The following is a 270,066-nucleotide window of genomic DNA, read 5'->3' as shown; positions in this document are numbered from 1 at the left end:
GAGTGCTGTGGTTTAGAATGGCAGGTTACATGCTGCTGTTGGCAATTTGGCATCGTTCGGCTGGATCTCAAGGACAGAGGTGCGTGTATGCTACCTTCAGAGGACAGAGGGCATGTGCTACCTGGTGGCTAGTCATTAAAACCGATGGTATAAAGAAATGGAGGCATTCACCATAATCTGGTGCTGGAAAAGCTAGCAAAAAGAATAGGAGTAAGTAAGTGTATGCAGTCAAGAACCTCTTATGGAATGAATGTGTATACGTGGAGTGTGGTGCAGATAGAGCCCCAGCAAGGTCCGTGTCCCGGGGAGGCGCTTGCCATTCTGTATGTCTGTAGCCATCTCTTTTCTCTCTCTTATACTTTACTTCAAATTCTCTGGGTCAGGGACTGCCTTGCTTTACTCTGTATGTTTCCGTGCATGAGTGCAAGGGTGTGTGGCCCCACAGCAGGGTGTTTGGTCCAAGTGGCCAAGTGGGACTGCTGAGAGGGAGACGAGCATTGGCATTGTCTCTGCTTGGGTGCTTGGGACACATCACAAATGCACAGGTTTGAGCACATCTGGTGAGTTTTCTTTTCTTTTCTTTTTTCTTTTTTTTTTTTAAATCCATATGCTTGAAATGTAGTAATCCAAGCTGTGATAAGGGAGGAAGGGAGAAGGAGGGGAAAGGCAATTTTTAGTCTCTCTTGGTGCGGAGAACTTCAGCAGCATGAAAAGGGATTGCCTTCAGGCTTTAGGAGCACAATTAAAACCAGCATAGTCCAGTTGCATGCTTTCTACAGGCCTGAAGGTTTGGGAACTGGCAATACTGCACTAAGGAGAAAAAAACAGTGACATTCATAGTGGTCAAAGATGCTACTTTGCCAAAGGGGGAGCTTACTTCAGAGCTCCTCTTTGTAGTATTTCCTGAGTTCCCATCCCCTGCCCTTTCCTTGCAAGCACTATTTTTTTTCACTCCCCTTCTGCTTACTGGCCTTGTATTAAACTGAACTGGCCAGTGTGACTGCAACCGTGATTTTGTTTCATTAGATAAAGCAATATCCCAGATGACACTGATACTGCCTTAGTTTTGATTTTTTTCCCCTTATGACAGGGATGCATTTACTTAGTATTAATTAGGTAGAATATGACTAATATACCACAGAGGGAGTCAAGTGCTATTTCATCATGTATATTTTAATGAGTTTTGCCCTTTGCTTCTAACTGGCATTTTTAACAGCTACAAAAACAGAACAAAGTTATGTCTTCGGAAAGTTTTGTTTTAAAGATGTATTTTGTTCATGTGATTTGTTTACAATATTTCAGACAGCTTCAGGTAGAGGGAAGAAGGAATTAGTCATTGCCAGAGTGCAGCCTCCCCTAATTTTGCAATTAAATTATGTTTGCCTAGCTAATGAATGGCACAATTCATCAATATTGTCCTAAAAGGAGAAGTTAAATTAACAGCATGAAACTCAACCAGATTACCCCAATATTTGTCAAGGAGAGTAGTTATTTTTAGTATCAAATGGTGGTTCCTTGTCTATCATTTCCTTTCAAATCTGCTTTCTGTCCTCTGTGAACTGAAATCTGTCACTATCTAGATCACCTTGGTTTTCCTCTCAACAACTGTCCAACTCCCAAGGTTGTGCTAAACATGTAGCAAAATGACTAGCAGGGCTTCTGGAAGGAGGATGATGCCTCTGGGAAAGCTCAAGGAAGTGCTATGGTGTGTCTGAACTTTGGCTTAGATGACGTAGTCCTTTGAGGGACTGCAAAACTTCCAGTGTTTTCCATACTGTGGCTATTGCAGCCTGCTCCTACTGTTCTGTGGAGAAGATCCACTTTGGCCCCACAAAATTCAAATGCAACATAACTTTTAGTACCTGCAGGGTGATGTACTCTGAACTCAGATCAGGATCAGCTGAGTTATACCATTTTGAGGAAGGTGACCCCTGAGGACCAACTTTGATTCCAGGAGCACTGGCCACCCACGGAAGTCAGTGGGAACTGCAGACCATCACCCTCTCTGACAACTGGGACACATACTGTTGTGAAACCTTATTATTGTAGCAAAGGTGCTTATTTCTGCTTTTTCTTTCTCTCTCTCTGCCACATAAACTGACCTAGTTTACATTCCGCCTCCATACAGATGTGTTCTCTTCAATGGGTACAAGAGGAACAGAGTCATCACACCAAATGAGAAACAAAGAGTGCCAGGTGCTGGAAAGGGGAAAAGAAGGCACAGTGAGACTCAGGAGTGGGAGCCGTACAGCAGAAAATGAGAGATAAAGGTGTGGGCAAGAAATGGTGGTGAGAAAGGGCATCCCTATCTGCTGCTGTTGCTTTATCCAGTAGGCTGGGAAGTTATTCAGCCTTTGCTTTGGGACTTTGTCAGTATAGAGTGCCCAGTTTCACTGAGGTGGATTTTCTATTCTTACGCAATGAACTTTCAAATGGAGAATAAATCAAATGGGATACATCTTCTGATAAGGAAGAAATTATTTCAGTATTGTTGTTTTACGGCCCAGTAGGCTATTCTTGTTCTTTATGAACTCCCAATGAAGCTGAGAGGAGTGCAGAATAAGGAAAGAAGGGATATGGCAGGCATCTTCACAACATTTACAAAATGAAAAGCAGTCCTGAAAGGTGATGCCTGGTCTGATAGCCTCCACACTGAATTTCACTGAGGATGAAAAACGAGATTTGCTTGAGATGCAGATTTTGGAGTGTCTTAAATTAGCTGTCAGTACTGTTGAGATTAGATTCTCTTTCCTTGTGGTTGTGGTTATTTCTCTGACTGCAGTATAACATGCAGATAAGCTGAATGAAGGAGTGCACTGTTTTGCAGTAATGTGTATACGAGATGAAAATGGAACTTCTGTGTATTCTCTGTGCATTTCATAAAACTCTAATGAATGCAGAGATCCATCAGTCTGTGAGCAGAAGAGCTGTGGGAAATATGGAGGTCACATTCATAAATGCTTTATATTCAGCACAGGGATGAAATGTTGAATATTACAGAGGCAGTGAGCTGCCAGTTGGGCATTGACAGGAGATTCCTGTCCTATTCCTGGTGCTGCTGGTGACTCGTGATGTGACTGCAATCAAGGCACTTTGCCTTATTTGTCTGCATGCATTGTATGAATTTTAGGATGAGGACTGACTGTTAGTGGGTGTCCACAGACTACAACAAGATCTTGGCCGTAGTTAGGGAGCCAAAGTCCTAAGGTACTAAGGACCAAAAAAGTAACTTCTGAAGTTATTCAGCTGACTAACAGGCTCATTTACACATAACTTGGCAAGATCTCTATCGGCAACTAGCTACATGAGTAGTCTCATTGACTTAAATGTGGCTCCTTGAGTGAGTAATGTTTTAGTATTGGCTCTGTAAATTGTTTTAGTCATCATCAGCTTACAAACTACATGCGTAGTCCTGCCAGCACTTACACATGGTAGTGCTTTTTACTGCGAGCAGTTCTGTCAGAGGAGTTAGTCCCAGTAGCATCTGCGTAATCTACATCCACGTGAAAAAGTTTCTCTGTTCTGCAGTTGTAAAAGCAGTTAAGTTTCACCTGTAACGTGTTTTCTTTAGTTCGGAGGGAAATGCCACTGTTAGCTCCCCTTCATCAGAAATATCCCTCCTCCCAAAAAAAGAAAAAAAGAAAAAGAAAAAGAAAAACAAACAAACAAAAAAAACTCAGCATCTGTGAGGTTGTAACGGAGAAAGATTTTTATTGCAGCTCAGGGGGATACTACTTATTGCATGACTGACTCACGGCCCTTCCTTCTTGTGGAAAATGCAGTCGGTGCAAATCTGGAGCTGCAAGGTCTCTTTTAAGCCTTTTTACGGTCTTACCCTAGCTAGCACTTCTGCTTTGATTACTCCTATCTTGCTTTAGCCCCTTTGTAGTCTCTTTTCTAATAGCCTCAGCTTCTTTCCCCTACTGTGGGCTTTGTGTCTCCTTTCATCCTGTTTCTTTTTCTAAGCACAGAAAAACATCCCATTCAATAGTATCACGCTTTATTCAACAAATCCTTCTTTCAAGTCTGCTTCATCAATAACATCAACATAAGGCAGTCCTAAAGATGTCTTGCCCTTGTCCAGCTTGCCTGCTAGAGCCTGAGCCTCCTCAGGGGGCAGGGAGTATACTTCTTTATATATTTTGTGAATTATCTCATGCATAGGGAAGTGATATAAATATACAACTACATCTTGCCACAGCATTACATGTTCAACATTTATATCAACTGCTGAGGCAAGTTAATCACAGACTGCAGTATTTCAAAAATTACATACAGTTGCATATTGTTCCTCCAACTAAATAAGCATAGCAAAACAGATTTAAAGAGCAATTACGATTTTAGAAGTAGGGAACCTCTGTAACTTTTCTGTATAGTACTTGGAGAATGTACTCTAACAAAGAGCATTTGTTTGTGGACTAAAACACTTGATCCAAAGCCCAATGGAGGCTCTTCAATGCATTCAATAAGCTTTGGATTAAGTCCTTCCTGAGGAACAGATGCACAGTTTTATTCAGTATCATTATAATAATAAAAATGACAAGACAAAGAAGAAAGTTGTCTACAGAGAATAAAGCAATGTTGTCCTGCAACAGCTTAAATACATGAGGCTCTGTAACTAAAAGCCAGTTCTCTAGAGTTAGTAAAACTGTTTGGGTTGCTCATTGACGAAATTTACAGAGCAGAAATGTTTAAACTTTTATACATAATCACCCAAACACAATGTATAGCAATGATTATTCAACTAGATCATAACTGTAAGTATAAATTCCAACTATACAAACAAAAATAACACAGAAATACTTTATTGCCATTAATCATCAAAACTGTAATGTAAGGGAGAGAACCGGTGCCTCTGGCAGAGGCAAGAGGAAGCTTGAAGTAAAAGTAGAAACGAATGAGAAGAATGATTAGCAGAAACTGTGCTAGGTAGGATTTGGGACTTGCAACAGGGGCTGAGTGTGAAGGCAAATTGATGGGAAACACTTAGTAGGCCCGGATAGAGACTTTGTAAAAGGTCTTGGCATAGGGAGAGAGAATGAAAGCAGCAGATACAATGAGTTTGGTTTTCTTTTTTTTTCTTTCTTCTTTTTTTTTTTTTTTCCCTCCAAAGCAATTTTGGATTTCTCCAAACTATTTTGGATAGTTTTAGGTAAAAAGCAGAAATTGGGAGAAGAAACTCTTCACACCAGCAAATAATGAAGGGTATCAAAAGACAATAAGGAAAAGAATGCACAAAGCAATTTCTGTAATTATTATGAATAATACCAATTAATTTTGACCTACTCTCAATCAGAATTCAAAACGTTCTCCACTTTCCCAGATCACAAGTAGGTGCATCAGAAATAGGTTTGCGTTCTTAAGTCCTGTGTATTTAAAAAGCAGGCAGCACTATATAATGCTTTCATCTAAACACCACAATGTAGATTTTGTCAGGCCATCTTTTCCTGGTTTGCTTTCACTCGTACACAGAGAACCATTTCAATCTCCAGGGGCTGAACTCTCCATGACTTGAAAGAACAGCAAGGACCTCCTTCCGTGCACATGACCTTTCCAGACGTATGCTGCTACAGTGTTACTGAGCCCTTCTGTAGGTCATTTATACCTTTTAATCTCTTAAATTTTCCACACTAACGTACAAATCTTCAGCAGGCAAGCTGCCTTGTATAGATATTTTACCTCACCTTCCCTATATCTAAGGCTGGATGCTTTTTCCTTCCAGCTCTAGTGCAAGACCACATGACCCCCCAAACACAAACATTAAGTGCCATTTGCTTGCAGGATGGAGACCAAGAGTGGAAATTATTAAGTGGGAAAATTGAGTCTTCTTGAAGGTCCTTGGAAAATCAGAGGCTAGTGGATAATATGCAGAGAAATTCTCTGTCTCATGACAAATAACCTTTTTTTTTTTTTTTTTCTCTGCTCCAACAACACTATTGCGGTTTCCTAAAGATGTGTCACTTTCTTGAATTAGAAAGGGAGGAAGGCCAATGACTCTAAACTTGTGGCCAGGCGGAAGTGCTGGCTGACTTTGCAGTAAGCTGAGATCTTAAGCTGCAGGCCATTTCCATATTATCAGAAATGAAATCATGCAAAATGAAGTTGTAATGAGATAATAAGGCTACAAGATGATTGTAGACTTACTAATTAAAAAAAAAAAAAAAGAAAAGAAAAAAAAAAAGAAACCCAAACCAACAAAAACCCCAGTATCCTATATGGAAATCCAGTTCTGCACTACCTGACTGCTATGCATTTTAATGCATAACTCAAATACTGTCTGAGCAGGTGATTTGACTGGTCTTTGGATATGAAGCTAGGTGGCACATTTTGCACAGTCACCACAGCATGACAATCTTGTTATTTAGCTTTGACAATTTCCATGCTGAGACATATAAATAAAATTACAGAGCCAGAGGTCGAACGTAAGGGCTGTGATAGCTTTGAAACAGTGCCAGCACTTTAGCTTCCCTGACCAACGTTGTCTGCCTCAGTTATGATACAAAGACTTACTTGAGAGCAATTATCAGGGACCATAATTGCAAATGAACACTCAGTTTTGCAGTCTGGAGTTGGCCAATGACAGCACAAGAGGCAATGGGCACAAACCAAAATATAGGATGGTCCACCTGAGCATGAGTAAAAACTTCTTTATTGTGAAGATGGCAGAGCCTGGAACAGGTTGCCCAGAGAGTCTCTTTCTATGGAGAAGTTCAAAACTCATTGGAACTTGATCCTGCAAAATGTGCTCTAGGTGACCCTGCTGGAGCAGGAGAGTTGGGCTAGATGATCTCTAAAGGTCCTGTTCAACCTCAAACTTTCTGTGATTCTGTGACTTAGGGTAGCTTGTTGCTCCTTGTGTTTTGTTAAAGTTGGAGGGAATTCATGATGGTTCTTGTCTCTACTTGGAATAAGCGGACTATTGAAATAATAGAAAATATGCTATTTCTGCCTATTGATTTCTGTTAAACTTTTCTTGGTTTCATAAAAAATATTGTAGCTAGATCTGAGTATATTTTTTTCAGAGTTAATCTAAGATGTTTTTCTTATATGAAAAATAACACTACCCATATGACTGTTTAGCAACACAAAGGATAATTGCTTTGTTTTGTTTTTCTTTCTTGGTCAAGCTCAGAGAGAAATGCCTACCCAGCTGCTTCATATAGTCTTTGTAGAAATACAAACTTGAAATACCAGGCTTTCCCCTTCTGCTAAATGTTAGCACGTTATCAATGAAAATTTCACCTCTTCATTATTTATTATGACCTAATTCATTTTCTAACCTCCTGGTAAGAATGCTATTGTGTTTTTCTATACAGTTCTCTGTGTTCATATTTTCTGGATTCTGCTCATGCCGCATATCAGTGGTTACACTGAGTCAGCCTCCCTTTTACAAAACTCTGCTATTAAGCGTCCTCCTTCAGCGGGAGTGTCATTAAGTTAGACCTCCTTATTCTAAATAAATAAATAAAAATTAATACTAAGTTAGATTTTCAGATTTTGTTCTGGTGTTTTGTTATAATCCCAGACACTGAAAATACTTTAGTATCAAAACAAATTGCATTCCACAGTCATATTTTTTCTTCACCCTCTTTTTAAAATATCTTAAGTTAGGGTGTGATATAAACACTAGCTCACAGCTTTCCAGGCAGTGGTAAAGGTCCTGTTTGCAGTATACAAGCTGCCACAAAAAAAAAAAAAAAAAAAAAAAAAAAAGTACTAAGCAAAACAGACTACAGACAACTGCAGTTACACTGTACAATAAACACTGCAAAATGTCTGTGGGAAGCCCTGTGCAAGTCCATATTCCAAGAAGGACTGATTTCAGTTAGAATGATTTCAATAGCAGATTTAACCATAAATTGAAAGCTTAATTTTGACTTGTTTGTAGTATCAATTTTAACCTTGCTTTTCCCATTTGTATTTTCTGTTATTTGTCTAAAGCTTGATTCTTAGTGAATGGTACGCCTGAAAGCATGTTGCTTTACAGCTGTATATAGACATATCCTTAAATGTAATAGTTCGTTTTGGTAGCCAAGAGGACTAAATTCAATGCAATTTAGTCAGTTCTAAATTGCTAAGTACATTTATTCAGGTTCATTTTTGTTAATAACAGATATCTCCCTGCCCCCCCACCTTTCTTTTTTTAAATCAGATTGTCATTCAGTCCGTTTTGGGGACTGCAAAAACATAATTTTGGAAAAAATGCTTTTAGGTTCTCATTTAAATGGTAAATGAAACTAGCAAGTATTCTAATAAAAATATTAGCAGAAGTTTCCAAAACATGTTTGGTAGTTAGATTTTACTTATTAAACCAAAAAGTATTTGCAGTTATTATGTTTAGTTGTTTATCCAGCATGGCCTCTACAATCCTAGAGCTAACTGATCCGAGCCTCTCACATACGCTTTTTACTCATTGATCAGAAAAAGATAGTGACTTGCCGCATTTTCATGTTTCTCTAAACAAAGGAGTTAGTCATGGGGCTAAATTTAACTAACAAGGAAGTTAAAGGAAAAGTTCCTCTGCACTAACAGCAGAAATTTTAAATCTCTGTTTCAAAGAAGTGATCTGTTACTCTTTGGTCCCAATTTATTTTAAAGTAAAATATTTTAATGACCAAGCATCATGTATTGACTGCAAACAAACTCACCACTAGGTATCTGAACTATCTACTGAGACAGGAAGAAAGCAGACACTTCTTTAAGACCTTCCAAGAACTATATACTCTTCATTAAAAATCCTCTCCACTCCAACCACTATACCAGGATTTGACAAAGGAAAGGACAGATACATCTTTAGAGAAGAGATACAGTTTAGGCCGTTAGAACCTGCTGTGCAAAATATTCCCACCACATTCTACTCAGAGCTGAAAGTGTGTGCCCATCCCACCACGTGCTGGTTGTCACAAGGCATCACATCCAAGCAATAACATGAATCCCCACATCTCTGATAAGCACAGGTAAAAGGAAACTTACCCTTGTGCCCTCCTCTGCCTCCTGGGCACTTTCACAGGGCCACAGTCCCCTCATGTCTGTCGGCAGAACATCCTTTTCTCCCTCGTCTGCAAAAGCAAAAGCATTTTATTACCTACATGAAAACACACACTTCTGAGAGGCTGCTTTTTTTATTTGGATCCATTCCTGTCAATAACGCTTTGTTGCCGGCCTGGTCTTTCACCGGCATTTTTAAAGAAAACAGAAAGGGTACAAAAACAACGATTAAGAAATAAATGTCTAGGCAGCTGGAGATGGCTTTTCATGCCATGAAGAGCAGGCAGCATGGGAAGAACACCCGGCAGGTGCTTGATAGGTTGACACAGGATACAGCGGGTAGAAGATGCACAGCACCAGGTATTGGGTTTCGGCACAGCCGGCACGAGGGCCAGTGTGGGAGCTGGATGCCTCTATGGCTACATTTACATTAGCAAAACAGTGCAGTGCAATAGGAGAGGAACCCAAGATTGGAGCAGTTCGTGACAACATTTCTAAAACTACGCAGTAAGTATTTCAGGGTTTTGTGACAGACTATCTTGTTCCTTGGGTCAACATTACCATGGTGTGAGAAGGACTAATCCTTGATCCGGATATTTGTGTTTCCAGCAGCGTCTGGAGAATATCTCATGCATTTTGTTTCCTCCAGAAGGATTCTCACCCTGTGATTTCAGTCTCATTATACTGTGTGAATCACTTCACATCTGAAGCAATTCTAAGAATGGCTCAGGGAAATGGAAAAAAATCACTAAAAATCATACTAATACATACTACTTAGCCAAAATGCTGAGACGGACAAAGCCTCTACTTGCAAAGAAAAGCACTCGAGGGTGCTAACTGGAGATGAAAGTAATTCCATACCTGTACTAAGACTGACATTCTGCATAACTTTGGACAGTGACTGGAAGTGATTTAAATCATCTATCTGTGAGAGATATTCCCTCCTAGCATTGCAATATATTAAAGATAATAAGGAGAACATTACAGTGGTAATACATGTATTTAACTAGAAAAATGTCATCCAAGTCTAAGGCTTAGAAATTAGATATGTAAGAAAGAATATGGATTCCACAGTATTTCACAGATTCGAGAATGCAGACTTTATCTTTGCTCTCTGTATTTAGTCAAGGCTGTATCTGCCATAGCACAGAACCTGATTTGATTTCCATGAAGGGAGAGGACAGCTTTACAGTTACCCCGTGATTAAATAAAAATCCCAGGCACGTTCATTTCATGGACATGAAATGGCCACGCCGGTCCCTGTGTCATTAGCACAGCTGAAGTTCCACCTCTCTTGCTGTCTGCTCAGCAGTGATGAAGCAGCTCAGCCGGAACAGCTGCAGGGCTGCTCCATCAGCACTATTCAGGCTCAGTGGCTTTTCATCCATCTCCATGCTCGCTAGATCCACTTCTGTGCAGCGCTGTGCTGACTTGTTTGTTTCCTTTTATTTGCTGTTGATTTCAACAGTGAATGCAGTTTGATGGCTGACAGGAGTTTAACAATGAAGAGGCAGGGCAATACAACAGGAATGAAGCTCAACTGACAGACTCCTTCCTCAAGAGAGGTATCCATGCAAACTTGGGAGAGTGAGAGAGGTGCTGCTAATGAGAAGGAATTTAGATTCTCAGCTAGCTGGTGTAAACCAGGAGAAAAAGCATCTAGAGAGAAGTACTATAAAAAGAAGGAAGATGATGCTTAAGAGAAAAAAGCAGATGCCCGGTCTCTGGTAGTGCAGCTGGCAGTAAAAATACAAAATACGGATGAAAATCAGAGGCAGTGCTAAGGGATCTAAGAAAACCACTGTGTACAGCTACTCATTGCTGTTAACAAGCAGGGAAGATGTCAGCAGCTGGTTCCTAAATCACAGTCCTGCACGGTCTGCGATGTGGGGATGCAACTCTGTGTTGGCTAGTTGTGGCTGCCACGAAACACACTCATCTCCAGAGCGTTTACTTAAGCTCATTGCAGCCTGTCCCTCCCTTCAGGGATGTGTTCTACATCTTTAAGACCCATGGAGGAAAAGGAAACTTTAAGATGCAATTTAACTGCCAAAGCACATGAACTTCCTAAAGGGACCGCCTCTCCTCTAGAAAAAAGTCCACAGATAGAAAAACAAAACCAAAACAAAACAGAAAACAACACAGTTTTGACTTCTTAATTTTGCTATAATTTTAACAACAGAGTGCTGTATGCTTTCCTTATATGTACTCCATTGCTGAGTGGCTGAGCTGCTAGAAGACAGATCTGCTTCACTCCTGCTTCAGGAGCAGGAGTTAAAAACTCCTGCTTCATACAACAGTTAACACAGATGTAGACTGAATCCATCTGACACCCTGCAGCCTACATTTTATGGAAGAAGTCAAATGCAAGGTGCAAAGGATAAAGAGACAGGTTGTAACATAAGAGGAGCTGAATCAAGAAGCACTTTTAGGAGGAAGCTTTGTCTCCTCAAAGGCAAGGCTAGATAGAGCACTTATCAGCATTTATCAAGAAGACTCCTGCAGTGATTGAATCATACTGAATCAAGCCTGCTTCATTCCTTATGTGATAGCCATTTATACCTGCTAAGAAATGCTAGGGCATAGTCATATGTTCACCTGAAAACAGCTGTAGCAGCCTGAGATATTTTATCCTCTTCAGCTGAGATATGTTATGGGCAAGGGCACTTTTTGTCCTTTCAGATCCAGACTACGTTACACACATTTGCTGGCTGTCTCTGCATTCTGATCTGCCAACTGGTTGGTTGTTTGCTTGGGTGCATCCTGCCCTCTTCAAAGTGTAATGGTGTACACGGCCAACTCCAACCATGTACATCAAGGATCTTCACCTAACTGGCCCATTCAGTCTTAAACAGGTTAGGAGAGATTCACTGAACAACAATTTTCACTTTTTTTTTGAGACACAGGGATTCTTGCTGTTTCCTCGTCTCCTTATTTTCAGCTAGCACTGACCATGTCTTCACATTGCTATCCAGCAGACAGGTGTCACATCAAACTCTAGAGTTTATAAAATTGAGAGGAGCTCCTCCATTAAGTGTGCAGACATGCTTATTTCCTGAGCTACTAAATGGCTTGCATGGTTGCAAACCATTGTTTCTAGATTGGGAGAGGTCTCATGCGAACAAGAATGCAAAAATAAAACTCATGTGGCAAAGAAAACTGACATTTATCTGTTTTTTGCACCTATATTTCTTTAATATACTTTATACTTAGGAATTTAATCTTTACTATGTTTTGTAACAATAGGACGGAAGATTTCTCATCCTTTTTCCATGCTCTTGAGTGTTCAACTGAAGTGTTAAGAAAATACTTTAGTGACAAATCCCAGAATCTTCAGTCTTAATATAGCTATTACCGAGATTGTTGTAGATGCCATTTCTCCTGTAATAGCAATTGTCTTAAGATCACTAATTCATTTCAGTTGTTTTCCTGCATCAAATGGGTATTATTCACTGGGGTGGTGGCAGCACAGTTTAGAGAGATAATGACTCTATTCTCTTAAGCTGATATTTTTTTTGCTCAGTTTTCACACTGCACTAAGTTTTGCACCTGCATTTGAATAAAATGAGAAATTCTATGGATAGATAGTAGGAGGGAAAGCTATATACATGTATGCCCTACTAAAAAAGAGCCTTAGGTATGTCAGTCCTTGGGGGTTGTTGACTGGGTTGTGACTGTGCCAGAAGCACTGCTAAGGTCATCGGTTAAAGCTCGGCCTCCAAAATTCAGATCCACATTCTAGTTGTGTATATAGTCTAGCCCAATTTAGGAAACTGCTAAACAGACCTATATTCATGGTTGCAGGTGGAACTATTAAGGCTATTATATATGTTCATCACTGTGACACATTAGGTCTCCTCAGCTCAGTCAGGCTTTCAGGAATGGTTTAAACTAGCTCAGGTTACCAATATTCTGATGTGGCTTTAGCATGCCTCGGCTATGTAGGGAAGCGAGGGCAGCTCGGGAGAGCAGCAAAATCTTAAGCCATTCCCTACGAAATTACACAGCTCCTTTCTCAGACTTCACTCCTTATTAATTCTAACCAAGAATTTCTACCTAACGACATTGCTTTGAGTAGTCAACAGTGATGAAACCATTGCTAGCATGGATGGATGGAACTGAGGCAGATTCAGCTTCTGCTTGTATTTTCTTACAGTTTTAACTCTCTGGGCAAATCTCTTTGAATGTATTTTACGCCATCTGTACTGTAGTATCTACCACTGCAACTGAAGAAAGAACAAAGTTCTCAGAGCCATAATCTATGTATTTTTGGCAATAAAGTCTTAAGTATAGAGCAGGCCTAGGTTGAAGCTCTTCAAAGAGAGTGAGATTGCAGTGTTGCTTAGAAAATTGCTCCCAGTCTCAGCACTTTCTTTGAGAACAAGGAGCTTATGACGAAATCGGAGGGGAAAAAAAGGAGTTTTCCTTTAGGAAATAAAGGAAAACTTTCACACTAATGGGGAGGCACGATGAAGCGAAAAACTATGAATTTAGTTTCTATAACTCACAATGATTAACTTCAGAGTACTTCAGGGATACATCATCTCATCTGAAAACTGTCAGCTAAGAACTGTGAAGTCCTACCATTAAAAGAGCATCCCAACAAAGCAATGAATTTATTGTTTCATTCAAGAGGTTAAAAATAGCATAGAATAACATAAAGCACAAGTAATTAGTGCAAATTCATTTTAATCATGATATCTTAAGCTCAACTGCGTAAAGGAATTGTATTTAAGCAACCTTTTAGCATAGCTGGTGTAATGCAGGTAGCAAGAACAAGTGAACTGGGAAGATAATGTGTTGCTGATAGACACGCTCTACTGGGATAAGCAAAAGCCAGTAAATATACAAAAAGTGCTGAATCTGCAGATCTGTAAGGCAATGGGGGAGACAAATTGTCTGTGATGCTCATTCACTGGATCTGCCTAGGGTATTTCTTGCTCATGAGAAATGCATGTATGTCACAGGGTAAAGACGAGCTTTTTAACTCCTCAGCTGAGCCCACAGAGAGGACTGCAAGACCTGTGTCAGTTTGTCTCGCTGCCAAATGAAGGTGGTTATCAGCCGTCTTAATCATTGCACCGTGCTAACCTGGCTGCCCACACTGAAGCAGGTGAGGTCTGTCTTCATAATCCCTTCTGCTACCTGTACTTAGAGACAACCAGCCACATGTGCATTTGGGAGTGCTAATGCATATCCAGAAGGTGTTATGGATGTAATCACATCAGTCAAAAGCAGTATGTACCAGCCGATCTTAATTCCCTCCTTGGTGACTTTTATCAACAGGCAGGACATTTCCAAGTTGTGGAGATCACCTCTGAAACAAAGTGCTCTGCAACTACAGTGCAGCAGGTAGAGAGGAGATGGGGAGGGAAGTAATCCCCATTTTTCAGGCTACTGTGTCTTTAGGTGACTCTTTTTTGATACTTTTCTGTTTTCCCCTGTAGTGAGCAACCAGCCTAACTCAAAAGGGAACAGGCTGCCCAGAGAGGTTGTGGAGTCTCCTTCTCTGGAGATCTTCCAAACCCGCTTGGACGCAGTCCTGTGCCACGTGCTCTAGGTGACCCTGTGTGTGCAGGGGGGTTGGATTAGATGACCTCTAGAGGTCCCTTCCAACGTTAAGCATTCTGTGATTCTATGAAATGCTTACATGTGTCAGATTGCATTACTATGGAGGAGGAGGGGGAACTGCGCTCTGCTGACACTTGGCTACACACAGTAGAGTGCGTGTGAGAGGCTCCCATATGGTATCTTTCTTGTGATGTCTTTCTGGGGTGGCACATTGCATCTGGTTGCATTTGGAGGCCTGCTAATAATTGCAGATTGCTGTAAGCAAAATTTTGCAGTTAGCCTCAGTGTAAAAAGTGAAAACAAGCGGGGTTACTTCACCAGTGCTTGAAGAAATATTTCAGTTTTTGACAACACGACAGCAAGACACCTGAGTTAAGCTAAGAGTGGGCTCGTCTGCCTGACTGTACACATTCACAGCCAAACATCAATGAGACTTCAAATAAAACTCCTGAGCGCATTTCCCATGCAAACTTCCTGTATTGGGCTTGACTTTTCATTCTTGATTTTGTGCTCACTTCTGCAGACTATTGAATCAAGATTGTAGTGTCAGCTGCTTTGAAGAAATGTGCAATTTTTCTGTCAGACAACTTTGCATCAACACTTTGTTTGTAAAGCTAAAACTGCCAGTTTTGCTGACAGAAGATGGAATTAATTAATGCCTTGTCATTATCTTCTTCTGTGGTGAAGAAAGATTTGGACTCATCCATGTGATTGGCAATTACATGTAGAGCAGGTTAAAAAGACTGTTGTTGTTTCCTTGCACTGTTGGGAAACTGTTCTTATTTATAGACTGCTGCTGTCTTGAAAGGACGCATCTCAATCTCATATTTATACCAGACACATGTTAGTGCAGATCTTGTAAATTCTACACAGCGGAGTCAAATATTGTTCTTCCTTGGACAGCAGAAAGGTGCAAGTGACCTGGTTCTTGGCAGGAAACCTGTTACTTCTAGAAAGCTAGATGATCCAGTAGAACAGACTGAGACCAGGGCTCTCCTGGGTTTAAAGGCATATCTACGAGAAGAGATCCAGCGAACCCAACAGGATTAATAACTTTATATTCAAGTTAAAATTACTGCTCATTACAAAGCTGACGTAATCTGGCTTTTCACAACAGGAGATCGGAACTAAGATACAGATGTTTAGGACAAAGACACCTGCCTTCACCTAAACTTAGCTGTGCTGCATGCTGGTCACTTTCACTTGCTTCAGAGGGAGTACTTACAGGGTAAGCTACTGCTCAATTAGAGAAGATGCCTCAGGGCCTGTCCTCTGTGAATAAGTTTGACAAACTTAGAAAATGACATATAATCAGGAAAAAATATAGCATTTTGGTTTGCTTTCAAAGTAGTACTTGTTTTCGCATAAAAGCAAACCACTAGGGAAAAAAAAAAAAGCAGATATGGTATATCCTCTGTGGTTATTCACATATTACCTCCTCCAAAATTAAAATAGGCAGTTAAATGCTTCATTTTCAAGCCACAGTTTTCAAACTTGCTGGTAAATTGCTTGTGCAAAACTTCAGTGATGTTTCTTAACCAAGCTATATGCTTGAAAAAGCTACAAGAAAGATTTCTGTCTGTGATAGAGAAAGAGATAAAGTGTTTTGAAAGCAAAAAGGAAGGAAGAGAATAGAATATGATATTGTTGTCATGTTATTGGTCTACATTTTGCCATTTTGCATCTGAAAGTCTTAACACTTATAGAAAGGTCACAGTTAGAAGGTAATATCAAATTATACCACACCAGTCACATTCCAGCCAATATCCAGTGCATTACAAAGAAGCTCTATTTCTTGAGCTTTCTTTTTTTTTTTTTTTTTTTTTGAGCCTTGCTGCACAGAGATGGGTGAGCTGGTTATAATTATCCAGGCTGTCCCATGTAAAGCCCTGTAACACAAAACCTTGTGCATTGACCTTGCTGGTCAATGCAAATAATCAGAGGTTGAAGAGGGCCTTTTACTTTGCACTTGCGAACTGAATACAAGTGAATCATAGATTCCAAAGGAAAATGGATTATGAATTTGTCCTTTCACAGTTCTCCAAAGTCGCAACATGTGCTCCTTAAAACATGCCCTGATGATGCAATGCAAACATCCTAACAGTTGTGCATGTGGTATACTAAACATGAGCTTAAAGGGGTATAAAACAACAGTTGTGACATGATCCAAAGTTAGTAAGAAAATACTGGTTGTCTTCTGTAGGATTGTGGAATTTATCACCTCATCTCTGCTTGTTCTCCTTCAGCTGCTTATCTGTTCCATGATGTGCATTGTCTAAATTGAAATTTAAAGACATTCCTAAGGCAATTAATATTTTTAAGTGCTCACATTCCCTAGTGCATAGCTTAGGCTTAGGCTGATGCTTAGGTTGAATGCTTGAGTGCTTGCATTCAAGTTTTGAAGCTTCATAATTGTTGTTTATAGCAGCCTCATTACCTGCTGGGGCAGAATTCAGTGAGAGGGCAGACCTAGGACGCAGTAACATTTCCTGGCAGATCATCCAGTTGACTTTCTGTTGGCTGCAGCTGTGTGGAAGTGGGGCAGCATAGGTGACTGGGGAGTTTTCACAAAGCTTGAACTCTGAGGCTATCTGGAGACGTGATAAAGTCACAGCAGACTAAACTAACCTCCTTAAAAATGCATCTTCTGAAATGTATGTGCATTTTCCAACACTCACCTATTATTTGGTTCCCTCCACTCCTCGTCAGAGGAAGAAGCATGAACAATGAGCTTTATTATTATTATTATTCATTAAAGTGCTTTCCCAAGGAATTTAGCTATCCTTTTCAGAAAAAGTGATGTAGGTACCAGAGAACCTATAAATATATTTTTTTTGACCACTCTCATCTTCAGAATAAAACCATAATACCAGTGGAACAGAGCATGAATACGGAATAAAATTCCATCAAGGCTTAAATTAAATTTTAATATTACCTACAACTCAGGTACTTACTGCTTCTGTGGCGAAGTTATTATTTACTCATGTATGATTTTAAACTGTAACATTTTGAGGTAGCAGCCTTATCTGTATAGAGATTCCAGGTGTGAAAAAAAAGCAAAGGGTAAGAAATTTGAAAAGATTGAAGTCTAAGCCTCCAAATGTCAGGCTGAGCATTCAAGCTCTCTTGCTTGCAAAACTAAGCTTGAAATCTAGCAAAAAGAGTTTCCTGTGAAATTTTCTCTATGGTCTAATAAATGGTCTGATTCAGCAGGTGCTGGAAAGCCTCTTTTTGAAAGAAACACTACACTTTCATGTCAAGTCCTGCTGGAACATGAAATTATGGAGACATAATGAAAAGGTGAGAGTACATTTTTTTTTGTTTGTTTTGTTTAAATCACAACTAAACCAACAGATCCTCAGCATCTCTCAATTTGTGGACAGTTTAGTTTGAGTTTAAATCATGTTCATGGCTATTTCTTCCTTTATTCACACCGTTCAAATATTCTCTTCACAACATACACCTTGCTATAGATAAAAATAATTATCGTATTGAATTTATTGTGACTATTCAGGGAGATTGCTTGGATTTTCCAGATTCCTTTTCCAAGAACAGGAATGAGTCTTCCCATAGCTTAGGTATAGACTGTTTCTAAGAACATACTCTAAGAAATACTCTATTACATCAGAGTTCTCATTTAGAAAAAACACCTAAATTTGTGTCAGGGTTAAATATATTTCCTTACATTTAGAAGAAAAAAGGTGAAGAGTTGAATTCAGAGACTTTTTATTTGGTCATTTTTGGAAAACAGCAATGGTTATATGAAATCTTCAGTGTTATTCCAAAGCCTATGCTATTAAAACCAATAGACTTTATGAGCAGATACATTTCATGCACTCAGTGTAGCACAATTGCAGCTGAGGGACAGTGCCTGGTCTGGGGGTTTGCATGCATGTAGTGGAAATAAACCTAAGGAAACACAGAGAGATGAAGCCTTCTTCAAGGCAGCTAAGTAGAATGGAAATATGAATCCTACATATCTCTGTCCAGCTCTCTAATTGCAGCAGTCCTACAGGACCTGCTGTTGGGAACCTATCTCCATTTAGAGCTACAACGGGAAGAATATTCATCCCCTAAATCAACAACTGGAGAGTGAGCACTACAAACCAGCATTTCCCCATTTCTAATTTCCTTTCTCTCTGGGTATCTTCAGCTGCTGGGGATCTAAGAAATGAAGCAATGAGATCAAAGGAGTACTGAATGTCCTGCCTAGTTTTCACTTGGGCTGTGGATGCTTCTCTTTACAAAGGGCCAGTGCAGAGGCCAGTTTGCCTCTTTCAAAGGCCTCTTGATTTGTAATTTGTCATTTTGTAGGCTATGAAATAACAAATTGGATCTCATCTTGACAAAATGGGATATTACTTCATATTTGCTGCTGCGTAATGACATCCCTGGCTTCTGTGGCTTGAGATGTATTGATAGCTTTAGCAGTCTCTGTAAGAAAACACCTGCTGAAGATCAGTCACTTTCCTAATCCTCACTGGAAAACTGAGTATCAGTTGCGGACGAGTTACTAGAAGGTTGCAGACAAAAAAAAGAAAAAAGAAAACAAAGGAAGGCATAGTATTTGTGTTCTATTTCTCTGCTTTCCGAAAACATTAAGTAGGGATGCTGTTTGTAAGTGGAGGTAGTAAAAGATGTCTTTCTAATGCTAACAGCCATGTTTCTGCCATGTAATACTTGCACTATGGCACTTCCCTCTCACCATATATCAATGCGCCAGCACAACAAAAGCCATAAAGCAATGACAGACAATCATTCCTAGGCTTTGTGTGAGCACATTCTGCAAAATAGCCCAGTTTTATCAAATAGAATGATCTCACTTGTGCGCTTAGCAGCTCCCCAGTTACCCTCCTGGGACAGCTCTCAGGGCTGGTGGCTTTTCTGCTCAGGACTTCTTTTCTGTGTAGATTAAACATTTTACATGAAGAGCAACAATAATCATGCACAAGCCACATCAGCCTAGGAAAACGCTTGGTTCTCATGTCACATAGGCAGTTCCCCTCTGCCTCAGTTCCTCATTTTAAATGGAACAGCCTAATTTTAAGTGTCACAGTAACTGCAATTGTCTGTCTTACTGGGATGCTGTGAAATCTAATTACGTGAAAGACTGTGAAGTACTCAGATACAACAGGGGTTGGGGATGGGCAAAAACATAATTATCCATCCTATACTGCCAGAAACTTAAACTGAAAACATCATAAGAATGGCTTTTATATGATATAACTGCATGGTCTGCTAGTTATTGTGAAGGAAAAAAAAAAAAAAAAAAAAAAAGCAAAACCAATCTCATTCAGAGCCATCAGAATTTTAGTCCCTAATCCCAGCATGACTGAGCCTGTATGGCCTAATTTAACTGCCTCTGCAGTCAGGTATCTACTATCATCATACACAGCACAGCCATTTCTTGAGCCTTTTTTGAAAAAAAAAAAAAAGAGGAACAATTTTATTGCTTTCTTTACAGTTTATAGTGGCAAACTATATTGCAGAGGGAAAGAATGAGAATGAAAAAAAAATCTAGTTCATCTTCCTTCTGAGCCTGTCATAAATTCTATAATATCAATTATTTCAGTGCAAATATTCAGGAATGATTTGAAGTCTATTTTAAAGTACTCTGAGTCCTATTCTGGGGTGCTCTTATAAGGCATTAACTGTTATTGTGAAAAGTCAAATAGTGTACACTTAAATAAAAACTTTGCCTTTTCTGCTCCATTCTTAATATGTAGATATATTTACATTAGCAATGTAAATATAAGTCACAGCATCTTTCTTACATTAATTTTGAAAGATTATTTCCCTTCAGGCTTTCCCTTATTGCCTGAAAGTAAGATGTCTTTTTCCACAAATACCTAGATGAAGAATTTACATGGAGTTAAATATATCACCTCTGTGGCACAAGAAAAACCCTACAAGCATGAGATGCTATCAACTTTACTATTAGTTGTATTAAGTTGTCATTGACCTATTCATGATTCTTGAGACAGATCTAACTTTACACCAAGTCAAACACCAAGCCAAGGCTCAGTTGTTTAACCAGATTGGATTTACTACATTATCTGAAAACAAAAACTATAATTTGTGGGAAATACATCTCATTTTTCAAACCTTGACATCTGCATGATACTAGTAAATTTTGATAAAACATTTTCTTGGCATAATCCTTATTTACCTTGTAACTTCTGTAAAAAATGTCAGTTTTGAATCAAATGTACATGAAAAAAGAGGAAGCTTATAAGAAGAGGAACTTGTGTTAAGCCAGATGGCTTTGCTGATAATAAAAGATAATAAAATGTCATCCTAACTTTGATTTAGACAATATGAATATCCAAAAAGATTCAGCATTAGATATTGCACTTTTCAAAACTGGGCACGTACATATGTAACTGCAAAGTCTTCAAGATGGGCCAACTAGTCATATAGCAATTGTCTGTATAAGCAGAATCTTAAGAATTAAAAAATGCCAGCTAAAGCTTTTTGCATACATCCGTTATGCTACTCCTTTATGACTATGATGGAAGTTCTTCTTTTTCATAGCTTTTTTTATAAATATTTGATGCCTAGAATGAACTCTCTGATCTCTTTATTGTGGGAAACACATAACTATACTACCATACTAGTGTATACTACTACACCAGCTATATTCATAAAATTATTGCAGGGGGAGCTTTATAAGATACATACAGCTGTGACTGATAGGATTTTATGACAGCAAGACACACTTTAACTTAACCTCCCTGCTTGGAAAGCAGGTACTGGTAATATTAGGATACTGATAGAGATATACAGTGTGAATGTAATGCTGGACATTCCTCACTATAAATTAATTCCTTAGCTTGTAAATTATATAGGAGGCAGTCCTGCAAGGATTTACACACAGATTCACTGTGTAACCCATTCCCAAAAAATCAATAGCACGATTCCTGCTGATTTCAGTGGAGCCAGGATTTCGGCTGCTGGTTCCAAACAGGGTAGTGTTGAGCAGCTGAATCCACACCACCTTTTAGCAGATGTAGGGTCTAAGGCCAACCCTTTGATATGAGCATCACAACATTTTTTTTTCCACTTTCTTCCCCTGTTCTTAGCATATTCTGAGATACTGCTGACACATCGACAGAAAAACAGAGAAATTGCCTGTCTCAGTGAGACAGGCAGTGTCTCAGTGAGAAGGGATAAAATTTAAAATCCTGAAAGACAAATACTGAAAGAAGCATTAACTGCTCAGAATAAAAGACAAATATTTTTTCAAAACCCAGGTCTATATTTGTTGTCTTGGGAGAACAGGAAGTTGTTTGGATGTATACACACACACACACGCACAAGTTAGAATTTTTACAACTATAAACTGATCAGGGCTATGAGGTATCTGGTGAAATTCAGACATGGGCTGAATAAGCGTAAAGCCAATGCAATCTCTGACATTTATTGAAGTCTTAGAGTCAATCCTGGCCTATTCCTACATGAGGGGACAGTTAGGACGGGAGACCTGAATGCTATCATTGTTATTTGACTGAAGCTAGTCTTTTACTTTTAGGTCTGGGAGTTAGTCTTGACCAGTTCGGGATGTTCTGTGTTTGAACCCAGCTAGGTCATTTTGGTGTCATCTTTGCTTAATGCTAGGTATGGTGCAGATTTGATTTTCTGTGCAATGCAGTTTTGCATTAACTGCACGGATGGATCCACACCAAACCTCCATTCCTGGCTCACCCATTTTCTGGGAAAGGTTGGAACAAGATCCAGATCTAAATGATACAGCTGTCCCTCATTCTTGTGCAAAACCCATACTTTAACTAGCACTGAAATTTGGAGTAGGCTTTAGTCTTGGTCACTGTGGCCTGGACCCATCTCTACTATGCATTATTTACAAAAGAAAGGGAGAGTACATCCGTGGTCAGACTATGATTGCTTTGACCTAAGAAACACTTGCAATAGTCTGAAATACAAAGCAATAAATGATCAAAGAAAAACCTCTGAAGTGTGTGACGCTTACTTTTGCTCTTTTTTTTTTTTTTTTTAATGGGAACTGGATGATGTGGTGGTGACTCTCAGAAAATGACTAGGACTCTGATTTGCAAACGGGATGAGGTTTCTCTGATAGGCTTGCCAAGCGCACTGGGCTCCACTGTCCCCGTTCAGGCACAGCTTATTGTGTTCCTTGCTGCTGGGAGCACACCTCAGCCGAGCTGTTAATCAACACTCTCAACTGTGCTGGTGAGTGAGCTTAGCAGTTAATATCCAACAGCCATTCTCAAGTCTTCCATAAGAAATCAAGAATTAGATTATCAGGAATAAAAACATCTTGGTGCTTCCCTGTGTCTTGCAGAGGGAAGAACAACTACTAATTTGATTGAACTACTCCTTTTTCTACTACTTCCTCACAGTGCTCCTTTCCACCAGTAGCTCCTGCTTCTCCTTGCCTGTCTTGCCTTGAATTTGGAGATGCTTCTCATGTCTGGTGGCAGGGCCTGGAGGAATTGCCAGAAGATATGAGAGAAGAAGGGATAATTCTTCCCTTGGGAAATGTGTCCCAGATGTATCAGAGGAAAATACCTGGCCTACAGTGACCTGTACAGCCAACAACCATCACAAATGAGAGGAGCCCTTGGCCTTGAGTCCCAGAGATGGTGGACGGACCACACTGCTCCTTGCAGAGAAGGGCCACTCATGAAGACGAGGGTCCAGAGTGAGGAAGGCCATTAACCTGCTCTGACAACACCTTTGCCAGTGTCAAACCTGCAGGCAACCAGAGAAGCTGTGGTCTGGCCCCACTGACCCCAGCTCCAGAATGTGAATGTCAGTGTGTCAAATTGCTGAAAATGGCACAATTTACAGATAGTTTTGGGGATTGACTGAAGCCACTTTGTTTCATGGCAAAATGAATGCTGTTCCCTACCTGCAACAGGCACAACTTTGCTATCTACTCTCCCTATATGACTGAAAATTGACAATGTGGGGCTTGAATAACCTTGCAGTAGCATTAACATACATATAACATCATATGTTTAAATGAGGAGAGAGTGACGGCTTATCTCCAACAAAGCACATTTTATTCAGAAGATTTCTTGTTAAGGACAAAATTAATTGAACTGAACAGAGCTACTAGTTCTGTCTTGGTAAGTCTGTTATATTCAGTGTTAATCATTCATTTGTGGAACAGGCAGCAGCCGCAAGAATGAGCCTGCTTTACAACTTAACAGAGCTAGTGGAATTTCAGGAGTCTCATTAGTGCTCACATTACCACCAGAAGATGCAGAGAGTCTCCATTTAAAAAACTAGACGGGCAGATAAATTGAGAGAGGGAATCCAGATGAGCTGTCTGAAGTGTGCAGAGACTAGTGTCTTTGAGCTGCGACCAGATCTGACGAGATCCTGGCTTAAAGAAGATCTTCCTCTCTTTATTTTTTTTTCTGTTTTTCTCCTCCCTCCACTGTTTTCTTTTCTCTGTGGCCATAAACACGAGCTCCTTGGCTGGCTCAGAGGAAGCCACGCAGACACGGCGTGTCCCATAAAGAGGTGTCAGAGGGAAAGGAAAGCGAGAGAGCTGGACGCAGCAGAGGAGGACGGAGCCCAGCGCAGCGCTGGCCGTGCGGGGCTGCTGCCCACGAGCAGCGCTTCGCTATCACACAGGCTGGAATTGGTGGTGTCAGCCCGCCTGCCTTCACCAGGGAGAGCCGCCTGGCCAGAGCCCAGCAAATACCCTTCTTGAATCTGAATAGTAAAGTTTTTGTGGAGAAAATGAGCCTGGAGAAAACGGAATCTGGTTAAATTGCACTAGTAATTTAGGATGCTAAAAAGTTGGAAGGAATGCTCTGATAAGGCTAAACAATATTTTAATACATTTCAAATTAAATATTTTTTTAAAAGTTTTGAAGAATGACAGTTTTAATTGAAACATCTAGAAAAGTAATTTTTAAGCAAATGATCAGTTCAGAAAGTCTCATTTTTGGTCCATCATGGTAGAATCCCCTGCTCTGCTTTGCATTATTCGTTCTGACTAGAGAACCAAAACAACCTGCCATTTACTGTGCTCCAGCACTGACAATGTGGTCAGCTTCCTTCAGACAAAAGATCTTTTACAATATTTTTTCCTCTGCATCTCTGCCCACTATCATCTTGGCCACATCTGTGCTGCAGGAACAGCACAGGCTTGGCTTACAAACTCTCTAGCAGACATGGGCCAAGGTCTCTGTACAAGACAGGCCCTAGAAACAGAGCTGTCTGCTATGAAGAGAGCAAAACCTTTCCAGGGTCAAGACAATCCAGACCAGTTCACCGGAGGCATTTGCAGCATTTTATCACCTTGCTTGGCCTGATAATATTTAATCATCCTGATCTTCAGGAAGGTATTATGGAACTGCTTTAAACTGGAGGAATGCCACTACAGTTTCTGCAGCAATTTGGGCTTTATGAAGTATTTAATGAGATAAAAAGGTATGGGCAGCCCCACTAAAATAAATACAGCTGCTCAAATAATTAAGTTTATGAACATATCTGGTTCTTTTCTTTGAGAATTTATGCCATTCCAAAGAATTCAAAGACCAACAGAAGGGTTATGTTTTTTTCTAACTTCTCTGTTGTAAACTTGTCCATGGAAGTCTCCTTTATCTTTTAACACACTTTTTTCACCTCACCTAGTTGAAATCCCAACATGGTTTTCAGCAACCTGAAACACTGGAATTCACTAAGATAGAAGGTTCAGGGCTTGAGTAATGGAAGATCCATGTGCTTTTATAGTGCGTAACACCCCATCCGGCTTGTTCAGGCAGCGACAGTGGGACCTGGCTGGTCTGTGGCTCTATAGCCAGATTTTGCTCCTAAAGGTCTGCAGAAAGCAAAACCCTTGCTGGAGATAACTTGAGTGGCACTAAACTTCCTTTTCCCTGACTGAGAAAAGAAAAAGCAATCACTTCTCAAATGCTGCCAAAGACTGGTAATTCACTTTAAAATAGAGTCTTTCTTTTGATATCTAGATGGGAATTGTGCTGTCTTCCCTGATTTTTTTGGTGAGGGGTGCTCTTACGTATCTCCTTGGACACCAAGAGCCCATCCTCAGTGCGTGACTGTGTCAGAGAGGGTTTTCCGAACTAACTTCAATGCTGTTATTTATTGCTAGTGGCAAATTCTGTCCTGACATCCGTCTGAGAGTTCCCTGGGATGGCACAGGGCATAAGGCTCTAATCTTGAAAACTTTTGCTTGTCTAGGTGCATGCCTTGGTATCTCTGCCTGCAGCACTTGCAACTGCTAAGCCAAGAGAAGCAACTGTCTCTTCTTTCAGACTGTATTTAATCCCATTTAGCCTTAATATCTTGGGAGTACAGAATAACTTTTCCTGATGTTGGATGGGAGAAAGAGTTGTTTTTCCTTTTTTTTTTTTTTTTTAGTAGAACAGCACAGATGTTCTATTACAGATTATAGATCTAGATCTAATCTAGATACTCACAGTATGATCTTTATTAAATTAAATCTGGTTGCTATCTCTGTGGAAGTTAAAACTAGTAGAGAATATGGAAGCAAGCAGGTTACAGTCTTTGTGTGGTAGGTCCTGGATTTGTTTTTTTTTTTTTTTTTGGTCTACTTAGCAGTTTGGCATACTATTAAGAAAAATCAGTGCCAATATTTCCAGTAAGATCAGTTCTGAATACCGGCATATAAAGAAAATATTGTGTGACTTTTCAATAGTTTCTGAAGGTGTGTTATATCATCGACTAATTATAGTCAAAACTATTTAAACACCAGGACTGTGGTATTTAAAATATCACACAAAAGGAGAGATACAATTAAAATTCTGTTGAACTTGTACATGTTGCTAGAATTAATATTTTCTGGATTTGCTCGTCAGCCAGGAAGCCCAGCAACTCATGCTTCTCTTCTTTTCTCTTTTCAATGATATTTAGATTCTCTAAAATTGCTCATTTCCATGAGCTAGAGATTCCAAAAGGGCTTCTATTAGAGCAAGCTCTGTAGCACAAGTTGTAGCAGCAAAACCATGAATGACTTATCTCACATTACCTTAAGGGTTATTCTCTTCCTAGGCTGATGTGAATGGAAACTATCTGTCTTAAATAACTCAGCTGATTTACTAACACGCTGATGATCTGCAGCTTTGTTTCTATAACAGAAAGTCTGGACCAAAATAGCAACTACAGAGAATTTCCAGATGTGAGCCCTTGCTCTCAGCGTGCAGCTTTGCATGTACTTACTGCACTTGGTATTTAACAGTTACATCACTTCACCTCATCTTTCTGGAAACTTAACCATACGAAACGATACAGAGTTGTTCAAATCAACCATCAGAAGGAAACATTTATTCTGTCTCACCAGCAATTTGGTTGTGAATCACTATTTCTTCAGTGATAAAGATGTTTCTACAATTTAGTGCAGAGCGTAAAGATGGAAACATCAAACTACGTAACAAAAGTCGAGTGGTGCAATAAACTATTTTTTAAAATGCTGGGGCAATGAAGTGAATTTTCTTTAGATGGAGATGGTATATACGTATATATGTGGCATTCTCCAGTGAGATGTAATGACTGAGACCTTCATCTGGCATAAGCTGGTACTCTTCTGCTCACGCCATGGCAAGATCACATGTCACGATATGATGCTATCTAGAGGCTCAAGAGCACTGCAGACATTTCAGCACAGCAAAGTGATCTCTGCTTTCTCCTAATTCGCTTCCCCAAGCCACCATCAGTGCTGCTCTACCGTTTCATTTGGCACTGGGGTTGACTTGTGTGTAGCCAGAAGGACCCTCTAGTCAGCAAAAGATTAGATGCTGTGGGAGTACTGGAAAGCTAAACTGTTTTCTCATGTCTTTTATTTTTTTCCTCCACTTGTCCCTCTCACTTTGTTCTCTCACAAGCAAACAACTAAATACGCTGCTGCTACATCTTTTCTTCTCTAAATCTGTCACACCCAACAAATGCCCAACTGCTTTGAGTCGTCGATTTTGACTGTAACACACCTTTCTCTTTAATTTGGCAGTGCTGCCATAAGCAAAACTGTTGCAAAGTAGATAGATACCAAAACAAAGACTTTTTTAAAATATTGCATACTCAGAGCATGTCTCACATTCTTGCAGTCTTTTAGCTGACATTGGCAGGGTCATCACCACATCCCTGAGAGGCAGGCTAGTGTTAGTTATCCTAGATGATGGATGTAAAATTAGGGTGGTAAAACCTGGATCCACAGAAGTTTTAGGTACCTGCATTTCTTTTTGAAATTGAGAGGAAAACTTTGGTTCTATGTATCTTTGTATATCTGGAGATGAGGAATTTCTGTGAGGTCCTGCTGAGCCCTATGGAGCCCTATGGAATAGGAAACTTTGCCTGGATCTTGACCAACGCTTTTATTCAGTGAGTCCAGAAAGCCTGCTTATACTGGGAGGGATTGCTGTTCATAAATGGCTGGAGATCATTTCTTTTTTTCTGAGACATCTTAGAACCTTTAATGTTGGAAGGGACCTCTAGAGATCATCTAGTCCAAACCCCCTGCACACGCAGGGTTATTCCTCCCCAGGTGCAGGACCTTGCACTTGGCCTTGTTGAATTGCATGAGGTTTTTCACCGCCCAGTTGTCCAGTCTGTCCAGGTCCCTCTGGATGGCAGCGCAGCCCTCTGGGGTATCGGCTACTCCTCCCAGTTTGGTATCATCAGCAAACTTGCTGAGGGAGCACTCTGTGCCTTCATCCAGGTCATTGATGAATAAACTGAACAGGACTGGACCAAAGAGCTTATTCTCTAAATTTGCAGACCACTGTTTTTGGAGCTTTCCCCATCCTTGGTTTGGAGTCACCAAATATAATTCTATTCGTTACATGCCTTCGTTATTAGCTTTTATACGCTAATTTGTTATATGCATTTTAGGTTGTATACAGAGAACTGCACTTATCTAAGCTACAAATTGTATTTCTGTCTTTTTCAAATATATCCTTACTTGTATTATCTGGAAGGTAGTCACCATCATCTATACAGCTGTGAATTTACATTAAGAAGCAGGGAGTTTTTCTGTCACTGGTTAATGTGATGTTTTGTAGGGCTGTGCCATACTCTGTTGTTTTGCAGATTCTTCAGCAAACAGCCTGTGTTTTCACCACAAGCACCTAAAAAGGATGCATATATGAACATACGCAGTATAATAGGAATCTGAGGAGGCCTTTAGTGGCAGAGGAGAATGCAAATAGAAACAGAATGAAATGTGAAAAAATGGTGTTAACTTCAGTTTCCTTTGGTATTTGTTCATGCAGTTACTGGCTATAGAAGTTTCTTTCTGTAGCCTTAAAGATATTGAATAGTAGAAGCAGAGGATATTGCTGGCTTAGTGGGTTTTAGTGATTGAGGCCTTATCCTGTGTAGAGGAAGAGGCCATCTGAAAATAACCTATTCTGCTTCTACCCCCAGACAAACTACCAAAAGATATTAAGTGTTAAATGTCAAACTCAGAGTAAGCTCCTGCCTCTTTTTTTTTGTTACCAGAAGGACATGGAACTATTAAGATAGAAGTCGAAAGTAGAAAAATCTCAGAGGGCTATCCTACTCAAGGGAATACTCATGCTGAATAACTCTTAACTCTGTGTCACTGACTTCCATGGGCCACCCTAGAAGAGTTTCATGGATGTGAGAAAATGCTTAGGAGCTACAGGATCTCACGAGCTCCTAAGCATTTTATTTCTTCATATTTGCTTTGAAGGTGGAAAAAAAAATCACTCTTTATAGTGACTTAAAAATAGGAAGTGCATGGAAACATTTGGTTCTGGAACTGTAGTAACAACTGAATTATCTAAAATTGTTTAGGCTTTTTTTCTGTGTTTTCTTGGCTGACTCGGTTCTGCGCAGCTGAAAACCTTCTCACAGATAAACAGTTAAGTGAAGTAGCATGAGAAACAGCAGCGCAGCCCAGGCCATTGCACAGCAGGAACAGCAGGAACGTGCAGCACATGACAACACCCTTGTCACATCTGCTAGCTCAGTTCTAACCTCATGAGCCTTCGTTCTGCCACATTAACACACCTCCTGATTTGGGAAAGTCTTTGCAACACCAAAAAAAATTAAATGCTGCTGCTATTACGATCATCTATTTGATCTGCATGAATTTCTTGTCCTCTGATGACACACATCTACCAGCTCTCCAGTCACTCACTGAGTCTTCCAGGACAGGCAGCTATGACTTCCTCATGCTAAAAAATAAGTAGCGAAAGCAGCTCTAAGCCTTGCCTACTGCAAAACTTTCAGTCTAAATTACAAGGCAGGGCATGTAGCCATTTTTCCATTTGGCAGTAAAACATTGTCAGGCTTATGGGTGTAGGTATGTGTGTGCATGTTTTTATTTGGATAGGTACTAGCTAAGAGGAGAAGAGGAATAATATATTGCAGCAATAGGCACTTTGTGGCAAGTTTGTTTATGTGACTGATTCTAGGCTGTATTTTTTAATTCTGAGTAGGGGGGTTCGCTAAGTTCTCCATCCTACCAGGATCCTAAGTTTAGGTAAGTAAGATATCTTGAGGAAAATAAGTCCCAAAAGAGGGTGAGCACTTTCTGTGATACGTCCTGGAAGAAAACTGCATGCCATTTATGTTGACAGTTCTTATATTCCTTTATAATTTTGGAAGGGACTTACACATACTGTGAGGAATACTTTCCTCATTTAGGAAGTACCCACAGGATACTGCCCTGCTTATGAAGACCAAGACTTTATCATCAGCGAACCTAAAAGGAGGCATGGGTCCACACAGCAATAAGGGTCCACCTGGCAAAAGTATTGTGTGAGAGGAGAAAGGAAAATAAATGAGACAGTAACAAGCACGATCAGCTAATTATGTGTTGAAGCATCTAATAGAAACAAGAGTCGGAGCAGCAGGGCATGGTGGTGGAGGAAGAGAAGAACAAATATCCTGAAACCTGTGGTGTTAGTACTTTAATTCTTTTAGTGAGAGAGGCTGAACCAGTGCAGTATATCCCGGAGATCACAGAGCGTCTCGCGGAGTGGGAGTTAGGGAGAAACACAGTACAAAGACACAGAGGTAGGCGCAGTGAAAAGGCAGATTTATTTACTAGTAATACTGTACAGAGAAAAAAAAAAAGAGAGAAGCCACAGTTACAGCATGGCTGTTGCTGGCAGTGTTCTTGTTTTTTTTTTATTTCTTTTTTGTACTCATTTTTTAATCTGAAGAAAAAAACATAACAGTCAAAAAAGTACACTTAAGGTTACAAAGTACAGCAGCTATCCCCAGCAATTCTAATTCAGTGTTAGCACAGCAGTATATCCCCAATAAAATTGGCTTTTATTTACATTTGCTCACAAAGAAAGTGGGAGACTGAAGCATAACAAAAAAAAGAACAAAACCAAAAAACCTCATCCACAACCTACATTCACCATAAAAGCTGCATTTTACACAACATTTTCTTGGACCCCTAAAAAGAGTCATTCTTTGCCTGTGGAGTGAGTGTAGCAGGGAGGGGCAGGAGGCCTTCAGAAATGTGCTCTTCTGCCTTCATCCTGACCTGCTCTTGCTTGGCTACCCTGATTGCCCACAGGCAAAGCGGGCACTGGAAAAGCCAAACGTTTTCAAATAGATTCGTCCCCTACACCTGCCTCTAAGCAGTGCCTGCATCCATGCCTGTGGAAGAAAAGCACAAAACTAGAGCCTCTCCTTTGGCAAAACACCTTAATCTTAGACACAGGCTGAGCTTAATGCATCCTCAAGGTGATCGTGAACCAGCACAGTGCTTAGGTATGTCCTGTGCTTTAAGGAAGTGCTTAAAGCATCAGTGCAGCCCAAGGGCTCTGCTCAGCTTTACCTGGCTGCACAGAGCTGCCTTTGCTCTCGTGTTGGCCTCTGATAGGACTCCTAGCTTGCAGGGACACTTGTTTGCCTCTTGGCAGATAATTTTACTGGGAATGCCTTTGTACCCTGGACCAGTGTGAGGTGAGGTTCGCATTTCCTCCTGCCTCCTCTAAACTGAGAGCAGCAATCCGTCCTCCTGAGGCACCAGATGCTGATGCTCTGGAGAGTCTTCCCTGGCTCCAACAGGCCCGGAGGACTGGCCACACACCCACGGTAGTGGGAAAAGAGGCAACAATCTTACCTAAATGGCAAGATCATAGTGGAAACCCCTGCCTGGGCAACACAGGGCATGCTGGATAGATAGGCAAGGACTGCGTTTCCCTAGCATTGAACTTGCCATGGGAATCTAGGAAGATATCAGTGTGCAAACACTGAAGACCAGGAACTGCCACATCTCTTGTATTGGCCTCAGCTGAACAACCCTGAGGTGCAGTTTTCAGTTCCAGTCTCTCTTTTCTTCCCTCTGTTTTTGCTTAGAGGAGACAATTAAAAGGGAAGCAGAGAGAGGAAGACAAAGAAGTGGCTGAGCAGTGTTGGCCAGAGTGAGAGTAAATGCAGAGACAGGGGACAGGCATAATCTGGAATAGAGACATGCAAAGGGAAAATCTGGGAGGAAAAACTCACTGTCTCTTCCAGGTCATGTTTGTGTGACGGGTGTGAAATTCACCCCAAGCCTCCTCAGGCCCCTGGGCGTTTGGAGAGTTCCCAGAGGACATTCTTCAGCTCTCAGACACAGCCAGCAAGGAGACCTTGTGCTAAACCCCCTCTCCACAGAAGAGTGCACCAGTTCCACAACACCACTTTAAAGATCTATCCGATTAAAGGAAAAAGCAGTTAAAGCAGCATAAGCATTGCTTGTAAGATATTGTTTAAAGACCAGATTCTGTAAGTACAAATTATGCACATGCACAAATGCTTGTCTGGCTCATTTTATTACACTAAAAGGAACTGCTTGGGTGCTTAATTTATGCTCATGGGCATATCTTTAGGTCTTACAGACCTAGTAAATGGATATTTAACATCAGGTCTAAGTCATTAACTTAGCCACAGAAGTTAAAAACGTACAAATATACCCAAACAAGTGGACTTGAGTTACACAGGTCTAAAAGAGTAATTAAGCTTGTTCACTTTCAAAGGTACACTAAGTGATTAAAAAAGAAATCCTTCTTTCAAAAAAATCTGGAAAGAATTGCAGGAATTTTTTGCAATACTGTAAGAGTGAAAAAAACCCAAAGAAGAGAAACTTTGGCAAACTGGGAAAACAATTCAAGGATTTGTCAAAAGTTTGCACGTAAGTGGTCTATTCTTAATTGGTTGAATAGCCTTAGTGGAACCACCACAACGAGAAAGGCTTTAGAATCCGTGAGGAAAAAAATTGTAATGCTGTTGATTTTAAATACAAATGGGACATTTTTAAGAATTCATGCACTTTTTCACTATTTACAAGCTAAGTTATTACTATATATTTATATTACAGGTTGGACTTATATGTTCTTTGGACTAGATGACAATCCATTCATATTCTAAACTTAACAAATTCAGTCATTTTATGCAACTTATTCATTTACGTACAGAAATTACAGTCCACTTTTGCTGGATATTGTCATAATCTGTGACCTCTGACTAAGCTCAGAACTCAACTGTATTCTTGCCACCCAAAATTCTCATGAAACATGAGCAAGTCCTGAACTTTCTAATAGAAAGAGAGAACTGGTGGAAACTGAGTGAGCATAGGTGTAAAACCACACATAGGGAAAAATCCTCTACTTTAGTTCTGTGAATTATTTCGTCCACTCTTTTGTTCCACAGTGGCACCATCTGCCGTATTTGGAAATCTCATATTGGATAAGGTAGGACAAAGTGATAAAATGTAATATCATTCTCCTTTTTTTCAGCTATACCTCTTTACTGAAAGCAGGTAGTTATTGAGTACTATGGTGGCTCTAGATGAAGAAGATTTTGTCTAGCTATGGAAAGCATAGATCCACCTTTTTCTGTGGAAAAAAAAAAAGAGAAGAAAAAAGAAAAAAAAAGATTTAACTGTCTTTAGGTCAGATATATTGGATTCTGCTCTTACAACTTTACTCTTTAAAAAGCGCTGTGATCCTGCTTCCTGAAGAAAAAGGTGGTTAGGTCTACAAAAGATCCCAAGAAGCTGGGCATTGTCACCAAAGTATGAAAAAGTTCAAAGGCTCAATGTCATGGGTAGGATGATATTCAGAAACTCAATCCCCATTTGGGATTTCTATCTCGTTATAAAAATATTTACTCCTTAAAAAAATACACAAATGTAAAATACTACATTTTCTATGATATCCCCATTTACTTTCCAAGCATGCCGTTTGAATGTTGGATTGAATCAAAAGGTAAGGTACCTTTTATTTCTCTAGCAACTCTTGTGTGCTATCTTTCTGCTTCCACTAAGTTATCGCTTCTCAAAAGTCCTAAACATAGAGAAGCCAACTTAGAACAACAAGGGACTGACTTAAAAGCCATGAGGAAAGTCCTACTTAATATCTGCTTGTGAATACCACTGCAGTAGTAGCAATGCTCACTCAGGATCTCATCCTAAGAGATGCTAAGCACCATTTATTTAGCTATTTATTATTTATTTCTCTCAGCAGAAGTAGCAATGCTCAGAATCAGCCTCTCACATTACACCACTCTGGGCAAACTCAGCAGCACATAGAATTGGCACAGGTACACAAATTACACCCAAACTACATCCTGTGTAAATCACTCATGCCCTGATCTTGCAGAGACCTATATGCCTTCTTTCTGTGAGTTGACTTAAGTTGGTCTACACACAGTAAAGTTAGGCATATGTGATTTTGTTTGCAGGACTGGAGTCTTCTATTGCACCAGTAGAGGTTCTCTTCGTGGAGAAGGGCTTGTGCACACTTCTCTTGCTGGGGATTGAAAGATAATGTTGTGTTTATACAGCTTTGGAATACAGCCTGCACTTTTTGGAAAACAAGAAAACAAAGGTACAAAAAGAAGAAGAAAAACTAAGAGTGCTAAGGCAAACTGTCAAATGGCACATCATACCTACTTTGTCATTCATTTAGATAACATCACAAAGGCAGACCAGAGGAGTTCTGTAAACATATACCATACAGTACATCAGCCACGGGAAATTAAAAAAAGAAAACAACCCTGTAATTCTTTTCTTTCTGTATTGATATTCTTGTAATTGAAAGAGATTGCCTAGCCACTAATCATAATGCTGTGTTTTCTGATTTGTATTTTTCTTCTGTTAAAAAAAAAAAAGAATGAAAGTAAAATGCAGTGGTTTGCAAAAGAAACTGTCTCTGCAAATCAGGGACAACATGGAAGTGGATTCATAGAAACTTAGAAAATACGAAATATAAAAAAGTTTTGTTGGTTACTTTCTCCCAGTCTAGGAAAAGATACACTGAAAAGAGTTTTTTTTTTGTTTTCTTACAAAAGTTAAGGCGAGCAGTTTGTTGTGGCAAAATGTTATCACAGAACCAGTTTCTGACTCTACTTCTTTCTTGTATCCTTCCATACTGAAATTGAGAATATACATATGACTCCAAAAGCTAAACGGACAGGGAGTTTGCTTAATATAGAAGAACTCCCATAATGTTCCTTACGAAATCTCTCTCTGCTTGACTGTAGAGTGGACCCTTTCCTTTGTGTCTGATTGTGCATATATTTCCATAGGCGACTTTCTGTCTCAGGGGAAGGGGAAACTTGACCCATTCCGAAGCTCAAAGAAGCCCTGGAAAACTATTTACATTCATCAGCCTATGCTAATGCATTTGAATCCCCATATTGTTTGCTGCAGTCTAATGGCCAGAATGGAAAAGCTAATGTCCAGGCAAGTTTCTTGTACTTGCAGAGAAGAGTGATTGGAGTAAGCATGTTTAAGCTGGCATAGCTAAGGCCCTCAGAGTCCAGATTGATATATATTTTTTTTCCTGACCTCAGACATGAAACATCGATCCATCAAGACAAACCCTTTCCAGATAATCTTTGAAAAACTTCAGCTATTTTTGCTTAAATCTGTTATGGGCCCATTAACCATGGAGCTCATATGCACACATGAAAAACACTGGCCTTCTGAGGCACTCAGTGTTAACTACAGCTACTGAGCAGTAAGTATTTGGCAGGTTTAAGGTTTAAGGCTTGTGCTCTACTTCTAACCACTAAAGGGCCACTTCTAAACTCTTTGATTTGCCACCATTTCTCACTGACTTTATGACTAACATGGTGCAATGGTCTCAGACACACTCTGGTTTTAGGCCCAGTAAGTATCTCCCGGGGCTGTTTCTTTTAAGGGAGAAAATGATGAATATGTGGCTAATGAGAAGAAGATCTGTTGCGGGACCACATAGCTAGAGTTGTGTGGACAGACTGGATTAGGAGTGTTCAGAGTACAAATGACACTCCAAATATACCAGGCCTAGAGTTTTGGAAAAATCTGTCTTTGGGGAATAGAGGTGGTCAGGAAGAAAAAAGATGTGGTTGGGAAGACATCGGGAGGTCAAGGTGGCCAGGAAGGCAGGACTGCACCTGGACAGTATGGTATTAAAGGATTGCCTAAACCAGGAGGAGAGCACTGGAATATTTGCCTTTGAGCATCACTAGTACTGTCAACAGGCCCCCAGGTGAGAGAATTATTGCAAAGAGCACTGAGTGTGTGATGTTTGCTGGAGGAGGCAGCAGGCGCTGCCACTGAGCTGGGCAAGTCTGTGCATGAGTGGTGTTCACGATGCACGAAGGAGCCAGAAATGGTTTTACTGTCCTTACAAATTTATGTTACTTTTTTTTTTTTTTTTTTTTGTGCTTTGGAGTCCAAACTTGCCTATTCAAAGGCCTAATTAGCTCCCTGGGTAGTTTCGGCCATTGCAAGCCACTGTTTCCTAACCATATGAGCTGGGTCAGGTTATGGAGAGGTGGTAACAGCTGTGTGGGCTGTTCCTTGTCAGCTGGGTTGTGGTGCCCTCACCGGGTACATTGGGAGTGCAGAACAAACCATGAAATGCTGTTAGTTGGCATCAGCGATGGTCTCGGAGTTTGGGTACCACAGCCAAGCTGACAAGTGGTGATTTAGGAAGCCAGGGTAACTCAGTCTCGTGAGGTTGCTTATCCACACCTTGGCTTGCTGTGCATGAGGCTGCGGAGGTCATTAAGAGCACACTGGAGATGAAAACTCATGGCCTCATTTTAAGAAATGCTGAGTGTTTTTTTTTTTTTTTTGGTTGTTATCATTTAGTATTCTGGAAAAACAAACAGACAAAAAAAAAAAAAAAAAAAAAAACCAAGCTGCTATTTTCCAACACAGTTTTTAACAAGCAGCCACCAGACATACTATTAAAATACAAGATTGCTGCAGCCACCCTCCTTTCCTTGATAAAACTGTTAACCACAGAAGCCTGAGTGAAGTGATGATTTGCAGAGTTTCTGTTGGCAAGTTTGGTCCTTCTCTTATCCAAAACTCCCCAGGGAGGCTGAGGGAGCATATGGAAATCTATTATGAGTTAAATCAGGCCACTGTAGTGGGTATGGAGGCCAGTGTAATTTTTGAAGTTGTCATATTGATGTAACCTTCTTTTCCTAATCTACTGGCCTTTTTTTTTTTCCCCTCACAATCACCTGGATAGTTGTGAAATGTTATGATAACCAGCTCCATAATGATAGATAAGTGACCTAACACAGGATATAGCTTTTGCATTTTGTGTGTGTTTTTAGAGTGCCATATATCAACCACTGTCATGAACAAGTGTCTTTCCTACTGGCACAGAAAGAAAAGAGTACAGAGCAAGACCTCTGTTTAATCAGATGCTCTGGACTAACAATTAATGCAGTAAAAGCACCATCCAAGAAAGAACAGAAATATTATAGGAACCACCTCAGGCTGGAAAGAGGCTTTCTGTCGTTTTCCTTCTTTCTTTCTTTTTTTTTTTTAGTGTTTTTTTTTTCAGTTGCAGTTATTCTTTTTCTGAAGTCTCATAGTTTCAAAGTCACTTCAAAGTAATCTCCAGTATTTGTTAACAATACCAGAAAATATAAATCCTGATATTTAATCTCACTTCTACAGGTGTAATCCTAGATGAAGACTACTGAAGTAAGTGAAATTACACTTACATAAAGCCAATATGAGACAAAAATTAGGCTCATAATATCTTGCAATGAAAAAAGTTGGTTGCTTTTCCATTGTAGTTAGAATAAAAGGACCAAAACCAAAGAAACATCTACTGATTTTGGATGCTTTCTCCTTTTCACATGTTCAGTTTGAGATCTTCCTAAAATGCCCAAATTTCAGAGTGCAGATAAAAAATGCTGATAATCAAGTCCTTTTAAAATGCATCCAAAATCACTAGCAAATTTTGCAAATGCTTATCTTGTGGTTTTAGGCTCTCCTCCTGAAACAGCAGCTCAAACAAAACTCTGGCAGGCCTTTGCAGGAGTTTTACCTGGATAAGCATCACAGGATCAGACCTATCGTCTCTGAATAGGTAGGTGCACCACAGGTACACTCAATAAATGATACTTTCCCAAGAGTTACAAAACAAAAATCTGCCCCTATTCCCATTGTCAGCAATAAGAATTTCACTACCAATTTCAATGGGAACAGGGTCAGACTGTGAAGGAAGTTCATTTTCTATTCTAAGGAAATAGAAAGCAATATCTCTCATCCACTGGAGTTTAGCAGGAAAACGTTATGTATAAACATTGGCAGAGTTACTGAAAGGCAAGTAATTAGATCAGTGACTCCATCTCAGTTGGAGTGACAGCTGCATCTCTTTCATGTCAAGTTAATTTCAACTATAATTTAGGGAGATGAAGTACACATACAATACTGTAATCTGGAAGATTTATATAAGGCAAAATCATCTTTCATACATTTTTCAGAAAGAAAATTAAAGTCCACTTTTGGGTTTACCAATAAGCAGAAATGGCTGATGGTATTTTTGACACCTCAAACTAAACTGAAAAATTACTATAAAACAAAAATTATGAAAAAAATGTGGAAGGACTTAGCTGAGTTTTAGCAATTTAAAAAAATAAAATCTCCTAAGCCTTCCAACGAAAAATAAAAAAATAGGATCTATAACATAATTTTAAAATATGATTAAAAAACCCAAAATTTTTAAGGCTGTCATATCCAGCTGCTATGAAATTCAGAGTCCCACACAATCTTAGGAATCTGATCAAGCCTGCCAGATATCCAAAGAAAAATGTAAAAAGTGATTTCATCGTATATATAATATATATATAAATCAAATAAATATGAATACATTTGTTTAGTTTCTCATTTACCTCTCACTCTCTAATAGTAAGAAAAAAAAATCTCCCTGAACCCCGCTAGTAGTATGCTTGATGGGAAAATAACCATGTGTTCATCTTCCTGGAGAACTAGAAATCAAAGCAACCCAACTGCAAGGCAATGGAGGCAACCACTTCCAGTTCACAGTATTGCAGTTAGAAGTACAGTGAGGTCTAGGTAGGTGATGGAGCAGGTGTTGCCTGGAACAGGGAAGGAGGAAGTGTTCACATGACAATACAGCATTGACAGCGCTTTTTCTTTTGTGTACCTGGGGCGGCTTCCAAGGGCAGGCTTTCTTCTTTCCCCTCTGGAGACGAGGGCTCTGTCGTGTCTGAAAGAGGCCTGCCAGAGACCAGCTCAGCAGCGTTTCCATCCATGGTGGAGATGTCTGTCACTGTCTTCTCCCGCAGCGACTTCTCGTCATCTTCATCGATCAGGACCAATTCTGCCTTGATCGTTTCGTCATAGCCCAGCACTTTCTTTGTCTCCTCTTCATCATCGATGTTCTGGTAGCCCATAAATATCATGGTCACTGGCTGATCTGTGCCGGCCTCTGGGGCTTCACCACCACCACCACAGGATTTATCTTGGGGCTGAGGGTTTGCAGGCTGCCCTTTGCTGGGTTTGCGTACCATTTCCAGCTTTGCCTCCTTGAAGAGCATTTGCTCCTTCATATGGCTAAAGTTTCCATCTGCTATCACATTTCTGTCTGACACAGTCACCGTTTCATACCCTCCTTTTACACTTGATTGTCCAGCTTTTTGCATAAGTTCATCTACGTCCTTTGAGCTTAATTTATGTACTCCATTTTCTACCACTGTGCCACCAGAGTGAACCTCATAGACTACCTTGGTACCATCATCATAGACTTTGAATCCTTTTTGATGGGCCCCATCTGGGCCAATAGGTGAAGCAGAGACAATCTTGGTCTCTCCTGTCTGTTTGTCTTTCTCCACATTAATTTCCATGGTGTACAAAGCTTGAATGAAAACAAGAGAGGAAGTGCATGTTACAACAGAAAAAGCCAGTGAATGGTTAATTGCCAAACAAACAAAGAAAACTATGGTGTCCTTTTCCCTATCTCCTGTCTCTAAAGGGCCAAGCATTCTACGTTAGAGGTGGGACGCACACTGTGAACAGAGATAGTTATTGCACCACAGATCTTTATGCAGCTGGAGGCTAGGCACACCTGCTGTACACTGGAGACAGTCTTCCAGCTCACTCTGCATGGAACCATCTCTGGTCAATTAGAAGCGTGAAGAGCATTTTGGGTTAGGTGTACTTTTGACAAAGGGAGGTGACAGCATGCATTTTTCCCTTTTTGAACTTGGCTTGAGTTCAAAGAAACACGTCCAGTATCTCCCTGCTCTCTTTTCCCTTCCTATCATCAAACAGCCCATTAGTTGGTAACAAGTTTTATTTGATGCTAGTAACACACAGGTTGTTTTATTATCAATACTTTGTGCTTGCTTAACTCTTCCATTGTTGCACTCATAAATCCTACAGAGGTAAAGAACTATTGTTTACCTCTGGTCTACAGATGGGACAACAAACTCAGACAGGAATGCAGCAATTGCTCCCAGCAGACTTGTGGAAGAGTAGGTTTCTTGGCTGTCATACCAAGGTATTTACACTGTGACCTCTGCTTGCAGATTAAGATTGTGTAAAAACGACACTGAAGTGCTCCCTCATATTTCTGAATGAAACCCATTTCCAAAGGGGTTCCATAATTTCCAAAACAGGAAGCTGAAGAAAAAAATAACAATGAACTGCCATCTTGAAAGAAAGGATAAATACATGGGTAATGGATGCTTTTCGGGAATAGCAATGAAACATTTCTAGCTATTAAGGAGTCAGTAACGAGAAGAAAACTGTAGAGACCGCACAGTAGGAACAGAGAGGCAGTCTGCACCACTCTAACCCACAGTGAGAATGCACTCTCATTAGACAGATTTCCGAGGAAAAACGTGCAAAAGTTTCACAGATTTTCCCTAAGTTGTCACCTATTTAAGAATTCCTCATATGCAGAAGAAAACAATTTCATTTTTGAGGACATCCACAGACACTTGATTACAATTTACTACAGGACTTATCATGCCCATTTCCATCAATGAAGCTCGTTGGTATAATCATGATTTACCTTACCTGGGAGTATTACAAAACGATGTGTTTGGCTTTGTGATCATCTTTCTTTTTTAATGGGTACAGAACATCCCTTTCTCCAAATCAATGTAGCATGCATGTTTGTATTTAAAACATCATTACTATAAAAAAAAAAACACTCTGGTTTTAGTATCTTCCTTCACTTTGACTATTCAAAGACTGCAGCATTCTTTTGTATACCTAAGTGAAGTCTGTCATCAGAACTAGGAACCTTATCATGTTGTGCATCATGAACACCTCTATAACTCTGTACAGAAAAGTAATCTATTGGTGTGAGAACCTAGTGTGCAATCTGATTGGCAGGCCACCCAAAATTGGGCCTTGCTGCCTTGCTGTGAGTGAAAGGGTGAGCGCTCAGATCTACCACCTGATAGGGCTGATTTGATCAAATGCACTATCACACAAGCATCTTTACTGAGTTGGAGGATAGAGAATCCAGCTAAGAGAGTGTCCCAAAGACCATCTTTTATTCATGAGATTCATGAGTCTTTAGCAATCATGTCCCTGAGAGCAGGAACATCCATTTTCTTAAGGAAGTATAGATATTAAGCTTATGAACTCTCTCCTCGTCTTTGAGGTATGACAGCTGAACTACCTAAAACAGTTCCCCAGTAATCACAAGGAAGCTGCTAAGAAGATGGAGCCAAACTCTTCTGTGAGGTGCACAGCAGGAGGGCACACCTTGAAACAGGGGAGATTCAGGCTGAACATAATGATACCATCAAGAGGAAAACAGTTAAGCCATGGGGCAGCTAACATTGAAGGGCTATGAGACCTCAGTCCTTGGAGGTAAAGGTAAGCTTGAAAGGTAGAAACATGAGTGAGTAACCTATAATGTAGATGTTAAAGCTGGCACGTGGGCAAGTTTCTGAGTGGCAGGCAGTTAAACTGCGTTGAAGTTGAGCTAGGAGAGAGAATGAACATCTCCAGAACATCAGGTGTGGCAGGTTCCTGATATGTGCTGAGCACCTGAGCTGTGCAGAACAAGGTTACCTCTAGCCAGCTGACTGGCAGCAGACCACCTTCTCACTGAAAAGCTGCATCCCCAGCTCTCACTGGGGTTCTGAGCTTTTCCTCTTGTTTGAAAAGCAAAAGTTATCTGAGGCACAATTTCAGAAGACTGCTGTTTTTCCTTTGAAATATTCTTTTCTGACATGTTATTGCACATATTTTCAGTGCAACTTGCCACGTCCTTTTTAGCCTTAAAAAAATTCATTCAGCAGTGATGAATACCTGGTGGGGCACACAACTGAGGAGCCCAAATTCTGAGGCAGACAGGGGAAATTCAATATTTAAGCCACGTGGACTCGGTCATATTTAAGAAGGGCTGGAGGCTACATCTGTCTGTCTACAACAACCAGTACTGGAAAGCAACAATATCCTAAAAATCTGGAGGGTTTTGGGTGACAGTAGGTTCCAATGCTGCTTAGAAGACTGTGACTACTTAATGATCTGATTTAGAAAATTAGCCAGTGTGGTGATATCCATGTGTATTTGAAGTTTGCCTGATTTGCTTACACATTTGCCACTATTACATTATGATTTCTTGTGAACATTCTTTTTATGATTTCCGAGGCAGCTTTAAGATAGTGACATATAAGAGCTTTGTGACTTACCCCAGGGATGACATTAAAACTACTGGGGAAAGTAAATGCATAAATCTAAGCAAATGTTTTAGAGAGCTGTTCACTATTGAAATATGATACCACGAGAAAAAGGAACAACAGAATCTCGCTAATCTGTTTGCAGGCATAATGTTTGGTTTCCACAGGAAAACCCAGCATCACAGCTTCTCAGAAAAGTTACTAATGCTGTTTTCTAAAACTTCCTTTATTTAAGGAGACCTTATTGACTTCAAAATATGCTCTGTTAATGCAATACAAAACTATCTGATAACAGAGTTGAAACTGAAAGCAGATTTGGAGATGATGGTGTGTGTGCGTGAGTACAGTTTTCTATACAAGCTTTAATTAGAGCGTGACATGATGCAGTGCTTCATGACAAGATCCCAATGTGCATATGAAAGGGTTCTGCCTCTACCTGTAAGTGGGAAAGACTGTTTCTTTAAAAAAGTAACGTAACAGACTTTGAGCTAGGTACTAAGATGGATGCTTAAGAGACCACCTTTGAGAGCACACTGGATGCCTTTTCTTTACGTGACTGCATTCACAGAGTGTGGTTAGCAAGAAATATATAAGCCCTCCAAGTATTGAAAGAAATGATTATTTTATTTGTGTTGGCTAAATGAGATGAAATATTTAGGGAAAATTATGGCTGACCTTGCTTTAGGGTCAGATCATGGAAAGCCCATGTTTAAGGGAAGTTTTTGCAACACGTTGCAACAAGACCTCTGGATAAATAACATATGCTGTAGAAATGTACTATGTTTTATCTCCAGGTGATGCTTTGCCTTGATTTTTAACCTGCATTTCAAGTAAACCACCCTTCACTCACACTCCTTGTGATACCTCTTACCTAGCCTCCAGCAATTTGGTATTGAGATAGGGAGTACATTATTTAGAATAGAAGGATCTTGAAATTAAGAAAATCATAGTTTAACAACAGTATTAAAACATTTAGGATACATACATAATCTGAAAAAGAAGAAGAATTAGGAAATTCTCTGTATGACTCTAACTACAAAACACACTGCAATTCTTCCTTATCCTCCCCGAGAAGGAAGAGCACAATATAAATTAGTGTAAAATGATGCAAAAGTCACATATGAGGTCATGCAAGTGCCTGTGTATCATCTCATTTATCTTAACGGGGCTGAATGGGTACAATGAAGGAAAAAAAATATGGCCCTGATATCACACATAGGTATCGGAAGAGATGGAAAGAACACCATGTTTCTCTTCAGTAAAAACTGGACACATTTCCTATACTAGTCGTGTGTAGTTCAAACCCATTGTTTTGAGACTACTTGTTGCTGCTCAGCTTATTCACAAAATACAAAGCAAGTGGAATTTCCTGGCATTTAAATGATATCTGGACACCAGTCCCATTAAGGCAATATAAGAGCACAGAGTTCATGGCTACTGCTTGGTATTACAACACTAAGCTCCTCAAGACTTACCAGCTACTCTGCTCGCTCCGTCCCGCCCAGGAACTGGCTCTGCTGTTCGTGAATAGAGGGTTGGGAGTTCAGGGATCTGGGAGTAAATGTAATTTACTGCATCTGGTGTCAGAGAACAGGAAACAGTTAGGTTCGTGCTACGAGCACCAGTGGCTTCATTGCTTAGACAGCAGAGTGTTAAGTTATCAGCCCACACAATAGACATTGGAGCTTTGTACTATATAATTGGATCAAAGTAAACAAAGTGCAAAGTCACTGTCATGTGATTGGTGTTCAATAGACTAGCTGAGGTAGGAGGGAATGGGTGCAGATGACTCAAACTTTATGTCAGTTGAACACATCGAATTAATTGTCAGGAGGTTCTGGATTTATCAAGTCAGTGACCTTTAAAACAGCGTGTGTGTGCGTGGGGGGAAGGAGCAAGTTTAATGTGATACACACAAAAAACAGTATTTCAAATAGAAACATAAAAATCTAAATATGATAGTGTCAACTGAAAAGAAGGAAAAAGCATGTCTTTTGCACTGGGTGTTCTGACATTATTGCATTTGGTATTTTGTTCCTAAAGCTAAAGTTTAGGTTATAAGGAAATCCTCTCTAGGTACTGTCTGATATGGTGCCTGCTGTGATAATCAGTATGTGCAAACTCTTAGCAAACCCCCAATTAGTAGAAACACAGCTTAAAGAACTGATTTGCTTTACCTTTCAGCTTATGCTTGTGTAGCGTAAGCTGCGGACGTTCTTTAGAAGTGAGACTTTAAGGGAGATTTACAAATATTAGCTAAGCTTCCCATCTTAGGGAAGCTTAGCTAGGAGAGGTTTTATGGCAGAGTTAATGTAGCTAGTCCATGTGGTTCTGCTAAGGACTCAGAGTTAAGAGCAGAGCTCAGAGGAGAGATGTGCAAAAAGCTGGTTTTCAGTCTGTGTTTCGAATAAATGAACAGCAATAATAAAAAGATAAGAGTATGTTGCTTCCCTCCAAAGCCCCTTCAGCAGGAAAACTGGGCCTGTTAACTGTGATATGGTTCTCCAGCCTAACAGCCCGCAGTGTCCAGCATTGCTGCGTGGCATGGCCAGATGACAGCCACAGGCTTCAAGAGGACACTTCACCTCTGGAACAACGTATGTGACTTCAGTAAGGAACCTCTCACTCTTTACTCTGTTTTCTGTGCAAGCGGAGCATGGCACAGAGGCACAGCGCAAATTCATTCGGGAGAGCAAGAAAGTTACATAAAAGTTCAGTTTTTAGCAGACGAGTTTGAAAGTACTCAGCCAGGGAAATACTGTTTTAATTCATGCTTCAATGGACAAATAGGAGTCTTGGCAAATGGGCTTTTGTATATTGAATGCGTAGTATCTCCTGAAAGTTTTTATGTTCTATTTTTAGCAATACACCCTAAGAGAAATAATTATTTAGGACATGACTGACTGAGCAATGACCAGTAACATCTGCTTTCTTTCACAACTTGTCTGCTTTCTTGTCTTGATGAAAAATTGGTACAATGCTTTGCACTGTTATTTTAGGAAACACCATTAGCCAGTGACCAGGCCATTACTGAAGACACAAATCATTTTTTTTAGAAGAGTTTTTTTCAGACTAAAGTAATTTTTTTCAGGAGGACTGCTTTGAGGCACTGGAATAAGAAGGCAGTTTGTATTCCAGAACAGGAAGAAATCTGGAAAGGAATTACTCATCCCACAGAGTTTGTACAGCTGCAACACGAATTTCAGTACATGGTCACTCAGTGAATTAAGTGGCAGACTTATCTGTCCACCTGTGGGAATAATTAATAAATATCTGCGCTTCTTAACGAATCATTCAGACTTCACACCATGGGCAACAAGAAATGCAAGGGTGCAATTTTCCTCCCAGGGTCCAGCTTCATTTGGAAAAATCCTCTGAAAATGTTTTTCCAGTAATGGTACTTGGAACTGAGCTGACCATGTTGGCAGTGTGAGATTAATTCTACAGCTTGATAGTGTAATTCTTACTTTGACACTGATCAGATTAATTGATTATAACAAGTGTTTCCCATCTTGCCTTAAGACACAATATTGCTGATATTGATTTAGTTTAGAAACGTCTTTGGATATTACTTAGAATAAATACTAAAAATGTTGCTTCCTGTTTCCTAACTATCTCTAAGTACTGGACTGGAAAGGGAACAGTGTAGGAATGGGCTTTCTTTTGAAGTAACTTTCTTTTTCTTTTGAAGTAACTAGTGGTGCCACTTGTCAGAAATGGGACATTTGATTGGGTCTTTCTTACTCTATCAGCTCCTGCATTTCCAAAACAGAATGAAGAGGCAGGAACATGGTCATTTCCTGCTACCTTACTTTCAGCAAGGTAAGAGAGCTTTTTTAGAAAGATAAGACATAATTAGGATTGTTCACATGAGAAGTAGCATGGAACATAAAGATATTTGAACTCACTCTATTCAGATTTTTTTTTTCCAAAATTTGGTGAGTTACTAATATCTAAGAATGCCATAAAATAAGTTATGTGGCATTTTGTACTGATTAAAGCAAACTGCATTTCAGAATTATTGCATTGCATCATGTGCATTTTCCATATTATTAGACTGATAGGTCCTTTGCAAAGCATATAGGGCCAGAGAGTTCTTCAAGGTTGTGTACGCAAAACTGAATCTTCAAAACTTCTCAAAGTAGTTGCCACACAGACTTGTGGCCAGATATTAGATGAGCTCATTATTCGATGAGTTGGTTAACTTGAAAAAAACCCAACTACCACTAAAATCAGTGTCTAAAACCTGCAAATTCAACCTTCATGGGCAGGGCCTGTTCAACCAGCAAGGTCCTCTGGGGCTCTGCAGAGCCACACCACAGGGAATACAGGTTGCAGCCTGCGCACCGAGGCTACAGGGCTATGAAAACAGGGCTTGAGCAGGAAGCTTTTCTAACAGCTGAATAGCCTGGATCTGACTTCAGCTGAGCAACTGTACTGTAATTGTGGCAGTCACACACTTCAATAGATACAGAGCCAATAAAAGGGCTATTTAAAAATTTACAAGTGAAAACCAGTCACTGCTGAGTTTTTACAAGACATGAGGAAAGAAGGCAACAAAGATGTGCATTCAGCTGCTTTGAGGATGCGTTCATCTGCCTTGCTGTTTGGCTGGACTGCTGATGAAGAATGGAGCAGAGGAAACTGTAATGGTCTCTAAGCAATGCTTTGTGAGCTAAACAGTCCTGGCCAGTTTTCCAGACCCTTATCTTTGCCAAATATATGCTAATTCATGTCAACTTCAGGCAGAGGTTTCTACTTAAATCTTGGTTGAGGATTTGTGTAACACAGATTCCTAATGAAACTCTGCTGAAGCCAATTAAATTATACCATGAATTACTTTGCTGCATTGCGATTACTTTTCCCTTCACACTTCATGGCAAGGATAATTTCCTTTCGGACATGTCCTTTTTAATAACAACTTGTAAACTGTAGAGTTACTGTGATTGTGGCTTCTCCATGTTGGCTGAAGTAGCAATGTGCAGTTTGCATGTAAGTGGCCAAAGGCAGCAGGGGACAATGTCCCTTGAGGAAAACTCAGCAATCAAGGGCATCACACCAGATATTAATGTGGCTTTTATTTTATGCATACATAGAGCCACAGATACACAGGCACACAAAACAGATGTTTGCATTGCATTTGTTAGAGAGAGAAGAGTTCACAGGGCTTTGTCAGTGACCCAAGCTCACCAAGCTGCTGGGGCACCACAGGTTGGCAGAAACACAGCTGTGGGCGAGAAGCCCATATACTCCAACTTTGGCTTTTCCATTCTGCCTTCTGTTGTGTGGTGACCTGTTGGAGGCGGAGCGTGCTCATACCCGTGAAAATGTAGGGTTTGTGCTGTTTGTGCCTAAATGAGCTCGGAAATGCTCATTTCCAAATACAGCCAGCTTCTGGGAAGGTTCATGCGACTCGGTGGGAAGGTCAAGAATGCCCACCTATTTGGCCAGCACTGCTCACTGTTGCTTCTTCCCCTTTCCTCTGAACGCCTGCAGCTTTGCTTTGCTTTGTGCACACTCAGAAGCTGTGCCATTGTTATATATGACACTAAAACATGCACAGGAATATGACTGTGAAGCAAGCCACAGCGTCACCACATTTAGAATAAATGCAGGAATGGATACAGAGGAAATTAATGTGAGATTTATGTATATGACAGCAATTGATGAAGCTGTCGCAAACCGATGGCTTCGTTTGTTGGTTTGGGTTTCTGTTTTGTTTTCCTCTAGTACCCATTTAATGGCTGCTGCTGTTTTCCCCTAGAGGGAGTAATGAATGGATGCCAGGCTGATTGCTGATCTCTACAAACACTGAGACTGCTACAAGACAAGTCCTACACGTTTTTTAAAGGAGGAAAAGTCTATTATCAACTCTTTCTCAGTTAGTTATATACTTTTCTATGCCTGATGTGATCAGCTGCACTCACAGGCTGTTGTCAGCAGAAAATAAAAGACTTGCTCACTTTTTTACTATATGGAGATGCATAGTCACATCTTGCCCTCTTTCGTGCATAGGCCTGTGTGAGGATGATGGCTTGCACCTAGATCTTCTCTAGAGCAGCAGAACACAGTTAGCTCCATAGAACTGCTTAGAGGATGGCCTAGGCCCATCCTTGAGCATCTCATAGTCTCAGCTATGAAGGACCAGTTGCTGAGAAGAGATATAACGAGTAGAGAATAGTGCTAGTTACTTTAGCTATATTCCATGCTCCCTTTGTAGGGATAATACACTTGTTCTGCATGTACAACTTTTTCTCTTGTATTATTTTTCAGCTTTCTGTCAGTTCTTCAGAAATCCAAGGTTATCCTTGTTTCTGCCTCAATTTGTAAGAGAATGGTCTGCTGAAAGCATGTAAAATCTGAAGAGCAGATTTGATTCTTTCTGAACCCAATGGGGTATGGAGGGAAAAAAACGTGGGAAAACTACGGTTTCATATTTCTAACTAACATTTTTATCACTATGCATCTAAAGAGATGTGTCTTGCAGGAGTCACAAAGGCTCCTGAACACTTGGGAGGGACCCCAAGGCTTGTCCAGGAGGGACCCTGTCCTCCTCTCTTGAGCTGTTCATGAACTGCAGCAAAACTCACCAGAGGCACATCTGAAGGTAATTAAAATTCTGAAAAGAAATGGAGACTTCTGAACTGGATCTTTAACTTAAAAGGGAAGACCTTTTTACTAGTTAATATTAGCTCCTGAAAAATGAATCTTCCCAAAACAAAATGTGTTTTTTACTACATTTGATTTACTTCTTTTGGAATCTTCTTTCTGAAACACCATTAATTAATTTTACAATAAATTAGCAGTACTGTAGCAAAAAGGTAGCAGTAGCTGAGTTGATCAACATTTTTCATAGGAACAGTCATTGCTCTTCTCTAGTCAAAATTCTGAAGATCACTTTGCATATCTGCTTCAATCAATCAACCACAAGAAAAAAAGGCCTTGAGATCTCTGCTATCTCCAGACTCACTCCTGAATTTTAGGTTTCATAACTTTGCAACCCCAAGATATGTCTAAAGGTTGCTTCTGTGTTCCCCATGGTAAGTACTTTCAAGATGTAGATAGATGCTCTTGCCTGAAAATTGCTGCCTGCAGCTACAATATGTGCAAAATTACTTGAGAAACTGCTCCCTCAAGTAGCTTGAATAGTACTCTGTCTCTCTTCCATACATCTATTATAGACTTGGGAGATGGGATTTGCTCTCATGCATGTAAAATTTGCTAATGGCATCACACTCTGAGAGGCTGCAAGTATGGAATGAGAAGTCAAATGATCTTGACATTTTAGGGCAATTGTTGTAACGGACTGTTGTTAAGGAGCATTTAGGAGTCACGTGCATTAATATAATATGGAGAATGATTGAGGAGACAGGAAATGTATTTGTAGTAAATTGTGAATTTAATCTTGAGATCCGTAATAAAATGTTGTTACAAAAACATACTTTAGCTTGGTTTCATGGAACACTATATTTGAGACCAAGAGATACTTTTTCTAATCTAATCTAATCTTTCAAAGAATTCAGTGATTTTTGAGTCAGCTCATATACTACACTGTGATTTGTTTTGTGCAAATGTGCAGTGTATTTATCAGGATGCTCCTACATATTTCTCATGTTTGCTCTAAGAATGGGCACCTGGTTGACTTGCTCAGCAGCCAGAGGTCATAGTTCTGACCTCAATATTTTGCATATGGCCTGTTCAAAGGTGTATACTAAAAATGAGTCTCTGGTACACAGATTTGTCTGCAGATGGATCCACTGAGTGGCATTAAAAGGGTTCAGCTACTTGAGAACAATCCAGATTTTTTGCTCACTCATTCACGTAGACTTACAAATCAAGACTTAGTGTCATCAAACATATTCAGGACACTGAACTCATAAACCGGGAATTACTACATCCTCATCCATCTATGCAAGTTTTTCTTCTTGTCAGAATCATCGCACAGAGAATATACCAGTGAAGCAATCTAGTATTAATCAAAAACAGGTTGATCTTGTAAATTAAGAAGAGTCCTCTTCTTTGCATTTAGCTTTGCATTTATGATTACAGTATGTGCACACGAGAAAACTGATTGTTTATCAGGTGAAAAAGAGGTCTGTAGTGTGGATGTCATGTGGTGAAAGAAGTCAATAACATGGAATTTATATGATGATGGTTTTAAATCATCCATGCTTTTCTTTTCCCTTAGATGCATATAAAAATAGCTGGAACTTTGCCAAGGAATACTGTGTCACGATAATAGTGTCATTCGTGTTTGCACCAAGTAATACCAAATAAATGGTTCTAGCAAGAAATATGAATGGCATAAATAGACTAATCCTCATATTTTAAAACTCTGCAACAAAGTCTATTAACAACTCTTTTAAAACCCAAAGCTATACAGTAACATAAAGTCACTTACCACCATCCTGGTGCGAGAAACTCTGCAAGAAGAAAGAAAGGAAAAAAAAATTAGTTAAACCTTCCATGTTTTGGATGAAATTTGCTTGGACTTTATATTTTTATACTAAGTCTGTTTTTATGGTTCTTTGTCACTTCTTTAAAATGGGGTAACTAACTGGTGATGTAGCTAGTGAGGTTTAAGCGACTAGATCAAGGGTTAAGTGATTACAGATCAAGTGAGAGGAACCTGGTGTTACTGAAAAGAGAATATTTGCTTCATTGTAGGCAGTAACATTCAGAAATGCTGTTTGTGGCAAATTACACTGTTGCTGCATGTGACTGAGGAAAGGAAAGTTTGTGATGCCTTTCCGGGTCCTGCTGACAACAGTATGGCCAAGTCTCACATGGTTTCACTGAAAGTAAACTAGGAAAATAAATATGAAATCTTGTTTCAAAAAGCTGAAGTGGGAAGGGAAAATCCAAATAACCTAACTAAAATAGATCTGGCAGCTTTATATCTTTTCTGGTCTTCTTCATGCTGCTTTGAGTTTTTTTTTTTTTTTAAATACCTTTTGCAAGTCGTCAAAGGATTGCTCAGTCTCCTTTAGCTTCTCCAAAATGATTCGTTCTTTGGCAGATATTTGGGATTCCTCACTTTCTAATTTCTCTATTTCTTGTTCCAACCTAGGGAAAACATACAGACATACATATACACACAAAAATAGAACATGAAAATATTATTTTAGTAAGTCCTAGTTGCCTAGATATTAATTAGCATTTCAAATGTCATTAGGAACACTTTTCATAGTCACTGTTCATAGCTCTTTCCTAGCACATGAAGCACATGAATTATTTGTAAGTTAGAAGGATCTACTTCAGAATGACAATAATTATTATCCTGTTCTGCAACACACATTAAGTTTATTTGAAAATACTTCAGTGTTCCTTCACTTCGGTTTATGTACCATCTTTCATGCATGCACTTTCATTTTAAAAAACACAGTGCTGGAAATGACTGAAAATATGCAGTAATAATCAGAGGAATAGGTGTCTTCTAACACTTCCTTACTACAGACAGTGAAACTTGAAACAGCTGCTGGAAGCTGGCAGTCACCCACTTGAATGAGCAGTATTTCTTGAACCGCTTTGCTCACTCCCCACAGTAATATTCTAGGATAGCCCAAAGCAGTGGATATAGTCAAGATTTGCACAGTTACTTGGTGATGGTAGGGGCCTCAGAGCCATCAAATAATAGAAAACACAGGCTGTGTGGAAAAGAATTTTGTTCTTTTTTAGGCAACAGAAATTCGGCACTCTTACGGATCTTGTTGAGAGCTAATGGCACTCACTCATTTCTTAAGAAGTGATTTATTCTAATTTTACATACACTTAACCAAAAATGTACAGCATTAGATTCTCCATTACTTTAACTCAAGTGTTCTTTTATTTCCATGACTTACGTCAGTACAGGAACTCCTTCTCTCTTTCTCTCTCTCTGTTTTTATGTATACCACTATATATCGCTTTGTTAAAAATGATATGTAATAGGAGCTGAGGTGAATATCTGTAGTCAGAGTTGGTTAATTAAGAGCTTTCTTTGCCTTGAAGTGAGCTGGAGCTGTCCAGACCTTGCCACACCATAGCTCTGTCAATATGATGTATCACTGCAACCTGGGACTTTCATTAAAACAGGCGGTCCCACATTCATGACCATTTGCTCCTGCCTTTCTGAGGTGAAAGACCACAGCACTGATCCAGTTAAAGCGACATTATTCTTGCTTTTCTTCAACCCTACTCAACATACGACTTCGTAAATGCTTGTGCACAGGGCAGAGGGCAAGGAGAAGGTGACCATGGGCAGCCACGGAGGAGACAGGGAGGTGGCTGCGCCCCTCGGGGACTTGCTAGCTTGAAGAGTTGGTGAAATGAAGGCCTTGTTCAAATACCGAAATGTGGGTGTTGGGGTCTAACCTTCAGCAGCCACGTGGGAAAGTTTTGGATCCTTTCTGGTCACACAGAGAGGAAAGGTACGTGGCATTTGCTGAGAGCACTTGGCAGCAGAGAGAGGCAAAAGCATTGCAGCTACAAACTCTGTGTGAAAAAGGCAGATTTTGCTCTCCTGAAATACGTAAATGCTTAATAGTCTCAGAACCATAATGGGCTGTAAAAGTGTAATTTTTCCTTCCTAAAAGAGAACTCCCTCTCCAGTGTAGAAATGGCTTAATTTCGGTATTTTTAAATGAACTGTTGGAAAACCATTGTTCCAATGCAAAAAATGTTTTCTTCAAATGAATACTGAAAATGTAAAAATATAGTATTGAAACAAAATTTCAAAAAAAAAAAATTCATCTGTTTTTCTCCACAGAATCTTTCTTTGAACAGCTACTGATGTGAAAAATTCACTTGTCCCTGAGGTCTGTTACTGCCATGTTCCTGCTTAATGAATTTAGAAGTCAACAAAAAGGTGATATTTTTTTCCCTGTCACTGGAAATGGTCAGTAAATCCATGCGCATTTATACTTTACTACTAAAGATGTTTGAATTATACTACTAAATGGTCTATTGAAATTACACTGTGGAGTTGGATGAGTAGGGGTTTATTGCTACTCTTCCCTTCTTGCTAAGTGGATTCAGCAGCATTTGGAATACATATTCTGTGGCCTGCTACATTTTACTAGCCACATGACCTAGGAAGAGACTGGAAAACAGGAGTGCATAAAATTCAGCACAACAAAAGAAGTCCTTTGTCTTTCAAAAGGGCTGGACATTAGTTAATTGTTTATGACGATGAATCCAATGTGAACGTGTACAGTGTAAGGCAGCTCACTCAATGCAAGGTTATCAGCATCCAGACTTCTTATAATTTGGGGTGATCCTAAATGCATCTTTTTGTGCGCAGTTCAGAACTATAAGAGGTTCTTTATGATTTATTTACTGTCTCTAAAAATATTGTTTCAAAACCACACAGAAGAATTGCTTGGATTTATACTTTTTTATTGTTTGGCTGCTTGCACTTTTGTTTTTACTTCATTATCGCTTAGCCTCCTTTCTGGTTCACTTCCTATGTCTCTGCAGCATTCATGTCAGACTACCTTTACCTTTACAACGGGTCAGGCAGACACAGCACTAGAACACCCTCTTTTTTGACAATGCATCTTGTTCACTATTTTTTGATCCCTTTTTCATTTCCTTTTAGAAGCAGGAATAATAAATTACTAAAGAGGAAATGAATGGAAGTAAAGCTGCCATGATTCAGAGAAATGGGTAGAATTGGTATGATCACAAATTAAATAAGAAAATATGCGATGTGTACAAAGAGTACAAAGTACCAAAGAAATCAGCACAGACAAGCTACGAGTCTCCCAGTACCTGTGTAGAATGAGCCTAGTCCTGGAGAAATTGACATAACGTACTGAGCTCTTGCTTCTGCTCTTCCTAAATGTTTCAGGAAAAACACTACCAACTCAATAACGTTCAGCCAGAGCTGACCTGCTACACAGCAAAGGGATCATTTTCCAAGTAGCAAGGTCCAGAAGGGGTCATTTTATTTCTTTTCATTTAATGCCACACCACTTCAGTCTGGCAAATTTCTGTTCTTCAGCAGGGACTTACTGTTCTCACCCTCTCCTTTTGACCACATTCTTACATAGCGGACCAGCAATAAAAATGTTAATAATAACACAAACCAAATGTTGTTTTGCTGCCACTGTCTTTTTTTTTAGTGAATGTCGTATCACCAAAATTGCTGGGTGATAGGAATAACTGCCCACTTTTTTTTAGTAACAATATATGCAGCGCTCATGCAGATTGCGACTGAAAAACAAAATGCACTAGTATCTTTTTGGGGGAATATGCTCTATTCAAAATATAACCAGTAATAAATTTATCTAGAGTACACATATGCACATACAACTTACACTAAACACTTAACTTCTTCCTGTGTAAATCTGTAAAATATTCAATAATATCCTTTTTGTCTAGCCTGGTTTGAAAAGGATGTGCTTTAATTGTCATTCGACACCTGGTAAGGAAGTCTTACAATTCCCTTGCTCCTGGCTTCTTAATGGATTTCAGGCTGGAGTGTGAAAGATGGCAACAACAATAGTCAGCAAAAGAAAAAAAAAAACAGTATCTGGAGTGCTGCAGGGAATAAATAAAAAGGATAATAGATACCAAGATAGGATAGAAACAGTGTGAAAACAGACTGTTAATATATCTGCTTCTTGGCTGAAGTAGACATCTGATAACTGGAATTTATGAAGCTGTTTCTATAGGAAAAAAATGGTCACGGGCTAAGGAGCTGCTTTGGCACAGACACATTTTTATAATCAATGTACACAGAATCCTGTTTTCCTGAATATCACAGAAACAAACAAGGGAGATTTAATCATTTAGAAATCTGTTTTGCTGGTGGCTTGCCTGTCTCCTAGCTTCCTTTAATTGATGGCTGCCATAAAATGCCTAATGGTATAACAATATTTTTAAGTGGTGCGATTTCCTTGGCTGTAATGGGCCGAGTTCCTCTTGCCACAGCTAAAGTTCCACTTCCTTGTCATGAGGACCTTGAGACAGGAAAGAAGTAATCTTGACAGTACCTCTGGGTAGTGCCGGGCTATTCCCAATAGTGCGGTAAGCAGCGAATTCTTGGCTTCTGTCTTCTGGAAGCACCTGACCCTAACGCACCATGAGGAAATCCAACGCTCCTCCAAGATTCCTATATCCTGATGTGGCGTCTTGGAGGCTGGAGTGACTCCCCCCTCCCAGCTAGCAACTGTTAAACCACGTAGGGTCCTTTGTACTGCTCAGGTCTAGCACTGAGAAGAGCAGTCAAATAACACAGGTGGCATGCCTTGAGGGACATTAATGGTGCTGCCCCTCTATGAAGGAGAAGCCCGCCTGAATAACAGAAGAGAGGGTAATATTTAGGCATCTCGTCCTTTGGACATCATTTTGTTGTCAGTAGTTGTCTGAAGACACCTTGATGCCCTGGTGAATAAGATCCCGTAAAATATGGAAGGAACATCAAGGGGTCCAACCTCCAGCTCAAAGCAAGGTCAGCCACAGAATCAGATTAGGTTGCTCACGGCTTCATCCCTTTTGAAGGTCTTAAAAATTCCAAGGATGAAGGGAAAAAAATAAGGTTCTTTAAGACTACTCACAGACTTTTTATTCCGTGGGTGTAAGACACCAAAATTCACACCAGAATAGTTCAATGCTGCACTGGAAGAGGGTAAAGCAGACAGCTAAAGGAAGTCTGGCCCATATGTTTTTTCTGACTTTATCCCAATTAAAGATTGTCACACTAGTGAAGCAAGGCAGGCAGTGCGAACAGGAGAAGAAAGAAAATAGTGAATGAAAGAATTAAGTCAATGATTAAGGAATAAATGGTGAATGAACTGCCCTAGAGACATAAGGCGCATCAGCAAAAGAGGCATTGGGCAACAAAAAAAGATTGCTTAATTTTGGTGGTGAAGAGGAGAATTAAGCAGGAAGCCCTAAAAGCTGAGGATGGAGAAAGGCAAGGTTGGTCCTCTGGGGGATGAGCTTATGCATATGTGTCTGCGTGTTTATGTTTAGCATTCAGAATCTAGAAAACATCATGTTTGCATATATAGCTGATTTTTCTGCTTCAGGCTGAAGGTGAAGGATTCACTTTCTGTAAGTGAAAGATTTTTTTCTATTTCCCATTCTAATATATCAAAACCTACAAACTCAGACCATGGCTCAGACCAACCAACAAGAGGTTGAAACACAGTGGCTCTTCTGAATAAGAGGTCTCCTTGTGCCCTTACCTTGACCCTAGGGACTGTGAGCAGTGTCTTCCAATGGTCTCATGTGACCAGAGCAGAGTCAAACTGCTTTGCAATAAGGACACACAAATCCACAGTCAGCAAGACTATGCCTCAAGAAAACACAGCCTCCACTGTCCACCTAATTAACTCAGACGTGACTTGTGGAGATATCTACACTTGGGAGAAAGCTCAGCAGTGTTTTGTTTTCATTACGAGTAAGGAGAACAGCCACAGATTTATGGATCAATTTCTTTAGTTTGTATTAGATCTGGATGCAGGATTGCACCCAACAACATGAGAAATGCTCGTATCATTTCTGCAGCGAATATAGAAACAATAAAAAGTTTCTGCTGCACACACACTCATGTCGGTGCAAAAAGAAAAATTCATCAGCCCCAACAAGAAAAGCGTGTAAGAATTCAGAACTTAGGAGGAAAAGAAGAAAGACTTTATCAGAGTAAACCCTTGAAAGGAAAAGATGAGGGATTCATATGTAGGTTGGTGGATGGTTCTGCTGTAGGCTAATTGTTTTGCCATTGCTTTACAGACAGCCTAATTCCACCTGAGAAAGCCATAAAGAGGCCATGGGCCTGTGTATCAAAAACTAAGGTCTAGGAGAACTGACACTCCTGGGATATTAAAACTGGCATTAAAATGGCACATTCGCAAGGAGAGAAGTCCTGTCCTGACAATGAATTCAAACCCTGCATAACAAATTGAATGCCTTTCTTATAGCCCTGATGGGGCTTTTGAACAGAGGGCCACATCAGAGAACGTGGAAGGTTTTCCTCCGGATAACAGAGGCTCCATGGGCCAGACTCACCTGTGGCAGGCAGAGAGCCACACACTGTTTCCTCAGAAGAGCACGGATTTCAAAGCTCCCCCCATGGGCCTCTCATTCCCGCTTCCTTGTCACTGTAGCTGTTTTGGGGGCTGCAGAGTACACCGTACCCGTTACCTTACCTGGGCTCAGAATGATGTTGTATGTACCCAGGGCAAGTCATGTATTAATACTCGTTTTAGTTTCTGCATTGGCTCAGTTTTCTGAGCGTTCCCTGGCAGTTGTGCGAAAAGCAGCTGAATCATTTGTTGATGTCACTATCCCTCCACAAACACTCAGTCCTGACGGCAAAAACTGCTTGATTTCAGGTCTGTTTCAGGATTTGAAATGGGATTCCCAAGCTGGATAATTCAGTGACTCTTACTCTAGCCTTTCTGCAGAGCTCATCCTTCCTGAATAGCTCACCTTCAAAGAGGAAAGCTGGCAGTGCACATCTCATGATTTCCAGAAGGATGCTGTTTACAGAGTGCAGCTGCTAATCAAAAGCAGGAAGTTTATTTAGCATCTTTGAAAAAGGAAAAACTCCATGACTTCAAAGACTGAGAATGCATTATCACCAATCAATGCTTGTAAATGAGATTCAGCGAAGATGCTGAATTAGTTTCTCTGGTAATCTGCATGAATCTTCCTGAATACATATGAAGAAAAAACACTCCCTTCACAGGAAAAAGCTGAATCCTGGTAGCAGTGAAAGAACTTGGGGAAAGGAGAAACTCTGCTTAGTTCCAATTGCTGTTTAGAATAGATCTATAGATATTCACATGCAGTAAAATAGCTAATACTTTGCATCTGGCTGATTTAAGACAAGGTTAATCTGTGTTAGGTTAGCCAAATCCAGATGTACATGTCAAGCACTATCTACAGGATTTTTTAGCTAAACGTGAGAAGCAAAGCTGAACTATCTTTATCTTGAGTAAAATGTTGTCTGATCAATATGTAAAAGGTTTTGCAAGTTAATATAAATGCTTTAGCCTGGAATTTCAGAAGTTGCATGTGGAATAATGCAAAATAGAGCCATGCCACTTTCCTTGCCAAAGCAGCAAGGTGTTTGCTTCCTAATTTATGCCAGTTGTTTGTTCAGCGTAGCTTTGAATTTTAGCATTGCAGGGGTCCCATCATTCACTGGGGTCCCTCTTCCACTACCTGAAACTGCTTTTTCAGAGTCTCTATTTCAGAAGTGTATTATCTCATTCTAGCATTATCTCCTCATATCACCTGAAACACTCTTTCTCCCAGGGCATCTACAGCCTACATGTGTAAGCAAATTTTACAAGTCAGAATGTCCCATGAGCAAATTCTTCCAGCCTTGTTCAAATGTCACCACCTTGGGAGAGATTATACCCTTCCTGGAGCTACGTTGCACTGCTTCAGGAAAGGGCAAACCACTAAGTGGAAATTAGAGAATTATTATGCCTCCTATGTTTGCTCTTGCTCTGAGGAGGTGCACATTTGCTTAACGCTCCTTTGGAAATGACCTCACACTCTGCCTGAACTGGGTTTCCTGGTCAGTGACCATCATGTTGAAACAGCCCACAGTACACTTACCTTCTACCAATCTCCTTGTACTTGAGCAATTTGGTTGGTTAGAAAAATCCTGTCCAGACTCTGTAGGGCTTGGCAGACCTTAACCTCTTTATTTCTCTGACCAGTGGAGTAAAGGCCCTGATAGTTTAACCTGGTCTGGTAGACTATGGCTTTTGATTTATCCACCTCTTGGAGCATCTCTTTTTCAAAAAAACAATAGTAAAAATTGTCCTGTTTTCTTGTCCTTGCGCTGTGAACTGCAAATGGGTATTTAGACTGGAAAGAACATAGCTTTTCTTCATGAATCTGGGTTTTGTCTCTTCACCATTGTTTCTGTTTTCTTCTTTTTCCCAACCCAGAAACACGACAAGCCTTTTTCCTTTCAAGCTTCTTGAATCAGTGTCCAAAACATTGCAATAATGTAAATGAAGTGAGAGCCATGATACAAAACATTTTGCACTGCACAAAGCCAAAGAGTTTGTTGCATCCGGATAGGCAGGGAGTTTGTTTGTTGTGAGAGTGTTATGTTATTAGTACTGGAATGCTTAATTTGCTGTTTTGTTGGCTTGTACCAGCTGGGATAGTAGGAAAAGGGCAGGAAAAATAACTCAGTAATTTGAAAATTTAGAAAAAAAAGAAGATCCCTGTGCTATTTGGGGAACTGTAATTGGAAATTATGCTGAAGCCTTAGAAAAGACAATAAATACCAAAGACGCTTGTGTGCTCTCTCACAGCTTCAAATGAACTTGTTTGGACAAGCAGGACTACACTTTGTGGACTGAGAGGGAAAAGTAGTCTGTGTGAGTGGCGGAATTTTCCTGGGGCTCTGAATGCAGGGAAAGCTGACAGAGAGAGAAATGCTTTGGAAAGAGAAGCTGGCATGGAGAGGAGTTCCTGGGATGCCTGAGGACACCAGGTCTTGCTGTCAAGAGAAGGACAAACATGCCTGGGTGGCTCATGTTCTAAAAGCCCCTTTCCCCTGTGCTGTGCTCTGCTCCTCTCGGTGAGAGGCATTTCAGCCTCCTTCCTGTGAACACCAGGAACAGGCTCCAGAAAGGGAACAGCTATTGCTGCAAAGCCCAGCACAAAGCCCAGGTAGGCTGAACCCAGCGAGGCCAGGAGAGGAGCAGGGGTGCAGCCAGTCCCACAGGAAACAGCTTGCTCACACAGGGTAGCTACGCACGTGAACATTCATTTAGGTTTAGCAGCAGACACTGGCCGCTCAGCCATACAGTGGGCTGTGTTACTTATAGCTTGGGAGAAGCCCAAAAGAAAGGGAGTGCTATACAGGGATGCTCATTCTTCCATAGTGTAGCAGTACTAGCTACTACAGTGCTATCCAATGTCGGTATGCAGTCAAAAAGTATTTGAGACTTTTATGCAACATCCATCTCATAAGCTGCCACAAAATGAGAACGGCTATATGCAATCCAGTGCACAAAAGACCACATCCAGTTATCCAGCAGCATTACAAGAAAGGCAGGAAACTCAGAAAAACAGTGCAGATTTTTGCTCCACTTAAGAAACAAAACAAAACACCCCCCCAAAAAACAACAAAAAGAACAAAAAAGACTGCTAAAAGTTTTTGCCTTGAAGAGTTTGCAGCCTCCAATGCACCGATGAGGGAAGCTCTTTTCCTTGCTCTGTCACAGGGCCAGCTGATGCCTGCAGCGAGGAGCTGTAAGGGTCATGTGGAGTGTGGTACGGAGCCCACACCCCAGCTTGCTTTTCTCAGGTTATACCAGAATGACCACAAAGGCAGGATGTCTAATAGCCTGTTGCTGCAAGGTGGGCCTAGCACCAGGAAATGGTTGTCCTCTATAGAGGCCTAAGATAGACACTGGCCATTTATTTTCTGTCCTTGTTTGAAAATTGCAGCTGTCTCTGGATGGACTGAAACAGAAATGCAACAAACCCCTGGAAGCTTACAGTCCAAATCACAAGGGAGGCAGCAGGAAGTCTGCTGAGGGAACGACCTTCTTCTCTTCCTATTCAGTGTTACCAAATCCCACCTACCCTCTGGGGGGAATCAGGTACCTGCTGCAATTGAGGCTTTTCCTCACTTTGTCCTGGGAATCACTCTTTTCTTGAAGACGATTGTTATTTTTTTCTTGGGAATGGCCAGAGCTCTGAGGGACAACCACCCAGGCTTAGGTGATACTTCCTCCCGCACTTTCCTGAACTGCAAGTCCAAGGAAGGTGGTCCCTGCCTGCTTTTCCAACGGGAGCTGGGTACCGCTGTGACTGCTTGCAGAGCCTTGCAGAGAGCCACAGTCTTTCCACTTTCTGTCATCAAGAGGTCATAGCAAAGCAGCAGGCTGGTGGAGGGTGGGTACACAGGGGACAGTGAAGGATGAATGCCTGACAGAGTTGCATACGTCAGGATGCTGGCTTCCATGGTATGCCCATGGCTGGTCATCTGGGATCTGGGTAAAATCTTCAGTAGTGAAGCACATTTGGATCTGAGGAGCTTGCATGTACTTCAGGACACTTTCTGGTTGAAAACCAGGTCTTTTATTTCCATGCAACACAAGATTTAAGAGTAGACACCAAGCAGGGCCTTAGGAAACATGATATGTTTACCCAACTTGCCCTAAATCTAACTCTGATCTCTGGAGTTTCTTTGCCCTGGCAACTTTGCTCAATTTTAATGCTTCTTGCAAGCATATACCAGCCCCAGAGACTGCGCATACTGGACAGAAGCGTTAGAATGACTAGCTCTCTTTCAGCTTGCCAGAGCTGTACAGGTTTCCTGATTCAAGTTATCTCCTCAACCTGAACATGCAGACACTGATTTCTACTAACACACTACAGAAGAGCAGAAGTCAGGGAAACATACTTTAAGCCAGGCCTTGCACATATCCTTTTATCATTCCATTCTTTTCTTTCATTTGCTCTTTCTTCTTCTACCTCCTTTTCTGAGGATTTCTTATCTTCATCACCACTTCCTTTCCCCGTACTCCATACCTGCCTGTCCCTTCTCTCATAGTCAGTCTCTGTTCCTTTTATTTTTCCTCCAAATATGTCACCTTCTTTTTATTGAGCTAAGCCAAGTACGCTCATTTTTGACTGACTTGTTAACTAACATTAATATCTACTGCCTACCTCTCCTGTACCTGTAGTACCTCTCCATGTACTAAAAGTTATGCTTTTTAGTAAAGAGGCCTTCAGAGCACAGGGGATCATTTTTCACAGTGAACCAAGAACTCTTCCCAGCTTCTAGGATGAACCATGTGTACAATCTTAAAATTCTGTGCAAGGGAAAAAGTGTCATCTACAGCTGACAGGAACAGCTGTACTTGTACGTGCACTCTTGGCACAAAGTTTTAGGCATATACATATATAATTGCCTAAAAATTACCACTGACCTTTTGTTCCATTTCTGTTAGACATAACCTTGGGAAATGATCATATAGACTGCACCAGTGGGGCCACAGGTGCTGAGAGATGCTTAAACAGATGTTACTGGAAATGGACCATTTGCAGTCTCTGTATTAAATGAGTACTTTGATCTAAAAGGACCTGGAGAGCCTCTACCCTGGACTATGGAAATCAAAAGAGTTAATATGCTATGGAGACACTTTGCAATGCTTTTTCCTAAATATCCTTTCCTGAGCTGTTTTTGAAGCTCCTTTTGCTCACTGCAAAAGATGCAGAAGATAAAAAACAAAGAGTCTGAGCAGAGCAGGTCTGTAAGGCTGAGCCCCCGAGATGAAGCAGTGATGCAGGAGCCCGCATTACTCAGCCTATGAAGGCACTCAGCAAAGACATTTTATCAGTGCCATATCAGTATCAGCAAGGCCAGACTTTCTGAGATAAATCTAATTTTACAGACCTAGCAACTGACTGAAGGAAAAGACTTTCTTTCTCTGTATCCAAACTATATAGAGCGGATGAAAGTGAGTGTTAGTATTTTTCCCCTCTGTGAAGCACATTTTTTCTGAACTGCTGATTAACATATTTCCTCTCTTTCCTGATCGGTTTATAATGACAGTTCTTTTCACTCTCAAGGACATAAATATTTTTGAAGTAAATATTATTCTTCCTCCGATTTATCTGTTACTTAGATTGACTGGAATGGACACTAATACAATGTACAGTGGTTACAACCATATTTGCCTGCTTGTTTCTCTGCAGTGCCAGTGTTCTCATGGCTCCTAGAAAACTCAGGATATCTGTTCTGTTAACAAAGAGAATAGGTAGCATATGTGAAATTAAATAAATAAACAAATAAATATGTAAAGGCATAATGGGCCATTCTGTTTTTCTAGGTGCCCTGATGAGATTCAGAAGTTCTGTATTGCTATAGAGATGTGCACTAAAGTTTCACAGTGTTACATGTGATGCTTTTGAGGAAACAATTTGAAATGATGCATGTACTTCATTGCAACAACTCTGGTTTTGCTGTTGGCATGAGGTATCAATAGTAACTAAATTTCAGAACCAAATTTCAGAACCAAAAAACATTTATCAGCCTGCTCCTGTTAATAGAAAACAAAAGGAAGTTTAACAAAAGTATACACTAGTTGTTTATATACATACATATATATATATATATGTTAGATTTTTTATAGCTCAAGTCTAATCTGGACTACCTTAGAGCACCCCTGAAAATGCCCTGGATTTGCCCTAATATATCAAATCATATATGGCCTAATTAACATGCATGTGATATATACACACTGAGTGAGAGACAAGAGTTTTTTTACATTTTGCTCTCCATCTCTCTGTTTCCTTAGTTGATATTTCTTGCCATTCCTTGAATTCCTGCACAGGTTATTTTCATAACTGACTCCAGCATTTCCTCTATAAGGGACTGGCTCCATTCAGAGTCAGTGGGAACATACTCAACAAACAAGGATTTCACTCCTTGTGTATTTACAGTTTGGGATGTTTTGAATCTTTTCCTTTCCCCCACCATGTTTGACTTTTAACTTTCAAATGGCAATCTAATTGTTACTGAAAAGGTGCAGTTGCTCTTCTTAAGAAAGTCTGTATTATCAAGCAAATCAACATGGGCTGAGATTTGTCTGTGTTTTATCCCTGCCACACAGATTCAGTAAAACACTTCAGTCTGTCTTCATTTCCTTATCTTAATCCCCGCTTGGACGCAGTCCTGTGCCACGTGCTCTAGGTGTCCCTGCGTGTGCAGGTGGGTTGGACTAGATGGTCCCTTCCAACCTTAAGCATTCTGTGATTCTGTGATCCAGTACATTTGCCAATCCTATGCAGTCCAGTTATACATCAGAACATGTTTTTCACAGGTAGACTTGTCAGCTGGTATTGCTAGCCAGTTACTGATACTTCCTGAACCATAGGTTCACTTATTAAGGTTGCTATGATTCTGATGCAGCTTGAAAGCCCTCAATACTAAGTAGTGGTTTTCTGGTGCAAATAAGAATTATCTATTCACTGTCTTTGATAATATTTTGCAATGTCTACTTAAAACATGTTGTTTCAAGGAACGTGGTACTTAAAAGTCTATTTATTGGTGTAAGAACTAAGTGCTGCCCAGGATCCAGCTCTCTGATCTCCATTCTGATTGGATGAATATAGCTAATGGATAGGTGTCCGAGAATAAGACAAAAGATGAAAATGAGTCCCAGAGAATTTAGACTAGTACACAGAAAATGTGAAAATACAACCAGAAGCATTATGATTGGTGTGATGACACCTTCCCTACATCTTGGCTGCCATGTGACTGTTACAGCACAAGGACCTTCCTTTCATGGAAAACTGCAATTTACAGTGATCTTATCTGACCTGTCCTTCACAAGCCTTTCCTTGCCTTCTGTGCTGTCCTTTAGTTAGAGACTGCCTGAAATTTTAAGGGCCTGTAAGAAGCCCCTAGGAAAGGGAGTTAGACGCAGCTAAGAAGCAGCATGCCTTCGGCACTGAGCCTTATTAGGCCCCTTTAAAAATTTCCCACGTTATGTGCCCTTCACAAACACACATACGCATTCCCCGTGCACTGCTTGCCAAGAGTGGCTTAAGAGCCAGGGACAGAAAAAGAACAGCAGGGCAGGAAGAGGAACACCCAGTAGGAGCTGTTATTTGCTTTGTTTATTTCTTGGTACAAACAGATTCTTGGATTTGAGCTTTGCAAATCTGTCCTCTGCTATTACTCATTTACAAGAACTAACAGTCCATTTATCTAGGGTGAAGGCTGATGAGAGGCAAGGAACGTGTCCTGTGGGAATGGACAGGCTGTCCTGCACAGTCCTTCTGCACCGTGAGTGGCTGAAGACCTACTGCTGTCCTGAGCGGAGTGACCACAGCACCCTGATTCTACCTTGCCGATCTTCCTTAAAGCTTTTGTGCTTTGCTTGCTTCCTTGCATACTCTTGGTAGCAAGGATTCCTATATTCCAAGAAAGCATTAGACAAATTCAGCTTCAAAGGAGCGTTTTCACTGCGGTGGGATAACTCCAAGGTTATTCCAAGTGTTCTCACCGAGGCAAATCAAGCCAATCAGGAAGCACCTAGAAATGTGGGCTGTGTTTGGTTTTGTTGTTTCCACCCTTAGGCTTTTCCTGCTATTGTTCTTGACATTTTCTCCGAGTACGCATGTGACTGTTGGGTGGTGCTGCTGCTGCCACGGAGGTTTTTGGGCGCGCGCCTGGTGCTCGCGGGCACACGCACAGAGCCCGCTGCCGCTCCTACTCCGTGCTTCCGGCATGCGAGTGCGGGGAAGGGGGGACTGTGGTGATAACTGGATCTCTCTGAGCCTTTTCCCCTCTGTCATGCGCAGCCAGACAAAATAAACTGAAGACATCAAATAATGAGTGAATTCCAGCTCAAGAAATTGCGTATCAGCCCAGGAGAAGCAGCGTGTGGGTGGAAGTGACCGGTCAACAGCACTGTGGGACTCACCGAGAGATGCGTAAAGCCAAAGGAGTATTGGCTGACTTCCCCATTTTTATCTCTTTCGTTCAGAGTCTGATTGTCTCTTGTCAGTAATATAGCAGGTCATCTAAAATGGGCTGACCCCATCAAACCACTAAAGATACAGAGAAAATTTAATTATCCGGGCTTTTCAAGGAGGATAAGCATACCTCATTTTCAACACTGAGATTCAAAATAACATCCTGTGTTCCTCAAATTCATCTTAAGAGTTTTTAATGGCCTTGCAGAAGAGCTGGATGAGAAGGGCTAGGTGCTGCAATCACAGTGGTCTAGCCTCATCTGGAGATCACAGCAAACTGGCTTTAACTCTGAGACCTCCACTGACATGCCAGGTGGTCACTAGCACATTTGAAGGCATTTGCTCCTTTAGCCTTTATATGCAATAAAAGACCACTTCCTATATGTGGAGAAATTATGTAAACAAGTTTGTCCTTGGAAAGCATCTGTAAATCTGCAGAGAGAGATGCTACATCCCTGTTAGTGTAACATCATTTCTGAGTTGCTCTGGTAAATACAACTAGTCACACAGCTGCGTGAGTGAAGGAACGAATAGGAAAAAAATCTCTGAACTTGCTCAGCGTTTACATATCCAGCCTTTTAGTCCATATTAATTAACATTAGCCACACCTGGGTCATTGCTGTCTGTTAACTCATGGCGTTTGAGTGTTAATAAAACCGAAGACTGAATTTAATACCATCACAATGTCCTCATTTTTATTTTCAGCAATGGATCACAGGTCCCCCTGCTGTCTCGTGGAAAGTTGGAAAAAGGCATGATTTGATTGTGGGAAGCCGAGAAGTTTGTCTTCATTTTGTACTGCATGTTTGCAGTACGAGTCAGCTGACGGCTTCCTGCCTGCGTTGATCTTAGTCGGGTGAAATTCCTGACCTCTGGATTTCCCAAGCACTGTAGAGGTTCCAAGTTAGGATAAAGTAGACATCTGGGCTGATTCAATTCAGGGAGTAAAAACCAGCCTGTAGAGCACCTGCATCCTAGGATGAGTTAGAAATAGGATTCCTTTTCTTTCCTTAAAAGAAGTTTTAAAAGTAGGTCAGAGTCAACATGTTGATAGCTGACACACTGCTGACTATAGACATAGCAGGGACCTGGCACAGAACTACATATCTGAGAGTAAATAATGAGCAGATATCACAAAAGAGAATCTCAGGACCATCTAGCACTGTGGTAACTTGTACTTTCTAGTCAATGACTTAGCACTCAGCCCATTATTCTTTTTGCAGCAGGTTGAGGAAAGCAAACCTTAGCCCAATACTATGGATACATTGCTTCTATTACATGGGTTCCTGGCCATGACCTCAGGAGAGCTGAGAATAAATGGAGCTGGTTCTCTTCTGTTGTTTCAGTTGACCTCATGACTACACAAAATGCTGTCCTGGTGGTCTCCTCACCCACGGAAACAATTTCTGTGCTTGGAACAGTGAGAGATGGGGTAGGAAGGCACTACAGGAGACAGACGAGATTTCTGCAGGACCTTCCTAAAGGCCAAATGATGTTGTTTCATCTGGGTTTGAGTCTTGTAACAAGCATAATGCTCAAAGTTCCCGGCCCTGAGGAGATCTCAGCTGAGTCTCAGAAAACCTGAGAGTATCCTTGGTTTTATCCACATCATCTTTATGCACATGTTGACCCGCTTTCCGTTCCTGTGTCCCTTATGTTTTTACTATGAGTTTCAGAGCTTGAATAAGGTGCTTAATTGAAGTAAGTTCTTGTAAGAACAAGCAATAGTGTGAGACTACTCTAAAATGAAATGAGAAAATCTGTTCAGATTTACAAAACTGCTGGAAAATTTTCACCACCTGCCTGGCCTAAAATTTCACAGCAGCATGAAATAAAGAGCAAAAATTTCAGAGACCTGTGCATTATGTAGAAGTTATTTTCCATTTCTCATTGGCTTCCTATCGATAAGCACATAGATGCTAAAGAGTGTGGGAAGTGAGGAACTTTCTAGGCAGATCTGAAGTTCTAAATGAGGCCAATATACACCTTCATGGAGTTACAGTAAAGCTTATGTGATTAAGGCACTTTTGAAAATGGGGTGTAGGTACTTCTAGAATTTTGTCTCCTGTGATTTACATGCTGGTTGGGGTATAGTTATGAATGCTTTTCCAGCTGTACTGTTTTAAAAAAGAGGCTTTATATGTGGATGTTTACAGTAAAACTGAGAAGGAATAGGACACTAGGTGATACAGCAGTACTGTAAGGGACCTTGAATTTCAAGGAGACAAGCAGGCATGAAATTGCAGGTATGTATATAATTCCAGTGGTTTCTCCAGAAGAACTGATGCACTTAAATGCAAGCACGTGTTGAACTCTGTCTCTCAGTTAGGGCTTAAAAGGGCAACCACACTGGTCTGTAGAAGATAGCACAAAAGGAGTAATGCTGTCCAGCCCTTTGGAACGAGTAGACTAAAAATAAAAGATTTAAACTAAGGCTTAGCGACTAATAGCAGCAACAGCATTCAGGGGGCTGGACCATCACAAGGCTCTATTACTGCTACTATCACACGGGGGCAACTGCAAGCGTGGGCAGCCAGGCTGACGGGCTGAAGGGCTGGAAGGTCAGCGGTTAAGCAGCAGATGGACACAATCAGCCGTGTAAATGCTTCTCCCTCGTTGGGAATTGGCCTCGTTTGCAGCTGAGCTCCCTGGCTCTGCCTGCGGTTCTCAGCTCCGTGTTGGCACGCACCGCTGGCGAACACCCTGCAGCCCGCGCACCAGCTCCCGTCAGCATCGCACCCCAGCAGCAGTCATGGGTTTTCCGGTCATGCCCTGCTCTAACAACATTTGTTTCACTGGCCATGTGAAACACTCGCAGCACCATGTCTCTCCTCTTTCCTTTATGTTTCTGAGGGGCGGGGGGCAGTCTGGTCTTGTCACAAGCATATCAGCTGTTCTTATCATTCAGAAAGAGGCATTTTGTGATTGTGGTGGGGAATTGCTGATACTCGCCATCTTGCACTATGTTACTACAAGTAAGTAGATAAATCTTTTTGCCTCAAACTGCTGTGGTCGGTAAACCCCTTCCCAGACAGGGGAACCCTGAAGCAATTTCTCTTGTGGCCTTCTGGGTCTGCTGCCAGTCTGGTCCCTGCGCACTGCCCCACTGCGTGCTTTCTGCAGTACACTGGGGACTTGTAGCATCAGGCTCAGACAGACCTTGTACAGCAATCCTGCACTTCCAGGTTCCTCTTTTCTCCCATGGTGCATTCTCCTGCTGCAGGATCGAAGTCCTGAGGCATGGAGATTGTTCTCAAATGTATTTCTCAAAAGGCTCTACTTTTGTCAGTGTCAGAATGTGGCTGTGTTGGATTCCAGAAACTCCATTTTGATTGGCGTGTAAAAGGGCATAAAACGCAGTATGCGTGGGGAAAACTGAGAAGGGTCAGGCTAATTTTGCATGGTCTGAAGTCTGAACCTAAACACGCCAGAAGTGTCTCAGATGTTCCCTTAGAAAGACTCGTCACCCAACAACGACGGATGTGAAAGCTTCTCTTACATGATGCTAGGGTCACACCAAGAGTTCCCCGAGTGTTCTAGGTAGCATTTGTGTCAGTGAGGATGGCTCCTGCTGGGCTCCTCGGCACAGCTGTGACCATCACATTCCTGCAGCATTATTTCTAATTATGTCTGGCTACTTATGATTCACCAGGGAGCTAGTAAAGCACGCGATTAAGCTATCAAAAGCCAGAGGGAACTATCTAAAATGATGCAGCAAAGACTGAAAACTACTAAGTTTTTTTCTTTTTTTTGTTCACAGTACTGCAGATGGGTTTCATCGAGAAAGCATAAACACTTTCGAAAAGCCACTAGGCAAAATTAATGGAAGAAAACTTCAGTAAAGGTGATGACGGGGACAAGCACATGGTGAGAGGCCTTTTTGGAAAAGTGTCAACAAGATTTGCTTCTGTGCCCTCCCTTGGCTGCTGCATGAAGCAGCTCGGGCAGCTCCGTCTCGCTACGCCTGAGGCTACTGCTGTGCTCCAGAATGAGTCTCTGGGCACTTCAGGGCTGCTGGTGCCTCCTTGATCTGTGTGCACCTAACAGGGCAGAATAGAGGGTGACAACAGGGGGAGCTACCGCATGTGGATAATCGGCAAACTGAAAATAAACTGTCTCACCACTGCTCTTCCCTGGGATGATGATTCTGGTGGGGAGAAAGGAGAGGACATCTGTTGGTTTTTGAACAAATCAGTAAAATTTCAGATGTGGAGAGGCCCAGCCATTTAACAAGAAAAAAAGGTAGGCAAGGGGAGGGTTTACACCAGGAAAGAAATGAGGAGAACCATGGTCATTTTGTCACTTCTCTGCAAACTTGGTAGGTAGCTGCAAAACACAAATCTATCTGCTGTGGCTTATACAGCTGACACGTGCCACCCAGGAGGCAGCGAATATGACATAGTATTTCCTCTGTCTATGTTAGTTTAATCCTCTGTGAAAGTGATTTAAGCAATTTTACCTCCCGCTTGTGTTGGGCTATGGCTCCTCACTGCACCTCATCTGGCATATGTGAGCTGATGCACTGTAGTAATTCCATCATGAGTCTGAGGCCTTTGTGTATTTCAGCTTCAAATTGCTGCCCTTGAAAATAGTAATGTAGTAAATGCCCACTTGCCAGGCGTGCTCTCAAACACTGTGCCTGGGCAATGAAGTACCAGATGGACACAACCTCTTCATATGGACTGTTAAATATCCAATTCTTCCTGCACAACAGAACATTTTTCTGTTCCTTTATTTCCGTCTAATCCTCCCTCCTGCATTTCTCAATTGCTGGACCTTGGCTCTTCCTATAATGTATTGTTGCAGTATCATATACCTCTATATAGGAAACATTTGTTTAGCAGAATTTTGTCCCCCAGCAAAAATGATACAATAAATGTTCACAAGTACATTCTATATATACCCCAGCAGACCTAGGGAGAATTAAGGAATGACCCCAGATGCTAACCTTCAGCTGCACTCCTGCATCAGTTTTTACAAAGCAGTATTTATCATGAAGGTCACATACTTTCTGTTTCCCATTCCTGCTGAGCATTTTGCGGTCTATTTTAATAATACGAAAGGACTGCTTTGCATGCAGAGAGCAGCTGCCTGGAGAACAGAAACTGGTTTGGAACAGCCACAAAGAATGAAGGCAATGTGTCCATATTTAGTCTCATTCAAAAATAAGAAGATAATAATAATAAAAAACCCTTATAGCTGCCTATATATACATATTTTTAAAACTGGAATAGCTGTGGAAGAATTTCTCTACGGTGTATGGGGCCCCCTAGTGCACACAGGCATTACAACAGCTCCTGCAAAGTGGAAGGGGTTTCCACCTTCTGGATCACGTTCATTCTCAGACTACCCTTAAGACAAGATCTCACATGCTAGCTGCCCGGAAGAAACACACACAGACATACACCTCCTTAACAGCTGCTGCTACAAGATGAAAGGGGAAAAAGTGATGCTGGAGGACAGAGGAGAGCGGCAAAGTGGGCATCGCTGATGCCAGGAAGCCTGACAAACTGGGTTTATGTCAGAAATGAAAAATACGATTTGTGCCAGGAATTTCTGTGTTGAAAAGGCAGTGTGTGAGTTTTCAGTGAATCGTGTCATCAGCTCCCTCGGAACTGATGACAAGGGGAACTGCTTGGCTGGAGGGTGCAGCAACAGTTGGTGTGGAAATAAAATCTTGTGATGAGCAGTGAGACGTTGACTCCCTTGTGCTATATAGTCGCTTGCCTGACAAGCACCTGGCAAGAGGTAAGGGGGCTGGAAAGCAGATGTCTGCATAACTTTAAGAAGTCAGAGATCTGAAATGCACATTCTGCTTGGACTGAGAATGACAGTGGTGGAAAAGAAAGATCCTGAACACACACACTGCCTCTGACCTGGCAGCTGCCTGGGGCTGAGCAAGTCACCAGCCTCGTGGCCCACTCCAGCTTCTCCTGTGTGAGACAGCCAGCCCTTGACAGCACCAGTAATACTCTGGGGATTTGGGTGTCCTTCTGTGGCTACTAGCAGAGCCTTTACTACTGACCTGGAATTTATGTGAGCACAGGCCAAGCCTGAATGCTGCAGCCTGAGTCACGCTGCGCTGGTATGAGCTAAGCTTGTTCAGCCAGGAGCATCAGCCGGGGCAGTACGGCCCTAGCAGGGTATTTGGTGAACGACACGGTTCTGCAGTGACAGTCCAGCTTTTAGCACAGACAGAAGTATCTTAAGGAAAGCTTGTCTGGTTGTTTGCCAGGTACCTTGGAAAACTTGAGGAAATGACTGGAAGATCTAGTGAATATCATCCATTTAATTCACTCCTTTCAGGGAGCTGCCTGAACACACGATCCTCTAGTTAAGCCAAAAGTCTCCCTTCAGTTGAAGAAATATCTTTACCTCCTCATCTCTTGGACATTTACTAGACTTGCTTGGCCTTGCAGGACTACCAGGTCTTTCATGTCTATCAGCCCGTTCCTGGAATGTTGTAATTATAACAGAGACAAATGGTTTAACATTGTCCAGAACATTCACTGACCTTGCAGAGATTGGGATATCACATTAGCTTACAGTAAGTGACTATTAGTCCCAGGGAAATGGGTGCACACTCGCATTCCCTAATCCAGTATGTGATTTCGTGCACATGTGTTTAGACAGATCATGGGCAAGTTGAACAAAATTCAGTTAGTTTTGTAGTCCTGCAGCACAGCGAATACACTACTGCCATCTCCAGTGAAAGCTCAGAGGCTATTTAACAGCTTTGTCAGGCCCTTGGACTTGTCAGGCTCTCTCTGTACTCACCCCATTCGTTTCCTTTTGCATGTACTTGTATAATTACGTGTTGTACCTTTTTATACTGCACTACAAAGTAGTTTTTGCTGTACAATAAAGCATTTATGGACCCTCTCAAAAAACTTGTAGTACAGAGGAACACAGACTTGGCACCACAGCTGTAGCCTTGAAAGATGGATGTGGAACACTGCAAAGAAGAGGGTGGGATGGGATGGGATAAGAGCTGGGAGTGGGATGGCGTGGTACACCCCATGGCCATGAGCAACTCAGCATTGGTCAGTTAAAGAAATGCAGACCTGGAGCTGCATTTAGGCTGCAAATTTAGGACCAAAAAAGAAAACAAGGAACAAGTATCTCACACACAGGATACACTTCAGATCAAGCAAATTTGGAGATAACATGGAATTGCAGGCCACGGAAAAAATACTGTAAAGTGTCTAAAGGTATGTATGCAAATTTTACGAGTTAGAGTGAGGAGGGGGAAACCATCAACATCAAACCACAACATCATAACCATTTTCCTCCCAGAGAAGAATTTGAGACACTAGGAATCTGCCTTCACCTCTTCCCAGAACTGGTCAAAACAGTCAGTGAATTAATGAGTCTAAAAAGAGAAAAGGGGGAGATAGCAGGGAGTGTAGGTATGTCAGCTGAAACTGTATTTTTATGAAGACTTCTATCTAATATAAGACCAGGTCAGTACCTTAAAAACTGGAATGTCTGTCCAGCTTGTTTTTTTTTTCCTTTTTGACCATTTAACCTCTATTTAGGTCTCCAACTAAGTAATGAATGACAAATGCAAAAAATCAATTGGAGTAATTATAATGAGCACAAAACTTTAAAGAGCCTGTTTCATGCTGGATAAGGTTTAGTTTTGTATCACACTGGCATCATAAATTTCAGATGTTTATGTGTACTGTCCAGCCTTCTCAATCTGCAAATTAGAGCTAGAATTTTTTTTAAGTAATACGTTTCTTGAAAAAAATGCACAACATTTCCAAATCCTGAAGGTAATACAGAAATAAAAGTCTCTCTCAGTTTTGGTCAAATGCATAAAAGCTGCAGTGAAGGAAAAAAAAACCCAAACCTCATTTTTTTTTTTTCTGAAATTCAAGAATGTTCAGCTTGTGGTAATACATTGCAGCATCACAGGTAAGCATATACATATACACACACACATATACACACATAATATATATATGTGTATGTATATACACACACATATGTATATGCGTAGCATATACATATATACACACATATATATACATATATGTATATACATAGCATATATGTGGGTTTTGGGAATAATCTAGGAAAATTCAGCAGTTATTTAGGGAGTCCTTTTTTTCACGTGCTAATCTCTTCCCAACTGACTTAAGTATACAAATCATTTTTTAGGTCTCAAATTTAAATTTCCTTTAAGTATTTGCAGCTCAGATCTATAAGAATGCAATGACATGTGTGAGGCTAAAATTATTGAATGTGATATCAAGCCTTATTTCTACAGGAAAGTCCAGACCACTCTGAAATGGTTCTTCTCAATCATCTCAACTGGGTCTAGACTGTTATACCAGACAACGAGAAAATACATGGAGGTCAGTGGCAGCAGGGAAAGGAGAGGAATTGGTGTGTATTGAATAAAAATAGAAAGTTTATCAGGAAAAAAGTGAAAACAGAAATTTTACTAGCTCTTTTCAAATACTCTTTTTGTCCTGTTTCAGATTATGTAATATTTAAGTATTGCTACTCTTCATTTTTATTTCTGAAACCAATATTCATTTTTCAGCAGACAATGCCATTTTGAGGTAGCAAAATAAAATACGGTTAATATAACATTTCAGACTAGTTAAAATGCTTCATATTCTTTTGTCTGTTGAATTTACCAGATAACTTTGGTCCACCTCATATGACATTTTATTTATTTTTTTCTATTTATTGGAATACAATTGCTTGGCTTGAAGGAAAGTTTTCATTTCCTGTTCCTTACAGTGTCCTCAGTCTAGCAGGGATGTTACACAGATGTCAAAGTTTCAGATATGCCAACCCATACAAATAATCCATGTCATTTTTTGAAAGAATATCAGATCAACACTTCAAAAACCTGAAGCAATAGTGAAGGCTTGAGAACAAAAATGTCTCATAATACTATCTTGAAGCACCTTTTCCTCAATAAGTGAGTACTGTTGTATCATTAAGATCACTGGAATAATTCTTACATAACAGCAAATTTGTTACTACATGCTAATTAACAGAAAATGTCTTCTCCAACAGTACCATGAAGAAAAAAAACTTTTTTTCTTTTGTATTTTCCTTATAGATGAAAGTCTGGAACAGTGAGACAGCATTAATACACTCTCCATGCAAATCAAATCAGAATTTATTCTCAAAGTTCTTTTCTTCTTTATCTGTATTATTTTTCCCAGAAGATTTTATTGCTTAAAATTCTTAAGATGTTCTGTTAGTCTTTTGAGCAGAATAAAGTGTTCTGCTCTTTTTAGCAACCTGAATACCTATATTCTTGGAAGTAACCATGTGGGAAATTGTTGGTCACATCCTGCAGGTGACACACACAGACAGTAAAATTTGCTGGTAGTTCTTAGGAAGGCAAATCTCTCCAATCACTGCTGTCATTTTACTGCATTTATTTTATGCAGGTAAATTTATTTTTATTCTTAGAAGAGATGAATTCTTAATACCCTTCTAGCCACTGTTCATTCTGTGATAAATAAATGCAAACAGCCTTATTATCATGCCAGAAACAAAAAAGACATAAACAGTATCTTTGGGACCATATGTTTGCAATATTGGAAAAATGACTTTTGACATCAGTCCATTAAAAGCTTTCTCTACCAGTCCATGCATACATCAGCATTTGCTTGGCACAGAACCAGATCTCCTCCAAAAACAGGAAGTGCATTGTTGCATTTTCAGTTTGTTTCATTCACTGAACAGTTTATGGAACCCTTCTGGGGGTCCTCTGGAAATATCAAAATTCATTATATAGGAATGATTCAATTAAAAGATGGCATCTTCTTTGATCTTAGAGAGATGTCACTTAATGTCTCCCTAAAAAACAGAAAAATTGGTGTTCTGATCATCAGTATTGGCTGAGCAGGAACCCCTTGCAGAAGTACCACCGTGCCTGGCATGACTTCTCACATGCTGTGTTTGACTTGGAAAATGCAATGGAAATGAAAATCTTTTTGCATGGGCTGTATTTCCAGTTATCTCTTATATCTCCTTGGTTTAAAAGCAGCTAGACAGATTATGCATTGGTTTCCTATGGCAGGGAGGGATGCTATTAGTAGCTGTAACCAAAACTAGTCACACAACCCAAAATATGACATTGAACTTCCCTGCTGGAAATGCCGTAATAGGGAAAAAAATGTTCCAGATGCAGAAATGTCCTTCACACAAATTCCTAAGAGTTAGCAATCTATGTTTAACCCTTTGGTGGGAACAGTCACCTGGGATTCAACCTAAGGGCTAAGCCAAGGCTAGACCAGAGAAAATCAGGCACAGCAAGACAGAAAGTTCAGCCTAAACCCCCCAACAATAACAAGAAGGCTACAGAAACAAGGTGAAATTCTTGCCTTGCTTAATTTACCAAAGGGTTCCTGGGCAGTGGAGTCATAGGGTTTCCCCCAAGCAAGGTTTATTATTAAGAATTTTAATGGAATGTGTAAAATACAGTGACTTTCTGAAGATGTGCCAAATTAAGTCCTGATATTTACTGAATACATGTGTGTGTTCAGCACACACAACATGACATGTTTGGTAAACTTCTGCATTTGTTGACATTTTGGTCCTTGATTTCCAATTTTTTTTTGCCCACCTTGAATGTAGCCACAGTATTTACAAAAAAACCCCAAAAGGTCCAGTGTGATTCTGGTTAGCTTTTGGAGAATTCTTGATTTGGCTGAGGTTATTTTCTGGTTGCTCATTCCGGTCTTGGTTCATTAAAATCATTTTGATTAAGGAACACATTTAAAATGTGTTAGTGTTTAAGCTTGCACCTAGGTTTCTCTAACATAAATATGTGCCTAAATTCCCTCCTGATCAGGGGCCAGATGCAGCAAACCCATCCTGATGTGATTATGGCTTGCTGACAGGCGGCGTGGGACGGTGGCAGGATATGTCACTTTTGCTAAGGGCTGCAGCAGCGCTCTTCAGCGGTGAGCCCCGATGCTCTGCGCTCAGCCTCCTTCCCTCGCCACTCTGACCGGTAAGTGACCTGTGCATCCCCAAACTGAAAACAGATTAAATGTACAGCCTTGCTCCAGATTTAACTAAGGAAGTTAGGGACATAAAATACTTCTCTGTGGTAAAACACAGACTTCCCAGGGATGCTGCTTAACTGCTGCAGGATGCTGCAGATAGCCGCCCACTCTCTGGGTCTGAGATCCATGAAAACAGGCTGATCTAAGTTCCAGCATTTTAACTAATTATTTGTATTTTGGACACTCCAATCAGGATCTAGCTTCTAGTGGTAAAGATAACATAAATCCATGCAAAGAGCTAGTGCTTCATAATGTCACAGTAACATTTCAATTTGCAAACAGATGCAGGTTCAGGCTGCTGCTGGCCCTTTCCACATGTCCTCAGAGGAGGCTGTAAAAAGAGCCATTTTCCATACAAGAAATGCCCCAGCGTTTAGCTCGTGTCAGCTCAGGATGAACAGATAATGGCGAGTGAAGAGTCTGGGCACCAGACCATAATGCCAGAGATAATAAAGGGGAGGAAGGCAGACAAAGTTTTAGAAAAGGTGACTGATTTGTAGCATTTCAGTCCCAGAAGCCTCTGCAGAAAGCAGGCAGTGTCCCACCATGTTGCCGAACGTACACCCAAACCATCTCGGAAACGTCATGCTCTTGTTTTACAGAAAGTGGGATGCGTGCACCTGATAACCTTGAAGCTGCCTCTCCTCTGCCCACATCAAGGATGCCACGTTTTCTTACTGCTTTGCCTTAGGCTTAGCAGAAAGCAGAGGAAAACAGTTAATTTATGTGTAACCTTGAACTAAATTTTCTTTTGGGATAGGAGAGGCAGAAGTTGTTACTGAAGCCAAGCCAGACAGAAGTTTCTGCTCTGGAGGCCGGAAACCTTGTGATGCACAGTCAGTTCCTGAACTGTTCCAACCTGGCAGCGTGGGAGACCACAGTGCTGTCAGAGTGAAAACTCAGGAATGTCTAAGCGTGTTTTGAGACCTAGGATGCATCTTAGCAATGGGATGACTAAGAGGTGGGAGTAGAGAGGGCACTTTTACATTCTCCACACTGCAAGGCTGGGTCCATCAGCACCACACTACTTCTAGGTGTCTAGGTGAGAAATCTTGTGCGAAGCATGTAGAGCACCTACCACTCCGGACTCTCTCCTGGTGGGATGCCACAAAGTGGCCACTACAAATAAAAGCAGCCAGGAAGCAGGGGAACTGCATATCTGCATGTAACAAATTAGCTCCTTGCAATAACCTAGAGGTTGGGAAACTAAACAGTTTCCATATTGCTCTGGGTGTTTAACATACTGCATCAACAGTAAAGACCGGAAAACGCTCTTGGCTACGCTATCAAATAGCAGAAGAATGAAGATATGAAATGAAGAGATTCAATGAACCACCTAAAGGAAGTACATTACTCATAAGACCTGTTTATATGTAGCAATGGCTAGGACAGAAAATACATCTGTTTAATTTTCCTTTCAGCTTCAAAGTGATAGATAGCTCTTAAACAATTATGCAGAGTTCATATACAGTCTTAAGCAGTTGTTTTGTTTCACTCTGGAGATGGCTTTCTATCTGCCTGACCATAGATTATTTTCCTCTCTCTGTTTAGAAGTACATACCACTTTGACATTTGTGGTGTTAAAGGACCCTAGAAAATAATGGTATATGGTATTATATAAGCACTATTATTCCTCTGGGAAACATTTACTTAATTAAATGCACAATGTTTACGGGAATTTATCTATTTCATCATAATCTGACAGAAGATTATCTCAATATTTTGTTTCAATGAAGCTGAAACATCTGCTTTTTACATTATCATTTAAACTATGAAGAGATAAAAGTGTTTAAGTTGCAATGTTGATAATGTTTCAGTTTTATCAAAATGTTTCCATGAGGTCAACACAAATATTATTAAATCCTCTGTTTCATAAACATTTTTGACGCATTTACTTTTCATCTCTTTTTGGGACAAGGTGAAATTCCAAAAGCTCATGATTTTCTATGAGATGGAAATTTTAAGTGTTGGTCTATTCAAGCCATCATTTTATGCTACAGCTTCATTTACAGCTTCAGCTTTTCACCATCCTGCCCTCTAGGGTTCTCAAAGTCTAAAATTTATGCTTCCTGTTCCACTTCACAGATGTCTATTCCAAACCTAACAACAAAGGATGAAAATCTGCAGTCTGTTTCTGGCTACTGAAACAATATAAAATTATTTGGAGAATAAAACGGAGGCTTTGAATGGGGACCAACAGATATATTTATGTCTTCAAATGAGAATGCTGAAATGACTGACTCCAACAAAGAGCATTTGCCATTTACTAAGCACAGAAGGAATGGAAAGAAAATTCCGCCGTGATTTCAAGCAGTTACAACAGGAACTGGTAGGACAGCTCATACTGGTAGCTGATCCAGTTCCATGCCTGGTAGTGGCCCTTTTCAGATATTTTGTGGTAACATACCAAAATTTAAGTGCCACCTTGCTACAGGAAAACTTCTTCCTTATCTGCAGTGTAAGCACCCGGCTCTTTCCCAAAATGTTAAGAGCCAATGCCCTTCCTAAACACTAGTTTTCATCTATAAATCCATGGAGTCCCTGCTTTGACTTTTGCAAAAATATTCTGTGATGATGGAATAAGTGCAACAAGCACTTATAATGGAGAATTTAGGGTTGCTTGCCCCCACCTTTTTGTTTCCTGGTTTCAGTTTCACAGTCAGAATAAGCAGTTCCTGCTCTCACTTCTCTGTTCCCTTTCCATGTACCATTTAGCATTTCCCCCCTCCCAGAAGTTACAGAAGTACAGAAAATGGTGCAATAGTGCCTCATCTAAAGTATTCCTCAAGCTGTTGTCAAGGGTGTCCTTAAGTTGTCCAAAGTGGAGAATCCCCTGTGGCCCGTGGCAACCTCTTCCATTGCGCTGACTCTTTGAAAATTTTGGGGAGGGGTGTTTTTAAAGGTCTGCTCTTCTGGCATTTTAATCTAATTGCTCTTGTCTTTGGAGTTTTTACCTGTTTTTAAACTATCTTGAGACTTTGCCATGTCTCCATTCAGTTTTGTTTTCCCCAAATAATCTTAATTTTCTCTTGCAGGTTGCAGACCTCTGTGATCAGAAATACAGAGCAAAGCCCAGAAGAGGCAGGACACAAGTGCCCAGCCATAGTGTCCCATGAGGACAGGTCTATAAAGGGCCTCAGCGACTTTCCACTATGAGCACACAGAACATGCTGCATATATATTTTTTCTATTTGCAACAGTCTACAAAATATTTAAAGACCTTCACCGTGTCTCCCCACTCTGTGTTACACTTAGCAGCCCTTCCTTGTAGACATATACTCCAATCAACTACATTTTTTCCTACTCTTTCTCTGGCAGTCTGTGCTGTGTGTGCAGTGTGGTACCCCAAACTGCACTTTACCCCAGCAGAAGCCTTAAAGCCTTACTAATGATAAACAGAGATTTGTTTTATGTCTCATTGCCCACATGCCACTGTGCTTTTACTATAGTGCACAGCATTCTTGACTCACGTCCAGTTTCTGACTTGTACCACATCCTTTCCAGAGAACAGTATGGATAGCCACAGCCCATCCTGTCTTTGCACAGTTGGTTATACCTGCCTACGGGTAAAATTTTATGCTTTTCTGTTTTTTAAGATCACCTCTACGATTTGCAGTTACAATACTGTTCTTCACTGTGTGCCCCCACAGTGATGTTGTCTTCAAGTGTCATGAGTGTATCCTATACTGGTAAACCTTCTGGTCATCCTGGCTGTTAATGAAAATATGAAATGGTTTCAGACTCAGCACAAAGCCCTATCAAACCTCGTCCTTCACTTTTGACTGCATGGTTTCTACCCAGTATCGCATCTGCCCCATGACACTTTCATCCAGGCCGCATTGCTATAGCATGATTACATGGGTATCAAAAGTCCTCCTACCATTAAGATAATTGGCATCTTCTGCCCCTCTGTGACAAAGCCTGCTAGCTGCCAGTCAAGGAAGCTAATCTAACCAGACAGGAGTTGTTCTGATAAAATCAATTTGTTCATAGTCCTCTGTATTCTTCTAGAAAATCAAAAATAATCCTCTGAGGACTGAAGTTTTGTTGCTTGTTCTGCTAGTCCCTAACTTCTCTTTTTCCTGTATCCTTGCTAAAATTAACATTTCAGCATACTGTGATAACACAAAATAATTGAACATTTCAATTCAATGAATCAATTAAAAATTGATTTATCCAAGCATTCTCCAGATTGTTTATTCTATTTTTTCTGTAATTGTAATCTGTCTGTGTGCTTTGTATGGCATTTGTTGTTTGATTGCAATGAACGCATTTAATAACAACTGAAAAAAGGCACTCAGTTATTTATAGATACTGTCTGTCCTTTCTATGGAACAGAAGACCGTCAATTTCTTTTGCTTTCTTTTTACCACTAATACAGTCATAAAACTACTTTCATTATACTTCTGACCCTTCACTAGTAGTCTCCCATATAATTCCTCAGCCTTTTTGATTTTGTCGTCTAGGTTTTTGTCGTTGTAGGTTTTCTACTTTTTATGGATTTTTTCTTTCTTTGCTTGAGTTCAATTAAAAGGGAATGATTTACTGTAGTTTGTCTCCTTCTGAATTCAATTAAAAGGGAATGATTTAGTGCAGTTTGTCTCCTCCTGCACCTTATCTTTCCTCTGTACTGGGACAATTTGTGCTTGCCTTCTTATATACTACAAATAATGCCTAAAATTCCCTGTTCATCAAGTCTCTCAAGTGTTCCAACATTCTTTTAATTTTGCTTTTTCTTTCTTCAGTCATAGAGTTTATAATTTCATGGTCATTTAAGAGGCTGTCTAATCTTTTCATTTTGGGTGTTCTAATCACTGGACTAATCGTCCCAGTGCACAATTCTTTAACTTGGCTTTTGTGTGTAGTTAGCTAAACTCAAAAGTTCATGATGCAAAGATTTTCTTCTCCACACAAGGTGAGGTTAAGATGATTCTGATTATTTAGTTATTTACTTATTTATATTTAATAGGAAAGCACTTTTAATTATGTTTTCTTCGTATACAGTGTTTTTTCTACTTAAAATGTAGTAGTGTTACTATTTAGATGAACTTCACATGGCTGACTGAGTCCCACAATAATTTCCAATGAAATTCAAGTCTCTTGGAAGCTTTTTGGTCTACAGAAACGTAAAATAGAAAATCTATTCTTTTCTCAGTCAAATCAAGGCTTCTTTTTGGATAAGCAAATAGAGACACTAAAAGAATGCTAATCAGTGTGGAATATGAAGAAGAAAGATTTTCTCTCTTTTCTTTCTCCCACTTAATTAAAAACCAGTGCCTGTGGGAGGCCTGTCCAACAAGGGCAGTGAACCTGCGGAAGGTGCTGGAGCAGAGATCTCATGAGGAGCAGCGGTGGGAGCCGGGGTTATTTAGCCTGGAGGAGGCTCCAGGTAGACCTTATCGCTGTCTGCAACTACATGAGAGGTCAATCTCTTTTCCTCAATAACAACCGATAGGACAAGAGGAAACGGCCTCAAGTTGTGCGAGGGGAGGTTCAGGTTAGATATTAGGAAGAATTTCTACATGGAAGGAGCGGTGAAGCACTGGAACAGGCTGCCCAAGGCAGTCCTGGAGTCCTGTTGCTTGGCAGTGTTCAAGGAACGTGTAGGTGAGGCACTTAGGGACATGGTTTAGTAGGCAGGGTGTTGAAGGGCTTATGGTTGGACTTGATGATCTTAAAGGTCTTCTCCAACCATGATTCTATTATTCTATGATAAAGGGCTATGAGAAAAGGGAGATGGGTAATAGGAGCAGTAAGGGCCAGAGAAGGTATCTGTTCCTGAAAAGGTGTAATTTTGACATTCCCTGGTTCCTTCTAGAATTTAAGAACCATCTGCACATGACGCAGAATACTGTTTTCTGGGTTAATGGGATCAGTCTGTTTAACCCAGACTATCCACCATGTTCATACAAATTGGGCTGTATTTGAAGCCTAGCATCAGCCTGATGCTTGGGAAGTGCAGCTCTTTGGGTCTGGAAAGGAGGTGCAAGGCCAGTAACCTGGGCATGTGGGGAGGGGGTTCTGATAATCCATCCTCTCTGGGACCTGAGGGAGATGGAACAAGGGGACCGGGGCCTGTGGTCAAGTACGCAGCAGAGAACTCTGCAAAACGCCCTAAATTTCAGGTATTTCCACCAGAGTGGATGTGTGTGCATGGGTAAACACTCACCGCCCGGCAACCCCGTAGTTCTGGCGGTCCCGGTGTCGGCGAAATCCTCCTATTTTGGCCAAAAATGAGGACAAACAGCGCGGCGGCGGCGGCGGGGTGCGCGGCCGCGAGGCAGCGGCAGAGGGCGGGCGCGGGCCGTGCAGCGCGGGCTGCCCGCCATGGCGGCCGCCAGCGCGGCCTGCAGGCCCCGGAGGGGAGAGGAGCCAGAAGGGCTGTGCAGAAGGGGGGATCTGTGGGGCCTGCTTAAAACACTGGCAATTTAGTGTTCCTGAAACACAGCGGCAGCGCTCACGGCTCCCTGTAGAGCTCAGTGCATCCAGCTGTGTGTCTGGGCCGGCTCCCTCTCCTACATCCTGGTTAATACAAACAGGGGCAGAGTAAATATTTAATTTTCTGACAGCTGGTGCACGCTGCTCTGTCTGCACCTCTCACAAGCAGCATCCAGCGATGCGGTTTTGGGGATACTTGAAAATAAGTCAAGTAGCTAACGATGGCAGAATAGTCGCTTAGTGAAAGGAAAGCAGCAGCACAAGTGTGGAGTGGCTCTGCTGATACTGCTCATCACCTTGGCTCTCTTTCTCCACCTGCAAAGCCTACTTTAGTAACTGTAGATCTGCATACAGCAAAATCTGCGCTCTTCCTTTCCAGGAAAATCTGGAGAAAAACAGTACTTTCGAACCCCTCATTATGCAAAAACCTTTCATCACAGTCACATAAAAAACTTGATTCAGCAACAGCAACCCCGGGGCAAAGAGACACATTAACACTCTTTTTTATCTGCTCTGGGCAGTTCTCGGCTACCTTCCCTCTCACAGTAGATACAAAATACTGCTACTTATTTCAAAATCTCTTTCCTGTGAAGGGAAGAAAATCCTTTAAAGAATTACACAGAACTGGACAATGTCCAAAACACAAATGTTCAGATCAGAATAATCATTTCTGAAATACACAGCTCTGAAAAGCGTTCTCAGTACGTAGAACAGCATGAACTTTTCACCAGGAAATCTTCAAACGGAGAACTTAGGTAAAAGCAAGATGTTCCACCGACTGTTTAACTGTCTAGTTACTATCACAGAAATGCCTGATAAATACTTTCGCATATGTCAAAACGTACTGAATGCCAAGCTACGTATAGATTACTTAATCATTATCCTCTTACAGATATTTGTGTTGAGAAAAAAAGATTAAATGCCTGCCTACAAATCCATTTTCTGCCGTCTTCATGCACAGCCATTTAGGCCATGCACGTATCAAATACATGAAAAAGCACTTTAAGCAGAGATTACTAAACACCATCCACCTCTTTTCCAGTGCAAATTCAGATTTCACTATTTCTTTCTTTAAGTGTGCTGAAACATTTTCAGTTCCGTGGCATTAAAAGCTAAGACTAATGGAGAAAAAAAAACACTTTTCAGAAATGCTGTGTCATTGCATTAGATTGTTCAAATATCTTCTCCTTTGGGAGATGATGTGGCTCAGCAGTGGCTGCTGAGAGGGAAAATATCAATACATTCCTCGTCTTATTAAAGATGCTAGTATGATTTTTGCAGTCTGTACTGATGCAAAAGCTGTAAGACAAGCCACTTAATGAAAGTGAGAAGTGATGATTGAATACCACTGCTCCTAATGAGAGATGACATTTTCAGGAGAGATAATTTTGCATTCACTACAGATATTACAGCTTAAAACTAAGTGCCTGAAATAAGGGAGTAGTATCAGATACACTACATCAGGCCTTTTGTTTGGCATCCTCTCCTGTAGAAGGGCATTGTTGATCTGGCAGTTTTCCAAAAGAGAAGCCACATTATCTCACTTGCAGCAAGACAAACTGAAAAGGCCTTCACTGAAGTGAGTGAGTTCAGAACTTAGTGAAGAGGATCCAGAGTTCCTGTCCTGCATGAAGTGACTCCTGTGCTCAAAGAAGGTCCATGTCCCCTTGTTGGGACATGTGCCCTAGCACAGTGTGCACAACAGGGAGTCACAGGTGAGAGCTATTCCTTTGGCTGAATGTGTTCATTTGTTGCATTGTTTATTTAAGCAGGTGGTTCCAGTATGCAGGAAATACAGCACAAGCTCTGTCCTCTACTTCCATTTGCAAATTGAAAATAACAGATATTTTGTTTTCCTTCTTCCTTTGGAATGTTTAAAGAGTGAAATAAGCACACAAAAAATGCCATGTAGCAAACTCAAAAACTATGGTGTAATGATCCTACAGTGTAGGCGAGAAATTAGTTTGATGTGGGATTCCTGGTGGACTGCAAGCCTGGACACCAGGATGTGGCTGTTGTGTATGTTGTTACCTTGCAGAGATCAAAGCATTTGTCAGCTACTACAGTCCCAGTGTCAAGAGGAAAAAGTTGAGGCTTAGCGAAAAGGAAGGACATTTCTCAGTTGCAGTTTAATTCTGAAGTACACATGCTCTCTTGTACCTGCTGCAACAAGGATTTTTTGGGCTTTCAGGCTTAAAAGCTTGTCTTTTCTCCAAAGATGAAATGCAAGAGCAAGTCTCTTGTGTGCGTGCGTGTGTGTTTGTGTGTGTAATTTTGGGTGATTCTCAGATGTTGGTCCGTTTTGTAGGGGTTTGGTTTCTGTCCATGCTCTATGATTTTTAAAGGAATTAATTTAGCAACCCAATGGTATCACAGCCATGTCTTTCAGTTACATGCGAGGTTGTGCACTGCCTTAGGCAATATCATTTAGACTACACCATACATCACAGATGAAGTCCTCTGTGTAGAGAACATACACTGCAAAAACTAAGAAAAAAATAAGCTCATTAAGAACAAACAAATCCTCATATCCTGATGTGAAGCGAATTTCCTATTACTGAAACCTGTTTCCACTACACGCTTGCCCCAAAGGCAGCCCAAGCTAGGGTCTTTACCTGAAACACGATGCTGAACAATCAGGAAAGACATTTCCTGATAGTTTCAATTGGAAAACATTGTAGGTTTTGAGGTCACATAGTACAGCTTTCAGAATGATTGATTTTGCATATTTGTCAAGCTGCTCTGAGTGGCAAAGAGCAGAGAATTACAGGGTTTTTCTTGTTTGTAGGCTGTTTGCTCATGAGATTACTTGTCTGCAAGGTGATTCAGGGGTGTTGGTCGTCGTCTTCTTGGCAAAGTAAACTCTGGTATTTTTCTCATGCTGAGTCCCAGTGATACTCACCACACGTCCTCTCCCTCTCCCTCTGTTAATCCCAACAGGGTAAGAACTTCAAGGCATGGGTGTTCCCATTGCTTGTTTAGGGATTGCGTGTGCATGTACAAGGCCTGTGGCAGCTTCATGGCTTAGATATTCTCCCACTACAACCTTTTCCAAAATTGGAATGTTATTTTGCTGGCCTTAGACTGGGAGACTTTTTTTTTTTTTTTTTTTTTTGTGTCAACAGCTCTTAGCTGAAAATCCTACTGCAATGAAACTGGAATGTCAATGTAACAGATATGACCAATCTCTCCCAAAGTTAGGAATGGTATCAGCTTGATACCCTGCCCAAAGTCCTAGGAGTGTCTTGTGAATAGCAGGCTTGATTGTGTGGGACCGGATCAATGCGTGGCCTCAGGCAACCCATCTGAAATGGCATTTAAAAGGGTGAATGGGTGTCTCTAATACCCCAACCTGTGTGCTGCCAGAGAGATGAAGTTCTGCGGGTGACATGTTACTGCTCTGCAGCAGCTGCTGCCTGAAATGTGTTCCTAAATTTAGGACTGCATTTCTGAGCCCATTCCAGGTGTGCTAACTCACAAAGCACAGAGACCCTCAGACAAGTCAGAACAACACTGAGGACAGCCCAGTTCTCTTCCCTAGGCTTTTGATGTGCTGTCATTTGGCATATTTAAGTGGCACTAATGGTGTCCTCTTAAATGCAATGGGGAGCAATTCTGACCCCCAAAATCTCAGCCTCAGGTATGCTAAAAGTGTGAGAAAGGTATATTACAATGATAGAACACAGAAAAGGATATAGAAATATAGAAAAATTGTTCATATATCTTGCTCGAAGTCATGCAAGAGTCCATATGTGAGTGAAGACGATTACCCAGTTACCCAAGGATAATCTGGGGACTTATTGCTATTGCCGATTTCTCACTATTGGCAATTCCAGAGGATATTTTGCACCACTTACATGAGTCGAGGTATCCAGGACAAAAAGCATCCTGTTTCACACTAGTTAGTAATTTTAGATCTCCTGCTGACATACTGTAGTTGCTTAAAGGCTAGCTTTTTAAAATCCGTTTTTTTTCCCTAATATGTTTTCCAGTAGAGAGGTGGTTATTCTGAGCTAAAATAACTTCTGCCAATGGAGCTGATTTCAGTTAAATGATGGACTTTTTGCTGACAAAACCTAACTCTACGGAGGGAAGTTTTGCTGGTGTAGCTATATTAGTAAGAAAGGACAGAGTAGGCATAATGTAACAGTCTTTGACATGAAGGACTGAATGATTTTTGCTCAGCATGGGATATCATGAGCATGCTGTTTTTTCCTCTGGTTTTCTAAATCATTTACAATATACAGTATGTTTTTATGACTCTTCTAAATGTCTTATCTTATTTGACTTAGATAGTAAGGTCCAGTTAGTCCAGTTAGATCATCTTTTCCAATCTTTTCTTCATCGGATGATTTATTTTTGACCTGTGCTCTTCTTTAAGGATTTGGGTACTACACTCAGAGGAATGTCTCCTGATGGAGCAGACTGAGTGCCAGCTGCATCAGGAGAGAAGGAAACGCAGATCCCTGTTCCAGCCCCAGCAGGCTGATACATGGTATATTTCAAACTCTTGCCCATACTTTCTTTTACATAGGTAGCATCTAGGCTAGCCATTGCAGTATATACATTTCTTTCACTGTCTCATAGCTATGACTCCTTGCATGGTGGTCTTCGTTAGCTGGAGGGCATTTAAGGAAAAGTGTGGATATAGTCCAGGTTTGACTACAGTGCCTTATAAATGGCGACTTTCCTCCCATTTGGAATCAGCTGTGTAGACTACTACTTGCATTTTAAAGTCATGAGCTCCTCCAGCTGCTTTCTGATCAAGCTTTTCAACATGCTCTTTGTTCAGAAGTCCTAACTACACCTCTGTATGATAATTGCATAGGATATGGATTAAAGATCTGTTTTACCGAGCCTCAAATGCACAATCTATGTTGGTGACTTTGAAAAATGCAGTAGGTTTCTCCTATTTTCTCTGTGCACAGCAGCACTGACATCCTTGTCAAGTCCTTTCTCACATGTGACAATTAGAACAGGTCACAGAAGATACTATACAAGTCAAAGTTTTTATCCATGCCCCTCAGTTGTTTAATGCCTCAAGTTGTCTCCACTTATTACTCTCTCTCTGTCTTTACTTTATCTATTTCATTGCCTCTCTGCACATCTGTCATACCAACTCAAATTTTCATCTTGGGTTCTTACAGCAGTCTGGCTCTGGGACCTGATTCCTCCATGTCTTACACTATGGAGTCATATGTCACTTGATCCTACAAAGTCCATATTTGTACACGGCTGTGAGCATGTCTTACATTTGTAACATGCTGATCTGAGTGCTCTGAATGTCCTTCATTGTTGATTTGAGCATATCATTCACGCATTATATTCTTGGATGGCTCCGAGCATTTTTCCAGCACGCTGAGGTTCCCTGTTACTACCCATTTTGCTGTTCTACAGAGACCATTACGTGTGTGCCAACAGTCTAGTCTCCACTCGTACATGTACCTCCTTGGGGCTTTTCTTTTTTTCTTCAACTTATTAAGGAAAATCTGTAACAGCTGTCCCGTTCTTATCAATCAAGATTACAGATTTCATATCCAGTCTTTCTTTGCCTTCAGTGGACCACCAGCTGTGATTTGTGTTTTTTTTTCCTTATAAATCACATACTGCAGTGGTTGAAAAACCCACAGAGAAGCTGAGATGCTTCTCAGAGTGCTGATTTTGGAAGCAAGGCTTTGCAATGCCCACCAGGTATCCCTGGATGCTGTGCTTTGCTCCTCCTCCAGCTGCACTGCTGCCTACTGAGAGCTGGCTCCGATCTGCAGAGAGGCATGGAAGTGCTGACTGCTAGTGGGAAAGACTGGGCAGGGAGCTCGAGTATACCAAGGCATGATGGACTAGATACAATATTAATGGTTATTAATGACTGTTTGCATTTCTGTAGCAGCCGGAGGCCCCAGTGTGGGGCTTGTGCAGGAGCATTAGGCTTAGATTCATCCTTTTTCATTTCAGGCACTTAACTGAGCTGCGTGTGTTCAAGGGAGGGAGATGGGCTCACGGGCCCTGGAGGTGATGCTTTTTTGCCATGGAGCCGGTGGGGTCTAAAGGAGACAATGCCCTTTACATAGGTGGCTTATTTAAATGCTCATAGGTAGGGTGAATCCGAGTCTTTGGGAAAGGTGGATTAAGAGAGCCCAAAAGAGCGGTCATGTCATGTTTGGGTCTACATGAGTGTGCACATGTGTGTTTACTGCGTGCTGTTGCTTGTCCTAGCCTTGCTAGACGCAGACACAGCTTTGGCAAAGCAGAGGAAAGTCATTTGATTTATGGTAAAGAGAGAGTACGTAAACACCGCAAAGCATCAACACAGTAAAATCAGCTCAGCTTCTGCCTGACTGTGGGCCATATCTTTGTAAATATGCTGCAGGTCTATGATCTCTTCCAAAAGTCTGCATATGCATATGCATGTCTCCTGTACACTAACATGCTTTTCTGAGACAAATTTTCCTTGATTTATTCCAGCCACCAAGGGCTTTAAGGGCTTTTGACTAACAGCTGGGAGGGAGCTGTTAAGTCAGGACTGGCCTGTGCTAGGATGAGCACACAAGGAAAGAAAACTAATCAGCCAACTCCAACAGAGATAAGTGTTACTGAAATGAGGAGAGAGACTAATTCCTTTTGTTTTAGTCAGGAAAATAATCCTGCTTGGCCTATGGTAAAGATTTAACTCAGATGTAATGGAGCCAGCATTTTCTATTCTTTATGCTGTATCACAGTTTACTGCTTCAGGAAACCCCTGTCAGCAGTAGTCAGCTCTACTAGGCTTAAAAGAAGTGTGGAAATCTTGGAGGGCTTTGCACACAGAGGGAGTGTGGCGATCCAGGATACGATGCATGAATGATGAGGAGATTTCCCCATCTTTCAAGCTGCATCACACAAATAGCCATGTAAATTATGGTTTTAGCTTTGAAATATAAGTGTAAGTGGGGCTGTGAAGTCTTGCACTTGACTGGGTTTTACCTGGCATGGCAAGAAAACGAACCATACTCATGCAGCTTGCAGTTTTTAATGTTACTGAGTAGCTGCTGTAGCTGGGATTGTTTTTTTTGTGATGAATCTAACCAGGAGATGGTAATTGCCTCTTTCACAAGGAGCTTCAGCATGTGTTCTACCACATGGAAGTTTTCAAGCGATTTAGAAACTGATACCATTTCTGGTATTGGAAGTGTACATCAGAACATGTAACTGATACGACGTGATTACCTGGAAGGTTTACGAGGTGTCCTGGAAAATCTGCTTCTGTACCCAGACAAACTTAGGCCTAAGTGTCCCTTCTTTATTGAGGAATGTGCTTCTTACTGTATAACATACTGACATGGGTGAGATGTTAGAAGCACTTGAGATCTCAATTCCTGGACATGTAGAGATGGATCTTTGGGATTTTCTTCATATTTTGCCTCAAAATTAGGCTGGTATATTTATCCAGGTTAGTATGTAGTACAGATACCTTATGGCAGCATAAATAGTTCAAGTAATTTGTATTCAAATTGAACAGGTCGTTCCTTTGCCCTCCTCATAAGATGTTTAGGCATTGTTAAATAACGAATAATTTTTTTAAAAAAAGCAATCATAGAATCATTAAAGTTGGAAGGGACCTTTGGAGATGTCCATTCCAACCCCCCTGCACACACAGGGTCACCTATAGCACATGGCACAGGATGTGTCCAAGCAGGTTTTGAAGATCTCCAGAGAAGAAGATTCCATGCTTAGGTGTTGTGAAAAAATGGAGATATAGCTGCTCCTAAATTCATAATACCAGCACTTGGGTAACTATTAAAGGACTGGTGTGTCATTCTGATACTTTTTAAGTGTGGGCTAAATTCCAAAATTTAGGCAAGATTGTTGTTTTTATTGCTGTTGTTACTTCTCTGTTAGTGCTGCATCTAAATATGTTATACCAGATGTAAAACCCCAAACTAGCTGCGAACCAGCAATTTTAAACTCATTTTCTGGGATCATTCTACAAGTCTTAAATAATTCTCTAACTATAATGCAGAAGAGGATCTTTTGGAAATCTGAGATTTCCTGTTGTTGAGGCGTTTTCCCTTGTTTTGCTTTGTTCCCTGTTTTCCTAAGAAATGTAGCACATATGAAACACACACCAGAGCAGGCAGAAGCTTTATGGGAGGTGGAAGACGTGCTGCTTTGGAAACCGCACTCCTTAAGGGGCTGCCAAAATTGGAATTTGTGCAACTTCAGCAGATGAGCTCTGATATTGATCAGTCTCAGCTGAGAAGCGGGCAGAGGGCTTGGGGATGAACAGCTGCCTCTGTGCAAAAAGCCTGAGCTTTCCTCATAAGGCAAGTAGAATTTGGAGAGCTGTGAGGAGACAAAACATTTCTGTTATTTAACTCTTTGAGAGCTCGTCCGATGTGACTGTTTTTATGGGCAGCAGCATGTTCATGTTCATTCCTGCTTGGAATTCCTGGAGGCTGGGCCAAAAGCCCATCTATGGATGTGTTTGGCACCCTGACACAATCCCAAAGTGCCCGATAAACAACGTTCCCATTATACTTGATGCTTTTGTGCGCCATACATTCAGTTCTCCTCACGAGCATCCACTTCCGTAATGGTTCAGTAATGGGTCTCTTTGGAAGCTTGAACTAAAGTGAGGTTGATGAGCACCTTGTTAAGAAGAGCATTACGGTACCTTATGGTCCTGGATTTGCACTGGCTGCCTTTGGGGAGATCTGAGCAGGTGGTTCTGACATCAGATGATCCCTTGCTTTGAAGTAGTGCACTCACACCTACCATGTGTGCTCTCTCTGTCTCCCTCTCCATCGTGCAAAAAATATTAGTGCCAGTTCCAAGAGAAAATGAGTTACAGTTCCCAGCCTGAGACATGCTTAGGTTTTGATCTTGGGAAAAAGAAGGAGGAAACAAACAGAATTTAATGGGATTCCAGCTAGCACCATAGATCTGTCAAGCAGTTACTGCCTATTAGTAAGGTAGTGCAATAATGAGATTTGTATTCTGCATCTCAGAGGGATTTATTTTCTGAACTTATCCCAGTGTTTCTGACAATACCCAAATACGAGTATTTAAGTGGAAATATTCAATTATACTAATGCAAGCAAGGGACAATTTTGCCAGCTGCAGAAACGTTTCATTCCAGTTTGAATCTGCCTCTATCTAGACTGGGACTCATGTATTGTAAACGGACATGAATTGAGCACAGCAGAACAACAGACAGTCTTGCCCAACCAAGACACATTTTCCTCCAGAGATGTCTCCTCATGTCTCTCCTGTAAGCTAATAAGGCATCTCTTAGTACCTAAGGTAAGTTCTTGACTAGAAGTTGCTCTTGTTCTGTAGCACATAAGGCAGACATCCCTCACTTCAACAGATCTCAAAGATGCTTTCAAAACATCTAAAATATCTGAAGATCAGAACTCCACAGCAGTCTGAGATATTAGCTGCTGGGAAGCAGTGAGTTTTTGTCTTTATCTACCACTCACCCACATCAAAACAGATGCTAACAACCATCAAAAACACGCGTTTGTCCCAAGGAAGAGCTTATGCTAGAGCTCACTACGCTCCTAAGCACAGGCCTGTCCTTTCTGTCATTAGCTCAGAGCTTTCCCTTCTTAGGAGGGCGCTGAGAAGCAGCAGGCTCCTGGAGGGAGCACAAACATTGCTTGGGTGAGCCTACCCCTGGGTGAAACACTCCATAACCCCAAAGGGCTTTTGCAAGTGCTAACTACTCAGTGTGCCTGACACTTGAGCTCCAAGCAAAGGGCAGAGGCATGCATACCTTGGCCACGGCTTCAGTGTTTCACCTCGAAGAGCTGTCAAAGTGCCAAATGCAGTGAAAGGCATGAGTGCATCTGCTAAAAGGCCTCTCCTGTTTCTCCAAAACCATGTGTGTTTTGCGGAGTTCCTCTTAAAACCCTCTGCTTTAAGTCGTCTGGTTCTCATGTGCCAAAACCCAGCACTGCTGGCTGAGTAGAAGTTGCTGTAATTTGTGTCTCTTTCGAGCTGATGGGCACCTTCTCGGGCAGCATAAGCAGATGCATCCATTGATTTCTCAGGGAATGTGCCAATTTACTGAGGATTTAACCCAGTGGGTTCCTTTTCCCCAAGAATGCAACCTTAATAAAACTGGTTATGGTGATCATGAAATTCATATAAACAGCACTGTCATCTCTTGCAGTTTATGAAAATCCTGTGTGTTTGTGACAGGCCAAAGAAAGCCCCGTCCAGCCCTGCTGTTTTATGCCCGTGTTGGTCATCAAGTAAGGAAGTATTTCACAGAGGTTTTTTCATATTGGCACACTGTGTGAAAGTTTCAGAGAAACAAGAACTCTTCACCTTCTGTAGTAAACACAGGCCGCGGGCAAATACTATAATGTAATCTAGTAAAACAAAATAATTTTAGAAGCCTTTCAAATGCTGAGAAGGAACAGCAGGCTGTGGGTGGGCTGCTCCGCACTCTGAGTGCTGTCTGTTAATACCCAGATGTCGAATGCCAACTTTCCATTCACTGCTGCAAAATAACAGACTGTCATGTGGTAAAAATAACCACGGGAGGCACACAGTACATTCCAGTGCTTATTTCACCTACAGCACATAATCGAAGATGTGTCTGCGGAAGTTCAGTAGATATCTGTACGAATGCTGTAGATTTTAGGTTTGTGATAAGAGAGAACGTAATGGAGGGAAATGTTTTGTGTTAACCTGTTAATTTTGGTATCGTTCACTCAGAATCTAAAGCAACTGCAGAGAACAGGAGATCATGTTCTCACTGTGTGGCAACAGGAGGGAACTGCAGAAATGACCTGGGATCTTTATGAGAACAATGAGAAACACATTAACATAAAAGCTTCTCTACAACTCAGGATGGTTTCTGCTAAAAGGTATTGTAAATCCACTTCTGGCTGTGCTGCACCACATTTATGATGGTATAACCAGCCTTCCAGCCAGGAACCTCATACTGCAGCAGTGGCTCTCCAACCTCATCACTGCTGGCAGATTTTCAGATTGTTGAAAACTACATAGAATCATAGAATCATAGAATGCTTAAGGTTGGAAGCGACCTCTAGAGGTCACCTAGTCCAACCCCCTGCACACGCAGGGTCACCTAGAGCACGTGGCACAGGACTGCGTCCAAGCGGGTTTTGAAGATCTCCAGAGAAGGAGACTCCACAACCTCTCTGGGCAGCCTGTTCCAGCGCTCTGTCACCCTCACGGTCAAGAAATTTTTCCTTAAGTTCCTGTGGGACTTTTGATGCTTCAGTTTGTGGCTATTTCCTCTAGTTCTGTCAGTGGCCACCACTGAAAAGAGGCCAGCACCATCCTCCTCACTGCCTCCCTTGAGGTACTTACAGACACTGATTAGATCCCCTCTCAGCCTTCTCTTCTCCAGGCTGAACAGGCCCAGCTCTCTCAGCCTCTCCTCATAGGGCAGATGTTCCAGGCCCCTGATCATCCTTGTAGCCCTGCGCTGGACTCTCTCCAGCAGCTCCACATCCCTCTTGTACTGTGGAGCCCAGAACTGGACACAATACTCCAGATGTGGCCTCACCAGGGCTGAGTAGAGGGGCAGGATCACCTCCCTCGACCTGCTGGAGACGCTCTTCTTAATGCAGCCCAGGATTCCATTGGCCTTCTTGGCCACGAGGGCACCCTGCTGCCTCATGGTCAACTTGTCGTCCACCATGACACCCAGGTCCCTCTCTGCAGAGCTGCTCTCCAGAAGGTCGGTCCCCAGCCTGTACTGGTGCAGAACCTTGCACTTGGCCTTGTTGAATTTCATGAGGTTTTTCACCGCCCAGTTGTCCAGTCTGTCCAGGTCCCTCTGGATGGCAGTGCAGCCCTCTGGGGTATCAGCTACTCCTCCCAGTTTGGTATCATCAGCAAACTTGCTGAGGGAGCACTCTGTGCCTTCATCCAGGTCATTGAGGAATAAATTGAACAGGACTGGACCAAGGACTGACCCCTGGGGGACCCCACTAGCCACAGGCCTCCAACTAGACTCTGCACCGCTGATCACCACCCTCTGAGCTCTGCCATCCAGCCAGTTCCTAATCCACCTCACTGTGCACTCATCTATCCCACACTTCCGGAGCTTGCCCAGGAGGATGTTGTGAGGGACGGTGTCAAAAGCCTTGGTGAAGTCGAGATAGACGACATCCACCGCTCTCCCCTCATCTATCCAGCCGGTCATTTCATCATAGAAGGCTATCAGGTTAGTCAAGCAAGATTTCCCTTTGGTGAATCCATGCTGACTATTCCTGAGCACCTTCTTGTCCTCCATGTGCCTGGAGACAACGGCCAGTATGAGCTGTTCCATCACTTTTCTAGGGATGGAGGTGAGGCTGACTGGCCTGTAGTTGCCTGGGTCCTCCTTCTTGCCTTTTTGAAGACTGGCGTGACATTGGCCTTCTTCCAGTCCTCTGGCACCTCCCATGTTCTCCAGGACCTTTTGAAGATGATGGAGAGAAGCTTAGTTATGACATCCGCCTGCTCACGCAGCCCTCTGGGGTGCATCCCATCAGGGCCCGTGGATTTGTGGGTATTGAGTTTCCTTGGGTGTTCTCTCACCCAATCTTCCTCTACCCAGGGCAAGTCTTCCTCTCTCCAGGCTTCTTCTCTTGTCCCTAGGGCCTGGGGCTCTAAAGAGCTGCCCTTGGTAAACACGGAAGCAAAGGCGGCGTTCAGCACCTCTGCTTTTTCTGTGTTATTCAGAACCAGGGTGCCCATCCCGTTCACCAGCAGACCCACGTTTTCCCTGATCTTCCTTTTGCTGTTCATATATTTGAAGAAGTTTTTCTTGTTATTTTTAACATCCCTTGCCAGATTGTGTTCCAAATGTGCCTTAGCTTTCCTTGTCGCATCTCTGCATTCCCTGACTATGTTCCTGTATTCCTCCCAGGGGGGCCTGTCCTTTTTTCCACATTCTGTATACTGCCGCCTTCTGCCTGAGCACTGCCGGACACATCAGTGTCATTCAACACATCAGTTTGAATAAAGAGTCCAGTGACCCTGTTAAGTCCTCAGGCTCTACTAGTTTCTTCAGGTAACGCAAGACAGAATACCAGCATTTTTGTATGGAACGGCATAGGTTTTACTCTGAAATCTGAGGTTAGATAAGCATGACTCTAGACTGGAGTCCAGGACCAGGCTTCTTTTAACTCTGCTTATTTGCCATTTCTGCTTTATATTTTTGGATTCAAAGACTGTTTCTTATGCTTCTAAGCTAATTCTAAATATCACCATTATTATATGATAATACTTAAAGATTTATATTGACTTATTTTTATGTACTTTTCTGCTTTTTTTTTCTTTTTTTATGATGCAGATGTCTTTTCAGTCACTTGGGATGAGGTGTACAGAAATGCTGACTAATGCAGACATTCCTCTTCTAAATGCTTTTGCAGATGAGTGAGCTTATTAAATGATTACAGTTACTCATGTGTAAGTTCACCCATATGCATATACACTGGCAGGCTAAAAGCTACCTTCTATGATTTCTCATACGATGATAACATGGAAGTCAAATAGATGAACCGCAGTCTGTGCATTCATGCATTTTTGCTGCCCAGGTTGAAGTCAAACAGCTCCCATATAGAGAACTGGCTATAAGAACTGGTTACACCAGCTCAAGGCTAAACATTGCAAGTGTGGGTGCATTTTGCACAGGGCCTTGCAGGAAGGTCACTTAGAAAGTGAGTCAGAAAAAGGAATACTGAACTGAAGCATTCCTATTGTGTTAAGGGCCTCAAATCCATACAAATACACATACAAATCCACAACTAGCTCTAATACTGTCCTAATATTTTTTACCTCTTGACAACACAGGCCTGCACAAGTCTCCCTTCCGTTCGCTTCTGTTTCCTTCTATTTATAAAAACATTCACCTGGTCTGAAGCAGGATCTCCTTTGATTTTCTTACTGTCAACGTTTGCTTAGCTTGCCAAACCTACTGGTTATGTCTGGCTTGCCAAAAAAAATTCATCTCTGTCTTGTGCACCTCTCTCTTCTTTCATCCTACAATGCACTGAGCACTCCGAACTGATTAAGCAGAGCTTATAATCACATAGGGTTTGTGCTTTTTGTGGTGGTGCACACATTTAAAATGGAGCATGTCCTCAAACCTGGGTAGGATCAGAGTGCTTAGCACCTTGCAGTGTCTGGCGCCAAAGGAAATATGTGTTAAATTAGGTACTTAGGTTGGATCCATGTGCTTCTTCCAGCTAGTGCATTTATTTAAAGACATCAGGTAAGATATGAAATTATTTTCAAAAGATACCTCCTCTTACTTCACCACAGTTTTAAAAGAACAACAAATATTCTCAGATTAGGTTTAATTAATAGGAATAAAAAACACAGTAGCGTGTGACAGTTCTCACATTCACATAGGAGCTGGTTAGTGTCATGCAAGCTCATAGCGAGTCTCCCTGAAAAAAATGTTTGTAATGATGTCTTCAAGAAATTTCACAAGAAACTGGCTTAAGGCAAGCCAAGTGCATCAAATCTTTGGCTAGGGCTTTAACCCTTGGACTGTTGGCCCTGTTCGCTTTTTTTCTCCTGACCTGGCACACATGAAAAAGCTGTGAGCTCAAATACGACCAAACCTCTCCAAGTCTTCTGCCAGATTCAAAAACTCTAAATTCATAAGTGTATATAACAAGAAAAAAAAAATGCTCTGGAGTTTGTTCTGTGAGATATAAAAATACTTTCCTCAAGTGTTTTAGTGTTTTACATCCCATTATTTGGAGCAAAAGAAAAATAAAGGAGGACAAACCTATCGACATGTAATGGGAAACATGGAAAAAAATCAAAAGATCAAACCTAACTTTTGAAAGAAGGAGCTGTTTGATCTATACTATTGCATTTTGCAGTCATTTGCACCAGGGAAAAGTCAGTGGAAAAGAGTTCCACAAATGCCTTTTGGCTGTAAGAGTTTTAAAGCAATGGAGAATCTCCTGAATGTTGCACAGCTGCACCTGAAGGAGGACGCTAGCCCTCTTCTTAGACCCCATATGAAAAATCCATCAAAGTCCATGAAATGCAAAGATACCACTTTACCACTTTACCATGAAATGCAAAGATACCACTTTACCACTCTACCTTGCAATAAGTGGGTGTCTGAAAGAAAAATTCTGTTTACACTGTCAATCACGGCATGTTTGCTTGGCTCCTGCACTCTTTGCAGACCTTAGTAACTAGATGGGGGCTGGGGATTAGGGCAGACTCTCACCTTAGCAGGGCTGACTACTCTTAGGCAAAGCATACAACTGCCCATACCTGTGTATGTTTTCTTCCAGCTTTTTAACCTTCAGTTCATCCTCTTCTGACTGCCTCCTTCTGGCTTCTTCCTCTTCTGCAGAGCCAGCAGGAATTCCCTGTAGCAGCCATTTTTCCCGAAGAGCTTTGGACTGTATGGAGGAGAAAATAAAACAAAAACCCTTAGGATAAGAAAGGATAAAACCTTCTTAAAATTGAGAAGAACTACTAATTGTCAATTTAGACGTTAAATTTCAGGTGATCTATTAGACGTTTATCCAGACGTCAGGTCTGTTAGTTTTAGCAAGGGCAGTTTTACAGTAAGCATGGTGTTTACTACTGATGCTTTAAATTGAAGCTATTTTTAGTTCCTAAGTAAGCACAGCATTAGTCAGTCCTGCAAAAACTAAAATTTTTGTAGAGAAGTCAGGATATCTTGTGTATGATAACTCATAAATCTCTTAAAATTTCAAAAATAAAAGAGCAGTATACTTTAAATGTAAGGTGTTTTGTGAAGGATATAATCATTCAGATGTTAAATAAATCAGAGGTAGATGTTAAATTAATCAGATATATTATTTTTGATTTATAAAATGGATGTGTGCCCACACGTGTACACACACACTTTCATACAAGCACAGACATTATCCCTTAGCCAGACCAATATTAAAGCAAACAAAGAGAAGTCTTCCTGAAGCCGTGGGTATCCAGTGACACAACAGAAATGTTACAGTTGGTGGCCACAGCCAGTTCCCAATACGGCAATTTGGTGTGCTTTCCATACCGAAAAACATGGCTATGACTTCATCGTGGCACCTTCTAATCCAGCTGGAGCTCATCCAGGGGCATTTACTAGTTGAGATGCACTGGTTGCAAACAATGCTTTAAATCGCACATTGGCATACGTGTCCTGGTCAGAATCCTCCCAAATAGATACAAGGAGCTAAGCTGGGAGAGAGAACATGGAATGAACCCTTGGGAAGGAAGATTTGCGACCTTCTCCTCTCCCACCCTTGGCAAAAATGAAATGAAGCTGATGGAAAACTCACTGAACTAGGGAACCTGTAAAACTAGCCCCTTCACTGACTGGAAAGAATGGCCTCAATTTTGAATTTCCAAAGCAATTATAAATATTAGTTCAAGGAACGAGCTGTCAGAGCCTATATTCCCTACAGTGAAAAGGAGCTAATAAGAAAATCATCAATTAAAAGAAAATGGATTTCAGAGGCTGCCCAAACATGCACTATCAGTCTCTCTAATGAGACGTTCATAGCTAGAACAGAGTAAAATAGATTCTGATTTGTGCAACATTCACCAATAGAAAACAGTCTCCATCCACACCCAAAATAGAAGACTTTTTGACATGACACACAAGTCTTACTTGCTAGTTTTTGAGTATATATATATATAGACGTAGTATCTGTGCACAAGCTATTCTTGTCACTTCATGGCCTATTTGATTTAAAGCAATTTGATTTTAATATGACAGCAGTATAAATCAACGCAAACAAATTAGACTTTATAAATGACTCCAGCTTTCATTGACATAACTATGCTGCACACCACATTCATTTTAGGTGATTCTTCAGGAAACGGGAATATGTAGGAATCACTATTCCTATACAAATGAGGAGCTCTGTATGATAAAAAAGGTTTTGTGCTCCTGTTACCACCTGTCACTGCCAAAATTCCCCCCACCCTGTAACCAAATCTGTACTGTGCTTTATCTAGCCAAGAACATCTGAATTCAGTTTTGTTTGTGTCACAAGCCACAAAACATTATAGTCATTATCTTCAGTCACAGTTTTACTGTTTTTTCTTCAATTTTCTGTCACTGTTTGTGTTTCACGCTGTATTCCATACACTGTCGGAGAGATTTCTTGGTGGATCCTTTGCTTTTCTCTACAGTATTGATTACTACCCCCATGAAGGTTGCAATGAGGTGGAGGTTGATCATGTAGCTTGATCACCTTGTCAGGGCACAGAGTCAATGAAACTCCCGTCAATAGAGGAGTTCCAAATTATCTGCACCAAGAAAAAAATCAAGAACAGTCAAAAAGCAATTTTCAAGTGACATCTGCATGGCTCTTGGGTGCTAAGTAAATAACTGCATGCTTTAGTTTGGCATTTGAGAGGTCTCATCAGCTTAGCTCAGCAGGTACCAACTGTGCTGTGCTGGGCCAGATCCAGTGCTCAGCCCCGGGAAGACCAGTTGCTTACTGCAGAATTGCTGTCTTTCCTTTAGTAATGACATGTTGCCAACCATATGTGCAAGCATGTTAACTGCACGTGCCGTTCTCAGATACGGCTTCAAATTGGAAATCCAAAGTGTTACTCTGTTGGAAGAATAGATTTCCAAAGATCAAACTACAAAGAAAAAAGCCGCTTCCTCTGTTTAAACCTCTCAAACAAAGCTCCAGATCTCCTAAGAAAGCTCTCAGCAAAAAATGGCTTAGACCATCCCTAAACGTTTAGTTAATAATCACTCCTCATCTGACACGGGGGGAAAATGAAACATAACTTTCCTTTCAAAGTAAGTGCTTTACAGACTGTCCATGTTAATACTCAAACAGGGGAGGGTCACTCTCTTCAGTACAAAACACTGTACAACAAATAAGAGATTTTGTGCAGCTTTTGTTTTGGTCTTTGTTTATGCGAACCATTTAAACTACAGATCACATGATTTCTTTCTGTAGAAGGCTCTATTTTAGGCCTATAAATAGGATGAATGTGAAACTGGAAAGCGCCAATGAGATTTTGTTAAGACATACTTAGGGACAGGAATGCTATGATCTATTAAAAATCCTCCCTCTTGGTGAAATGTCAGCATATTTTATCTAAAACAGGAAAACTTGTAGCTTTGATGTTTTTTGGCTCTCCCTTTCAAGACAAAAATGAAGGCATTCATTAAATATTACACTGAAGAATTCAGACATGAAGACTCAGAAATGGAGAGATTTATAAGAAACATTTTTTTTTTCAATTCAGGGAACTTGTTTGCCAAGCTATTGAGAATACATATATTTATATAGCCCATGTAAATACAACAGGCAAACACAGAGAGACACTTCAGGTGACCATGCCTTGCAGCCCTCACTCCAGAGGAAACATTTTTCTGCTAGATTCCTGGCATAGTGTTGCAGCAGCACATATGGATGGAAGAATCTCACACTTGCCTTTAGCAAATCTTTCCCAGGTCTTTTTTCTTGGGCCCTTCACTACAAGAAAGACACTGAGGTGCTGGAGTGATCCAAAGAAGGGCAGTGAAGCTGGGGAAGAGGCTGGAGCAGAGACCTCATGAGGAGCGGCTGAGGGAGCCGGGGTTATTTAGTCTGGAGGAGGCTCAGGAGCATTATCGCTCTCTACAGCTCTCTACAGTTACCTGAAAGGAGGTTGTAGAGAGGCAGGGGTCGATCTGTTCCCCACAATAACAACCGATAGGACAAGAGGAAACGGCCTCAAGTTGTGCCAGGGGAGGTTCAGGTTAGATGTTAGGAAGAATTTCTACACGGAAAGAGTGGTGAAGCCCTGGAACAGGCTGCCCAGGGAAGTGGTGGAGTCCCGTTGCCTGGCGGTGTTCAAGAAACATGTGGATGAGGTCCTTAGGGACATGGTTTAGCAGGTATGGTAGGATGGGCTTAAGGTTGGACTCCATGGTCTTGAAGGTCTTTTCCAACCATAATGTTTCTGTCTTTGATTCCTCAGAAAGCCAGATTGGAGGCTCTGACACAACCCTTGAGACCCAGCCAACCGAGGGTGCAAACAGGGAGGTGCTGTTCAAGGTGCCCTGGGACGCTGTGCAGCCCATGAGGCCGGCAGCATCGAGGATGTCCTGCCAGGCTCACAACGCAGCCAGCAGCAGTTTCCAAATAACAGATGGTTTACTGTCATCTATTATCTTTGCTCCAGAGTGATGAAATTAGATTTCTTGAGAAAATCTCGCAAACCCTCAACACAGAAAAATAAAGGCGTTTCTCAAGTCTGCTAAAATAGAGTATTCTTAAAGTGGAATAGGACCCAAAAATAGTTGTGCAAATTACCCCTACTTAGCCCCTGCTGTGCTTTATTTAACAGTCTGTAATTAAATGGTCACAGGCTAGCATTTCAGCGCTGCTCCTCTTCTATTATCTCCTATGGACCTCTATTTATTACATCCTCCACCTTCTTTATGTACATTGTTCTGTAGGATTAGACCGATGATTATGTATGATTACAGTAGCCAAATCTGGTGATGTATAAATAAAAGTATTTGTGAACTTCATTCCAGCAGTAGGAAAAAAACACATTTTTTAATGTTATAACTACAACCTAACTTTAAGGTTATAACTATACTAACTTTAAAGTTATAACTCACTATAACATTATAACCTGTAATGTAATAACTATAATGTTATAACCTCACTAATGTTATAACTACAACAGGTTATAACTATGTTATAACTACAACCAAACCATCTACAGTTTGGTATAACCATTTCTTCATTTAATGTGTGAGCATTACTTCTTCAGTACTAGGTCCTTCAGCAGAAATTGGATCATGACGTTAAAGGGGCTGTCTCTGCAAAGGGGCTGAATTTTAGTGCGCTGGGTCAGCACTGTTGCCAGGTGAAATGGTGTCTCTGCGCATGTGCACAATTTCAGACTTTTCTGACTTCCAGCTTAGGAAATAACCCGACCTTTCTTCACAATGCAGAGGGAAAAACAGGTCATGATTCTCTGCAAAGATTATGGTGAGGACAGAAGTGAGTGAACAGATGTTGGAGAGGGCAAAAAGAAGTCATACCAAATGTCTGAATCCAGTAGGCACGGGGACTGCAATAAATGTGGTGCATAGCTCCCTTATGTGTTATTTATTCCTCATTTCATACCTCAGGACACTAAAGCCTGAGGGCTTTATGTTGTTTACATTTCGTGCTAGCGTGGCAATAATGTACAGCCTCTGAAATGCACAGAGTCAAATACATAAAAAAAAAAACAACAAAAACCTTCATGTTCAATGCTGTATCTGCTTCTAATGCTGTATCAAATGTTTGAGTACTGAGAAATATAATAATTAGCAGATTTGTTAGCTGCATTTTAATGCTGTGCCCTGAAAGAGTATCTAAAAAATCACCATTGGATTCCACAAAGAGTGATTAATTTTCTCCATCAGTCATACTGATTTAGGACCTTATTGCGTAAACATTGTTCGTAAAGAATAACATGTTCCTAGTCTCACATGAGGGCAGTGTCTTGAGGCTAATATTCTGCCATTTGACTCTTTATGATAACGTAAAAGCCAGAGCTTAGCTACTACCTTTTAAGGTAGTTTCTACCAGGAGTTCGGTTTTTGTTTTCACACGTGGTTACAGGAGCGGTAAGAACCATCTCTTCTCGACAGCAGTTCTTGCTAAAGCTGAACCTGACTCTGGCTGCCAAGTGCATTTTTAAGGATGCTGACAAATTGGTAGAGAAGCAAAAGTCAAAAGGTGACCAAAGAAAACCTCCTCCAGCAAAATGTGCTTGCTCTTGACAAATGCTATTGGGTGAGCAACTGTACAGGACTCTGGTGGTCTTCTGTGCTGTGCAAAATGGGCTTAAATGTCCCTGGTGCAGGGCACTGAAATCAAAGGTGATTTTACATAAATTCTTGCCCAGGGTGAATGTCTTCTGAGACACGAAGACCATGGGGCACTGTTGTTCAGAAAGTGAAGTGATTTTCTTCCCTATGTGCGTTCAGACAAAATGCATGGACAAAATATGGATGTGAGGGCATGGCTACTTGTATCTTCAAATCTTGTGTAAACAGTCCACAGGGTACTAGGAAGTGCAGATAAAGCTCTTGCTTTATATAGGACTGGGAGAACGACATATTGAACCCCTTCCATTGGATCTGGAAGTCTGGCTGTCCACTTGGTTTCCCCTGGCATAGCGGGGTGCATGTTGGATTTACCCTTTGCCTCTCAGGAATGTCCAGACTTCCCAGCCATCTCTGGAGCTCTGGAGGCAGCAGCTCCCCGGGCTTTGCTGTTGGATTGCAGCTTTGTCAGCCAGCTAACAGCCGAAATGGGGAGACCTGCTCCAGGGCCGCAGAGGCTGCTCTGCCCACGGCCGGGCGCCCCACGCGTCTGCCCGGCTCGATAAAGTCATGTCGGCAAGCGACACAAACGCAAAAACTCTTCTGGGATGCCTCCCTTTTCCTTCCTCACCATCTCCGCACACCGCGTTTCTTGCAGGCTGCATTTTTACACAGTTCCCAATGCTGTCCAGCTGGCTCTGACCCAGCGAGTGCAGTTTACCCAGCGGGTCTGGGTCTGGCATACCGGTGCACGGTGCCAGTATTAGCAGAGAGGTTCCTGAGGCTTGCACTGAGATTACAAGAAGATTTGTTCCTCTGCCAGCAGGCCTTGCCTTTCCATCCAGAAAGGAGAAAAATGACTGTTTGCATGGCTATAGCACAAACCAGTATTTCAGAGACACACGCTCTCAACTATACCTGACATAGTCTGCAAATGCTGAGAGGGGCTGTAGGCATAAAATAACATGACAAATAGGTCTATCTACACATAAGCAGCTTTTCAAAATACAGCCCTGAGGGGTGTTTTAGTTTATTTTTTCCTGGCAGGTGAAATAAACAATACAACTGTTTGCCCAGACTGATGCTCAGTGGTCACCTGTGGGTTTTCAGTGATGGAGATCCTGCTCATAAGTAGGAAGAAGTGGAGCAAACGCAGGAGACTTTCCCTTGTGTCAGCCCAGGGGGCACAGTAACTTGTTTTGTGTCAAAACTTTATTTTGGATTTGCAGTCTAACCCATTTGTTTTGCCCTGAAAAGCGTGTCTGCAAGATATACAGATATGGCTCAGGAACTGCTCAGATTAGAGAATTAACTCATGCTGAAAACCTGTCAGGTGGATTGCAGTCTTGGCATTAATCACAGTGTCATAGCTAGCATAGGTATAGTTCAGAAAAAAAAAATACTGGCAGAGCTTAGCCAGCCCAACATAACTTAGTGTGTTTATAAAGCAGATAACATATTCTACTGTAGATTTTGAAGATTTTAAAAATAACAAAAAAAACCCCAGTATTTTAAGAAAGTGACTTCTTAAAAATAGTTTTTAATTTAGAGCAGGAGTTATATTTTCCCGAAGTCACTTAGTATGCATTCACTAAATAAAACATTTGAAGCACATTAACTAAATGTTTTCAAGCATGCTAAGACCTGCCCATTGTGATCAGAAACCTTTCTTGGGTAGTCATGGTTTAAGCTCTTCAAAATTTTCTTCTCAGTCACACTGGTCAAGGTTACTCTTACCAGTTTCTTTCTCTCTCCTCATAAAGCCCTTGTTGCAGCTGACCCCCCCTACCCTTTTAAATGGCTCAAGAATTTCCTGGTGCCTCCAAGACGGGACTCACCGCCTTGCCTGTTTCTTCACTTCTCAAAGACCTGCTTCGTCCCTAGAAGAAGCACATCTGCCCCCTTCCCTTAAACCTCTCGGCTAACAAGTATGTGCCAAAATGCCAGAAAGCGGTAGGGATGAGGGATTCTAGAGAGGGACGAGCCAGGAAGGCCGCGTGTATCTGCAGTCAGCGCGCAGCACGACGGTGCGACACGACACGCGGCGCGTCGCTCTGCTGCGATGTGTGTGGCCTGATTCCGAGCGGCCGTCTGGGCAGGAGGCGCGGCGATCTGGAGAGAAGATGTGCAAGAAGCAGCAGGAGTGGGCTGGGAGATGAGCAAATAAATAAATAAAGGATCGCTGTGATTATTATAAACACCAGCTAGAATTACTACAACTGAAAGAGATTACAGGGATTATCTTTTTCCTTTGTTTGTTTGTCATAGCTGGTTCATTTGACAGCCCTTCAACTCCCCTATTTATTCAGTCATTTCTCTTTTTCAAAGCAAGTGTTCTGCACAGCAATAGAGAAGACAGGATTATTTTAAACAGACAATTGTGACTGCAAAAATGGATGAAAAAAAGAGCTAGATTGTTGGAACGATTTGTGTTTCCTTGGAATGGACTAGATTTCAGCATGATACTTCTTTTGCTTGAGTAAGTGAATCAGAGACAGTGCCAGCTGCAGTGTAAGATATTGCAAACACATTTGGTCATTATGTGCAGCTTGGTTTGCAGATACAAGGGTAAAGCACATCTGCAGGATGCTACCTGAGGGATGTATATGTTTATAGCTGTAGTCCCATCATCAAGATCTCATATTTTATCTGTTTAAAATCTCCCAGGAGCAGAAATTGCAGATGTAAAGACAGTAGCCTAATTAGGAACACTTTGGGGGAAAAAAGAAAGCCAGTTATTCTATGTTCTCTGTGTAAGCTTCCCATCCATTAGCATGACCACCAGTGTAAATATTTGCATGCATTGCTTTTAAATAGTTTAGGTCACATATTGTAAATGTACTATGTAAACCAAGTGGACAGTTGTTTCCACACTAAGACAGCGAAGAAGATACAAAACCTAAGCTTCTTCAGCCGAAACTGTTGAAAGGGAAAGCCACCATGCCTGAGACGTTGCCGAGACTGCGATTAAAAGAAGTAACAGGCCCGCATGGGGGTGAGGAGAGGTCCATGCACCGGCAGCACACGGGATGCAGGGTACCAAAGGTGATGCTGTGACCAGGGGCACGCCGGGTTCCCGGGATGGTGGCCCAGCTCCGGATCAGGCTGCCTGGAGAGGCCGTGGGAGCTCCATCCTCGCTGAGAGGGGAAAAGCAGCAGGACAGGGCCCTGTGCAACCTGCTCCCACGGGCCCTGCTCTGTGCAGGCAGGACATGAGGTGGCCTCCAGAGACCCCTCGGACATAAATTATTGTATCATTCTGTGAGAATGTCTCTTTTTCCCAGGGTATTTTGGAGCTGGACTGAGAAGAACTTCAAGCTAGTGGAAGTGTGTGGATGCTTGATTTGGTGTGGCTGCACTGAAAATTGAATGGTGTTTTTTTTCAGATATATGCATGAAAGGAGATTGATCACAATATGAGATTTAAAAATCAGGTCAACAGCACTCCTAACCAAATAAATTTACGAATTAGCACCATTACTCTTCTGTAAAAGTTGCTTTTGCTACTAGCTTTTGAAAGATTATTCTTCTCTATGCTTTCAAGATTTCCTTTATCACTCTTTGCAACATACACATATCAGCCAGGGGGCAAAAGGCGCAAAAAAACAATCCTCTTGTTCAGAAACTGCCTTTTTTTTTTTTTTTTTCCTCCCCCTTAGTATTGTAAGTACTCACAGTCATAATTTTATAAAAGCTAAATTTGGGTCATATGGATTCATCCTAAGGCAAGTATCAGGCCATTAGGAGGAGCTTGCATGGAAGAGGTTTTGGAGATCCGTAAACATCCTCAAGCTACTTTGACACGATCTGGCTAAAATGAAAACTGCTGCAGTGGCAGACGGTGACCTGCTTTAAGGCAGTTGTTACTGGTGCAAATGCAAGGGTCATTTTTGTGGAATTTCAAGAAGTTCTGTGTGTATGTGAATATTTACATTGTCATCCATGATAACTGCTCCCCCACTCTGAACTACACCTCACACAACAAAGGATTTTTGGTAAATGAAAGTATTTTCACATAAGGGTTATATCAAAATAATGGCAGTATGTTCAACTGTGTGGACAGTAACATGCAAGCTGATACAAGTGCAAGTTAAGGAACTAGAGATTTCATATGTTTGTGGCAGTCAATGGCTATAGTGAGTTTAGAATATACTATCTCATTATGGCTAATATATTTTATCTGGGATAAGTACTTGACCTTCTGATCATTTGGAAACAAAAGAGGATTTTTGAAAATTTTCCTCAAAATTTCTGCCTGGCAAATAAATCCCGAAGTCTGATATTTTGTGAACAATGCAGAAGTAGTTAGTGCTCTCATTTCTTGGTTTACACAGTCATATTCACTCTTGATCTCACTGTGTGTCCTTAAGAATCTTGAGTTCTTTTCTGAGTCATAAAATACATAAACAGGGAGGCAGAGAGCTTCTCTCTTCTTAGCTGAAAATGCAGTGGGAGGTGTGCTCTCCAGGGGAACGATGCCCAAAGATGCTTACGCACATCAAGGCTGAACAGGGGTCCCTCACACTCTAGAAATGCTACTGCAGAAACTCTTCAGAAACGGCTCACCTTGTTCCCTGCTCTTTATTTTAAAGGATTTAGCTCAGCTGCATTTCTGAAAGAAAAAGGAACTTCTTGGGTGTGGGTCTGGAGTGGGAGAGGTGCATCACAGGGTTTTTTAGAAGGTAGAGATGCCCAGGACTGAATGAGCTCCTCACCTTCAGTGTTTCTGTGTGTCTGTCTGTCATAACAGATAACATGTACCAGAAAGAGTGTTTGACTTATTAATAAGATGAGAGTTTGGAAGCTAGTGCACTAACACCATAAAAAATGGAGACTACTCACTGTGTCATCAAATATTGGCAGATTTTTTCATGAGCTTAACTCAGCTAAGATTTGGTTGATGGGTTAATTTACTTAAAAATCACAAAGAAATGTATCATAAAGGAATAAGAAGATTCCTTTATTTCCAAATATTATATCTATATTCCCATACTTTTGTGTTTATACCCATTTATATTCTCTGACAGCAATTACTTTGAGATTAGAATAAATTCAGCATAGCTATAATGTTACAAAGTTTCAGCTAAAACTAGTTTTAGCATAAAAGTGTTTCCATTTAAAATGATGGCACAATGTTGTAGATGAAGTGTTCAGGTACTCTAGTCTTTAAGAAATAGACACTAACAGAAGTAGATCCCTAATATTTATATCACTGCAGAAATAAAATGCCTACAGTAAATGGATTTATTGTAAAAGCTCAACAGCAGAGAAGTCATCTTTTATTGAATTAGGAGATTTTTGCTGCCACCACCAAACAAAAATTATAGTAAATAGTAACAGATATTCTGTTCAACTACGTATAAATGCAGCAGGATTTGGAAGAAACACTTCTGCCCAAGATTTTTTTCACTCCATTTTTGTCCAGTGAAAAGGGTTCTTAAAAACAGTTATACTAACCTATAAAAGTAATTACCTTCTTCCTCAAGAAGTTACATCATGTTGATAAATACTTTAGCTGGTGTATAGGCATGAAGTAAATTTTACCCACTTTCCTGATTCTGAACTATAGTGCCAGAGGTTGGAGACGCCTCCAGTTCCTAGGGATCTGGTCAGCCCTGCTGGTAACTTGTGTGCGCAGTGAACTGTTGGTGCATGAAGCTGAAAGTTAAAGAACAAAGCCAAACAAAACCAAACCAAACAAAAACCTATCCTGAATTACATATGAGAATAAGGACTATTAAAGACTATGTAAGTAAGAGGAAATGGAAGATCTTGTAAACTGTATCTTTTCAAAGCAAAACAGCATTTTCAGAGTTGAAGAAGGGGGATTCAAAAATGATTTTTATACCTTTGACATCAACAAAGGCTGTTGCTTCTTCAGTGATGCTTCTCCTTGTACACCCTGCCCTAAGATCAAACGTGTGTTCTCTGGGTCAATCAAAATTCCTGCTTTCTGGGAAGGAGCTATAAGACGTTTGGTGTTATCATATAGAGCCACTCTCACCACACTAAACCTTTACCTTTAAAGTCTGCCAGTTTAGAAACACATACACAAAAAAAATAGGCAAGCTGCATTTCAGCGCCAGTGTCCTCAGCCATAAAGATCTTAGACTAATTCTCAGGAATTATAGCAAAATTCACACATGTGCAGAGCTGACATTCACTATTTCTCATGCATGCTAGCCATGGTATTCACAAATTACTCTAAAATGGCAAGGCATCAACAATAGGTCCCTTATTTTCAGACAGGCAGGTAACAGGGTATAAATGAATTAACTGGTTGTAGAGTGGGGAATTTTGGCAGGGACTACTTGACATCAGCAATTTGAGACCTGCAGGCAATCCAGCATAAATATTTGCAGTAAATTATTTCTATTAGCTATTCTTCCTATGTGAATATGATTTTGTGAAATTAACAAAACCCCTGTAGTTTTCAGATACTTCACTGGGTAACTGAACATGCTATTTTACGTAGTGCATTTTTAAAAGAAAATTACTCTGGCATCTTACAAATATATAAAAACCTTTGACTGAAATAATTAGCTGCTACACTTGTAAGATCAAGTACTGAAGACATAGGATTAACCCGGATATTATATACAAAGATTTCTCCATGGTTAATTTTAATGAACACAAATAAAAAGTCCTGATTCTTTACACTGACTGTGACAATTGCACAGCACTTCAAATAAACACACAGCCTTTCTAAACAGGCTCGGTTTTATTGACTTCTTTTTTTATTTTTTTTTTAGCCTTGTGTAGAAGTGGTTGAAATCCGTACAGTTCAGGAAATGAACCATGTTCCACTTAGGCTTTCCAGTGGAGAATGAGCTTGTTTATTACGGGCTTTTTGAGCTGGGTATGGAGGCCGTAACCGTAGCGGGCCTAGGGACAGTGGCTCTCGCAGCCTGGGGACAACCTGGCTGGGGTGAAGGGGGGTCCTGGCAGGAGAGCAGGGGGTTGCAGGGCTTCCCAAAGGAACGGAGCCGCTTTGCTGACCACATGGTCCGCGTCCCGCAGCTCCAGATGAGCAACTGGCGTGTGGAACAAGCACAGCCTGCTCTGTCAGACAGAGGGGACACGCTTTTGGCCAGTGCATGTGTACATGTATGTATGTATGTTGGTATGTATGTATTCATGGGGAGTGGCTGCTCTCCCTCTGTTTAGCAAGGGCCTTGCGGCAATGTCCCAGCAGAGGCACTCAGGCAGCTCCTGGCACCTCTGCCACCGCTGTCACAACTGTGACAAGTTCACCAAATCCTCACCCCGTTCCCCCACGGTGACTGGGAATGCCATGGAATGGGGAAGCAGCGGGGCTCTGTCACCATCCCCGTGCATCTTGTCACACCCAGCATTACAGACCTGAACAGTTACAGGGAGTTACCCTGTGACAGACCTGAACAGTTACAACCCTGGGTTGTGGGGAGAAAGCTGCCATGACCCAAGAACACTGACTTGAGGGGCTGCCACTCCTCTGAGCATGGTGTTAAAACTCAATATAGCAAATCATATCTCTGTATATTTATTTTTTTTTCAAAATAAAATTAATTAAAAAAATCTTAGCACTTTCTTCTCAAAACGCTGTGCTCAGAAAACTTAATGAAAAAGCAGCTAGCTTTGAAACAGTTAACATGATATGAAGGAAGTATCCAGCTTTGCAGGAAAGGCAAAATGAAGGCACTGCAAAAGCATCTTACTGCCCTGCTGCATCAGCCTGTGGTAGTCAGAAGAAATTCTTCCTTGCCTGTAGCTAGTGGCAGCCTTAATGAAATGGCAACGCCTGTTGCCCCACAGAAATGCAATCGTATTATTGACTGAAAACACTGAAAACCAAGTGTGATATCTGCAGATTTGTGATGAGGCTGATGATGCATCTGTGTAGGCTGCCATCAATTACTTGGGTTTAACTGTGTTATGTTTACCAGAAAATGAGGTATTCTTTGCAGAACATTATGGCAGATATTTGAGGCAGCAGGGTCCTGTCTGCAGCATAACTTGAAGTCTAGTCTTTGAGTATATGTGTGGGCAGAGATATTCTGCGCAACACCTCCCCATGCAGGTACATTGTACACACACATACACTATTGCACAAGCAACCTAAATACGATATTTTTAAACTAATGATGAGAATATGAACCGCATACGCAGAAAAAGATCACACGTACATTTTTGTTTGCCCCTTTGCTACCAGCAATGTAAAGACAATCTCCACAGGAAGAATAAAAGGATAGAAATAACCAGGATGGTTTTCAAAAAGTGGTGAGGATCTGCAGCTGTAATGGAGTCCAACAGGGACTGGGGCTGCTCCTCACCCTGTTAAAAATCAAGGTATCTCTATATATAGACACAGACATATGGATCAGCGCCCTCCCTGCTTGAGCGTATTCACCCATTTCATTATGCTGTGCAAGCTTAATAACTTCATCCTACAATTAAAGCCTTGCACACATGCACACACACACTAACATCCCTCTCTGCAACACGCACAGACACAAAACCCGGTGACAGGCACGAGCAAAATCTACAGCAGCTCTGCAGGCAGAAAGAGCTCGCTGAAGCCATGCAGCGCACACCCCATCTGCAGCGATTGGTGTCTTATCGCTATGTATAATAAATAACAGTGTTTAACAATAACGGTGCTGCTGAGCCGCTCGTGCTCACGCCCTGCCGCTGCGGTGCTGCTAAGCCATTTCCACGGCACGGTCCTGTGCAGGGGGGACACGCAGAATGAAAGGCAGGACACGATTAGCTGGGAGAGATAGGCTCCGGCAGGGAAAGCTGCTTCATGTCGGAGTGGGCTCTTCCCAGCTTTCAGTCGTGTGATCTGCATGTCTAATAATGAGCAGATTTAGTCAATCCATCGTTTCTGGCAACAGTCCCTTACCTTGAAATGCTGCAGCTGAAGTATCTGGTCCTCAAGCTGTTGTCTCTTGCCTTCTATTTCTGTCTGCCTTTTCCTTTTCTCCTTGGAAAAAAATAAAGAGAGAGAAAGATCTTGTCAGAGAAATGGAGGCTTTAAGGGTAGCACATTCTTAGGAGAATTTAAGCAGTCAAACACATGTGTGCAGATGCCACCAGTCCCATTTCACCTGCTGGCATGCAGACAGCAGCGTCCTTGGAGCACGCCAGATAAGGACGAGCAGCCTGCTCGGCAAGCGGGAGAAATGCTCCCCGCTCACTCGCGGCAGTAGGAGCAGCAACAGAGTGCACAGTCCCAGAGGAGGGGAAAAACAGGCATAATAGCGAGCAGAGAAGTTAAAGGGACAAAGATGCGCTTTTGCATTTTAAGCACCGGGCCAAAAACGCTGACTGCCTGATGCAATTGTGCGATCGTGATAATGATTAAAAGCTGGTGGGTTGCATAACAGGGGGGCAGAGCCTGACCACAGCCTGCATTTTTTTCCCCATCTAAGTTGATGATAAGGTTTTTTTCTCAGGATTGACATGGAGGACATTTTTTCAATCAGATTGCGCTGGTTTTCATCAGGTGTAAATGGGATGGATAATCTGCTACCTAGCTCTGTGCAGGACTCAGACCAGCAGTATGTACTAGCAGATAAGATACATTTCAGCTCCAGAGAAACAGACTTAAAGAGGCATTCATCTTGGAAGTGGTTTGAAGAATGGTTATTTCCACACCTAATGATTTTCAAGGTCATGTTCATGAGGTACTTTTCTGGACCACTTAGCTCATTTATCCAGACAGCAGATCCTCTGAGGTATCTGAAGAGGAGGATTGCCTGTTTTCATCCTCCTCATTTCCTTCCTATTACCAAGAACCAACTGTTTGCCTTTCTTAAGTCTTCTCCACATTGTGGGGTGCATTTTTTCTCAGCCATCGCCAGCCTGGATAAATCTGAGAGCTAGACAAGGTTACCTCTGCAGGAAACATTGCCTTGGTTTAAATTTTCCAGCCAAGAGAAAAATACTAGTGAGCACAAGTAGTCACAGCATCCCCACTTTTTACAGGAGCAACTCTCTCATTTCTTCTTTTATCCCCTAAGCAAGCAAGCATGTTTCTGTTATTTAAATAGTACAGTACCCGGAAAGTTGTGCTTGAAAACATTCTGGGATTCCTTAAGTCTCAAAGTCATTTTTCTGTTCTAGTTTCATATTTCCAGTGTCATATTGAAGTTCTGGGAATTCTCTGGTTTGCAAGGATTTAAAACTTTTATGTCTAGTCCTCAAGAGGCATAAGATAAGATGCTGCTTACGCCAAAAATAATTTTACCTCAAACCAGGGTATTTTGAGAGAAATTCTGAATTTACAAGGAATTTTTTTTTAAGGCAGGCTGACTCAAAACAACAAAAAAAAACTATTTGGACCAATCCCACTGAAGGGTGGGACATTATGATGAGCGATAAGAAGATTACTGAACACAGATAAGGCAAAATAGTCAAATGATGCAAATGCTGAGCAGTTCTGTAATGCAGTGTACACAATGACATGCCGGTTGCCTGTGTGTATCTGATCTACACAAAGAGCTGTCTGACATCTGTAAGTATATTACTTCTGATCAAAAATACGGTGCAAGTAGCTTATGGATAGGCAAACTGGCTTTTCAGATAAGTAAAATGTCACAAATGGTGCATGCATTCAGCTGAAAACTTGACATCTCCCTGTTCTGTGCATGCAGAAGATGATTTGCATGTTTGTACAGAGATAGACATACCAAATTTATGTGTGCGTCTTTAAAAATCACTTCTTGCATAAAATTGATAGCCTGTGGAACATTCCTTCTTTGCCTCCAATCCCCTTTGCTCTTTGCATTTTTGAATGGAACAGGATATTGGATGGTTCAGAAGTTAGAAAAAAACCAACATTCTTCAAGGCACTCTCTTGCCATTCTTGACTCTGCAATATTACCCATGTACCTTTAGAGAACAAAGAGCTTAAATCCTGTCCTCTGCTATTTCCTCATGTAACTACCTGGTCAGTTCTGAATGAGAATAAAGTCATTCATAAATACTATTAATAGTTCAACATTTTTAGATTAAGGATAATTCTCTCATGTTTGTGTCAAGATGTCCGGATTGACAGATTGTTTAGATTTGATTTTATGTAGGCAATAACACCCCATGTGTGATGCTCCATAAGGCACCTTGACTTTATCAGTTACCTGACCTACATATGTGTATGTGCGTGTGTATACATACAGATAGATAGATTTGTTTTCAGCCCCTTGCAGAAAACCCACTTACAAAAGCACGGGATAGAAATTGCCACAGTACGTTGTGTCAGGCCTTATAATGGATGTGACAAGACAGCCTTATAAAACATGGATGAAAACTTCTTTTCTTTATAAGAAAGGGAAAGCACTTAGACTATTTTCCCTGTGGGCAACAATACAGGAGCCACTAAAATACTTGAACTACTTACTTACTAGTGGCCTTCTGTGGAGTCAAACTAGAATATCACTTGTGTTTCCATTTTACTGGATTTTAATCAGATCAACTGCACTCCTTTACCTTCTTTCATTTTGCACCACAGCTAAGGATGAGGAGTATGATGGCAAAAGTATTTTTTTTTCTTTTGAAGATTGCATGAATCACAGGATTTGTAATTAGCTATCAGAGCTTTTCAGCTTCAGGTTACTAGATCAAATTCAGTTTAGCTTTCTCATAGTCACCAAAAGCTGTTTTTATACATGTGCATGGTTTATATGGGTGTTCTGAAAATATATGTTAAAAGACTGGATTTTTTGACAGAAATCCCAATGAAATTAATCCCATTAAAATTGGGATTTTACAGTCAGTAGAGGAAATGAGCCCTGCACCTATGTACGTTCCTGATTCAGGATTCACTGGAAACACGCACTTAAAACTGAGCATTTGTTAAAGTACTTTTCCACATAAAAACTTGTTCATGTTCCTCATTATTCTGTTCATCTGTTTATGTCTTTTTTTTTCTTGATTATGCCTAAGTTATTAATTTACTAAGATTCCTAGTGCCAAGAAAATAAAGAGCTCATTTTAAGCAAACAGGTCTACCTCAGTCAGCTTTATTAAACGGCCTGTTTCTGCAAAGCAGGGAAGACTCCACTGTGGCTTTGGCCAATAGTTCAATCACCCCCAGTAAACAACCCCTAAAGTATTCTCCCACTTTCTCCCTCTAAACAAGGAGGCAGAGTGACTAAAACGTAGAGGAAATAGATAGAGGAGGATGGGAGTTGTGAAGCTGCTCCGGTACATGCAGCACCCGGCCGGCACAGTTAGACTCCGCTGGAGATCCCCAGGCACGGGCACGCGTTGAACTTCATAAGGTTTTACAGAAGCAGCTTCAGGTGACTTTGGCAAAAAATTCACCTGAGAAGCAAAGTGAAATTTGCAAGGCAAGGAAGAAGCACTTAAGTGTTAAATGAAACTCAGGGAGACAATCCCTGGAGAACAAGATGAACCGTATTTTGCACCGTTCCTGCACCTTTTGGAGGGGTAGTGAAAACTGTGGGTTGAGATGTTGAATGCTCAAGAACATCCAGTCCTCTGAAGCTATTTTGTGGAAACCATTTTTATTCATTTCCAAGAAATGAAGAGATGATAAAAACTGGGTTAAAAAGAGCTGGAGAAAACAGGCAACATGGCCAGTTTTACTGTGAATATGGTAGGTTAAAGAAGAATGTTAATACTTATCATGGGATACTTGCTTTCCTCAAGTGGAAAAGAAGCATATGTCCAGCATCTTCTGAAAGGTGAGCTTCTGCCTATTACAGTAATGGGAAACAAATGCTCAAAGAATGCTAGTACCAGAGGAATACTACTTTAAAGAAAATATTTACAGAGAACTATCTTCAAAGAACCTCGTGAAAGTCTTCATATAGGCATTATTTTCCTCATTCTGCACAGCTGGCAGATATTATTTCCTGGATAAAAATGAAGCTGAAAATAAAAAAGGATGGCCAGTAAAGGAACAAAAGAGGTCCTGACATCTTATTCTTCTGTTGGGACATTCTCAACTTTGGGGGAAAAGGAGCATCTGGATTGTGATGTTGATTTCAATCTACACTCAGCACAGTCTCAACAAATCCCCCACGCCCTGCTACAAGGTGAAAATCTCCTTGAGTTTAAAAGACGGCCTCTGCGGTCTCCATCAGCCCTCACCAGGGGAATCAGATCTGTAGATTTGTTTTCTCTTTTGCAACTCAGGGATAATATTACACAGAAAGAAAATATATAAAGAGATATTTTTTTCTGTCTTAGTTCTTTATTTGTTTCCACCTTTTCCATTCCCATCTAGTCAATTCTTTTAAATTCCTGTGTTTGAAGAGTGGGAAACTAACACTACAGCAGGTACAAGATGCAATAATGCAGCCTAGTGCTGGGAGTACCTTGTAAAATACAGCTCCAAGCATCTTCTGCTTCTATAAATAGCACACAAGGAAATCATGTGTGTCTCCAATCAAGAGCTGGAGTAGAGACACCTTTTCAGCAGGAAAAACATGCCTCCAGGCTGGTGGCAGTGTGCCTGCTCCTTTTGGATAATCAATACCCGCTTTCATTGCCTGCAGCTGGTACAGGACGGTGGGGCACACAATACAGCCAAGTCTGTCAAACTAGATCACCGTGTGCACTGGCACAGCTGAGTGTGGTGAAAAGTTCATTGCTATGGGTAGCCACATAACCCCCGCGACGGCAAGCTGGAGGCTGGTCTGCCCTGATGCTTCCAGGAGCAGGTATTATGTATCACGGGAAGCAACTCTTCCTATAGCACCTCTCCTTCCCTGCCCTGGGAGAAGCAGAGTATACTTGTTCATTTCTGACTTACTTTTGTTTGCAATTACACCATCAACAAACATAAATGTAATCTGTCATCTTTGTCCTTCAGGCATTTTCCTGCAAGACTCTCTCTTCCTCAGTGCCCTGCGACCCAAGTTTGCTTGTCTGAGCCTTATCACTTAAACATGAACTGTACTGGATTACAGCTCCTGAAGTTAAGGAAATTGAGCATCGTGTACTACTAAGTGGCACTCAAGGAACTGGGCGTCTTGCTTCACACTTGCAGTTTTCCTGGGCAGAGACTTTATTACCTAAAGCACTGATCCAGGTTCTTAAATGTCCTATGTTCCTGGTACTTTGTTGCTCATTCTGTTGAACCCTTGCCATATCTGAGCAAAGCAAACTGTACCTTGTGCATGGTCTCCATAGGAGGCAGGGACAGAACCTACAAAGTACCATTACAGCACTGCTTGTCTTCCATACATATTCCTTATGCCTCCATATCTTATGACAAATTGGTGGGCATTTCCATTGCTCAAGGCAATAAGCAGATAGGTTAGTTAGGAAGAAACTGCAGGAGTTCCCAATTGCACAGAGACAGCAACTGCCTGAGGTGAGTAGGGAAAGTCCACCTAAAAAAAATAAATAAAATAAGGCTTTGTTTTGTTGTGTTCCTTGCTTCCTCTTTTCACATATGCAGATCAGGAAGCAAAGGAGGAATTGGAGGCAAGAAGCTGAAGAGTTACTGCTCAGGTATATCCTTTATCTCCTGTCTTAGGGAACTGGCAAACTGGTTGAAGTTGGAGGTTGCTCTCAAAAGGATTGGTTCCATTTAGCTGGCCAGTTTGCCATGGCATTCAAAGTATGTCAGGACATGTTGCTACTGGACAGAGAAGGGACCTATTTCATAGAGACAGACTGCAGTGAGGGAGTAAGATGAAGAGCCTGGAAGTTTTGGAAATGTTTTGTTTTTCATATACTGAAGAGGCTCCTGCTCAGAGAAGGAGAGAATCACCTGGAGAGGTGAAAAAACTCTCCACTCTCGGGGGAGAAAAATACTCTTGGGGGGAAAAAATAACAGTGGCTTCAGTCCAGAAAAACACTTGCTTTTAGTGCAGGCTTGCTTCCCTTTTCTGTAGCACTGAGTGCTCAAAAATTTGTTCATGCAAAGGGCTGTAAGAGGTGAAGATATACAGTAATGCTGTAAACAACTCCTGTGTTCCTGGTAGGGCAGCAAAGTTCTTTGGTCTGCAGACCCCTTTCTTGCTAACTTTGCCATTCTTCAGGCAGCATCAGCACAGTTCTTTCTTGGAGGAAGAAATGAAGTATTCATTTCCTAAAAGCCAGACTTCAGTGTTTCAGGTACCCAACAGTTGAGCTAATCTTGTGTGATGCTGAAGCGTGGCTCTGTTGCTGTAGGCAGCATCAGTGCACCTCCTTCCTCCCAGAACAGCACCATGGTGGGTTCTTCTTGACAGGGCCATCAGCAATGGTGGCTATCAGCCATGGTGACCAACATCACGTGCTACCTCATAACCCATGTTTCAAGTAGGAGAACCAAACTAGTGATCCTATGTGTGCAGGATGCCAAAGGAAGACTTCACGCACACTTAGCCCTGTAGGATTCACACATGCTCACTGCTTCTGAATATTAGTGCTCCTGCAGCCAAAGTTTCAGCATTTATGGTCAAGTGTGCAACTGTAAAGGGCAAAGCAGTCCATGAGGAGAAAAGATCCTCCCTGGTGAAGACAACAACGCAATAAAGAGTTGAAGCAAAAACTTCAGCTGCCCTGAGCACTTACAATTATAGCTCCCTGGCCAGAGAGTCCAACCACCACGATGCTCACAGACAATGACTGCTTAATTAAAATCACCATGCATCTCAAACAACAGACGAAAGGATGGCACAGCTCCCAGAACAACAGCTCTTAATTAAAAGTTATGAGTGCAGGAAGGAATTTCCTTTTGAAAAATCCCCTCATTAGTGTTTTCGAAAGGGTACATAACTAGGAAATGTCTCATTGGGCTGGGGAGGCAAGAGTTTTAGGAAGAAATGATTCCCACACAGATATCCTATGGGTTTTGATGGAATCAAGATTTTAGCCACCACTGTTGCCAGCAGGTCAAGGGACCTCCCCCTCAACTCAGCTCTGGTGAAGCTACACTTGGAATACTGTGTGCAGTTCTGGGCCCTCCAGTACAAGAGGGATGGGAAACTTCTAGAAAGGGTTCAGCATAGAGTAACAAAGATGATTAAGGGACTGGAGCATTTATCTTATGAGGAAAGAGTAAGCCAGCTGGGTCTGTTTAGCCTGAAGAAGAGAAGATCGAGAGGGATCTGATCAATATGTACCTGAGGGGAGAATGTAAAGAGGATGCGTCCAAACTCTTCTCGGTGGTGGCCACTGAGAGGACAAGGAGTAATGGGTACAAGTTGGAAGACAGGAAGTTCCGTCTCCATGGGGGGAAGAACTTATTTACTGTAAAGGTCACAGAACCCTGGATCAGGCTGTCCAGAGAGGTTGTGGAGTCTCCTTCTCTGGAGATCTTCCAAATCCCCTTGAATACCACCCTGTTTTAGATGTCCCTGCTAGAGCAGGGGGATTGGACTAGATGATCTCTAGAGGCCCCTTCCAACATCAACCATTCTGTGATATCCTTGTTTCACTGAATGCTACTGGATCACCAGAAACAGGTTCAGGCTTAGCACAACGCACAAGCTCTTCTGAGTGGAACACTAGCATAATGGAGTTTTTTAAGTCTGAATAGATTTAGGTGATTTGCCTTCTTTGATGTGATCTGATCTGAAGCTGAATATGGGCTGAGATCCACAGAAACTGTTAACGCTGGTCACTGCCAGATCTCCTTGTAATCCATTTACTATTTGATCAAGGGTGTCAGGTGTAATGAGATGATGAGGTGCATCGAAATTTGAATATCTTTTCTAAAAGCTTTCATTTTTTTTTTCTGGAAAATGCCATAGTGAAGAAAATTGTATGAACACCTGATTAATTCCTTATTAATTCGACATACACAAAGACTTTCACACTCACACACATGCACAAATACCTTTCACTAGGCTGAATAGACTAATTGTACAAAGAAGAGTTTATTAACTCTCTACACTGCCATATTACCACCAATTTCCTCCTTTTTAAATCCTATACTCAATATATATCATTATGCTTATACTGCTGAAAAGAAGAAAGACCGGATTTGATAGGTATTGGCTTTACATAATCACATGCCTCTTTCTTCTTTCTCTTATGCTCCCTACACTCCTTAAATATGTCTTCATGCCACACAGGTCACGGTAAAACTCACAACACATATTGAGTTGGAACAGGAGGCTGAATGGAGATGCACAGAGAGCAGAGGAGTGGGGATACAACTCTGCAATGTTTCTACTATTATGAATTGCAACTGAGTTCTACAGAGCATGTGCTGATTATAACAAACATTAAGAAACTTGCAATTCTTCCATTCAGAATTAAGTAAATAAATCGCAGAGAGTTTAAATCAGCTGTAGATGTCCAAGGTGAAGCTGTGATTCCTTATGTTAGTTTTCTCCTAAACAAGCTCCTGGTGAGGATTTTTCATAGACTTTGTCTTGATGAAAAGTTAGAACAGAATCATCAGGCCTCTGATTTTAGCATAACTTATTTTTCTCATTTGGCCATTTTTATTGTACCTATGACAGATTTTCTTCTCAAGCAGCTAAAACTTCTCTAAGTGGAAAAAAGAATTTAGACCTCCGTTGTGGAAGGACAACAAAGTGGTCTTGCATGGAATAATGGCCAGAGTCTGTAGGGAAGACACCAGCCCTAATTCTGATACTTGAATTCTATCCAATTTTCTGCTTGTTATTTTCAAAGTAATGACAGAAAGGACCCAAATGAAGGAATTAATACATAGAGCTGGGCTTTGTATTTTAATCCTTACAGTCCATTTGGATTAACCAATTACTTAGGAGCCTCAGAGCTTCACAACAAAATGTTTTCACTGGAGGCTTCCTCTCATAGCTTGAGAACGTGGCAGCTTGCCTACTGAATGAGAGGCTTTCAGAGTTGACCTGTACAGCACATTGGATTTCCTAGCGTAACAGTGCTGTGCTTAATAGCTTTTCTGTGCAGGGCTTTTCTGTTGCTGAAAAATGCCTCTTGTTGTTTGTGAGATAAAGCTATTAGCATAAAACTCTTTCTTCAAGCTTTTGTCTGACAGTATTTTGTGAGCTAAGGATATTCATATCCTCTATTACTTGGGTATCTGCTGACACTAGTACAATTGTTGATGATTTTGAGACTACACTTCTGCACTCAAGGGAAAAATTGCCTGGTTTTCTGGCCAAGGAAGGAACAAGACAAAATTCTCAAGCGCAGAAAGACTTGGTACGTGAGCCTGAGCCTTGCTGGCTTGCAGCTGTCATTATCTTTCCAAACTGGTGATGTCAATGCGATCATATTCAAATTTACCAGCCTTCATTCTGGCCAAGTTCTCCTTTCTCTACAAAGAAGCTCTGAGGTGCTGGGTTTCTTTTGTTTTTTTTTCACCATGCTTGAAAATCCAACACACTTCCAACTTGAGAGGACTGATGTGGGTCTCTAAGGGCATCAGTGCTGCTTTTCAGTAGGCTGGCAAGCTCCGTCCTGATGCAACTGCTGGACATGCCATCCCCACCACGGCATGAGGTTTCTGCCTCTTCTCCAATAAGAGGAACTGTTTTACTAGAGAGCCTTAGTGATCAATGTGATGATGACCGAGTGTCTATCTTCTTGGCAAAAAAGCATGCACAGTGTGTGATGTGGGACCAGTAAGAATCTTACCCAGCCTTGACCCTGACTTCTTGCCTCTGCAGCACAAAAAAACAACTGGCTTGCCTCTAACCAGATAACATCTGGAAAGCTTACTAAATCTGGCCAGGGTAGGATCCCATGCTCGACACTGAACCTTAACACTACATGGCAGTCATTACCCCTGCATCATTCCCTCTGATCAGGAATCCCAATATTTTGTTTGTGAGTAGGAAAGTAACCATTGGGACACTAGGCTGAAGAGATTGCATAAGAAAATGTGCATAAGAAATTCATCTGCCATCCAGCTACCTGCATCATCTAAAGCAGGGTGATCACTGGTTCTAGCAAATTGAACAGACCTCACAGCATCTTCCCACCAGAATGCTGCATAAATAAGGTGGCCTGGGAAAGCAAGGGAAGTCAACAGAAAGTGCCTGCATGTCTCTTCAGTCATTGCATATCCTCAAGGCAGGGCACTTGATGCTAAGATCACTGTTGAAGTTTGCCTTGTTGAGAAAACCATCTGTATTTCTCTGTGATTTGCATCCTTGCTGTGCAGTGTATTTGGGAATTCACAGCTTCAACCTCATCTCAGGGAGTGATTTGGCCCCTGTGTATTTTGTGCAGGTCTGTGTGCACAGGTGTCCTGACATGGAGGGAGAGATGCAAGAAAAATATGGGCATTTGGCAGGTTTCATACTTTGAAACCTTCCTGGTTTCAAAACCACTTGAACAGCTGATTAAACAGCAAGCAATGCCGTGAAAAATGCAGCCACCAGAAGGGCTTTTTTTTTTTTTCATTGTCATTTTAACATTGAGGATGTGGTCTGATTTCTGCCTCTTCCTGCCTGTCCCCTGCAGCTGGAGCAATGTGAGCAGTGTGCCTGAGCCACGAGGAGCCCGCCACACAACTGCGGGTGAACAGTTCACGTGCAGCTCAGCTGCCTCCGCTCTGTCTCCTGCCGCTCTCCACGCTATGAAGCCTCCCCCTTCTCCCCAGGTTGCATCATTTGACAACCTCAGCTCTTCCCTCCAGAAATCATGGTCTTTCTTCCTCAGATGGTTACACCATCCTGACCTGGAGGACACTACTCTGCACTGCTGAGCTTCCTTACCCCTGGGCAGCTTCATCTCTGCAGCTCCCTGGGTTTATTACCCTTCCTTGAGCCTTGATTGCTTTAAGCGAGGCATCTTAGTCCCTCCAGAGATTTATGCAACATCAGTAAAATCAGTTAACAATAGTCTTCTGTGGCTATCTCAAATCTTTTCCTCTAGGAGTGTGTAGTCACTGATTTGTTTTTTATTTGGTTTTACCTGAAATGTGTCTTTTTCTTTCATTCTTACAGAACGAGATTCTATGCTGCAGCTCAAATTCAGCCCTTGGATAAAGGTGAAAGGCAGAGCCTGTGGGCAGATCATTATATTTTTAGATGATTCACACTATCCAATCTCCTTCAGGAAAAGGCAAAAACAAATCATCTACTCTCTAAACTGGCTGCAAGAGTTAAGTGGTAACACGGATTCTAAGGAGCCTGCTTCATCTCCTGCCCCTGCAGCTTTTCTGTGGTCTGACAGATACACAAAACAAAGATCCCTGTATATTTCGAATAAAATACCTAAGGTACATGCTCAAAATTTTGAGTGATGTTGGCTAAGAGTGACGGAAGGCATCCCATAAACTTACTCACCTATTCTGGCATTCTAGTATACAGGGTCACCTAGTAAATCTGAATTCAACAGGGATTTGTTCCATGCCTGTGCTAAATCAAATAAACCACTGTAATTTCCTCTTTGACAGTACAAATCAGTTAGTTTACATGCTCTTTGCATTTAACAACATGCATTTTGCATTTAACAACATCACAATAATATGTTTCTTCCTCAAAGCTCAGTCAAAATGGAGCTGCATTAAATAGAACTGCATTAAAACTGCTCCTGTATTAAAATTCCTTGTTGGCTAAGTGAGGTGAGAAATGTAACCCATTCTTTTATTTGTTTCAAACTAAGCTAAAGCCAGCTTTGCAGAAATCTAATGTTTTCCATCTTTCCACATTTTCAAGAAAATTTTGGCTCTGCCTTGAACTAGTTAGGTCCTCTATACAAAGCCAATTACGAGTTGATAGCTGTGTCATTACCTGAAAATCTGGATCACTGCAGAGCCAAAATAGTAAACAGCTACAGGCTGAGGAACAGTTCTGCAGAGAACAAATAACACTCCCTTGCAGAGAAGAGAATCCTTGCAGGAGAGGGCATGCAACTGAAATCCATTCTCCACAAACAAAAGATATATCCAAAACCTTCCCAGGGATGAAAGGATATTCAGGGAAACATATGGAAATTTACTTCCAGGTAGAGGCAGAAGAGATAAAGAGCTTTTCTTCTGTATTCTCCACACCCTGCACTTCCATACTTGTATAATGTTTTTCAGTTATCCTTTAAAAACAAGGAATCAGTGGAGGTCTTTTCACTCAGGTTCCAGTGTTAGTGGAGCATTAGCCCTGCCATAGCATCCATAGCCAAGACCTGCCACACAAACAGCCCCTGTATCTCTGGCAGAATCTCACTGAGCTGCAACTTCTCACAGGGGAAGGGGCAAATGTTTTAAACGAGTGGAGCTCTTGGTAATGTTAGGTTAGAAAGATACTTCATTTTTCCTCATATAGAGTTTGGCAAACATGACTTGTGTTCTAGACACAGTTTAAGAGTGCTTCAATATTTGCTGTATGTGAGATTATTTGAAAGGACAAAACTGCCTCCATCGTCAATCAGTCCTGCCAGTCACTCCTGTGTTTTTTTCTGGTGGCCTGTTTGGAGCTCGAACTGCAGATATAGCACTACCCACACTATCCTAATTTGGCTTCCAACTGCTTCTTTGCCGAAGACTTCAGTTCGTCTGTCAGCCCCTTGATCCAAAGACAGTCTTTCTGTTCTATATTTGCACAAAATTTTAACAAAAAGAGGTACTATTCCTGCCTAGGATTGTTATGTGTTACAACAGTGCCATAGCCAGTGCTATGTGCAAGAGCTCTGTAGGAAACAAATAGCTTCCAAAGTGGATTAAAACCTAGCATTTTCTGAATTTCTGGACAAGCAGCTTTGTGACTAGATCCTTGCACTAGTATCTCGCAGAGATGAACTGTTGTGTTCCTCCAGGAGGAAGCAACCAGAATGTGCCCTCTCTTTCCCTGCTGTCATTTCCGAATGTAAGTTTTACAAAAGCTGAAGGAAGATCACAGTGTTTTGTCATTAAAGCCCAACCATATTTGGCTGTGCTATAGAAGCTCAGACCAGCACTACTGATGAAATCAAGATGTTTTCTAACTGTCAGGGGAAAGATTCCTGAGGTGGTGGCTCAGAGAAAGGCAAGGGGAACTAATTTTCCATAAAGCTCTGCTCAAGATTTTTGGCTTATTTGTATGCATATCTTTTTTGTTGACAGATACGAGTTTTCTACTCTATTATCCCTAAATCATAATATAAATAATAATAATACTAAAACACCAAAAAATCCCCCCAAACCCCAAAACAGTAGTACTTCAAGTATCTCATCACTGGCATTTTCTAAGGCTTTACTCCTCTCCCATTGTCTTGAATATGAACAGAATGAGGTCACTATTTGCACATCTGCAACACATGCTCTTCCAGTAAATGGGAATGAACTTCTACAGACTACATCACCAATCTGGCAAGCATCTGCCTACCGTCCCACTGAAACCATCTGGAATCCACTTGTGACAAGGGTCAGCTTTCCTGAAAAATCAAAGAGAAAAAAGAAAGAAAGAAAAAAAATCGAAAAAGAAAAAAACCACAAGCTGTCAGGAATAATAGATTTTTCTCAGCTGTGAACTACTGTCACAGTTCTACTTAGAAATGACAAGCTGTAAGACTAGCTACCTAACATAAAAAATAAGAGGGCACTGCACCACGCTGAAAGCTGAGTTTTGCTTGACAGAGCATGCAGCATCCACTGGAATCTGATCGTGATGTGAGTGATGTTATGGTGCTCCAAAGCACAAGCTGCAGGTCATAAAACTCAAGGAGTTTCCTAGGTATTTGTCCATACAGGCGTGGACTAACCTTAACACAGCTTACAGAGGCTCTGCAGCAAGAGGACTGCTGAAGACAAAGTTGACTGTGGAGCCACGTTGTTCTGCTGGGTGATCATCAGAGCCAGAGGACGAGGTGCCACTGACCACCATCTGCACTCATTGCAGCTCATGGAAAGCAATCCTACAAAAATCCCCCCTTGTCAGGAAGGAAGGAATGGGGAAAGGGAGTCCTGCATCTCCCTTATGTTGGCAGCAAACTTACAACCATCCCATGGACACCAAAGAGCATGGATGGGGAATAAGGAATGCATGTAGCAATAAGTAATATTGCAAGCTCTTTTGTAATATTCATGTCCAAGGTGCCAGACAGGTGTGTGCACCTCCTCAGGAAGAAGAAAACCTAGTCCCTCTCTAGCCCTCACAAAAACCTCATTAAACCAAACCTTTCTTCATTTCTTCTGGCTTATGCTAGTGGAAATCAAACCTACATCATTAAATTCCACTGACTAGCATTACTTAGGGCAAAACACATTTTGCAGCCTAGACTATTTACTCACATTATGTGGAAAGAGAGCATATAAAGGATAAGAAAAGTTTTGAATTTACTTTTGCCAGGTGTCTTAGAGCTGTAAGCATCACAATATCTAGGAGCTCCTTTTCCAGAAGGAGTGTCAACATATTTCTTGTTGACAAGAACAAGAACAACATAATTCACAAAACTTGGCTATGCTTTTGCTTTGGAAAAGAGCAGTAATGTAAATAAACCTCTTCCCGCTTACCTTTGTTAGAAAAATCACTCAAAAGCAGTCCTGACTGTTCTGGAGCAGAGAACTTTTGTGAAAAGATACTACCCATCCCCCTCGAAAACAAAACAAAATAAACAAACAAATGCAACAGGAAAACAAAAACAATAAAAAAACCAACCCAACAGCATATAAGGTATGTATGCATTGTTCAATGATGATTTTTAACTGAAGGTTAGGAAACCCATACTCTTCCAAAGGATGCCTTCAGGCTGAAAATCAGTTCTGTACTGTGATAGCCATGAGTGTTCTTCCAGCTGCTAGCCACTCAGACAGCAAAGTAACACTAACGAAAAGAGAATGACTGTGTGTAAAAAAATTCTTTGTGTCCACACATGTACAGAATCACACATACGTCATTGTATGATAGTTTCCTTCAGAACATACTAAACATGGTTCTTACAGTCCTTGTTTGCAAAACATACATAATTATTTAGCAAAACTCTCCAAGGCACAATGTCAATCCCTTGACTATACCAACTACACACAAGAGCTGTAGGCAGTGAGAAGACAACAGAATCTGGGCTGCCACCCACAGAAAGATACAAAGTTTCTTTCCCATAATATTCTACCCATTTTCTTCAGCAGCTGGCAGAGAGTCAGGAAGGAATCCAGAAAAAGCAATGCATCACTTTGTTATCACAGGCTGCTTTGTCTCAGTCTTTCAGACTTGAATTAAAGCAGATTATTCTGCTGCAATCACTACTAATAGCAGATGAATGCTCTGTCACTTCACTGGAGGTGGAATACACCCCATAGCATAACTTGTCACTTAACTCCAGTTCATGTTCTGCCAGGCTGTCATGACAATGAAGGTAAGGAGAAGGGCTTTGAGGGACTCCTCTCCTCTCCTCTCCTCTCCTCTCCTCTCCTCTCCTCTCCTCTCCTCTCCTCTCCTCTCCTCTCCTCTCCTCTCCTCTCCTCTCCTCTCCTCTCCTCTCCTCTCCATTTTTGCACTAGATGTTCATGTTTTGGGAAACTGCACAAGGTGAGAACAGGAACCAGTGCATGGGGTACATGCACCATGAACATTGCATAGCAGTCTGGCTGGAGGGAAGTACACACAGGAAATTTGAGCCCCCAAGTGAAGGCACCAGAGACATCTGAGCTTCCAAATGATGAACTGGGAAGGAAATTCTAAGGCTTGGACTCATTATTTCTTCTCTGGTCTGCTCTTCAGACTGCACAACACCTCACTGTTCCTTTCCTGCAGATAGGATTGTGTTTCATCCTTAAAAAATTATAATAGATGCATAAAAGTAACAAGCATAATATCTTCTGAGTCCTGCTACAAATTATTATTCTTTAGCAGCTATCATAGTTAACTAGCCTGGAATATGAAATGATCATCCATAGAGTCTGCTTAGTGCAGTTGGTTTAACACCTCTGCTATTTTTAGCATTATTCTGAGAATAGAAAATATGTTTTGATAAATATGCCCCTGTCTTTTAGGCAGGGACATAAACAGTGAATCAGTCTACTCATATTAAAGTCACAAGAATCACCACATCCGTTTAAACCACTGGAGGGAAAAGGTCTCTGCAATGTGTTTCTGTTTGCTGCCAATAATTTATTCTACTTGTGAGAGGCAAGTAAAGTATCAGTGTAGATTCAGACATGAGTATCCACAGTTTAAGCCTACTGACAGGGTGTACGTGTTAGGTCTATGTGGTACTGGAAGATTATGGTTCAATTTCATGTAACTAGCTACAGAGACAGTTGGCTCACTTGCAGATCACAGAGTGCAAATGCTTTCTGGAAGGCATTTTGTGAGCTGGAATTATCACATGTAATCTCAAAATACCGATTCAAAATTTCCATTCTCATCAGCAAAAAAGATTCCTATTTTGTCATATGTCTTTTGTATTCCAGGTCCTTCTAGTTATGGAAATTGAAAGGTGAAAGATACAAAATTGCTTTCTAGGGCAACACCTTCTGTACCAATTGAAAAAAAAATCTGTCCAATGCAACTTGAATACAACTATCGATTTGTGGATTACACCTCAAAAACCTTTTTCCTGATCTTACTCCCCCTTCTAGTCTTCACACCCCCTTCACTCAGCAAACTTAGCAGTAGAAGTAAAATTACCATTGGAAAACACACATTCCCTGGAAGATGAGTATGTAAGAAGAAAGAATGAACAAACAATCCATATATGGCAAACACAGACTGTACCAATTTTCTCAGTGGTTCACAGCATAAATCCTTTACTTAAACTGAAATTTCTTTTTGGTATCTAACAGAGTTACATAACTCAGAGCAACAGCTGAAGTTTACTCCTTCCTTCTACTTTACCTTAATAAGTTCTTTTTTTTGCCTCCTCTTCCTGGCTGTATCAATTGTCCAAACAAACTTTTCCTCATTTGTTTCCAGCATACGAACACATGTGCATGTGTTCCTTATATAGAAGCCACCAGAAAAGACCTTTTGTTAAATTGCATCATTACTTTTCACTCTAACACACTGCAGTATGATTTTTTTTTTCCAAGGGACAAAAATTCTATCAATCAGCTTCTTAATTTTTATAGAGGTAGAAGTCCTTCCCATTTTTTTTTAACTGTTGAGAAAAATGAATAATAATCTGCAGCATAACTCAGTTATGCTGCTTTCAGAACACCCAGTTTTATTCAAAGAGTAATTAAACTGGAACTAAATATGGGTAGAGCCTGAATCAGTTTGCAAACGGGCTTATAATGGTTAATAATGGTTATAATGGTTAAATCAAAATAAAAAGTGGGACTTGTCTAAAATAAAAGGCTTCCAACTTTTTTGTTATGTATTTAGAGTATGGCTCTTCTCTTCCAGAAAATGCAAAGAATTTGTGTTCCTTTGGTGCAACGCACTATGTCACACTTAATGGGCCACTGGATGGCACTAACATCCAAAATATCCCTGTCAGCCTAGCATTTCTCAGGCCACAAAAACAAACAAACAAACAAACAAACAAACCAAAAAACAGGACCTTTGGGAGAACACTCAACAACAACCTCCTGGCAGCCTGACAATGCTCTTCCATCTCTACCAAAACCACACAAGTTAAAAGAAAAGTGTCTAGAACACTGCACAATATATTGCTTTGCTGTTTACCACCACCTCATCAAGAACTTCAGCTACGCTGAATCCCCTTCAGAATTTGTAGCCAGGATGCTGAACTTGAAAAAACATTTAAGAAATGAATAAACTCTGCTATCTGTTAGATGGATGCAGCTCTCTGTGACATGGAGTATGGGAGGAAGAATAAATGAAAGCAAAATGTGGCTATTTTCTCTCATGTCATCCGATATAAATGGACTAACTGCTGCTACCATGCTAGCACTTGTACCAAACCGTGTAGTTTTGTAGTCAAAGATCACATCAGGATCTGCTTGAAATTATTCTGGATGAAAGTCAGTGAAGCAGTATATTGCTACCAGCACATCCAATGGAATTGATGGAGTTGCTCACAGCAAACATGCTCAGTAATATTTATAGAATCAGGTTTTAAATTTTTATTGCAGTATTTTGTCTTTAAAAAGGTGCCTGTTGTCTGACTCACATTTGTCCTTTGCAAATAAAATGGAAATAAATGAGGATACAAAAAGAATAAATAGAAAACTTTTGTATTGTTTTGAACCAACACTGGGATACCCAGGAAATACTAGATTTGGGATATGTCTCTTGAATGATCACTGCGGCATCTCTAGATGGCTGCTGGAAGTCTGTTTAAATGTTAAGTCTATGAAGGAGTTGTCACAGACCAGAAAACTTGCTTGAATATGGCAAGAAATCAGGATCTCTGCCAACTGCTTCAAGTGCTGGGAGAAATCCATTCTTTCCAACGAAATTGCAAGCTCAGTTGTGATCATGCCACTCCTTTGTACCCCCTCACTGGGACTAATCCTTCACTGCATATGACAAATAGGGAAAGTTCCTTGCATTTAATATTGTCGGTGTAGATGTTAAGTCTAAGTGAATGACACATTCTGAAGCATGAACCTATCTTTCAGCAACTGCTTTTCCAATAAAGAGCCAACTGCAGGGGGAAAAGAAGATGGAAGGCTGAAAGAAAAGGGAGGTAAATAGCAGTTGAAGCAGACAAAAGCACTCTGTTTCTGAGTGAAGCACAGCTGTTTTACAGCTGTACTGTACTCCTTTAGAAGGTAGGACATAAGGGAAAATGAGAATGCAACCATGCTTTTGTTACCATTGGGATGGTAAAACAGCCTAAATCAGCCTCTCCATAAAAATGATAATAAAAAACCTATCAACTTCCCACAACCTTGGTAGTCGTAGACAGGCTGTTGTGTAGGAGGTGGTAGGTAAATGGCCATTTTATTTCAAAGTTACCCACCAGTTCCTGAAGGGGAGGAACAGCCAGGATACTGCCTTCAAGGACTGTGCAGAAACATTGCAGATGAGGACTTGGAATCAGAGACAAGGCTATTAGGGATTGCAACAGTGTAACTGGGCAATGGAGAGCTTCGCTTGACTTTCGTGGGACCTGAATTAAGTCCTGCAGTATAAACTATGGCAAAGCCCAGCTCTCTTCTTTTTTTTTTTCATTTCCTCCTTCTTTCCTTCCCACCTGAATGAATAATTGCACGAGTCTCCTGCACACTGCACACCAATTCCGTCTTTGTCCCTCTCTATCTTTCTCTATTTCTGGCCCACACACTGATGTCAATGCCTGTATTTGTCACTTCCTCCTTCCTATAATTATAATTAGAATTCACTGGGAAAAGATGTGGTGATTATGTGTTACAAAGCTTTTAATAATAAGTACCCCGCTGTTTGTCTACTCCACTTGACAATGTTCTTGTGCTTTTGTATAAGGCTCTCTGGCTTCACTGAGACAGATATTTATGTGATGTTCTAAACAGGGTTACGTTCAATAAATTGCTTAAAAAGCGAGCGTCCAGTGCATAAGTATCAATGTCTGAAGCAACGAATGAAAAATAGTACTATTTATTGAAGAGGAACTGTATCTGAGACACAAATATTGTTGCTAATGTAACAGAAGCAGTAGAGAATTTTAAACTTCTGTCAGGAGAATTTTCTGAAGTCTCTCCTTGAAAAAACTCTTTAGGACTATTCCTCATGTGATATAGTTATCATCTCGGTTACTGGGTTCAACTAGGACTAAGTCCAACAGCAAAAAAAATATGCAGCTATGAGACTCAAGAGCGTATTTTTTTTTCCCACCAGGAGTGTATCACAAGCCACTCTGAGTGCAGATGTCAACAGCTCCTTTGTTGCATTCCTCCCAGAACACTCAAAGCTGGGGAAAGCACCAACTTCCTCCTTCTGAAGTTATGCAAGAGCTTTTGAGAGTTCGCTATGAGCAGTCTAATTTGCAAACTATTTGTTCTGAGGAACATTCATTCCCCACATTAAGGTCAACTGGGTTTTCCTTAATAGAGCTGAATGATTGCCATCTCTGTTGGGAGGGCTAGGAGGGGAACGTGACTCCAGGTTCTCACAGAGGCACCACAACACCCAAACCTAACTCAGAGCTTTTTAGTGCCAAGGGGAATTCATGTCACTAAAGATGGTTGATCACCCTCTGGTAGTTTCCAGACCCATGATATTTACCTCTAAGCTCCACTAAGCTTCTTGTTTTTTATGTTTTTTTTTCTTTCAATAGGAAAAAAATTACTTTTATGCTAATAACTTACATATTTAAAAGATAAACTCAAAAGCTTTTTTTCTCTGTGCATTTCAGACTGCTATTGCTGTGTGAGCAGCACATCATATAATAGCAGGTAAATAGCATCATATTAAGCAGGTAAAACCTGTGGTTTCTGCTGGAGACAGGCTTGAAGTTTTGCATTCACACAGAATTTTTAAACTAAGTAAGTTGATTGCAGAAATTGCTAAAAGCCCTTATTTTCAGTTGTTTCACAAAGGGAAATGTATAATGAGAACTCTTTAAATTAATTTCTCTGTGACAAGGAGTTTAATTTATATGAGGCTGGAAGGTTCTGCATGAGGGGAAAGTATGGACAATATAGATAGTGGTGCTAATGCCAGGCATGTGGAAGCAGAAGGGTTGAACTGCCTGTAAGCTAACAGAAACAAAACAGTTTTCATGGGAATGTTATGTGAAGGAGATACCTGTGGATATGGAGGTGACTATAAACAATTGCTTTCTTTCTGTGCATGAAATACATTTCCTTATAAATAGTGATTATCCCAAACTTTTTGCGATTCAGCCTGAACCTTGTTCTTAAAACCAGCAACAAAACAATAAAACTAATGCAGAGGAAGGTACTTTTTTATCAAGTATATCTAGCTTCCTCCACTGTTTCAGCTATGCAAATAAATTCCAGCAATTCCATCATAAATATGTGGAACACTATCTTCCCTTTTTTCCAGGTGCTAATAATCAACCTCACCCTTGAATTTGTCTGTCCCAACTTTGGCGGGTATGTTTTCTTATTTCGGCAGCCTAGAGTTTATGCTGGCTGAAAGCACTCAGGAAGAGGAATGCTTGATGCACACATCTCTTTCTAGCAAAGCACCCAACTCCATTTTCTATACAGAGAAATGAGTAGCATTCCCAGAGCAAGGAAAGAAAATATTATTTCTCTTTATAGTTATAAAGGATGGCATATCTTTTTTATGATTCTGTTTTTTTTATTTGTGAACAAATATTATCCATTAGAAAAAGAACCCCTCCCCCAAACTCAGCTCTTCAAAATAAATTTTGATAGAAATGTTCAAAACTATTAATTCAACAAATACAGAATATGCCAGATGATACATTTTTCATGAGACTCAAATGCTTAGGGACCTCAGGTCCCTAAGTGCAATAAGCACTGAGGACCTCTGGCTCAGAAGGTGACACAAGTGAAGACATGGGCTCTTGTCTGGTTTCCAAAGGACTGCTGTGCTCATTACCACTGTCCATCCTTTTTGCCAGAAGCAACTTACAGCAGAGTCAGCGTAACACATCATACCAATGCTGCTCATTAAAGTCAGACACGTGGATTTAGACAGAGGTAACAACAGGCTTTTGCTGCACTAGTTTGTGCTGTGGAAGCAGCGACCTCTAACCAAGGTGGGCCAGCACCTGGCTGCTATGACCACCTCCGCTGCTGTATATAGCTGGCTGTGAAAGAGATTTCTGATAACACTACCAAACACTTACGTTGCAATTTCATGGCTTTTTTTTTTTTTTTTTAAGTACACAAGGCATGCTTGAAAATAGTGATCCTATTCAAGTCTTTATTCAGTGCTTATTTATTTCAGTGAAGAACAACATTGGGCCTACCACCGGGCTTACGATTTTTGAATGAGCATTTTCTCCATTTTGGTCTAAGTCTATACTATGTTTTTCTAATTTTTTTTTTTGTTGTCGTTGTTAGATAAATCTTCTATTATGGAGTTTGAGCACATAGCATGTGAACTGCAATTAGTATTTAAGAATTGTCATAGTCTTCTATGAGGTATATGTAAGTGCCAGTGTTCATGGCATGTGAGTCTATACAACACAGGAAGTTCGTATGGACTGCAGTTTTTCCTTCCTCATTTTCACTTCTTAGTGTTTGGACACTGTATTCAGTTATCTCATGTCATGATGATAAAATGACAGCAGATTACCTAGAAGGTTTTACTTAGAGTTCCCTGCAGAAGCTGGCATCCTTCTGAAAAACCCCAATGACCACAGTCTGAAATTAGGTTTAAAAAAAACACATACTTTTTAATGTTTCAAAAGTCTTAGCAGAAGAGGTACTTATTTAGGCATACTTAGCACAAAAAACAACTAGCCAAAATAAATATGAGGTCTTCTAAGTGTACTTCATAATTCATTCCCACAGTTATATAAACAGAAACTTAAAATGATGTTTACTATTTTTTAAAGAATAGTGAAGATTTAAAACAAGCAACCTTTCTTATATCTTAGTTTCAGTCTAGGCTGCCGAATTTTACTTTCATTATGCATTGAGTTTCATAAAAATTAGTCCCATCTAACAGAAAAGCGAAATTACATTAGGGCAGAAAAAAGTTTTAAACCATAATGTCACCAACAAACAAAATATTGGATATTTCTGCCTTTCTGTGCCCTAAGAAAAATAGTCGCCATATATTACTCTACTTTTACTGTCTGCTTTACTTTCTGTGTCTCTTTTGGAAAGATACACTAAAGCAGGCTCACAAAACGAACAGGCCTGTGGGTGACGTGCAGCCCAGAAATCAAATTCTCTGCTTTACCACATTATACCTGCACAGCATGGAAATTAGCTACGTGGCCATTTTGTATCAGGGACAGACAATGCAGAACTATTAATCACAAAAAAAAAAAAATCATGGCTCAAATAGGAGTCACTGTAGGAATTAAGTTTAAAATTCTTGCATGAAAGCTATTCTGCAAGTTGTCTTTGTATTTTACATTGTCAGAATGTTTAATCAAATAGCAGAAATAAGAAATCCTTGCAAAATCTTTTAAGATAATGTCTCTCTCTTTTTTTTTTCCCCTATCTTTTTAATAGGACATCTTTGAAAACTTGTGGAGTAAGAGAGAGTGCTCCTGCCCTCTTACCATGTCCAACCTCCAGACCACATGTTTTAGTTCATGAATACACACAAATTATACAGCTTTTCTCAAAACTCCAGAATAATGAAAGGAGTTACAAAGAATAATTTACTCACTTTTCCATAAGTTCCTAGGAAGGATAAATAGTACTTCTTTTCTTCCACCCAGTTAGAAAATCTTGTCTACTATATATATAATTTCACACAGAAACACCTCTCCTCTCCATTTCCTGATAGATCATGTGGCTCTTTTAGTATTCCTATGAAAGATCTTCTTGTCATGATTTCTAAAATCCAGTCAGCTAGCGATGAATGGCAGTGACTTAACTGGATCAACATGAAAAGAAGCAACCCAAAATAGTCAAATTCGCTCAGCTGTATGTTGTATGCTGCATCCCTTCTTGCTCCCCTGTGACTCAGCTCTAATACCCAGCAGAGCTGCAGGCATGACCGAAAAAGCTTTTGGACACTGGCTCCCAGCAGGGCATGCTGGAGGACAGTGCACTATAACCACATACCATCACAGCAGCCCATAAGGCCGTTGCTTAGGACTTTTTTTGGCTTCCCCTCGAGTATCCTAAGGTAGATAAGCAGAGAGTTGCCTAGCTTACCACTCACAAATAGGAGCTACTTAGCATTTAAATGTACAGAGTCTTCATTCCTAATGAAGATTCAAGCCTGATACCCACTGTTTTCAGTAGGAACAAAGAGTTTAGAGGGTGAGTTTCCCTTCTTGCACTAAGATGCCCAAATGCTGGGAACCTTGTCTCACAACATCTACTTGTATCCACCTCTAATGAGGAAGAAGAACTTTGAGGCTGGAACTTTGGGGAGGGAAATACTAATTAAGAATGTTAAACAATACCTGCCTCATTTTCTGGAGTAATATGTTGTCCAAGTAAACATATCTTAGTTTTTGTAACTAACTTCTGATTATTCAGGTAAATTGTCATTTGCACTCTTCTCTGGCATCTGTTTATCTTGGATAAACCAAAATACCATAATTTATGTCTATCTCTCTGTGCTGCCGATGTATCATGGATTGCAGCACACATCTAGCTCTACAGACAGTGGATAGCACCATATTTGATTGGTCTTCTCTGGGACATAGCGTGTTTGAAACTCAACTTAGCTTTCATGTGACATTATCCTATATGATAACACAGTGCCCAGAGTACACTTAAAATTTCTGGTAATTGTCGGCAGGGCACATCAGATAACAGCAGTTATCCTGAGTCTATAGCTTCCAGTACAATTTCTTGTACAGAGCATGCTGCACTTTCCCAGGCCCACTAACTAAATGCCCTAAGATGAAATGGGCCTTGCAAATGCCAAGTCAATTCACGCTGATATTTTATACTGTTTTTGGACACCAAGGATGTCTTTTTCTATGGGATATAAGAAAGTATTTCACTCAGTCCCACGAACTCCTTCTCTCTTTCTGAACACATACGTGTCGTGCAGTGCTGTTATGGCTGCAAAGTTACAAGACCTTCCTGTGCCATTTAGCTCACAGCTCAAAACACTCTTCGATTACAGAAGAGCTGAGAGTGAGGTGGCTTCTCATGGTGACAGAGAATCTGTGCTCAATTAGGAAAGAAAACATTCTCTGTGAACAGCACAGCAAAGGTATTCATTAACCTAGGTTACCTCTCTGTAGTCACAGAGCTATCTAATTAGTTGAAGGAAACTATTATTTCTCCTGTGCTTCTACATTGCTTGCACATCCTTACATGGTGTGGCCAAAGGTGCGTTAGGGAACCTTGCTCAAAACTGTTGCTTCCCAAGTCATATTTGATGCCAGGTTATATTTCATATGTAAAATGAAATCAAAATCAGTATTTTGAAAAGGAAAGGAAGAATGCATTCAACCTGTTAAAGATGACAGGTTAGAGCAAGAAGCAGAGCACTCAGGGTCTTAACATATTCTGTTTATTTTTAATATCAGAATTACTGTCATCGTTTATTTGGTGGATAATAGAAATTTGTTTTGCGAGAAACTTCTGATTTATCTTAAGGCAATTATAAAGGATATCAGTACTGGGCACTACCCTTTGTACTACAATAATACTAAGAAGTCCCAGAGCAGAAAACAGAAATTAAAATTTAGTTATGCTGTCTATCAGATTTCTGTGTGGAGACGCATGGTAATGTTTGCACATATGTAGTCTTCATCATTGCTACAATTCAAGTACCGTGCTTTGTCCTGCAAAGGTTATTTTAAAGGATAATCATCATGGAAGCAAGTTTATGCAAAGAATAGCTGCAGGCCATTGGTCTAAACTTTGCATTTGTTCTCAACGTGGATCTCAAAGTGCAAGTTTCTGATAATTAAGTAAAATTTGCCTTGCTCGAAGCAGATCTCATGCTCTGAAAACCTGCTGCTACCAGACTTGAATGTCACTGTGGGCTATGCACTGGCAAAACAGCAAATAGTATGGTGACTAGTTCTGTTTTGCCAATTATTGTGATTTTACAGCATGTTTCACAATATCCAATGTTTGTTTTTCTTAAAAGCTTACATAGAGTTATGTGACTACATGGGAATCTATTGCTAACCAGCAAGAGTGAACATTCTTCTTGTACCACAGACCCTGTCATATTTTTTCTCCCCCAAATGGTGATAATGTTATGATTAAACAGTTCCAGCTGGGCGCTCTGGTGTCCAATTCTTTTGTATCACTTTACAAAAAAGGGTGAAGACAGTAGTTCCTGTAAAGTTTCCTCTCCCTTCACATTTCCTATAATCATGAGCTACTTTAAACAGTATTTATGATTACAACAGTGAGTTTGCCAACAATTGCTGTCAGGAATAATTTACTCTTAAATATAATGAAAAAGAAAAGGGATTTAGCTGGTAATTGCTATGGATGGTTCTCATCTAAAACACAGCTTGTATCTGACTCTCTAAAAACAGACTAGTCAAAGAGACTGGATTACACAGGGAAGAAAATGTTATTGGCATGTAAATACAATAAGAGTGCATCTTATTTATCTCTCTTCTTTAAAAGGAAAACTGAGAGAATCAGTTTCGAATGATGAACCGAGAAGCACAAATACAAGCTTAGAGTAAGATTCAGGAAAAGAAATGAACTGCAGTCTTGGAATTTGCACACACAGACATCAAATAGTACAAAAAAGAGGCCTGTAAGGGATGGGTAGGTACAATCTCGGGCAACATACAACGTGTCTGCCTCACCATAGGAAAACATGCTTAAAGCAAAGGAAGAGAAAAATATACAAGTGCAAATTTCTATTACATTTTTAGTCCTTATTTCCTATACTGTGGCAAACCTGTTGCAACACGAAATAGTTTGGTTACATCCACTTGGCGTTTATTGCAAAAACACATTCAGAGGTTTATCATGAACATATATTCTTTCCTCCCCTCAGACAATAAGGGTGCCATAACAGAGACTGTATTTTTAAAGATGCATCTTTCACTGAAAACCCTCCTTGTATACTGTAAGCTGTGTGCTTTTGAAAACCTGCCCAAATGTATCCATTGTGTGAAAAAATTACAAGCAGCTGAACAGTAGAGTGGATGTGAAGAAAAGAAACATGACAAACAGTAAGGAATGATATTAAAATTGTGGAAGAACTCGCACAAAGAGTATGAGACAGTAGACATACAAGCTATTCATTTTTCTTCTCAAAGAGAAGGCGAAAGCAAGCAAGGTGATGAACATCAGATTTTTCTATAGCAACTTAGTGATAGAACAGCTCTTTCTGGCTGTGGTCTCCAAATGTGGAGGACAAGAAGGTGCTCAAGAGTAGTCAGCATGGATTCATCAAGGGGAAATCTTGCTTGACTAACCTGATAGCCTTCTATGATGAAATGACCGGCTGGATAGACGAGGGGAGAGCGGTGGATGTTGTCTATCTCGACTTCACCAAGGCTTTTGACACCGTCCCTCACAACATCCTCCTGGGCAAGCTCCGGAAGTGTAGGATAGATGAGTGGACAGTGAGGTGGATTAGGAACTGCCTGGATGGCAGAGCTCAAAGGGTGGTGATCAGCAGTGCAGAGTCTAGTTGGAGGCCTGCAGCTATTGGTGTCCCCCAGGGGTCAGTCCTTGGTCCAGCCCTGTTCAATTTATTCATCAATGACCTGGATGAAGGCACAGAGTGCTCCCTCAGCAAATTTGCTGATGATACCAAACTGGGAGGAGTAGCCGATACCCCAGAGGGCTGCACTGCCATCCAGAGGGCAGACTGGACAACTGGGCAGTGAAAAACCTCATGAAATTCAACAAGGCCAAGCGCAAGGTCCTGCACCTGGGGAGGAATAACCCCAGACACCAGTACAGGCTGGGGACCGACCTTCTGGAGAGCAGCTCTGCGGAGAAAGACCTGGGTGTCATGGTGGACGACAAGTTGACCATGAGGTAGCAGTGTGCCCTCGTGGCCAAGAAGGCCAATGGGATCCTGGGGTGCGTTAAGAAGAGTGTCTCCAGCAGGTCGAGGGAGGTGATCCTGCCCCTCTACTCAGCCCTAGTGAGGCCGCTTCTGGAGTATTGTGTCCAGTTCTGGGCTCCACAGTACAAGAGGGATGTGGAGCTGCTGGAGAGAGTCCAGTGCAGGGCTACAAGGATGATCAGGGGCCTGGAACATCTGCCCTACGAGGAGAGGCTGAGGGAGCTGGGCCTGTTCAGCCTGGAGAAGAGAAGGTTGAGAGGGGATCTAATCAAGAGGAGATCTAATTAGTGTATATAAATACCTCAAGGGAGGCAGTGAGGAGGATGGTGCTGACCTCTTTTCAGTGGTGGCCACTGACAGAACTAGAGGTAATGGCCACAAACTGAAGCATCAAAAGTTCCACAGGAACCTAAGGAAAAATATTTTCACACTGAGAGTGCCGCAGCACTGGAACAGGCTGCCCAGAGAGGCTGTGGAGTCTCCTTCTCTGGAGATCTTCAAAACCTGCCTGGATGCTGTTCCTGTGCCACGTGCTCTAGGTGACCCTGCGTGTGCAAGAGGGTTGGACTAGATGATCTCTAGAGGTCCCTTCCAACCTTAAGGATTCTATGATTCTATCTTTTACTCAGTGTACTTTGATACTCAGTGTTTTCTATAACGCATCAAGCTGGCCCCAGGTGGAATTCAAACATATTAGCTTCTGCTATTTTTGAACCATCAGCCAATACATGCAAGGGATTACTTTGTCTCCACTACAGCCAGTTGCTGTGTTGGAACACAGCACAGGACTCCTACCCTGGTTAATTCATAATATTAAAAACAAATAAAAAAGATAGATTTGAAAAAAAAATCTAATCAGAGCAGCCTGATAATGAAGCAAGGCACAGTAAAGGCAAACACAACTCTATCACAGCCATAAATAGTTTAATATCTTATGCTTGATAATGCGATGCACTTTTGGGGCCAAAATTTAGACCTGTATGAACTCATTACAAAGGGAAAAGTTTTTAAAAATACTCTTCTAAACAAACTGCTAATTGGCTAGCATGTTTTGGCACACATATGTCTTTCACTAAGAATGGCAATAATACATGTACCTTCTGTTTACAAGAATGTTCTTGACATCTTTGAGACATAATTCTTCTTTTCTAGTATATACATTACATAACTTTTTCTAACAAATTCTTTAATAGTGAGTTTTCTTGCAGCCTTGTGCTGAACAACTGGCAATCAGAAAAGATATAAATACTAGTAAAATATTGCTCCTTGACAATGGTATCTCACATTGCTTAATGTGAGAATGCATCTTTGTTAAGTAACTATCCAGCTGGTGATCCTGATAACTCACAGTCATGGAAAAGTCTCTTGTCCTTCCAAAATGCATACTAGGAAACTGATACCAAGAGTTTCACCCTTTTTGATTTCCAACTGAAACCGGACTGCTTTTAAAAACTCAGAATTTCCCACCAACAGTCTAAACCACAGCTTGAAAAGGCAGAGACAAAAAAAAAACGATCTATTCCACTGTTACAATTTTGAAAATACAAACCACACAAAAGAAGTTATGCGATTTGTAATGTCTTGGACAGAACTATTCTCTATAGTTAGAAGTATTTCCATCTTTGATTCTCTTTCATAAAAGCATTCTATGAGTTCAGAGCATAAATGATTTTGCTTTCTAAGGGCTAGTACCTGTCCAGCGAGATAATCTTTGGATGAGTCTGTGAATTAAACCAGAACCAGAGGGAAACTGGATACATGCATAGTTCTGTTTACTGCAAAGAAGGAAAAGAAAGTTATTTATTCCCTAGCTAGATCACGATAGATTTTGAAAGGATACACCTGATTTGTTTCCAGACTTAGAAATAAGGAAAAGGAAATAGGCATTACACAGAGAATCACAGTATAGTTGAGGCTGGAATGGACCCCTAGAGACCATCTAGTCCAATCCCCTGCTCCAGCAGGGTCACCTAGAGCCCCATCCTCCCTATAATCATCCCTCAGGTACTTAAACATACTGATCAGAACTCGCTATGGCAATGCTACATTATGCTTTCTGTGTATTTTTGTATTTGCTTCTAAACAATCTGTCCTGCTTTGCAAAGGCATTAACAAAATTGTTACCTATACCCTGCAAATCAAATGAATGTATCTAGAACAGCACTATGGATCATCACACCAAAAGAGAAAATCACAAGGTGAGCAGGACTGGATCCACTTTTCTACCCTCACTTCAGAGGTCACTCTATCGGAGTCACAAGGCAGACACTCAACACAAAAAGTGCACTGATAAGGCTGCTGTGTGTAGGAAAATGATAGAAAATGATAATGGTGAACAAATTAAGGGCTTATCCCATCATCAGTTGTTCAAGAACAGGCCTTTTGCACATGTTGAAAGATGAAGAATATTGTTTTCTCTGATGTCAGCTAATTAAAATGTCTGAGAGCTGTGCGGAAGGTTAGAGCATCCTGCCTACAATAAACCAGTTACAAAGATGCCTGTGCTCTGGTGGAGTCACTCTGCATTGGTAAGTGCAGTATTTCAGTTCACTGTGAGTCTCAGAGCGGGCTGGGAGTTCCTAAATGGAGCAGGGACTCGGCTGAAGTTAATGGGGACGTGTTCCATGGAGTGTCCTGCTAACGTGAGAGTTGAAAGAGCTACCTACAGGGTTTAGCTTGCTGCATGCCCCTGGGTAAATTGTTTCACTGTTCTGTGCTCATTTCCTATCTCTTCCAGACCCCTATGAGGCTGGAGGATGATGTTCTCTCCATGAGTTCACTGCCGTACCAGCACAATAGGGCTCGGACCTCAGCTGGCACTGCTCTAATGCCACTCACGAACAATAGAGATTTCTTCTGCCCATCGCCAGAACAGAAAGAAAAACACCCTGAAAACACTCAGAAGGTACATAATGGGGTTTCCTCTCCTACTCCTTGTAGCATCCAGTTTCATGGACTGCTGGAGACAGAATAATAAAGATCAGGAAAGCACTTATGTCTGAAGCCCCATCTTCAAAGTACCATTCAGATATGAGGCGGTGGTTTTCACATCTTTCCTGTGCAACAGTAAGCATCACAAGCACCGTTTCTTACAGAGGGGGACACAAGTTCAAGTGGCATGAATAATGCCATGGAACAATTCAGGGACAAAGCAAAAACTGAATCTATAGACCTTTTCTTTTCTCCCTTGTGCTTTCTCGCAAGGCCAATGGTCTGATCACCAATAGCATATCCTCTGTTCCTTCAAATTGAATAAACTGACTTCTTTCTTTCTGTTTCCTATCTCTTTTGGATAGAAGGAAAACTAAATAACACTGATCGATAGACTGAGTTTTTAACAGCATGAAGGCCAACAACGAGGTCAATGTTCAAAAAGACAAGTAGGTACGGTTTTCCCCCCATTAAAGTATATGAAACTTGTGAAACTGGTTAGGCATCTCAGGAAAATGCTTCAGGAATGACTTCTCACCTATAAACTATTCTAACTCTCCTCAGATAAAAATATTTCAATAAACACCTGACTTGCCATAATACATATTTGTTTTTTATATCTGGCAGGTGTAAAAAACAGATGTGCTCAACTTTTAACAATGTCTTTTAAATCAATAGGAAAGGTACTTTGGGTATATGAAGTGTTACACACAAAATACTTTTTGCTGAAAAATACAGCCTTTGAAAATATTCCATGCTGAGCATTCAGAATTAGTAGATACTTTTGACAATTTTGATTTTACACATTATGTTTCAGGAAGAAGAAGTGGGGGCATAGTTATTGCTTCTCACAACAGTTGGAAGGAAAAAAATATCAGAAGTTTGTGACTGTTTTGAATACCATGTTGACTGAATTGCAGGAAGAAAGGCATAATTCTGCAGAAAAACACAGACTTTGGAAGAAATCATAGGTAGCTTTTACAACCTTCTTTCTGAATCAGCTGAAACTTCATGCCATGTTTACCAAGAGTACTAAGCTGTTTTGGCATGTAATTTTTAGAATCGCTCTAGGAATTAAAGGATGCCACACACAGGATGGTACAGACAGCTGTGTTTCTTCTAATTACTTTGTGCTGAACTTGGTGCTGCCATAACCAGATCACTTCCACTGCTAATGTATGCACCTGGTGCAGACCCAGTTCAGGAAACACCTAATTTGTCACACAGAGGATTTGTTTTGGATAGATCTAAAAGTCAGATGTACATCACTGTATAGATGTACTTCACTACAGTGTACTATACAGTGTGGACATACCCCCCAAAATTGCATTAACTTTTCTGGGCCTTTTAGCCAAGGTAAACATTGTCAACATTTTTTTTAGGTGGAACACACTTAAAGTAAGCTTTAGAAGACAATGCAACTTGAGATTCTGGATGATGTTAACACAGGCTTTTTTCAGACAGTGATGCACTTTACTGTAAAAGACCCCAACTCATGGACCAACTAAAAAAGCCTTGCTCTCATTTCTTAATTAACTAAAATTGTTTTCTGTTTAAGGAAGAAAAAGTTTAAAACATTTAAGTTGTCAAATCAAAGGTCAAAATGACACATTGTATAGTTTAAATCTCAATAAGTAATTTCTGCCACGGCATAGCAGGAGGCGGTCACCAGCTTTGCCACCCTTGCATTTTAGGAAGTACTCAGTATTTGCAATTCTACATCACACATAGAAACATGTAATGCATGAGGAATATATCTACAGCACATCAACAGTTCATTGCTCAGGCTTTAAGGAGTTTTACTGTTTTACTAAGTTAAAAATACTGTTGAAAAAAAGAGAACCTACTTGCCCTGTTGCTTCTCTTGCTATAAATGCTATAACATAAAAAGTCACAGGAAAAAAGGCCATCTCTGATCACTTTCTACAATATGACATGCACTGCCTTAAAACGCAGAAAGAGAGAAAAAACAGACCGCTAAGCCTGTGCTTTATTCTGAGTACCTGCTGCCTAACTTAATGCCTGTTGAAAACCACAAAGAAATTAACTTTATAAAATCACATTTCCAGAGACCCACGACAACTCAACTGGACAAGTCCTCTGATAAAACTGTTTTTCCAACTTGAAAATATTTCCTTAGAAAGAGAGAAACAACAAAATTCAATAACAGTATTATTCTGATTCTCTTCAACCAGTATTATTTTATGCTATTTGGAGGGTCTCTTTCCCATTTGATCTTTAGTTAAAATGATAGGGAAGTTCCAGCCTCTTTAATATTCACAGTTTCATACCTCCCAGGATCACAAAAGTGATATTCCTGGAATTCAACTGACTTTTTTTTTTCCCTCTATTTTTTTCCCCACATTGACAAAGCAAGATTGTTATTATCTTCTCTTCTCTTTGTACTGTTTTTATCTAGCAGCATCATATTTTGGAAGGAGGCTTCACACTTTTTTTTTTTTTTTTTTTTGCTATAATTGGATTGCATTATTCTCCTGGGTTTACAGACTTGCGTATGTCAACTGCCAAATTGCAGAGAAGCATTGCTCTTCATGTCTCGGACTGGTTGCAGAAGAACCCTGTTATGTGTCAGCTATTATAAATGGGTTATTAAACAATGCCTGAGAACAAGCAGAAATACTATCATTCAGCCCAAGGACTAGCAAGAATATTGAGAGTTTCTCTCATCCTAAGACAAGATCAGCTAAACTTTGATACTTTGTTCACTAGGCCAAACAATTCTGACTAGTTCTGTTGTTCCTCAAAGGTCATTTTGTTAGACTTTTAATTCTGTTTCCCCTGGAATCTGCTCTATTTGGTCCATATCTTTTTTGAAAGGTAACATCTAGAACTGTTCTGAGCAGAGCAGAAAGCAACTTATATAGGCAGCATTCCTGTTTATATATGCCAGCCTCTTGGCCCTTTACAGGACATGAGATATCAATCTCATGTTCAACTTTTCCACTGCAATCCTCTTGTCCTTTACTTCAGAGTTGATATCCAGTAATTGATTAGTATTTTTAAGAATATCATAGAATCATAGAATGCTTAAGATTGGAAGGGACCTCTAGAGGTCCAACCCCCCTGCACACTCAGGGTCACCTAAAGCATGTGGCAGAGGACTGCATCTCACTTATTTTAAAGAAACAATCAGAAAAGGTTAGTAATCTGTCAATATTGTATTGAACTCTGTTGTTTACATCTGTTCACACTCTCCTGCAGCCAAGAGCTGATTATAGATATAACGATTGTGCTCCATTATCTGATTAGGTTGTTCATGAAACACTGGCTGGAACCAAAACAAGGCCAAACAGGCTGGGCATTAATTCACAAAGGTGTACATTTTGTCCTTGAATTGCTGTTACAAATAGTCTTGATTTAGTTTGCTATCTGCTTGTGCACCTATTTCCCTAATTTCACCTGGACAATGCTGGACAATCATTTAAGTATCTCACCACTTTGTTATCATTCAAGTGCTTTTAGATAGGTTGCTTTAGAATGCTTTTTGATTGCTTTTATCTAGATACCTTCAGTTGCATTAAGATAGGTTGAGTATATAACTGAGTACCAAACCTTTTTGAAATTTGAAGATAAACTGGCAGGTATGAGACTCACCAACCCCACAGTCTAAAACATGAGCACCATGTCTTCCCATTTGCTTTTCAACACATCACCAAACCATCACAAATGTTTGAAATTGGTTGCTAACCATTTCAGTCAGGCTATTTGAACACCTAAGGATGATTTTTTTCAGGTTTGCCTGAGTGAACAGGGCTTGATGAAATTCTCTTTGCTGTGGATAAAAGTGACCCTGCTCATATGTATTCAGGTTTACGATTTTCCTGTCTGTAGATTCCACCTGTTTTCCCCTCGGGTAACACAATTATCTTTATGTTGTTGAGTACCAGCCCTAAACTCCAGGTGGCAGTGCTGACTGGAAGATGCAAGTAAAGGATGTAAAATTAGGTTAAATGGCAAATATATCAGGACCAGGCAATGGATATGTCTACCAGAAGGATGCAGCGCACTCCTTACAGTTCACAGTCAGTTCTTACCAAATTCCCTTTGTCTTCATAAAAATCATGTTGATTAATGGTGGAGAAAACCTCGTTCCTGTGAATATGAGCGAGGAGAGATCCATCAAGTTGCTTTAAAGTTCAAGACTCATTGACCTATTTCCCAGTATTTCCTACTCCAGACCAGCCTATACCCTAGCTCAAAATCCAAGCCCTATTTCTTCGAACTTGGTGTGCCACTTGTAGCCAAAGGGACAATCCATCATAGCCATGCAGATGTGACTTCACCATCAGTGAGGTCATCTGTGCCACAGAAGCTTGTGAAAGCGCACAGCCTAATGCCACTTCTGTCTTCAGCACTGAGTGAGAACACTCTCTTCAGAAAGCATATGCATGACTGTCATATTGCCAGCCAATACAGATACTGACAAAAAGTGCCCAGAGCCACCTGATCTTTTTGAACCTTGCAACCAGCCTTGCCCAGACTTGCCCAGGGTCACGCGGTCAATTTTATCCACATCGATGCAAAAATAAATTCTTTCATGAAGTTTACAAGGAGAATGTGCTTCCAAAGTAAAAATGAGACAAGGGAACATCTTCATTCTCTCATATGTCAAAGTAAGTGTTTGCTACTGAGTGTCATTGACCAACAATAAATAGAAACTGGAGCTGTAGATACTTTGAACATCAATCTTGTTTGCTTACATTTACTTTCGCAGAAATGCTTTCCTAAGCTGTATGTTCTCAGGCAGGGAAGGATGGCTTAGGATACTCCAGAGAGAAATTGCCATATGCAGCTGGGAATTCATCCAAAATTCTCTAGAGATTTGTGGTAGAATTTTAATAGGAAATTCCTGAAAGCTTTTTGCACTTCATGAGTGCTGTCCATGCCTTTATTTCTGCAGTGAAATAAATTTTAAAAGATGCCAAACCCCTAATTATGAATTACTATACAAAAACAAAATCATCTTTAATGCAAACAGATTTCTAGACTGGAAACCTACTGATTGTGGAACAATTCCTCTGTGGGATACTCACTGTGAAACTGTAATGGGCATGCTACTTCCCCAGCCCAACCTGACTTTTCCCCCATAGCCCACCACCAGTGGCATTATCTGACCCTCTTGGCTGCATTCTGGTGGGGAGATAAGGTTAACTGAGCATACACCGGCCAAAATTTGGCTGAAATGAAAAGAAGGACTCTAAGTCAACCATCTTATCCCATAAATATGGGCACAGCCCGAGAGCCCACTGAGCTCTCCTTGCATCACAGTGGGCCACAAGCCAGGATGTCCCCTTGAGCAGGGACGCCTCTCAAGGATACTCCTCGGGGTTAAGAGATCCTTCCCACTACAGATTCGTGGTAAATGACTATAGCGCGCTCACTTTTTGAACCTGTAAACTTTACTTCCTAACCGTGCACAAATCCCTTAGCCATAAACTGTTGACCAGCTCTGGGACTAGGACTGGATCCAGCTGCACCCGGACTCCTCTCAGAAGGAGTCTGGAAAGCAAGGGGATCCAGTCTGAACACCATGACTCAACATGAGGGTCTACTTGGCAAATCTGTGTATATCTTGCACTCCAAGCAGCAACTAATAAGTGACCTTGCCATAGCATCTTGTGAAACTACTGTTCATATCAATAAAACCTATTACTATCTCTTTTACACGAGTGAAGTGCACTGTGTCACTCACCCCCCACCCCACTCGTTCTTCGACAGAAATGCAGAGTAATTTACTGGGATGGAAGTCTGCTCTAGCCATTGTCATATCCATCTCATCAAAAGGTTTGATCAGGACCATGTGCAAAGTCACACGTGGTAAGGACAAAATACTTGCAACCCACCTAGATTCTATGATTTTTCTACACGTCAGAAAAATGAAAGTGGAAAGTATAATAGTTCTGTCTTTCACAGATAAGCTTCAGCTATCGCATGTGGATTTCCGTCTAAATCTTGCACTTTTTGATTCTTCATCTATAAAAATTCCAAATTTAGTGCAGAAAATGATACTTCTCGGCGTATCACTAATACTGGAGCACACTTCATAGAGACTATATTTAGACTGCTTTTATTTATGCTTTAAATTGACAGAGGCTTCTTCTTTTAATCTGGCTGTCTAGAAATTACTTTGAACCTCTTGCTTAAAGAGAACAACTTATTAAGCTTGTCACGATGTTGGGATGAGCTAATGTATATTCTTAATTCAACATTTCTCCCTTCCACAAGAAGAGGTCTTAAAGATGCAGCTTAACATGCCAGAAAATGAATAAGCCTTCTGCTGGAGCCTCTTCCTCTAAAGTGCAGCAAGTCCTTGCATATGCTTATATTTATTAAGAACAAATACATGATTAACAGCTTAGCCTTACTGTTTATGCCAATGCATACAGGAATTGAAACTAGATAAGGAATTAACTCCCAAATGCCATACCATTTGCACAAAGCTGCAAGAACTTACCAATACACTCAATATAGTACTTCTGTACCAAAGCCAGTGCATTAGAGAATCTGGTCCCACACACTGCAGTTATCATACATACTTTTGATGCCAAATGCTTGCTTTATGCCTCAAACGGGAAACAGTTGGATGTCTCGGGATTCTCTGGAAACCCTTGTATGTCAATGGGAGTTTTTTTCCAACAAATGGATGCTCAGAGACAGCACATGGTGCAACCCAGACCTGTTCAAAGTGTGTGTATTTGCTCCAGCTCATGTTCCTCTGGGATGTGTACTGGGAAAGACAAGCCAGTTGCCAGTGGCTACACTGCAGCGGGTGGCACTCAGATAGTTAACAGAGGGATGCTTGGATTTAGCACCACTGTTCCCTCCCAAGTGTCCCCCCTCTGCTCTTTTCTTGTGCCTGCTGCTCCCTTAAAGAGCCTGCAGCTGTGGGACTCTCTGCAGCACGCTGCTAAAATCGTCCTCCTCTACCAATGAACCACAGGGTAATACAGCTTTTAATCTCTCTCTGCAATTTTAGACTTCCTTGGCCATTGCCTACCAGGTTATCTCCTTTCACAATGCAGTGCTGCTTCTAACGCTCTGCAGAAAAAGAGCATGGCTGAAGCATGATGGACAGTGTCCCAAAAATGCTGGAAAGCACTTTTTATTTAGCCCTTTGCCTGTAAACTGAGGACTTTGGACTTTCTTCTTTCTGTTCTCTGTCTATATATTTTTCTCTCTCTCTCTTTTTTTTTTTTTTACTTTTTCTTTAAATTGGTGCAGTCCTGGCTCTGAACCCACCTCTGCTGTCCCAAACCCTCAGCAGGTTGCCATTCTTAGGCATTCTGGACTGACCCTCACCTTGCTAGATGTTTGCTGTGGACCGCAATAAACAAAGCAGACACTCCACAGGAAATCTCAAGTTAAAATAACCAGACCACCACTGAATTCAGCAACATGAGCCCCACACCAGCAGGAAAGGGCAGTGCTTACATCTCCCTCCAAAACGAGCTCCCTGAACCACATTGACACTTGCCTTCTTGCACAGGGAGGGTTTTGTTTTTACTGGCGAGAGGGAGAACGCGGTGCTCGCCTCCAGCGCCCAACCTTGCTGCAAGTCAGCTGAGCAACAAAAAGCATCTGTGCTTCAAGAACAGTGTACGTCTGAGTGCAGATGCCAAAAGCCATGCACGTTTCAATGATGCTTGGCTTGCCCGGGTGATGTTAACTCTTCAAAACACAGTGACTTTCCTGGCTCAGTACCCGCCACAGAAAGGGCTATTCTATGCAAAGCAAGAGGCAAGGCATTCCTCCACTCCCAGCTCCTGTTCCCAGATAAAGGACCTCCATTTTAGCAGCTCTTCAACCTAGATTGGCTCTGAGCAGGTGCACATGCCACTAGAAACAAGTAAAATTTAAGATCATGTCCCAGATGTCATCCTACCTCATGAATGAAAGTGGGAGACTGAGTTCATGGCCCTGTCAGGTTTGGTGGTGACACAGGCCGTGCTCTGCTTCCCCATTTGCAAACAAATACTCTCTGTGCACGGGACACACGATCTGCTCACAAAGAGACACTGTGAGTGCTCGGGACTTACTACCAGTACACAGCTTGGTGCTCAACCATCTTTCTTACACCTTTCCTTTTCAGGAATTCAATTTGTGAAAGGTAGCTCATTCTGTGTGAGGATAAAACTGCTTTTGCAAAGCTTGTGAAAAGTTTGGTACAATCAGTATTCCTAGAAGAACAAGAATATCACTATCCCAACCCCATTCCAGCCTCATCATGCTAACCAGCCATCACTTTTGGTACAGCGTGTAAATGCTGAAGTCTCACTTGTGACTTTACATAAATATCTAGTCCATTCTTATCATGGCCTGTAGTATCTGACAATAAAAAAACACACTCCAGGCCACAGCTCTCCAGTAGCTTTCAAAAAATCAAATCTGCTTTAACTGCAATTCACTTAAAGAAAAAAAAAAGTTACAAATCTTCCCATTTTCAACCTCTTTTGAAAAGCAGTTTTTAAAAAGCATGAAATGAAAGACAGTATCTCAGTTCCCTGTTTGTGCTCAAGAGATGTTAGTGATGTGTTAAGAGCTAGGAATGCGCTGTGGAAACAATTCTAAATTTAAACAGTTGAGTTCGGGTAAGTCTGGAGACTGTCTAGAAATTTCTCCAGAGCAAGTTGGTTTCTGGTAACTTTGTTCCTAGTTTTCACAGATATTTTGACAGAAATATTTTTTCATATTTTCATTTCTACTGCTGTTAGGTATTGCTGTAATTCCTAAAGGAATAATGCAGCTAAACCCCAAAATGTTAATCTGAACTTCCAAAATATTGGAACTTCCAAAATATTGCAAAATATATTCCAAAACTTAACTTCCAAACTTCCAAAAATTTTCATTTACTTTGTCTGAGAGGGCAAAGGATATAACCTTTCCTACACTATGCAGGAATTCCCAATGATTTATATGATCCAGAGATCAAGCAGTGTGGATTTCATTGTAGAAGCTCTCCCATGAATCTGACCTATGTTATTTGCTGCATTCCAGCATAGGGCTGGAGATCTGTGCTTAAGGACACCTCTTTTTATCCTTCAAAACAAATATGAAATTTTTACTTCCTCTACCACCTCCATTGAGGTTCATAGGAAACTCAAAGGTTCATATTTGTGCTCGTAGCATAGATCTCATTAAGATTTTATTTGTGGTGAGGTTTAATTTACCCCTTCTAAAAGCTTTCCCGGAAATATTTACAGCAGGATATTCCTGACATTGCCCAACACCAACAGGTATTCCTTACCATACAGAAGGGTAAAGTTTCACTTAAGTGTCCTCAGCTGAGAATTTAAAAAATGTATATATTCTTTGGAAGAGGACAGCTACAGATACAAATCAGACATTCTTCTACTTCTGAAGCCTGGATGGTAGGAATGTTGAAGAAAGAGATTGCAGAAGAGTGGCTGTTATTAATCAGAACAGTAAGTACAGTTGCAAATACGACAACGCGAGAAAAATGGGAGTGGAAAAATGGTTTAAAAAGTACGGTCACAGTACTCCTATAAATTTAATGATACTTTGTGGGAGGGACTGTTCTTTAGTGCCCTAACTCAGGAAAGTGCTTAAAGATGTGGTCTGCTCCAGGAATGTGTTTATGTAAGTACATAGGAAGAGTGAACTGGGCCAGATCACGGATCTGTCTAGCACACTGTCCAGTCCCTCGCAGTACCAAAACCAGATGCCTAGGCAAGACCTTAGGAGCCTGACAAGTGCGCATGATATTTCTCTCCAGCACTCTCCGAGCCACTTCCGTCTGCAGCTCAGCAGTTAGTTATATCCAACGAGTAATCCTCAGGGGATTTCTCTTCCATGAAGTGGTATGGGGGGGCACCTCTGGCCCAGGTGCACCCTGAGCACCCACCACATGGTGTGGAGATGTGCTTTGCAGCCTAGGAAAGATGCGAAAGCCACCGCTGTGGCATTGGGTTGGCCACGACTAACTCTTCTGCTGACACCGAACAGTCTCTGCTGATCCTCTCCTTCCAATATCCAATACCATATACAATTCTGCACACACCTCTCACAAAACTAATTCCCCAGCAATAGAGTCCTAGCTTGCTTACTTCCTCCATAACTTCTTGCCCTTCTTTCTGCCAACTTCAGGCTAGAATATGACAGCTAAAACAGATTTGATCATGATCAATTTTAAGGAAAAAACCAAAACCCAAAAAATACACACACATCCTAAATAAAATCATAAAAAACTAGTTTACTAATGATTAATGAATTTGTAATTTTTTTCAAGTGATCCGCAGCACGAGGGTTTCTAGTATTCATGAGTAATATTCTCTAGAATGGCTCACAAGGAAAAACTGTTGAAGAAGCATAGCAGTAAAATTTCAGGCACAAGATCTATTAGCTGCAAGTTATGACTTTACAGAATGAAAGAAAATAAGTGAATTGGGAGAAACAGAAACATTCATGCTTTTGTTAAGAGGTGAACAGAAATGTACAGAGACCATATGAAACTCACAATTTCTGATTTCTCATTTTCAATTTCTGCTGGTTGCAGCTCAGAAATGCAGCACAGAGAACAGGGAGAAAATGTTCACTTTGCCTATGATAACAATGAAACTATATTGATAATATAGGTACATTTTTATGTGTATATGCATTTATATTTATCTACCTGGGAAAACTTCAAACCATTTCCTAGTTTAGTTAGTGTGATATTTATCTCCTTTGCAGAACAAAGATCTTCACTAGAGTGACCTCTAGTTCCTGATTAAGGACAGTACTCCCCAAAACACAGTTCCCTGTTCTGAGATATTGGCTATACTATTTGGATGCACAATTCTGCATTCACCTTATTTTAACTCTTGCTGTATTTTAGTTGATTGCATTTACCAAATAATACAATATGTTGTATATGACTTTTTGTCCTTACTGTTTACAGCTCCATTAGTCTTTATCTATTTCACTTTGCATTTATATCAGAGCATGAATAAAAACATTGGACACGATCAAGCCTTGCTGGTTCTTGTGAGTGCTTCACTGCCTTTGCTCCTGAGGAGCAGGCTCTGTTTAGCACTCTTCCTTACTATCAACAACTTTTTGAGATCTGTCATTCAGCCAGTCCTTCATCCATCTAAGGTATACACCACTGGAAGTGGAGAGCACTATTTTTAAACCAGAACATTCTGGAATACTCAGTCAAGCACCTGATCACTTTTAAGTAATGTTAGATCCACATGGCGGAGCTTAACAAATAAACTTGCAATACCATAGAAAAAGTAAGAATGTTCTTGTTTGATGAAAGCTTTCTTCCACATGGCTGCTTGAATGTCAATAAGTACTTTTCTCCAAAACTTTAATGCACTAACGGATTCCTGACCTGGGCATGAATATACGCTAACCAACAATGTTGTTGTTTTTAGTTGTAAAGAACATGTTACATTTCAGCAGCTTCCCATTTCCATCTAAAGGTTAGCATCTCTCTCCTTAGCTTAAAACATCTTTTCTGTTCCTTAGTTGTTGTCTTTCTTACTGAAAGATTCCTTCTAATTGAAGTGTGTCAGCGATCGCATTTAATTCACTCTATATCCATACGATACATATTCACTGTATTGTATGCATATTTGTACCTCAGATACACTGATACATATTCAGCCTCCCCACTTCCCAGATTTATAGCTGCTTGCTAGTCAGGCTCCAGAAAAAAATTATGTTTCATAAATGCTTGCCTGTATTTATACTGCTGTCTAACGGTGATATCTGGAGTCAAAGAGAATGGAGCCATTTAATAAACTGCAGAGCCATGCAGTTTGTTTACCCAAAGTGTGAAAAATTGCTCAGCTCACCTGTTCTCTAGCCACTAACTCTGCTTCCTCGGGGACTATTAGCATTCCAGACTTCCGAGAGACTTAGGGCAGGCATATTTTTTAAAACCACAGAAATGCAGAAATGTGTCCTTTTTTTTTTCTTTTCCTCACACCATTTTACCCATTGCCCCCTCTAAGGAGAGGGCCAGCGCACACTCTGCTCTAGCAAGGGGTTGGGAAGAGAAGGCTGCTCCAAGCTGGAGCCCACCCTTCTGACCTCTTGCTTTCACATCCTGCGGCCTCTTGCACCCTGATGGGCACCGCTCCGCTCCCATCCATGAGGAAGAGCAGATGGGCACCGTGGTTATTTAAGGTAAGGCTCAGACACAGGTCTTAGGAACAGCGTGGGATGATGGAAGGATTTATCAGTATCTGCCTGTGGCATACACAATACTTCAAGTCGGGAGATCTGATGTGACCTCTACTAAAGTAAAGCTTTAAAAAAAAAAACAACCAGCAACTGCAGGCAGCCATAGAGTTCCCCATGTCCCACTTTGCATTTCTCATCCTAAATGGAGAGAAAAGAGAAATTACTTCACTAGTCATATCCTCACATCTGTTTCTGGATGCTGTAGCATCCTCAACTTGCCATAGGGAATTTTAGGAGCTTCTGAAACAGAAAGATCTAAAAATCACTGACTAAGCACTTACCATGGTATTATTAAAAACATACATTTAAAATCTGTATTTTATCAGAATTGTACACTCTATTTTTAATGGTTTATTTAGCTGTGTAAACACTGGAAAAAAATAGCATTCAAGTGCTCCACCGTCTTTCATGAATCACTAGCAGCTCTCTAAGAAAGGGCAAAGTCCGTTACTCAGTTTACAGATGGAAGATGAATGCACAGAGAGGCTGAGTACTTGCTACTGGCAAAACAAGTGACTAACTCATGTTCACCACGTTTTTGACTAATGTTAGACCTTTTTTTTTTTTCCTCTTCTCATTACATTCTCTCTGTTCCAGACAGGCATGCATTTAAAATTGTGGTTATCCAGAATAAGAAACTACAGAGCTCTCAGAAAGGTGTTGGTCTTCTGGAGCAAATATTCATATTTCCATGTTTGGATTTTATTTTCCTTAAGTATTTGGTGGTACACACTTAAAATCTACCCTGCTTCTCTTCCTGACTAGATCATTTGCCGTGGTAATTACAAGCATCAGTACAAGCAACTGTACGGAGAAGCATCCATGACCATGAATAGAAGCTTATTCCTACTCGCTTAGCATTCAGTGAGCTTGATCACAGAGTGCTGCAGCAAGCTTCTCCTTCGCTTACTAAGATGCTACAGCCTGGTTAAAGCTTTTTTCCCACCCGTTTTCCACAGGAAGCACCAAGCTGAACTGAAATACCACCTTTTCCATGCCTGAGAAGGTGAGGATTGACCTTATATTAAGTAACTGAGGAACACCATCTAACTCATGCCATATAAGTCATCCTGATGGAGCAAAACTTACATTAAAAATACACTTTTCAGCACTTGATAAACTTTTGCAGCAATCCAAGTGAGAAAAGTAACCTCTGAAACTTGTATGGACAACTTGTTGGTCTGCAGAACATATAAGTAAACAAATCAGTTTTTGCACCCAGATTCGATCTTAAAACAAGGCTATTTCTGACACTCAGAGTCAGACACAGTTCAGTCCTGAAATCAAATTCACTGTATGTATTACTACACTATATTTATAGTCAGTCTAGTAGACTCCATAGAAGTAGAACCCGTAGAGGAGTATATATAGAAGATCTAGAGTCCTCAAAAGAAAAAGCATAAATTTAATGCAAAAGGCTATGACATAGCACATAGCAATCTCATATCTGTTATGGCTTCATTGATGTGAAATGCAAAGCACCAAGAAACACAGAACCTGAGTCCCTTGGGTACACAGTTGAAGTACCTCACATGCAGTGGAAATGGATGCCAGTTGGTTTTCTGTTAGTTATATAGGAGACAAAGACAGAAAATCATATACATATACACATATATATTTTGATCTGAAGACTTTTTTTTTTCAGACTCATTCATAGTGGTAATACATTTATCACTTCCAGAGTACACTGCAGTGTAATTCTTCCATGTTTGTTGGCACAGAACTCCCAAGTCAGAGACAGTTGTGAGAATTAGCTCTAGAGGAACGTTACTAATGCTTTAATGCAGAGAATTAGTAATGCATAGGTTGGTAGAAAACTTCCAGAGAGCTTTCTAAAAAAAAGCAGCAATTTTCCACTGCTTGAATATTAGCCATAATATTTTCCTTCCATAACCAATGATATCATTTGATCTTACACAGGAAATATTTTAGGGAGAAAAAAAATGTGTTTAGTGTAACGTTGGTTATTTTAAATCTCCATGGGTCTGTTAGCAGAATGACAGACTGTAGCAAAACGACTTGGTACAGCAGCAGCCATTCCTCTAAGTACAAAGAAAATCTATAGCCTGCGTCAGCCATAGTAAAACGCAACATCTGTTGATCACTGGTGATCCTGGGGAGGAGGATCTGAAAACCCTGGAGCGTTCTGCCGTTTTCTGCCTTTCCACGTGGGGTCTGAGCAGGCTGGTCATGGGCACGTCCTGTACCATCCGCCTCGACACAGCTGCACTGACATCCCTGTCGCGGAAAAGAGCTGATGCCGCTCGGAACAAGGGCCGGCTATGTGGGGTTAGCAGATGAGCAGCGCTCGCAGAAACACTGCGCTTTTCACGGGGTGTGTTTGCCGTACCAGATGAGCTGGCATTTTCTGTATGTCATGATAAGCGTGGGTTTTAAATGCCAAGGCCCCGTCCTCACTCGGAATCATTGCCCTCCAATGAGGTCTGCACCAGCTGAGCCTGTCGCTCACCCCAGGTTGGATTTTAGCAGTAAATGAGAAAATAAGTGTTTTAGCTAAAAGGGGGCAAAATTCTGCCTAAGCTTTAGCCCTTGGCAAGCTGCAATTGAGCAAGGGATTTGTCTCAGAGCATTTGCTCATCCATGGAGCTCAGGTGACAGTTTAATACTAGTAGATCAAATAATCAGGCAGTTCCAATAATGGATGTTTTTTATTTGATTGTGTTAGCAACTAATAATATTGGAATTATTTTCTGCAGTAAAAGCCACCCTGCAGCAGATCATTTTGGTTTAACTTCTTAATCGGCTTAGCTAAAACTCCCACAGCGTGAACACATCTTTTTTAGCAGAGTACTGATTTTCTTCTGCAATCTCCCCTCCCCGCTATTTATTTCTCTTTTTCTTCCACATCATCTGTCTTTTAAGCATACCACTGTGCATTCGCATCTTTTTTTTTTTTTTCCTGCACGTGTCAGCTCAATGCTGACTTCATCAGAACCCTCATTCTCAGCCAAATCCTTCAAAACAGACTTTAACCAGTCATTCCCCAAAGGAAAACTCCATGCAGAACTTCTCAAAAGCCATGCTTCCCAAACGCTTTCCAGCCACTGTGCTGGAATCTCCCCTTGCTTCAGTAACTCACAGCTCCCCCAGCTACACAGACAAAAGAGACAAAAAATAAAATGAAACTGACTTACTGCTATGGCTTGGAGCCTTTCCTTGTGCAATTCTGCCTCCGCCATCCTGGAGAGAAGGACACGAGAAGGAGAGAGAGGGAGACAGCAGGAAAAAAATATAATAATAAAAAAAAGAAGGAAAGCAGCACACAGGCTGCGGTCACCGAGGGGAACTCGGTTACACCACAGAGTAATTGCAGAGGAAGCCGAGCTCCTGCGCAGTAGCCGGCCACTTTTAGAGGCACTGCAGACCAGCTCGCGGGAGGATCATTTTAGTCCCTGGACCGGTGCCTGCCTCGCTGCCTGTCTCCCAGCTGTATTGCTCGCTGCATTTCACTGCAGCTTCTGTGCGCCGCTGCTGTCACACAAGCCATGTGTGCGCTCTCCGGGCGGCGGAGCGCAGGGAGAGCTCGCATGGCTATGATTTTTTTTTTTTTTTTTTTTTTTTTTTTGCATTGACGTCTCAGCTCTTTTGCTCCTCCTATGGAGCGCTGGGTCACGACAGGAGCTCTGCATGGGGAGATGGGGAGCTTTGCGGAGTGAAAGCGCAGCAGTTTGTGGCTGCTCCAAGAGCCTGCTGCAGAGGTGGGTCTTCAAGAGCAAGCGTGCGTGGAAGGAGAAAGGTATATGTGCGCTTCCTGCATGCATTGCACATGAAAACACTGGAACAGCATCACCGGATACCCCAAAGTGACAAAACAACATGTGAAACGTCTGAGTGATGACCTTCGGTGTCTTGCAGGCAGGGAAAGAAGCAGGTGGGGAATGGAAGGGAAGCCTGACCTATTATCATGAAAGCACCCATTACTTCATGCATTGTCTTTGGTTTTTGCATGCTTCGCTAGTAACCTCCACATATATCTTTTTGTATCATCTTGGAGCCACTGAGCACTGGAGGGCTGACAGCAGCATCAGTATCCTGCTGCTGTCCCTCTGTGAGGAGCAGAAGTGCATTTTGCAGGCTGTAATTTTGGTTTTGTAACCACATGCTGACAATAGAAGAATTGGGAAATTCCATCGTTTTGGAGGAGGGTGCTCTGGAGGTCACCCTTCTGCCCAGCTGGCTCCCATGTGCCTGCCCCTTTTTGTACCATCTGGCCTGGCATTTTTTTACCTCTCTGCTTGCTCTCTCTCTCTATTCAACCTCCTCTTCCATACTGTTTCCACCTCTAGTATATGTCTCCTATTGCAGATTCCTTCTAAAGGCAGTGGCAAGTCCCAATGTGCTAACCCCAAACTCTCTGCTCTCTCAAGTCCTTCCACCTCCTGATCCCTTTTCCTTACAGATGCCAGTGTCCTTGCCTCATGCAAGTGTGTAAGAGTGATTTCTTGCTCTGCTCTGCCTCCTCCAGGAAAGAAGTCTTTTCTTGGGCAGAAAAATCACAGAACATTATGTAATTCAGGTAATCCCTGTTGTCGGAAGGTATGTTTTTCTTGCATTATCCCAAGTGAAGCAGTTGTTGGAGCCCAGGGTGGGCTCACAGTGATGGGAAATGCAATGATTCCATCTTAAATCATCCATCTGTCAATCTTCCAGCTTAGTTTAAATAATGTGTTGGATGGCATCTGTCATATAGTTTATTCACTCACTTTCAGCCTCTTTTTCTTTTTGCTCTTTTCAGTGACCTCATATTGTTGCTTATGTTACTACAGCTGGTTTTGAAATATCCTGTCACACAGGATCCAGACATCTATACTCCTACATACACACAGAGAACACACATCAGCCACTCCTACGAACACTTGCAAGTTATGCTGTTAAATCCACTCGCATGTTGTGCTGGTAAGCTTACCCTTGCAGGGAATTCTGCTAAGAGCTACATCCAGCAAATTCAAGGGCATGCCATTGATGTTAGCTGAGGCTGGGGCAGCAAATTCAGCTTTGCTAAATACTGTATTTTTCTGCTCCTCTATTTCACTGAAATGCGTGTTGCGGGAAGGGGACACTTGTTCCTCAGGAGAAAGGGCTCTGAGGGGGGCTAACACTAATAACACATGGGCAACCCAAACACAGCACTGAATTCATCTTCAACACCCTGTAGTAGCCCATACAGCCCACACTTTATAAATTGGACCACAGTGACAGAGGATACATTAAGGATGCAGCCTTTTCTTGTTGGTGAATTTGAAATACAGAGGAAAAGTTGAAAGTAACACAGCAAAACAATCACTGGTTTTCATACACCATCCTTCTTTTGTGTTCATTAAGGCACGTTGCGCAGGGAAGTGTGAACCCTTCAGTCCCTCTCTCAGAACTCACAAGGGCGAAAGGACATATAGGACATGTTTCAATAGATCATGGTAAGTCTGAAAGGGGTATGCCCAATGGCCTTTTGGTTGAAGAAAACTGATCAGAATAAAACAAAACAAATGATTTTTTTAAAATTTTTGAACACTATTTTCTTTGGGGGGGGGGAAGTTTAGAGAAAAAAAAGTAAAAACGTGTGCTATTTTCTTTCTTTTAGGGAAGCAGAGGAGTGTGATATTTCCAAATTTTTAAGATATTAAGAAAATTAGAGATGATGGGTAGTGGAGAACAGTGGAGCAAACAGGGAAAAGGATTATAATATAATTTGTTAAGTAGGTAAAAATGAAGAAGAAATAAAAATAATCCATTTTATTCTAATGTCAGTATAAATGCTGTTCTTTTCACTGCAATATTTAAATGAGCAAAACTGCTAAAGAGTGAGAATTGCATCCCATTTCTATGCAAAACAGATTTTTATTTTCATTTTTTTGGAGAAGAATGAAGGAAACAATCTGTAATCACTCTTTATTGCTAGAGAAGGTCCTGAAAGCACTCTGAGCTATGTTCAGGTTGAACTTTTAATCAGACAGGTCGAGCAAATTATAGAAATGAGGTTGCTGTTCTTTCCATGGAGATGTACTAGATTAGGAAACGTTCTACTTTTCCGAACTTACTTTGTTTCTTGACAAGCTAAGGTCAGGCCCATCATTGCCTGCCTATGACTAGAACTCTTCTGCGTGATGTCAGGCAGATTCTCTGGATAAAACCTTTGGCTCTGGGTAGTCAGTAGGATCGCATGAGTCTACTGAAACACTCTTTGGCCTGAAGACTGCTTAAAGAAGGCACTCACATACCCATGATGGTCAAGAGGATCACCTCAACCACTGCAAATGTATTGACGTATTTTTGTGGTGACAATTTAGCGGTTGGGTTATGGCAGTTGTTGTCAAGAGAACAGAGCAAGGAGGAAAAACAGGCTTCACATTTGTATTTCAGCTTGTTTAAAAGGAGATAGTTCTGGCTCTTGCAATTACCACATGCCAGCATGTTGCTTTGTGCTATACTAATACTGCTCTGGCATCCTTTTTATTGTCAAGAATTCCTCCCTGGGGTGTATTTGGACCATATTATTTTCATCTAAGTTAAAAATCTGAGGTTTGACTAATCTGTTATTTATCTTTCTTATGAGACTTTGGACTCAGTTGTTGCATTAAAGTAGGTTATGAATGAAAAATTCATCTAAACCTTTAGATTCCCGAGCCCATCATCCACACACACTTTTTGAACTTGCACAAACCCAGACTCTCGCACAACAAAGCCTTCAAAATTCTTGGCAGTGGCACCATCCGGCATTTCCAGAAGAAGCCACTTCATCTGCAGTTTTGATATGGGCTCTCAGCCTCTTCAAGAAACAGCTTCATGCAGTTGCTGTTTCTCTCTTTTCAGGCTGCTCACCAAGGGGAACAAGAAGCTGCAGCACCAGGCGTAGTTACTTGGGCACCTTGAATCGTGGTAAAATTCACTGCTGTGAAGGGACCCACACCCCAGTGCACCCAGAAGGGGCCTAGGGACAACATTCATGCACACACATTTCACTGCTGCATTTCATATCACAAAAACAAGAGGTGACATGCCTGAAATTGAACATGAGGGCAAAACCTACACCTTTCAGTCTCTGTCCTATAACTGCAAAAGCTCACCCATTTTTATTTTATTTTTATTTGAAATGAAGGCAATGGAAGATTCAACTTTTTTCTTCCTCTCAGTTTTGCCACTTGCTCTCAAGAAGTGGAACTGCAGTGTACACAGCAGGAGATGACATTGTTTGAAAAATAAAAAGGTAGAGCACAAGGCTTTGTTTTAAACTTTCCCAAGACATGAGGCGTATGAATAGGTAAACCATCATTTATTAATGAGTGTACCCTATTAGGTTCTTCAATGTTTGCTTGTTTTTGTTCTGCAGCAGTGGACAGTTTGCAGCAGGAAACCCACTGAGCAGAAGGGTCTCCATGCAGTCACTCCGGCAGTGAGGAGGAAAGTTCCTGTATGGGCTCTTTGGATACTGGTCTGTGAGTGGAAGAGACCTGTGAGACCCTTACCAGAGCAGAGGTTTCCAAGTAAAATGGTGTCTGCTGTGTGCTAAGCATTCCTTGTAAGTGATTCTGCAGGCAGCAGGGCTGGGTGCAAGAATCAAATGCTCCTTGAGCTGTAGTGTCCTGACAGACCCTTGCCATGCTTAAATATTGATTTATTGAACACCTTTAATCATTTGAAGGAATTAACAGAGCATCATCCTCTGTGAAGGCCAGAGGTTTGGTAAGCCAGGAGATTGCCTGTTCACCATGGCTCTCCTTGAAGTAGGGAGAAACAGCAAGAAATGTTTTCCCCATTTCTTCTTTCTCCTTTCTTTCCTTCCCTGGGAGCTGGGATTACTTGAAGCTTTTCGGGTAAAGCACAGATGTGGTGGTGCAGCCTTAGCACCACCTTGTCCTGTCCTTTTGCAGGGACAACCATGGTGCCAACGTTCCTTCTCCTCTGGATTTATGTGCTCTGGGACACACTGCTCTTGGCTGCCTGCTGCTGACTCACATATCCAGCCTACACCTTGCTGCAGTACCCAGCCCAGTGCCTCGGGAGCAGCAAGGGACGGGAGGACCTGCAGAAGAGAAACTTAAGACAACCCTTCCCTGAATTCAGAAAATCCTACTTAGTCCTCACCTTCTACTTCCTATCTTCAGTGCCTCTCTCATCCCTTTGCATTCAGGTGGGAAAAAAAGGGATGGAGAGAGCAAGTAATATAGGGATGGGGAGAGCAAGTAATATAGCCAGTATTATTGGTGCAGTGTGGAAACATAGCTGTGTATAGGACCACTCTTCACTGCAAAGGAGAAATGGTTGAACTCTTGTAGATTCTGGCATTTCCCTCTGCTTTGCATTAAAACCAGCACAGATTGTAGCAAGAAAGCCCCATTTATAGCATCATTTATTTCTGTTCTTGTGCCTATTCTTCCTCCTCATATATATCTTGTTCTGTCTGCCATATACTAGTACATTCAAATTCACAGAGTCCTAAAAAAATAGTATTTTCCATCAGGATCTGTTGTAATCTGCCTTAAAATCTATCAAACATTCACTACTGTAGTTTGTGTTTGTAAGACAGATTTTGTTTCAGAAGTGAAATAGTAGCTAAAGAAGCAACATGCAGTCCAACTGACAAAAGCTAATGAAGAGATGAAAATAAACTATGCACCAAGAGGTAAATGAGGCCTTGCAGAAAATATATTGGCCAAGGAAGCAAAAAATTGTCTTTTGCTTCTGTTTCTCCTATATCCTAAAAAAGATAGCAATGCCTAATGCCTCTTTTTTAAAGAAACTCTTTGCTCCAGATGCTTTAAGTATTTCTTATTTTGGTCTCCTAAAGATCTATCGGTACAAGTACACGACAGGACTGGCATTTTACTTGCAATACATTGTTTCTGAAGCCAAGAGTAGTAAAGAGCCCAGTCTACACCAGTAGTTTTCCATAATGACAAGTTTACAACTAAGGTTAAAGGATTATGCAATTTACAATGGCATGTCTGCCTCTTCTGAAAGGAAGACAATAGAGAGAAATGTCTTCAGCAAGCCTGCATACAGCACGTAGTTTAAAGGTGGGCACTTCAGGTTAGTACAACCTAGATGGAAAATGCTTTGGCACTGAAAGAGGTGGAGTTTTGATTTTATCTCTTTGGCAAAAAGGAGTAATTCCACAGATTCATATCAGTGACCTGGCAGTATTCTGAAAGAAGACTTAACTCAGATCAGAATGTGACCTGTTCTTTACAGCTATGGTTTTGGAAATGTTCCACAAATCTGTCCAATAGCCTCTGACCCAGTAGTGGCACTCCTTAAAAAAAAGGACTCCTAAATTACAGATTTTTTTTTAGATCCTGTTCGGTCTTTGGTTCTCTGACTCCTGAAAATGGAAAATTTTCACCAAAATATTGTATTTTTGGCCTTTTAATCTCTTCTTCTAATCATGGCAGAAACTTATGCTAGAGAAAGACTGCAGACACCAGAAAACAACTTGCTACTTTCTGGAGCTTCACTTGGAGATTATTCTGAATTTTGGATCAGTCTACATTAAACCCAGACTTGAGCAGCCAACTTTAGTTGTTAGCTGGGGAATTCATTATGTTTTTCACAGCCTGAGGCATCCACAAGATGCCAAGAGTCTGCCGTGAACCACTGTAACATGGAGCAGCATGTATTATGCAAAGACACTGCATTGCCTTTGTACAAGTCTTTTCTTCCAGGGATCTTTGAGGCTTGTTTCTTTTTCATAGTCTCACATTCAGTGTTAAAGATAAGCATAATCTAATGTCCCTTTTAAGGGAAAGGTATCCTCAGCAGTCTCTTAATCAGAATGGGGAGACAAGTATATAACAATCCCGTTAATCCTGTCTCAAGACTAGGGAAAGATTTGGTAGGTATTAGGAAAAATCCTAATAAGATTTTTTGAGGAAAATCAGAGTTTCACTGACTTGCTGTCTGTGTCAGTCTAACAGTATTATTTTATACTTTAATATTATTAAGTCCAAATTATAAAACTGTTTTACATTACACTGCACCCTACATATAAGCCTTGCTTATGAAGCTGTCATTAAACTGGTAACTCTGGTGTACACCTAATTAGGAAATCATCTTTTTGTCTTGCACCTCTAATGTACCTCAAACATCTTGTCTGATTAAGTACCTATTCAGAAGAACCTGAGAGTCAGCAGTTCCTGAAATGACATTTAACGATGATTTACAAAGCAATCTAAATGATTGACATTGTCTTTTGCTAAATTCAGCAAAAAATGAATCTTAATTATCTAGAGTCTAGACTGCTATGAAGATCGCTGTCAAGATGTCTTACGTTTTAAGCTGCTGCATATATTCCAGTTTTGGAATCTGGAAAGTAGAGTGCATAATGTTTCAACGCTAAAAAGTCACATGACTATGATGGTATCTGGGAAAAAGCCTTCCACTCTAATCCTGAAAAGTTCAGTAGAGCTCCTTCTTTTAGCTACGTCTTAATTTAGTACTTAAGCAGGCCTTTCACCTACCTCCAGATTGTTCTAGCTGATGTACCCTGTACTGGGGTTTAGCAAGGTGTGGAGCAAGCCTGCAAGTATTCTCAACCTCCCGGTAAATTCAGACCTCCTCACAGAGGTCTGAGGAAGTACTCGTCTATGGTTAGGGCAGCTTTTCCCAGGGTTGGCAGGAATGAAGTGAGAGGGGGCCCTTCACGAGGCCGGGACTGGTTTATATCACGCAGGTAACATAGCAGAGCCGACCACGGTAGTTGCATGCTGTAGGCATTAGTTCAGCATAAATTAAAATAAAATCACATAAACAGAGCCTTCTGAAGAAATGCAGAAGAAAATGACATGGCAGATTATTAATTTAAACAAATAAGTCTTTTTCTCCTGAATAAAAGCTTGTGCAGAACTAGAGTCTTACAGACTTTTCCTGGGAGGTTTGAATTAATTTACTGAAGGTGGAGAAAATACGTAAGTTTAGGCAAGTTTATGCTGCTAGACACTCTTCAGTGTGTAATATTTTGAAATTCTTGCGAGAAAGGTGAAGGAGTATTAAACATTATTTGTATAGTATAACTGTTCATAATGTTGTTACTCAATGTGATCTTTTACTCCGTGAATTCTTTCTCATGTGAAAGATTTTCTCCTTTTTTTTGTTCTTTCTTGACTTTTTTATTTTTGATCTATTTATTTTATTTATTTGGGGGGAATGCAGGTTTTTTTTTTTTTTATTTTATGGACACTCACAAAAGGCATGAAGAGTGCTGTAGTCTCCATCAGATCTATCTAGGCAACTTGATTTTCTGCACATTTTAGACTGCTCCTATCATGTAAAAATGCAATTGTTCTTTAAAGGCTGATTAAATACTTTGAGATGAGATTTGGCAGGAAACAAAGTGTTCATTGATGCTAGTGCACAAGGAAGCATACGGTAATGTTTTATAGATGTTTCAGGATTCTTCTATCCTGTGTGCACTTACTTACATATGGTTACAACAGAAGTTAATATCATATGTGGTGTGTAATTACGGCATGGTTACCTGAGCCCTGGAGGTGTCTGTTTTAAACAAGATTCTCATTAGATCTTTCAGCTACCAAACTACTTATTGCTAAGCCCTAATTCAGTTACACTGAACATACAGAGATTGATGTTATTGTGAGAGTCCTATTAAGCACTTGCTTAGAACACTGGAGCCATTTTAAAGAAGGGACTTTTAAAGTTGCATTTTGGATTCTCATCTGATCTTTTTAATATTTTTTTGACCGATTACACACAAAGAAAGATATAGGAGTGTGACAGCATTTGCAATTTATTTCTTCTGAAGCATGTAGGTGACAATTTCGAGCTCTTAATGTTTACTTTGAACAACAACAATGAACACTATGTCTGTCTGTCTCCGAATTACTAGTGGTAATTACAAGGGGATTTACTTGCAAAACAAATCCAAAGCTAAACCCCATTAGAAAAAAAAAAATTAGTTGAGTAGATCAATAAGCAAACATTCTGCAGATGTAGCTACAAATCTATCCCCTGTAACTTGAAAGTCACTACTCCTTTCATAAATACGTTTTTTTCCTTGCAGGACTTTGTTTTATCTTGTTTTGTTTTAATGTGAACTACTTAGTATTGGAATTGTTCACGATCTTGCTGTTTTAGGAAGGATGAGGATAACTTGAATTACCTCTGTTGTTGCAATGCCACAGCTACAAAAATTAACTGAATATTTAGCAATTAGAAAAAAAAAATCATTAATTGCAACTCAGTGACAATTTTTAAATCTAGCTTGCCTGCAAGATCTGCATTCATTTTAGTGAGATAAAAAGATTGAAAAAACATTCTCTCTTTATTTGCTGAATTTCTTAATTGCCTATTTTTTTTCTAAAGGTGAAACTATATATATATTTAGAAAAGCATTTTGTAATCTTTTGTGCTTTCATACTAAATAAATGTGGTAATGTAAATATGTGATGTAATGTATTTTTCATTTTTGGTATAAAAAAAAGGCTTGACATCTTGCTTATTATTGGCTGCAAAATAATAGAACTTTGGCTGGAAACTGACAGTCTGGAGAATAAATGTGTATTTTATACTGCTTCCAAAATACTGTCTAACTGAACTTTGTTATACTGGTATCAAACTAAGTTTGCAGCCTTCTATTGGTTTATAGACAATTTGGATTATCAATGGTAAATTGTGGCGAGTAGATCTGTAAATGAGCTCCATGAGTACTTCTTTCAATAGCTTTTTTAGGGCGGTTGTGCCATACCCACCATACCTGTTATTCAGCATTGCTGTAAGAGCTTCTGTTTAATACTCTAAGCTGCCGATCTCATTGCCCAGCTGCAAAATTTTGCAATGGGAATCAGTCTTGTAATTAGTATGAGTTCAATACCCAAGTAGCATAAAAATCACACTATTGCAGAAACAATATAGAATTTTTTTACTCTGCTGTTTTTGTGAAAAAAAATCCACTATGAGTGTAATTTTTGCTTTACTCTGCCTTCAGTGTCCTGCAATTTCGACATCTACAAAGCCTGAAAATAGAGCATAGTTTTATTGCAGATAGAAAGCCAGAGAAACCTATTGGTAGTGTCCATATCAGAAGAGGTTGTGAATAAAAAAGTGGCTTCAAGGTTTTTGAAAAGTAGGTTAGTTTGTTTTGCAGATGAGCAGACCCAGCCAAAATTTGTATGATGTGTTTGTCTGTGTTTACAAGAAGCTCTATACCCAGGTAAATAATTTTTAATTTGCTGTAGTATTCAGGAGACCTTACCCCTAACTGTGAACATCCTAGGTTCCAGGGAAATTCAGATATTACAGTATTTAAATTAGATGATTTGTGAACTTTCAATTCTGTGTAAGCCACTGCGATGACAAATCCTGATTATGACAATAGCAAGCAGCAAGCAACATATCTCATAGCCCCTTTCATCCCAACACAGGTTACAAATGGTGGTTTCTGTTCGGAGTCCTTGACCTCCTTTACTGCTACCAAAATCACACAACCCTCTCTGCTTGCACAGCCCAAGTGTGGGGCCACTTTTGCATATATTCTTCCATACAGTTGGTATTTTCCTGATGATCGCGTACTTTCTCCTCCTGCCTTGCTCCATATTAAGAGAGCCTGAGTCTTGCAAGGGGCTACCCTCTGCAGACTGCCCTAGGCAAAGATAGGGTTAAAGGAAGAGAGATGTGTCTGCAGGAGACAGGTTTTTGACCCTGGATGGGCTTGCAGGAGATTTGAGATCTATTCCTGGCTGTTTCTCTGCCCCTGCACCCTATGTACAGCCTTATCTCCACACAGACTGTCACATGCAAAGCCGAGCACGGTCTCTGTGAGGGGAATGATGCTGAGAGCTGCAGGAGGGGCTGAAAGCCCTCATGGGTTTCCACAAATGGCCGTTTCCCATGGGTTATAACTCAGCCAGCTTTCAGAGAGGATATTTTTAAGGCAAAGCACTTTTTCCTGCCAGTAATTTGTATTCCCGATTTCAGATCCTTACTCTAATCTGCTGATGTATCAGAGTTTCTAAACTAAGCCACATACACACTAAGAAAAGAAAAAGAGTGCAAATGTTTCTGCTGCCCTGATATAGAATTGCTACTACCATTCCAGCTACATATCCCCAGGCTTTCTCATGGAGTGGAAATGAACTAAGAGCAACTTCTAGTCCTCAAGTTCGCTGACAGATCAGATCTGTTCTAAAGAGCAAAAGATCCGATGGCTTAGCGCTGAAGAAAGTGTGTCTGATAGACCACCGTTCTCCACAGGCCATCAAAGTTGTCACCAAAGACCATACAAAACAGGCAAAAAAATGTGGGTTCAAATAAAGTTGTTCAACCTCGGTATCAAGGATATGCACGTGAGGGAGGCTTTTCCCTCCCTGCTCTTTTCCCTCAGGGCACATTTTTGTGCAGGTTGACACGGAGGGGGCTCAGAGGACCCCAGGTGAAGGCAGGGGGATGAGTGTGTGCCCCAGAGCAGGGGATGCTGTGGCTGTGCTCCATCCCAGCAGGCTGGCGCTCGGAGTGGCTCTCATTTTCCGTGCTGGAGCTGAAGGGCCTTATAAGGCAAAGCCGCAGAGCAGCCTGGAGAGTTCCTCGGCAGTGAAAAACCTCCAGGGAATGCGCAGCGGACCCCTGGCAAAGATTACAGCATATTTTACAGCAAGCTCATGGAGCAACAAAGCAGATATTGTATCTCTGGATTTCAGGCTCTGCAGGCTGCTCTCAGCACGCAAGTTGAGACTGGGTTCCCTTCTTGGATTCGTTTTGCCACAGTGGAATGAGCTGCACTTCATTCATTAGATGTACATTTTGTAGAGTTGTGCAGGAAGTCACCTCAGGAAAGATACTGTCCACAATGGAAAATTTACCTGGTGGTGTCCAGACAACACACAGTTTCTTAGAGTTGTCCTGGCACTCAGCCTCAGTGGTAAAAATAGGGGACCTTGGGTAATCTCCACGGTAAAGTGACCCAAATTTGGCCATCTCCAGCCCTTTCATCAGACATGAAGTGTGAGGACTTCTGTCTTTTCCCCCTGAGTTGGCAAACAACAAAGAGAAATCCTTGCATCCTCTTTGAGGATCAGCAAGCAAAATGCTGCATATTTAGGTGCAAAATGAGGAGAAAATAAGCCAAACTCTGTTCCTACCTCCAGGCAGGAGCTGTGCTCCTACCCCATCAAAGACTCAGAGCATGAGCAAATAGTGCATGTCCATGAATACCCGAATAGTACTTCAAACAGCATTTGAACAAAAAACCCAGGGTGAACACCATGGCTGGGGAGCTCTGTGCAGAGCTGTTTTGCTCTGTGTCTGAAGCAAGTGTGCCTGGCACATCCCCTGTGCCTTGGAGGCAAGGAAGAAGGTTCATGCACACTGCTGGGAAGGCTGAGCACTGTCCTTCTCCACTGGAGTTAAAAGGATTTAAACAATAAAGACCGAAGAAACTGTCTCTTGCTGCTTTTTCTTATGCTTGCTGGGTACTTCCAGCTGCAATTTTCAGCAGTTTTTAGGCCTCCATTAAATCTGCCTTTCCTGAAGCCCCTAAATAAACTTTGAAGTGTTTGCTCATTTGCAAGGCAGTGAACCATTCCAGAAAGACATGGGTTGTCTCTTTTCCCCATACGACAAAAAAGAAAACCTGTTGTCTCTCTCACAGCTGTGTCTCTGGATACCTATACGTAGACCTTCTTTTTTTCTCACTCAGTTTTACCAATTGTTTTCTCTTTCTAAAATCTAAAATTTACTGTTTCCCCATTATTTCCTCATGTTTTGAAAGAAATTCTTTCCAATTCCTTTTTCTATTTATATCTTGTTATTTGATTACACTATAGAGGTGGTAGTCTAAAAGTTATGTGCATATCTGTGGGTGTGTGTTTCCAAAGTCAATGCAGTTGTTCATCCTCCTTTATCAGTTCTAAGAATAATAGAAATAATTGGATACTTGCAACAAACATTTATTTTTTCAGTCAATATGGGGGCACAAAAGACAAGAGTAGAAGTAGCCTGGACACGTTTGTAGTCCACCCCTCAGTGCTAAGACAAGTTAAACTGTATTGAAGCCCACTCAATTTCAGTGAGATATGTAAAAAAAGCAATTCACTTTCAATTGTGTGGTTTCAATGTGAATTTCATTCTTAAATTTAGCAACATGTTATGTCGTACCATTCATGTTTGGCAAAAGACAGAGTTATTCCACATGGTGTTTGGTAGAGGAGAGTGGGTAACAGCACACTAGGATATCTGTGCACCAGTTCCCAAAATGTGCTATTGATGCCTGCAGCCAGCTAAGCTAGCCAGACTGCAGGGGGAGAAGACAGTAGCTTACTTACTTGTCTGCAGGACGCTACTAAGAGCAACCAGAGGTGCCATTTGTTCTGTTACCATAACAAAAGCTAAACATTGTCTGTAAATATTCATACTTTTCATAAAAAAAAATTTGACCGTTTACCCACTCTTATGTCCTTGGCTTTTTGAAAATGTGTAACTAATTGAACTGGCAGATACACCCATAGAGACAGAGTCTTAAATGAATATTGCAGAAAATCATATTTGAAATTCGTCAGCTGAAGAGTATTCTCATTAAAGACATATGATCTCTAGAAAATGCCTGCTCTCAACTACTGAATAACAGGAGCTGCTGACCAGAAAAAAAAAAAATCCAGACTGGGGTATAATTATTTTAAAAGACTGCTGGTGGGGGCAAGCAAGTAGAAAAACCTATAGAGAAGACCTGTGTAAGCAAAAAACAAGAAAACAGAAGGCACTCAAATCAGAGACAAGTTTGGGGATATCAAATTAGTGCTAAACTAAAGGTAAAGAAAATCAAAGAATTAAACATTGTAGAAAACACAAATATACGCCAGCTGAGGTAGATAAAAGAGAAAGGCCAAACTTGATATTAAGGTTCATTCAGGCCAGTAACTTGATGACAATTTGGTGTGTAACATACATGACTGCTTGCGTCTAGCTAAGGGCATGCAAACTTTTGTTAGTCTCCTGAAGAAATCCTTTTGTGGTGTAAAATAAACTCCAGACTGAAAGGAACTGCTGACACTGGAAACTTCCATATTTCCTCCTCTGTGTTTTATCCACAAACCCCATTTTTTTTTAATCTTTAGCATCATTATCTACAGTAGTAAAGAGAAAAGAAGAACTCTAATGATTTCCAGAACATATAGGAAAAGATGGCTGAATGCCAAAGCAGCTTTTTCATAAAATACTATATGACTGCTGTGGTTTGACTTTGCTTAATCTCTTAGTATTTACAAATAAAGAATGCCAAGGAGGTAAGCTACATAGCTCAGTCTTGAATATATTCACCTACCATGGATATATGACTCACAAAGATCTTTGATAATGCCACCTTTGACTGGTATCAAAACTGTATATTCAGGGCTGATCTAGAAGCTCAAAAGCTGATGTTTCTTTGCAAATACCTTGTGAAGGCAAGAAAAGTAGATTTGAAGTTTTGGCATTTTATATCTCTGCAATTAAGATCCCCAAATGAGGAAAACAGTTTTTACATTGTGCCTGTGTACATAACAAAACCGCTATCTCTTGAAAACTCTGGGTTAGAGACAAGGAGAAAATGTGGCCTCTGAACATAAACTTTTGTGTGAAACTTAACCAGATCTTGGAAAAAATGAGTTTTTTTTGTGAGTAAATCTGCCCTGTTGATAAAGGTCTGAAATCTATGCTTTATTCAGCCTGATTCATACTGGTGCCGTGTATTAGAATGAGTTGAACTCCTACCCCCAGGGCCAGGGATCTCTTGAGGGCATGTTGCTGATGAAGGAAAGTTATGATTTTTATGTCTAGGATTGAATTCTGAAGAGGTAGAGAACAATGTTATTTTATGGAACAAATCTACACTGTCCTGTCAGTGTACTGTTATATTAGGAGCAGAGAGATCTTACTGCAAATGAAATTTTATTGAAAATATCATTACTGAGCTGACTAACTACAGTGATACTAGAGGAAGAAGCTTCATGGAGGGATGAATTGCTAATTGTGTGGTTTATGATTCATTCACTTGATTATGCCAATTGAAACAATTTGCTACAGTATCTTTTGTACACAACTAGGAAATGCAGATGCTCTGAGGGCTTCAGCAGTTGTGCCTTTTTTCTATGTCTTGGTACCATTTAAATCAACCTGCACATAAATAGACTCTGAAGTGTCCTCTCATCACTCACAGACAGACTTTTCCATAGAAGCAGGCAGTGCCATATCAGGTCAGATCTGCTCAGTCTTCATAACCCTGCCCGTGATGATGCGAGACCAAGGGAAATAGGCCTTCATTGGACTGAATGCTGCCCTCCTCCCAGGACTCAGCACATTTCCAGCACTGTGGCAAGCACAACTGACGGGTGAAGCCTGCCCTCCAAAACAACGGTGTGCAGACTTCATGTAGACCTGCATGAGCGAAGTGGTCCATACAGAAACATGCTGCTAAGGAAGATTTCACATGCAAGGCTGCAGAGTGTAAGTCAGAGTGGTCTGGAGCCTCTAGTAAAACCAACACAGTAATTTCTTCCAAAGTAATGTGCATAAAGGATGCAGGAGAAACTGCAGTAGGTTTTGTTTATCCCTTGCCCAAGATTGTCTGGTTTATCTGTGAAATTCTACAGGCCGTTCTTGAGATCAGTGAAATCAGTGGGGCTGATTTAAATCAGGTGAAGAACCTGGAAAGGAAAACATTTTTGACTATGAGTCTATGCATGTTAGTAGCCTTGAACTCCAGCTGGCTGGTAGAAAGTTAAGTTGTGGATTTGTTCTCTTCATTATTCTCCCTCAACACTGATATATCCCTGACTATGCCACTTGTCAGGAAACACTACAGAAAGTTCTAGACATGTGGAGCCTTGCAGATGGCTATTTCCTTCATGACCAGATCTTTCCATGTGTTCTCATTCTTGCCTGATAAAAGCAGAGGTTCTCTTTCAAGTGAGAGACCTCTCAGTAAACAGATAAAATGTAGAGAGATTTCTTCTTCCTCTTTTTTCTTCTCACATCCACAGTTGCACTTTATCTCCCTGGCTAACCCAGTTATAGTGCCTCAGAAGTGTGCCCCGAAGAAAGGGAAGCAGCCAGTCAGACACCGATTTAATTTTCTTTAAGTGGTATACAGAAAATGTTTTGTTTCTGCAAAAAGGCTCTTTTTCCTTTGTGTCACTGGTGACTCAGCCAACCACTGAGCTCTATGAGCTGGTAAAAATGAGACAGTATTCCTGAAAACCCATCAGGGGCTGCAGATACAGCATAAGAGTATCGATTTCATTATCAGTGAGCCTAAACACTGCTCTAATATGCTTATTTTGGGATGGTGGAAAGAGGGAGAAAAAAGGAAAAGCAGGGCAAGGAAGGAGAGGGAAAGACAGAAAGAGAGTTGGGAAGGAGGAGAGAAGGAAAGAAAGGAGAGGAGAGGAGAGGAGAGGAGAGGAGAGGAGAGGAGAGGAGAGGAGAGGAGAGGAGAGGAGAGGAGAGGAGAGGAGAGGAGAGGAGAGGAGAGGAGAGGAAGGGGAAGGGGAACTGAAAATGAAAAGGGAAGGGGAAGGGAAAGTTTAAGAGGGAAAGTTTAAGGGGGAAAGAACGGGGAAAGGGAAAGGATAAACCTCTGCTCCAGCAAGGAAGATGATATGTGAGTTAGCTCAAATCCATCTAACTCAGGTGGGAGTGCGACAGGGCCTTCCCAATGCAGACTCCAGTGCTGGCTAGCCATGCAGTTCAGTATCCAGGGTCTGATTTACACAGAGGCTGTGTTGTTGCCCAAGGCAGCTAATGTAAATCTAGTTTTGGCCTGTTCCGTATGCTGCAGTCATATCTTCCAAATGCATTCAGATAACACTAAAGCAGGGATGGGAATGAAAATTAGCAGTGTGGATTCAGCAGTCCAAGGGCAGGATTCAAATAAACTGTCAGTAAGTTTGATGTGGGTTTTAATGAGCGCAGCATGTTGTCAGCTACAGATCAAAGCCCCAAAGCTTTTTCAAGTCTATGCTGAAACAAAAATGAAGAATCTACATCAAGGATGCTTTGTTAATATGCTTGTATCAACAAATCTATACCAGCGAATAGTCCAGAGCTAATGGTCTTATCATGGGAAAACAGTGCTATGGATGATAGAAGAATTTACACCACTTTCTTCATATGATATAAGACCAGCTGAAGTATGCAAAAGCTTTTGTCGGAAAAGCTATTTTACATAGCAACCTTATCTGTTACCAATTGTGCTTGGCAATGTTTTAATGTAAGACCACCCAGTCATAATTTCTTTAAAGTATATTTTTATTAGATCTTCATTATAGTGTCAATGTTTGCACAAACTAAGCAGTGTATCTATTTAGCACTTCCATTCTTCAAACATTATTTAACAAGAAAGGAGTAAAAAATATATAAAGAAAAGCAAATTGAATGATGACTTCAAAGTCTCTAAAAAAAAAAACTCTTTCAAATTGCTAACTGATGAAGTTAATCTATGAGTACATTAGTATAAATTATATTATGGATGCAGACCTAAAAAGTGTTGAACCTACATGAATTATATTTAAAGTCTAAAATGAAAGCTGATTTTTTAAAGATACAGTGCTTTGGATATAAGCGCATTCATCTGTAAGATTAGGGAATAGTTCTCCCTTCATTTTGTGGTGTCTAGGCTGAGATATCTGAAAGATTCTAATATTCAGGCATGATAGCACATTGTTGCTTGTCACAAGTTATATTTCAGAACCACACAACTTTCATAGAAAAGCCAGTCCCAGAGACACACAGTTTAAATGCGTCAGATGGTTGTCATAGATTATTGCCTTCGAGTTTGCCTAAAGAACTAAATAAGTACTTGCATTGTAAATGAAAATAGCATATTTTAAGTGCAAATTATTCAATTTGCAAGAATATCCCATTTCTTTCCACTTAAAACTCAGTTGCAAAAACAGTTTTGAGATAGAATCTAATCATGTAAAAGGTTACATATTGCTTCTTTTCCAATTTTTAATATTTTTTTTCTCACTTTTCTCACTTTTCTATGTAGCTTTGCATATGACAGCATTCTCAAAGCACAGTGCCTTATAAAGAATTAAGTACTTCACATCCAACAGCTGCAATATTAAAAGCAATATGACTGTTACTTTCCATTCTTATCTTTGACTCTCTGCAGCAGCCTAGATGTAAGAAGCCATTTTACTGGTGCAGGATAGGAATGTGAGATCATCTGAGCAAATTTACAGTCCAAAGAAGGTCACACAAAGAAGGATCTGGGTTGGATCAAAGATTCATCTAGGCCAGTATTGTATCCTGTCTCTGTAAGTGGCCATAGCAGGCACTTAAGGAAGAGTATGTATATCATACATAAACATATATAAAGCTTCTTTCAAGCATTCTAGTTTCCAGCCATTTCAAAGCTCAGGGACCTCATAAGCCAGCTGCACTGAGCTGGGTACACTCACCCTTAGAACTTGGGTTGAAAGCATCCACAACATCCCATGGGAAATGATGCCCCAGTTCTGCTTTGTGCACTCTCTGTTGCTTTCTGCCTGGCTACCCCAGGCTTCATTTGAGGTTACTCAGTTCGTATATTGGAAAAGAAAGTGGACTGTTTGTTCTTTCCATCATCTCCAGGACATTCAGGTTTCATAGGTGCCTGTTATGCTTCCTTCAGTTCATCTCTTTCCAAGCTAATGAATCCTTGCCTGCACAGCCACCCCTTACATTAAAGGATGACTAATGCACACTTATGTTCATCTTTCCTGGCCTTCTCTTAATCTTCTTGAATATTCTTCTAATTCTTAATCACAGGTAAGCTACATACATCCTTTTAAAAAGTGTCTTAGGACCTTTAAATTTCCTTTTCAGCAACTGCTTCAGAGACCTCAGTTTTCAGATCATGCTGTTGTTTAGGATATGCAAGCAAATCTTCTTCAGCTTTTTACAAACCTAAGAGCAGATAGTTAATCCCACTACTGATAGGCATGTGTCAAGCCTGTGAAGGTCAGTACAGTTAGAGGCACAACTAAGTGCAGTCTGGCTGTACAGCACAACTCTTTGGAGCTAAACACCTACACAGAGGAGTTCCGCCTGGCTTAGCACAGTCTTCCCATTTATACCACTTCCTTACACTACACAGGCTTACAAACACAGTGAAATTAGCCTCCTGTGCTCACCCTGATAGTCCCATGATGGTACAGTGTTCCTTATTATGAGACTGAAAATCCATGTTCCTGATCTTTTAAAGATCTTTAAGGAAAACAGGAACTACCATGAGGCCTGCAAACACATGGCTCTGTGCTCATGAAAAGCCACCTCAAGCATGTACAAGGAAAATTTTCCCAACTGTCTCAGACTGACTGTGAAATACTAGAGGTCTCATTTGTCCAGAGACACATTCCTACACCACCACGTCTTGGCTTCCTATCCTTTTTCTTCCAAAATCAAGTGTCATTGACTGCATTGCTGTAAACAGTTCTGACTTTCAGCAACAGATAACATTCCTACGTCTTTACGTGTGTCGAAAGAACAAGCCTTTCTGTAACATCTGTGAAATGTGATTCTGCAGATGACAATGTTCATGTAATAACATGGTGTCTGACCTACAATCCATTCTGGACAATCACATTGTGTCCCTCAGCTCCCTCCTGAATTTTATCGGGAATTCTTTGCATCATTCCTTTACCTTAATGCATATGTTAATGCCAGCCGTGCTGCAGTGCACTGCTGGCATTAAATTATTGCCTAAACATGGATGGAGAATGAATATGTGATGTGTGTGGGGCATAATATTGGGTAAATGGAGAGTGGTGTCATTAATAATATAATTCATTGCTATATATGATTTGGATGCTACTTAAATAGATATTAAATATATAAATGAGGGACAGAACTACTTTTACGTTCTTCTTTTAAAGGAAAATTATGATGCAAGTTCATTTTGGTAAGATTCAATGACAGTTCCTATACAGAACAGAAAACTGCATCTTAGCAGCACAACAATCTGTCATTAAGGCTCAATGTGATGCTACAGTACCTGTAAATGAAGATAAGATGAAGCAGGACCTATCTGACTTCTCTTCAGAGCAGTGGTAGTCCAGCCAGACCCTTGGGTTCTGCTACAAGACATGATTCACAACAGGACAAATGGCCAACCAAATGAAATTTAGAACTTAAAATCATTCTTGGAATTTTCTTGCCATCAGTGGAGGTGCCACAACTTTAAGGAATAAGTATTTATGGAGGAAGAAGCTTGCCTCTGGTCTTAGATGTGGCCTGCAGGAAGGCTGTGACAGAACTCTTAGTGGTTTACATTCTGCGTTTTCTCTGTATCCTCTGAAAATACACTCCTTTAGTCAAGACATTGAAGGTAATTTTATTCATGACCGATCCTAGACTGCAAGCAGGAGCAACATGCAGAGCTGTGGATCAAGGCATGAAAAGCTTTAATGATGTTTGACTATCAGTCTGTGAAAAATCAGATAACATTGCTGTATTATAGTACGTTATAACTCCATACTGAAATGTTCTATTAACCACGGAGTCCAGATGCTGTTTTGGTTTGCTGACTGTATTTAATCTCCCTGTATTGGCCTTGCTGTGCCCTAGGAAATGTTTTGTCTTTGCATATGGTAAAAATTCACAGTAAGTTAATGGTGTAATTTGTGAAGGACTGCTACTATAGTTCCTGCTTTCCTCATGTTCCCTATGAGGATTTATGGGGGACTGTGTCGAAAGCCTTGCTGAAGTCAAGGTAGACAACATCGACAGCTCTCCCATCATCCACCCGGCCCCATCATAGAAGGCTATCAGGTTTGTCAACCACGACTTCTCCTTGACGAATCCATGCTGACTACTCCTGATCACCTTCTTTTCCTTGACATGCCTAGAGATGATCTGTAGGATGAGCTACTCCATCACCTTTCCAGGGACAGAGGTAAGGCTGACCAGCCTGTAGTTTCCCAGCTCCTCCCTCTTGCCTTTTTTGATCTGTAAAACTCCTTGCCAAATGATATTTTCATCCTTGTTAGCATGTTACTACAAACTTGATCTCATGTTACATCAAGGGGACATCAGACAAGAAGGTGGGAGAAAGAGCCACTGGATTTTACTGAATAGAAATAAACACAGACACGCAAACCCTCTTAAACCCTCTTAAACCCTCTTAAACCCAGGTTTTTTAACACAGGTAGAATTTTGAACAGAAGTGTCATACATGCTTGCCCTATGCATATTGTTTCCTAGGTATCCACTTAAAGCAACTGCTGGAAACATGATACTGGAGTTGCTCTACCTTTGGTATGATTCAGCATGAGCGACTGCCTTTGATAAGTGCAGGCAGTGGCAGGGAGCAAAGACCTACTTTTCTGTGTGCTTGCAGCTTCTGGAAGTGAGCCGAAGGTTGGAGAGGGAGAAATCTGCTCAGCTTCCACAGCTACTTTAATTCATCTTGGTGATGTAAAAACATCAGCTTTTCCCCCCTCTCTTTTCGCCCCACAAACTTTCCTGTTTTTTAAACTGCTGTAACTCCTCCTACCACTTTTGCCAGACTCCACCTGGGAGCTTTCTGAAAATACGCAGCACTACACAGGAAAATACACTGATGTACATGGTAAATATCACCCCTATGTTAACCACACCAGCATCTGAATATTTGCACCAGCATCCGAATCTATACATTTAACCTGGATAATAGAGCTCCACCTCCTGCAAGGAATATTTGAGAAAAAAAAAATAAATGAGGAAAATTCACTACAAAGAGTTATGGTCAAATTCTTGTAAATAAACTTCCCTTGCTTCTCAAAGCACAGACTTCATAAAATGTCTAGAGGACCAGAAAATTTAGAAATATTCCAATGTAAGCTTTCCTCAGTACAGCAGTTTTCTGAAACACTATCACCTGTATGTGGGGAGTTAAAATCAGCCTAAATTATGACTGCTGCTGTCGCATCCTCCCCCCTTCTTTCCATGTCTGGCAATGTAACCCCTCCTCCTCTCCTTCACAGTTTCTCATGACCAGATAGGTAGCTCAAGGAGTTAATGTGGGTATAAGTTTACAGCACTCCCCACTGTCTTAACTAAGAAATAAATATCTCAACTGTTTCAGCCTCCAACATCCAAGCTGTTTTGAGAAAGGTGGCTGTTGACTATAAATGATATCAACATGTTGTATTAAAGACCACATCAGATCTCCTTGCAATTCTTATTTGTGCTACTGTCTGGAATATTTTAAATTATAAATGAAAATCTGACCTCTGTGGCTTGGGAAAGTCAAAACTAAGCCAAAACAAAAAAAGTTAAAAAAGCCTAAAAAACTTTAAGTTTATAAGGAACCATTTGATTCGTTAATAGATCAGGAAATTGGAGAAACCAAAATCTGATCAAATCTTTCAAAAGAAAATGAATAAGCAAAGAAGAAAAGGAAAAGGAAAAAGAAAGATAAAAAGAAATAGAAAAGAAAAATGAAATCCAATCATGAAAGAGAAGGAGAAAACACAGAAAAGAACAGGGCAAGGACAAAGACAAATCTATTGTCTGGAAAATTATGTGACAAAAAATGTAGGAAAAAAATCATGTACAAATGCTAGCAATAGTAAATGGGAATGAGCTTGTTTTGTGATCATTTCACTTAAGTACTTTAAACATATAGATATATGTTTAGCTTCCTATCAAGGACTTGCATAAAATTAAGCACACGCTTGAAGTCCTTGATGCTTAATCTTAGACACTTCATGGTATCCAGGAGGAACATATTCTACACATGCACAGCTCCTCACTGAATAGGCCACTGATATTGGACCTCCTGATGCTGACAGCCCACGTGCCATAGGCCTGCCTCTGGTAGAGGCAAAGACTATGTGTGGTTTGGAAGTTTTCCAGTGATTTTTCTCAGTTACATGAACTAGAATCTTTAAATGCATGCAGTCAGCACTGTGTGGAGCAATTCTGCTGAAAAATGCAATATCCTTTCCCTTGATTCAAGCTAGGGATTAATTAAAAACACATATGCATGAACTGTCCTGCCAGGACTCAAGCTGATCTAACTAGGCTGGCACTAAATTTGACCACTTCCCTAAATATCAATCTGAATTAGCATAGTGTGGTGGGAGGAATAAGATTACTTCTTTCTTTAGTCAGAATGTCTCAAGATCAGGGAAAAACCTCTGGCCTTTGAACAAAGGCAAAGTTTATGAGATCACATGAGCACATGAGGATAATAAAGCTGGGAATAGGGGCTTCTCTGCAGAACTGGCTACTGTAAATGTCAGTTCTGTATGCCAAGAAAGCAGCCAACCATACAAAGCTCAAGTAACTATGTGATATCAAGGAAAGATAAACTATCTGGCATAAATCCTGCATATTTACTCTAAAACCATTTCTTAAAAGTTGTTGCAAGGTAGATCTTATCTTTACTATTAACTGAACAAAGGCTGCGGACTAAAATCTTCTGCATGACAGGAAAGGACAAAGCTTAAATTCACTGGCAAAATTGCTACTTAATTGCTTCTCAACCTTTAGAAATGGATGATCTTATAGCTCGCCTTCAAATCAGTAATTTTTCTTTTTCTTTCTCTGAAGAGGAGAAACCATTATGTGGCTAGAAAGAAAGAATATTACTTTCTCGTTCTGCTTTGAAAGATGTTCAGCTACTCCAGAAATAACTAACAGATTTTTGTTCCCTGGTGTAAGTGTAGAAGTCACATAATCATGTCTTTTCTTCATTAGACATAGAAGTCATTTTAACCTTGTAGGAAAGGTCTGTAGAAAGTAAGTGTAATGCATAATAATATTTCTATGTCCTATTAAAAAAAAAAAGAAGACACTCATAGAGACATTTCCCAAATGTAGTTCCTGCAGTGTTTTCAATTACATATTTTATTTGTTTCATAGAACATCTCCTGGAAAACTGTTAACATGAAGAAGGAAGAATGGTTTTCCAGTGCAGAGTAAGGACATATGAATTCTGTTTCTGGCTCTTCTGTAATTTTGGGGCTGAAACATAGCTATTTGCCCAAGAATGGTGTTTCTTTAGTTTGACACACTAACTAGCAACACTTTTCCTCTCCTACCTTCTCTGCTTGTTTAAGAAGCAAGCTGTTTAGAGCAAGCCATTTCTTATTGTACCTTACATAGATCTTCCCACAATGTATACTTGGTTTTAATTGCTACTAGATTAATTCAGGGAATAATATCATCAGTAAGAATGGAGGAATCATAAGGTGGAAGAAACCAGTGGCATAGACAACAGGTGGAAAAGTTAAAAAGAGAAATGGGAATTTCAGCCTTATGGTTTTTGTGGGTGGAAGTAAAAGTAGAGTTTCTAGTAGACCTGTAGGGTTTCTAAAGTAGCAAAAGTAGCACACATTAGTTGATCTCCCACTGTCTCCATCTACTCTAGGCTTAGGAAATCACTATCATTTCCGCAGAGAATAATGCTAGTTATAAAATTTTCCTAGAAATCACTCAAGGGTAACATTCATTTTGTTACTTCATTTTGAGGGCAAATTGAGAGCATTTTTTCTTTTATCACTACCCCTTCCTTCCCCCTGCCCATGCACATGATTACTGCTGTGAAGATTCAGATAGGAAAAAAAATGAGATACCGTATCTTTAAAGGCTACAGCCAGTCTAGAAAAATCTTTGTTCTCAAAATGGAAGATGTTTTTCTGAGTTAAATCATGCCAGGCCCTTTCTGTCATTTCCGTCTGCTTTTTTCAAGCTGGTCTATTCAATCTGCATTGGTCACATGTCTGTTAGAGTGTAGACTTGTAGCAGGCTCTAGTACCTCTCTCATATTCTGCCTTCTTACTCGGCAGGGTGTAGGTTCTCGGATAACTAAGTAAGTCCTCACAGGAGCCTGCCACCCTCCAGCACAATAGTAGAAAAGCAGGAGATGATCAAGATGGCTGGAAAACCCTTCAGTCTTCACCATGAAGTGCTTTTCCAGTTCTTTTCCATCCTAGACCTTAAAGCCCTTCTCTGCGTCTTGAATAAGAAGATTTCTTCTTCTATATGAAATCTCTATAAGTTGGACAGATGAAAATAAACAGGGTGCAGATTATACTTGATACGGAAAGGGGCACTAAAAGAACGGGACAAAAGGTGAAGATTCACAAGAAACAGCACAACTTCTGCTTTCAGATATTAAGTGCCAGAAAGCATTCTATCCTTTCCCCTCTCTCCTACCCTGACTTTACCAACTTTTCTCCTCCTGTCTTCCCAGACCGCTTGGATTCTGGATAGGAAGCTTTTGCCTTTCTCTGGGAGCTGTCACAGGCAGAGGAGGAGTATAAGATCCTAACACTCTTCAGGATATTAGGATATATATATATATTTTTCCCATTCTGAGGCATGGAGCACAGCCTGTGCGGATCTTCTACCGAGAAAACACCTACTTCTGTGGAGACACTGGCAAAGCAGCCCTGTCTGCCTACAGCATGTGGCAATGCAGGTCGTTTCTGCAGACCTTGTAGAAGGATTTGAGCAGCGATTGAAGGCACATCCTCTGGGGGACAGGTTTCCTGCCACAACTTCTGGAAATGGCTACCCAAATCAGTGCCTTGAGATGGCTTCCTCCAGGTTTGGGCAGAAAAGTCCCTGTTCTGGCTGCAGTTCCTTGGCCTGCGTCCTCTGCCCATCCATCCTGGAAGCACATCTCCTATGAGACTCATGGCAACAGCATCTGCTCCTCCCAGGGAGCCACTTTGACCTCTGCTCCTCAAGGGAATATAGCATGAACTTAGACCAAGAAAAGCAGACTGTGGTTACTGGAGACTGCAGAGAGAGCTTGAAATCTGGGTTTATTCATGGAAATCTTACTCTCCCTATGCTCTTCCTGTTGCGCTATGAATAGATCGTGAGTCCTTGAGGATGGAGATTACTTCTTGTAAGGAGTAACAGGAGTCATAAGATGCCATTTTGCTTTTTATACTCTCACCAAAGTTGTTTGTAAAAGCAGGGATACTCTTTCTACTCTTTCTGCTCTTTCTATATCTCTCTGCGTTTACCCCTTGAAGTGCAAATGGGTGAGGTATTAGACAGCTTCTGACGGTGATCAGAGGGACAAGTCGTCTCTCTGGTTCAGCCAGGGCCCCTTGTTGTCCCTGCTTCTGCTGCACATAAGCCTACGTGGGTGCAAATTCTGCAAGTCTACCACTGAGAACAGCAACTGATGGCCAATGAAGTACTTATTTCTGAACAGCAGGAGCAGAGCAGAGTAATATTTTCACCTAAAACTTATGCTGCTCTATGTGGTCTCCTGTATGCGAATGTTTAGAATGTATAGAAATACTTTTTTTCCTAGCAGACTCTGCTTCGTTTCTTCTCTCTCTCTTACACTTTTAATCTGTTATGCAATCCTCCTACATCCTCACTAACTGTGGATTTATACAGTGCGGGGAAAATCAGAGACCTTAATGTAATATTTGTTTTAGTCTGTGGATATTACCATAAGACAGTTTTCATGAATAAGTAATGCAACAATAATCTTTCTTACATTGGGCACTGTAAATTCACTATTTCTGGAAAGACAAGAATCTCAGTAAGAAACAAAGAAACAGAAGTGCTCTTATGACTGTGACTATTCTGTATAGTTTTTTTGCTGACATGAGAATTTTTTTTTTCTTACAAGAACACAACGGTAGCTCAGTCCACTAATCATTAAGCAATTTACTTGGCACATCTAACACCACTGAACAGGTAACTGAGTTTTGTGTCATGGATTGAAACCATGAGCCAGTGATGAAATGCTCTGGTGGCTTGTGCATTTACCCAGTCAGCTTTGATGAGGCTTCGTCTCTCCATTGAAGAGAAATGGTCCTGGTGCTGCCTGTAGCACATCAAGATTGAAAGGCTCACAAGCACAATCAAACATGTTTTCCAAATTTGTAAATTTGAAATTTTTATGCTTTCCTCTAAGCTTTTATTTGGTGGCTGAAGTTGTAAGATAAACTGTAGTGCTTCTGATGCACCTCTCAGTTTTATGTCTGTTAAAGCACCACAAGAAAATAAAACAGACCAAACCAGTAAGGCCTCTTTCCTCCTTTACTTGGGATAAGCAACTCAAATGTTCCTTTTTGGAAATACTGTGGAATTAAAGTGTTTTCTCCAGTTTTTAACAAGCACTGGTGGCGACTTTGCTTTCCTAAGTAAGTGCAAAAGCTAACGACAGCACCTCTCTGTGGCCAAATTCCACAGGCTGTGAGGTAATAAGAGAATCAGAGATTTTTTTTTCTCTCTGAGTATGTCAAGCTACACTGCTGTAACCTATAATAACATTACCTCATTTACAAAGGCGCTGGAACATTCTGCTATACTGCATTGATTGCCCACCTTGATAAGGGAGGGACCATGGCTTTGGTGCTACATCCAAATTAAAATCTTTTTATTTATTTATTTTTTTCATCATTTGGCAGAACAGGAATTCTAATTAAACTAGAATAAATGTACTAACTGAAAGGCAAATATCCCTCATATTTCCTGCTTCCTCGAGTCCTGGAATCTGTCACTGAAGCTGGGGATATTTTATTAAGGTTAAACAAAATATTTCGAGCAAAGTCTGCTTTTTATAAACCCTGCCTCTGTCTAACCTTTCACTCTCAATAACATGAAGAAAAATATACAGTGCTGAATGTCTGGCAGCAGCTCCCAGCCACTGTGAGACAGTTACACTGGTGCTAAATCACGCAAACTGTAGATGCTCTTGAATGCTTCCCCTCTGCTTCCACACAGCAGCATTTGAAATCGGACTTTTTTGCTTAAAACTGCCCTTGCAAAAATGCTACACTTCTCCATTATTTATCAGGAGACTCCATTTTGCAAAAGTGCTTTCAGCATTTGTTGATGGCCACTCTTTCTTCCTTTTTATTCTTAATGGGAGCTTTCTGAACCTCTTCCAAAGACTTTGTTGGTTTGCCTGCTGGAAAAAGCCTCCGTCTGTTTTGTCCTCCACTCCATTTTTGCTTTGTTAAATTTAGCTCTGTTTCTTGATTAGGTGCAAGTGACTGAATAAGATTTTCTTGGATACCATGCACTTCTCAGCACATGCTTGTTGCTAGCTAAGACCAGCTACTGGATGCTTATCGCCCCTCTCAGTGGGAAGGAACTTTAGAAAATCAATAAAATGAGGTGAAAACTACCCCACAGGTAATAAATATAATGGAACCCTTCTTTGAGGTCTGATCTGGTGATGGATAACACTCAATTTTTTTAAAGATACTTACAGCCTGTAATTCCTGAAATTGTTTTCAAGAAGTAGTTGGAATATAGGTGAATTTCACTCAAGTTAGAAAATCAGCCTACCAGTTTTGATGTGGACACAGCAAGTCATTTAAATTTGTGCTTGTCTTTAAGCTGCTACTGCAGTGAAGCACTGATAAAAGTTTTCCTTTAGTTTCATGGAGGACAGAAGTTTCTTTTTCTTTTTAATATAGAGCAAAAGTGCCCAAAGCACTGGATTATCTTAAACTCCTATATACATCTAAATAATGAAATAATAAGCATTAATAATTAGAAGGGGTAAAATCTTTCACTCCTTTAATTTAATAATCTGATGACCCATTCTTTCTTGCTCTTCTTTGCCCCATGTGTGCCGTGATGAAACATATAGGTCTTACCACTCAATAAAAGCAACATATCTGTATTTATTACAAAGGCTTCATTAAGATTTATAATGCCATTAGCTATTTATTTCCTAGCTTTTCAGTATCTGGTTTTGATAAAAGTTGTCACTGTCAACTGTGAATTCTGCAGCAAGTGTGTTTGGTTGTTTTTTTGTGTGTGTGCATGTGTATGTTTTGGGGTTTTTTTGCGTGTTTTTCGGTTCAGAGGTGTTCCTTAGAAGTTATATGGACTTCCAATTTATAACCTTAGAAGGGAGTCAGACAGCTCGGCTGTGCAAGCAGGTTTCAGTCCCACCACTTTGCAGACCAGCACCCATCGCACCGCAGGTCGACACCACTGGGCCGCCATGCTAGAACCACCAGTGTCTTGAATGATCCTCCCATGCCACTTAGCTCCTTAGATACATGTTTCTCGCCTATCAAACAGCTCTGTAACATATAATATACTTGTTTTTAAATCAGAAGCATTCAGGTCAGCAGCAGCTACTGATCCTTCCCACTCAGCTTAAAGCACTTAGGACATGGTTTAGCAGGTGTGATGTTGAAGGGCTTACGGTTGGACTCAATGATCTTGAAGGTCTTTTGCAACCATAATGATTCTATGATTCTATAAAGAAAAAATATTTGTATCAGTATTGCAATCAAACACTCCTTTAGTGACTAACAGATAACTCAAGTTTTCTACTCATGCATTTTTAGAGCAATTTCCGTAAATAAAGGCAGCAAAATTAGTATAATGATAAGAATCAGACTATTAATTTGCTTTCTACTGAGCAAAGAAAAATACTCTTCCACAGTTAAACATTCTAAAACAAGAAAAGGTTCTGTAGCTGTGCCTTGGCAATATTAAACCACTAGAAGATAAAGAGATTAAATACATACTAGAAAATAACACTGTGTATCAACAAATGTTGGTAGTGCTTTTGGCAATGCAGTTCTTGCCCTGTGTCAGCAAATACAAGCTCCAGAAATTTTTGCTTCGTAAGTGGTGAAAAGATCCAATTTATTCCAGCTAAGGGATTGGCCCCAAAGCACCAATTGCTCACCTCATATTGCTGTCTGGGAAGTTTCTAAAGGGAGATTTCACTGGTACCATTATGAGAGGAAAAAATTAAATCCTGAACTGAGTTGAGCATGAAGCCATAAGTGTCAAGTCACCTTCCCTGACTGCAGAAGAGGAAAAGCCATCACAAAATTTACTTGCAGGACGTTGTTATGAGCAGTGTATTACGCTGAAGACGTTGTTATGAGCAGTGTATTGTGTTGAAGAGTCCCCAGGCCTCAGTGGGTCCTTCAGCATCCTCTGTGCATACAGACACCTTGTGGAAGCAGATGCTGTAATACCCAGACCTAATTTTGGTCACTTAACTAAGCATCCAGCTCTCACAGCATCCACATCGAATATCCCGTGGCAGCCACAGAAATGACTAATCACTGTGGTGTGGTGACCAGCAAGTCTTGGTAAAAGCAGAGAGATTTAACACAGGAAGTTATTAGTAGGTACTGAGTTGGAGTCCCCTCTGACATTAATGACAACTCAGTCATGCAGGCAACATCCAGCCATTTCAGATCAAAGCGCTGCTGCTGTCTCTGCTCTCTGAGCCCACCATGCAGATGCAAAGTTTCTGCAAATAAAAGCCAGATGTTGAAGGAGCTCCATTTCCTGATTAGCTGTAAACTCCCTTTGGAGGCACACTGCTCTGGACATCATCCCAAGAGGCAAGCACTGAATTAACCTTTCAAGTCAAACACCAACAAAAATAAAAGAGTTGTAGAGCTGGGGTGCTGGCGGTGAGGAGAGGTTCTGCCAGGCAAAGTGGCCCTCTCACCCCAATGGGGTAAACTCAGCCCAGCAGAAGTGGCTGCATCACGTCATCCTCCTTCAAACCAAGCTTGTGCAGCAGGCACAAGCAGTGCTTCTTAAGGTTAGCAACCCTAAACACCAATAGGAGTGTATAATGACATATATTGATTCTGGGTGACAGCAAAACACACACAAAAAAATTAAATTCTGGATACTCTGAGTATGGCTGTTCCGCATTCCACATTGTGTATTGTTGGTGTGTGAATATTGGGTGAGATAGCTCTCAAAAACTATACCCCTGTATCTCTTGAAAAGAAAGCCTGTGGCAAAGTATGTTTAACTCAAATTTAATATTCTTCTTAGCTGGACCAGGCTCCAGATACACCCTGTGCAGGCAGTGGCACTGCCCCAGTTTTGTGGCAGCCAAGGAATTGGCAGAGAGGAATTTCACAGTCAAAACCTTAAACATAAGGATATGATACCAGACAGGTCGCTAGCCAACATTTGCTAGCAGAGCCATAACTTTGGCTTCATGGCTCCGTAATATTTTACACGTGCTAAGACGTGGCCCTTGGATTTCAGAGTTAATTTATTTACTTTTGCTCTCCCTCAGAAGACTGAATAGATGCACTTGTTATCCAAGGAAATCTGTATTTTGCAGCTGGTTCATTACTTGCCTGCTGCTCTCTCTGAAGAGATCCCACAGTCAAGTGTTAATCTGAATTTTTAGGTTTCACTCACTTCCCTGCAAGCTGACTGGGATGTTCCACACAAAAACACATCACCTGGGCTGCAAAGGCGGCGCTGGCAGGGGAGGCAAAACACTGCACCTTCTAGCACCAGAATTAACAGCAAAGAGAATTTCAAATGACCTGCCCAAACCTTCTTATTTTAAACTGCTCATTCCTTCAAGGTTATAGGTGCCGGACATGAAAATAATCTTTGATTAATTACTCTTTCCCCCTTCACCCCTTTTTTAATTTATCCAGCCTATTAAGACTGCAGATATAAAGATCTTTAGTTCTTTAAGAACTAAGTTCTGAAAAAGGTCTGGGCCAAAACCAATTCCCAGCTTGCAAATAATAAATATCATAATATCAGAAATCACAGGCTGTTGATTTTCATTGTGCTCTTTGGCTGCTAATGAAAGCAGAAATTGCCTACTGTATTTTAAGAAACACGGTCAAGTGCAAACAGTATAAAAACAAAATGTTGTGTCCTTGACCAAAAGACTGCACCCCAAAATACGTTTTTTTAATATCCTCAATTTTTCAGAAGTTTCATTCCAGTACGTCACAACCCTCTCACTGCATGGCACCAAGACTTCACCATGGTACTCTGGCCAGGCACCAGTGACAGTGACATCTCCGAAGGCCCCAGTCAGCCCAGTGGGAATGTGAGACTGGAAGGACTCTTCTCATGACACCAAGGGACAAATACTTCATCCTCTTTCTTGGAAAAAATGCCTACTTTTGTTGGTGGAATAATGTCTGGTCTAGTGAAGTGCTGTGAATGATATGACAAATTGCGCCATCATACAACACCACTCATCACTGCTGAATGGCCACAGGGAATTCTGCCTCTGAATGTCTGAAAATCAATAGCCTCTTTATTTTGTTTTACTTTTTTTTTAAAAAAAGTATTTTACATATAGTTTGTCTCATCTTATTCTTTTTTCTTTTTTTTTTTCTTCTCCTCATCTTTAATCCTTCTCTGCATGTTCTGCTGAAAGAAGATGAGAAAGAAGAATAAGAAGAATCCTATGCCCCAGTGCACATGGGAATTGAACACCCATGCTGCCATGAGCTAGTAATCTGCCTAGCTGTTTCCCAGCAAAGTCAGATACCTACAGCCACTACTAGATATCAGATGGAGATATCCCAAACAGTGGAGGGAGTCAATTCCAGGTCCATTTGTCAGCTTCACTTGTTCTACTCCCTGATGCTTGATCATTCAGAATAAAAAATAATTAAGAATGAAATTTGAGGGGCACATAACCAAATCTGTATGCCACCTCTGATGCAACAACCTCATGTTCCAAGCTCCTTTCCTATGAGCATTTTCCTTCCCAGCCCAGTCTGTCTCCCACACTATTGTATCTCTTGGCCAACCTGAGAAATACTTTGCCATTTGCAGGAATTCCTGCCAATGGACTGACAGAAGGGTTGCCTAAAACCCAGGTAAAATGATTTGGAATAACAGTGCCAGAAAGGAACTTTACTAACACACAGCAGTAGCCTTGAGGGATAGTGATGCATGACAATCATCATCTTCATTGTCTTGATTGCTTCATCACACATTTTTGGTATTTTCCTTTGATGTAATTTCTGAATCACTGGTACAAAGCACACAATAATTGTTCCTGCTGATACACAGACTGAGCTTGCCTACTGCATCATGCAGCTACATCTTTATACTTTGTACCTGAAGTCAATAAGGATGCACGCAACATCCAAAGAGTAACATGGAAACTATAAAAATAACATTTCACCTAAAAACAACAACCAATCAACCAACCAACAGAAAAGCAATTCGTGGCCAAATTATCCATGCTGTTAGTCATGTGAAAGTTCAGAAGACAGAGGGGAAATGAACTTCCCTTAAAAATAATCATTGTACATGTTATTGCTCTCCAACAACATGGCACATCAAGCATGAAGCTTTTGTGCACTTCATGTTTTACAGTCTGCTTCAACGGTTGTGCCTCCCATGTTGATAAAGGAAGTGCAATAACACCTTGATACTGACTAGGTATCAAGGTGTTAAACCTCTTCAGAGCAGGTTCTTAAAGACTGAACTGACTATACAAAAGGACCAGCAGTAAGTAATGTAGGCAATAAACAAAGCAGCTTCCCAGATATAAATGCATTTATTAAAGTTACTGAAAAAATTGAGACATTTTAATGGGAGAATTATCTACTTCATACAAGTATGTTTTTCATTTTTTACATTGACGCGGGAAAGGTTTGATTCCCAGTGCATGAATATTGAGACTTGTGCATGCTCTTACCTTCTCTGCAGCACACACATATGATGATTTAATGGTCTTTGTGTTTAGTTTATTGCCTACTCCCTTGCCCAGGAGGAAGAGAGTAATGATCACAATCACAGACAGTCGCATAGCGTATGTGGAAATCTTTTCAACCCCAAGATTCTGATGTATCCTGTTGTAGTGAGGCTATTGCCATCTCTGACACCAGAGCACTGTCCATAAACTCCTTCCACTTGGTTTTTACAGAGCCCTGCACTGCTCTCCTTGCAAACAGATGCATCAGCCCTTGCTCTCTCTCTTCTCTAACTGAGCCTAAGGAAAAAATTATTTGCCAATGTTCATTTATGAAACAGTAATTGAATTCTTCTTCTAGTAATTAAAGAAATGACAGATCTTGACACATACAACTTTAATGAAAGCAAAATGCTGACCAGACTAGAGCTGTGTGGAGGGACCACAGTTACGTCCTGACGCAAACTAGAGACTCCAGATGAATCCCAGATGCTCGCTGGAATACGCACAAAGATGACTGGGTTTATTGTCACTACATGGTTATCTCAGTGATATGCCAATATAAAATAATGAAACTTACTTTCAAGCTATTTATCAAAAAAAAATCTTTGGAGACTAGAAGGTGTCTTAACTGACAAATGGGAATTTTAACAGGAAATATATTGAAAGGTCTTTGAGTTTAGACACAAAGTTTAGACATACTTGTTAAAAGAAGCCTTTATTTATTTTATTTTTTGTTTTTGTTTACACCCTGTCAGTCTTTCTAGCCAGAGTTTAGTATTCTGTTACAGAAAGAATCTGAAAAATTTCTAAGGAGGAATAAAAACTATTATTTCTGAGGTGCATCATATCTATGCTTTAAAATCCAAATGTTTTTTTTTTTTTTTTTGCTCAGATTTCTGTTGGCATCTTAACACTTATTTTCAGTGACTAGTATGCATGGCATTTGATTCCTTGTTCCTTCTGTGGAATTTACGGTCAAGTTGCGGACTTCAACCCAGTTAAGCCTTTGGGGTATCTAGAGCAAAATCTAATCTACCCATCTGAAGCCTGAAATATTTTCTGACTTTATGATTTCCGTTATTTTGTCTTAACTCAGAAGTTGCTCATTAGTCAAGTAGAAGAATGGAGAACTTCCATTCTGGCAGTATTCTGAGTAATTCTTTTGGATTTTCAAGGAATTTAGCGTGCAAATGTTTATAAATAGTGAGAACTTAATGAGAATGTTGATAAAAAAAGAAAAAGTAGGAAAATACATTAAAACTCTACTTTACCTGTCCTTTCCAAATGGTTGATCTAGGTCATCAGGACCACATTAAAATTAAGAAAGGGAAAAAATAAAAAGACTTATGAATGTACATGCTCACTCCTCCTATAGTATTGACTTCCCAGCATGAGGAAAATAGCAAGGGTTGCCATTGTATTAAAATCTGAAAACAATCATTCAATGTGTTTGCACTTTTTGATTTGTGGACATAAATCCCATAAAAGTCTCATGAAAATTAACCCTTGGAATATATTTGTTGATTTTTATATACACCATCAATCGCATGGTTGATCTGAGGAATACATTTTGCATTTGCTGGTATTTCCTATGAGGATAATCCTATTTTTATCACTGCATTTTTCTTCTTTCATAAAAAGATTATACCACACAGGGCAAGGGTGAGGCACATTTCAGACATCAAGCATCTCAGCAGAATGAAGTGTCCCAATTATTGCAAACCCTTAGGAGTGCCTCACTGACTGAAGTAAACTTAACTTTATGCAGATGATTTGGAAAAGTTTGTGGGTCAATAGTTACTTCTACTGCAAAAAAAAAAAAAAAGAAAAAAAAAAGAAAAAAAAAGATGGTTATGAGATGGCTGAGCCTTGTCTGAAGAAAAAAAAGAACACCGAGCATGGTATTTCACAGGGCTGTGAGAACTGAACTAATTTTGCCCTTTGGCTACCCTGGCAAAGCTGCTGCTTTCTAATCACATCTCCCTGCCCCAGCTTTGCCCAGTTTCAGCAAGGGAGCAATGTGTGCTCTGCCTTGGTTCTCCCATCACTAATGCATGGGATGCTCAGTCCCATTTAATACTCCAGATATGAAGCAAACAAGCAGACTTTGACAGTGCTTCCAGTAGGAAAAAGAGTCAGAATATAATGGATTAGTGGTTTAACACAGAAGATGCTCATATTAGCAACAGAGAGCATTCCCCATAGTAGTCATGGACATTAATAACATTGATGATTACACCAGTTAAAAGCCTTCTGTGGTAAATTGACTTATAATTAGTAGGAGTAGTTTGCTAATTAAAACTTGAATTAACCCCAGAATCAGCTAATTAAATTAGAACAGTAGCCACTTTATAACAGGAAAACAAAAACCTGCAGAGCCCTTTTTTCCCTCCCCATCTCTCCTGGGCTCCTCCCTCTGTCTATCATTACTCATCATTCTCCATGATGTCATTTCATACAAGCTATGTAAAAGCCTTGCCAGTGTCGTGCGGTTGTTTTGCTACAGTGTCTTCTGCTTAGCTGTGCTTTCAAGCCCACCTTCTCAATAGGAGTACAGGGCATGGCATCAGGAGATCTGCTGATGAAGACTGCCTTCCCAGACAAACCACGATAAGATGACAAAAACTGCCTTCTGCTGGCATGGCTGCATTCATATTGCATATTTGTTTGTTTGCTTGTTTCCTCCTTGTTATTGTGAAGTGCTGATATTAACAAAAGGCTGAGCATCTTTTCAACCCTGAGCCAATCTCACACTACCAGTGATCTTTGCACTACTGTCTGGTACTGAGACTTCCTTCTGGGCAGCTCTAGACATGAGACATTCTTTTCTTCCAACCCCTCATGGCGTTTACATGTTTTCTTCTTGCATCATTTCCTTCTAAGAGAAATGTTCAGGGAACATCATGGGGACAATATTTGAAGTCTCACTACAATCCTACAGTAGTACATCATGTAGTATTCCCTACTGCGTGATTATGGCTAATTCATTTCCTTCTTTCTTGGCTTCCTCATCTTTGAATCAAGACATCAATAACAAACACTTCTGTAAAGCATATGAAGATGATGAAGATGGACAGGAGATGGAAATTATCTCTTCTATGCACTTTCTAAAATAATCATGAAATAATAAACAGCTACAGAATCACACAGATTCACAGAATCACAGAATGGTTAAGGTTGGAAGGGACCTCTAGAGATCATCTGGTCCAAATCCCCTGCACATGCAGGGACACCTAGAGCACATGGCACAGTGTCACATCCAGGTGGGTTTTGAAGATCTCCAGAGAAGGAGACTCCACAGCCTCTCTGGGCAGCCAGTTCCAGGGCCTTGTCATCCTTGCGGTAAGTAATTTATTCCTCATATGGAGGTGGAACTTCCTGTCTTTCAACTTGTACCCATTACTCCTTGTCCTATCACTGGCCACCACTGAGAAGAGTTTGGTCCCATCCTCGCTACATTCACTTATACATATTGATCGGATTGCCTCTCAGTCTTCTCCTCTCTAGACTAAACAGGTTCAGCTCGCTTAGTCTTTACTCATAACATAGATGCTCCAGTCCCTTATTCAGCTTTTTTGCTCTATGCTGGACCCTCTCTAGAAGCTCCACGTCCCTCTTGTACTGGGGAGCCCAGAACTGCCCCCAGTACTCCAGGTGTGGCCTCACCAGAGCTGAGCAGAGGGGCAGGATCCCCTCTCTCGACCTGCTGGCAACGCTCCTCCTGATGCTGCCAGGATCCCATTGGCCTTCTTGGCCATGAGGGCACATTACTGCCTCATAGTTAACCTGTTGTCAAACAGGACTCCCAAAACCTTCTCCATGGAGCTGCTTTCCAGCAGGTCAAACTATAATCTGCCCTGGTGCCTGGGGTTATTCCTCCCCAGAGTCAGGACCCTGCACTTGTCCTTGTTGAACCTCATGAGGTTCCTCTCTGCCCAACTTTCTAACCTATCCAGGTTACTCTGAATGTTAGCACAGCCCTCTGGAGTGTCGGGCACTCCCACCAGTTTAGTATCATCTGCAAGCTTGCTCTGAGTGCACTCTGTCCCCTTCTTCAAGTCATTGATCAACAAGTTGAATAGTACTGGGCCCAGTAATGGTCTCTGGGGAGCACCACTCGTCACAGGCCTCCAATTAGACACAACTCCACTTATCATGACCCTCTGAGCTCTGCCATCCAGCTACTTCTCAGTACACCTCATTGTCCATTTATCTAAACCACACTTCTGGATCTGGCCTGCGAGGGTATTATGGGAGACTGTGTTGGAAGCCTTGCTGAAATCAAGGTAGACAACACCCACGGCTCTCCCATCATCCATCCAGTCGGTCACCTCATCATAGAAGGTGATTCCCCTTGGGGAATCCATGCTGACTTCTCCCAATCCCCTTCCTTTCCCTCACATGCCTAGAGATGGTCCATTACGTATCCAGGGATGGACGTGAGGCTGTCCAGCCTGTAGTTTCCCGGCTGCTCCTTCTTGGCCTTTTTGCAGACTGGAGTGATGCTGGTTTCTTCAAGTCCTCAGGCATCTCCCCTGCTCTCCATAACCTCTCGAAGATGATGGAGAGTGGCTGAGCAATAACCCCTGCCAGTTCCCTCGGCACTCTTGGGTGCATCCTATGCGAGCCTATGGTTTATGGGTGTCCAGTTTGCCAGTTGTTTTTGTTTTGTTTGTCCAGTTGTCTTTGTGAAAGATTTTTTTAACATAAAAATCACATGGTTTTACAAATTTTCATGTGCTTTTTACACAAAGCAAGATTCAAGAAGCAGGATTTAAAGATTTGCATAGTTAATTACATAGTTATTGTTAATTTCAATAAATATGATCAATCAGCTTGCCCTGATCAGCTTTAATTCAGAGAATTAAAAGCAGTTACTAATAAAACATTCAAAGGATCTTTTTCTGTTTTCTTTTTGTCAGTAAGAAATTACAACTCTAATCAGTATAAGAATACAGTTGTAATGTATTTCAGACAAATATCAGCAGTGGTAAGCACTAAAATTTTTCAATGATGTGTTCTCCATTTGGTCATCAAAATGTAGACTATTTTCTCTATTTTTTAAAAAAGACTATGTGCTTCTCGGTAACAATGTCCTAAATTTCTGTGATCATTCCACTTAGTGCAGCATACTATGAAAGAGGGAAAGTATGAGAAAATACAACATGCTGTTCTAAAAGTCCTGAATAAAGGAAGATTTTAATCTGAGAAACCGTTTAGATATTATGGAGATGTACTATAGGATCAGGCCAATGCCAGATTGAATACACTTTTCTTTTCCCAAATATATGGGATAAATCTATGTCACTGCTTATCATGCCAAGGAAAGAACAGCAGTTATATTGCAGACATGCTTGGACAGATCCCTGCCTTGAGAGCAAGCACCTATGGTTGGAATCATAGAATCCTTATGGCTGGAAAAGACCTTTAAGATCATCTAGTCCAACCATAAACCATGCCTACTATACCATGACCCTAAGTGCCTCATCTACACATTTCTTGAACACTGCCAAGGATGGTGACCCCACAACTTCCTGGGCAGCCTGTTCCAGTGCTTTACCACTCTTTCCGTGTAGAAATTCTTCCTAATGTCTGACCTGAACCTCCCCTGGCAGAACTTGAGGCACAACTCTTGTCCTATCTGTAGCTATTCTGGGGAAGAGATTGAGCCGCACCTCACTACAGCCCCCTTTCAGGTAGTTGTAGAGAGAGATAAGGTCTCCCCTGAGCATCCTCTTCTCCATACTAAAAAATCCCAGCTCCCTCAGCTGCTCCTCATAAGGTCTCTGCTCCAGCCCCTTCACCAGCTTCATTGCCCTTCTTTGGACCTGCTCTAGCAGCTTAATGTCTTTCTTGTAGTGAAGGGTCCAAAGCTGAACACAGTATTCGAGGTGCAGCCTCATGAGCACTTCCCTGGTCCTGCTGGCAACCATGTTCCTGATACAAGCCACGAGGTCATTGGCCTTCTTGGTCACCTGGGCCCCCTGCTGTCTCATGTTCAGCCGGCTGTCGATCAACACCTCCAGAGTCTTTTATGCCATGCAGCTCTCTAGCCACTCAGCGCCAAGCCTATATGGCTGTGTGGGGCTGTTGTGCCCAAAGTTCAGGACCCAGCACTTGGCCTCGTTGAACCTCATACAGCTGATCTCAGCCGATAGATCCAGCCTGTCCAGATCCCTCTGAAGAGCCTTTCCACCCTCAAGCAATCAACGCTTTCTCCCAGCTTGGTGTCATCTACAGATTTGCTGAGCGTGCAGCGAATGCCTTCAACTCGATGCCCTCATCCAGATCATTGATAAAGATATTAAAGAAGCCTGGTTCAAACACTGGCCCCTGGAGAATACCACTCATGATGGGTCACCTGCTGGATTTAACTCGATTTACCACCACTGTCTGGACCTGGTCATCCACTTGTGAGGCACACCTATTCACTTAACTGTTTTGAATTCTGAGCTAGGATTCCATACAGCATGTTAAATCCAGACGTCTAACCAAACTCGACTTTGTGTAACATGAAATTTGAGATATAATGAGTCAAAAGATACCCTAATGAGGAAATTGGACATGTTCATCCATTAAAACTATGCCCTTCGCCAGCTCAATGCAGTTGGCAGAACTTTCACTTAAATGATGAAGAGGAGCTAAAAGGAAATCTGAATCAAAACAGTGAACTGTTTCAAAGCAAAACTGAATTCCTTGAGTTTAAGCAGCGTTAAAACTGGCAAAAGGTATACAGTTGAGAGGTTTCGATAGGCTTGTTGTTTTGGCTGTCATCCAGTTATAAAAACATGTCCTTGAAGCAGAGCAATTAGTGACGGCACATGTAATTCCACAGAGAGATGATGGGCCTTTGGACAAAACATCAGAGCCAGGGATGGATGGGAGAGAGCTCCTTACTAAATAGCATACAAATAGAGTGATTTTCTTCGCTGTATGGATATTTGCTTTCCTGGTAGAAAGCAAGGGAATCCTAAGCAGACCTCTACCTTTTCCTAAGCAGAACTCTCTACCTTTTGAGCCTTTATTTGCTTCTGAGGGGACATACAGAAGCTGTAAAACAGTTTTAAACTGCCAGGATGATAAAGCTTGTCGAGCCTCATTTGAGGCAGCCATAAATGCCTTGAATGAAAGTAGTCCTTTCACAAACTCTCTGCAGTGAGCTGGCTGAACGGCTGTATTACAACATGTAACATCACTTTAAAAGGCAGCAGAGGAGATAGCAAGAGTTTCCCCTAGTTATGCTGGACTGTAGTAGACCTGGATTGGCGGGAAGAGCTCTGTTAGGACATTCTGGTGATTAGCTGAAGGACAAATAAATCACAGTAAGACAAATTAATTCTGTCCACTGTTTTCCATCCAGGACAACCTGCCAACATACTACTGTTACATCGGGCCATGTTGACAGGTGTCACAGCAAAACCAGTGCTGAATACCAAACTGGAAAATATCATGTAATAAAATATGAAAAATATAAATCAAGCAGCTGTTAAAGACATTTCTAATGACAAATTAAAATTTTTAGCATCAAATCTCATTAGTTCTCCCCAAAACTCTTTGAACACTACTCCTTAGACACTGAACTGGTGCTCAAAGGAAAGCAGTGAAACTTGGGATATAACATACAAAAGGAAGGAGAAAGCAAGGCCAGACCTTTCGAATGGTCGCCATTGTGGCTGACACATGTTGAAGTAGAGATTTGAGTTTTAGAACCTGTGACAATTCCATTTTTTCATAGCTAAGTGAGATTGAGGGAAATATGTGCAATATAGCAATATATGTGGAATATAGAGCTTCTGCTAGGAATAAAAGCAGGAAGAGCAGACAAGACATGCCCTGAAAAAGCCTCTGCTACCTAGAAAGGCACTGAGGTCCTACAGAATGATTATCAATATGATCTTCCTCAAAGAAATGGCTATGATTAATCATGGAATTCCAGAAAGAGAAGTGCATGAAATTGAAGGAAGAAACAAGTAGGTCTAAAATTGTTTAGTTTGGACATTATTTTAGCTTCCTGTGTTTCTGGCAATCATAATGTAGACCTCTTCAGGTTAGAATTTCTTTGACAATCTGCTTTTCATCGTCTCAGACCTCCAGGTAAAGCAAGGTTATTGGCCTCTAATACTGTCATTTTAATTGCTTTCACTAGCACTGCATTAGCTTTAAAAAATCATACTCTTGAGATATGAACAATTTATATATCTGTATATTTTGAAACAGGCGTATGTTAAATTTAAGGCTATATAAAATGTCTGTATTTGAATGATTATGAAGCTGAGCCTATTTTATGACTTCAAATATTTTCCACATGTTATCACATATTTCAGACTTCATACCAGTCTGAAATTAGTCTTGATTTTTAAAGGTGTAGTTCCTTGAAAAATATGAAAAAGAGAGAGAGAAAAAGAAACAGGAGGAACTAAAACCATATATTTTTTTCCATTGCATAGCACTAGAAAGTTTTTATACTGTTCAGGAGCATGCTGAATAGAAAAGCTGAAAATAATTGTTTTATTAACTACTTTGGATCTCGTTATTTTCTTTAATGCAGGAATATCTAACTATAAAATCAACATCTCTGAAGGAACCCAAGTATCTTTTTTGTTACCATTCCTCTTTAATGAAGTCATTATAAGAGGATATCTTTCAAAAGAATTTGAATTAGGTCAAACTAAACACATAAGACTGATAGAACTTGCTTACATCCAAAATCTTATTCTGTACAGAAATTCAGTCTTAGTGATCATGCTGGCTTTTTCTGGCTTTAAAAAGATATAAAGAGCTACATGTTTCTAGCAATTTCTTGTGAGTGAAATTTGGCTTGTTAGATAACCTGTTGTCAGCATAGGACTGGATAGCATTTTCAGGCAGACACATAAAAAATCTAGAATTAATTGAATATTGATTCGAATTATTCAGCTCAGGCAGTTTTAAATAACATTTTTGGCATAGCAGAGATTTTGCATAAGCAAAACACCGAATTGTGTATTCCATAAATGTTTAATATTAGTCATTAAATCCTCCATAGTGTGAAGTGTAGTATAGTACACTCCTTTATTATCACTTGAAAAGCACAGCTCAAAATCTGTGAGCTCATGGACAATTCTTTTTTATACGAGGCATTAAGTGGGCTTCTACTGAAAACAAAACAAAAAAACAGCAGTTTACTCTGTCTTAAGCATTATGGCATTACGCACAGCTCTGGAGGGGAAGGGAACCTTAAGTAGCTTTACTTGTGTTGCTTGTCCTTTCCTGTGGCTGAGAGGAAGGGAAAGAACAAGCCATGGTTTGTTCACATACCAAGATAACTGAACTATCATTAAATTCCAGTGCCATTTGTCAGGTTCTGCTGAGGCACAATGCAAATGTAAATTAATCCTATTTATGCTTTATCACAGAAAATGAAAAAAGCATTATCTCAGTGAGAGAAAAGTAAGAGCCAACTAATAGCTGAGCAAAGATTAATGAGAAAGCTGTGTTTTACCTTTTTTCCTTAAGAGAATTGATAAATACAGTCTTTTTTTTTTTTAAAAAAAGTGTTTTTTTATTATATTTTACATAACAAGTGCAGATTTGTATGGTTTTGCAACTGATGAAAAACTTTTTTTTTCACATGTTTATTTTTAAGGCAACATTCTGGGTGATTAATATCACCTGGATCTCCAATGTGTTATTCTTGAACAGATGCAAGAGTGGTGTTTATTTTTTTTTTCCAATTGATATCGATTTTACAAGTGATGTGTAACTGCCTCCAGATTGAAGTCCTGGGTCCAAATACTTGTCTTAGTAGTGCTCACTGACCACTCTTAATACTTGTGGTGGAAATCTACCTCACCTTGGAACAGCTTGAAGTCCTGGCTCAGGATCTCCAAACCTATTCCCAAAATCTGAAGTATGGAGCATAGTAGTGTTGGCAGCTGATCCATTGGAGATTTAGGATGGAGCCCAGAAAAATCAGTCCTCCACTAGCAGAAGAAATATAGACTTCCTCAACTTTGTTTCCAGAAATTCTCACAGAAATAGAAATTCACTGGCATGTAAGTTTGCCCTAGCTATCTTACCTCCATCACAATTTCCTCTTTTTTTTTTTTTCCCTCTGCAATTTCAGTTGTCATGATGCTCCTTCTGCCTTTAACTGCTTTGAAAGGGTTTTAAGAAATCTTTGCTCTGTGGCTAAGACTTTGAGGAAGATTTACACTGACCGCCATGAAACATTTGTAGTAGATTTCTTTGGATAAAGAGACAAAAGCAAAGATGTATTGTGCCCAAAGTTTAAGCCTGGGACTCCTTTCCTTTCCTTTTCTTTTTTTTTTTCTTTTTTTTTCTTTTCATGCAAAATGACAGAACCTTCCAGATGATTGCTGAAAAGTTGTTCACATCAAGTTCACCTATGAAACATAGTTAGATATTATGTAATTATAGAAGCGGATTTTAAGTTAAAATTTATTACCTTGCTAATTGTAGAGGAGCAATTTCTCCAGCGCTGCGGAGTAATCAATCCCCTTTACAGCAGGTTACGGCCGAATGATGGAGTATTTGGGCAGATTAGGTAAGCTTGTGTTTCCTCACCAAAGCTGGGGCATGTTCAGTTCAGTGGGAAATGCAAGTGTTCAGCAGGCTACGAGCAGCTCACTCAAACAACTCGAGCAGAGCTCTGTTGGAGCCCTTCTCCTGCACACTGTGCCACAGATGGGAATGTACCTGGCCGTTTGCTTGTGCCTGTGCTGCTCAATAGAGGGACATTTTATTAAATTAAGGCCTCATCCATCACACAAAGCTTTAGCAACTGTGGTCTGGTAGAGGATTTTATGCCCTGGCTCTCTTCAGGTGCAAAGTTCTTGGAACATGCCAAGGGTACTACGATGTTAATTCCATCTCTTTTAAGATTGTGGGTTTTCCTGCTTTTTAGTTCCTAGGAGACTGCACTCCTTGTTCCTAGACAGTTATAAAACATACAACCTAAGTTATCTGAGAAGTGAATTTCACTTCAAACTCTCTCAAGATTACATTTTTGTAAAAGTTGTAAATGTTTTTAATGGCTTTCGATATCCACATCCTGTGTCAGAATGTATTTCTGAATTACTTCCCAAATGTACCACATGTGCTCAAATAAACCCTTTAAGCCTGCTATATAGTTCCGAAAATGACTCTAGAAGGCAACTGTGGCCTGCTAAATGGAAATTACAGCTCTTGGCCTTTCCCTGAAAATAGACTCGCTGAGAAACAAGACAGAGCTCTAGTGTTCGTGTCCGCAGGCGCTGCGAGACCCCGCTGCTGCTCTCTATCCCAAGGTTTTGAGGAAGGTGCGTGTGCCAGCACAAAAACACTATTTATTTATTTATTTATTTATTTATGATTTTTAACAGTGATCTGTGCACATGGAGCATTGACTCGGCATTTTAGTTGCAAGGGTGATTCCCGCACTAAACAACTTCAATAACACAGTGACTGGACCCAGAATATTCACCTATTTATAGTATCTTCAAAATGTGGAAATTTTAAGCCTAATATTTTCCCTGGTCTGTGAGTCTGCCTGCAGAAACTCCATGTGGATCCAGCTGTTGAATCATCACTGCAATTAAACATATTGCTGTATGCTAGCGACGCAGATATTTGCAGCAGCCATGGACGGGAGAAAGAAAACATGTCCCTTAAGTGGAACAGAAATTTGTACCCTGTTAGACTTTCTAAATGTTTTTCCCAAAGTACACTAAATCTTGGGGGGAGGGGAAAATCTTCATTATAAATCAATATATACCTCATTAGAACAAACTGAGAGCAGTTTCACTAATAGCTTGCATTTAATTGACATAACTGGGTAAAGGAAATTAACAGTGTAGCAGAACAGTATTGGATTACCCAACATCATTAATCCCTTTTTTTAATAAAGGAGCTTTGGAAAAATTATTAGAGGAAAAAAATACATGCTTGGTTTACTCACTGCGCTTACTCAATATAAAGTGACAGATTCATTGGCTAATATCATTACATTAGACAGGCACAGAACTCCTGGCTGGTTTGACATACAGCAGGATTAGATGAAAAGTCTGATTTCTGACCTTGAGAAGATCAAGGATCATGACAGAGTAACATAAATTTCACAGGCCAACAAGCTATATGATTAACTCCGCTCTACACACTACCCCTATGTTTATCAGTGGGAATAGTCACATTTCATGCTGTTAAGCATAGTTTCAGTTCTATTTTAACTTGTGTGGGAAACAGTAGTTGAAGCTCTATTAATCCCATAACTGGAGGGTCCCCATAACTGATGTTTCACTCATAGGAAGTGTGGGATCAGACTTGAAACTGGTCTCCAGCAGGGAATCCTGCAAATACATTTTTAAACTCTTTTAAAGCTTAGGGTCTGCAAAATTGCTTGTGAACGCACTAGCTGGACATTTTTAAAGAGAAAAAAAAATAAATTTATATGCTTTTGACTATATAGTATATATTAACCAACAAATTATTCATAAAATAAAAAATAATCAATAAATAATTTATTAAATAATACATCAATTGAAAATATTAAAAATATTGTTTGAATAGCATTACTTTAAATACTACTTTTTTTCTAACTCAATTCAGAGAACATATCTGATTTTCACATCTTCTCAGTTATATAGGCCACACAAACCTTGTGATCAGAATGTTTCTATATTTTCTATCTAATCACCTTAACTGAAACTCACCTCATAAAAGTGTGACCCCTCAGCACATGTAGTTCTCTAGTAATGCTATATTTTTTGTCTTGAACTCTTGTCTTGCAATTGTTGGCTAGTTTACATCTTCAAAGACAAGCGTAAAATGAAGACATAGTAGAAATATTTACCTTTAACACTCAAAATCTGCACAACTCCCAAATGCTTAGCAAGGTGAAGATATACAAATTAAATGATAAACTGACAAATGATACATACATTAATGGTGGTGATTAACATAAATGTTGATTAAAGTATAAAAATTAAAATATCATAACATATATACAATGTATTTGGCAAAATTATTGAATGCTGTATTATGGAGGAGATGCACAAAGCATAAACACCACAGGGCTGTATGCTACTCTGTTGCTTTCTCCACTGTCCTTTTCCTATGATTGTTTCTAGTGTGGAAAGGCCTGCCTACTGATAGAAAGGTCTCCCTATTCACGCATGGTGGGAAGTTACCTTTTCCCTTATGTCCCACATGCAAAGTAATATCCATGCTTGCCTTCATTGTCCTTATTTTTATATCTATATCTATATCTATGTCCTTTTATGAATTTTGATTTTGGTTAGCAATTGTTCCTTAAATCATTTATTTCTTTCCATGCATATGATTGAGAAAACAAATGAAAAAATTGTTTTTATTATCTGTTATATGTTACTGTTTTTTTGCTGAAATTATTTTAGGTGGCCTGCTCATGAGAAAAATCCCCAAATAAACATTGTTCTTATTTGGTTGGTGTGCAGATTTCTTTGTGTAATGGATATGAATATCTCATTTAATGGTAATGAAAAAATCAACCCTGTCTTAAAATTTTGAAACTTCTTCACCTCCCAATGTTTTATTTTTAAAAATTTCTTTAAAAATAAAACAGTTGTTTGTAAGGGTACTAGAATATTCTAGAATATGGTAAAAAGCTAATTTAAGATCTTTGTTGTCACACATAAAATCTTAAAATGAAATATTTTCTTTTTATAATAATCAAGGTCATTAGCAATTGCACTTTTCCACAGCATTCATCTTGATTGAAAAGTAATTTATGTTATTCTAAGAGATACTTCAAGAAAGCATGAGAAATGTGGCTGTTACAACATCAGAACAACAACAGCAACAACAAAATCAGAAGCTTAAAAAGAATGTGGTATGTTTCTAGCATTTAACATGAATATAGTTCAACAAGAATGACCTCACTAGCCCAACTATTGAACTTCTGATAGTATTTTTAACTATCACTTTTTGTTCTTGTTTCTGTTTCTTTATGCAAGCTGCATTAAAACATTTTTTTCTATTTTCTTTTTCTTCCATACACGCGAGATTGCCAAGGGCACATACTGTTCTCAACTCTAATATATGAAGACAAACTTTGGAGATTTACAGTTTAGTAAGCATGCTTTCTGTGTTAAAAACACTGCTTACATAAAAGGAAACTGCTCACTTGAAGAGATATAAAATAAATATGCAATAAATCATGACAGTCTTAAACTGTGTGATTTATAGCAGTATCAAATGGATGAGAAATGCCACTATTTTGATTTGGTAAAAATTCTTAATGTTTTCCAATGAAAACAAAATAAAACCCTTCACTGTGTTTGTGGAGCATGATTTGCCTCTTTCACCAACTTTGTTTTCTTGAGTTAATAATAATGACAAGAATGAGTCAAATATGAATGAAACTAAGCAATTTTCCAACAATCTTTTGGTTGAAAGACAGTTAAAATGAGAAGGAAGCTTCAAAAAAATCAGGCCAGCACTCAAAATAAATCACAACTAGGAAAAAAAAAATGAAAACTTTGAAAGCGATAATGTAGGCAAAAGCTGAAACAGAATCCTTTTATTGTCTCAGGCAATTTGTATCGCTAATCATGTAAATATAAGAGGACCTCTAAGGGCATAAAACTCTATTTGTGATGTAGAAAAAGACCATTACATTCCTTCTCTCTTTCTCTCCTCTCCACCATTTGCTGCTTTCAAAATACCAGTAATCATGATTTTGGTCTTATTTTACTGTAAGGCAGATTAAAAGATAGTCATATTTATTCTAAGCAATGACATTTGCAAAGAGTGAAAAAAATGTAATGTTATTTTTTGTCATTTTTGAATAGTCAGTGAATAGCTAACAGTCTATCAACTAAAACTATTAAGCAGGTCAACCAAAAGGTTCTACATCTCCCACACTTTCTTAAATTTCTCTTCCTTGAGTGTGTGGTGTCATTATTTCTCCCATAGACAGTCTTCAATGTCTGAAGACTGTCTAAAATTCTTTTTTTTACCGGCCAGGTCAACACAAAATCATTTACCTATATAGCTATTAAAGACTGATTTCATTTTTATCTATAACTTGGGGAGGAAAAGCCATTGAGCAAGAAAGGACTGATTGAATACCTTTTGTGTAAGACTGGGAGGCAGGAAACTTCACACTTTTATCTTTGATATCGATATTCCTTCCTGAACCAGTAAAGAGCACAATCGTTCTGCCATCCTCTGTGTAGCTAGTCAAAGCATGAGAGGTGCCAATAAAGACTAATCTACATGAGAGTGTAAACACACCCTGTCACAAGAAGAGTCAGCCTTTTTCCTTTTTCTCTTTTTGCCTTTTACTTTTATTACTTTTTTCTTTTCTTTTCTTCTTTTTTTTTTGGGGGGGGGGGTGTTTGTTTTGTTTTAGACAACCATGTATTAGCCTTCAGCACACACATAGGCTCTTAGTGTCACAGACAGCCAAAAGGAAGGAAAGAAAGTATAAGATGCACATTCATTAGGTATCCTGACATGGTCAAGGTGCAACAAAAGCAGCCTTGACCTTCTCATTGATGACCTCCTGAAAATTCAAAGTCTGTTTTGCTGTATTTACAAAGGGCTAACTTTCTCATTGCACCACGTGCTAGAGGTTTTGTGTATGATAAATGTGTTTCTGAGGTATTTCCCTTCATCAGCAACAAAGTTCTGTACACATACTTCCTCACTCTGTGAAGTTCAGGGACTGAAATCTGAGTTGCTTAAATTTTTTTCCAGACAGACACTCAAAAAAATGCAGAAAATTCAATTCTGTTAGATGACTTCAAAGGTTTTATCCAGCTCTTTCCTTTCTGTGCAATAATCCATTAAATTATTTCTCTGAAGATAAGATCTGATTTGGTTAAAAGCTAAAATTTTGTGTTTAAATTAACCCATGACCTTCTCCTCCCTTTTGTCTTCAAAAAGTCTGCCAAGTTCTTATGACTGTCCTACATTTAAAGGTCCATTTGTCATCTGAATACACTGACATAACAATGTATTTGAACCTTTTCATTCTCTCTTAAAGAAGACAAGAATGTGATTCATTGTAAGAAGAATAAAAAGCTGGCTATTTACATAAACCAACTATGAAAAAAAGTCTTAGTTTAACAGATTGAAGGCCCTTATGTTAAGTGAGGGTGTCAAAACCTTGTATCATTTTTTTTCTTTTCCTCTTAAGATTTTTTAAAAAGGTTGTCACCATTTTTTAAAAAGAGTTTTTGTTTATTTTTGTTTTTCCTCAAACCTTGTTGAGCAGGAATATTTGAAAGAACTCTAGAAACCACAGACATGCTTGTTAAGAATCTTTACATCTTACTTGAATAAGATTGCAGTCTAAATATTCAGTAAAGACTCCCTTTTGCCTAAATGTTCTTTGCACATTGGAAATAAGTAGAGAGCAATACACAGATACAAAATAAACAAAATAGTCTTAAAATCCTTTCTTCTTCATTGCTTAGTTTCTGCTTCTGTGTTTTCAACAGGTCACCACTTAAGGCAAATCTATATATATCTATATATAGATATATTCACACACACATATATATATGTATATAAAACAACCTCCTTCTCCAAGCCTTTCTAATAAATAAAAAAAGATTACTATACTTACATAAAATGATTTGAAAATGAAGGCTTGAAAAGTCTTCTTTTGTTCAGTATAAAATGCAATGGGAAGCAATATAAACCTATTATCCCTTCTCTAAAATCTAGAACTAGCACAAAGCAATTTTCCAGTGATCCTAATATAAGAAACACTCTTCCATCTTTAGCAATCTTTGCTTCTTCAGTAATGCACTCTACTCATACAGAAAAGCAGAAAACTAGAAATAGTTTAGAGAATTTGCCAAAAAGGAAAAAAAAAAAAACAGTCCAACAGTCAAAACCAGTATATATATATATGTATAATAAAATTGCTGTTTTAGGCAAATAGTTCACCTTCCAATTCAAATAGTCAATCCCATTGCTGGTCCTGTGGGTAAAATCACTGCAAGTCGCCTGACCCAGGTGAACAATAGAGTAGGTATGTGGCAGGTGTCTAAATCTTGTTGCAATAGGAGAAGAATAATGAAAATGAGCATCCTGAGTTATAGGAGAAAACTTTCTTTGTATTAAGTTTTCTGGTAAAAAACTGAACATGTCATGACACTGAAATGATAAAACTTTCTACGTTCTTGGTAATACTTTACTTGTTTAAATAGAAGATTCAGATTTTTCATTTAAAAAAAGGAAAGTGTATTTGGTCTTAAAAACATGTGTTTTTAGATCTCGGGAGTTTAAAATTTGAGGAAAAATATATTAGCTTTGCATAATACATTTCTCCCTTGTGGGGGTGACTGTGTGAATCTCTGGAGCTGATCAATAAACTGAATTAAATTCAGAAGTAATAGAAAGAAAAATAACCAACTCTGATTTATGTTATGGCAGAATATTCACTGATTACTGCAAAAATAATGCCATATAATATAATAATAGAGGAGCCAGGTAAAATCCTGCCAAGTCATCTATTGCGTTCAGAAAAAGCCACACTGTTGAAAGCTATGACTTTGCCCACCATTATTATTCATATACGAAGCGCAATTGTACACGTACATTCAGAAGATCAGAAACCACTCATTATTTGGAGAAATGTAAAGAAAAAATGCTGAAGAATATGGCACTGAAAGATAACAGAGAAAACCTTTATGTGGCAGAACCAGACTAGAACTGCATTGGTGGTGCAATTAGTTATGGAAAAGAATCTGTGCTATTTGACATACTAAGAAAAATAGTACAAGTCCCCTCTTTTTTACTCTGTCTCATATCTATTTTAAACTTAAGAGACCACTTCAAAGAACCACAGATCTCTAAGGGGAAATATTCCAGCCCCTCTTTGCATGGAAAATATGAAACTCTCAAGCAGGGAAAACCTCAAAAATCTATTTCTGTCTTCAGACAGATTTTGTCTGTAACCTAACACGGCTACAGAAATAACCAGCCTGCCCCTCCTGAAATCACAGTGGGAAAAATCCATGCTCATTCCCTCCCCACCCTCTATATCCTTTTTTTTTTTTTTTTTTTTTGTCTCACTAATGGGAGAAGGTCTGAGGCTTTGGCTTGGTCAGAAAGATAAAGTGATTTCTCTGAACCAAGGCTGAGTTACCATTCTTCTAATATCCTTCCCCAGCTCAAAAGTAAGACATAGCCTACACACACTAAGGCTCATTTGGATTGTCGATTGTAAGCTAGATAGGGTTTGAGTTAGAAACAATTTTTTTTTTTTTGGGGCGGGGGGAGCAGGAAGGGACACCATTTAATCAACACAGGAGTATATTCTTCACCACTTGCATATTCTTAATCACCAAAATACATCAAATAAAATTTTAACCCCTAGTATCCAATTCTGAAGATAGTTCTTGCTACGAATGTTATTGCTTTGTACAAATTGGTATTTATTTAATAGAACAATAAAAAAAAAGAGCAATATCAAAACTGAGCCAATCTCCCTAAGACACAATATAAGTCAAAAAAACCAAACAACAACAAAAAACCCCGCTTTTTTCCTGGTTTGTAATAAAAGCACTGAAATCTTGAGATTTTCTCATGGGACGTAAAATCTGATTTTTGACTAGCTCTGGACAGGAGATCTGAGGAACTCTAAGTTCTGCAATAAGTACCATAATAAAGACTCCTTGTCAATGGAGATAAGGAAACTGCCCTTCAGAATCAACCTGGGTTGCTGCAATGACAGATGTGACAAACAGCCAGACAGCGGGAACAGGAAGATTGAAGAGAACGAAGCGCAGACAAAACAGCTGAAGAGCTGTACAGCTGCATCTCATCTTAAAGAAAAAGTGTGCAGCTACTATCCCTGTCCAACGGGTTCATCACAAAGTGCCCAGCTCTCATCTGGGATCACCATGTGAATGGCAAGGTGCATGTCTCACTCAAACTGGCATAATAAAACCCAGAAAAGCATCAGTGCCATCTTTAGTGGGTTGGAACATGCTTTCTTTTACAGCTTAATCATCTGTTTGTACCTGAGCTCAGCTGTTTGCTTTCTTTCTGTTCTTGATGATACCTGGGAAACCCCAAAATTCTTTTCCAGAAGAATTTGTTTTCCTTAGGGTTCATTCCTGTTGTGTTTCCCACGTGTTGAAATCAGAAAGAACATGAAATAAGGTTATCAACAAGCGAAGGGAGGACTGAGTGAAAACGTAGAAACCATAATTTATGGAGCTAATTTATCCCACAATACTTCCCATATGTTTATGGTCAAGGAGAGATTTACAACTTCGCGTGCAGTCTTACCATTACTTAGGTACTGACAGCAAAAACAAGTAATACAATTTCAATGAAAAGGTTGTTGCCTTTTGCTTGGCTCTTTTGGCCTTTCTTTTTTTTCTTTCCTAACCGCTTTCAAGCCACTGCATTCCATTCCCAAACCTCTGCTGCACCTCCAGCCTGCGGGTGGTGGGGAGGCATCGCTGAGACGCAGCGCAGCTGCCTGGAACTCCGTGTCCTGGAGGAGACAAGGACACGGGCACCCCCGGGGCTGTGTGGTAGGGGGGCCAATGAACCTCAGTCCAAAACTTACCCAAATCAGCATGAGGGAGGCCTCGGTGGGCTGTGGAGCGGGATAATGGAAAACATCTTTAACTTGCCAGCCAAGAGTGAAGCAATGGAATAGGAAGGAAATTAAATAAAATTAAGGAGAAGGATGAAAAAAGAAAGAGGGAAAAAGCCTGTGACAACAGATTGTGAATCAAAGATTTCTGTTTTTCCCCATTTAACACATTGACTGCTGTCTCAGACGTGTGGGTTTTTTGTTTGTTTGTTTGTTTTGCCTTTTTTATTTTTTTCTTACCAGCTTTCCCATTGGTTTATCTTTTTAAAAAGAAAAAAGTCTGCATAATGCAGACGGTAATTGAAGGCACGGTAATTGAAAATCTTCTCTTGATTATTTGAGGAAGACCTCACTCCCTTTGAGTGAAGGAAGACTACATTGAGTATTCGTAAACTAGTATGCAAAAATCCCATCAGATTTGAAGATGGTTCAGAAACTGTTAATGCCCATTGAAACACATATATTACATTACAGTTCTCATAGTTGTGATGAAAGTTTACTTGGTGTTCAAAGTGAAAACTACCTTAATTTGTCAGAAATTGAGAATACTAAGTCAGAGTTTTCCCCCAGTGAGAAGGAAAAAACGGAAAGGGATAAGGGAAGGAATTCAGGGCAGCTTGCCTCTCACAGGTGAAGACAGCCTCCAGCATTAGACAAGTCACCTTGTTTGGGTATATTTAAAGTACGGATATGACTCATCCCACTGAGCAACAGTGCTCTGCCTAGCTGCAAGGGGAGCACATCTTTTTTGAGAGACAGACTTAGGGACAGCAGTGCCCAACACCAGGTATCGTGTTAGCCTCAACCACAGCGTGGAAACTCTTTGTACAGCTGAAATGAGGAGATTATGCTGTAAATGGCAGTTTGCCACTGGTAAGTATGGCATTGCAGGAGCCACAGATTGAGTCACCAAGAAAAGAAAGAAGGGCAAGAACAGAGCTTGCAAAGGCGGCATTTTTCACAAGTACAACAGCCTGGCTATATATTTAATTGCACCACTGAAAGAAAACTGTCTTGACATGACACCACTGCTAATTCAATGCCTTCACCCTCCTGCTCACTTGGGAACATTTGGTTTCATTGACTTTCATTTCTTTTCCCCTGCATAGTTTTATGCAGGTTTACATCAATCTCAGACTACCCCCGCAGCAGCTCCTAAGGCCCTGTCATCTTGCAAAAGACAGTCCTTCAGGAACGAGATGGAGGACAGCAGGTACATGGGCACTACTACGGGAATAGAAAAAACATGAGTCCTCTGGGCATGGAGAAGGAGAGGGGATGGGTAGAAGATGTTCCTTAGACATCCTGATCCTGGCACCATTTCTAAGAAGGCTTCAGGACAATTGAGAGATACCTGAAACTGTCAGATTGGATCATATTCAAAAACACTCAGGTCCATCATCCTGCTGCTGCTCACAGCCCTCAGGGAATGTCAGGGAAGGCATTAGAAGGCAAATATGGGATAATTTGTCACATCGTCTGTTCCCTTCTAGCTCCAAAGGCCTTTATATGACTTCTAAAACAGAAGATAAAAGGACCACAGTTATCCACAAGTCTAGATATATCTGCTATGCATGTAGAAAATGCTTCCTTCTTCAGTTTTCCCAAATACATGCCCAAAAGCCCAACAGAGATGACTTCCGCAGCCTGGTTGTACCTGCTGGGCTGCACACTCCTTCCTCTTCTCTCCACATGCTGCTCTGGCTCTCTGCATTTCCAGAGAACATCATAGCAGCCAGGAGCAGAAGGAGGCCTCCCAGCTCCCCAAATAACTTCTCTGCTCTATGCTCACCGACAATGAATGTTGAGGAGGCAAGAGACTTCCAGCTTGCCCTAAGACTCCAGATGAAAAAGTTTGTATATGAGCTCTCAACACTGCCAGGTGATGAGCTTTTCAGAATACCTTGTATATTTTCTTCTCATGGTATCCCATGGGAAAAATGGATGTACTACTATTTCTGTCTTGGAAGTGGACACTGAATCAGAGGTGACTTCCTTTCCAAATGATGCTCACAGCAGAAGAGCTCCCCAGTCACCTTCCTGCAAAGCTCAGGACACCAAGCCATACTGGCTCCTGGTTTCAGTGCAGAGGTGAGGGATGTGCCCCTGCGCCCGGGTTGTGGCAGACACGCAGACGTGCTGCGGGCCTGGGGGAGATGCTCTGTCACTGTGCAGCCACACAGGGTCAGGAGGGTGGAACTCGGGCGACTCACTCACTACAGGCTCTGAAAATGCATCATGCATTCTCCTGCTCACCCATTAATTCCTTTTCTGGTCACGTACCTGCCTCTCCCTTCTACAGCACAGAGATGTTCAGAAAATGCTCCTTGCAATTTTGACATGGTGTCTTTCTGCACTGAGCACCTCCGGCTCTTTTCCAGGAGGTAGGGCAGAGTGGTTCTTCTCTTTGCCTGCAGACAGATGGATGCACTGGGCATTCTGTCCTCCAATTTTGTCCTTGTCCTCCTGCCATCAAGTCCTTTTTTTTCCTGCCTCTCACCCTCTGCAATGACTTATGGCTGCTTTGCAGCCGGCTCCTTGGACCTCCCACCTTGTTGGTAGGCAGTGAGGGATCCCAGCAATGGCGAGGACACAGGGCTGCAGAGACGGCGCCAGGGGAGGAAGACAGCGCTGCTGGGGGATGAGCCTCACACAAGCCCTGCGTGAGAGCCAGGCACCCATGGGAGACCCTGCTCCTCCCTGATGCTCCTCACACGAGGGTGAAGCGTCTGGGACACGTCTCCAATAAACACCTGGGGCATCTCGAATAAAAGTGAAGCAGCCCCGTCAGTTACCGGCGCTGCTGCATCAGCCCTCACGCGCTGGTCACCATGGAAACATGCTGGGAAAAGGGATGGGAGCTGCACAAACAGCGAGCATCCATACTCACGGTCCTGCGCGGCGGGGACCTCCTCCTCAGCCTGCGCGGGGGCGTGCGCCGCTCCCGCCGCTTTTACCAGAACCCTTTGGTGAGGTGGAGCTCCGAGACTCTTAATATTATTACTGTTATTTTTTATCACTTTCGTGATTTCTGCCTCCTTTCCGGAGGAACAAACTCTAAGGATGCCTCAATGCTGCTTCCAAACTAAAAAGGAGGCAACTGGAGTATGCTGCGTCTTGGAAACTGCAACAGCACTCCTAACTCAGGCTTTTTGTGGGGGTGCCTGCATCAAGATGTTAGGCACATGTACTGCAGACCAGCAAAATAAGAATGCAGCAGAAGAAGCTAACAACAGGATATTATGCTGTATGCACAAATAGCACTGGTGCTGTATTCTCAGGAGCATAGTTTTAAATGCTGCATCAAAAACATCTGTTTACTGCATAAAGACTGAGTATTTGATAGAAAAACTTCATTCTCAAAGATTTAGATTCTGTGTGTCTTTATACATGTGAATAGTTCTGCCTATGTGTTTCTGCATATACCCTCAGTGTAACATTTGCCTTTTGGTGTGCCAACAAAGGGGAACTCTTAATCTCTCCTTTTAGGGATGAGCAAATGTGGATTCCTGAAATTAACGGCAAAATCCAATAAGTTATCTAAGAAATCTGCCTGTCTCCTCCTCCTTTTGTTAAGATAGGAAGCCTAGAGCTTCCCAGACAGTTGCTGGGAGGAAAGCGTGGTGATGGGGAGGAACCTGCTGCTTCCAGGAGAGGTTTCCCACATGCCCTGTTTGTCCTTCAGGCATTAAGGGTTTCTGCAAAATGAGAAGGGGAAGAGGCAGCCGCCGTGGCTGCAGGCATTAGTGAAGCTGGAGGCTGTATGATGCTCCTCTGCTCCCTTGCTGGGACAGCTCTGTTGCTCCTGCTCCTCCCCGGTAGCTGCTGGTACATTCATGATGTACTGAAGTGATCTCCTTCCCATTAATGCTGGTATGTCATTAGAATATGAATCTTCATCATGACACACTGTAATGGTTTCCTGAAAGTCCTGCAACATGGGACTGGGGTCAATTTAGAATTGCAATTTGTGGATTATTGCTGAAGTAGAGCTGTTATTTTTTTACCAGAACAGCTCTCTGGTATTATGGAGGGAAAAAAAACACGATCTATGACATTTTTATTGCAGTGAAAAACAACAATAAAAAACTATCAAAACAGCCAAAACAGTTTGAATAAAAATTTTAAGAAAAATTAGATCCACTATCTATGAAGTTAGATACAGTATTGAAGCATCCATATACCAAAGTCTGCATGTCCACAAAACAAAACAAAAGTATTCATGCTAATGGAACCACAACAGTTCTCAAATCAATGCCGCATGCATTCTGCTAAAGCAAAAAGCCTAAAAGAGCCTTCTTAATCAGCCATCCCACTAAGAATGATTTTGATTAATAATAATTAGTATCTATAGGTAATTCAGAGAAGGTGATTATTTAATCCCCATAAAAATCATCATTAGGCGAGTGATTAACATTACCTTATTTCAGGTATTTAACACTCTTTTTACAGCAAATTCTTAGAAGGCAAGAAGGATGTTTCTCCATTTTGTTAAACATGTCAGAAACATAAAACAAGTTTCCTCAGCCTGAAGATTTGAGAGAAGGAGATTTTGACCCCCTACTCAAAACAGGCTGAATAATTCTAGACCGATAGACTTCATAGACTCGTGCAAGTCAGAGCAGTGGGCTAAACCTCAGCTATAAAACAGTCTGTGCTGGAGTTGTGACATGAGCTATTCGTGTGTGACTGGTATTTCTTTGAAAAATTGGCTTTTCCTTATGGTTGTTTCCTCATTTCAGAATGGATCCCGACTTGCTGGCAAGATAGACAAGTTAGGAATTTTAAGTGTGAGAACCTAGAGGAGTCTTTATCTTCTAAGATCACCTTTTAAAAAATATTTAGATCTCAATCTCTCTTTCCTGTATCTCCTAGAGGAAATTCAGATGCACACTTGTGATTTCTCAAAATCTTTCCAGGACAGCTATTTGCTGAATCATGATGAGCCCTGCTTTTACTTGTCTTTATTTGCTGTTTTTGAGCTATATCAGAAAATGATTTTTGAAATCCTCTAGGACACATAACATCCACACGCTGTTACTGTTTTTTTTTTTTTTTTTTTTCATTTCTGGAAGAGTGTAGGACGAGGAGAGCCAAAAAGACAAATGAAAACTGTGAAAGAAATATACCTTTACATATATACATATCTCTGTGTTTAAATGCATTGTTTACAAAAATCTACATGTATATTTGTTCATTTATGTTAATTTTAGTTCCAAATGACATGCTATAATCTGTCTCCTTCATTTTCAGGATCTTTTATTAGCTGCTTTGGTTTGTTTTGATGATAATTTGTTCTACCTGCATATCAAGTAGTCTTCTGCTGTCTCACGCACACTTCAGAGCTGACCTGAATGTACAAGATCTGCTTTGATTTTGTACTTGTGATTTTGTGTGTACCAGGTAAGCCTTTGAAAAGGCAAGATGGGTTGGATGGGTGACCGGCTAAATATTTTATGTTTATATGGAGGTTTTGTATGGACTGTAATCATATCATCAGTCAAGCCTCCTAAGTGCTGTCATTAACATTTAGAAGCGAGTGTAGATCTTATGCCAATTTCAAATAAAATAGATTTGCTATTTGAAGATCCAAGTGAATTGTTTTCCAGTTGATTTAAAGGGAAGACACTGCCTTGAATAAAAATATAAAATATATATACATATAAATATATTTTTTATTCAATAATACATATTTTTATTCAACGCAGTGTCTTCCCTTTAAATCAACTATATATATTTACGTATATATAAGAATATATATAAATATATTCACTATGCATACATACATATTTAGTGAATGCTTGGACACTGTTCTGCAGTTTTGTATGGGTTGGAGAGATATGGAAGGCCTCATAGGCAGAGACGTGTCTCATCTCCCATCTTCCCTCCCAGTCAAGTGCCAAACAACCTGCATGAGTCACCTCTGCTCCCTGGAAGAAGCCAACAGCACTTCAGTGGCAAGGAAATCACCGAGAGCTGTGGAGGACCTGAACAATATGCCTCTCACCCCACTCAATCACACCCTACGCTGTGTGCTGTCTGTCTTACCCTTGAGATGTGCTGTGGAAAGAGGCAGAGGGAGAACAAGGTGAGCACAGAAGAGCAGGATATTTACCAGGGGAGTCAACAGCGTCCTCATCTCAGCTATGTGCAGGGATGGATGCTGTATGGACAAAGCAAAGAAGCGGAAACATGTTAAGGTCTGAAAATCTTTGAGAAACCTGGATGTTTGGCTGCCGAAGCAGGTGTTTGGAGCAGGCCATGCAGGCAGCTTCATGTCTCAGTTTCCTCATGTATGAAACAATACTCACTGTTCCAAAACAGACACCTCAAATTCTTGGCCATATGGAAAATTATGGCTCTTCCAGCATCTTTCCCAGCCAAAGGAGAATAAGGACAAAGTTCGTGGTTCTCGATGTGGCAGAGGCTGGAACTTTAAGGGACTTGCATTTACCTGTCTCTAAACATAAGGCTGCACACAGTAGATGACAGCAGAGACCAAAGGTCAGCTGTTTCAGTGAAGCCTAGGGAAAGATTTTGTCTCTGCAAGATAGAAGAGAGTGTCAAGTGCCTGCTTTGCCTAATGGTGTTTTCTTTGGCCATGGTCTAGGGAGCAAATGTGCAGCCTATGATGAAGGAGGACCATGGCTGATTACACACTGCTGTATTGAGGAGAAATAAATACGCATTCAGAAAGAAAAGTGCAGAACAGGGCACATAATATATGCTCTGGGGGCTTCACTGTCCATTTCTGAAGGGACCCCAGAGATTACCAGGTTTATTCCCTTCCTTCAAGGGAGTCAGTTAAATAAACATTCACAAAGCGACTGCTGTGTGTTCAACCTGTTATTAAAAGCCTTGAGTATTTAGAGTGACCTCATATTTTGGCTTACACCTGAAGCCATCTAATCATAGAAAATGAATGGACACAGGGACAGAGAAAACAGCAAAAGCAAAAAATACACACTGAAGTTTTGTCCTTTTTCATTTGCGTTAGAAAGCTATATTCTGAGGCGGAGCTACAGATTTACAGGCAAAACCAAAATCATTGTGAGTCTTTCCACTGACTTTACCAGGCCTTAAGTAGATGTATTCATAACAGTTTCTAGGAGTTACCATAGAATCAAAATATTTAAATTAACATTCATTTTCACAGTGCTGAATGCAACAATGACGTCAGATATTAGTGCAATTTAGAGAAATAATGTGTCCATGATTTGTTCAGGATTGCAAAAGTTGGTTGTCTGCCACAGTTCACAGGAGTTCAAACGCTTCTTGCTCCGTTGCAGTTTTGCCTAATTAAGAAAGCTACCATTTAGGCTGAGCATCTCCAAGGACCACCAGCATTTTGCATTCTGCTGAGTAGAAATGCTCTCAGATCTATTCTATCTCCTTACGGAATTCTGGATAAAAAATGGTGACAACAGTGGTAACTTTACAATATTGAGGAAGTTGTCTTTGTGATTAGACATCAATAGGTGGTGCTTTTGGACAGTTCTGCTATATGCTCAGCTCCCATGTGCAAATTTGCCTAACACTTCAACTCTGTCTTTAGTATTGCTCAGAGGAGCACCCACGAGAGGTCCTGCAGAATGGGGCAAGTCACATAAATAATCCTTCCCTTTTTCTGTCTGCAATTCTGTTGCATCCAGCATGCATATATACTGAAGACCCTTCTTAGCAGTACATAATACATATATTAAAATCCTGTTATGTGTTTGCTACATGTATAATATATGTGTTAAAATGCATAACAGATGTTCCAGTTGTCATTGTCCTCTGGATTCCTACGGTCCTCCCTTTGTGTGCTAACAAAACATTAACCATGTTCTGAAAAAACAAATGAATTATTTTCTTAATTGTAGACTGTTATAAGCAAATCACTTTAAATCACATATAAGTCCTGGCTTTTAACTTTAGCATGTGCATAGGAGTTTTGTTGAGTAGGGGTGGACTTACACTGTGAGATTTGCTGTTGTTTTCTCAATATTTAGTGTCTCTGCCTTCCTCCTCGGCCCCACTCCTCCCCCTCCAAGAAAAAAAAAGTTTGGGCAAGCCTTAAGAAGAGTTTTGCATGAAGAAACAATTATTTTTAGCTACTTCTTAGAAACAATACAGGCTTTATTTTCTGTACCTATTTTCAAACTGACAGTATAATGCAAAAACTTCCTAAAGAAATAAAAAATCTTATAACTCAAATGTTCAGAAATTTCCCTCAATAAAAGCCATGCATGTTTTATAACTGCCAGTGTCTCCACACAGGAGTGGCTACTGAAGCAAATATGCACGCTGTCTGGTGAACCGGCTCATTGAAGTCAGTAGGATAGCACCTTATAGTGACAAGGAATGCTCAAAGGTTTTTCGATTAGTTAATCACTGTGATCCTGAAGTAGTTTTTAAGGCAAAGATCTTAAAGCAATCTGAGGGAAACTGTCCTTGTCTTGCGCTAGTGCTGTGCTTTGCAAATGCAGAAAGTAATCAACAATACTACATTTGATTCATAGCATGTGCATTTTCCTAAAAAAAAAATATTTACGTACATTATTTCACCAGCACTTCATCAAAGAGGCTACATAAATATTGAGGGAGGAGGGAAGCAGAAACTTAAAACAACAAAAATGTGACAGTAGGTAATAATATGTCTAAATTTAGAAAAAAAAAATCCATCTACTAGGGGTTTCACAACCTTCAATATCATAGTATATCAACACATTACCTCACAGTGAAAAAAAGCGATGGAACATAGAACTTAGGCAATGATTTTGTTTTTATGCTGCAACTTTTTGACATCTATATCCAGATCTTATTTTTCCTGAGAAAGAACTGTATGTAATAAAGCAAACTGGGAAAGCTTAATCTGTGCAATATATTGTATCTAGTTCTAAGAGATAGAGGCATATGTCAGCCATACAAGTGGTGGGGAAGATACATATTCTATCTTTAAGAGAGATCTGAATGCATCTGCGCTATCGTCCTGGAAGAGAAGCAAGGCACTTTTGTTTCATCCTATTTTTATGTTCAATGTGGGAATAATAGAATAGTGTGCTACCACCAAGCTACTGTGAAACATTCCAACAAGAGCTTTCTTTTTTTATTTTTAATGCATTTGTATTTGGGAAGTTATGAGATGCGTAGGCTCTGTCTTGAAGCTTTCCTCAAATGCAGATTAGTAATCACTTGGCACACGCTTATCTATTATATGGAATTTTTAAGACTTTGGGAGGAAGGAGAATCAGAACTAGGCCAATTAAGAAAAAAAATCCAGTCTCTTCTTACCCAAATAGAAAATATTTTTTTCTGTGTTCTATGATGCATTTAAGTGTTGTGTGATATGTAAGACCCCAGGCCACATACTGAATGATGAGAATAAAAATAAATGTCAAACAGTTGCAATTTGCTAAATGAGAATGTTCTGGTTAATGTCACAGTGTAATTTCATTCTGAAATTTATCAATATTTTACCAAACTCTTATTTTCAAAACAACAAATGTGTATAAGCAATAAAAACAAAATTTCAGCAAGAAAAGAATTCAAAAATAACTTAAATTCTGGGAATTATTTGTTAATAACAATTTAGAAGAGTCATTATCTGATAAACCTGTGAATTCAAAATGAATGCCCTAAAAAAGCACACAAGTGTTAGGCACAAACACCTATGGTGTGCAGGTCTGTGGCTACCAGCAAAGGGAGGAGGGCAGTATATATATGAGGCAGTATATATATGAGTATATTGGGCAGTATATATATGAGGAATTGTGATGCTCCTGTTGAGAACTGGGGGAAAAGAAAATGTAACATAACAGTAGTTGAATGTTAACTTTAAGCTCTTGTTTTTGTGTTTACTCTGCATTGGTTTTCCCCTAATCTCCTCTCCTGGTGTTCCCACATAACTTCATAATGAGCCCCGCTGCTCTGCTATTGATGTCAGACACCCAGCACAGCAAGAAATCATTCTCTGAAAGAAACGATTATGATTGACATGAAACTCTATTACAGTGGGAAATGATCCATAATCCGCACTGGGAAGTTAAAGGAGGGATTACTAGATTTCTATGTCTTTGAACTAAAATTGTTATCTAAAAAGTCCCTTGGAATCTCTGAAAAGCTGTTTCAAATCCCCATAACAGGCTGCATGTTTGGTCAAATCTAACTGGAAGAGTTGAAGTGGGAAATGTGTATGTCAAAAGGGGCTAGCATCATCATACTTTCCCAAATGATGTTTACTGGTCACTTTGAAGAGCAGTAGGTGTTACCTGGCACTTTGAAGAGCCCTTTAACAACAGCCTGACGAAAGGATAAATTACGCTCTTGTTTTTGTTTAGAATATGGATATTGCTCTTCAGCTGTTTCTCGGTTTCATGAACTGTGTCTCTAGTTAAATAGGTTGCAATGAGGATTTCATGAACCCTGTCTCTATCGAAATAGGTTGCAAAGAGAAGCCTACCTCAGCAGCACAGGGGTTTGTGCTGCATGTAAAATTACGGTCATTGCAGATGCGACTCTGCACAAAGCAGTTAACCAACCTAACCTTCATCAAATGAGTTGGCTGAAGTGGGAAGAGGGTACTTTTTCACCTTAAGTCCAAAAGCTCTACGTAGAAATACCAACTCTTCATGGGAGATGAGAAGTTGCCTTTAAAGCAGATTTTCCATCTTCGCCAAGGGGAGACAGAGCAGTATTGATCCAAGGAGCAACAAAAGGCAATACGGACAAGCAGGAAGCATAAGGCTGCTGGAGAAGGTGTCCTGTGGTCCTCTGCAGAAGCTGGCCCTGTCTGAAAGACTTCACCAGACTTGAGGGAGATTTTCTCCCTCGGGGTTCATGTGATAGCAGGGAGAGTGATGACACAGCACGTTTCCTTCTACTTGTTCCCAGCAATGCAAACTGGGAACCAGTACCCACTCTCAGAAGGTGCAAATCAAAACATCCTCTAGCTTAATATCAGCAAGCATCAGAAAGTGCTGAGTGCTGCCAAAACACTTTCAAAAGTGTAAAGCTTCTCACTGAAATGGGGTTTAACAAAGATATGTATTTTCACAAAAACTGTTGACATGAGAAAATATATTTTTTCAAATAAAAATTCCTGCATGAACATTTTGCTGAGAATATTAACAAAAAGTTTTTTGAAATATTATTTTTATCAATAACAGATCATACCATTGGAATGAACAGGGCAGTATATATCACCATTGTTACATTGTCACTGACAACTAGAGATTTCTATGTCTTATAGACAACAGCAAATTCTCTCTCTCCAATAGTTTGACCAAGGGAGGTAGAGAAGGAAAAAATGAAGAAAAATAAAGGAAAAAAATGCACATAGACCACAAATTTTATCTCAGTAAAATGTGTAAAAATAGCTCCTTCTTACTCAACATATCTGTCAGTGTGTATAGCAGAGTTTGTCTGCATAGTCTTCGAAAACAAACTCTGCTGACCCTGCAGAACTAACAAGGCTACAAATGAGTTGCGTGTCCCCGCAAGAAAAGTAAATGGCTGTTAATGACACCTGTGAAAATTGACTGAAGATATGGGGGTCATTTATATGTCGATAAGGCAAGACACAAAGATAATAGGTTTGCAGAAGAGTAATTTGGTCAGCATTTTGCTTTCAGAAAACTGATTTCTACTGCCAGCAGCAGAGAACAGGTCTAGTATACACTTTTTACTAATATACTCTATATATTAAAATATCATATATTATATATAAAAATATCACAGGGAATTTCCAGTTGAAGTTTTATTTCAGGAAAGCATAAAACCATTTTTAATATAAGTATTTCAGTGGCAATACTTGAAAAGAAATGAGTCATTCTTATGCTTCAAAATGAATACTTTGATCAACTTTACAGCAAGTCTGAATACTCTTTTTGTCTGCTGACTTTATTTTTTTCTCCAGTTGTCTCCATTTACTGCCTCCAACAGAACTGAAAAAGAGAACTAGAAAAACCTTAAAAGGGAAAATGGTATTCCTATGTTTTTTTCCTTTTATTCAAAGAACAAAATGGAAGAAAAGCACAAATGGACAAAAATTTTGAAGCATCAAAAATAAAAGAGAGAAATGTAAAATTAAGTAGAGAATAGAGTAGTTAAAAGTTAAATGAAGAAGATATTTTTTTCTAGAATTCATGATAGCAAAATTTAGGAAAATTTCAGAAAGGGATTTTTTGCTCATCATATTTTATAGAGAAAGAACACTTATTTTCAGCCTGCCAAAGAGGAAATTCCGAGCCTTGCTTGCAAGAAAAAATAATATAGTTTCAATAGGACAATGTATTCGTTACAGAAAATACTACAGACATGAATGAGGAACCTTTTTGCAGTTGTTTACCAAAAAAGAGGACTATATTAGCTACCATGTACGATGCTTTGATCATGGTACAATAATGCCTTTCTTTCACACTTTTTGCACAGTCTATCCAAATACTACTGTTTCTGCGTTGCTATACAAGTTTAAAGAAGACTGCTTAAGAGCAGGCATTCACACTTGTATTTGCTTCGCTCTTCAAAATGGGCTACTTCTCCAAAAACCCTGGCTATATAACTTTTGCAGCACCAGCCTGTCTGCTATGGCTCCCTGCCTCGCTGTAACTCATGGACAATCCTCACCAGCCTGTAACACACTCCCTGGGATGACAAGGCCTCCAGGTTGCAAGGTCAACTTCCTCAGAAAACGTACACTTCACCTTTCCTGAGCTCGTGGCCCACATGGATTATCTGACATGCAACAGTGATGAATCCAGAAAGGAGGCCTCTTACTTCCTGGTCTAAACCATTCTATTTTTTTTCTTTTTTTTCTTTTTCTAATACTTTCCTGTCTGCTGAGCCATACTTGCCTTAGGAGCACATACGCTCTGTTTGGCAGCAGTAAACGGTCCTTCTGAGTTTGTTTCTTGAACTCCTCAAGTCCCTGTGCAAAAATCCAAAGTAAACTTGAATGAGTTCAAGTTCTGCTAATCAAGCGGACACAATGCCAGTCAGGCAAAGGTGAATGCCATGACTGCTAATTTGCTTATATATATCCACCAAGTTAGTAAATAGCTAAGGAAAAATGACATCATACTTATTCTGACTTTTGTTTTAGTTCTTCTTCCGCAAGCAATACTACGGGGAGTTAGACCATTAACATTTACACGTAGGCGTAGGTCAGCCTTCTGGTTGGGTGCAGCCTGGCAGCTGGAATGCCACTGCCTCTGCTTCTAATTAAATCTAAATGTCTCCTGCTGATGTCCTGTCTCACAAGACTCCACTGCCCTGTGCCCTAGGGAGATCTTTGAATTGTAGCTGAATTTTCTTCCTCTTTCATCTCTGATAGTGACTTCTGAGTGTAAGAATATCATTCTGAAGCAAAAATAGTTTTCTTCTAGTCTAGATTTTTCTAACTACTGTTTAATCTCTACTAACAATTTTACAGTGATTTCAGTTTCCCTGGCCAGCTACACATGCTATCTGTCATTGAACCCATATGATATTTTCTTTCTTTTGACTTCTCTTCTGTAGCTTTCAGAATTCACAGGAGTGGTGGTAAGTTGTTTCAACCATTAATTAATCTCATCTAGAATTATGTGGGCCAGGGTCATACACTTTCACGAGTGAGAAATTTTGATTCTCCATTCAAAAAAAAATTATGTGGTAATTGAGATTTCTTTTCTCTTCCGTAAAGTAGATTAATCTGCCATGTCTTTCCCTGGCATGGAATCTTTTTTTCTTATAGCTCTTTTCTGATCTGTAGTCCTTTTCCTAACACCTTCCAGAATTGTCGATACAAGAATTGGACACAACATTTCAATGCCAAATGGCTACTGTACAAACAGAAGACATGCAATCCACCCAAACCTATGAGGATTAAGTGAGCATTTGTGAAATACAACTCTGCGCATGCCCCTGTCTATTGACCTTAAAATGTACTATACTGCTAATAAAGTGTCTGCAGTATTGCAGGAGTACATATTATCTATTTGCAAGTTTATAGTTTCAGTGAATATGTTAGGATTTTAGCCACCTAAAGTGGCTAACCATATCTAGTTAGGGATGACTAACACCGCTGCTCTGGGAAGACTTTTCTTTAATTAGGAGAATTACCTCCTATTTTTGACACCTTTTTGCTAAGCAAAGGGTATAACCTATCACATGCTCTTCTTTGTTCTTTCATCATTATCTTTCTATAACCCTTTCTATAATTTTGGCTGGAAACTGTAGATGACCTTTTAGCTAAATCAACCTACAGTTGGAGACGCCTACTCATATTCGCAGTTAGAGCTGCTCATTAGTTGTGATTTGTCAGACAGAAGAGATTAACCAGTTTTTTATTTTATACAGAAAGTTCTATGATGTTCATTTGTGCACCTCTGTGACACTGTCATATATCCTCATATAGCAGTGCGTGTAGCAGGCTCAGTAACTCATGGCTGAGCTAAAGCATGTTTCTCAGAGATTTCAACTAACAGGAAGCCTTCCAGGCCTGAGAAGACCCTGTTCATCATTCTGACTTAGCTCTGGAGCGCGTTCTGCGTATGATCTCACCTATTATTTCCTACATGAAGGCCATAATTACTATTTCAGCTACAGCTTGTATTTAAAAAACCTCTCATGCTCTTCACTTATATTGTCCAAGTACAGATGTGCTAACAAATTAATCTTCCTAAACTCTTCTCTGCCTCATCTGTGCTTTCATGAGTAGCTATATTTCCTGTTAAAATCTGACACTTTATCTGTAGCTCTATATACTTCTGGTTTCTACCTTTAGTTGGTAGATGTTGCGGGGCTTTTATTTTCTTGTTCCTCCACCCTGCTTCAATATGGATGCACGTGCCCTAATCGAATGTATGAATCATGTATTTCTCAACTTGTCAGTGATTATAACACACTGCTGCAGCCAACATATGCATTTTAGGCTGTTCTTGAGGATATCTAACGTAGGTATTGTTGTTTTCCATGCAGTATAACATATAGCAAGCTTCTGTAAAGTAGTGGTAGCATGGGGCTACTACTTCATTGTTTTTAAGGACAGAAGAAACACTAGATACAGTCGATAAGACTGATGCACCAAGTGAAAACCATTTACTTCTTTTCCCCTTTTTAAATTTTATAAATTTTTATACTTTTCACAGAGCTTAAATAAATGCACTGAGCCTAGAAATAGTTATGGAGACTGGTAGACTGAGATGTCTATCCTGCATATCAATAACTAAAAGATCTGAGTGTATTCTCCAGTATATTGCCATTATGGACAACGTGAATATACCCAGGGAAATGCCCATAAAGCGAGGCAAAGAATCTCATGTAGGTAGTGATGAATAAGCACAGATAGGCAGCAGATGTAGTGGTGTAAGCTGAGGAAGAACTTTTCTATGAGGGTGACAGAGCCCTGGCACAGGCTGCCCAGAGAGGCTGTGGAGTCTCCTTCTCTGCAGATCTTCCAAACCCGCCTGGATGCCACCATGTGCCACGTGGGTGTCCCTGCTGGAGCAGGGGGGTTGGACTAGATGGTCTCTAGAGCTCCTTTCCAATCTCAACCAATTCTGCAATTCAGAGCTGCCAATTCCATTTTAACTGGACAGTTTTGGCAAAGGAGTACCCCAGATGGAACCTTGAATTCTGTTGATAAAAACATAGCTATTCATGCAGGGATGGCTATGCCAGGAAGAGAGGACTGACAAGCTGTTTTTAACATCTTGTTATAGCAAAGTATCTTCAGATGGGCTACAGAAAAAAAAGCAGAAAGGAAGAAAAAATCCTAGTTAGTATTGTACAAGAATGATTGTGCCATATGATCACCTTATATTATTTTTGCTTATTAGTTGCCTTTTAGTTAATGCAGTTTTATTTTCTTCGTTTAGGTAGTGACCTTCCACAAAACAGTATTCATTTGAGTGACTATATATCATGTAGCAGTGGAGACTATTTTTATGTTAGTTCACGTAAAAAAGAATGCAATTAAATTGCCTAATAAGTGGCATTTTGTGGGAGAACATTACTCAGAACAGAGAATCACAAAGCGCCTTTGTCTTTGAAAGGTCAATCTACTTTATACTGTGTTTTAGACAATGATGCAGATTTTCCTCTGAGGTAGTCTCAGTAATTCCACAGAGTTACACCAGGAAAAAACTTATTTTTATAGACAGAGTGGCTTTTGAAGGTGTCACTTATGTGATAATGGTATTATGATAGTTCCTTCATATATGATAGGCAATCAAGAATTGCAAGAGTAGATGCTATTGCTATTGCAGTAGACACATTGTGCTATACAAAACATTTAAATCTTAAGAGGAATAAATCAAAAGAGAAGAAATATATTGATTTATGGGAAAATATCCAACACTGCTGCAGAAAATAAAAATAACGCTGTTTTCAGATGGCATTAAATCTTCCTTTTAACACTGCCACTACCAGGTTGTCTAAGTATCTTGCATGTTTAGTGTACTATTACTGTTTAGTAACAGTATTGTTAAGTGTACTGTTACTCTTTTTAGGAAGAAAGGGATATTGTCCTTCTTGCACAGCTGTGGGACACAATGATTTAGGTATTTATCCAAAGTCACATGGGAAATCTTTAATTGTAGTACTGATTTTAATTCACATACACTGGGATAACATGACCTTTTTCCTGCCTCTCATTTCTGTAAAGACTGACTGCAGACCTGATGTCAAGGTTAATTGTATGTCTCCTGAGAAACATGAATTTCTTTTCCTTCTTTTTTTTTTTCCAGCTATCATGGCTGCACATATGTATGCATGGAGAAGTTACCCAACTAAAAGTTCTCATTTGTAAACACTGTGTGTGTGTGTGAATTTAAATTTCAGTAGACCTTGTATGCTTGTTTCAAGGCAGGTATTTTTTTGTCAGGGCAATGGCAGTCTTTTTGTGTGAATCAGGTACAATAGCTACTGCATATCAAGAAGTCCCATACAGGAATTAAATACGCACAATGCACATATTCAGAACTGCCATTTGTGACTCTCCTTTCATATAACAAGGCATTATGGAAATGCCTTGAATTAGTTTTAGCACCTTGTGTTAAAAAAAAAAAATCAAAACAAATCCAATACATGCAAATCCTCCAATATTTGCTACTCTTTACAATTCAGAGATTATATAAGATGGAAAGTGTAAGGAGATGTTCTTTGTAAAGATCTGGAATAAAGAAATGAGGATTTTTTTTAAGGTAGGAGGAAGGAAATGAAGATTAAATATCAAGTGAATATGTAGGAGACCAGCTTCAATATAAGAGAACATAAGAATACCAAGAGTCAGAAGAGTCTGCTAGTCACTACATCCTACTTTTTTTTTTTTTTTTTTTTTTTTGCCAATGTGGCAGCCTACACTGGTATGAAAGATGGGAAGGCTGCTCTATAAGCTTATAGTATGCTATAAAGATGTTATGCTCCCACAGTTAGGAAGCAGTAAATATGTTCAGTTCTTTACTATGTCTCAGGCTTTCTACTCTTTTCTGTTTTTTTTTTTTTTTTCCCAACGGGGTGCTATTTTGGCAGAAGCTTCTTGTATGCTTTATAAAGTCTAATTGCTTCACCCTCTTTCTGGTGTGTCCTGGCTGATGTCTAAATGTCCAAAGTTTTCCAGAGTGGCCCCTTGCACACCACGGAGGAGAGAGTGACACCGCATTAGGTTGTGGGGACGTAGTAACCTTGCCTTTTCAGTACAAAGATGGAGGCAAGTTATCTGGCTTTTTCTGTCATTATAATCATTCTTTCCTACACCATGTTTCCAAACTCTCCCAGCTTTGTTCTGTATGCTTTTGCTTGAGCTCAGCTCAACTCAACTTATAGCATATATTTACTCATATCTTAGCTCTAGGTTGAATAGATGATTCTTTCTCTGGGGGAAAACAAACAGCTAGCCATAATGGGTGATGAGGAAAGTGATGGATGCATGATCAATTCCACATAAAGACTCAAAACCCAAAGGGCTTAGTGTTTGCAGTGTTGATCTCACTGTAGGGCTGAGTTTACATATTTTTGAAATATTATTCTGAGATGCTACACCGCTAGAAGATTAGAGTTTACCTGTGTACTTTAGAATAGGTTAAAGCTAGCAAATTATTATGAGAATTGGGCTACTGTGTAATTCTTGAGAGATGCAGCAAAATGTAGCTGTAGAGTTCTTTAGTGCAGACACTCAGTGCAATATGTGCATTAAAAATTATGAAAGGGTTGCTGAAAAATAGCTCAACCAGGGAAGAACATGTATTTGGTTTTCCCATGGAGCTGCATTAAATTCAGAAGCAATCTATGCTAATGCATCTCATTTTCCTACCTGTTTTTGGATCTATTTATAATGTAACCCTGTGGTATTCTGATGGCATTTTAGCATATGTTCTGAATTTCAGACTTCCTGAATAGAAACTAGCATAGGAAGCCTATGTTGGAAATTTAGGAATAGCTGTGAGCGTGGCTGACTGAGTTATTCATTATGAAGATGTTGTATGAGGAATATAACGTACTGTATTTATAGGTTGTTCTGTGAACAACTCTGTGTTGTACTAATTTATTCATTAGCATAGCTCCATGTACAGTTTTGTGAACCAGTTTAAGCCTATGATTTGTTTTTCTTTTTTCCTTTAACCATTCTGCACCAGCGCAGATCGCCTTGAAATAAATGAGATATTTCCATTCATTATTTGCTACGTGTGAAGTGTAATTGTCCTCTCGATGAGAGGAATTCATTGTTTCTACTCATTGAAATACTAGAAAAAAAATTCAGAAATGTAACTGAAGAATCCTCTTGTTCATACATGAATACAGTTATTTATATGCAAATAAAGATAGTTGTCTGAAAAGCAAAGCTATTCTGAATCATTAATATAAACAAAAAATCTGTTCAAACCAGTGATCAAGAATCTCAGGAAAAATGTAAAACCACAGGCACAGCCGCATTGAGCAGCACTTTAAGGTTCGAAGAGCCTTCTGAAAACACTCCCTGACCACCCCAGCTGCAAAGTCTCACATAAACATGCCCTTATGCAATTAAGGTAGTAATATGAAATCACATACCCCTATACCTTGAAGTTGGTCTTCAAAGTTACTTCTATTTGTCTTTGAGTTTTTCATCGCACCGTACCTGAATCTTGTAAAGAAATTACATAATACTGTTGCTTAATGTATGGTGGTTTTCTCTGGTTCATGACCCAGTGACTTTAAAATTATACACGAGTAGTTTCCACGTGGAAATGACAGCATCTAAGTACAGGCACAAAGTACTGAAAGCTTGATGTCTCAGACACTTTCTGAGTTACAGCAGCTCTTACATTAGTGCCTTCTTTATTTTCATCGTCTCATTTTCATAGCTATTTCCAGTCCCTTACTAAATATTTTGCTAGGAAATAGGATTACAAAAATGTAGGATACTAGAAGGTAAAGATGTAACACAAAGATATGTGTTTCAAATGCTTGTCCACCTCTAGTGTCCATTACTTTTGTGACTTGTAGTCGCTAGAGATACATGAGGATGTATGACAGGATCTGACATAAGCATTTTCATTTTCAAAAGCACTCAGTATTGACACTGCAGCATATAGCACAATTCTCTTTTTTACCACTGACTTTCAATGAAGCAAGCCAAGTTCTTTATTGAATGCTTTTGGAAATCTCTCTCACATATCCCTTTGCATAGAAAATCAATAGCAACAGTAGTAAAGGTAGCAGCAGGATTAAGAAGCTGAGACATACATTTGCATGTGGTTACAAAGCTTGGTTTGCAATTTTTAGCAACAAGAAAAGCACCTCTAAAGGGTAAACCATTTCTTGTTCCCTTTTTATGCACTACTACACAGATGAGTAAAAAAAAAAAAAAAGTATTTCCTTTCAAGACATGTAAAACCAATCTGCCAAAAAGTTGTAACAAAATATAAGGTAGCAAAATATCAATGACAAATTTTAAATGTATGAAATGGCAGTATTTGTAAGGCACTAGTACTACTCATTATCTGATAGTAATGTGAACGATGCCACAGTGAATGTCACATGAAGCATTTAGACTTTTATTATCCTGAGGAAAGAGATTTTTGTAGGCAAACTTTGGATCTGATTCCGATTTAACTAAGGGTTTTATCACATAGGAAGCCACTGGAGAGACTTCCCCCAGTCTCAATAGAAGTTGTAATTAGTGATCACTGTAATGCTATTAGGCAGCAATTCTGTTATTATATCATTATGTATCCAAAGATGAGCATATCATTTACGCAATATATTGTTGAATAGATCTATCTTTTGTTTTATAAAATTATTTGCCAAGCATGTTCAAAAGGATTTAAGAATTCTGAAAAAAATTCATGATGAACTGCTGTTTTCAGCTGCTTACAGGAGTTCAATCTGAGAAAAGTTTAAACTCTTCAGAATTACAGGTTACTGGAAGGACTTTGTCAGGAAAGCTGGTAAGATTATAGGCTTCAAAATAGTACATACACATATGTAAACTAATGTGAGCGATCCCAGGCAACAGAAGCTTAAAGCGTTCTGGAATTAACCATGTTCAAAATATGCTTTTTGCCATATCTCTTGAATAAAACCAAATGCTCAGCCTCATCAAGCTCGCGGGATGGTGGCAATGGTCATAAACTATAACCACAAATTTTACGTTACCAAAGGCTTTGAGAGAAGCCTATCGAATTGTGTGAACAGAGATGATATAGCCAGAACTGTCTGAACTTGCTCTGACTGTATATCCCTTCAGATATGCTGACTAGGGGTGTTACTGTCTCTGGGACTATGGTATTCATTTTGGTGATGGGAGGACTGGCTTATAACGGACAGTCTAGGAAAAGAACTAAAGCTGGGAAAAGGGAGGGATCCCAGTGTTTGGGGAAGGAGCAGGTGTGGAAACATGTAAGTTAGTTAGTGCCAATATCATATTCCAAGAACATTATTTCTCCTGTTAACAGAAGACATGTGCTACCTACTGGAAAAAATCCATGTTTGTCAGTAAAAAAAATATGCCAAAATTGCATTTTTTTGAATAAAAATGACGTAAATTTGACTCACAAATCATGTGTCCCGATGACAAATTTTATACAAATCAAATTTAGAAATATGTATCACTTTTATGTAAATTCTATATATTTTATTTGAAGAGCCTATTTTATTGATGTTTCAAATAGTTGCTCAGCAAATTCTAGCTTAGCAGGAAGAGATAGATAGAAAAAAAATAGCTACCTCTTTATTAATCTCATTTAAGGAAACACAGTGTTGGTCAGAATATTTGCTCTTGCTACTCATGTTCATTGTACTTGAGAGGAGACGTTCTTCACATATCAATATTCTATTGATATTTGATCACATATGACTTTAGTGTTTGCTTTAACTTGCATAAAATCAATCCCACTTCCGTGAAGGTAAGTGGGATAGAAGTCATGTGTCATTTTTTAGTGTATCGTCACTGCAGGCTTGAGACAGAATCTGATGTGAATATCTCTGTTCATTGCTTTAGTTTTAAAAGTCGGTATTTATTTTGAAACTTGGAATATTTTGATTGCAAACCTGATCCCCAAGTGTGACTTGTATCCAGTCTGGATTTACTAACTGGATTTCAGCACTTTTTATTTTATTTTTTTAACTCAGTGTCAAAGAGAAAGCCAAGCTATCTGTCAATCTGGGTTTGGGGGCAGATTCTAGTTCATCCTATAGCACCATTCTCCTCACATTTTGAAAATGCAGTAACCTTGATAATTCTATGAGTGCTCACCACTAATTTTTATGGAAATTTTAGAGCTTCAAAAATCCTAAAAAGACAGCATAGGGCAGCTGCTGACATGCAGAGGATGTAACAAACTGATCAGAGAAGTCAAAGAACAAATCAGAAGACTATGTCTAACAGTCAAGGCCCGTCTTCCCAACAGCAGTGTTTTACCATATCTTAATTCAAAATATTATAGAAGGTACTAAATCTTGTTTTCATAGCACAAATAGCACCAGAGGAACTTCTGATCCAAAGTTTCTTCTCTTGAATAATGGTAAGTATAGAAAAGGTAAAGAGGTTCTGCTTCTGCCTTTAACCAGTTTTGCTGTATTTCAATGTAAAACATGAGAACCCTTATCATCTGTAAGTTGGGAAATGCCAGTATATAAGCACTTTCTAGAAACACTTTCTGTTTCTAGAGCATGACTTGTATTATACTGCAATGTACATGCACTGCATTTTGCAATGCACACAAGAGTGAACAATTTATAAAATTACCCCAAATGATGTACGAGTAGATTAGAAAGTCACAAAAATCTGTTTCACAGTTTGATGCAGCAAGGCCTTTTTGTTGATAACACTGCAAGATACATCATTAATCAAAATGCCACAATTAGCCTGTGCTTTTTCATCATTCACAGGAAAAGAGTTGTATTAATTTTCTACCAAGTCCTCGATTTGTTTTCCTATATCTTCACTTTGTACAATCGCTCTAGAGAATCCTGCTATGGCATTTTTACTTCTGCATACTAGCCATCCCGCTCTGTACAAGATTTAATGGAACTGTGTCTTCTCTGATTTATTAACTAGATTCAAGTGAAGGCCATTAATCAGGAGTTGAGAGATATCCAAAGAATTTGGACAATCTGTACGCATAGCACATCCTGAGGAATAATTTGAAAGAACTGTAATTCATTTCAGCACTCTGTTTTGAAAGATGCATAATGTCCAGGTTTCAAACAGTGGCTTGGAAAATGGCAACGAGAGTCCTGCTGGATGATGATGATGAATAGGAGTGTTTTTCTCTTTGTGGATTTTCTCGGATAGTTGCCTGTAGGTCAAAACTCTTTGAAGCCAGGTGGCTTTGTTTAACCTATGAAAGATTCTACTGTTGCCTTTTCCATGGATATTTTGTGAGAGTGTCTTGCTATAAAAGTACTGGAACAATTTGTCTAAAGACCAATTTTCTAAAGATGAGAACTGTCAGCCAGCTACCTTGACCAACAAATTAGTCCATGACTTCAGGCACTCTTGTCTCAAATGCTTAGTTGTTTTGCAGTCTTCTGCATTTTATAATTTGATGGACTAGCTTTAACCAAAACATCATGAAAGAGTTTATAAATGCAAAGTATGATTTTTGGATGAATGATAGTCTGATTGCATTTAGCAAAGAGATCTTATTAAATCTAGGGATCTTGCATCACCTTTTTCTTACCTCAGCAAAAGATGTAAACACTGCTCACATTTGAACAAAATTTTGGAGGTTTCTGACTTTGTAATGATTGTTTAAAAACTGCAAATTCTAGCTAGCTTCTTCAAACCACATCGGTTTTGTGGTAGTAACAACTGCTACTGATTATGATTTTCATAGGTAGACATAGAACCTCTCTCTCATTGGCAGCACAGTTAAATTGCCTTTCTGCAAAAGACCTGTCATCTGATAAGCTTCCACACAGATGAAAAATTCCATTCCAAATTCACTGCCAACATCTCAGTTCAGAATATTAGCATTCAATGCATGCCTTGTGAAATGTAGCCTGACTTATGCCAAAAAAACACCCTTTCCTGTAGACGCCATCCTTTCTGTCAAGGAGCTGATTTAGTGCATAGGACTATTTGGTTTCTCTATGCTTTTTCTGTTCAGATCAAGGCTTGCTCCAGCTTTTCTCTTTCCCATGCCATGGAAGAAATCTGGTTCGTCCTGCTTTGGTCTAGTCCAGATGTTGTTCCTTTACTTACATTTTCATACTTACATCTCTGAATGTCATCTTCTTCCCCTGTCTACAAAGTCAGGCACAAGCTACTCCATAACCAAGCAGTGTTTCTTCCTGTTCGGAAGACTATATAGGCTTTGCCCAGGTTTATAACTATTTTCCATATATAGTTTCAGTTGTATATAAAACTCAAATTGCAAATTAAAGCTGTAAGGCCTTTACTGAGGACATAGCTCATCTCTGGTTTCAGGCTACCTCTAAGTGTTCAAAACTAAAACTGTTTAACCCAAGCATGCAAACAGGATGAGACATAATTTATTTTCCCAAAATTATTATGATGGATAGCAAAGGATACTAAAGTCCCAAATTTTCATTTTCTTTAAAGTTATAGAAAAGAAAAACACCCACCTACTCTCATGCAACTGCTCTCTTGCCATCCAGTTTCATCACTCAGGGGACTTCCAAGGCTGAGTTGGAACACTAGTGCATAGTGCTTATATAATGGAAATTCAGAGGTGGCCAAAGCTAAGCCATACTGTGAAAATAAAGGACCTGCTAAAAAAATCACATGCAGTAAAGTGATGTAACAGAAGCGGCATGACTTTCTCTTTTTTTGCAGGATACTGGCCAACAAAAATGAAATAATGAAGTTTTTCTGAGGTTGCCATAGTTACGCTCTGGACAAAAACAGAAACTAAACATAGTAACTTAAGGGAAGTTTGGTGTGAAGTCTTTTTCAGTAATGAGTTGGTAAAATAACATTTTCCATAGTGGAACTGAGAAAAAAGTTTAGATTCAAAGTGCTGATCTAAACTGTAACTGCTTCTAATTTTGGTGGCCAGCCTGAGATTTTGTGAGATGCTTCTAACTAAAACAGAGCAATCGTAATTATCTGTTCAAGTCACCATTTCCTGTATCTTGACACTGACTTATCTAATGCTTTCTGATGGAAAGCTCACACCTCGTAACTTATTTGACACATTAGCGGATCCCACATGCTGTCTCCTGACAGAAGGAGATTGATATACATTATAGACTTTACACATTTGTATAAATGCAGGCAAATTAGACAACTGTTGTTCACCATATGATGTGGCTCACATCTTACTCCCACAAAATAAAGGATGTTAGGCCTTGTACCTTGTGAAAGAAGAGCATCTAAAAGAGAAAGTCTCTTCAGAACTGTCAGAATCAGCTATCTGACCCAATGTAACATAATGTTGAGAGATGTGCCTAACCCTGCAATGCCCTGCAACACCCGCAGTAGCTGTGTGGTAGCCACTACTTGCTGTAAAGAGGAAGCAAAAGGCAGCAAGAATTATAAAGATCCTTTTAGGACAGGACTAGCATATTAATTTCTGGCTTTTTTTCCCCTTTCTCTCTTAATTTTCCTCTACTTCCTGTTTGAAAACTCATGGTCCTGAATCCTAGATCTTTTGCTGCAGGTTAAGGACCTAAAGGTGACTGAGTGGTTTCCTGGTTTCCAGATGAACTCTGAAGCTAGCTTGAATTACAGGCTAGAAGTAAGCCTTAGGTTACAAAACGGAGTCCCTTACCTTACCATTAGAAAACAGGATAGATAAAAGACAGAACAGTAGATTTTTTTCCCTCTTTTTTTTTTTTTTTTTCCTCTGCAAATCTGTTGGACATAAAACGCTGAACTGGTCTCTTCTGTCTCAGTTATAATTTTATTTGTAGTGGATCTACCATGTATCATTTTCTCTGTCTAGCTAAAAAAAAAAGCACTGGTGTATTTTGCCATTCCAGAGGAAACAATTTAAATAATTCCTTATCTGCAAGCACTGCTGTGTGACCATATCCTTTATTTCTTTTTTTATAAGGTTAGCAAGCTTTATGCATCCAGAACTTCAGAGCTGTTGTTTTGCAGTAAGTCAGGTTACACTAATTAATTCAAAGAACTAAGGATACGAATGTGAATAATCTTAAAAATAATAGAATTAAAAGGATTATTACATAAAATAATTAATTATGAATTAGATTGTCAATTAATTAGAGGATGATACAGCTGATTCGGTATTTAAACTATCCAAGCTGAGTAATCTGGAGAAACAGATTTCTGTGTCAGACCCGAATAATCACAGAGCAGTGCTTGGAAAGGACTGTTTCTTACTGAAAGGCAGGATTAGCAGTGTGTAAACTATTCTTGAGAGATGTCCGCTAGCCATTTCTTAAAAAATCATTAATGTTCTCCTCAACTCTCACAGGCAATCTCTTCCACTGTTCACTATCCTAACGACATTAATTTCATGAGAGGCAATCTGAGCCCGTAAGAATAAATTATTTCCCCTGTCTTCGCAAAAGCCTGTGATGTTGTGGACAGCTATCATCACCTGCGTTAGCCTTGGCTCCATCTCTTTTACTCTTTACTCTTACTTGCAAGTAAGAGTAAAACTTGTGTTTGCTGGACCTTATTGCCTGGCCTGTGCCTCTCACCTGGTGCATGCTATGGTACACGGGACTGCATGCCACCTTGCCATGCAGGCACAAACAGCAAGCCTCCAAATTTGGGGTTGATCACCCTTAGGTGTTTTCCTGTGGCCACAAATGTACATAATGAAGGGATGCATGTTTCAGCAATGAAGGCAATCTGACAGACTTCTTCTCACTTTTCTTGTTCTGTCCTATATTTTGTCTTCTTTGTTCTACAACTACTTGTCGGGATGTATGGAAGAAGAGAACTGACTCAGGGTGAAAATAATCTGTTTTGGAAGCGTCTCATGAAATAACATCCATTTGAAAAGCGATAACAGTGCCAAACTTGGAGAGGAACTGAAGCTATTTACAAAATATTTCATCCATACAGAAAGTGATTTTCTTTTTATTAACTGCAAGAGTGTAAAGGATTTGTACAAGAAAAGTGAAAGACAGAAATGGAAAATGAATCATGGAGTATAATTACCAATTATCACTGAAGCATTACAGGTCTTGGAGCCACCAAGCTTTATATGTGTTTGCCTGGGGTTTTCCCAGCAGCTTATAAATATTTCTTCAAAAGGTGTTTCCACAAAACTGCAGCATCTATGTATATTAAATCAAGGTCTTAAAGCACAAATATCTGATGAAACTATATTGAGAGATGCTGAAGAAGATGAAGGCACCACAGACCCTGGCAAACTGTCAACAGTATGAATAGCATTTAGAATCGTTGTAGCTAAAGGCTATCAAAGACGTCTCCAGTAATACAGAAAAAAATCCCCTTCTGCTTTGCTTTTTTATATAATCTTAGCTCCTGATTCAAATCAAATTAGTAAATTCCAGTAATGTCACTTAATCATACTGGTTTGAAATTTCATGTAGTTTTTTTCCTCATAAATTCAATTTATCAAATTCACTTATCATTTTCCATATCATCATACCAACCACTGCCCTTAGAGGAAAAGAATCTTTTTCCAAGGCAGAGGTGTTTTTTGTTGTTGTCTTTGGTGTGTTTTTCTAATACTGAGATAAATTAGAAGAGACAGAGATGGTGACATCCAGGAGGAAATTTACTCTTGTAAGCCTGTTTTCTCTGGAAGGTGCCCAGAAAACACAGTGACAAATGAAACAAAACCAAAATATTAGGAAGAAAGAAAAAGAAGAGGAGAAAAATAGAGACAGACAAAGTGTGCATAGACTTGAAAAGATTTGAGCATTGTGTTCTAAAAAAACCTTTAAAACGTTTCAAAGTGAAATAAATTAATAAAAGGGAATGACATTTTTCTTTTTGCTTGGCGAAGATTTCTCAGAAATATTTTTGACCTCATTATCATTTGTCATTTATTAATGCCACTGAAACATCTCTGGCTCCAACCGAAATTTACACCCATGTGGGCAAAAAAAAAAAAAAAAAAAAAAAAAAAAAGAAAAGCAAAAGCTCCCAATCACTCACCTATTATAATAAATGACATATATGCCTCTAGCTATTTTTGCAGATCCTGGATGAATCTCTGAGGTTAGCAGAACATTCCCCATTTTACATATTTTAAGTGAATTGGACGAATTTAATAGGATCATAGAATCATAGAATCATAGAATGCTTAGGGTTGGAAGGGACCTCTAGAGGTCATCTAGTCCAACCCCCCTGCACACGCAGGGTCACCTAGAGCACGTGGCACAGGACTGCGTCCAAGTGGGTTTTGAAGATCTCCAGAGAAGGAGACTCCACAACCTCTCTGGGCAGCCTGTTCCAGTCTGTCACCCTCACTGTTAAAAAAAAATTCCTTAAGTTCCTGTGGAACTTTTGGTGCTTCAGTTTCTGGCCATTACCTCTAGTCCTATCAGTGGCCACCAGTGAAAAGAGACCAGCACCATCCTCTGCACTCCCTCCCTTGAGGTACTGATATACACTGATCAGGTCCCCTCTCAGCCTTCTCTTCTCCAGGCTGAACAGGCCCAGCTCCCTCAGCCTCTCCTCGTAGGGCAGATGTTCCAGGCCCCTGATCATCCTTGTGGCCCTGTGCTGGGCTCTCTCCAGCAGCTCCACATCCCTCTTGCACTGTGGAGCCCAGAACTGGACACAATACTCCAGATGTGGCCTCACCAGGGCTGAGTAGAGGGGCAGGATCACCTCCCTCGATCTGCTGGAGACGCTCTTCTTAATGCACCCCAGGATCCCATTGGCCTTCTTGGCCACGAGGGCACACTACTGCCTCACGATCAACTTGTCGTCCACCACGACAGCCAAGTCCCTCTCTGCAGAGCTGCCCTCCAGAAGGTTGGTCCCCAGCCTGTACTGGTGTCTGGGGTTATTCCTCCCCAGGTGCAGGACCTTGCACTTGGCCTTGTTGAATTTCATGAGGTTTTTCACCACCCAGTTGTCCAGTCTGTCCAGGTCCCTCTGGATGGCAGCGCAGCCCTCTGGGGTATCAGCTACTCCTCCCAGTTTGGTATCATCAGCAAACTTGCTGAGGGAGCACTCCGTGCCTTCATCCAGGTCATTGATGAATAAATTAAACAGGACTGGACCAAGGACTGACCCCTGGGGGACACCAATAGCTGCAGGCCTCCAACTAGACTCTGCACTGCTGATCACCACCCTTTGAGCTCTGCCATCCAGGCAGTTCCTAATCCACCTCACTGTCCACTCATCTATCCTACACTTCCGGAGCTTGCCCAGGAGGATGTTGTGAGGGACGGTGTCAAAAGCCTTGGTGAAGTCAAGAGAGACGACATCCACCGCTCTCCCCTCGTCTATCCAGCCGGTCATTTCATCATAGAAGGCTATCAGGTTAGTCAAGCAAGATTTCCCCTTGATGAATCCATGCTGACTACTCTTGAGCACTTTCTTGTCCTCCATGTGCCTGGAGACAACAGCCGGTATGAGCTGTTCCATCACTTTTCCGGGGACGGAGGTGAGGCTCACTGGCCTGTAGTTGCCTGGGTCCTCCTTCTTGCCTATTTTGAAGACTGGCGTGACATTGGCCTTCTTCCAGTCCTCCGGCACCTCCCCTGTTCTCCAGGATCTTTCAAAGATGATGGAGAGCGGCTTAGCTATGACCTCTGCCAGCTCATGCAGCACTCTGGGGTGCATCCCATCAGGGATCATGGATTTGTGGGTATCGAGGATCTCTGGGAAATGTTCTGCAAAAGTGGAATGAGCTGCAGAAGAAGAGAAATTTGAACAGACAGAAGAACAGAGTCTATCCGGAATCCCTGCTCACACCAACTATCCTGACAACTGCTAGGGCAAGGTGAGCAGCAAAAATGAGGTTGGCTCCAACACTGCTGCTATCCATATTAATGGGCACAGTGCTACTGGTGTCACTGGTGCTTGCTCAGGTACAGGCACACAAGGATAGCACCACGTGCGGATGCTGAAGGAGATCTGGATGCGCTGTATGCATATATCGGCTCTGACCACTGGAAACACAGCATTTTACTTACCTGCTTACTTCAGAAATGATATTTCAATGCTGGATAAAATGTTGGAGTTTTCTCATGAAAGCATGGCTGAGGTCTTTGATCCACAGTTCCTTTGTGAATTTTCTAAGCCAGATAAATCACTCATCAAATACTGTGAAACCTGCCCTAATAGAGAATGTTTCCTCTGTATTTTTGTTCTGTATGTGCAATAACCTCATTCTTCTTTTTTTTTTTCCCTCCTCTTCACACTCATAATTAAAGAAATTCCTCACTTCATCTGGGACACATCCCAGAATACAGGATTGGCCTTTCTAGCTCTTCTGCCATTTTCATGGAGAAGCTAACATTATTTCTGTAAGCAACTCCTCAGTGTGCCTGTTATTTTGTATTTTCTTATTTGTAAAAAATTTGTGTTTGCAACACACCACATTGTCTACGTTGAGATTCTCACAAGTGTTGCTGAGCTTCATGGAGAATTACTCTCCTATTGTATCCAAAACACTGACAGAAGAAGAGCCTTACTATCTTCAAATGGCAGCTAATATTTTTAAAAAATGTATTATTTTTAAAGTTTGGAGATGTTTTGGATTGGGAAGTCAGAAGAAAGGCAACAGAGAATAAAAAGACTTTCAGATAGACCGCCTAAAAATATTTGCTTTGATGAAAAAATATGGCTATCCCATCTAATGAAACATGAACAACACTCATCTAATGGAGGACTGAAGAAGTTTCTCCTAGTTTGGAAATAAGGGAGTCATGCTCTTTGCCTGGGAAGAGCAGAACAGCACTCAATGGTCTCTTTCAGACTCATTAGAACATAAGAGCTACATTAATAACAAAAGTCTTTACCATTTTCCTTACAAATAGCTTGTACCATTCCTTCTGATCCTCCTTAGACAAGTATGGCACCTCACACCTCAGGAGAAGCCAGGACTGGTATCTCTGGGTCTCACTAATGGTCCTTTACTTTTGAGTTTGCAAATAGGCATTTATTTTCTTTTTTAATAACTGTTAGTCTTACCAGCTTAAACAGAGAATCTGGTGACCAAGTTGGACTTTTTTCTTTTTTTTTTTTTGGGTATCCTGACACTATGGTCCTACAAGCCAGTATTGTGCAAGGTATGATACTCTTCACCAAATTTAGCCTCTTTCTGGAGGATACTAGAAAATGAAGTCTCCTGTGCAACTTGCCAAAAGTTTGGGTTTGGGTCTGTAGAGCTAAAGAGGGATGCTGCTTTTAAGTCCGCGATTGCAAACCTGAATTCACTCAAAAGGTTTGTCTGCTGTTCGAGAGATGCCAGTTGGTATGGATACCACTCAGAACAGAGTCAGGACAGAACCTCTGACAATTTCAACACATCAGGAAGGAGCTACAAGAACATGTTTAACCAAATGACTATCAATATTAAAAACAAAATGTAAGTTAAATCTCTATCTACTGTTTCTAGTAATATAGTCTGGGATATTTCCTTGGATAAGGCAAAGTAACCTTGGGATGCATACCAGTTAAAAATAAAGTTTTACAAACACTTTTAAATGTTAAATGCTTCCCATTACATGCTTTGTTCAAAGTACTTAACAGCTCTACAAGTCAATGTTGTAGCTACATCAGAACAAAAAAATCCTCAGAGAGTCAAGTGGGAAAATGCAGAAGTGAAAAGCACATCTGTCTTCTTTTAATTTCTCACCTGGGATCTGGATTTTCTAATTCTTCTTCTTTTTTTTTTCTGTAAGAGAAGGACCAAAAAAAAAAAAAGAGAGAGAGAGAATGGATTCTTCAGAAGCCTATGACTCCTTAAAACAAAAGAGCTTTTCTGTTTATGAATATACCTCCTTATCTGTGTCCAAGTATTAAAATAACAAAAGGTATAATATAATCTAAACCCATTTTTTGTATTTTCTGTGATACTCTGTCTGTTTAGGCCAGACATTGCAAGGATGGAAAAATAAAGAGATGCCAAGTGAAAAATATATTAAAATATAAGGTATTTTTATAGACTGTGGACTTACACAGCATATCTACCTAGTGTAATTTCTAACCACATATAAGAACAAATTAAGAAGTAGAAAAATACAGGTAAGTTCAATTACTTTTACAATTTGCCATAAAATACAGTAATATGGGATACTTGCATGTAAAATTAAAAATCTAAGCATTTGTTTTGGACTTAAATTCTTGTCAAAACAGGAAAAGTCACAAGAAAGAACCAGTTTTAATACATTTGCTACTTAAAATTAGTAATCAGAATTTGTAATTGACAAAATATCTTGTTCAGGCATTTTCAAAAAGAATCTATATTTGTTTAAAAAAACTCTGTTTAAGTTAAATAAATATGTAGTAATATATACATAAAAACTAACAATAGAGTCAGATATTCACAATTAGTTTCACTGTTTTCCCTAGGTTGAATACATCACTTTATATTTTCAGATCACAAATATCACTTTATATTTTCAGATCACAAATATTTGTTGATATTTTAGCACCTAAGGAATATTAGGAATATTTTATATATTTTAAAAATTCTTATGGAGTAAATTTTATATATATATATATATATATATATATATTCATAATATTACTTGTATCTACCTTCTGACAGCACTAGTCGTTTTTTTACCTCACTGTACATGTCATAACTGATGTCATGACTAATATTTTGTATTGATAACATGGAACTTCCATTTCAGTGCAGAAATTTCTCTTTCAATTTTTTATATAAATTTTATACTTTACGGATGCTGCTGCAAATACCATATTTTCTCCCACTTTGGGGAAGGGAAAATTGCTCAACTATTATTCAGCTCCTATTTGAGTGATTACTACAAATTTTTTGCTAGAATCCTACACATGAAAGATTGCATTCAGTGGATTTGTAGAGATTAATTCACATGAACCTCTAGTTAAAAATTTCCTCAGCAGTGTAAACACAAGGAAATCCGAACACCTTTAGAATAAAGGAATAAGTCACTTCAGAATGAACTCTTTTACCACGCGTTCTCTTACAGCATCAAATCCATGATGCACATATGAGTAAAACGTCATCCAAGATAGTACTTCATATTAAAAAAAACACATCTTAGCAGTAACTTGTGATTCAAATTTGTCATATATGTAGTTTAGTGTTTTGTGTCTCAAATGCCTGATCTCAGCACCCCTTTTCATGGGTTTTACCTAGTATGGTGGAAGAATATTCTACATTTAATAAATTAATCTCCTCAGTGTTTTCATAGAAGTTTCTTAAAAATCATAGAAACACACAATAATGACATAAGGAGTCTCATGCTACCCTCTACTGTGCAACCAGAGACATACAGGCACCGAAGAGTTCTTCTGGAATGTGATTCACTAGCATCAACACTATTTTAAAATGATCCATTTTGATGGATCAAACATTTTATGCTGAAGATGATTTCTAATTTTTACTTTTTTTCAATTATGTAGTATCATTTTTTAAAATATTTTGCTACTGTCAGAACCTCTCCCTCTTTACTCAAAAATACAATACTTATGAAGTCAATCATCACGAGTTTTCTTCTTGAACACTCTTCAGTTAGTCATTTTTTTTTCCAGCAAGGTTAGATGTTTCTCCTAGGAAGCCAGGACTGCAAGCTGGGACATAGCAGTTCAAGGTCTTGTTATTTACGCTCTGCAGCTGATGGTGACTCAGGTAGTAATGCTTTGCCACTTAGGTAATAATACTTTGTCACAAGCACCCATCATAAACTGGAAGTGCCTTGAGAAAGAATTAAGAGTATGGAAATAATGACACTGATAGTAGGGGTTGATTTACCACACCGTGTTCATTATGACGATATTCTCTGAGTTTATGATGTTGCTCTTATGACTGCTATTGTTTTGTTTTTTGACCTGTATTTTTTGGTGAATTCTGAAGCACCACGACTGTAGTACTTACTACTAAACTACTATTTGCTACTAAATTTATTACTGCTGCCTTACAGTTCTGTTGCTTGCGAGCTCTTTGCACTGTTTTATGTCTCTCCAAACAGGACGTGACTGGTCCCCGTGGCTGACTTCTACCTACTGCAAGGTATGTACTATATGTCCCATAGAGGCAGGAAACTGCACTCACCCACATTGTGAGAACCAAACATGAGGACAATTAGCACGCATTACCAGAGATGACTGCTGTTATTCTGATTCAGGTCAGCAAGGCCAAGCCCCTTCCTTGAAATCAGGACATAACCATCTAATTTTCAAATGCACGTGAGTTGTTAGTTAGGATTCATGCATGTGCACACAGCATAGAAACACAAATAACTGGGTGTGTAGGCTACTTGAGCTGTTTTTAATGAGGTGGGTGTGAAAGCTACTGTTTGTGTGCCATGTGATTTCAGGTGGTCGAGAACAGTCTTTCTAAACCAAAGTGTCTCAAAGGAAAAAACAGAATCTGGTGACATATTTCCTAGGTAATTATCTTTGATTTACCTCTGGAACTGCTACTTGGGAAGCACAGATAGCCAAACACCTGACGTCACATGCTAATAACTACAGTTTGCAACGCCACTGGACAAAGGCAGATCTTATCCATGCCATCCTCTTCCAATGCAGCAGATCTGCTAGGGTGATTTCTATTAACATACACTTTTTGTGTCTGTCTGTGTATGTCCTCACATCTTCTCTGAAGGTAGTTGGATTACTTTAAATCCCACTAAAGATAATCAGAGACAGGCAAAGGACAAAGGAATCTTTGCCACAATGTAGTATTTAAAATGCTCTTTGAGAACAAAAGATATACAAACAACACATTGCCTTGATTCATACGTAAGATAGCATGCTAACTGTGGAAACTATAATTAGAAACACTAGTTCTATGCACCCTCTTGTGAAATTTCTCTGTAATTGCACTGCCATAAATCCACAGAAAATCTGCAGGAGGGAAAATGGCTGTGGTATTTGCTTCTCTGATACTGGGCTGCATTAACGTGTCAGATGTGAACCTTGAAGGTCTAGTACTGTCAGCAGCTGCTGAACATAAAAAGAATTAGAAGTAGGGGGAGAACATTGAATTATTTAATTCAGTCTTTGGTATTTTGCTCCTGTCTGTGCCTGGCTTCTTCATCTCCTCAAAAGACAATTTAAACTCCACACACACAAACACAGATCCGCAAGATGAACATTATTAGCCATGTATTTATCTTTCAGAGGTGTCTGTCTCTGCTGTTTGAGAGATATAAAGACAAATAGGGGTCAATAGGGGTCCCAGGGGGCACACATTTGTCAATAGGGGTCCCAGGGGTCAGTCCTTGGACCCGTCCTGTTGAATTTATTCTTCAGTGACCTGGATGAAGGCACAGAGTGCTCCCTCAGCAAATTTGCTGATGATACCAAACTAGGAGGAGTAGCTGATACCCCAGAGAGCTGTGCTGCCATGCAGAGGGACCTGGACAGACTGGGTGGCGAGAAACCTCATGAAGTTCAACAAGGCCAAGTGCAAGGTCCTGCACTTAGGGAGGAATAACTCCAGGCATCAGTACAGGCTTGGGACTGACCTTCTGAAGAGCAGCTATGAAGAGAAGGAACTGGGCGTCATGGTGGACAACAAGTTGACCATGAGGCAGCAGTGTGCCCTCGTGGCCAAGAAGGCCAATGGGATCCTGGGGTGCATTAGGAAGAGGTAGGCCGAAGGAGGAGATCCTGCCCCTCTACTCAGCCCTGGTGAGGGGCCAGGCCGCCACATGTGGAGTGCTGTGTCCAGTTCTGGGCTCCACAGTACAAGACGGATGTGGAGCTGCTGGAGAGAGTCCAGCGCAGGGTCACAAGGATGATCAGGGGCCTGGAACATCTGCCCTGTGAGGAGAGGCTGAGGGAGCTGGGCCTGTTCAGCCTGAAGAAGAGAAGGCTGAGAGGGGATCTAATCAGTGTCTATAAGTACCTCAAGGGAAGGAGTGAGGAGGATGGGGCCTGCGTCTTCTCAGTGGTGGCCACCGATAGGACTAGAGGAAACAGCCACAAACTGAAGCACCAAAAGTTCAAGAGGATCTTAAGGAAATATTTCTTAACAGTGAGAGTGACAGAACACTGGAACGGGTTGTGAAGAGAGGCTGTGAAATCTCCTTCTCTGGAGATCTTCAAAACCTGCTTGGACACAGTCCTGTGCCACATGCTTTAGGTGACCCTGCATGTGCAGGGTAGTTGGCCTAGATCATCTCTACAGGTCCCTTCCAACCTTAATGATTCTATGATTCTAAATGTTGGATGCCTCAAGGTTATAAATCATTCCCAGTCCTTCTATTGACAATAACAGAATTCAAGCTTTAGAAAACTTTTCTTTTTTTCACCATTTTATCCACTTACTTACTCTTTCAGCCTCTTCAGATAGTCCTTTCCTGCCTCTGATGTGTTTCTCTCTCCACTTTTATAACTTTCCCTCCCTGACAGCTAAGATATTGTTAGGCCTTTCAGGGTTTGCTTGTTTGTTTTGTTTGTTTATTTTTCCTACATCATATCAGATCTCCCAAAGCAATAGCAGTCTCATTTCTGTCTTCTCTCCAGGCCAAATTTAAAGTTGGTAAAGTTCCAATGCAGCTATTTGATCTTTCATCCACCATTTTCTCAAACAAAAGTGGTATGTCTGAACCAAATGATTTCCTAAAGAACATAATGTAATAAGGAATCAAGGTCAGACATTTCATCTTTCAAGTAAAGCTGCTTATAAGGCACTGCTGGATTCCCACCACTGAAATTAAGCGGTTTTGCCAAAGGATACAAGCAAAATACATCTGGAAGGTAAGAGGAAGCTTATGTTGTAACACAAAGCACAGGAATTTTCCTACCCTCCTCCCCTGAGGAAGTCCCCAAGATGCCATAGGTGCAGACAGGGATGCTCCTGAGCACACTGCACTGTCAGCAGCAGAAGGGTGCAGGCAGCCGGTGGTATCCTGTGGTGAGGCTGCTCCATCTGTAGCAGCAGCACCTGCGGTGACCCAGGGCCGTTGTAGCCTGTGTTGGACCCCTTTGGCCCGCGATGTTTCCAGCCCCAGGTCTCTCCCCGCTGGTGAAAATATTCCTGCTTTTTCTGTACTTCCTTTCAAAATGACTCCTTCTCTGTTTCAAAAATCCTTTGGTCCCCAATTACTGATTTGATCTGTTGGTCATTTTCCTTTTTAATACGATGAGTTTTGGAAACAAACTCCCTGCTCCAGTTCTCACTCATATGCATTGTTTACACTCTGCTCTCTCAACAGCAGCTGTTTTGCCAAAAGTTGGGTGGGTTGAGCATCCCATTCTCTTCAAAATATTTGATATTACATTTCTAGTTCATTCATTACATTCAAGAAGGGCTTCTATAAATGCATCAGCAGCAAGAGGAAGACTACAGAAAATGTGGGCCTAATGGTGAATGAGTTGAGTGCCTTGGTGATGGAGGATGCAGAGAAAGCAGAGTTACTAAATGCCTTCTTCTCTGTCTTTACTGCTAAGGCTAGCCTCCATGAACTACAGAGCCCAGAGACAAGAGAGAGGACCAGCAGAGAGGAAGATTTTATGCTGATCAAGGAGGGTTGGGTTAAAGATTGGGTTAAAGGTAAACTGGCACCCATAAATCTATGGGCTAGATGGGATGCACCCAAGAGTGCTGAGGGAACTGGTGGGGGTTATTGCTCAGCCACTCTCCATCATCTTTGAGAGGTCATAGAGAGCGGGGGAGGTGTTGGGGCACTGGAAGAAAGCCAGTGTCACTCCAGCCTTCAAAAACGCCGGGAGGGAGGAGCTGGAAACTACGGGCCAGACAGCCTCAACTTCTCAAGACGTGATGGAGCAGCTCATCCTAGAGACCATCTCTAGGCATCTGAGGGAAAAGAAGGAGGGAGAAGTCAGCATGAACTCACCAAGGGGAAGTGGTGTCTGACCAACCTGATAGCCTTCTACAATGGGATGATCGGCTGGATGGATGAGCGGAGAACAGTGGATGTCTACCTTGGTCTACCAAAGTCTGTCTACTTACCCAGTCAAGGTCTACCTTGACTTCACCAAGGCTTTCAGCATCATCTCCCATAACATCTTCATGAGGAAGCTCCACAAGTATGTCTTAGATGAGTGCACAGTGAGGTGGATTGAGAACTGGCTGGAGGACAGAGTTCAGAGGGTGGTGATAAATGGGGCTGAGTTTAGCTGGAGGCCTGTGGCCACTGATGTCCCTCAGGGATCAGTACTATTCAACTTATTCATCAATGACTTGGGTAAGGGGACAGAGTCACCTTGAGCAAGTTTGCAGATGATACAAAACTGAGTGGAAGAGCCAGCACTCCAGAGGGCTGTGCTGCCATTCAGAAGGACCTAGACAGGTTAGAGAGTTGGGCAGAGGTTGAACCTCATGAGGTTCAACAAGGACAAGTGCAGGGTCCTGCCCCTGGGGAGGAATAACCCCAGGCACCAGGACAGACTAGGGGTTGACCTGCTGGAAAGCAGCTCCACAGAGAGGGATCTGGGCATTCTGGTCGACAACAAGTTCACCATGAGTCAACAGTGCACCTTCGTGGCCAAGAAGGCCGATGGGATCCTGGCCTGCATCAGGAGGAGTGCTGCCAGCAGGTCGAGGGAGGGGGTCCCGCCCTTCTCCTCTGCTCTGGTGAGGCCGCACCTGGAGTATTGGGGGCAGTTCTGGGCTCCTCAGTACAAGAGGGACATGGAACTTCTAGAGAGGGTCTAGAGAGTGTAGAGTGATGAAGATGATTAAGGGACTGGAATATGTATCTTATGAGGAAAGACTAAGTGAGCTGGGCCTGTTTAGCCTGGAGAAGGGAAGACCGAGAGGGGATCTGATCAATATGTACAAATATCTGAGTGGAGGAGAGACTGCGGAGTCTCTTTTTGTTTGTGGCCGGCAACAGAACAAGGAGTAATGGGTCCAAACTGAAACACAGAAAGTTTCATCTCCATGTGAGGAAGAACCTCTTTACTGTGAGGGTGAAAGAGCCCTGGAACAGGCTGCCCAGAGAGATTGTGGAGTCTGCTTCTCTGGAGATCTTCAAAACTTGCCTGGATGTCATCCTGAGCAACATGCTCTAGGTGTCCCTGCTGGAGCATGATGTATGATGATCTCTAGAAGTCCCTTCCAACCTCAATCATTCAGTGATTCTGTGATATTTTTGAGGAAATTGGTGACTGAAAGCAGGAATTTCATTGTTACTGATGAAAATGGCCATGGCCCTGACTCATCATTGTTATGATCAGGAAATCTGTAGAAATAATACATAATCATACACTCATAACTTTGAAGACTAAGGATTTTTACCCATGCCGTGAAAGCTACCAGGAGTCTTTCCATTGATTTGTGATGACTGCGAGAAACAAGGAGGGACTTAGCATTATAGTAAAATACAGGAAAAGCAAAAGGTTCTGAATGTTGCAATAAAAACTAGGGCAGCAGCAGTGGTACTGATATAGGATGAAGTAACATGCAGTAGTTTAGAAAACAATCCTCATGTCATCAGAAGAACTGAGCAGATCTTGACTGATGATCTGTCTTCACAGCACAAAGCAAAGGAAAGAGCTGTGGAAAGGAAGGACTGACTTCACTTTTTTAGCTATCTATACAGCAATAAAAGACTATAGTAAAAAAAAAAAGAGAAATATGACTCTGCATTAGCTCCAAGTGTAAGAACATTTCATACTGATTTAGAATTTATTTTATTGTAGATTGCTTTTTATATGTGCAGTTAAAACTAATCTCCTGACATGTTTTGATGTAATACTGCAATTTTATTTTCATTTATTTTGCAGTTTGGGAGCCACATCTCTCACTTAGCCCAGCTGTGATGTACTTGAATGTGCTGTTACTCAGTGATGTACTTCTTCTGGGTGTGTTAGGGAGGCAGGAGTCTGTGGATAAGGGGTTCCTTCCTTCCTATCTGATATGTATCTTCAGGTTACCCATGCCTGAACTGTTCAGATTTTGGCACATTCATATTAATCCTCTTAGAGTTCATAATCATGGCTTATCTCTTACCTCGCACCAGTAGTTGCTTATCTCTTATTCTGCAAACTCAGCACTTGACACAGGATTCCCAATGTGGCCCCACCAGGGCTAAACAAAGGCAAAAGATCCCCTCCAGGATATCTCCAAGCAGCAGTCTTCCTTGGAACTTTTGATGCTTTATTTTGTGGCCGTTTCCTCTAGTTCTGCCAGTGGCCACTACTGAAAAGAGGCCAGCACCATTCTCCTCACTGCCTCCCTTGAGGTACTTATAGACACTGATCAGGTCCCCTCTCAGCCTTCTCTTGCTGACTCGTGGTTAACCTGTGGTCCCTCATGATCTCCAGGTCCTTCCCTGCTCTCCAGCTGGCTGGCCTCAACCTGCACTAGTGCATGGGGCTATGCCTCAGGAAGTTTAGACTCTTAACATTCTCTGTTAAACTTTAGGAGATCCCTTCGTTTTCTTAGTCTATCCAGATCGCTCTGAATAACCGCACAAGCTCCTGGGGTATTGACCAGTACTCACAGTTCTGGTTTACCTGCAAAATGCTGAGGGTGTGTTTTGGTCCTACCATCCAGGTCATTAATGAAGATGTTAAACAGTGTTGGCCTCAGTATCTACCCCAGGAGACAATATGACTATTTGGCTTCCTTAGCAATATATGCCATTCATTGGAAATCTCCAAGCCCTATTTTCCAGGCATTTTTCAGTCCTCTTCACTGATCACTTACCTGGCCTGTACTGGACAGCACTAGCTTGTCTGTAAGGTTGGTATGGGGTACCATGTCAAGAGTACCATGACAACATTCACTGTACTGTCCTCATCCTTCCAGTTGGTCATCTCTTTGCAGAAGGCTATCAGGTTGGCTCAGCATATATTCCCCCTTGTAAAGCCGTGATGAGTACTCCTAGTCATCTTCCTGCCTTAAGTGCAAGATTGGCTCCTCTATTACCTTTCCGGGGATAAAGGTAAAGAATTTGTTCTCTTCCCACCTCACGAGTATCTCCCAAGCACCATGACCATTCAGAGAGAGCAGTAGTGGCTTTGTGCTGACATCAGCCAGCTCCCTCAGCACCCATGGGTGCACCCCGTCAGAGTACATGGAGCTGGGCCTGCTTAGCCTGGAGAGGAGAAGATTGAGAGGAGATCTGATCAATATGTACAAATACCTGAGTGGAGGAAGTAAAGAGTATGCCTCCAAACTCTTCTCAGTCGTGGCCAGTGAAAAGACAAGGTTTAATGGGTATAAATTAAAATATGGGCAGTTTCATCTTCACATGAGCTACAACATCTTTACTGTGATGGTGACAGAGCCCTGGAACAGGCTGCTCAGAGAGGTTGTGAAGTTTCCTGCTTTGAAGCTCTTCAAAAAGCGCCTGGATGGGACCCTGTGTAATGTATCCCTCCTTGAGCAGGGGGGTTGGACTAGATCTCTCTAAAGGTCCCTTCCAACCTCAACCATTCAGTGATTGTGTGATTGTGATTCACAGCTGGAGTATTGTGTTCAGTTCTGGGCTCCACAGTACAAGATGGATGTGGAGCTGCTGGAGAGAGTCCAGTGCAGGACTACAAGGATGATCAGGGGCCTGGAACATCTGCCCTATGAGGAGAGGCTGAGGGAGCTGGGCCTGTTCAGCCTGGAGAAGAGAAGGCTGAGAGGGGACCTGATCAGTGTCTATAAGTACCTCAAGGGAGGCAGTGAGCAGGATGGTGCTGGTCTCTTTTCACTGGTGGCCACTGACAGAACTAGAGGAAATGGCAACAAACTAAAGCATCAAAAGTTCCAAGGAACTTAAGGAAAGATTTCTTAACAGTGAGGGTGTCAGAGCACTGGAACAGGCTGCCCAGAGAGGTTGTGGAGTCTCCTTCTCTGGAGATCTTCAAAACTCGCTTGGACGCAGTCCTGTGCCACGTGCTCTAGGTGACCCTGCGTGTGCGGGGGGGTTGGACTAGATGACCTCTAGAGGTCCCTTCCAACCTTAAGCATTCTGTGATTCTATGATTGTATGTCTTATGTATATTCACTTTATTAAATGCTCCCTAACTTGCTTATCCTTCATCAAGAAAAAGTCTGCTTTGCTCCAGACTTTCTCTCTGGTCTCAGGCTAGGGATTTCTGAGTGACAACCTTATCAGCAAAAACTGAAGAGGTCATTTGATAGCTGTGTCCTTACTTGCCACTGCCCTAACATATTTTGCAGCAGGTCAGTGTCCTAGGAAGACAGGAGGCCCTAGTCCTGCTTTTGATCTCTAAGCACTTAAGCATGCCCTCCTTGCCAGTATGATTTTCAGATGGGCTTCAGCTTTCCAAACCCTGTGCCTGCAGGATTGGACAGTGCATGAATGCTTTCACTTCATGTTTGGATGGATCACTCATGACTTAGGAGAAGATCTCTATTGGTTACAGTCCCTCAACTGTAACTTTCTAGAGCATAAGGGCATTTAAAAGCTGCAAAAAATTATAAAATAAAAGAAAATAAAAAAAAAATCTCGGTCACTTTAGTCACTTATTTTATTAACAATCCAAATAAAATCTACTAAAAGAAATTATTTACCACCAACAGTTATTAATCCTGGAATTCCTCTTCTTCAGATACATAAGTGAGGTATCTATAGGTCTTAAAGGAGTTTACACTGGATTCCTTTCAGAAGAAGTATCCTTAAACTTATACATATATGCTCGTATGTATATATATATACATGTCTATATATATAAAAGAAGTGTTTGGAGGCAGTTGTCTGCCCTGCAGGCTCTTTTCTCTTTATGGGCAGCCTTTCTTGCCCACTCGCCAGTGCTGTGCCCAGGGCTGGTCACTGACGGAGATCCTCTCCTGGCAGAGCGGTGGAAAGTGAACAGCCTCAGAGCTCGACTCCTGTAGGGCTGTGGAGAAGAAAGCAAGGCGAGAGCAATGAGTGAGGAGAAAGCCAAGCTGTGAAAGCAACTGGCAGCCCTGTGCTGCCTGAGCCATCTTCTCTTTCCCAGAAAGCATGGGAGAGAGTTTGAGGCAGAGGGCAGAATGCTGTTGCCCAACAGAGTGGCAGTTGTGTTCGACTGTGCCAGAGGTCCCCTGCAGCAGGCTGTCCAGGGCTGAGCGGTACCAGGGCTGGTCTGTGGCAGGACCGCAAACAGGGGTAGCAGAGCACCCATCATGGTGGCTGTCCGCATGGAGACAGCAGCAGGAAGGGACAAAGGGAAGCTGCACCTTGGTCAGGTGCAAGATGACCTAGCAAGCCATGACTTGGGGATGATGGAACAATGTGTTGCTGCTCTGGCACCCAGGACACCAGCACAGGTGTTTGCAGCCGTGGTCCTGCTGCCTCGAAGGAAGGGGCTTGTGTTCCCGGAGGACCAGTAGACTGGTGTGACTGTCCACGTGCGCGCACAGGTTGTGGGCAGCCTCCACGACTTACGCGGTGGCCTCCTGTCGTCCGCTCCGTGCCTGGCGGCTCCCTGCCACTCCCACCACCGATCCTGCCATGCCAAAGGGGAGAGCAGATGAAGGGCAGGCAGCTGTGCTGCTCAGGCTGCTGGGCCTGGGCCAGGTGCCTGTCGCTTGCCCCATGCTGACGCTTGGTGGTGACAAGCAGAGGCAGCTGCACAGGGCAGGAGGCTGCCAGCATGCCCCAACCCTTCTCTTTCTCCTGCTGTTTGTGCCCTGCAGCAGCTGGCGTGCTCGCCCACCATGGAGCCCAAGGTGTTGCTGGCCAGGAACAGGCAAGGGCCATGGTTGTGCCTACCTGCTGAGTCTTTGTGTCCTGCGTCTCTACTAGGAAAATGGGCTCCAGAAAGCCACCGCGGACACTGCCCTCAAACCGCCGGATGTGGCGAGGGTGGGGGATGTGGAGCACCTCCTGGCTCCTCCTGGGCAGCTGTAGCTGCTGGCTTGGTGCTGCTGCCAATCTGCTGGGAGAGGGCTCCCGGTGGAAGACTCTCCCAAAGGTGTCGGGGCTGCAAGAAAAGAGAAGGCCCGATGGCCCATGCTGGCAGGGGCCAAGGCAGTGACACCTGTCTGGGGCTTTGCCCAAGATATCGACTATAGCTGCTGCCTTCAGGAGCTCCTCATGGCCAGAGCAGCACAAGGCGTAGCACCACGTACTAGTCCTCGGGAGACAGCTTCTTCTTCCGTTGCACGCCCCGCTCAAGCCCTTGGTAGCACCGCCGGGTCCGGGCATTTAGCACTGGACGAGCTGGGTCCGGGCGTCTCGGGGGTGGCCGCGGCACGCGCTTTATGTGGCCTTGCAGGCCCGCAGGCGCAGTAATGGCCATGCTGGCCACCAGTGCACCCGGCCTCCTGGTGTGAGCCATCCTGAACGGCGGCTAGCCAGGAATGCCGGCTCAGCGGGGCGTGCGAGGCAATGTGCTGAAGAGCCCAAGGCTTTGTGAGCTCACCAGGGCGGGGGGCTGCCGGGTGATTTTCAGATGGGCTTTAGCTCCCCTAACCCTGTGCCTGCATGTTTGGAGTATGTGTCACTATTCCTCCTCCTTTACTCCTGTCCCTCCTTCTGTCACTTGTCTGAGGCTTTTGGATGTTTGAGTTCAGTCAGGAGCTCCTTCTTGAGCCCTTCAAGCTTCCTGCTGCCTTTGCTTGACTTGCGTCTTGGGATCTATCATTCATGATAAGGAAATTCATGCTTGTTGAATGCAAAATCTTCACTGCACACTGCCACCAAGTGGTTGTGTTTATGCAAATCCCTCATAAAATCGTACACCAGAGCTCAACAAAATAAAACCTTGGTATGATCTGAGACAAACACCAGTGACAGAAGATAAGGAAAAAAAAAGGCGAGGGGAGAGGGGGATGGATGGATTTCTGAAAATCTCAGAGCCCTCAGAGTTGTAGTATTCATGTATTTAGGGAAGTATTTGGAACCACACTGTAGTTTTTGGATCCTACACAGCTCTGCAAACAGATTTGCTCCGCCATATTTCTTTTCACAATGTGCAAAACCTTTCCAAAACCCAAAGAGTATGGATTTTCTGAGCAGTGCTGACAACTCTTTAGTAATGAAGCCAAGGAAACCCTGTAGAAGGTACAGTTCCTCATTTCAGTCCCTCATAATACCGGTGGTAACGGAGAGAAAAGTCACAGAGATCTATCTCAGAGAGACATCCAAAAGACCTACACCAGGCACATCGGTGTCATCAAGGATAATTTTTACACAGTGCAGCAAGTATGCGGTTGCTAATCATGCTGAATGGGACATCCAGATTATGGTATCAGATGAACTGCTGCTTCCCTGCAAATATGAACATGGTTTTGAAGTCAGAAAGATTTACTTTTCCCATTTTATGGAAGAGATGGTAAGACAGAGCAAGGCAAACCTTTCTCAAGTCTCTCAGTGAGCTTGTGGAAGCTATCCCTGAGCCCTGCTGCAGAGTAAGGCTGCCTTACCTGCATGTTAACTTCCAGATCCCAGGACAGCAACGTAAGCTTCCTATCCTACCCACAGAACCTGGCTAAAGGCAACCACTGCTCAGAAAGGAGTGCAGTTCTCTTTACTGTTGACTACAAATCCTCCTCTCCCTGCCCTGGCCTCAGAGATTATGGGGTATACTTCTGCAGCAGTACTGATGTCTCCAGACTTCTGGGTACCCGGAGCAAACTCAGAGGGGGACTGAGCATAGCACAGTAGTGTTTACACTATGACTTAATTGCATCTTCCTATTTGAAAAAAAAACGACAAACCAATCCCTATCCAGATATAACCTTTAAGTTTTCCTGGCTTATCTTTGTTGAGGTTGCACGGCCAGGTGCACAAAGAAGCCAGAGAGTGAGAAAAGGCTGATCCCAGATTTCTTAGCTCTCTGTTGTCTGGTGCAACTCTTTTTGGAAAGGGGGACTGTCTAGCACAATGCATTCCTATTTTATTACAGACCATGTTCTTTTCCCGATCACCCTATCAGTGTCTGTGCTGCCAGAATGCATGCTTATATTGCACCTCAATGTTTTTTTTATGTTCTCCGGTATTCTTAAGTGGTCCAGAACTTGTGGCACACCAGTGTGTGTACTGTTTTCCAGGAAAGCGAATGATTTTGCCCTCAGTCCTTCCACAAACTGCACAAGGCAAAGCATTAAAAAGGAGACTATACTCAAGAGACAAACATCCTCCTTTTGAGTGAGAAAGTAATATGAAACTCTTTAACAAGATCAAACAACTAATCACAAAAGAGGCTTGATGGGATATTAGGGACAACGGTCTTCCCGAAGAAGCAGTTCAATGAGGATGATTGGCAGACAGTTTGTGAACAAGATGTGCAGTATTTGAGACTTCCTGGGTCCTTACAGAGATACCACCTTACATAAGCCATCTTGTTCCCATGGAGTCGGAGCGACCTTCCAGAGGATGCAGGAAAGAATCTGAAAACACAGCTGGTGATGGGGTAGCTGGAACCTGAAACGAACGGGATTATTTCAGAGACCTGCCGAAGCACCAGAATCAATGCTCTTGAGACCTATTCAGTTCAGTGTCAAAAGTCCTATTCCTTCAATGTATCTTAGAGTCAGTTGTAAAAGAGGAGAAACAAAAACTTTACCCACTTCAAACATGAGTATTTTACAAATGAGAAAAAGAGTAAGCAGAGGAAAGGTAGATCCATCCGTCTTGAAACTATTCACTCATATTTTGTCTCGTTAATACTTTCCTGGTATGTAACTTTCCATAGAGCTACATAAAACCATTGGGGTTCAATCATAGGGGGTCAAAGAAAAGGTTGAGGGTTCTGGATATCTGTGCTATGCAAACAATCAGAAAAAAAGCCAGTCAACTATCATATGTCTAAATGCATCCAGAAAAGCACCGGAATTTTTTGAAAGCCTGATCTCCTTCTCCACATGCACTCAAGTCAATTTCCTGTTGACTGAGATTTATTTCCTTAAAAGCCAAATAGTATGTCATGTATTAGCATATGTTTAGCTACTGGAGATTTCTTTAATGTTTTTCTACAAACTAGATATCAAGGGAATGTAAAGTGGATAGTTTACGGAGCATTTTTGTTCAGGGTGGTGGGCAGGAAAAGGAGTGCCAGAGAGCATAGAGTTTCGCTTGTGCAATCAGATATTGCCCCGACCCAGGTAGGAGCAAAGCAACCAGAAGACCTCAGTGAAGGGAGGAAAACAACCAGATAAACTATTACGGCAGGTTCTACAGAAGAAGGATCAGAGAGGCTTTGGTCAGCTTGCTGTATATGGGTCTTTTTTTCCACTCTATTGTTAAGTAGATGAAATAAGGCAGAGCAGGATAAAAAGGGATTAATTTTAACCATCTCTTCAACAGAGATGTTACGTTAACATAAGCTTCCTCAAAACAACAGATTGATGACACACAGAGGCATAAATGCCCCAAAGGTGTGGTTTTTATCCAAGTTATTAAGATTTCCTACTGGGGTTGTGATCACCAGGACTCCCTGATGCTGACTGAACAGGCTGGTTACCTCACTTGAGAGTTCTCCAAACTACACCAGCTGAAAGAAATGGAGAGCTGTGCCACGGTAGGCCTGCTGCAGAGCAGGCCTGCTTTGATTGTACTAACCCAAGTGAATTATGTCCTCCTTAGAGGGCTTGAATTTCATAGTTGAGACTTGTTGATATCATCATTCCCCTAGGAGGCTGCAGGGAAAACTTAAAAGATGGGAAGAAGCAGTTGGTGCTGGCAGAAGAGACGATTTTTAGACACAGATAAGGGGGGTTGTCTGAGGGACACAGACATGGCAAACATCAGGAGACCTCCAGATTTGTGCACATCACAAAGTGGGACAAGTGTGTCTTTGCCAAGAGGTTGGTCAGCCTGGCAAGGAGGACTTTAAACTAGGCAAGATGAGGTAGGGGGAGAGTGTGGAGGCCTGCTTCGGGAACAATAGTATGGGTGGTCTTGTTAGATCTAGAAGCCTGTATTTTAGAATGGGCGCTGAGTTTCATTTGTGAAGATAATGCCCTTAAGGCAAGCAATGTTTGCTTTGATACTGAAGAGGGTGTGTGCCATTTTGAGATCAACCTGCAGAGTAATAATAAAACCACACTAGTTTATGAAGGAAAGGATGTGTGTGTTTTAGAACAATGTGTAAATGCGGTTCAAGTAATGAAATTTACAACCAGAATATGTTTAATGACTCTGATACGTGTGCTTGTAATATAGTTATTATTAGAGGCTGTGATTTTGTGTATAAGCCACCTGTGTTTAGCAGTCAATTGTTAATTAGAAACTGTACCCTATATCATGGCATAAACCCAATTCTGCTCAGTAAGGATTTGTCACTTGTAAAAGAGACGTTAGAACGTGCGAATTTACACCAGCTGCTAGAACACGCTAAGCCAGAATTAATAATTCTGCTTACTACTGGATGAAGCAGGTGAGACACTACCTTGACGACCAATGAAAAGCCTGGATCTGGCTAGGCACCTCCTAGCACAGTCAAGGGTAAGACTGCATTGGCCTCTGTGTTTGCCACCAAGAAGAACCTTGAGCTCCGCTGTTGGCTGCAACCCATTAGGTGTGGAGTGGTGGGGACACATGCCATGCCAGACCTTAAGGTGAGTGATGGCCACCTCTCTCTGAGGGCCATTTAAGAGGTGAGTGTAGGCCAAGCAGCCGACTGTTGACATGAGTGACAGTTAGCATAAGTAACTGGTGATTTAACATCTCACCCCCAAATCATCATAAGAAGATGCTGCTCTTGTGTGATTTAAGACTCTCTAAGCAGAGTAGAAAAGCCCTAAGGAAAGCCAAGGACCATGTCTTTAGAAGGATACAGAAAAGGAATAACACCATCTTGCTCATGAAACCCGGACAAGAAAATGGGAACATATCACAGCAATAAAATATTATTTGTGAGAATAACTAGATGGTAAAAAGTCATACAAAGTGCATTGTTGAATGGTTAGCCATGGCATAGGATTTTGCCTTGCAGAACCTTCATGGCTAAATCTCCCTGTTTACTGCCACGGCTTCTTTGGAAAAGAGTATTATCCACGACAACTGGTCTGAAAAATCAACTTCTGTGAACAGACTTTATCCTTGGGTTTAGACGGTTGGACCTGCACTTGCCCACCTCATGATTTTGATTCCTTGTTTAGTTCCTTGTGGTGTACAATTAATTAAGAGTGCAATACAGGGAATGTGGGTGGCAGTCATGTCTGAAGAAATGGATCAACCGACAATACATGCATACTTGTAGAACAGCCGTGACGCACCCGTAAGTCAAAGGACCGATTGTAGTGCTAGGGCCTGAACCCCAGGCTCAGGTAAGACCTACAGCTAAATACGGCTCTGCCTTTGCAGAAGTACACAGAACTGTAAATTGCTTATGCTAGCTTGCACACAGGCCTGCCTGACTGCTTATGTCACCCTGCACAGTTAAGGTGCACCTTACCCCAAGTCCTCTAGAACCCCAGGAGATCAGTCTGCTGGGATCCTTGCCAATGGATTACTGTGTCTATTTTAACCATTCTGGAAAAAACCAGTCCCGAGTCCAGAATGTTAATTTGTCACTGCCTGCCTATAATCATACAAGCAAAAATGCATCGGTATCAACTAATGCCTCAGTAGCCTTACTACCTGGGGAATTTCTTATCTGCAGCGATAGAGCATGGGGTGCTATTCCCTCCCACTTGCAGGGAGGGCCTTGTAGCCTGGGGCGCTTGAAGCTCCTGACGCCAAACATGTCATCACTACCACAGGGCAAAAAGATCGGCGCATGCATTTAATGACCGGTAGTGCTGAAGTAACTTTCTGGAATCCTGGTGAAATAATAGCTGCCATTGTGAAATGGCCCAGCCTACACCTCCTGTGACACCACCATCTTTTTCCACTGATGGGGCATTAAACACACTACAGGTATCCCACACTCTCCGACGGGACAGGCAATTGTGGAGCGCGCCCATGGAACTTTAAAAGCCATGTTACAAAAACAAAAAAGGGGAGCAAGGGATACTGTCCCCAAGAATGTATCAACAAAGCACTCATGTTTCGAATTTTTTAAATCGAGAAGACAAAGGCAAGTCGCCCATGCTGCGACACTTCTACCTCCCACAGACCAGCCCAGAAAACGCCTGGATAGAGGTCAAGGATCCTGGGTTGGGGAAGTGGGGAAAACCAGTACAGCTGAAAACCTGGGGACAAGGGTATGCTTGTGTTTCTGCAGATCAAGGACCGCAATGGGTGCTGGCACAATGGGTCCAACCGGCACTATCCTCGCCACCTGTGGACTTCTCATCGGGGGAGACCTAGCAATTCCTAGGCAGCCCAAGAACAATGTTTGGGAGTTGCCTCTGCTGCTCCTCATAATAAGCTTGCAAACCTTGGATGTTGACTTGCTAAGCAAAATAACGCTACTACGCTTGCTCTAGTGGGTCTGCTAGCAGATGTGGATTCAGTCAGCCACCTTACGGAGCCGAGCTGCAACTGACTTCTTGCTCATGGCACAAGGGCACGGGTGCAAGGATTTCGACAGCATGTGTTGCATGAACCTGTGTGACCATTCTGAGTCAGTCCATGAGCCTGCAGACCCTAAAACAACTAACTCGGAACCTGCGAGTGAATAATGGCTGGAATCCATTTTCAGGGCTTTGGCCAGAGCTTCGCCCCGGGTAAAGAAGGTGGTGGTGGTGGGAGCCATACTCCTTATTGTATTTTGGGGAATATTGTTCTGCGTTCTGTGTCTTCTCCAGCTGATACGCGTGTTGGTTATGCGCGCAATAAAGTAGGTCCTGGCAGTTCAGCTGAGAGATGGTGAGGAGACGCCAGTCAAGGAGTGAGAGACCAAACTACACACACGACCAGACTAGGAGTACCTTGAGCTGAAAAGACCATGGTCCAGTGAGCAAGTCCTGTTCTCAGGAACACCCTGCAGATGGGCAAAGAGACTGTGTGCAACATGAATAAGGCATACACGGCTTTGCTAGAATTTGATAAATAAAAAAGGGGGAGATGTGGAGGCCCACTTTGGGAACAATAGTATGGGTTGTCTTGTTAGCAGGGTAACCAACATAAAAGATGGCAGTGCAGGTGCTCTGTCAGCAAGCTCTGTCACAAACAAAGAACAAAACATCAACTGTACAACTGCTTCTAGAAGCTGATGTAATCCCTTAGGCTATTGGCTGTGCTTCTCACGCTTGTAGATAAATAAGGTACTATATCCGGATTATTTGCTATAAGTATGTATGCTGATGCTCTAATAAATGTCTTCTGGCTCACTACCTTGAGACCCTGCTCCTCAATATGCCCACAGGAGAGAGAGACGGCAGTCAGCAATACGCAGCTCAAGCTAGGATACCTCCTGCTGATACATGCAGCTGTGCAAGAGCGTACAGGAGTTGACTGTGGAAGATCATCTGGCACCACCGCATTGCCAGTGCACCAACACATGCAGCAAGTGGAATAAGCAGAAAGATACGGAGATCTGTGGGGGGTCATTGCTATTACAGAGGGATGCAGGGGTAGCTCACAAGATTTAAGTGCTGTCATGGATGGCTATGTGCCTTCTAGGAAAGACAGGCTGAGACATAGGCATGATGGCAGAGTTACTGTTTTTGTGAGAGGAGTGGGAGTATATGGAGTTCTGCCTATGGCTGGAAGAAGAGCAAGTTGAGCAGTGAGGAATAAAGGGCAGGCTAAGACGTTCTTACTGGGGATGTCAATAACCCTGATGTATAGCTCTTGGAAAGACAACACAGCTGGGCACAACAGCCCTGGAGCCTGGGACCTGCTGCTTGGTCATTTGGAGACAGGGAAGGCTGAAAATCCGCAGGAGAGGCAACCAATGAAGTGCAGGGTGACCAGCACCCTGGTTTTCCTTCGGGGCAGTGCAACCATTGGGTGGAGTGAGGCGGCATCCCACGCCCTGGCCATAGGCTGCCGCCTATGAGTTCCAGAAGTTTCCAGGCAGGGGCGAGGTCAGAGCAGAGCTGCAGAGCACTGAGGGGGCATTGTCTTCCTCCCATTTCTGCTCTTGTCCAGAGGGACTCTTGTTCTCCTGAGGGGAAGGGGTGTGGACTGCATGGTCATTAAGAATAGCTCATTTTTAAATTACCACAGTCATTTCCACAGTCTGCCCGCAGTCTGGGCCATGATGGCATTCCCCTTGCAGTGCGCAAATGGCCCACAGTGATGACAAGAGACTTTGGGGCAGCATCCCTCCCCTTGCCCTACTTGCTGCCCCCTTTCACTGCTCTTCCTCTTCCTCCGCACACACTACAGCTCTCAGGAAAATAATTTCTAAATTTCTAATGCCATAAACATGGGCTGAGTGTGGCTTTCAATAAGCCAGATATGTTCCTGATTTTTTTTAGTTGCAGCCCCTGAAAAGTAAGTTACATCATCATCAGAGGCATTAACAGCTTCACAGTCGAGCAGGAAAAAAATCTTGTTAATCAATTCCTTTATTATGAATCCATTAAAAGCTATCAAAGAATTTACCATCTATTAATTCTGAAATTCCTCTTCTTGAGGCACATTACTGAGGTTTCCTCAGGATTTAGGAGATAAATGAGTCTAGGCCTGGTTTTTTTCAGAAGTACCCTTAAACGTATATACACATATATACATTTTTTTTAAAGGAGTCTTTGGAGGCAGTTTTCTGCCCTGCAGGCTCTTTTCTCTTTATGGGCAGCCTTTCTTGCCCACTCGCCAGTGCTGTGCCCAGGGCTGGTCACTGACAGAGATCCACTCCTGGCAGCGGTGAACAGCCTCAGAGCTCGACTCCTGTAGGGCTGTGGGAGAAGAAAGCAAGGCGAGAGCAATGAGTGAGGAGAAGGCCAAGCTGTGGAAGCAGCTGGCAGCCCTGTGCTGCCTGAGCCATCTTCTCTTTCCCAGAAAGAATGGGAGAGAGTCTGAGGCAGAGGGCGGAATGCTGTTGCCCAACAGAGTGGCAGTTGTGTCCCACTGTGCCAGAGGTCCCCTGCAGCAGGCTGTCCAGGGCTGAGCGGTACCAGGGCTGGTCTGTGGCAGGACTGCAAACAGGGGTAGCAGAGCACCCATCATGGTGGCTGTCTGCATGGAGATTGCAGCAGGAAGGGACAACAGGAAGCTGCACCTTGGCCAGGTGCAAGGTGACCTAGCGAGCCATGACTTGGGGATGATGGAGCAATGTGTTGCTGCTCTGGCACCCAGGATACTAGCAGAGGTGTTTGCGGCCATGGTCCTGCTGCCTCGAAGGAAGGGGCTTGTGTTCCCGGAGGACCAGTAGACTGGTGTGACTGCCCATGTGCGCGCACAGGTTGTGGGCAGCCTGCACGACTTACGCGGTGGCCTCCTGTCGTCCGCTCCGTGCCTGGCGGCTTCCTGCCACTCCCACCACCGATCCTGCCATGCCAAAGGGGAGAGCAGATGAAGGGCAGGCAGCTGTGCTGCTCAGGCTGCTGGGCCTGGGCCAGGTGCCTGTCGCTTGCCCCATGCTGACGCTTGGTGGTGACAAGCGGAGGCAGCTGCGCAGGGCAGGAGGCTGCCAGGATGCCCCAGCCCTTCTCTTTCTCCTGCTGTTTGTGCCCTGCAGCAGCTGGCGTGCTCGCCCAGCATGGAGCCCAAGGTGTTGCTGGCCAGGAACAGGCAAGGGCCATGGTTGTGCCTACCTGCTGAGTCTTTGTGTCCTGCGTCTCTACTAGGAAAATGGGCTCCAGAAAGCCACCGCGGACACTGCCCTCAAACCGCCGGATGTGGCGAGGGTGGGGGATGTGGAGCACCTCCTGGCTCCTCCTGGGTAGCTGTAGCTGCTGGCTTGGTGCTGCTGCCAATCTGCTGGGAGAGGGCTCCCGGTGGAAGACTCTCCCAAAGGTGTCGGGGCTGCAAGAAAAGAGAAGGCCCGATGGCCCATGCTGGCAGGGGCCAAGGCAGTGACACCAAGGCATTCTTGGGCTTTGCCCATGGTATCGACCACAGTTGCCGCCTTCAGGAGCTCCTCATGGCCAGAGCAGCACAAGGCGTAGCACCACCTACTAGTCCTCGGGAGACAGCTTCTTCTTCCGTTGCACGCCCCGCTCAAGCCCTTGGTAGCACCGCCGGGTCCGGGCATTTAGCACTGGACGAGCTGGGTCCGGGCGTCTCGGGGGTGGCCGCGGCACGCGTTTTATGTGGCCTTGCAGGTCCACAGGCGCAGTAATGGCCATGCTGGCCACCAGTGCACCCGGCCTCCTGGTGTGAGCCATCCTGAACGGCGGCTAGCCAGGAATGCCAGCTCAGCGGGGCGTGCGAGGCAATGTGCTGAAGAGCCCGAGGCTTTGTGAGCTCACCAGGGCGGGGGGCTGCCAGGGGACACAGATGAGTCAGGCATGGAGTGTCCAGCATCTCTGGCCCCTACAGGTTGTCTGCTGGATGATCATGGTTGGCAGGAGCCGCATGGGCTGGCTGCAGGCAGGTGTCCCCAGTCATGACTTTTTGCATCTCAGAGGAAGGCTGCAGGTCACCACACCACCATGCCACTGCAGATCTGCACAGAGCAGGGCTAAAGGGGCTTTTTGCCGTGGAACCATCTGTTTCTCTTTGGAGCTAATGGTGGAGAAGCTCATGACCTGAAGGATGAAATTACGAAGAGGGGCCCTTGGAGATGTGTCAGTGCTATTGCGCTGCTTAAGCAGATGCCTTGGAGCCCACTGCCAAGGATTCTTACCTGAAAGAATGGGAATAACTGCATGGTTGTAGTCTGTACTACCTGCTGGATCAGTCACTCTCCCAAGTGAAAAGCTTTCTAATTAGATGGAGCTTCCTGGCTTTTCATGTGTGCGTACTGCATCTTGTGCTATCACTTCACAATGCTGCAAAGAGTATAGCTGCATCTTATCTCCAGCTTCCCTTCACACAGTTACAGGCATTACCAAAAGGGGCCTCAGGCCCTTCTGCAGCCTGAACAGTCCTGGCATTCTCAGCCTTGCCTCAAATAAAGGATGCTGTAGTCCCCTGATCGTCTTTGTGGCCCTTTGCTGGACTCATGCCATTAGCTCCATCTCTCTTGTGCTGCAGAGCCCAGGTCTTGACACTGCAGCTGCAGCCTCCCTAGGGCTGAGCAGATGGGACAGATCTTGTCTGTGACCTGCTGGCAAGCTTTCGGGCACACAGCCCTGATGTAGTTGGCCATCTAGGACACAAGCACACTTGCAGTCACAGGACCTCTGTCTCCTTCTGCCTCAAGCTGTTCTCCAGCACATTGTTGCTCAGTATGTCCAAGATATGGAGTTCTTGCTCCCCCAGCGCTTGGCCCTTGGTTGCACTTGCACAAGTCCCTCTCTGCCATGTGGCCAGCCCGTCCAAAGCCCTCAGAGTGGCCCACTGAGGTATGACCCTATCGTAGCAGCTGTCATTTACCAAGTTGCTGGGGGTTGCCCTGGGTATTAGGAGCCTGGTCTTTCATGAAGCCATGGGAGAATCTTGGCACCAGTATACAGTCCTGATGGACCCAGCAGTGACTGGCCTCTCTGTGGCCTTTGAGCTAAGTGATCAAAGCCCTGTAAGACCGGCAGCGCAGCCCCTTCTCAAGCCACCTGTGTGCCCGCTCTTATGGGGCTCTTATTTCCTCAGCTTGCCTAGCTGGCTGTCAGGGCATATGCTGCTATCCACAATCAGCCTCCATCATGTGCTGCTCTTCCTTCCTCACCCCAGTCCTTTCCTAACTGACAGTGCCATGAAGCATGCAGTGCACCCAGGTCTCCAATGCAGCTGGAGGTTGGGACTGTGGAACCGTAGGGCTTGAGGGAAGCTGCTGTCCATCTCTGGGACACCTGCTGCGATGCCATGCATCCTGATGGCTGCCCTCCTCCCATAACTCCTTGCGCGACAGCAACACAGCTCTGTAACAGCTGTGCCCCTCCTGTATATTTGTGCTCTGCATGCCATGATGCCTTGCTGCTTGCCTTCTTCCAGGGACTAAGAGCCCTCTGGCAGTAGGGGAGTTCGCTGGGCCACTGTGGAGCATGGCAGGAAGGCCTGCTTTGGCTCCTCTGCATTGCAGCTGCTGGACTTCTTGAGTGTGCCAGATCTTGAAAATGGCATCAGCATGGAGTATTCATTTCCTTGCATGGATCTGGCAAAAAGTCTGCTCTGCTTCCCTGAAGCCAATGCTGCACTTAGAGGCGTTTGTACATGGTGGAAGGAAAAGCCAAAGGAGGGGAATTCCCTACTTAGCCTCTGTTCTATAAGGAAGTTGGCATTGGAAGGGGCTTATCTTCCAGTTTGCAGGAGATCACTTTCCCAGAGGATTTCTGGGGGAGTAGCCCGTACAGGATGCCTACTTTCAGAAAGGTCTCACCTAAGAGTCCATTCTTTCTTCCTGGAAGAAATCTTGTATTCCTAAAAAACTTTTTGAAGGAGCCCTCCAACTTTGGTCTAACAAGGTCAATAGCCTCATGTATTCCAGTGTTTTATTTCTCTAAACTAGGAGCCCAAGTTAGAAATACAATGCTCGGTTTCTGAGTCACATTGGATATTTGGACCTTAGCTTGTGCACTTGCCAACTCTGACCCTTGAGATCCCAAAGGTGTAGGCACCATTGGAATGAATTTGCCCAATTCCGTTTCAGTTTGGCATTCTCATGGAGTACACGTGTCTCTTCCTTTCCCACAATAGTCCCATAGGTATCAGTCAGGGGTAGAAGGCAGGGAGGACTGGCATCAAATACGAGCCAGCATGTTACTGCTGGGCTGACAGCTGGCCATGGATGCTGGCTTCTTCTGGGAAGAGAAGGGAGGTGGTTCCAGACAGCCTAGTCTTTGCATACTGCACCTGGAGCAGCAACATCAGTGCTAAGTGCTCTTTTCAGGGCCTCACGCAAGGAAGCGGAATTGCGCTACAATACCTTTTTTTGGCATCTCCCACTGCCCTGTACAGGGCAAGGCAGATGAGTGAGCTGGGGATGATGGAACACCATGTTGCTAGTCTGGCACCCAGGACACCAGCACAGGTGTTTGCAGCCGAGGTCCTGCTGCCTCGAAGGAAGGGGCTTGTGTTCTCGGAGGACCAGTAGACTGGTGTGACTGTCCACGTGCACGCACAGGTTGTGGGCAGCCTCCACGACTTACGCGGTGGCCTCCTGTCGTCCGCTCCGTGCCTGGCGGCTCCCTGCCACTCCCACCACCGATCCTGCCATGCCAAAGGGGAGAGCAGATGAAGGGCAGGCAGCTGTGCTGCTCAGGCTGCTGGGCCTGGGCCAGGTGCCTGTCGCTTGCCCCATGCTGACGCTTGGTGGTGACAAGCGGAGGCAGCTGCGCAGGGCAGGAGGCTGCCAGGATGCCCCAGCCCTTCTCTTTCTCCTGCTGTTTGTGCCCTGCAGCAGCTGGCGTGCTCGCCCACCATGGAGCCCAAGGTGTTGCTGGCCAGGAACAGGCAAGGGCCATGGTTGTGCCTACCTGCTGGGGCTTGTGTCCTGCGTCTCTACTAGGAAAATGGGCTCCAGAAAGCCACCACAAACACTGCCCTCAAACCGCCGGATGTGGCGAGGGTGGGGGATGTGGAGCACCTCCTGGATCTTCCTGGGCAGCTGCGGCTGCTGGCTTGGTGCTGCTGCCAATCTGCTGGGAGAGGGCTCCCGGTGGAAGACTCTCCCAAAGGTGTCGGGGCTGCAAGAAAATAGAAGGCCCGATGGCCCATGCTGGCAGGGGCCAAGGCAGTGACACCAAGGCATTCTTGGGCTTTGCCCATGGTATCGACCATAGCTGCCGCCTTCAGGAGCTCCTCATTGCCAGAGCAGCACAAGGCGCAGCACCACGTACTAGTGCTCGGGAGACAGCTTCTTCTTCCGTTGCACACCCCGCTCAAGCCCTTGGTAGCATCGCCGGGTCCGGGCATTTAGCACTGAACGGGCTGGGTCCGGGCGTCTCGGGGCTGGCCGAAAAGAGGCCAGCACCATTCTCCTCACTGCCTCCCTTGAAGTACTTATAGACACTGATCAGGTCCCCTCTCAGCCTTCTCTTGCTGACTCGTGGTTAACCTGTGGTCCCTCATGATCTCCAGGTCCTTCCCTGCTCTCCAGCTGGCTGGCCTCAACCTGCACTAGTGCATGGGGTTATGCCTCAGGAAGTTTAGACTCTTAACATTTCTCTGCTGAACTTTAGGAGGTCCCTTCATTTTCTCAGTCTACCCAGATCACCCTGAATACCAGCACAACCTCCTGGGGTATTGACCAGTATGGTTCACAGTTCTGGTTTACCTGCAAAAATATTGAGGGTGTGTTTTGGTCCTACCATCCAGGTCATTAATGAAGATGTTAAACAGTGTTGGCCTCAGTATCTACCCCAGGAGACTGTACTATAATCTGGCTTCCAGTAGCAATATATGCCATTCATTGGAAATCTCCAAGCCCTATTTTCCAGGCATTTTTCAGTCCTCTTCACTGATCACTTACCTGGCCTGTACTGGACAGCACTAGCTTGTCTGTAAGGTTGATATGGGGTACCATGACAAGAGTACCATGACAACATTCACTGTACTGTCCTCATCCTTCAAGTTGATCATCTCATTGTAGAAGGCTATCAGGTTGGCTCAGCATATATTCCCCTTTGTAAAGCCATGATGACTACTCCTAGTCATCTTTGTGCCTTAAGTGCAAGATTGGCTCCTCTATTACCTTTCCGGGGATAAAGGTAAAGAATTTGTTCTCTTCCCACCTCACGAGTATCTCCCAAGCACCATGACCATTCAGAGAGAGCAGTAGTGGCTTTGTGCTGACATCAGCCAGCTCCCTCAGCACCCATGGGTGCACCCCGTCAGAGTACATGGAACTGGGCCTGCTTAGCCTGGAGAGGAGAAGATTGAGAGGAGATCTGATCAATATGTACAAATACCTGAGTGGAGGAAGTAAAGAGTATGCCTCCAAACTCTTCTCAGTCGTGGCCAGTGAAAAGACAAGGTTTAATGGGTATAAATTAAAATATGGGCAGTTTCATCTTCACATGAGCTACAACATCTTTACTGTGATGGTGACAGAGCCCTGGAACAGGCTGCTCAGAGAGGTTGTGAAGTTTCCTGCTTTGAAGCTCTTCAAAAAGCACCTGGATGGGGCCCTGTGCAATGTATCCCTCCTTGAGCAGGGGGGTTGGACTAGATCTCTAAAGGTCCCTTCCAACCTCAACCAT

The 270,066-nt window shown here is 41.1% G+C and overlaps 1 protein-coding gene across 1 annotated transcript; it reads right to left on the bottom strand.

Annotated features, from left to right (window-relative positions):
- Positions 1-37,858: 37,858 nt before the first annotated feature.
- PALM2AKAP2 (PALM2 and AKAP2 fusion) lies at positions 37,859-159,455 on the bottom strand. Its single transcript, XM_088531369.1, has 7 exons — positions 158,792-159,455; positions 113,084-113,164; positions 98,664-98,794; positions 51,417-51,531; positions 50,867-50,888; positions 43,941-44,042; positions 37,859-39,677 (listed from the first exon to the last, which is right to left on the bottom strand). Exons 1-7 carry the CDS (start codon positions 158,834-158,836, stop codon positions 38,923-38,925), a joined length of 1,251 nt encoding a protein of 416 aa, XP_088387495.1. The 5' UTR covers positions 158,837-159,455; the 3' UTR covers positions 37,859-38,922.
- Positions 159,456-270,066: the final 110,611 nt, after the last annotated feature.

Source organism: Tinamus guttatus, unplaced genomic scaffold (genome assembly GCF_059628265.1).
Source record: "Tinamus guttatus ecotype Peru unplaced genomic scaffold, ASM5962826v1 Tinamus_guttatus_pri_ptg000410l, whole genome shotgun sequence".
Lineage (NCBI taxonomy): Eukaryota > Metazoa > Chordata > Aves > Tinamiformes > Tinamidae > Tinamus > Tinamus guttatus.
This window is presented reverse-complemented; position numbering and strand designations above follow the sequence as displayed.

Coding starts and splice junctions, on each gene's coding strand:
- PALM2AKAP2 (XM_088531369.1), bottom strand. CDS start 158,836: ATGGCGGAGGCAGAATTGCACAAGGAAAGGCTCCAAGCCATAGCA. Junction 44,043..50,866: donor TTTCTCGCACCAGGATGGTG/GTAAGTGACTTT, acceptor CTCTGACACCAG/ATGCAGTAAATTACATTTAC. Junction 39,678..43,940: donor CGGAGCGAGCAGAGTAGCTG/GTAAGTCTTGAG, acceptor TTTTCATTCAAG/CTTTGTACACCATGGAAATT.